This window comes from Nilaparvata lugens, chromosome 8 (assembly GCF_014356525.2).
Source record: "Nilaparvata lugens isolate BPH chromosome 8, ASM1435652v1, whole genome shotgun sequence".
NCBI lineage: Eukaryota > Metazoa > Arthropoda > Insecta > Hemiptera > Delphacidae > Nilaparvata > Nilaparvata lugens.
The window spans coordinates 6281417-6535485 of NC_052511.1; the positions used below are offsets into that span (position 1 = coordinate 6281417).

Genomic DNA, 254069 nt, shown 5'->3' on the forward strand with positions numbered 1-254069 from the left:
CAGCTGACCGGTTTTCCATGCGGCCAGTGTGCAAGTCTCATGGTCTTGGAGGCGGCCGCCATCCTCTACCACCGGTATCGTAGGGAAGACAGCCGCACCGCCTCGATGTCCACCCGAGTGAGCAGGGCCGGTTCTGGCCGGAGGTTCATCTCACCCAATCCCCGCCGGCACAACCCCAGGTGGTCAGGGTCCTCCTCGCCTGTTCCTCTTCCTCCTCGCCTGTCCAATGTTGTAAGCCGTCATCTGCATGAAACGTGTGAAGTTCGTGTGACTCCCCTGGAGAACTCTGGTAGAGATCGACGTCAGTAATCCTCTGGGGGAGTCCGATTCCTTGCAGCTGCAGTGCTGACCGCCGACTCCAAATGCCCCGACAGCTTAGGGTAGCCGTGTCGAATCGTATCTTCTGGTTGCCAGCGAGGTGATGTCGTTGCCGGATGCTCATCTGCAAGTCAGGGATGGTATCGTACTTCTCCTTCTCCCGGGCAGTTCTATTGAGGGGTCGAGAACCGGAGACCACTTGCACATCTAGTACTCTGGCACTCTCGCCTCTTGCCCAGAAGATATCGGGTTTACGAGGACCGACAGCCGTATGATAAAGGTGTTCCCGCTCCACGAGACATCCCCGTTTCCCAAGCTCCTCGCTTAAAGTCGCGACGATGGCATCGTGTCACTTGATACGACCGCCGTGAGTCCTATAACATCCCTGGATGATATGAGCACCGGTCTCGTCGAGCTGGCAACCTGCGCGACACATTACGCTGGCGGAGCCTCTCACTCTCCTTCCTCTGGATGTTCTTATCCGTGACGGCAGGGCGTTGATCCAAGTCCGGACGTGCTGTAGGAAGTCGCGTCCGGGGATGAACAGGGAGCGAGCACCGAGCCAGGCGGTGGATGCTCGCTCGCGTCTGGCCTCTTGAAGCTCTCTGCCGTCGACAGAGGATACCAGTTGCTGTCGCCAATATGTCCGCCTATGATACCTAGAGCCATTTAAAAGAGTACCATCTTGAAGAAAAAGAGATGTCGCACTGAGCCTACGATGGTAATCAGCCCAGTGGGAACGCGACACCACTCTTGCCGCGGGATGCGACGATTCTGCCAACGACCGGAGCCGCTTATCCATCATGGCTGGCACATCGAGGGAGAGGTTTGGAATACCAAGACCACCATCCCTAATAGCTGCATGAAAGAAAGCGACTGGGATGTCCGGGGCAGATTGAGCCATTTGCGTACGGCAGCCCTCACCTGAATGTCTGCCCTCTTCAACGATCCTTTGCCACACCTCCCTAACACTAGGGAGTGGAACAAACGAGGGAGAAGGAAGGCACGAAGAGCCAACAGCCTCTGCTGGGGCTTGAGAGGCGCACGAGTGAGCCTCTCAAGGAATGTTGCCAGCTGAGGGTCTACATTCGACGGACCAGCCACCCCGAACTCAACCCCCAGGTACTTCCACCTCGAGTTGGCATTCAGCTGAGGAAGAGGACCGGAGGAGAGACGAAATGGATTGTCCATCTGAATGAAGAACGTCTTCTCATGCCCCATAGAGACATAAGACAACGTGAAGGACTTCTTCGTGTTTATTTCCAACCCGAACCGTCTTGCTGTCACCTCGAATGCATTCAGAGCAAGGGTCAGCCCTCTCTTGGTCTCGCCAAAGAGAAGAACATCATCAGCGTAAGCTAATGATGAAACTGACACATCCCCCAAACGAACCGAGACATCAACAGGGCATTCAGACAGGATCATGTCTACAACGTACGCAAATAGGAGCGGAGATAGAGGGTCGCCCTGCCGAACACCTCTATTCACCGGGACTGGGAGTGAGCGAGAACCACGCAGCTCAAGGGAAGTGTGCGAGGCTGCATATAGCCTCGCGATGTAAATACAGAGCTCTTCGGGGAGGCCTTTAACCCGAAGAGCGTGGGTTATTGCTGCGTGGGAGACAGAGTCGTAAGCTTTCGCCACATCAAGGGATGCCACGTGCAGCCCTTTTCGAGGGTCTTGCCTGACCTGTCTCAAGAGGGACCCTAATATGAACACATTCTCGGCACAGCCGTCACCGAAGCAACGCTGCCCGAGAGATGCTAAACAACAACATTTTATTACCTAAAGAATTTCTCATTTATTATGCCAATTACTTGAAATTTAAAGAACGAAATATGCAGTACATTATATGAAAATATTATCCCTACAAAAACGACCTGCCAATAAGATTCTGCTAACTAGAAATTCTACTACAACAAGAATTTTACTAATTGGGTGATACTTTGTCATTGCCCTATGCCTTTCCTTATGGGACTTGAGTAGCTTTTCATTTGATCAGACACATCTATAAAAGTTTTGGCTGTATCATTATCAATAATAGCTTATTTGGTTTCATGACTGGACCTTTTTCGGTTTGAACCTCGACTAGTTCTAGGACATGTTTGTGGAGAGGAATAAAACATCCCTCTTACTACTTCATTTCCCTATATAACTATTTCATTTTTTTACAAAGCAGGCATCTCCCCTCCTTCAATTTTTTTTTAAATTCCAGATGAAGGGTTATGCTTTCTTCAAGAGCACAAAGTGCCTACAAGGTGATTAAAAATAACCATATTATAATCAAGAGATAATAAATTAATCAATGAATTCGATAACTTCATAACAACTTCTGTTCAATTGCCATATTTGAGAGTCGGAGTTATTTGTTGATAACGCCTTAACATTTACAGATAAACAGCATGCTTTGCTCTCATTCATGAAAGCTTTGAATTTTACAGAACTTTTAAATCAGAGATTTTTTGAAACTATGAATTGTTCCTTTTGATATATCTTTTTCTTTACTTTTCAACTGCTTAAGTTCAACAATGACATTAGAATCAAATATTTATGAGGCTAGGGAGACATTTTGTCTTTCAATGTTTTTTGGGTATGGAGATTTTTTTTCATAATTTACAGTGATGGTTGATCAATTTCAAGAAGTCTGGTTCGTATCTGGTACTTATTAATACACTCATAGTTAATACATCATTGATGTAAGAATCCTTGAATTCTGATTGATTATTCAAACCTCCAAGGTTTATGCGGTTGAAGTATCAAGCTGTGTATTCTTCATTTTGAATATATAATTTAATAGATAATACAAACAAGAGATCACAATTGTGGAAAATATATAATTTATTATAATTTAATTTCAATTTATGCTTGATCAGCATATTACATGTTGAATATAGTAATATGCTTGAGCAGTTAATACATTGCTTTTCAGTTTTCTATAACTTTCATACAAGCGTAGCTAGCTATTCAAGCAAATATCTTTTTTGTTTAATCAGTCACATTGATATTGTCAATTTCATCCATTGTATACTCAAAATCTCAATACATTCTGGATGAATTTTATCCTTGTCTCGTTCAATCCTTTCAGGAAAAGAATGATTTGAAACATATTCTCCATGTTCTGTGGACTTGAGTTTTAACAAACCAAGAACCTTCAGTTTCCTTTCACATTCGAATTCTGTTGATCAGTCACTTTTAATGTGTATCAGTCTCTTTGCAGTTTGGATGTCAGAATATAAACAAAATTATATTTTCGAAAATGTATCTACATAATTCAATAATTGCTAGTGTCTGTTATTGTAATTTGTGTCCAATTGCCATACTTCGGAGTCGGTTGTTAATACTGACTCACCATATACAGATAATCAGCATGTTTATGCATCATTCATAAAAAATTATCAATCATAAAAGTTATGAATTTTACAGAGCTTTTTAACTAGATATCTTTTTCTTCACTTTTCAACTGCTTAAGTGCAAAAATTTTAGAATCAACTATATTAGAGGCTAGGGAGACATTTTGTTTTTCAATGTTTGTTGGGTGTGGAGATTATCGTTTTCATCATTGAACAAACCTTTCAATTTGGAAAATTATGCATCATAAAATCTCTGCATGTGGTGGAAAGGAGAAATTTGGACTGGAAATGGGCAAGAAAATACTAAACGATGTTCTTGTTTTCAAGGAACCTTGGACAGGTAGGCCTAAGTTATATTGAGATGTTTGAGATGCTGCATGAAATGACAGTCTTTCCCACGATGACAGCCTTGTGTAGTGTAATAATGTTGGTGTCTTCAGTTGATCTAAAGACATGTCCTTTCAAACATGGAGCCTCATGTTTGCAGAACGTTCTTTTATTTATTTATTTATTTATCCGTGGATACAATATTACAAATCATATAAAATAATATGATTGGGTAGGAACAACAGGCTTGGCCCAAAACTATTCCATTCCAAAATTTTGATAATGTTACATGTTCATAAAAGTAGGTTGTTTCTACTGTAAATAGTTCAAGCTCAATTTTCGTCCAAAAATAAATACGAGATGCAAATTTTAAATTTAGAAGAATTAAAACACCAATCGAAAGTGAAATATTACAATTAATTATCACTGCACATTAATGATTAAGTTCTTTTATTACATGTTGAATATAATAATAAGCTTGAGGAGCTAATACATTTGCTTTTCAGTTTTTGTAGCTTTTCTATAACTTTCATACAAGTGTAGCCAGCTATTCAAGCAAATATCTTTTTTGTTTAATCAGTCACATTGATGTTGTCAATCTCATCCATTGTAGACTCAAAATCTCAATACATTCTGGATGAATTTTATCCTTGTCTCGTTCAATCCTTTCAGGAAAATAATTTATGGGAAATTTTCTCCATGTTCTGTTGGCTTTATTCTACTAAAGCCTAACAAACCAAGAACCTTCAGGTTGCTTTCACATTTGAATTCTTGTTGAACAGTCACTTTATATGTGCATCAGTCTGTTTGCAGTTTGGATGTGAGAATATAAGCAAAATTATGTTTTTCGAAAATGTATCTACATAATTCAATAATTGCTAGTGTCTGTTATTGTAATTTTGTTTCCAATTGCCATACTTGGACGCTTCGGAGTCAGTTGTTAATACCGACTCACCATATACAGATAATCAGCATGTTTATGCTTTCATTCATAAAAGTTATGAATTTTACAGAGCTTTTTAACTAGATATCTTTTTCTCCACTTTCCAACCGCTTAAGTGCAAAAATTTTAGAATCAACTATATTAGAGGCTAGGGAAACATTTGGTCTTTCAATGTTTGTTGGGTGTGGAGATTATCGTTTTCATCATTAAACAAAGTTGGAAAATTATGCATCATAAAATCTCCCCATGTGGTGGATAGGAAAAATTTGGACTGGAAATGGGCAATATTGGACACTATTTTGCACCACATTTTTCTGTCTCTGGCCGTAGTGGTCCATGCATAGCCGACTCTCTGGTTCATCTCGTCCCTCCATCTTGTGGTTGGTCGTCCTCTTTTTCTCTTCTTATCCATCGGAATCAAGTCTGTGCAGATCTTGGTCCATCGGTCCTCCTGCATTCTGGCCACATGCCCTGCCCACTTCCATTTCGCGATGTGAGCCTCCTTTTGCATGTACTTCACTCTCACTCTGCTCAATACATCGCTGTTCCTCACCCTTTGACTCAGCTTGATTCCCAGGATACTGCGTAGCATTCTTGTTTGTGTCGTCTCTAGTCTATTATCCAACCTTTCTGTCAGCGCCCACGTTTGTGACCCATAGCTGGATAGACGCATGATGACAGGGCTTTCATCAGTGAAATTATCACACTGTAATCATTTGAATATACTAGGTTTATCCAATAACCCTCAACAAGACCACAGAATGTATAATTCTCAAATAGATAATCCAATTCCTCTTTGTATGAGTCGGGGAAGTCATTATCGGTTTTAACATCATCAATATGTTTTCCACTGATTCAGGTCTAGAAGATCTATACAAGATCTATAGAGATCTGATAGATCTCTATACAAACTTGTTTTGGTTCGAGATGTTAGTTGATTTTCTGGGTTCTGAGGCTCCGTTCATTTCAGCCAGCACTGCAGGTCTGTCTTTATGTATCTTCTCTGCTTCCTTATAATAATATTAATATTATACTTAAAATGTATGAATTCAGGGCTACTTTCTTGTATTTATAAAATAGAATTGTAATACCATTTAAAATTAATAAAATAATAAAACAAGAATATAAATTGTAATGTTACATTTTATATTCTTTTTTTATTGATTTTAAAGGGTACTATAATTCTTTTTTATAATATTATTCTGCTTCCTTGAAATTGAATTTATCGAATAAGATTGAATTGGTGAAGAAATTACAATAAATCCTGAATTATCTCCTCAAATTTTCAAAAATGTTCTCAATACATTCTGGATGAATTTTATCCGTGTCTCGTTCAATCCTTTCAGAAAAATCATTCATAGGAAATTCTCTCCATGTTCTGTTGGCTTTAGTCTACTAAAGCCTAACAAACCAAGAACCTTCAGGTTGCTTTCACATTCGAATTCTTGTTGAACAGTTACTTTATATGTGTATCAGTCTCTTTGCAGTTTAGATGTGAGAATATAAGCAAAATTATATTTTTCGAAAATGTATCTACATAATTCAATAATTGCTAGTGTCTGTTATTGTAATTTTGTGTCCAATTGCCATACTTGAACGCTTCGGAGTCGTTTGTAAATACTAACTCACCATATACAGATAATCAGCATGTTTATGCTATCATTCATAAAAAATTTACAATTCATAAAAGCTATGAATTTTACAGAACTTTTAAACTATAATAATCATTTAAACTAGAGATTTTTAAACTCTAGAGATTTTAACACGAAATAATTTGGAGATTTTCAATCTCTCTAAAGTAGAGATTGATCTTTTTGCTATCTTTTTCTCCACTTTCCAACCGCTTAAGTGCAAAAATTTTAGAATCAACTATATTAGAGGCTAGGGAAACATTTGGTCTTTCAATGTTTGTTGGGTGTGGAGATTATCGTTTTCATCATTAAACAAAGTTGGAAAATTATGCATCATAAAATCTCCCCATGTGGTGGATAGGAAAAATTTGGACTGGAAATGGGCAATATTGGACACTATTTTGCACCACATTTTTCTGTCTCTGGCCGTAGTGGTCCATGCATAGCCGACTCTCTGGTTCATCTCGTCCCTCCATCTTGTGGTTGGTCGTCCTCTTTTTCTCTTCTTATCCATCGGAATCAAGTCTGTGCAGATCTTGGTCCATCGGTCCTCCTGCATTCTGGCCACATGCCCTGCCCACTTCCATTTCGCGATGTGAGCCTCCTTTTGCATGTACTTCACTCTCACTCTGCTCAATACATCGCTGTTCCTCACCCTTTGACTCAGCTTGATTCCCAGGATACTGCGTAGCATTCTTGTTTGTGTCGTCTCTAGTCTATTATCCAACCTTTCTGTCAGCGCCCACGTTTGTGACCCATAGCTGGATAGACGCATGATGACAGGGCTTTCATCAGTGAAATTATCACACTGTAATCATTTGAATATACTAGGTTTATCCAATAACCCTCAACAAGACCACAGAATGTATAATTCTCAAATAGATAATCCAATTCCTCTTTGTATGAGTCGGGGAAGTCATTATCGGTTTTAACATCATCAATATGTTTTCCACTGATTCAGGTCTAGAAGATCTATACAAGATCTATAGAGATCTGATAGATCTCTATACAAACTTGTTTTGGTTCGAGATGTTAGTTGATTTTCTGGGTTCTGAGGCTCCGTTCATTTCAGCCAGCACTGCAGGTCTGTCTTTATGTATCTTCTCTGCTTCCTTATAATAATATTAATATTATACTTAAAATGTATGAATTCAGGGCTACTTTCTTGTATTTATAAAATAGAATTGTAATACCATTTAAAATTAATAAAATAATAAAACAAGAATATAAATTGTAATGTTACATTTTATATTCTTTTTTTATTGATTTTAAAGGGTACTATAATTCTTTTTTATAATATTATTCTGCTTCCTTGAAATTGAATTTATCGAATAAGATTGAATTGGTGAAGAAATTACAATAAATCCTGAATTATCTCCTCAAATTTTCAAAAATGTTCTCAATACATTCTGGATGAATTTTATCCGTGTCTCGTTCAATCCTTTCAGAAAAATCATTCATAGGAAATTCTCTCCATGTTCTGTTGGCTTTAGTCTACTAAAGCCTAACAAACCAAGAACCTTCAGGTTGCTTTCACATTCGAATTCTTGTTGAACAGTCACTTTATATGTATATCAGTCTCTTTGCAGTTTGGATGTGAGAATATAAGCAAAATTATATTTTTCGAAAATGTATCTACATAATTCAATAATTGCTAGTGTCTGTTATTGTAATTTTGTGTCCAATTGCCATACTTGAACGCTTCGGAGTCGTTTGTAAATACTAACTCACCATATACAGATAATCAGCATGTTTATGCTATCATTCATAAAAAAATTTACAATTCATAAAAGCTATGAATTTTACAGAACTTTTAAACTATAATAATCATTTAAACTAGAGATTTTTAAACTCTAGAGATTTTAACACGAAATAATTTGGAGATTTTCAATCTCTCTAAAGTAGAGATTGATCTTTTTGTTATCTTTTTCTTCACTTTTCAACTGCTCAAGTGCAAAAATTTTAGAATTATCTATATTAGAGGCAAGGGAGACATTTTGTCTTTCAATGTTTGTTGGGTGTGGAGATTATCGTTTTCATCATCAAACAAACCTTTCAAGTTGGAAAATTATGCATCATAAAATCTCCCCATGTGGTGGATAGGAGAAATTTGGACTAGAAATGGGCAAGAAAATACTAAACGATGTTCTTGTAGTCATTGACTGGTCAACTAGTTGAAAGTACAATTATTTTAATCCACCCCTTCAGCCACCTATCTAACTCCGAACTGCAGTTCACATCACACCCAATCAGCAGAGGAACCCTTTCATACTCAGCACTCACTCTCTCAACCATACCCCACTCATCATCATGCACACGACCAGGACGCAAATAAACACTACATACAACCACACGAAAACCACCACCTGTCACCAAATCCACAGACATGCAATAGGGAGAAGAGAACTCACCCAGTAGGACTGCACCCAAACAATCATTCAATATAACCACACATACCCAGACATCCATGCCTCGATTCTGGCGGGGCAAACCCACACAGAATATGCGACCCATGCCCTCTACAGGAACAGTACCCCTAGAGGAGTATGGCTCCTGCAGAAGGAGAACATCCACACCACATGCAACACAATCAGACAACAACTCAATCATACCTGCTCGGCTGCGCCCAGTATTGGCTTGAACGATCTTAAACATAACGAGTCGATCTCGCCAAGGACTGTAACGCCACCTTATACGAGGGGCAGTTGGGGGACAACACAGAGTGGTCCACCAACCGACCCGCGCACGAACAATTCACACACACTGGAGCACAAGCCGTGCAATCGGCCTCGCAATGCCCCCCTTTTCCGCACTTGCGGCAGACTGGGGACGTCAGCCTGCACACCCTTGCCACGTGGCCATAAGACAGGCAGTGAAGGCAGTGCAGGGGAGCCAGCCAGTCGATCACACGACACGAGTGCCAGTCAACATACACCCGTCCAGCACAGATCAAATGCTCACGCACACCGGGGTCACACTCTAACACGTAATTGCACACATCATTTGAGCCACCAGTGAACTTCCGGACGACCTTGATACCCTTACGTGATACCTCCCTCTCTTCCTCCTCAAAGTTCTGACGGATCAGACAACTCAAGATCTCATCCTCGCTGAGCTCAGCGGGCACATCAAAGAGCTTCAACTTCAGGCGAAGGCCCTTAGGCTCAGCCACAGACAAGCCCACCTCATGCAAGCGAGGATCCAACTTCATCCTATCCACCTGCTCATCTGAGCCTAACACAACTGCCATGCCCCTCCTCCCAGTAATACGTCATGCTGCTACCACCTGAAATCCATCATCTGCTGGCTTTAAAATCTCCCTCATTTTCTCTCTCGTCTTATCGGCCGTCCAGTCCTCCTCTTTGGCTCCCTCAGGAGTCACCATTAGGAGCCTACTTGGACCCCCCACCCTAACACCCCTCACCTTCATCATACCCTCAGTGGCCCCAGCATAGCTTTTGGCTTTGGCCACATTCATACTCCCACTCATACCTTCTTTCACACTCTTCTTCACACATTCACTTATGCTGGCTTCCACACTTTTGACACAGGTTTCGCACTTCTTCACACGCACTGCCACAGACTTGGCAAGCGAATCACCGCACTCCTTTGCCATAGCCTCTCTTGTCGCCACAACACTTTCCTCCATCTCTTGAGCCATGGATTTCCTGAATTCCCTAACAGACACCTCAACACAGCTCTGAAGCTGAGCTCGCACCTCCTCCACCACCTGTTGACTTGATGGGTCGGACACAGCAGACTCACTCTTACCCCTGTAGTAAGACACCAAATTGCAGAGAATATCAACACAATCAGACATCAAGTCCATAACACCAGTGACCACATTCACCAGATTCACGGTCAACTTCTTATGCTTGACTCTCTCCTGATCCAGGACTAACCTGACCTCTTTCCAAAGATCGTGAGCCAGACACCTCAACTCAGGAATCCTTGCTCCAAAGCCCTCACCAGCACTGTCCAAGTCCCATAAGTCCTTGAGAACTGCGGTCCCAGCAGACACGGTCAGGGCAAGCGCCTCCACCATGCCGCCAGCCACCACTGACTCCTCTGAAGTATGTGACATCCTAGGCCATCCTCAACCACAGACAGCAGAGAAAGGGAAGTTGGAAGGGCGAATGGGTAGGGGGGGAGGAAGCACCACTAAACAGTGGAGCTTGTGACTGGAGGAAACCCTCACCTTACAGAGGGGGGAAGAGAGTTATGGAGGGGGAAGGAAAATCACAATTTTTGAAGGACGATGGGATGAAGGGGGGGTAGGTGGGAGGATGAGGATGAGTCACCATACACCTCAGGTCCAAATATGAAGAGGATCGGATTATGGGGAGGAAAGTTATGGGGGGACAAAGTATCCACTTTAGGAGCAAATATCAGGGGAACTAAGGGTGAGGGGGGGGTCAAATTTTGGCTATGATCCTCCCTTAAGGGGAGTGATCCAATGATATTATAAAAATGGGGGGGGGGTCGGGGGTAAGGGGTTTGACCTCTAAACAGGTGTCAAAACACCCCTAGGGCGTTTAAAATTAACAAAAACTCTGCCACAGTAAGAGACAATCACGGATGGCAGCGAAGAAGGTACCGTATGGTGGAAGGGAAGAGAAAGGTACGGCATTACCCTGCCACACGTTGGCTCTAACAGGAGTAGCGTAAGGATTAAACAGCTGAACAGGACCTCTTGGTGTAGGTGCTAGCTCTGCCAACTCAGGAGTACGAAGCTGCCCCACTTGGAGTCAGGGTGGTGTTTGATCAGGTTCTTCAGCGTCACAGGCCGGGGGGTCCACATTTTCGAACACACCCATAAGCTCCCTAACTCTTCGGCCTAATAGGCGTCGAATGGTCTGGTCATGGCCAGGAGACATCCGAGGAGAAGGCACAAATGGACTGGGACGGATAGGGGAGGCTCTGGCTGCCCGAAGGTCTTCCAGAGCCTGCTGGACGAGTCGCTTATACTCTGCGGTCCGCCGCTGCCCCTTGATCCCTTCCAGGGTGCGATCTGGTCGGTATCGAAGGAGGACCCAGTTTGGGAACTTCTCGCCAGCAGCCACTAATGTGGCCTCGTCCTGGGCCATGAGCCGTATTTCCTCTTTGACTTTGACTCTAGGAGGGAGCGCAGCAAGTTGTGCATGCCTTTCAACAGGGTGTGCTCTGGCCATATGGGCACCCAGGCCCCTGGCACCATTGAATTGATGCTGACAAATGCTGCAGAAACCCGTGGGAGGAGGAGGTGGGAGGGTAAAGGGGCCGGCGGTGACGGGTGAGGATCACCACCAGCAGGAGGGGGAGTTGGTTCCCGCTGCCAGTGGGCAGCGGGATTTGCGGCACCCGGACATTGGCCACTGCCATCCGAGGCATGATTCTCACAGTCCTGACTCATCTTGGGCATTGTGCCGGGCTGGTAACCCAGCATGCCCGAAGCCGCGATGCTTCAGCTACTACACTACTCAATCGAACGAATCGAGACACACAGTGTAGCACCTGGGGGGACGCACGAGGAGCGAGCATCTTTGGCACATCCTCCATACTTAGGCCAGACAGAATAACCTCTAGGCTTCTTCTGGCGACCCAGGCTTGCGGTGCAAGAGACTCGGTGTTAGAGCCTGCCACACCACTAGGCATACGGAGGTTAGCCCCCCAAATAATTTCTCACTTATTAATTAAAGAATTTCCCACTTATTATGCCAATTACTTGAAATTTAAGAACGAAATATGTACTTTTTATCAAAATATTCCTACAAAAACGACTTGCCAATAAGATTCTGTTAACTAGAAATTCTACTACAAGAATTTTACTAATTGGGTGATAGATACTTTGTCATTGCCCTATCCCTTTCCTTATGGGACTTGAGTAGCTTTTCATTTGATCAGACACATCTATAAAAGTTTTGGCTGTATCGTTATCAATAATAGCTTATTTGGTTTCATGACTGGACCTTTTTCGGTTTGAACCTCGACTAGTTCTAGGACATGTTTGTGGAGAGGAATAAAACATCCCTCTTACTACTTCATTTCCCTATATAACTATTTCATTTTTTTACAAAGCAGGCATCTCCCCTCCTTCAATTTTTTTTTAATTCCAGATGAAGGTTTATGCTTTCTTCTAGAGCACAACGTGCCTACAAGGTGATTAAAAATAACCATATTATTATCAAGAGATAATAAATTAATCAATGAATTCGATAACTTCATAACAACTTCTGTTCAATTGCCATACTTGAGAGTCTGAGTTATTTCTAGATATCGCCTAACCATACATGCCTACAGATAAACAGCATGCTCTTGCTCTCATTCATAAAAGCTGTGAATATTACAGAACTTTTAAATCAGAGATTTTTTAAAACTATGAATTGTTCCTTTTGATATATATTTTTCTTTACTTTTCAACTGCTCAATTTCAATTATGTGTCTAATTGCCATACTTGAAAGCATTGGAGTCACTTGTTGATATCGCCTTACCATATCCCCACCTTTACCTCTTCACCCCACACAGGCTAGGCCTCGGGGCGTTCTTTGTTTTATTCATTCTTATAAAAGAATCTTATAATTTTGTTACATCATTATTACTGTACATTTCTATGTTTCGATGATAAGAAACAGATTTTCCTGTTATTGTACTAGCTTTTGGATGAATGAATCTTTTTCTTTTCATTTCATATACAGATAAAAAGCATGCTTATGCACTCATTCATGAAAGCTTTGAATATTACAGAACTTTTAAATCAGAGATTTTTTAAAACTATGAATTGTTCCATTTGATATATCTGTTTCTTGACTTCTCAACTGCTTAAGTTCAACAATGACTTCAGTATTAAATATTTAAGAGGCTAGGGAGACATTTTGTCTTTCAATGTTTGTTGGGTATGGCGATTTTTTTTCATAATTTACAGTGATGGTTGATCAATTTCATGAAGTCTGGTTCGTATCTGGTACTTATTAATACTTGCAATAGTTAATACATCATTGATGTAAGGAAATCCATGAATCTTGATTGATTATTCAAACCTCCAAGGTTTATGCGGTTGAAGTATCAAGCTATGTATTCTTCATTTTGAATAGAAAGACGCATTCATGTACATTTTGATGTATGTTTTGAATAAAGAGATTGATTGATTGAATATATAATTTAATAATACAAACAAGAGATCACAATTGTGAAAAATATATCATTTATTATAATTTAATTTCAATTCATGCTTGATCAGCATATTACATGTTGAATATAATAATAAGCTTGAGCAGCTAATACATTAGCTTTTCAGTTTTTGTAGCTTTTCTATAACTTTCATACAAGCGTAGGTAAGCTATTCAAGCAAATATCTTTTTTGTTTAATCAGTCACATTGATATTGTCAATTTCATCCATTGTAGACTCAAAATCTCAATACATTCTCGATGAATTTTATCCTTGTCTCATTCAATCCTTTCAAGAAAATAATTGATGGGAAATTTTCTCCATGTTCTCTTGGCTTTATTCTACTAAAGCCTAACAAACCAAGAACCTTCAGTTTGCTTTCAGATTTGAATTCTTGTTGAACAGTCACTTTATATGTGCATCAGTCTGTTTGCAGTTTGGATGTGAGAATATGAGCAAAATTATATTTTTCGAAAATGTATCTACATAATTCAATAATATTGCTAGTGTCTGTTATTGTAATTATGTGTCCAATATCCATACTTGAACGCTTGGGAGTCAGTTGTTAAACCCTCTCATGTTCAAATTATAATTGGTCAAAAAAAAATTTTTTTTTGTTAATTATCTCACCTTTGGGTCTCAAATATACTAGAAAAAATTTTTAGATTTTTTTTCATATCTGAAATGTAGAATCTTATTGACCTCATATGAGGTCTTCGCACACTAGAGGGTGCAGGGCTCAGTAAGCAGGATTGCCTTCAGTTTCACATGTAATGCACATAATATGCCTTGATGTGCCTTTATTATATGAAGATTTAAGATTATAAAATATGAATACATGCATGTATATATCATATATGCCAATAGATAATATAGAAAAATATGGAGTTGGAACAATAGGCCTAAAAATTTTTACAGAACTTGTTTTTCATATTGAAATCCAAAAGCATCCAAGTGAATAGTTTGTCACCTAATCGTTCAAGTATACAAGAATAATGTATTTTATATTTTGATATATCTATCCATGATATTATACACAGTTTTATAGAATAAAAAATGTATATATTTCTACTTACAAAGTGAATGTGATGCTGATTGTAGTAAAGTTACTAAGAAAATGAAACTCATCAAAACATTCTGAGCACTCATCAAAACATCTCTACTTGTTGCAGAGTTGAAGTTCTTCATTCACTTTTGCTTGTTCATTCACAATATCTATCGAAAACTATGAAAATACTAAAACAACTGAATGGAATAATAATGCTCAAAGTTCAAATAATTCTATACTATTCAAATCCATACAGTAGACACAATCCAAGTTAGCAAGTAGGTTGTAACCAAGTTGAAGTTCATCATTCACTTTATCACAATATCTATGAAAAACTATAAAAATACTAGAAGAACTAAATAGAATATGGAAACTTATAAACCTAAAGTGAATGTAATACTGATCGTAGGAAAGTTACCAAGAATGAAACTCATCAAAACATTCAGGGCACAATGGTTCCTGACAACGTCCACACAAATATCTTGTTTTACTTTTGCAGCCAAATAGATGACAATTGGAAGCATAAGTTTTGTCGGTCTTTTTCGGGTAATGTGGGCCTCCATCCTTTCTCAGTTCCACGGGTGCTTTGACTGTTACCCTTTTCTTTGAAGCAGGAAGTTTCTGGGATTCAGACGGTCGTCCTCTTTTCTTCACTTCCGATGATCCAGTGAAAATTAATGAATTGGCAATAATTGAAGATTTGAATTGTAGCCAATCCATGTCCTTGTCACCATGGTCCATCCTCCACAGTAGCCAGCAGTTGACAACGGTAACATCTAGAAGATGGTGGATGATTCTCATGTACCATCTTTTTTGTAGTAGCTGGTGTCGATAGTACCCTACCAATGAATCCATGAGGTCAACACCCCCCATGTGTGCATTGTAAACTTCGATTGAGTACGGCCGAGGAATTTGAATAGATTTCTTTTCCTTTTGGTTCCACCGTTTTGCTGATCCAATAGGCTCTAGCCCTGCAAAAACTGATGCCACATGCACTGAGGAATTGTCATACCACCTGGTGACTGTAATATTTTCAGATGATGTAACAATTGAATACGAGCCTCGTTCTTTTTTCAGTTCTTTCTCAGTTTTCAATTTCTTTTCAGCACCCTGTAGTCGATTTTGGCAAATTGTTCCAGAAGCATAGATACCGTCGCTTTTCAATTGTAACAAAAGAGGGATTGAATTGAACAAATTATCAAAGAACAAGACATGATTCATATTTTTGAAATTTTTAGTCAGTCGAAGTACTGTGTTTGCTACTGCACCTAACTCTTTGTTTATGATCATTTCATGATGGGAACCTCCCTGATATATCTCAAAATCGTTCACATAACCAGTAACTCCAGCAATTACCCATATCTTGAAGCCCCATTTATGGGTTTTTGAGCGGATATATTGCTTCATTGAGTTCATTGAGTACTTGAGTTTCTTGTAGTCATTGACAGGTCAACTAGTTGACCTAGTTCACCAAATAGGCTATACAGGTGTGACAAGCCTGCTTTAAGCACTCTAATTTGTTCAAAGAGCATTTGTAGTCCTCTTCTTTGTCTCTATTCTGTTTTGTTTGAAACCCACTTTAATTCTAGGTATATCACCACCTAGGTTTATCATCAACCCTTTTATTAGTCTATGTACTGCTCTATGAAACTTTGTGCTACAGACAAAGACTGAAACATCCAATTAAAGGAATGCAGAGTCATATCCTGCATGGATTCCCTATTCGCATGGATCGTTTATGTTGTGGACCAACCAGTTCTGGTAATAAGCGATCCATGTAAAATCTTTCCAGCTTCTCTCTCATATTTGAGGGGTGTCGCGGCAAAGTAGGCAATATCCACTGAAGTATTTTGCTGGGAAATCACAAAAAAATCACAAAAAAGGAAGGAATAATGATGGTTTTCATTGATAGAGCTGATTCTACAATCTTTTCTGTCTTCCATTTCGAATCAAGTCTGGTTTGTATCTGACAGCTGGTTAAAGAGATAAAGATAAGTGAACCAGAATTAGTTGTTTACTCATCAGCTGACCGATTACGACTGTATACCTTTTGTCACTGTATAAGTATTAATAGCTAAAACAGTTGATTGCGAAAATACAACTCACGTATTCTCTTTTCCAGTTGAAGATATTGTGGTACATTCACATCTCTTACCCTCTTCTTTAGGACTGTACCGTGTGTGTACTCATGATCTAATAGCTGTAATGATTCTACAGTAGCTATGTAGTACAGCACAATGGGATAAAAGCTTTTCATCGTAGCCATTTGGCAGGCAGAATAGATAGCTGAGATTCTATTATCTATGGTGGAGATTGAATCACTAACTTCTCGATAGGATCGGCTAATCTTCTTCAGGATGCTGCTTGTGAAGGCTCCATTGATTATAAGTTCTTTTCCACAATTGAGGTGGTAAAAGCTCACCCAGCTCTCTTGTATTTTTATCTCCATCCCTAGACCAGTCATTATGTTGGCTAGTGTCTCCATATACTCGGTAATTTGACTCTCAATATGGTGATGATAAGTCCTTATATATTCTTCTCTTGAGATCTTTTCTCTCTTTGGTAAGCTAAGGACCAGTACTTGATTATCACCTTGACCAATGATTTTACTTGAAATTCCCGTCTTGTGTTCTGCAACCTTTAGGGCGGCAATTGTTATAGCCATCCACCCTTTTTGTCGCAGTCCTTCACACCCTCCTTCTTGTCCCAACCATATTGTGCTTTCTTCTTCTAAATGATTGGAACAATCATCTGAAGTTTTCCTCTCGTTCTGCTTTTCTTTCCTCATAAAATGGGGAGGATTGTATCGGCTTGACAAATAGAACAATGAGTTCTGGAAATATCTGTGACTAAAAACGTATAATCCAGGTGTCCCAAACAACTCATCTATAGCTCTGAAGATAGGTAGAGTAGATGACTCTCTCCACCTCTGATTCCACTTGGTGAAATAAAGAGATACTATGACCTCAAGATGATCAGAAGCTGTAGGTAAGTCTGAACCTGAACCAACGGAACCCAAAGCTGGTGAAAACACTTAAGTCAGATCTTTGAAAAAAGCAGAAGCTGAAAACCCGGAAACTGGTGACCAAGTTGTGAACGACAATGGATGTGAGCCTGAAGCTGGAACACCGAACAAGGATGGAGAATGTACTAAAGATGAAGTTGAAGAGGCAAAGATAGAGTCTTAATCAGTGACCCCGATTTCTGAGCAGCCCACACTATCTGACCATCTAATAGAGAAAGAGAGACAGTTCTTTGAGTATGCTAGGAAGCTGAACACTTTGGCACTAAATAGTGTGAAGCTTTCCGTCAAAAATAACGAAATGAACCAGTCAGTCAAAGATAATGTGAAGCTTTCCTTCAAGAATAACGAAATGAACCAGTCAGACAAAGATAATGTGAAGCTTTCCTTCAAGAATAATGAAATGAACCAGTCAGTCAAAGATAATGTGAAGCTTTCCGGGTTTTCAGCTTCTGCTTTTTTCAAAGATCTGACTTGAGTGTTTTCACCAGCTTTGGGTTCTGTTGGTTCAGGTTCAGACTTACCTACAGCTTCTGATCATCTTGAGGTCATAGTATCTCTTTATTTCAAGTATGCCTTTGATATGAGTCCATTCCTTAATACCATTTCTTTCAAGATATTCACTGAGACTTAGCAAAAAATTAATAGGGTTTTTCCTATCTATCTGCATCTGAAAGTCATGTTTGTCAACCACCACAATCCTACTACTATTTGTCCTACTTCCTACAGTATTCAAGTGAGTTGACAATTTAGTTTGCAAGTCCTTAACTTCTTCCTGGTTTTGATCTAGTTTACTTTTGAGGCCAGAAATTTCAACAGATTCCTCCACTACTCTACGGTTCAATTCCATGAAATCAGTTTTCGTCTGTTTGTCTCTGTTATTTTGTATAACTAACTGTTGTTCAAATTGAACTTGTACCTGATCAACTTTCTGTTCTATACCTATCATTTTATTTGTCACATTACTGATATTATCTGTCAGACTACTTTTAGTTTCAATACTCTGTACTTGAAGATCTTTACATTGCCATTGTAATCCTTTGATGTCACTACTGGATTTAAGATACAATGCATCAAACTTAGTGTTTTGTTGGTCAAATTTGTGGTCAAACTTTTCACTCGAAATTTGAAATTCTTGTTTCTGTTGATCAAACATTTTACTAAGTACATTCAGAATATCTGTTTCCTTATGGGTTGATAGAGTTGATCCTAGAGCCTGATCTACAGTTACACTTCCTGAGTCATTATCCCTAATCCCTTCTACTTCTACATATTTTGTACTAGCCATATTCATTATTGGAGAACCTTGACTAGTGTTTGCATTGTCCACTACTTTGGAATCACATGAGCCCTCATAAGTCATGTCTAATGTATCATTTGAGCCAATCTCCACTAATACAACAGTATCAGTTGATGCTGAACAATCAGACTCTATTCTAACACTTCTCAGAAAATACCTATGCATGAAAGAATTTTAGTATTTATTGAATTCAATAGCTATATTGCCACCATTAACCTCCAAATCACCATACCATAACCTATACTCCAGCATTTACATAACAGATTATCAATTTTTACCCAAATTTAACAGTGTGTTCCCCACCAGGGATGCCATTCGCGGCACACCTCTCCTACTTTCTTCAAGAGTTGAAGAGGAATGCGCTCTTCCGAACCTAGTTCTTTCACAATACTGGGTACAATATTGACCCAAACACTTACCATTTAGGTACTTCTGAAACGTTCCATTCAGTTCGGGAAAATGATTCTTATTGTTATATAATGTAATAAAAATGATGTTGGAGGTTCGGTAAGACCGGAGGTTCGGTCGGAGGTTCGGGATGGATATTATACGCGCCCTCCATCAAGTGAATTTGTTTTGCATCGGATGGTGATCAAATATATCTAAGTCTTGGATGTTTTTGCTCAACTGTTTGCTAGGCAGCTTTCCTCGTATTGGGTACACAAATCCTAGTCTGGAAAGAAGAGCGTTCCATCAAATCTTTTTCTTTAAGTACATCCAGTCATTAGAACACTGATCCCAAAGAAGTTTGTAAATTTGTTGAAAATAGGTTGAATTGGTTATGCCATTTTCACCTTTCGTCTGAAAATCACTAAATAAGTTTGTGGTGTGGATGTTTGGTGCTCAACTGTTTGCTAGGTTGCTTTCCTCGTAGTGGGTACACAGATCCTAGTCTGGAAAGTAGAGCTTTCCGGCATATTGTTTGTTTAAGTACATCCACCCATTCACTAATTAGATCATAGTAAGGTCATTTTAATGTCAAGGAGAAAGAAGTTAAAGAAAATTAGAGTTTCACAAGAAGAGAAGCTTCTTGTTTTATTTACTGCTAAATTTTAAAAAAGAAAATGGGAAAAGCTTTAAAATCCAGAGACAGAATTTCAAGAAGAGAAGCCTCTTGATCTAAGTTACATATTTTAAATTTTTTTTTTTTTTTTTTTGAAAAAAAAACCAGCCAAGGCGAGCTTTAGCTCAAAATATGAAGTATATAAAATAGAGTTCCACTAAGATGAAAGAGATTACTACTGAATTTGAAATTACAAAACAAGCGAACATTAAACTGAAAACTACTATCATATTATCTAACTGATAAGTGAAAAAGTAAGACAAACTAACAAAAAAGCCTCTGACCGTATATATGGGAATCTTCACAGAGTCGAATGCATCTTTAACGTCCTGCCTGATATCACCCCCAAACTTTTCACCGATCCAATTCATGAAGCGCAGCCAGATGTTCCAACGGAAAGCAAAGTCGACGACACCATCACTGTCATCAACATCACAAATAGTGACGTAGCTCTTATCAACTGGCAAATCCAGCTTCATCACGCAATATGGGTATGATGTATCGGGGCCCATGTAAATTTTACAAGGTTTCCTACGAAGCTTAACACCTTGATATTTGGCGTGGATGATGTCGATCTTTTCGTCAATGGAGGATATCAAGTGATTGGAATCCGAGCCTTCCGTCCCAAGAGCAAAATACTTAAAACACAACTTGCTAACTAGTCTACTCACCATCATCGTCCCATTGAAATACCTGGTGGGCACTAAGACTACACGTTCTTCCATTGTTGGAAAACCAAACACATCATCAACTTTTTCTGCAAAACTGGCTCCGTAAACCACAGTTGATAGTTTTTGAAAGAATATTGCCGACTTTATGGTGTAGCATAGTTGTGTTCTTCCATACTTAGACCTGAAACCAACAATGCCACTCTCGAAATCCGCAGGATTCTCTGCCAGATAATTCTTACCGTAAAGATCCTTCCCGAGGGCTCTCCACTTCATCCCAAGTTCCACACAAGCTTCTTTGACTATATGGGGTCTTTTTCCCGGGTTCCAATATTCCAGTTGTTCATTCTCAACAATTCCATCCTGGATAGTGTCCAATGCGCTAAAAAGATATTGCAAACACTTTATTGAGGAGCAACAAAACCCCAAGACCAGCAACGAGAAGATTCTTTCACATGTAGCCATAAGCTACCGCACCAAGTCCCGCCTTGACCAAAAAAGCCGTGTCTACGAGGCCGAGAGCCACTACAAAAGTGATGGCAGCAATGACAGGGTCACGCTTCACCACTAAACTCATGAATGAGCACAGACCAGCCTCCTTAAGCTTGCCCGTGTCCAGTTTCTTGAGTTCCGGTACCTTCCAAAGCTTGGATAGATCTATCTTACTGAGGTCTATGTCTTCTGCTACAGTGACATGCAGAATTAATAGAAAGTAGAGCTTTCCGGCATATTGTTTGTTTAAGTACATCCACCCATTCACTAATTAGATCATAGTAAGGTCATTTTAATGTCAAGGAGAAAGAAGTTAAAGAAAATTAGAGTTTCACAAGAAGAGAAGCTTCTTGTTTTATTTACTGCTAAATTTTAAAAAAGAAAATGGGAAAAGCTTTAAAATCCAGAGACAGAATTTCAAGAAGAGAAGCCTCTTGATCTAAGTTACATATTTTAAATTTTTTTTTTGAAAAAAAAACCAGCCAAGGCGAGCTTTAGCTCAAAATATGAAGTATATAAAATAGAGTTCCACTAAGATGAAAGAGATTACTACTGAATTTGAAATTACAAAACAAGCGAACATTAAACTGAAAACTACTATCATATTATCTAACTGATAAGTGAAAAAGTAAGACAAACTAACAAAAAAGCCTCTGACCGTATATATGGGAATCTTCACAGAGTCGAATGCATCTTTAACGTCCTGCCTGATATCACCCCCAAACTTTTCACCGATCCAATTCATGAAGCGCAGCCAGATGTTCCAACGGAAAGCAAAGTCGACGACACCATCACTGTCATCAACATCACAAATAGTGACGTAGCTCTTATCAACTGGCAAATCCAGCTTCATCACGCAATATGGGTATGATGTATCGGGGCCCATGTAAATTTTACAAGGTTTCCTACGAAGCTTAACACCTTGATATTTGGCGTGGATGATGTCGATCTTTTCGTCAATGGAGGATATCAAGTGATTGGAATCCGAGCCTTCCGTCCCAAGAGCAAAATACTTAAAACACAACTTGCTAACTAGTCTACTCACCATCATCGTCCCATTGAAATACCTGGTGGGCACTAAGACTACACGTTCTTCCATTGTTGGAAAACCAAACACATCATCAACTTTTTCTGCAAAACTGGCTCCGTAAACCACAGTTGATAGTTTTTGAAAGAATATAGCCGACTTTATGGTGTAGCATAGTTGTGTTCTTCCATACTTAGACCTGAAACCAACAATGCCACTCTCGAAATCCGCAGGATTCTCTGCCAGATAATTCTTACCGTAAAGATCCTTCCCGAGGGCTCTCCACTTCATCCCAAGTTCCACACAAGCTTCTTTGACTATATGGGGTCTTTTTCCCGGGTTCCAATATTCCAGTTGTTCATTCTCAACAATTCCATCCTGGATAGTGTCCAATGCGCTAAAAAGATATTGCGAACACTTTATTGAGGAGCAACAAAACCCCAAGACCAGCAACGAGAAGATTCTTTCGCATGTAGCCATAAGCTACCGCACCAAGTCCCGCCTTGACCAAAAAAGCCGTGTCTACGAGGCCGAGAGCCACTACAAAAGTGATGGCAGCAATGACAGGGTCACGCTTCACCACTAAACTCATGAATGAGCACAGACCAGCCTCCTTAAGCTTGCCCGTGTCCAGTTTCTTGAGTTCCGGTACCTTCCAAAGCTTGGATAGATCTATCTTACTGAGGTCTATGTCTTCTGCTACAGTGACATGCAGAATTAATAACAAAACAAAACACAACAACAAAAAAGAGAAATTCATTTCTATTGTCACGCGTATAAAATAATTTAAAGAAGTTCACACTAATCCATATAATGAATAAAAGAATGTAATTAAAAATTTTGTTCAAGATTAACGAAACTTCACTAAAACCAACCTTCGCTGATTTAAACAGCTATTGATTCCAATAATAGTATTTATTCTCCTGGCATCTTTAGCCCAAAGTACAAGAATGATTTTGCATTGTATTCCATCATTTAAGATCTTAATACTACATTTACAAAGGAGAAGTGACTCATAACAACTAACTGGGCCCTTATAACTACTAAATGAGTATAATATAAAATAAGTTTCATACCCCGATTTCATACCCCAAACAATTGATGTTTCCTTTACCAGCTCTCAAACAAGATTTATACTTAATGTTTTTGGTTATGTTATATTATAAATATTATTCAGTCCTATTTCAATTTGTTTTAATAAATATTCAATTATAATAACATTATTTCAATTCATTGCACTTAACTTGTAGAGTTTTTGAGTGGCAGGCGGTTTGAATGTTCACATTACAGTATCACGTTATCGAATGAAAGTGACATTGACTGTATACATACACCTGTATCTGTTTCATTGATAGAGCCGATTCCAAAGTCTTCTATTTCTTCCAGAATGTGACATTTCTTTTTGAAATAGCTTTTTCTTGAGTCATATCTTTTGCTGAGGCTTGACATCTGATCTCAATGATTCTGTTTTTTTTTCTATAAGGCCATCAGGACTAGCTCCTAAAAAGCAATGCTCTTCGTCATTAAAACTGGCAAAGTTTGAGCAAACTTGTTCCATTCTTCTAGCAGCGGCTGTGGAAGAGTTGCATCCCATGTGAGTTTGGCAAGCCAGATTTTCTGCAGGAATGCTTTGATAATGAACTTGATAAACTGAAAACATATTATTGTGTTCAACAAACAATCAGAAATTAGGATAATATGAACTATTAGGCTATAGTAACCTAACCTGAAATTGACAAAACCTAAATTTATAGAAATCAACCTATATGAATTATTAACCTAAATGAATTTAGTAAAATTTTTTCAATAGAAATTTTCAATGGTTGAATAAAATTTAGAATCTATATTATAGAATCTATCAAAGTTTATTCCTGCTTTTATTTAGAGATAAAGTCTTCATGTCAATAATATGTTAACATGATATTATGGGGGTTTGAAAGTCTTTAATTGAAAGAAACAGGTGATTTAATGGACAGAGTAGATGAGTTTAATAGACAGAGTAAATTAAAGTTTCACTTCCCTGTTATGACGCCGCAACTATGCATGTTTCTCTCACTGAGACAGTGGATGTATTTTTCAACTTGACACTAAACTTGACACTCGACACTTTATTCGCTTATTATCCGACTGATTCACTGATTATTCGGTTTGGAGGCCATCTCGGTGTAGATTTTCAATATTAAGATTATGGGGTTATAATATTAGATTATATTAGATTATTAGAATATTAGATTATGCACATAATCTAATAATCTAGAATAATCTAATATTGGTGATTGAATTTACAACCCGTTCAAGTCTTCAAATGGAGAAATGATCATCATCTTCATGTTATTTTCTATCTAACCAGTTGTCAACCATTCATTCTCCCAAACCTAAAGTTGCAAGCAATGTTTTCTTGCATACCCTTACTTTAGTCATTTTATTTTAGATCAAATAGAACTTGAAAGAGTATGACCGTCTTGATTTTGTCTCGTCTCTTCGGTCTCGAGCTCTCTGAGTCAGGTGTATGTCAGTTGAAGTTTTTAGAAGTATTTTTCTTTCTCTCCATGTCAATGACTGAAATTTGTCAAATGTTGTCTCCCCTCCTTTTCAGACAATGTGTGACATTTAAAAGACTTTCCATTGCATTTACAGCTTATGGGCTACACTGAATTTCACTGCACACTGATGTTTGAGGTTATGTGTACACTACCGCATGTAGTTGCCTACTGGACTTAGATCTCCACCACTTGGTCCCAAACCGTGCATTAGACTAACTTGACAATGTGCTGCTTCATGAACTTAAACTTACAGCACTTGGCAGATGAATAGAGGACCCCTAGATGAACAGTGTTATATCTCTAGCTCAATTCCATATTTTTTTTCAATTACACCACTTGGCAGCTAAGGGGCTAAGGGACAAATCATCAACCATATCACATTGGCAGCTAGTCATCATTAAATTAACTTGCACTGCGCACTGTCTTTTGAGGTTATGTGTACACTACCACATGTAGTTGTCCACTGGACTTGAATCTTCAGCACTTGGTTCCAAACCACACATTAGGCTAAGTTGACAAAGTGCTGTTGCTATTGGCATTATGAATATGAATGAAATAAAAAAGGCCTATATTTAAAAAAGCTAAGAATAAAAAAACAAAAAAATCATAAAAAACATTTCATATGCATAATTAATTATTCAAGGAAATAATAAAACAAACTAAGCCATTCAATTTTGTCATAACCGAGAAGGTTGTCTGCCAGGAGTCGGTTATCAATATATTATTTGTGAAAAATTTAAAATATTAAGAGAAAAATACACACTAAAAATAAATGTGTATATACTGTTAACAAAATCAATAATGCCAACAATCATAAAACAATAAACTCAATAATAAATAATCAAACGTAATTAAAACAAAACTTCAATAATTAAACTCTAACACCATATTATTTCTTATCTTCAGGGCATCCCTCAAAAAAGCAACAAACCTATTCCAATCACTACCATTTAGCCATTGCATGACCTCCAGTTCAGAGAGCCAATTCTTCTCCAACCAAAATCTACGGACACCCCCCAGAATAGGACAGACTCCCACAAAATGTACGGTATACTCTCTCTCTCTCTTCTGTTACACAGAGAGCACATCCACTGTGTTTCTTCTCTCCCATGAACGAAATTCAATCGGAACAGTGATCCACGTGCTTTGGCATTAATATGAACTTGGACTTACAGCACTTGGCAGATGAATAGAGGACCCTTAGATGAACAGTGTTATACCTCTAGCTCAATTTCATAATTTTTTTAATTACACCACTTGGCAGCTAAGGGGCTCGTATAGTATAATTAAATGATTCATTGCTCTCATTTTTAGACAATTCAGTTTCACGTCTATATGTGTTTTGGTGTTTGAGCTGAGTAGGCCTAATATTCTAAATTACACTTATTGTTATAGTGAATGCTACCAAGAGTTATCATTTATGACTTTCATGGAATGTGAGTGGAAATGTGCCCTTTTCTTCTGAGTATCATCTCCTTACATTCACTTTTTAACAACTTTTTCAACAAAGAATTTTCGAGGCAAACAACTCAATGATAACTAAGAGAGTCAAGTTATTCATTTTAATCCTAGATTGCATCCCAAATGAAGTTGAGAACAACTCAGATTTCAATAATCAGTAAACTTCATATATCTAGACTTCTAGAAGTCTAGTCTAGCCACAGCCAACCATCTCTCTACTCTATCTAGCGGGTCTTCAGGAGACTCACACCACTTTACCACTTTACCACAAAAATATTTTTTTAATAATAAAGTATGGTGTGTGTGATAATTTCATGATGAATGATAAATGCAGATTCTGTGGAATAGAGCATATTCATCGTGCTCATATTAATATTTTCAGTGATAAATATAATTTTGTTTTATTAAGTATAGAAAAAGTGCTACATTATTTTCCCCACTTGGACGACGACTTATCAAAGTTTATGTGCATTGAATATTTAGCATTAATTGACAAAATAAACGATTTTCTTCAGACATCATTGGTTTTTACACATTCTACTGTGATTGAATTTGAAAGTTTCGGCATCAACAAAACTTGCAATCTTTGTGGAGTTATTTGTGACAAGTCACATAACAATCTTGATGATATAACCTCAAAATTGCCTCATCTGTTTGGATATTCAATACATGAATTGAGAAATGTCTGCACAATTTGTGTAAGTAAAGTTCATGTATATAACGATTTCATTAGAATGGTTGACTTTACCCTATTCAGTTCAAATGTCAATACGACCAATTCAAACGTAACAGTTGAGAAAAATATAATGGGCATCAAACAAGAGCAAGACGTGGGATTACATGATGACTTGAATAAATTTGATATAAACATTGAAATCAAGAAAGAGGTAATAAGTGGAGAAATTATAGATACTGTAACCAGTAATTCAGAACCGTTATCAATAAGAAGTAGTCTTGTCAACCCTACAAGTTTAATAAAAGTCAACTCCGAAATTCATCTTACAGCAACAAAAAAAGATTTTTGTAAAGAAAGTTTGAATGACCACAAGTTGAAAGCTCCAAAATCATTGTCACCATCAAAACCTTTTCGTAAACGAAAAGTAATAAATTATTACCAAGAAGATGAACTATCAAATCCTGACTCACCAGATTTTAGTGGTTTCAATTCTGATTCGGATCATGATGTATGGTGTGATTCAAATAAGGAGAAAAAAAAATACAAATCCAAAAAATTGAATATACCTGCTTTTAAGAATTCTCCTCGTGAAACAACTCCAGTAAAAGACTTGCAACCTCAGTCATCAGAATCCAATGTACAAACTTCATTCGAAAGAATCATCAAAGATGAAGCAACAAAGCCATCTTCAAATTTGATCTTCACTAAGAAAAGGATGAATAATGGGAATATGGTCGTCTACGTTTCTGTCAAACAAGAATATATTGAAAATTTCAAGCACATCAAACCACTTCTTGGTGATGGTATCTATCATACTTGCAACGATCTTACACGCAGCAGCGTTGACCCCAAATACAAGGACTTTGTCATCAAGTGTATTGAAAATATACTCTCAGGAAAATTGAATTTAATGCCATATTTGAAATTGACAACACTGCCGGGGGTGAAAAGAATCATGTTTACATGTTTTGTTTGTGGTACAACAATCCATAATAGGATGATCAGGCAAGCTATATTTGCTCACCTTATGATGCACTTGGTGTTGTTGTGCCCAACGTGTGACGTATTTAAAAATATTGTCTCGGACATGTGTCATCATCTCAAGTCTCACTCTAAGAGTATTTATAGCTGCAAATTTCCATGCAAAGTTTGTGATGAGGAAATAACCAGTGGTCCTGAAATTTACTTCTCTCATGTCATGTCACACTTGTTCAAATTATTCAATTGTTCTAAATGTAATTACAGCACTGACAGTATTGAATCTTTCAACAATCATTATAATAACATATGTGGAAAGGGCAATTGCGAAGGTGACTGTTCAATTAGGTACAATACCCATAAGGAACTCTTACAGCATTTAGATGAGCTAAGTTCTGGAGATGTCAATACGTCTTATGCTTGTAGCAATTGTAAAATGACATTCCACTCTGAGGAGTTGGCAGGTGTACATTACAACATCCACGGTCATCAACATTCTCGTATAGAAAGGATAATAATTCACAAAGAAAAATCTCCTTGTTATATAGAAAATGTTGGTTTGCTACAATGCTATGAAGCCTCAAGAGACCTTGATCATATTTTGGGTGACAGTAATAACTGTCCATTTTGCAAGGTTGGTTTCAAAAACTCAAGTAGTGACTACATATTGAAACACGTAAGTGTGCACGCTCTGCTTGCATGTCGAGCTTGTGACAACTGTCCCATTTATAAAGACTTTACTGACTTCAAAAATCATACTCTCATCGATCACACACCATATTTCATTGAGTGTAATATGTGTAAGGATGTCAAATTTTGTAATGAAGAGTTCTTCTTAAGTCACATTTTACAGCACATATAATGATGTTTTTGCTTTCTATTTGAGGAGGGGACAATTTTCGCGCTTCAAATAATTCAGACTACTCAGGCTACAGTCAACATTCAGGTGATCACGTTCTACCGACTGCAATATCATGTGATATACGCTTATAATATACATCTCACCAAATGACAACTGTAGGTCTCAAAGTGTGGTAGCTGAAAGCTATTACATTTTGTACGTGCATCTTTTGTATGTTTTATTGTGGAAAATTGTTCTGTATTTATACATTTTTCTAAAAATATTTTTCGGTATCCTACTCGGTTTTACAATTATAGTAAAAAATGGGTAAATAAAAGAGAGCCTCAACGTCTATTTTTAATTTTATTTTGTAATTCTCTGGCTTAATTTCGAAATGTTTAGGTTTATTTTAAAAGTGTTCACTATCCTAAACACTGGAACATTCATGAACTGAAATGGTTTTTCGAATCTTTTGTAGTAAGCGTTATGGTTTTGAACATGAGTATTCTTTTTGTCATTGTTTAATGGATATGGTTATAGCTAGCATACCCTGCTAATTCTTCAACATTTCTTATTAATTCAACTCCTACTATAATTTCCAAATAATATAATTCAGGTTTTTACTGTCAAGTTTGAATGTGAACAAATGTCCAATTAATGCTCTCTATGTCTGTCTTTTAGAAAATTTGCAGATGACACAATTTAATGTTAAACTTAACTGATTCCTTTTCCAATATTATAATTGATAGACTTCATAAACTTCACAATCAGTCAATTTCAATAAACTAATGTTCCCCAACATTACTGATCATTTGAGCCCAATCATGTGGATGATAAATTTTCAAATGTGACCTCTTCTTGGTTCTTTCGATGAGTGCAAGGTTGCTATCACACTCCATGTGAGTGTGACCAGGAACCAAGAATTAATGGTCAATCGCCTCTATGTTTTCCGATTGAGCCATGGAGGTCATAAACATTGAAGCCTCATGTGAATTCCTATTCTGACCTGGGCACGTGTTAGAGTAAAAAATTAAATGGTTTACATGCTCAGGAATATTTTTCAAGTTTTGGTAGAGACATGATGCAATTTCATTCCCTCCTCTTGAGGCTATACCTTCATGCCATATATAGCAGGACGCAATTGAGCTTTTATAGTCATGTATTGTCAATTTCAAAGTGTATAGTTGCCATTTGTAAATTGCGACATATGACTCCAAATGGGGTGTAGGAAAACATTGCTCTAAATTTAATGCATATGTTTTGACTGACAAGTCTGACATAGATTTATCTTCATCATTTGATTTCATTCTATATGCATAATCTGCAGATTTGCGATTCACATTGCAAACATTTATGCTCTGCTTCTCTTCTCATTGCCACTTCACTCTTTGCTTTAAAAATGTCACATTAATGACAAGCAACTACTGGGCACCACTGTATAGTGTTTGTCACTCTTCAATAGTTCTGAGCTCAGATTATTATCTTGTGAGTGTTTTTCCAATGTTTTCAAGCTATAAGCTAAATTAATAATAACTGTTTTGTCAAGAAGTGATTATTTATAGAACTCTATACTTCCATCCAGAGATAAAAAATATGACACCTTCACTATCTTTTGATAATGATAATTAATTATGAGCTCCAACAGAAGGAAAATGATGATTGAATTGTTTTGTCATTGAATTATGCATTGGAAAATATGCTTTGAAAATCAATTGCTTGTTGATATTCCATTTCGAGGATCGGTATACAGTATTAGTTTACAATATAAAATTATATTGATTTATTTCCAACATCCAATTCCAATGAGGTAGAAAAAAAAGAGTATCAATTAAAGTTGCAATTCATTAGGCTATGGTTTTATCAACTGTTTAGCACTTGCTCTTCCAAACACATACAGAGCTTCAGTTGCAATACTTGCGAGGGATGCAATTCGCCTTCCTTTTTTTGCTGGGGTGATGTCAAGACATTCAAAGGGAATGTCATCATTCAGTGTCTCCTTGTAAAAGATCTTGAAGGGTTGGTCCTTAACATACCTCAACCATTGGATACGAAACCAAGATACTTTGTGTTTTTCTACATTGGTTTTTCTTCTAGTTATTGATTTTTCAAGCGCCTGAGTGAACTTAAAGTCTTCTCGGTTCATGATTTTAACCATAAAGGGCTTCTTCTTCTTTGACTTTGTTATGGTATCGTACCAATCACGGGGAGAGTACATTGTTTTTCCTTTAGAATACTTTTCTATAATGCCAAAATCTGCATCGTTAGGCAGAAATGAGTGTCCGCTGACCATAAATTTATGATCTACTGTCTGAATGTTACAATTATCTTGTTGAATAAACTGCATCATGGTGAGAGCAAGCTTGATGTTGTGGTTTTGCCCACCACAGCTATCACTGAACATTATTACATGACTTACATCATTGGAAGCAATGTGACTTAAGTGCTCTGTAATACAAGAAGCAATCTCTTGAGATCCTCGGGAACCTTCAACTTCATTCTAAACATAAATAAAAGCTGAATTATCTGCTAGCTGATGACAGCCCAGATTGTAGACATACATATTACGCTTATAGTAAGCAATTGAACAAGTCAGATTTGGAAAAGCTAACGCCTTCTGAAGATCAAACGTAAATGAATAAACGTTGGAATTGTTCTTGGATTCTTCTTTTGCTGCATCTAGTTTCTCCCTTGCAAGGTCTGCTTTTCTCAAATGCATTTCCTTCATAAGTTCAATATTTCTCTTTTCTTCTTCATTTTCAGCTATGGCTAGTTTCATTTTGAATGTGTCACATTTCATACAAGTATCTTTGTGTGGTTGATGAAAGTGCAAATTGAATTCAAAATTAAACACTTTTCTGTACATTGACTCTGATAGAGGTTGTGTGTTCAAAGTATTGCAATGATCCTTGTACAGATTGTACATCTCTCTAATGCTAAGAGATTCTGGTAAATACTTGCGGTTTGGATTGTGAGTTCTTGTATAATGTGATACATATGAGGGAAATGAAGAAATATGATTTCTGAGTATTTTCAGTCTACCTTCATCGGTTTTGTTTACAGAAACCTGCTTCCCCCTTGAATCGCTACCTGGCTCTTTTCCATCAGTAACCTTTTTGAGGGCTCTAGAAGCCCTTCCATTTGAGATTTGAAATGTATCTAAAAAATACTGCTTGCCCACTTTAACAAGGAGTATTCCCACAAGTCTTGAAAAGAGCAGTGGTGGTACCAGTTGTCAAAGGTGGAGATAAATTACTATTGAATAATTATAGACCCATAGCGCTGCTCTCTATCTTTTCTAAAATATTAGAGAAACTGATAAAAACAAGATTATTGAAATTCCTGAATAGATATGATTTTTTTAGTAAAAACCAATACGGCTTCCGTGAAGGTTTTGATACTGAGCGTGCACTAGTCGACTTTATGAGAATTATATATAATAATGTAAACGATGGGTTGAATGTAAATGCTTTATTTTTAGATGTAAAAAAAGCTTTTGATACGGTTGAGCATGGTCTTCTATTAAATAAGTTAGAATCTACAGGGGTAAGGGGCGTGGCCCTACAATGGTTTAAATCTTTTTTAAATGATAGAGTTCAATGTACAAAAATTAATAATACCTGTAGTTCTTTTTCAACAGTAACTTCAGGACTTCCACAGGGATCAGTTCTTTCTTCTATTCTCTTTATAATTTTTGTAAACAACCTATGTGATGCCAATTTAAATGGAAAAATATTTTGTTATGCAGATGACACGGTATTAGTTAGTTCAGGGAAATCATGGGATGAACTGTACAATAGAGTAAACCATGACTGTAAATTTCTTCAACAATAGTATCTTAGAAATAGATTAGCAATCAATGTCGAAAAAAACAAATTTATTAATTTCTCTTTGCACGCACCAAAAATTCACAATCAACCTATTATTTTCCATCTAAATAGCTGTACATATGACTTATTATGCCAATGTCCTCCTATAGAGCAGGTCGAAGAGATTAAATACCTTGGTATTTTTATTGATTCAGCCTTAAATTGGAAAACACATATATCTAATCTCAAGAAAAGTATCAATACCTATCTTTGTAAATTCTATCACTTGAGAGAGCTGTGTGATACAAACACACTACGCACAGTATATTATAAATTATTTTTTATAGACTTTATTTATAAAAGTAAAAATGATAGGAAGCTACTGAAATATAATTAAAAGCAAAACCTTAAAAGCTACTTATCTTTGGTTGGATCATTCTCTCCTCGCTGCATTCACATCCACATTAAGATCTGGCAATTCGTAGTTGTGTTCAAAACTAACATCTTTGGAACCTTCACCAATCTTCTCCAAGAGATTCTTGTTAGACAATCCGTCTATGTCCCATGTGCGGACGGATTGTGTCAGGACGGTATTAGAGCCTCCATACACGCGGACTATCTCAAGGGCTTGATTGACAATAGGTAAATCACTGGTCTCAATATACCCTCTGATATTCTCAGTGGTTTTTGAGCCTTGTACCTTTGCAATGGCCATTGCGATCGTGTATAGGACCCCCAACTTATCTGATCTGAATTCTATTGTTTCTGACTGATCCAGATACATCTTTAGATAAGGAGCAAGTTCCGGGGGTTGCTGGTAGTACTTGTCAGCAGCTGCTAGGAAGGCTGGGAGGTATTTACCGAGCTCATTCCAACCAAAGAGAATTGGATGAAGATTAGCTATGTAATACGAGATATAGATGAAGTTTGTCATCTCTGCTCCTCTTAGTAACACCATAGTTGCTTTTAGGGCATTCCCCAGGAGGGATGTACCCTGAAGCGCCAATCCTCTGAAGAAAAAGAATAACTTTCTCCTCAATTCTGCTTTGGATGATATCGCCTCGTACATACGACTGCAACATGAGAGGCTAAATCTCATCTCCCGTAGTAAGGGGTCATCTTTGTTGATCCCGCATTTAGTACAGTAAGCGGCAGTTCTGTTGTCGTACCACTGTTTGTGGTTCTTATCTCCTAGGAACTTCCCTATGAAACATGCTATAATTCCTCCCACCCAACAAGCGTGCTTGGAGCTGAAGTCTTCATATTTATTAAGATCAGCTTCAGTGATGTACTCCAAGGCATCCCCTAAAAAATCTTCAAGAGTTGTGGGATGGATATCGATATCATTGTGCTTCAAGTCATCTTGAACTTGATTAAAAATAGTGAAGTGATAAGTTTTGAAGAAGTTCAAATAGATTTCAAGAGCGGTTTCTTGATCGCATCTCTCTAAATGGCGACCCAAGCAAATAGTGCTCTTCTGGACCATTAGCGTCTCAGCTGGTTGCTTTTCATCAAAAATGATCTCACGAACAACCGAGTTCGTTTTCGCTGCAGGAATTATGTCAATTTGATCTGCAGATGCATGATGCAATGAATAAGGGGCGGTAGCTTTTGCAGCAGCTCTCACCTGATTCAATACCGCTTTCACACTAGCCTGAAGTCCACCGTGTATCCCGCTATAGGAAGTATACATGATTACTTCTCTTATGCCTTATGCCTTAATAAATTCAAAATTAGAATACGGCATTGTATGTTGGGGTGGAGCTGCAAAAGTGCACTTTAGTCCACTACACAAATTGCAAAAACATTTCATCAGACTAATACTATTCAAAAATCAAAGAGAGAATTCGTTTCCTTCATACAAGAGATTACATATTCTCCCAATTCGCCATCTTTTTGTTTTCAAAGTCTTAAGAATTTTCTTTATGCGAAGTGGAAACGATGGATTTTTCAGGCCCAGCTTTTCTGAAAGAAGAAGACTTGACCTGGTATCAAGACTACCAAGAATAAATTTTAGCTTCTTTTCTAAATCTTTTGTATACCTAGGCCCAAAACTCTTCAACGCTATACCACATGCTGGTAGAAGAACTAGAACTTGGAAAGAATTCTCAACAATAATTAAAGACTGGCTATTCCAATATCAAGATATAGAAAACGTTTTTCAATTCTATCCTGAAAATCATACACTGTTTCAGCTACCGGTACAATGCCATGTATTTATACTCCATAAATTCCCAAACTTTTTGTACTTTGTGATTTATATTTCCACTTAGCTCATATTTTTCTTATTAAGTTATAGTATTGTTTTAATATTACAAAATTCAACACTGCACTTCTGCTTTGTTTTTCTAAATAAATTTTTATAGCTGTTCTTGCACATTATATGCACATTTGTACCGCAATGGCCGAAAATACTTTGCTTAGTTTTAGTACCTACCTATGTTAGTTATGTTAGTATTTTAGTATGTTAAATAATGTTAGTTTTCAAAGGTGATAGCGATTTTATTGTATTGTGTCTGTGTGCGAGGTCAGTTGAAATTGAATAATGAAAAAACACATTGGCAATAATATTGCTTATTGCATCTTGTTGCTTATTGCTCTGGTGTGCAAGCCGCCTTAAAGGTGGTTAAAAAGGTGGGAATGTCATGTACTTTATATCATAGCTTTGGGATAGCTAAAGATTATTATCAATGAAAGATTAAACAGATAAAAGTTTTTCTATAGATAAGATTTTAAATAGGCTATTCAAAAATGATCAATACAATGTTTAAAATTTGTGAGGCCTTTTGCCAGGTAAGATGACATCTACAGACAACTCAAAATGTAAAACATTGTATTGGCTATTTGAGTATTTTAAATCTTATATTTTTATTATTAGGCCTACCAATACTACAGCACAATCTGCAATATAACAGTTTTTATGTTGATTAATGTAAAAGAAGAGATAATAGAAATAAGTATGAAATATCCACACCTGAATTTTCACTGTCAGAAGACTGTTCTCTGGTATAACTGCGCCTGCGTTGTTTTCATGATCTGAAAAAAATACATTCAAATTAGGATTCAAATTAGGATGGCAATTATATCCTAATATTGATTGGCCTATAGGCATCTGACCAAAATAATGGGCTTATCTCATATGCAGAGATATGCATAGGCCTTGCCCTAGCAGTCCTATCTGCTCGTTTAAACAACAGCCCACTAATTTAGTGATAGGTCAAAGCAAAGGTTAATTTTCTAACTTTGCTAAACAATTGGAATTCTCAAGCCACTATTAATTTAATAATCTCTTTAAAGTACAATAATATTACAGGCCAAGTAATATTCAAAATACAATAAGTAGTAGTCCTATTGCCTATTGAGGTACCGTAATAAAAAGTGAGGTTAGAGATAGATTAGAAAGCATAGTTACCTGTACTTTCAGCATAAGATGGAATGTATTCTGATCCTGAATCCAATAGAATTGAAGGAGTTGAATCTTCAGATTTACTTTCCATACTGGTTTCGTTAATTTGAGCAGTAATTCAAAACTATATCTGCATCAAGTCTGCAGGAAGCACAACATAACAAGACACACCACACAGAAAAGTGAACTAAGTCAAGCACCTTCACGGATAAGTGGTATAAGTCAGACTTGTACCACTTTTGCTTTCAGTATTTCACCTATTCCGTTGGCCAATGATTATTCACTGCCATCTAAATCAGAAAAAACAGGTTATGACTTGGATCACTTTTCCATGTGATAGAATGACTTACAAACAATTGATACACATAATAACCTCAAATTAAAAAAAAAATTGACTTAGACCACTTTTCCTCTCACTAAGCAATTGCTTGTTGATATTCCATTTCGAGGATCGGTATACAGTATTAGTTTACAATATAAAATTATATTGATTTATTTCCAACATCCAATTCCAATGAGGTAGAAGAAAAAGAGTATCAATTAAAGTTGCAATTCATTAGGCTATGGTTTTATCAACTGTTTAGCACTTGCTCTTCCAAACACATACATAACCTCAATTAATCTTAAAGGTGTTAACCTCAATAATCCAATCTACTAACATCCAGGGGTGGTTTAGTCGTTTCCTGGTGTAATAAAGAGAAGGCTGTATGCATTCTAGCATTCTTTTTCTTTCATATTTTGACAAAGAATGAGACATTTATCTTCCTTGTCACATATTATCTAAATTGCTTGCACATCAACAGAACATGTGATTAGGTAATTGATAATGGACCTATTATGAGATTCGTTTGAAGTAACATTATTGTAACAAGAACAATTTCAATATATCCATTTTAAAAATGTGTGTTTTCAAGAACTGACTCAACTTCAAAAGATTTAAAATAAACATTAAAAAAAAATTCAGAGAAAATATTGTTTCTTATGTTATTGATCCTTGGGCCGTGTGACAATGATCTTCATCCTAAGTCAGAGTCATTGGGTAGGTAAGAATGACCACTTACCATTAACTTGTGATCATATGTTTTTATATTGTTACTATCACTGAGCACTAGTTTGAGCATGCAGAGAGCAACATTCCAGTTCCTGTTCTAGCCGTTACATGAATCACTATAAGTAATCACATGTTCAGCTTCAAATGCACGGGACTCAAGGTGCTTCTGAATGCACAAAATAATTTTTGAAGCAGTTTTCTTGTCTCATGCATACTGTGATGAATCTTTCAAATAGATCTCATGAGAAGAGAGAAAAAATTGTGATTACCTTTTAAAATGAAAGAATTTGCTAAAGGAATAGTTAGCGACCGAGCGATAACACTTACTTATCAGTAACTGTGTATTAGATAAGAGTACCGTTCTGTACTGAATATTTTCTAGGAAAATTATTCAATAAAATTATAATTATTTTGCAAATAAAGCACAAATTATTTATGAATCGCTCACTGATTTTGAGGTTACACTTTGTTTACCATCGATCAGATGTTTTTAAAACAGTTCGAACGCAGCTGACTGATTCAAAGTATTGTCAAATGTCACGCTGGCTTCACGTAAGATATAATACCATCTCTAAAAATCAAAACTATCCATAAAGGATCAAGAATTTCAAATAAAAAAATAAAATGTATGTGTTATCGTTGAAATTATTTATTATTTAAGAAATTATATTATATGTCAGGTCTTATTGTAACTAAATAGGTCATAGCATGAAATTATATTATTGATAAAATGGCAGAAATTAATTATAATAATCTCAAACCTAATAAAAATTGTACAAGAATATTAATTTATTAATAATTTAATTCAACTGAACCACATGGTAATTAAATCTCTATGGCAGGTCTAAGCCAATCACAGTGCATAGAAATAGCACCAAGACGGTGATCGTTTGAAAGCAACACATGTTAATCTATTATCAGACACCAACCCTGCATTATCAGTTACACTAGCACGTGTACATTGTATGAGAGGAACTATGTCTAGAAGATTAAGCAGTTTTAAGAATTACATAAATTAAATTATTATTGTAATTAAAGGAATTGTATTCTACTACTTGCCACTGACGTCATGTTACGTCACAAGCGTTCTACCAATGGCAAATTTTTATGCAAATTATTACATTGAGATTCTGAGAAGCAAGGTCTAGCCTAAAAGCTTAGAGAAAAGAGCAGCACTTCCCTTTTGAAATCCTTACCATGTAGATCTCTTTTTTATAGTTACCAAAGACCTATTTGTGAAAACTTCTTGTTCGATTTTAAATGTTCTATTTGTGAGCCGATATTTTAGGCCAATTATTTGTTATTCGTAAATTTCTGTTTTCATCAATCGATAAATTTAAAAGCTTAAAGTAAATTATCCCTTAATTAATTCGGTGAAGGAGATATTTAAATTAAAATTCCCCACGTGCTGAAACCGAAGCCTGGATTGCCGCCGATCAAACGATTTTTGATCTAAAGAAGAAAACCACGACTACCAAGGAATTTCACGTGAGTTATAAGTCATAAGGGGCCCCAATCTACGCTTCGAAAATATTTCAGTGCAGAAAACATAAATTTTTCTTCGTTAAATTATTGGCCACGCCGACAAGCGCTTTAGCATTTAAGAGTCTAGAATTTATTCATATTAAATTTATAAGAATTTGTAGTTGATTAACTATCCTCCGCTGCCTGAACCACGACCCCGAGCATTTTTTAAAAATATTTTATAATTCATTTTTTCACTATTTTTTCAAAACTGTTCAATTTTATCAATTGTAAAATTCTGTTGAATCACGCATGGTATCATGCAAGCACAAGAATATTTTTAACTCCTTCTGTTAATGCTAAATTATTATCAACCTGTAAATCAAATTCTGAATCTGCACTGTATGATTGCATATTTTATTGTAATATATTTCAGTTTTGTTAATTCGCTTTCTGAGTTCGATTATTTCTTAAGCCTGTCAATTATTGTGTCTGATACGTTCTATATCATCAAGAACCAATCGAATACGATCGTTGGAATAATTGAATTAAGCTGGATATTGGAACAGGTCTAGGTGGATGTAGCGAGTGGGGTCAGATCGAGATATTTATTCTTTGTCCTTACCTGCTCATACATCAGCTTTTATCTGTTACCTACCTCGACTTAGGAACGAATGCATCAATTGTACAGCAGAGGCAGCCATAGATCATATAAATTCCTACAATAGAGCTTAAAACCCGACAAGACTCTGTTCTCGAAATATATTCTGAACGATATTTGGTTCAAATACCGTATTTTTAATCCTTCAGAACTTATTAGAGACGCAGTCCCGTAAATTAGCTACATCGGGATTTTTGCTCGACCTGTATGATTTTGTATGCTCATTCTTCACAGGTAATAATTTTAAGGTATCCGTCTTCAGTGTTTAGCGATCGCTACACTACTTATAAAATTTCATCACTATACAATTTGTCATTAGAAGAATCAAGGGTGAGCGAGCGTTTAGGCCTCCCGCGATTCCGACAATTGTATTGAATCTTGTAGTGAATCAATCAGTCTGGTGTACACTCAGCGTCCACGCACGCAATTACAAAATTTATAGCCGCTACACCATTGACTCAGTACAAGATTCACCCTACATGTGTGAAGCCTTCAAATCACGCTCCACATGATTTGCCGGCCCAACGTGAGGCATTTAGATTCAGCACTACATGATTTGGCAAATCTCTCTACATGTGTGAAGCCGTTAAAAAACGCACCACATGATTTTGGCGCCCAACAGTGATAGGCATTGAAGAGGTGGATAATCGACTACGAGGATTATTTAGTTGCTCAGTATACTATAGCGCTGACAACGAGAAAATTTTTGAAAAATTTATGGTTGTGAATTTCTTCAATTTTAGTATTAACTGTTCACTGTTATATAAAATAACAAGTCGTACCATACCCAATTTTTGAACGGAAAAGAAATTTATCGATTGATGAATTTTTAGAGAAAAAATCGAACTCAGAATTTTATTATTGTGTTATTCGAAAATTGGTCATACTATAAGTCATAGGTATAAGAGATATCATAAGAAAGGTCATATTATTTGAAGAATATTAGGTCTATATTGAAACAATTATAAATATTTACAGAAAAGAGGATTGAAGTTATTTACATTTTTAAAAGTTTTTAAAACATAAAGAGGGAAGTAAAATTAAATCACGGATATTGCGGAATAATTCAAACAAAACACTGCCCCTTTTATATAAAATTGTGCAAAGAACACTAGCCTATATATTGAATTGCGGCAAGAAATTATAAAAGTAAGATATTTATAATAATAGTAATAATAAATTATAAGAGGCGTACCTGTATTACCGCATAAGTGTTCATGTGTATCCTGTGTGTTATTATCATTTTTATGTTAACGATATTGCTAACTTGATTCATTTCATCACTGAACATATTATTGAAGCACACTTTTGTATTCCTTCACTTCAACGAATTTTTTTTTTTTACACTATTTCAACTTGTGGTCATTCATTGTAAACTTGCACATAACCCCACATATTTGCGATCGTTTCACTGCACTCGCATCATTGTATCATCCGATAAATTATGGAAGAACCACACCGCATCCTGGAGGCCACGTCAGCGATTTCAGAGAAGGAGGATGTCGCGCGGGATAAACGCCCATGCATTGCCGTTCCAGAGGTCCGGACGCCCGCATCTCATGTCATAGAACCATTGCCGCCAACCGAAGACCACACACCCACCCCTTCCGTGTTACAGATGAGTCTCATCCTGGAAGCATTGAACGATATGATCAAAGAAAGGAAACAACTGAACGAAACACTAAAGAATATAAATAAGAACTACGACCAAATAAAGGAAGTCAAACAAGCAAGCGGACGTGATACATGTATGGAAGACCAACCTACCGAAAATGTCAAGGCTGAAGTCACGCCGCACCCCGCAGAACGCCGAGAGGGACCAGCCGACATCACCCGCCAGGCCGAGGACGACATCCATCAGGTAGAAGGACAGCCCGTACCACCGCGCGCCGGACACCAGGAATCCAAAGACGTTGCCCGCCGAGTGGAAGAGCAGCCCGGACCGCCGACCGCACGTATCTCCCATCCACCAAGGACAGCACCTGCAACACATCAAATCAGTATCCATCAAAAACAATCAGAAAACAACATTAGAACAATTAAAATCCGCATAAAGTCAAGACCACACACAAGCAGCAAAACAATTCAAGAAAGAAGAAGAATATCTAGAAGAACCTACAACCACCGCCGTCATGTTAGGCTAAAATCGTACATCAAGCTTCCTACCAGCATGCAAGAAAAAAGGAAGATGGTATCAGGAAGGACCTACAATCACCGCAGTCATGTCCGGTTGAAATCAAACAAACTGTACACCGGCATGCAAAAAAGAAAAAGTTCATTTGAAAAAACCCACAGACACCACCGGCATGTCAGGTTTAAAAAGATCAAACTGCATGTTACCGGCCGACAAAGAGGAAATACGTTTGTAAGAATTGATTTACACCACCGGCACATTCGTTTTAAACCAAGTTTGATAAAACGGATAGTTGCAAATTGGAATGAAAACTTGAAACAAATACTGAAATCAAATTTAGATGGGGGCTTAAGAAATAAACTTGAATTAACTGGAAACTACATTTGTGGAATACACCAATTATCAAACACTTCATAATCACAGCCTACCCACCGAATCATATCTTTGCAGACTAGCATCTTTCTACTGCTGCCTAATCAACAACATAACCTAACTTCGCCACATCTCAGCCAATAAGGAAATATTATTAATTCACTTCAAATGAAGAAACCGAAATCAACTTTAATAACAGAAGAAATTAAAACTACGAAACAACCTTAAAAATTTACCAACCTAATCAAGCCATCCGCCTCATGCTACAATCATCACAGAAACAATCGCCTAGTTATATCCGCCCAACTGGAAAACAAAAACAAAAATTGTATTATCCACAGAAAATAATTATAAATTATAAATCAGATGAAGCTAGTAGTGAATAGGAAGAAAGAAAATAAACAAAGTTTATTTGAAAAAATGCGTAAATATAACCTTGAAAAGTTGAAATACAGAATCGATAGAAAAAATCTATTCAGAACCAACGCCTGTTCGATAATTTTCTTCGTCCCACCAACCAATGTGTGCAAAATCCTAGAGTCAATGTATAGAATCAAAGCAATATCGTTAGTTAATTATTGTAACCTATTATTTAATGTGGAATTATAAGTAAAAAACACAAACAAAAAAAAATATATATTTATGTTAATTTGCACGAAATGCGCATGTTCTGTGTTATATGAATGTATCTCTAAAAAACTCCAAAGAAAATGAAATTCTTACCTTCAAATGTGAAATTTATTACTGTTGCATCAAAAGATCATGAATTGAAATTCAAATTGATAAATATAATCTTAAGGACTTAATATTTGTAACCAACATTGATAAAAATCAAGAAAGCCATTTCAAGTGTAACCCTGTTTGTACGCAACGTACTAAGCGCAAATAAGAAATTGCTCGAGTCAAACGGTAGACGATTGTCAAGTCACCGAAGTAAAATCACACTCTCACCCAATCTATGTAAAGCCAAACCAAAGAGTCGAAACTGTAATAACTATGAAAAAATGATGAAAGTCTATATTTGTTGCGAATACTATTCAAATCTTAAGAAGTAATATGTGAAATTTTGTATATTTGTTATAGTTATGGGTCTGCTCATAAGCCACCCGTGAGTGGAAATGTGGAGTTGTTTTAATGAAGGATCCAAAGAGACCTCATTAATTATTGTATTTCGATTGTATCCAATGAAAGGAACAATCAATTATTTATTTTCTCGTAGCCAAAAGTGCACGATATATTGTTTTTAGTGTTAAGTGTTGAGTTTTCGTAGAAGTAAGGAGATGAAATAGTGTATTCATCACAATATCGGATTTTTCAAATAGTCATTGTTTCGACTCGTCTCCCAATTACCTATTTAAAATATCCTGGGGGCTTTTGTGTGATGAATCTTTCAAATAGATCTCATGAAAGAGAGAAAAAATTGTGATTACCTTTTAAAATGAAAGAATTTGCTAAAGGAATAGTTAGCGACCGAGCGATAACACTTACTTATCAGTAACTGTGTATTAGATAAGAGTACCGTTCTGTACTGAATATTTTCTAGGAAAATTATTCAATAAAATTATAATTATTTTGCAAATAAAGCACAAATTATTTATGAATCGCTCACTGATTTTGAGGTTACACTTTGTTTACCATTGATCAGATGTTTTTAAAACAGTTCGAACGCAGCTGACTGATTCAAAGTATTGTCAAATGTCACGCTGGCTTCACGTAAGATATAATACCATCTCTAAAAATCAAAACTATCCATAAAGGATCAAGAATTTCAAATAAAAAATAAAATGTATGTGTTATCGTTGAAATTATTTATTATTTAAGAAATTATATTATATGTCAGGTCTTATTGTAACTAAATAGGTCATAGCATGAAATTATATTATTGATAAAATGGCAGAAATTAATTATAATAATCTCAAACCTAATAAAAATTGTACAAGAATATTAATTTATTAATAATTTAATTCAACTGAACCACATGGTAATTAAATCTCTATGGCAGGTCTAAGCCAATCACAGTGCATAGAAATAGCACCAAGACGGTGATCGTTTGAAAGCAACACATGTTAATCTATTATCAGACACCAACCCTGCATTATCAGTTACACTAGCACGTGTACATTGTATGAGAGGAACTATGTCTAGAAGATTAAGCAGTTTTAAGAATTACATAAATTAAATTATTATTGTAATTGAATCGCTTCATGCAAAAAGGGCTTCAGTCAAGTGATCATGGTTTTGAGAAAAACAAGAAAAACTGTCTCACTCAAAAACACAGAGAAATTGAAAACACATATTTATTTTATTTGAAGGGAGATATTTTCAATATTGAATTTTTATAAAGAAATTCAATAATTTTTTTATAATTATTGAGTAAAAAATTTTTTTTGTTGGTTGACTGAAGCCCTTTTTGCACATAACCCTATGCAAAGCTCTTGTTGCATGTAAATTCACCTTTATAACACTTTTTTTCACACTCAAGTGACTATATATTGCAAAATTCAACATATTTTGCCACTGGAAAGCAGTATATTATGAACAAAAAAGGATTTTTGACTAAAAACATACAGTTGAGAATTTTTTAACAGTAAGTTTTAATGATCAGCTCATGTGGAAAAAAGTAAATAAAAAACTTTAAAGTTTTTAATTTTTTCAAATTAAATTTCAATCATCTTGTATTTCTGGATCGATTCCTTCTACTGTAGGCCAGTCCATGATGCTTTTGTAGAACTCAAGATGTTCTTGGGGAATATATGGTAGGAGATGCCTGACGTCGTTCAGCTTTGCTGTTTTGATTGGAATATTACTTTGATAAGCTGCAGCTGGTGGCAAAGTTGGCTTCGCATTCGCATCCTTACACATCTTAAACGAGTGACTCACAATACTATCAATCATTTTCGAGGCATATATTATACCTTGCTTATTTTTGTTGAAAGTCATTTGTCTGTAGCTGCTTATCTCAAAATGAATTTTATTTGCTTTTGGAACGCTTTTTTTGTTTGTTTCTTGTGAGATGCAACTTTTTTTATAATAGGTAGGCCACAAGGCTTTGAAGTTCAGAATATCACTACTTTCAACTTCCTTTACTACAAATTTTGGATTGTTACCAAGCTTAGTGCTGCTACTTTCAATAAGATTTCGAATTTCACCAACAGTGTAAATTCTGTCATACTTTTTAACATGCCGTTTAATTGTGGCAAAATCCCTATCACAGGGCAAAAACGAGTGGCCCCTTACTGGAAAGAACATGGTGACTTTTCAAAACGACCTGTATCTGTGAGCATCAACAAAAATCTGGTCAATGTGTGATTTTTATTTTGACCCCCACAGTTGTCTGCAAAAAGTCTTAACTCTGTTACTTCTGATGGTACCTCTTTCAGATATTCATAGAGAAACGAGCAAACCTCATTAGGGGTCTTATTGGCCTCACCCTCATGATAAACATAAACTTTTGCTGTCCTTTGTTTTATGTTGTGGATTGAAAAAACATTTACTGTAATCTGTCGCAGGTAAAAAGTTTGCTGGACAGGAATTTGAGGAATGCTGAGATTTTGCATGAAATCCATGCATATGGAAAGTACATGTGATTCATTTTTAGGGTTCATGGCTTCTTCTTGGATTTTGTTGTAAAACTTCTTTGCTCGTCTTTTATGTACCATTAATTCTGCAGTTGCAACTCTCTTAGCTGCATCATTCAAGTGTGGGTTCTTAAGCTTAATGCTAAGCTCTTCACATGTGGAACAGGTGTCAATCTGGGGTCTTCCAAACCTAAGGTTAAAGTTTTCGTGAAAAAACTCATAAAAATATGCTGGACTACAAATTCCTGGGTGTTTGGCAACCAATAGATCGTACATAGTTTTAATACTGAGTCTTGCATCCAAATACTCTGTGGCCCTACCAGCATAATGACTAAGCTTAGTTGGAAAACTCTGAATATGGCTTCTAATTTTTTCTTGGTTTTCAATACTCATTCTGTTAACACTAGGTGCCTTTCCCTTTTGTCTAATGGATTTTTTCCTTCTTTGGCCAGTGATCTCAGTCTTTTCACTCGCTTATCACTAATTGATAGTAATGATAAAAAAGCTTTGTAACATACCGGAGTCCTTTGGTTACCAACCATAACAAAGTAGGTATACATCTTATCAACAGTACGTGCACTATCATCCTTCCGTGGACGTCGTTGCTTCACATCATGAATTTCAATCAAGCTTTGAATGAATAAATCTTGCTCATTTTAGAAGGTAGGTTCAAAATACGTTGTAGTATGTCGATTCTGTCCAACTCCTGTATTCCATCAAAGCACTTGTGTCTCTTGCAACTGAAACAAAAATAAAATGTTTCAAATTAGATAAGGTAGGTAGGCTAGGTAGGTAAAGCTGGATTTATACAATACTAAAATTTAGTAAATTTTAAATACTGATAATCATGTACATTAGGCTAGAAAGAATAGTAATGGTAGAGTACCAGTAAGTACAAGGTATGGGTAGACCAGGTAGAATGGTGATATTAAGCTCAGGAACAAGTTTAACAAAGGATGTACCTTTTAATAATAAATTATTTAACAAAGCAGAAATTCACTACCGGTAAGATAAACTTCTATTGAACACACCATTGAATGAGAAAATTATTATTCAATGTCTGCATGACATATTTCATCACAGACAGTTTATTGTGTTAATATGAGTGTGAAAAGTTTTTGTTGACATTGGAGTCTTTGATGGATCAAGAAATCCAAGATTGTAAAAATGACTATATCTTATTCAATTAAGTTAATTTTAATTTTTCTTACTTGCATGGAGGTCCTGATTGTTTTGCATGTACAGTTTTTCCTTTGTAGTTCTTATACTCAGCACCGCTGTTCCTAGCCAGTTTGTTCACGTTTCTTCTATACGTTTCTTCGTGCCTTTTCCTCTTTCCAAAAACAATGTTGGATTCATTGTCATTGTCTTCGTCGCTACTACTAACCATAATGAATTAAAAATAATTTCTTCAATAATAATAATATAAATCAATAATTACTTGAACGGTACTCAAAACAACAGCTTCTAACCTCAACGCAAAAACCGCGAATGAATAAGTAATGCAGAGCAGCTGAATCACAATATACGATTCAGTCAGCTGATCGGAAAAATTTTCGTCACTCTGTGCATAAAGGGCTTCAGTCCGGGACTGAAGCCCTTTCTGCATAGAATATTATACGTAGGTAACTGATTTGACAACGTTAGAGCAGTCAGACTGAATTCCTTTTTGCATAGAACGATGAAACCACCATCTAAAGACATAATTCTGCTCTTAACTCAATTTGGCCATTTTTATGACTGAAGCCCTTTTTGCATGAAGCGATTCAATTAAAGGGAATTGTATTCTACTACTTGCCACTGACGTCATGTTTACGTCACAAGCGTTCTACCAATGGCAAATTTTTATGCAAATTATTACATTGAGATTCTGAGAAGCAAGGTCTAGCCTAAAAAGCTTAGAGAAAAGAGCAGCACTTCCCTTTTGAAATCCTTACCATGTAGATCTCTTTTTTATAGTTACCAAAGACCTATTTGTGAAAACTTCTTGTTCGATTTTAAATGTTCTATTTGTGAGCCGATATTTTAGGCCAATTTATTTGTTATTCGTAAATTTCTGTTTTCATCAATCGATAAATTTAAAAGCTTAAAGTAAATTATCCCTCAATTAATTCGGTGAAGGAGATATTTAAATTAAAATTCCCCACGTGCTGAAACCGAAGCCTGGATTGCCGCCGATCAAACGATTTTTGATCTAAAGAAGAAAACCACGACTACCAAGGAATTTCACGTGAGTTATAAGTCATAAGGGGCCCCAATCTACGCTTCGAAAATATTTCAGTGCAGAAAACATAAATTTTTCTTCGTTAAATTATTGGCCACGCCGACAAGCGCTTTAGCATTTAAGAGTCTAGAATTTATTCATATTAAATTTATAAGAATTTGTAGTTGATTAACTATCCTCCGCTGCCTGAACCACGACCCCGAGCATTTTTTAAAAATATTTTATAATTCATTTTTTCACTATTTTTTCAAAACTGTTCAATTTTATCAATTGTAAAATTCTGTTGAATCACGCATGGTATCATGCAAGCACAAGAATATTTTTAACTCCTTCTGTTAATGCTAAATTATTATCAACCTGTAAATCAAATTCTGAATCTGCACTGTATGATTGCATATTTTATTGTAATATATTTCAGTTTTGTTAATTCGCTTTCTGAGTTCGATTATTTCTTAAGCCTGTCAATTATTGTGTCTGATACGTTCTATATCATCAAGAACCAATCGAATACGATCGTTGGAATAATTGAATTAAGCTGGATATTGGAACAGGTCTAGGTGGATGTAGCGAGTGGGGTCAGATCGAGATATTATTCTTTGTCCTTACCTGCTCATACATCAGCTTTTATCTGTTACCTACCTCGACTTAGGAACGAATGCATCAATTGTACAGCAGAGGCAGCCATAGATCATATAAATTCCTACAATAGAGCTTAAAACCCGACAAGACTCTGTTCTCGAAATATATTCTGAACGATATTTGGTTCAAATACCGTATTTTTAATCCTTCAGAACTTATTAGAGACGCAGTCCCGTAAATTAGCTACATCGGGATTTTTGCTCGACCTGTATGATTTTGTATGCTCATTCTTCACAGGTAATAATTTTAAGGTATCCGTCTTCAGTGTTTAGCGATCGCTACACTACTTATAAAATTTCATCACTATACAATTTGTCATTAGAAGAATCAAGGGTGAGCGAGCGTTTAGGCCTCCCGCGATTCCGACAATTGTATTGAATCTTGTAGTGAATCAATCAGTCTGGTGTACACTCAGCGTCCACGCACGCAATTACAAAATTTATAGCCGCTACACCATTGACTCAGTACAAGATTCACCCTACATGTGTGAAGCCTTCAAATCACGCTCCACAATACATAAACCCCATCCCAGTCTTTAATTCATGACAGCCTAAGTTGTATACATACATGTTTCTTTTGTAGTAGACAATAATTGATGTTGTCAATTCAGGGAAGGTTGAAGTCTTTTCAAGATCAAAAGTGTAAACATACATTAAAGGAATAGTCTTTGATATCTCTGAACCATTCTTCATTGAAGTATGGGACAAATCTGCTTTTCAAAGGCAGAGTTCATACTGAGCTTCCAATACTTGAATTTCTGTCTCATCAGTCTTTTATATTCATCACACTTACTGCATGTGTCCGAGTGGGGTATATGGGAGTGAAGATTGAATTCATCATTGAAAACCCCACCTAACCTAACCTAACCTAACCTTTAGATGTAAATGGAGACTGGAGCGATATAATTTTCTGTACAATACTCAGTATGGTAGTATAGTTTATGCATAACAGTCACATCGAGATTGGATTGATTTTCTGGGTTGTGGGGCAGTTGTAGTTCTCTTCTTTGGCTGGATTGATTTTCTGGGTTGTGGGGCAGTTGTAGTTCTCTTCTTCGTCATCCTGCTCCATTGGCGCATTTCAGCCAGCACAGCCACTCTGTCTTTATTATGAATTTTCTCCGCTTATCTCTGAAGTTGAATGCATCAAAGAATCAGATTGAACTGAACAAGAAATTATGATAAATCCTGAATGATCTCTTCAAATTTTCAAGAAGGTTCTCAGATTCCTTTGGTGACCAAGCTAATTATAGAATTCAATATCTAACAATCATTTGTCAATACCAACAACACTTGGTTTGAAACCCATCTCATTTCTAGGTTTATCACCTCCTAGGTATATCATCAACCCTACTATTAGTCTATTTAAGAAGGTTGTCGTTCAAACTCATATGCTCTATGATAACTAACAAACTCTTAAAGCAATCAACTTCAAATTTTGGACACATATTTTCGTAGCCATTCTACAAATCTGTTATGTGACCTTTACCACAAAAGAAGCAATTTTGCCTAATAGCATTGATCATTCTCAATATCTTTGATGTCAGATGAGATAGGGGTTTCATAATTTTCATATTTGGTTGCATTAATCAGGTGAGAAGAATGTGAGTTGAAAATTTCTGATTGGTTTCTTGCTGATTCGAGAGCTCTAATGTGGTTGAGTGTATCATGAAGAGACATGTTAGGACTTTCTTGGATTCTTTGGCGAATTTCCGATGAATTAATGCTTCTTTTATATTCTCATCCCTATTCGAAATAGCAGCAACTGCCTTGAAGTCACATTCGATACTCAACTCTTTCAAATGTAGATAAAACATAACAATAGACTCACCTTGATTTTGCTTCTTTGTTATAAGTAAGTACCTTGCCAGTACTGTATTTCGTTTTTCTTTGGTACAAATCCTTCTTCCAAAGCTGAGATTACATCTTCATAAGAGCTATATTCCGATATTATATTGAAGTTCTCAGCAGATAATAGAATAGAATACGTTAATCCACCAATAAATACAATTTAATGTACATTAGGTGTCGTCAAGAATAAAAATCCTATAGAAATTCCCCTTCTTAATACTATCATTTTAGTAAGTTCTGGAGCTTCAATTACATGAGCCCATCATTCTCTTCTAAGAAAAAAATTAAACCAAACAATTAAAAGAATGATTATTACTATCACAATAGGGTTATACTTTTCTATTCTGAGCCAATTATACACATATATTATCATCACACAAAATAAGTATTTATTACATCGACGGGCAAATTGAAAAATTCCTCTACATTATATAATGGGTTCTCTGTTAGCAGCTTTTTAACCTGTGTTTTAAAACGGGCTTCATTCATATTTCTCACACTAACAGGCAGCTTATTGAATGTCTTGATTGATAATATTCTATAATGTCCTCGAAGTTTTTTTAGCCTGACAAAAGGAACATTCAGATGACATGCTTGTCTGGTGAAATGCCTGTGTATCTTAGACCTACATTTAAGAACATCCAAATCGTTCCTGACCCTGACCAGGTGTTGCATGACGTACAGGCTGAAAACCTCCTGTCATAACCTCCATCGAGACAAATATTGGACGACAATGAGCGAGGTAGTCAACAATAGAGTAGAGTTCAATAGAGTAATTAGAACATTAAATTTGATTTCTTTAGAGAATTTATACGGATTGATATAGTTGTCACCTTCTCGAGAGAGGACTACAATAAAATTTATCAACACTATAATTTTACAAGAACATTCACATTAATAATAGAACAGAATTAACGGGAATTAATCTAATGATTAATTTGATTTCTTCAGAGAATTGATACGGATTGATATAGTTGTCACCTTCTCGAGAGAGGACTACAATAAAATTCATCAACACTATAATTTTACAAGAACATTCACATTAATAATAGAACAGAATCAACGGGAATTAATCTAATGATAACTGGCTGGCAAGTGGACCTTATCTTATCGATTGTCAGTTGCTCGCTATCAATCGATTCAAAAGCTCTGCCAGCCCGTTTATGAAAATAATGTGCTGTCACACTATCTAAAATGCATGAACACATTGCTTTGTATTCCAGAGCACTTTATTATTATACATTTTATCAACCCCTAACAAATCCCACGCACAAGTTTTCTATTTAGTGATACTCATCATCAGCAATAAACATTTTATGTACTGTAGTCCATTTGATGATCTTCCATCATAGATACGCTTATAACGGAAGGAGTTGTATAATCTCTTCTTCTTTCTTTAGATAAGAAGGAGCTGTGTTAAAATAGAATAAACTCTTCTTCCATTAGATAAGAAGGAGTTGTTTTAAAATAGAATAAACTCTTCTTGTCAAAATTAATAACTATTCAATTTTATGATATGATTGATTGTGTATTTACAAAATACACTGTGTAAATATGTGTAGAAACAAAATAAATAATGTAGAAACACTCATTTTCACATTATTTGAAATGATTGATTTCTTTCAAATTCTTGATGTTTTGTGTTGTTTTTGTTAGTGATGATGTATTATTGGATAAATAAATGTAGCTGTAAGAATTTTATAAAAAAATTTATACATCTTTGTACATGCTATGCATTTGTAAATATTTGTATTACTGTATATTTTTCAGCCAATGTGTAATATATTCTTGAGTAGCAGATGTATTTTATAGAACTTCTGGTTCAATATAGTATACTGGATATACAGTATAGACAAATCAATACCTTATTTCATAATTTGAGAATTAATTAGTGTATTTTCAAAGACAGTAAAGATTGCTAAGTACCGCACTATAGTTCTATCAAAAGCCTTCCGCATCTCATTTTTCTTAATATTTGAAATTTATTTGCCAAGAAATTCATACTTTACAAATTTGAAATTAGATTGTGTGGATAGCCTCTTAGATTATTTAGTTTTCAGAATGTTTAAAATCTTTATCTTTCAAAAGCTTTCCGCATCTTATTTGCCTTGAAATTTGAAGTTTATTTGCCAAAAAATTCATACCTTACACATTTGAAATTGGATTTTGAGGTTAGCCCCTTTAAATCATTCAGTTCTCAGAATGTATGAAATTACTAAATTTTGAAAAATGTGTTTTCTAAGGTTATAGGCAATATTGAAGTTATGGGCAACTGTAGAAAATGAAATATTTCTGTTACTCAAGAATATACATCAAAATGTAATGATTAGTATTAGATGTACTGTATACAATTCTCTGCGCTAAATTATATTTTTCATTTCAATATAGTATTCTTGTAAAAAAGAAGATATTCAAAAATATACCTGTGGTAATTTTTAGATTCATTGGATTAGTTTTACTGAAACTTTATAATTATTACCGTCGTACTTTACCGCGGCTTTTCTGCGTTCATATCAGAGTTGTCAACTGAGGTTCCAACAAATTTCTGCAATTTGTTGTCGATTTCTTGAAAAGCCCAGTAACACTTTGTTTTATACAGAACATTTTCTACATCTTTTTTATTGAAAACTATTCATGAAGAACATTTTGTTAACAACTGTAGTGTGAACGTAGCTTAATGTAGTATTATAATAAGAAAACAAAGATATTGTCGAATTTCACTAGAAATTTATAAAAACTATAAAACAGAACCATGGTTTCACGTAGTTAACCAACGCATCATCAGATGTACTAAGGAACTCAGCGTTGGTTAACTACGTGAAACCATGGTTCTGTTTTATAGTTTTTAATAAATTTCTAGTGAAATTTAATAAATTTCTAGTGAAATTTAATAAATTTCTAGTGAAATTCGACAATATCTTTGTTTTCTTATTATGGAGAGATTTCACAACATCACCATCACTTCTACTAATTTTATTAATGTAGTATCGTACAATATTACTACCCAAAAAAAATCTTTCCAATCCATTACCTTAAAAATCTATTACCTTACCGGTTTGTTAGCTATTGGTTGTTTTTTAATATGAAGATTCCTCCAAGGCTTAGACCCAGTTGCAAAAAAGCCGGTTAAATTTTAAACATGATTAATTCCACAAGAACCAATCAGTGATGGCGTTTTGAAAAGACGGCTTCTCTGATTGGTTCTTGTGGAGTAATCAAGATTTAAATCTAACCGGTTTTTGTGCAACCGGAACTAAGTGCTCCAAATGCTGAATTTGATACAAAAAGAAATATTATAAAGTTCAAGTCCATTGTATTTTTCTGTCAAAGTATCAATTTTAATATTTTTTGTCAATAACCTGTGAACAAGTTTATAATGTTTCTAAAAAATTTGATTTTCTGTTGAAAATGAAAACATAATAAGTACAGGATATCATTGTTCTATTGTTCCATTTTCAGCTGAATGACTGTGTGTATTAATTTATGGTAATGCCTTGTAATGTATTATTTATGGTATTCAATTCATCACTGCCATGTGAATACAGTATAAACGACTGAAAATAAAAATAATTGAGATGATACAATGCTTGTTTTATTTAATGCAATCCTTGAACATGAAAATCTTCAAGATTTGGTTGATATTTAGGCTATGGATAGAGATTGACCTAACAAGTGTTGTGCTATAATATGAGACGTTTCGCTACAATACAGGGTGAGTTATTCACTCAAACATAAAATCCTCCTCCACTCACAGATCAGAGAAATCACTCATCTTCAAAATGCTTATACCTCCAGAATAGGAGTGAATTTCGCCAATGTGATGACTTATTATTGTTTCTCTCGTCAAGTACTATCATTTCTGAGAGTTTGAGCGATTTTAATTTTTGACCATTTTTGCAAAAATCCATGATGTTCATGGATTTCATGGAAAATGCAAATCTCCCAGATTTGGTTGATATTCTTGCTATGGATAGAGGTTGACCTAACAAGTGTTGTACAATATGAGACGTTTGGCTACAATAAACGGTGAGTTATTCACTGAAACTTAGAATTTTTCTTCCACTCACAGATCAGAGAATATTTCAAAATTGTATTCCAAAATCTAATCATCCATATTTTAATATAATGACACAGTTCTGGAGAAAATGAATGAAATTATTAATTTTCCATGTACCAACTACTCTAAATACCAAAAATGATTGTATCCAAAATATCTATAGAAGGCATTGTTAATTTCAAACAAGGTAGTTAGTTCATCAGTGTTTGAAATTAAACACTAAACACAGATATGTTGTGGAACTCCCCCATATTAAGGTAACATAAATAAGATATTATTAATTTATTTGTCACATTTATTGATATTTGACACTCACATTGATACACAATCATTCCTAACTTATCTATATAATAAGGGAGAGTAGGGTTGTGTTTGTTCGTGTGTTTGCATCAAAACATGTCAACTTGTGGATTGCATACCGGAAAAATCTGGTGTGGTGCACTAACACAACTTTCCTTGCCGTTATGAAAAATCTGGTGTGGCGCACTCACACAACTTTCCTTGCCGTTATGAAAATCGATCACCTGACGCTAGTGTTCCCGCACATCTCAAGTCTACTATTCAAAGATTTGATCCAGCTGGTGACAGGGCAATAACGCTGGAGACACATGAGGTCTGCTATCTCTTCATAGTGACTGATTTAATGGAATCAACAATAATTTGCAATTGAATAATCACATTTTCTCGAATTTAAAGTTTATTTTCAATTTTAGGTGAAAATGTAACTGAACATTAATTGTAGAGATTTTCATGCTCAATCTACTCCACTTGATTTTTTTTTTGTTTAAATTGTATCTGAAGGCTGATAATTTGGAATCTAAAATCAAACTTTGCATTGATGGGGCGGAGCTCCTGAAATTTTTACAGATATGGGACTTGTGGCAGTTGATAGAGTTTATCGATGACTATTTTAGGTATGAATTTGATCAAAATCGTTGGAGCCGTTTTCGATAAAATCGCGAAAACCCCTGTTTTTGATAATATTCTATAATGTCCTCGAAGTTTTTTTAGCCTGACAAAAGGAACATTCAGATGACATGCTTGTCTGGTGAAATGCCTGTGTATCTTAGACCTACATTTAAGAACATCCAAATCGTTCCTGACCCTGACCAGGTGTTGCATGACGTACAGGCTGAAAACAGTCATAACCTCCATCGAGACAAATATTGGACGACAATGAGCGAGGTAGTCAACAATAGAGTAGAGTTCAATAGAGTAATTAGAACATTAAATTTGATTTCTTTAGAGAATTGATACGGATTGATATAGTTGTCACCTTCTCGAGAGAGGACTACAATAAAATGTATCAACACTATAATTTTAGAAGAACATTCACATTAATAATAGAACAGAATTAACGGGAATTAATCTAATGATTAATTTGATTTCTTCAGAGAATTGATACGGATTGATATAGTTGTCACCTTCTCGAGAGAGGACTACAATAAAATTCATCAACACTATAATTTTACAAGAACATTCACATTAATAATAGAACAGAATCAACGGGAATTAATCTAATGATAACTGGCTGGCAAGTGGACCTTATCTTATCGATTGTCAGTGCTCGCTATCAATCGATTCAAAAGCTCTGCCAGCCCGTTTATGAAAATAATGTGCTGTCACACTATCTAAAATGCATGAACACATTGCTTTGTATTCCAGAGCACTTTATTATTATACATTTTATCAACCCCTAACAAATCCCACGCACAAGTTTTCTATTTAGTGATACTCATCATCAGCAATAAACATTTTATGTACTGTAGTCCATTTGATGATCTTCCATCATAGATACGCTTATAACGGAAGGAGTTTTATAATCTCTTCTTCTTCCTTTAGATAAGAAGGAGTTGTGTTAAAATAGAATAAACTCTTCTTCCTTTAGATAGAAGGAGTTGTTTTAAAATAGAATAAACTCTTCTTGTCGAAATTAATAACTATTCAATTTTATGATATGATTGATTGTGTATTTACAAAATACACTGTGTGAATATGTGTAGAAACAAAATAAATAATGTAGAAACACTCATTTTCACATTATTTGAAATGATTGATTTCTTTCAAATTCTTGATGTTTTGTGTTGTTTTTGTTAGTGATGATGTATTATTGGATAAATAAATGTAGCTGTAAGAATTTTATAAAAAAATTTATACATCTTTGTACATGCTATGCATTTGTAAATATTTGTATTACTGTATATTTTTCAGCCAATGTGTAATATATTCTTGAGTAGCAGATGTATTTTATAGAACTTCTGGTTCAATATAGTATACTGGATATACAGTATAGACAAATCAATACCTTATTTCATAATTTTGAGAATTAATTAGTGTATTTTCAAAGACAGTAAAGATTGCTAAGTACCGCACTATAGTTCTATCAAAAGCCTTCCGCATCTCATTTTTCTTAATATTTGAAATTTATTTGCCAAGAAATTCATACTTTACAAATTTGAAATTAGATTGTGTGGATAGCCTCTTAGATTATTTAGTTTTCAGAATGTTTAAAATCTTTATCTTTCAAAAGCTTTCCGCATCTTATTTGCCTTGAAATTTGAAGTTTATTTGCCAAAAAATTCATACTTTACACATTTGAAATTGGATTTTGAGGTTAGCCCCTTTAAATCATTCAGTTCTCAGAATGTATGAAATTACTAAATTTTGAAAAATGTGTTTTCTAAGGTTATAGGCAATATTGAAGTTATGGGCAACTGTAGAAAATGAAATATTTCTGTTACTCAAGAATATACATCAAAATGTAATGATTAGTATTAGATGTACTGTATACAATTCTCTGCGCTAAATTATATTTTTCATTTCAATATAGTATTCTTGTAAAAAAGAAGATATTCAAAAATATACCTGTGGTAATTTTTAGATTCATTGGATTAGTTTTACTGAAACTTTATAATTATTACCGTCGTACTTTACCGCGGCTTTTCTGCGTTCATATCAGAGTTGTCAACTGAGGTTCCAACAAATTTCTGCAATTTGTTGTCGATTTCTTGAAAAGCACAGTTACACTTTGTTTTATACAGAACATTTTCTACATCTCTTTTATTGAAAACTATTCATGAAGAACATTTTGTTAACAACTGTAGTGTGAACGTAGCTTAATGTAGTATTATAATAAGAAAACAAAGATATTGTCGAATTTCACTAGAAATTTATTAAAAACTATAAAACAGAACCATGGTTTCACGTAGTTAACCAACGCATCATCAGATGTACTAAGGAACTCAGCGTTGGTTAACTACGTGAAACCATGGTTCTGTTTTATAGTTTTTAATAAATTTCTAGTGAAATTTAATAAATTTCTAGTGAAATTTAATAAATTTCTAGTGAAATTCGACAATATCTTTGTTTTCTTATTATGGAGAGATTTCACAACATCACCATCACTTCTACTAATTTTATTAATGTAGTATCGTACAATATTACTACCCAAAAAAAATCTTTCCAATCCATTACCTTAAAAATCTATTACCTTACCGGTTTGTTAGCTATTGGTTGTTTTTTTAATATGAAGATTCCTCCAAGGCTTAGACCCAGTTGCAAAAAAGCCGGTTAAATTTTAAACATGATTAATTCCACAAGAACCAATCAGTGATGGCGTTTTTGAAAAGACGGCTTCTCTGATTGGTTCTTGTGGAGTTAATCAAGATTTAAATCTAACCGGTTTTTGTGCAACCGGAACTAAGTGCTCCAAATGCTGAATTTGTTACAAAAAGAAATATTATAAAGTTCAAGTCCATTGTATTTTTCTGTCAAAGTATCAATTTTAATATTTTTTGTCAATAACCTGTGAACAAGTTTATAATGTTTCTAAAAAATTTGATTTTCTGTTGAAAATGAAAACATAATAAGTACAGGATATCATTGTTCTATTGTTCCATTTTCAGCTGAATGACTGTGTGTATTAATTTATGGTAATGCCTTGTAACGTATTATTTATGGTATGCAATTCATCACTGCCATGTGAATACAGTATAAACGTCCATTGTATTTTTCTGTCAAAGTATCAATTTTAATATTTTTTGTCAATAACCTGTGAACAAGTTTATAATGTTTCTAAAAAATTTGATTTTCTGTTGAAAATGAAAACATAATAAGTACAGGATATCATTGTTCTATTGTTCCATTTTCAGCTGAATGACTGTGTGTATTAATTTATGGTAATGCCTTGTAACGTATTATTTATGGTATGCAATTCATCACTGCCATGTGAATACAGTATAAACGACTGAAAATAAATACTTGAGATGATACAATGCTTGTTTTATTTAGTGCAATCCTTGAACATAAAAATCTTCAAGATTTGGTTGATATTTAGGCTATGGATAGAGGTTGACGTAACTAGTGTTGTGCTATAATATGAGACGTTTCGCTACAATACAGGGTGAGATATTAACTGAAACATAAAATCCAACCTCCACTCACAGATCAGAGAAATCACTCATATTCAAAATGCTTATACCTCAAGAATAGGAATGAATTTCGCCAATGTGATGACTCATTATTGTTTCTCTCGTCAAGTACTATCATTTCTGAGAGTTTGAGCGATTTTAATTTTTGACCATTTTGCAAAAATCCATGATGTTCATGGATTTCATGAAAAATGCAAATCTCCCAGATTTGGTTGATATTCTTGCTATGGATAGAGGTTGACCTAACAAGTGTTGTACAATATGAGACGTTTGGCTACAATAAACGGTGAGTTATTCACTGAAACTTAGAATTTTTCCTCCACTCACAGATCAGAGAATATTTCAAAATTGTATTCCAAAATCTAATCATCCATATTTTAATATAATGACACAGTTTTAATGAAAATTAATGAAATTTTTAATTCTCCATGTACCAACTACTCTAAATACCAAAAATGATTGTATCCAAAATTTCTATAGAAGGCATTTTTAATTTCAAACAAGGTAGTTCATCAGTGTTTGAAATTAAACACTAAACACAGATATGTTGTGGAACTCCCCCATATTAAGGTAACATGAATAAGATATTATTAATTTATTTGTCACATTTATTGATATTGATACACAATCATTCCTAACTTATCTATATAATAAGGGAGAGTAGGGTTGTGTTTGTTCGTGTGTTCGTTTGTTCGCATCAAAACATGTCAACTTGTGGATTGCATACCGGAAAAATCTGGTGTGGCGCACTCACACAACTTTCCTTGCCGTTATGAAAAATCTGGTGTGGCGCACTCACACAACTTTCCTTGCCGTTATGAAAATCGATCACCTGACGCTAGTGTTCCCGCACATCTCAAGTCTACTATTCAAAGATTTGATCCAGCTGGTGACAGGGCAATAACGCTGGAGACACATGAGGTCTGCTATCTCTTCATAGTGACTGATTTAATGGAATCAACAATAATTTGCAATTGAATAATCACATTTTCTCGAATTTAAAGTTTATTTTCAATTTTAGGTGAAAATGTAACTGAACATTAATTGTAGAGATTTTCATGCTCAATCTTTTCCACTTAGATTTTTTTTTGTTTAAATTGTATCTGAAGCCTGATAATTGGGAATCTAAGATAAAACTTTGCATAGATGGGGCGGTGCTCCTGAAATTTTTACAGATATGGGACTTGTGGCAGTTGATAGAGTTTATCGATGACTATTTTAGGTATGAATTTAATCAAAATCGTTGGAGCCTTTTTCGAGAAAATCGCGAAAAACCCTGTTTTTGACAACATTTTTGCCATTTTAGCCGCCATCTTGAATTGCATTTGATCGAAATTGTTCCTGTCGGATCCTTATAGTGTAAGGACCTTAAGTTTCAAATTTCAAGTCATTCCGTTGATTGAGAGATGAGATATCGTGTACACAGACGCACATACACTCATACACACACACATACAGACCAATACCCAAAAACCACTTTTTTGGACTCAGGGGACCTTGAAACGTATAGAAATTTAGAAATTGGGGTACCTTAATTTTTTTCGGAAAGCAATACTTTCCTTACCTATGGTAATAGGGCAAGGAAAGTAAAAAAGGGAATGATTTAGATCTCCTAATTTTGAACATAGATTCTAAAAATATCAATCTCGTGCACCTGGAAGCCCAAATTTCAATTTTCCTTCTAGATTTTTCAGAATTAATGTTCAAACTTCATTAATAGCACATACGATTTCATAAAAAAATCACCAAATCATATGGTCGGAATTAGAAAATTTTATTATATTAAAGAACTGGGTTATACACGTATACATGTGTAAAGTAGTATAGGAAAATTATGTTTGACGCATCATCACGTCTGAACTACTGGACTGATTAACTTGAAATTTTGCATATAGATTCTTGCTTAACCGAGGATGGTTATAAACCTATTTTAAATTCTTCAATATTTGATTACATCAAGTTTTCAGTTTGTCAAGATTTCAATTATTTGTCATGCTTTCAGTTGTTGTAAGGAAGCAGCAGAACATTTCTCTTAAAAGGGAAATTAGAAGATAGGTATGATTGGGGATCCTTTTCGAATGATAAAAACAGGTTTTCCATCGCACCCAAATTTTCTCCGCCATTTTGGAATTAGCATTTTGAATAAAACTTCTTTTTTTAATTGAAAGGTGGTCATATGATACATGATTCCGATACAGGATTTCCAGAGAAAAGGTGTGGTGAAAACCGCACATCCATATCTCAAACCTTTCAAAATTTATTCTCATTCATTTCCTTTATTATAGTATAGAAGATGATAAATAAATGGATGATATATCCATCTATCTATCATCTTCTATACTATAATAGAGGAAAGAACTGGCTTAAAGACGTATACACTCGTGTAGAGGATAGGGAAATTATGTTTGACGCATCATCACGTCTGAACTACTGGACTGATTTACTTGAAATGCTGCTTATAAATTCTTAATCAACCGAGGATTCTTATAGGCCTATATTCAATTCTTCTGGATTTCATTACGTCAAGTTTTAAAAGAGACCCTTGCGAAGCACGGGTTACCTGCTAGTTATGAATAAGATAGAACATACAAGTCTACAAGTAGAACTGAAGCCCGGTTGCACAAAATCCTGTTAAATTTTAATTATAATTAGATGCAACGTAATGGTCATGCTTTCTTGAAAAGAATGCTTCTTTGATTAGTTCTCGTGGCATTTAATTACAGTTGAAATTCAACAGGCTTTCGTGCAACTGAGGCAATATCTTATTCTTTTCACCTCAATTTTCTAGATCAAACTTCATAAAAATATTACTTTTATGAATGAAAAAAAACCGCCAATACCATATAGGTTTTCATCACTCTATAACGCCAGCCCGCTATCAACTTCACTCAATGTGTCTTTTCATAGAAGGTCTTGGTCAAGGTCCAATAAACTTCAATAAAAGGTGAGTCATAATTATTTTTCCTCCCGTTTTTCAAGCCCCGAGCTTGGGGTGCAGTTGCCATGGCAACTAATAAACAGTTTATGAATCGTTCTTCAGAGCTTTAACCTCCTTATTTTATCAATAACTCTCAGTGGGGCAGTTTATTGATAAAATAGCTTTCAAATTTACAATCTCTCGATTTTTTCAAACTTCTACAAGCTTGTTAATTGGAGGTGAAATATTTCTGTTTTAAGGTTTCAAGTTATCAAGGTTGTAGATCGGAGAAGTACTGAAGCATGGAAGGGTAGTTTGAAGAAATACTCCTGTTAACTTTTATTTTAAGAGTTTCAAAGCTATCAAGGTTTTAGTTCGAAGAGGTATTGACGCATTCATTGGTAGTTAAAATATTTCTGTTTGGAGAGTTTTGATGCCATCAAGGTTTTAGATTGACAGAGTACTTTATTTATGTAGATTACAATAATACTGGCTTTTACACTTATATACAATAGCTTACAATACAGCAAAATTATAGATGAATTTACATAATATAGACTAAGAAAATAATTATTGAACTGCATATGATATGAAAAAGCAATAATTGGTAATAGCTACAGATAATATTGTTATGCATCTACATAAATTGGCGGAGCTTTGGACATATCAATGTCCATTCTTTGGAAAGAATATTCAAAATATCCTCCCCACTAACACTCTACCAAAACGTTAATTTCATTAATTCAACTACGGATTTATTTGTAAATGAAAATATTGTAAAAGTTTCAATTAATATGAAGATTTGAGAGGAAAAATCTGAAAATTGATAAAGTAAAATAATTATACAGGTAAATAAGATCAAATCATTGATTAGATTGGAGAGGTATTAAAGTATTCAAGGGTAGTTGAAGTTAAAAAATACTCTTAATATTTTATATTTGAATAGTTTCAAAGCTATCAAGGTTTTAGATTGAAAAGGTATTAACGCATTCATCGGTAGTTGGAGGTAAAATATTTCTGTTTAGAGAGCTTTATAGTAAGTTTTAAGTTTTAAGTTATATTTAAGTTTAAGTTTTAAGTTATATTTAAGTTTTAGATCGGAGAGGTATTAAAGCATTCAACTGTAGGCTGGTTGAAGTTGAAATACTCCATATATTTTTTATTAGAAAAGTTACAAAGCTACCAAGGTTTTAGATTGGAGAGGTATTGAATAATTCATTAGTATTTGGAGGTGAAATATTTTTGTTTAGAGAACTTTATAGGTATCAAAGTTTTAGATCGGAGAGGTATTAAAGCATTCAACTGTAGGCTAGTTAAAATACTCCTAATATTTTCATTTGAAGATTTTCAAAGCTATCAATAAGGTTTCAGATTGGAGAAATATTGAAGCATTACTCATTTCAAAGCTATCAATAACGGCGTGATTACTCTGTTGTATATCCATACTTTTTCACTGTTAAAATTAAACTTGAATTTTAAAAAACACTTTTGAAGTGAAAATGCACTTACTTTTGTAGTGACGATCGTTTCGACTATCATAGATGCCTTGTTATCTGAGTAAATTCCCACAGTCTGATGATGACCAACAACAGGTCGAAACGATCGTCACTACAAAAGTAAGTGCATTTTCACTTCAATTTTTTTTTTTAAAATTCAAGTTCTATCAATAACGTTTCAGATTGGAGAAATATTAAAGTATCAATAATCAAGAGTTCTATTAGAGATGGATAACGGAGACACTAACGAAACGCAAGAAAAAATTGACGATGCGATGAACTCTGAAGACGTTAAAACAGATACCGATAACACATCTCCAATACCCGACGGCGATTTAACAATAGATGTAGAGAACGATCAACCTGAAACTTCCGGTAGTTCTCCTCGAGAACTCCTAACTGAGGATGACAGTGCTTCCCCACGAGAACCAGATGAAGGAGAGGTTTCCAATGTGTATGAAGAAATTGTTCCTGAAAACACAGTTTTGGAAGAAAATGGAGTTGAAATGTTTGATGTGGAGAACTTGGAACAAGAGTGTGATGATACAGTTCAATCAATAATAGATACACTCATTAATGAGTATTTCATGAGGTATTTGTTTGAGAGTACAAAAGTTTTAGCGGAGGATGTCGTGGATGAGGTGATCGAAAAAGCTGCAGACATGATCAACCGCGGGGAAAGAGCCAGACCAGAGACAATCACAACGTTTGTGAAAAGTGTGATCTCCGAGATATTCAATGAAGCAATGTTCCAGAGATTGTCTTCAGAAGAGAAGGAGATGTTGAATGAAATTGCTAGGAAAGGACGTGAAAGGAAGGACCAAGTAGATGAGGAAACTAGTTTGTCTGTGGCAAGAGATTTTGTTGTCCAGGATGTTTTGAAAGGGTTGGAACTGAAGGATGGTGAGGATCTGGAGAAACATGAATCTGAAATGTCAGCTGATTCAGGTAGGCAGAAAGATGAAGAGGAGTCTAGATCGTTGTCAGACCACGGTGATGACCAGTTGCAGGGAGACGTGCCTCAGCCGAGATATGGTGGGGCGGTTATGGGTTCTTTGGGTACCTTTCTGCATCCCAATAGTCAGCAAATGCAGCGTTTCCAAAATGTACTGAGGGCTCATCTTGAAAAGCAGAAAAGGACGTTGGAAGAAGAGATTAATGAGCTGGTAAGTGAATTATTATACTATTTTCTAGATATCCCATGGTATAGGGCGTTTATGTCGCAACTTTCACTGTTATCCCAAGCCGATAGTTCACGTAGTTCTTCCCTATGCAGCTGTGTGACGTTGGTATTCTCTCAAATTGTGCCGTTCATACACTCTCACCCCAACAAAACAGTAAAAATTGACAACAATCGACAGTAATCGGCTTGGGATAACAGTAAAAGCTGCGACATAAATTCCCTATACCATGGGGTATCTACTTACGCTATTGTTTCTCTATGGTACTATTTTCTGCTGTATCATTGTTAGTACAGTGGCTGTTAGTAGAGTTGTTGGTAGTAGGAGTGTTTGGTCTAAAGTAGTCTTTAAAGCTAGAAGAAATCAATCTTCTTTAAATGGATGAATTCAGGCTACTTTTTTTATTTATGAAATAGAATAAATTATGGTATCCTTTGAAATTAATAAAATAATATCCTTGTATAATTAATATATATCATATTTTATAATATTTTTATTCTTAATCTATTATTTTATTAATTTCAAAGGGTAACTTACTATAATTCTATTTTATAAAGAAATCTGTCATTTATCAATACAATAATTTTATTATTATAATAATCTATAATAGATATTATAATCTGAAAAAAGGGAAGTAAGCTTATCTTATACTATTCCTCTTATATGATGTATATGGTGTATCTTATATTCCTCTTATATAATCTTTCTATTAAAGATGAAAATAATTTATTTTTGTTAGTACAATCACAGAAGAAGGAAACATACAGCTCTCTAGGCCTACTCCATGTTACAGTACAAAAAAAGAACTAAATATCATTTGTATCTTCAAAGTGATTTCCTCTAGTAAAAAACCTTTAACCTTTCAAATTTGAAAATATTTTAAAGGTTTGTATAAATGAATCAAAACTAAACGTTTTTTCATTAACACTTATGTAGAAATAATTAAAAGCAGAATAAATTGAAAAGAAAGTAAGTTTTAAGAACATTAGCATGTTGCCAAATTAATTAATTTTTTATTGAAATAAGAAAATCCGGCTTTTAGAGTAAAATGAATCTACTAATCTCAGCTCAAAGAGTGTTCAAATTTTATCATTTTTTACATAAATACTTTGAAAGCCTTATTATTTGGATCTATTTACTAGATCCAACAAATTTTTATATATCTGTACTTCATACACGCCTCAATATTGTAATAAATATTATTAGGTATTGCAGTTCTGCAAATGAAAATTTAATGTTAGGATGAATGATGAAATTGTTTAGAAAATCTTTAATGAAAAAGACTAAGAAATTGTCAAAAAACCACTGATTTATTGATAATTAGAAAGACCGGTTTCGGTTATTACACCATTGTCAATCTCTGATAAACTTTCTTAAACTTAGTTTATCAGAGATTGACAATGGTGTAATAACCGAAACCGGTCTTTCTAATTATCAATAAATCAGTGGTTTTTTGACAATTTCTTAGTCTTTTCCATTCAATATGAATAATTACCACAATATCAACTTTTCAACTACACAAAAAGTTTAGAAAATCATTCAACTTGGGTACTGATGATACTTGGTACTTTTGAATGATGATATTGTTTAGTAAATCATCAACTCAGCTACTAGGTCCTCTATTGTATTTGTAAAATCATTCAATTTAACGTTCTGAAAGACCATTTCTTTGGATAAATCATTATAAAATGAATAATCTGTAATTACAGTCTTATCTCTTGAATGACAAGGTGAATATGTACTCAGAAATTATTGAAAATATTAATTCTGCATATTTTACAGCTTCAGAAAATATGTAACAATATTCTATAACACAACATATTTTAATATTTCAGACTCATGATGTGAAAGAAAAACTAGCAACTGAAACTAGACTTCTAGAGGATTGCCACAACAGAGAAGTCCATATATTTCAACAACAGAAACAATTGGATGCTATCAACTCATCAATTGAAGAAATCACAAATGAACTGGAAAACATTTCCAATTCCCACTCACAAACTACGAAAACTTACAAACTGAAAACAGATGAAGTAGCAGTGAATATACAGAAAGGTGAGAAGAACTTAATTTTGACACTAAAATAAATCTAATGCATCAAAGGTCTCTGATTATATTTGAAAATAGTTTAATATTCTAGTACCTCAAAGACTTAAGATCTTCAATAATTGGAACTGGTTACCAATATTATTTATATTAAGGCTATTGTATTCTACCTAATTTTCATTTTATTCATTCATTCATTCATTTATTCATGGATACAATAACAAATCATATGAGTATGATTGGGAAGGAACAACAGGCTTGGCCCAAAACTATTCCATTCCCAAATTTTGATTACATGTCCAAAAAATAGGTTATGTTTCTTCTGTAAAAAGTTCAAGCTCAATTCTCTGAGAACATGTGAAAGTCAATCAGAAGCTGACACAATTAGGCTTAAGTGGTAGTATAAGAGGTTTATCTATAGCCTAACTACTATTTTAATCATCACATTAGTTCATATTAGTGCGACCTGGATACCTGAAGACTCTTAACCAGACCTGAACCAGCCAGATCCCATGATATTATTATTATTAGTTCAACTTTTTTATTTTAGACCATGAAGTATTCTTCATCTAATTAACAGAACATTGCCCTCAAAGTCAATTTTTTGTTTGAATGATCTTAAGTGAGATTGTTCAAGATTTTTCAATTATGACAATGTTAATAGCATATATGAATATTGTATGAATTTGAGAATAATGAGATATCGATCAATCACTCTGTAATTATAATAGTTTGGCCCTTCCAAGGTGGGTTCTCTCAGTTATTTGAAGTGATGTAAGTACGAAAGATAATTTCATTTAAAAGGCTAGTATATGTTCCAACCGCTGTATAAATACATTCAAATTGAAAATTAATTTTCAAAACAAATCAGTTATCACTCTAATTTCCGTAATATGATGTAAGTACGAAAGATAATTTCATTTAAAAGGCTAGTATAAGTTCAACTGCTGTATAATACATTCAAATTGAAAATTAATTTTCAAAACAAATCAGTTATCACTGTAATTTCCGTAATATACTCGTTCTTCTTAAAATAAATCTGGGAAATACCCTACTTTTGTGACTATGAGCATAGAGAAACGATAGCATAGATATCCCATGGTATAGGGCGTTTATGTCGCAATTTTTACTGTTATCTCAAGCCGATAGTTCATGTAATTCTTTCCCGTGAAGCTGTGTGACACTGGTAGTCTCTCATATTGTGCCGTTCATACACTCTCACCCCAACAAAACAGTAAAATTCAACAACAATCAACAGTAATCGGCTTGAGATAACAGTAAAAGTTGCGACATAAACGCCCTATACCATGGGATATCTACTTACGCTATTGTTTCTCTATGATACTACATTCAAATTGAAAATTAATTTTCAAAACAAATCAGTTATCACTGTAATTTCCGTAATATACTCGTTCTTCTTAAAATATATTTGGGAAATACCCTACTTTTGTGACTATGAGACTATCAAGTTTGGATTGTGATAATAATAGCCTACTGCATTGGATTATTAATATGTATTGTAAGTAGTACAAATAATATTGAATTGGATTAATTATATTTGTGAATAATAGTGATATAGCAGGCTATTTGTCTACACTGTATTTAATGTGCTCTCATAATCAGTTTGCTTTTGTTGTTAATTATACTTGGTGTTAATTATATTTGTGAATAATACTGATATAGCAGGCTATTTGTCTACACTGTATTTAATGTGCTCTCATGATCAGTTTGCTTTTGGTGCCTTAATAATATGATTTTTCATTTTTGTGGTATATATCTTGACTGATTAATGTTTTTTTATTTTTAGAGAAAGAGCTCCGTTTAGAGTCAGAATCATTGGCAGCCTTGGTTCGACAATTTTCCGAATGGGAATCGAATCAAGCATCGCAGATCACATTGTCGAAAAATATTACTGACAAAACTAATGCTGAGAAAAAACGGATTATTATTGAAAAACAACAACAGGTAGGTTGTCTGCTGTTATTATTTCTTTAGAATATCATTTCTCCAGCATTGAATTTAATAATTTTTCTAAATATGGCGTTTCAATCATTAAAAGTCTAGATAAAATATGTTCTTCAGAGTATGATTGTGATTTATTAGTTATATGGTAATTATTTCAGTATAACTATCGTAATTTCATGCTCTGTATATATTGTAAAAATGGGAAATAAATTGATTTGATAAAATTGAAATCATCTCATTGTGGTGTGCATATTTTGGTTCACAGTCATAGATTGATGAAACTCCTATGTGACTATCGGCTGCTTTATAACGTATCTCCAATTAATATTATATCTCCAGCATTGAATTTAATTATTTCATATAAATATGACGTTTCAATCATTGAAAGACTAGCTAAAATTGAAATCATCTCATTGTGGTGTGCATATTTTGGTTCACAGTCATAGATTGATGAAACTCCTATGTGACTATCGGCTGCTTTATAATGTATCTCCAATTAATATTATATCTCCAGCATTGAATTTAATTATTTCATATAAATATGACGTTTCAATCATTGAAAGACTAGATAAAATTGAAATCATCTCATTGTGGTCTGCATATTTTGGTTCATATTCACAAATTGCTGATAAAACTCCAATGTTGATATAATCAAATCAAATCAAATTCTTTTATTCCTCATCCAAAAAACAATACAACAAATATAAATAAATTCTGTCACCCACACTATCAGAAAAATGTTTACAATACAATAATGTTACTTACAAAGCATAATAATAATAAAGCATAATAACATAAAAACTTTCTATTCTACTATTATTGTTAATTATTCTTCTAATAGTGCAAGCTGACAGGCCGTACTTAAAGGAATTAATCCTTGCATGGACCTAAGGTCTGTGAGCAAGGATGAGCCCCCATCAGTCAGCCTGACGAGAATGAAATTTTATATCAACTGCTTTTATATCAAATTAATATCAACTGCTTATAGTTATCGTGGGATACAGGTACTCATAATATATCCGTATGTACGGTACCAACTCAATTATCTATTCATTTATTTATTACATTCCATAATCACAATAATATCATTCCATAATATCAAATTAATGATTGGGAGAAAATTAATAGGATAGACCCAAAACTGTTGAAATTCAGCAACTTTGAAGAGAGTATCTTCCATATTCAAACTCACATTGTGAACAAATTCCAATTCAATTTATTTGCCATTTTATAAAATAATGCAAATATTTTTCTTACATTGCATACTTAAGCTATGAATATGAAAAAATAATATAATATAAAGAGGAATAATGTGATGAACATTGAAAACAAAATTCTTTAAAAGCTTTCAATATTTTAATGGCATTATTAGCTTTTGAAATTAATTAATTAATGATTCTTACTATCGGAAGTGCTATCCAGTATAGAAGCATAGAGAAACAATAGCATAAGTAGATAACCCATGGTATAGGGCGTTTATGTCGCAACTTTTACTGTTATCTCAAGCCGATTACTGTTGATTATTGTCGAATTTTACTGTTTTGTTGGGGTGAGAGTGTATGAACGGCACAATATGAGAGACTACCAGTTTCACACAGCTTCACGGGAAAGAATTACATGAACTATCGGGTTGAGATAACAGTAAAAGTTGCGACATAAACGCCCTATACCATGGGATATCTGCTATTGTTTCTCTATGGTAGAATACAGCAGTTGGAGCTTATACTAGCCTTTAAATGAAATTATCTTTCATACTTACATCACTTCAAATAATTGAGAGAACCCACCTTGGAAGGGCCAAACTATTATTACAGAGTGGGATATCTACTTATGCTATGTTTCTCTATGATAGAAGGCAGTGGAAAAATAAACTTGACAAATATGCTGTCATGTTCACACCGCATTTACACCAGAGTTTCAAAGAATAAACGAGACAGCTATGATGTGAACGCGGCTTAAGACGGCAACTGAGTTTTCAACAAAATGAGGCAATTATTGAAACGCACAGCAACATTTTGTTGTCAACTTGTGGGAATCCTTATTTTAAACAACATTTTTGTTATCTTCTAATGTATGAGGCAAAATAATTTGACACCACATGTCCGTAATCTTTTCAATAAATTTAGTAGATATTAGACAATATTCTAATGTTTTCATTAGAATTTTTGTTTTCCACTCAGTATGGGAAATATGGAGAAAGTTGCAAACAAAATGTTTCCCCTATACAAGTCCACACCGACTATGTGAGCAAGAAATTGTCAATTTTTGTTACTCTACGTTTGAAAACTTGTTTTCTAAAAAAAATTACAAATTTCTTGTAGAAAACTATTTGTGGGCAACACTTTGTTGACAACTTTATTTTTTCTTTTTGCTGAGGGTGATGCCATGAAAACTTTTTGTGAACATAATTTTAGAGACAACTTCGATTTTTTTTGCTGAGGGTGATGCCATGAGCCGTAGGCTTGTGCGTGGGTGATGAGGCGGATGATGATGATGATGAGAGATGAGTGAACCTACAGCTTTTGGTGTTTTCCGAACCACCGGGAAGCGATGAATCATATTCAGAGGAGCTGGTTCAAGTGGTCACCCTTCCAACGAGATTAGCAGGCGCTTGAGTCTTGACTTCTATCTAAGGCTCAACTCACACTTAAGCGACTCAGGTCGAGAAGAGACTCGACTCTAGTCGAGAGCATGTGTTTCCAAATGGTGACACTCAGACCAGTCGATTCTAGTCTCTAGATTCTAGAAAATATATTCTATTGAGGAATTAGCTCGAGAAGAGACTCGACTCTAGTCGAGAGCATGTGTTTCCAAATGGTGACACTCAGACCAGTCGATTCTAGTCTCCGCGACGTCACCATTTGAAGACACTTGCTCTCGACTAGAGTCGAGTCTCTTCTCGAGCTAATTCCTCAATAGAATATATTTTCTAGAATCTAGAGACTAGAATCGACTGGTCTGAGTGTCACCATTTGAAAACGCACATGCTCTCGACTAGAGTCGAGTCTCTTCTCGACCTGAGTCGCGTAAGTGTGAGTTGAGCCTAAGTGTTAGCTTATCAGTAGCGCGAACACTGAGTTGAAACCGCTCCGCGATATTTGCTGTTATAAATGCAGCCATAGAGAAACGATGGCATAAGTAGATATCCCATGGTATAGGGCGTTTATGTCGCAACTTTTACTGTTATCCCAAGCCGATATGTTATGTTTGTTGGTTCGTTATTAATCAAACACAAAGTTTATACACAAAGTATTTATTAAATGAATATTATGCACGAAGCAAATACAACTATACAACTCATGATTATGTTGAAGAAGTAGAAGTATCGACTCGTTACAACTCTCGATCAATACATCGACTATCGATATTACAGTATCGATAACTTCATATTATGACACGATAGTTCACTTAGTTCTTTCCCATGAAGCTGTGTGACGCTGGTAGTCTCTCAAATTGTGCCGTTCATACACTCTCACCCCCAACAAAACAGTAAAAATTTACAATAATCGGCTTGAGATAACAGTAAAAGTTGCGACATAAATTTCCAATACCATGAGATATCTACTTACGCTAATGTTTCTTTATGAACTATCCCACTAAAGATGTTACAAATTTATTTCAGGACATGCTGCTGCTCGCATTGAACCAGACTGTACTGAAAATGCAAACCGAACTGAAGGAGTTGTACGACAGTACACTGCAGAAGCAGCAGGAGATGAAAGTCATTCAGAAAGCCAATTATAACGCCAGCGCCGATATTGATGCCATTATAATGGAAAACGAGCATCTCACCTACATTTGGGAACAGCTGCTCAACACAATTAATCAGCGAGATGCCGCTTTACTGGATATGAAGAAACAATTGGAGTGAGTATGCAATGTTCACTATAGTAAGGTCTACGTTATCTCTCCAGAAGATAACAGTAGACTGTACTCACTATAGTGATGTTCACGTTTTCTTCTACTTCTTCTCAAAAGATAACTATACATCACTATATAGTGAGGTCCACGTTTTTTCCTCTTATTTCAAGAAGATAACCATACCTCACTACAGTAAAGTCCACGTTTTCTTCTTCTTTCCAGAAGATAACTACTTTTCCTACAGTTACGTTGAAAAGTGGCCATTGCTGCACTGATTACAGAACGCAAAGAATCACTTTTCCGCTCTAGTGCGGGAAAAATTTTTCTGCACTCCAGATTTGCAACATGGCAACGCAAAATACTTAGTAGGTTATATGGAGCAACAGTGCAGCAAAATCAAAATGAAGTTGGTAACAGTGACTGCTGTGGCTGCTATAGTGAGCAGAGGTGCAACCAAGCACAACGCGCTAATTATTATTCATTATATATTATAACCAAGGACAACGAGGACTTTAGGATTTTAGGATTAAGGTTTTTATCAATAATAAAATTACACAGAGAAACATTTGATGGATTTCAGGCAATTTTACCCATAATTACCCACTTTTCATATTCAATGGTAACTGTAGGAAAAACTTAATGTGAAATACGTGCGCAAAGTTCCTCTGCTGCACTCAAGAAACCATTCCGCCCTCGCCTACGGCTCGGGCGTAAACGTTTCTTTCGGTGCAGCAAACTGACACTTTGCGCACTAGTTGCACAAATAACTATTTCATTATAGTGAGATCCAAGCTTTCTTCTTTTTCTTCCCAGAAAATAACTGTACCTCACTATAGTATAAAAGGTCTTGGTTTTCTTCTTCTTTCCAAAAGATAATGCATTATAGTGAGGTCCACGTTTATAATGGTAGTATTTGATTAACAATGGTGTTGTTATCCCTGTCTAAATTCAACAAAGCAGATGGCACTATTCCTCCCTAGCTCCGCAACGTTGCCAGATCGTTTTTTAGAATGTAAAAATTGAAGAAATATTCAATCTCAATTATCAAGCGTTTTAATTAAATCATTGAAAAATATATTCTATTGAAGAATTACCTCTCATATTAAACAAGAATTAACAGTTAATATCAAATCAAATCAAATTATTTTTATTATTTGTTCTTGAGCAAGTACTCATACAATAGTACAATTTTTTCTTTAGGGCTACTTTTAATATGAATAAAAATATAAATCTCAGTACCCTTTTATAGTTATTTGTATATCTAGAGTGAAAAGTACGACTTTTTCTCCCTGTGGGAAAAAGTTTGAAGCCCGAGGTGAAGCCGAGGGCAGCAATTTTCCTGAGGGAGAAAAAGTATTTTTCGCTCGTGATGTACACAACATTTTTCCTCCATCTACATTTTTTTATAGAAACTGCAAATGAAATCATTCTAATAACTTACGTATTTGGTGACAATGATTCCTAACAACATAACCTAAATCTAAAACCTAAAAACCGGTCGTCTGATTGGCACTGCCGATTGCGCTATCTATCAGCAAAGTTATAACAATTATATCAGCTGAGCAGCTATCAAAAATGGCTGACTCCAGATCACGCGGTTCAGATTTGAATTGCAGATCAAAAGTATTTGTTGGCTGGTATTTTGAATAGAATAAAATATTTTAAAAATTGTATAAATTTTTATCGTCTACTAATATTTAGAATAGTTAATCAAATTTCTGGTTGTGGTATTGAATTCAGTTGACTCAATGACAGACACCTCTATTATGCTTTCTCATCTGAGCTTAGACCTTCTAACCTATTACAATGTAAGTTTCAAAATAGAGATGCTCCCCATGTTATTTAAATGGAGTCACTTTTACTCCCTAGGGAGTTTTTCTGTTTTTTACTACCGAGAGCGAAAAGTGACACTTTAGTATTAGGTTTCAGGGAGTAAAGCAAGTACTTTAGACAGTAGGTGGAGGAAAAACTATTTTGTCACATGTTTCGGACATTAAAGCCATTTTCAAGTGAAATCACTGAGATTTATATTGAGAGACATGTTGTGACAAAACAATTTAAAAAGTTACTGAGATTTATATTTCTATTTATTTAAATAGCAGTTGCTATTCTAATCAAATACATAATAAATTATTGATTAACAGAACATTTCATCAAATCACGAACATTACAAAACCCTGTTAACCCTGTAAACCCTGTTATATAATATTATAATATATAGGTAATTATTTTAATTTATATAATTATTCCATTATATTATATTATTCAAAACTACTGTAGCATTGGAAATTACAAAAATAGTTTAGCTATGATTGAGTCATATAGCATTATAAAAACTAACAAGCACTTGGAATAGAATTTGATAGAAATTTACAGATCTATAGAAAGCTTAACAGATTTTGTCAATTTTTCATGCGTTTTGTGTGTAATTAAGGATTATATTTTCAAGGTTGGGTTTGTCTATTATAGATTTATTCTACATCTTTCTCTTCGAAATTAAATTTTCTCCAAGTTCTGTAAGAAAATATGTTGTGTTTATTGTACATTTAACATAGTAAATCTGCTTCAAACCTTGAAGGAACTTGTTTTTCGGGACCAAGATTCGCGTATTTCGTCACATATCTTAAAAATTACTGTAGCTAACGGTCTGGAAACTTTTCTATTCAATTTCTCAGTTCATTTTACATAAATTACGCTGGATCTAACATCTTAATCTAACAGCTAACAAATACCCGTAGGGCAGGGGAACTGAAATTCATCCTGTATAACTTGGTAACCAAGCATTTCCGGACCTATGTTAATTAGATTTTTTTCTTCTTTTGATGTGAGGAATCACCCCCTGGCTTATGGGCACCTTTTTTCAGAACACTCTGTATAAGCCTCCGTCAGATATACTACTGATATCAGCTATCCTTTATAGAAGGCAGTGGCAAGGCGGAGAATAACAGCAACGCTGCTTCTCTATCTTTCTCCACTGCCATTATAACGTGGACCTCACTAAAGAAACCCCGCCATCCTTCCACATTTATGGCTGTGCAAAGGCAAAAAATCAACTTTCTACTGGTGATATTTTTCAATTTGTATACTATCAAGCTATCAAAATGAAAAAGTTTTCTCAGGAAAACATTTTTTTCCGATCAATAATTTTTGAGATATGAGCGCCTAAAGTTTAAATTCTTGGGACAGAACATTTAAAATACGGTAAGAGGTAAATCCATGAGATTTAGTCGAAAGACTCTTCATGGTATTGTTGATCTAGTGAAACAAAAATTTTCTGAAGATATCAATTTTTGAGTAAGTTATTCAATTTACTAAAATGACCAAAAATAACTTTTAGTTGAGTTATTTTTGGTACATTGAATAACTTTCACAAAAATCTATATTTTAAGAAAATTTTTGTTTTACTAGATCAATAATACTATGAAGAATTTATCCTGTAAATCTCATCGATTTATCTCTTACCAAATTTGAAATGTTCTGTCCCAAAGATTTAAACTTAAGGCGCTCATATCTCAAAAATTAATGATCGGAAAAAAATGTTTTCCTAAGAAAACTTTTTAATTTTGATAACTTGATGATATACAAATCGGAAAACTTTCTAAAATATCACCAGTAGAAAGTTTATTTTTAGCCTTTGCAGAGCCTTAATATTAGATGTTATAATGTTCGTCAGTGATTGTCGCAGCATTATTTATACACAAGAATATTCTTGTGACATGTTTTATAAACACTTGACACAGTCTATCCAGCAGCGCTAATCGATGACTTAGGATAAAACTAAAACTATTCATTAATTTATAAAACTTTCATTTCCAGAGACGCGAAGATCCGTGATCGCACCCTGGATGTAGAACTGCAAATTCAGCAAAAAGAAGGCGAGAACGCAATCAAAATGAACGAGCAGATGATGATGGAAATCAAAAGCATCGAGAAAACTTTGACGATGAGCAAGAAGGCATTGGACGACGAGGAGGAGAAATTCATAAATCTTCACGAACAATTTGGCCATGCTTTACGCATCAAAGAAGTGACAGAGAACGATTTGAATATGTCAGAGCAGGTGAGTTGATCAGTCTGTAAATACAGTATCAGGAACATTTTGTAAATACTGTCCCAAAAACAATCTAAATAAGGGTCAAGCAACATGAGGCGTTTTTCAGACCAGTCGGTAGGATGGGAAGCTCTCTGATTGGCTGATTATCAGCTGATCCCCCAATGCCAGCCTAATCAGCCAATCGGAGAGCTTCTTGCCCTGCCAAAGTGCCAACTCGTCTGAAAGACGCTTCATGTAGATGGCTTGGCCCTTTAGTAAATTGAAAATTGGTTTTTAATGAATTGGAATTAAGAAAGTTTGATTGAATAAATTGAAAATGTGAATTAGTAAATTGAAGATATTGTCACCTGGTCATATGGGACATAAATATGAATCATATATTTATCTCATATTGATCAGGATTTTAGAGTTTTCAAATTAAAAAAAGTTCAGTAAACAGTATTTTGTCTTTGAACAATCTTTGTCACCGACAGAATAAGATTGTTTATTTTATTTGTTGACAATATTAACGTTAGCTTCTCTGTTTCTAATAACAAAAGTGCCGCTTGTGCGACAGATAAAAATATGTACTTGAAATGGCTTTCATGTTTGGCATTGACTGAGTTTATATTAATACCCAAAATTTAGCTTTTGGAGCAGAGCTCGTTCGTTAGGACTGTGAGTAAAGTCCGGCTGATCAAGTGAAAAAGCCTAGACTTCGTTTCGTTTTATAATACAGTTATTCTGTCACAGATCGGGTACCGTAGTTTAAAAATAATTATATTATTGAGAGAGACGGGTTCTGAGCCTATTCATTGGTTCAGTTAGTTTTTTTTTAAATACTAACCGTAAAGTCGCGATTAAAACAGTGAATGCCAAAGGGGGAAGCCATATTCAAGAGGTAGGTTACTACTGGATAAGATCATTGTTCTTAATTTTCATAACCACAAAGATTGAATCATCATTAGCAGCAAGCAAGCGAGTGTTTTCCCCATTAATTTCATTTAATATTGTGTTTGTATATATCTATATTTTCCCTTTTTGGAATAGAGAAAAATTAATATATATCATATTCAACCATGTAAAACCGAAAGATACCAATTAATTAAAGTTCTAGTTATTCTGTTCTCTTTTTGTTATCAGAGTTCTTTTTCCTCCTTACATATTTGATGGAGGAGGCTTCTCCCACCGTACCTCATCTTCATTACAATATTATGTTTATTTATCTACTTATTTATATTTTTCACAAAGAAGCACTGATCGGGAGAAAAATCTAAGGATACTCTTTGTACTATACCTTACCCAAATTTAGATAACACTTTAAAAGTCCAAAATAGGGTTATGATTTCACTTTACTAAAATTTAATCCATTTTCACTCGAAAACAACGAAAACTAAGATTTTAAATTTTGACGGTTAAAAACAGAATAAAAAACAAAAATATCACACTCAAATCACCATTATTTGGAAAATGTTTGAGTAATTTTACAAAATTTAGAGCCAGAAAAACACAACTCACTATTCAGCACAGCTGTTTCATGTTGAATTGAATTGTGTTATGGAATTGTTGTTTTGTCCAGAATTGATCTACAGTTGTAACTTATGAAACAAAATATTGCATTATGACACCGATAGACTGGACAAAACAACATTAATGCACATTGATCATAACCTAGTCTTTTAATTTGTTTATTAGCTTTGGAATGGTTCCATTAGAGGTGATTGGAATAATTTATTCACTGTACCAGACTGGACTGATGTATGTGGGGATCCAGCAGCTTCAGAAATGAGCCTGATTATATTACTGTGTTGAATAGAGGTTTTCATATAACTTATTCTGCTATTTTCATGTTCTGCTTCTAGACTAACAAAATCGTCATATATACCTACATATAAATTGAAGCAGCTACTCAATATTTTTTCATCTTCTTTCAACTGATGTAATCAATAATTATCATTTATCAATAGAGATAGAAGGGTTTTTAAATTAGAATCAGTAGATTCAAATATTTTTAAAACCATAACAGTTGAAGAGCCAACAAACTGTTTTTTTTTTAATCATATTAGAATCCATGAAAAATGGAATATGGTAACATTGCAGCAGTTCTATTATTGTGCTTTTATCTCATAAATATTGGGGCACCGAGCTTTGCTCGTTATTTTTATTTATTGATAAACAGGACACAATTCTCTAAAATGATCATGTTTATATTTCACAGCTGGCTATACGTCATCTTATGAATTTCAGGGATGCGATATTTTGATTTTTCACATACTCACTCGCTCACTCACTTTTTTACTATCCACAGCTATTTCTGCCAAGGATGAATTATCCTTTTAATGTCGTTCAGCAAGTTTTCCCAAGGATGAAACCTAGTGCAATCGAATCTTTATATCATAAACCTACTATGTTCCAAATTTCGTGAAAATCGTTAGAGCCGTTTTCGAGATCCGTTAAACATAAATAACCAGATATAAAAATAACCAGATATATAAATACAGAAATTGCTCGCTTAATATAATAGGATATATTAGAATCCATGAAATATGCCAATATGATAACATTGCAGAAGTTCCCATTTAACAACTCGAACTTTTTTCAGGATACGATGAAGCTGGAGAAACGGTACGTTGATTTGAGATCGTTAATACTGAAATTGAAGGAGGATAAAGCGAAGCTGGAAATGGAAATAATCGATAAACTGAGGGAAAATGCCTTGGAGAATAAACAAGCCACTATCTTCACAAAGAAACTGTTCAAACTAAGGGATTCAATCAGGGACAAGGTATAAGTAATGGTGATGGTTTCTTGATTCATTCCGAGCTGCTTTGTATTAACACACTTTTTTATGTATTTGAACACGACATGCAGTTGATTATTAAGTAAATATTAAAAACTTTTACTTACTGACTAAAGTATACTTTCAATCGTCTAGCGATCATTTTCAACAGCTAGACGATTGAATGTTTACTTCAGTTAGTAAGTAAAAGTTTTTAATATTTACTTAATAATCGACTGAATGTCGTGTTCAAATACATAAAAAAGTGTGTATAAATAATATTGAAGACGATTCATTAATTGTTCAGTGTTCTTTATTTTAAGATTCAACCTGCAATGTTTTACTTTTTTTCTTGTTAGAATATTATTGATTCGTAGTTGGTTATCCATCTTGTTTTCACTGGAATAACTACTATTGTATTCTTATTCATTTAATTTATTAATTTATTTATTCATACAATATGACAATTTCCACTGAGTCTAACAAGACAAAACAAAATAGCACTGTACTTGAATAAACTACAAGTATTAATGTAAAACTAAAATTATAATAGATGAGCACAGTAAAAATTCATTAGTTATTCTTACACGATTATAAAGTAAAATAACACTCACATTCTTTGGTGTGGCGACGACCGTTTCGTGCTGGTGTTGCACATTCTCAAGCCCGACAGAAAACTCAGAAACGACAGAGACGGTCGTCGTTAATGACCGAATGTGAGTGTTTTTTCACTTTAAAGTTATTTAAGAATACAATCAATATTATTGATTAATAGACTTGATGTAAAAATAATATGTTCGAAGAAAAGTCGATAATATTCAACTTGATAGAGTCTAAACACTGTGTTTCCACGTAAATATTTAGAAAAATACTTCACTTTTTGATGAGAAATGCAATTCACTCCTGAATAGGATCTTCATCAGCCAGTTATTACTGTGATTTCACTGGAGGTTTTCATATAACTTAGGGGAGCAGATAAAGCTCAGAGGCTGATGAATATTAAACTCCTCTTTAGAAGTGGCATGCATTCCCTCGTTCTCTTCCAATCTTATTAGTTATACTGAATCGTTAATATTCAATGAAGTGCGATATTATTTTCTTTTGTTTTCTTTTTTGTATATTAATTGTGATGTTATACTATCATATATGTCATTAAGGCTCGTACTGGAGTTCGTCTGTGAGCCTTTCTATGTTTTTTTTTTGGAATAAATAAATAAATTCCTCATTTCTCATCAAAAAATTAAGTGTTTATTAAATATTTACGTACAAACACAGTGTCTATCTATAGTGAGGACCGACCACGTTATAATGACAGTAGTTGTTCAACTTTGGAATTGCTATCCTTGCCTATCATTCGACAAAGCCGGTTATACTATCCTTTTCTAGCTCCACAACGATGCCAATTATGTTTTAGACAGTGTATGAATATAACTAATTAATGCAGAGAATCGGCATCGCTATTCTCCTATCATTATCCACTGCCATTATAACGTGGACCTCACTATAGACTACAACAAAGCTATTATGAAGTGTTTCATCATGGAAAGCAACATTAATTTCGATAATATTTATATGATTTATCCCACAGTATATCTCACCATTACCTATCTAATGATGATCTCATTGATTTCTATATTTTTCAGGAGGTAGAAAAGACCAAACTGGAGCACAAAGTGGCCAAAATGGTTTTGGAAACTAAGAAAGCTCAATCATCTTTCGAAAGCAAGGAAGCGACATTGAAAACCGTGCAGGAAGAAGTTATTTCCAAGGGTAAAATGCTCCAGAAACTGCAGGGTGAACTTGATCGGTTGATGTTAGCCGAAGTGCAGATCAGAAATCAGGTCAACTTCAATAAAAGGAAGCTGGAAAAGCTGGTTGAGAAAACTGGGGTGGGTCAATAAATGTTATTGGAATATTTTAATTTTAATTAGAATTTGTACGCACGGTATTTTAAGGCTGTGAAAGGCTAAGAATAAACTTTCTACTGATGATATTTTTCAAAGTTTTTCGACTTGTATAACATCAAGCTATTAAAATGAAAAAGTTTTCTCAGGAAAACATTTTTTCCGATCATTACTTTTTGAGATATGAGCGCCTGAAGTTCAAATTTTTGGGACAGAACAGAACATTTCAAATTCGGTAAAAGATAAGTCCATAATATTCAGAGGATTGATTTTTCATGGTATTGTTGAGATATGAGCGCCTGAAGTTCAAATTTTTGGGACAGAACATTTCAAATTCGGTAAAAGATAAGTCCATGATATTCAGAGGATTGATTTTTCATGGTATTGCTGATCTAGTAAAACATAAATTTTCTGAAAATATACATTTTTATTAATTTATCAATAATGACCATAAATAACTCAACAAAAAGTTATTTTTGGTCATTTTTAGTAAAATTGAGTAACTTTTTCAAAAATTGATATTTTCAGAAAATTTTTGTTTTACTAGATCAGCAATACCATGAAGAATTTATTCTCCAAATCTCATGGATTTATCTCTTACCGAATTTGAAATGTTCTGTCCCAAAAATTTGAACTTTAGGCGCTCATATCTCAAAAAAGTAATGATCGGGGAAAAAAATGTTTTCCTGAGAAAACATTTTCGTTTTGATAGCTTGATGATATATTAATCGAGAAACTTTGAAAAATATCATCAGTAGAAAGTATATTTTAAGGCATTGCACAGCCTTAAGATCTATTCCATTTATTTAATTATTCTAATCTATGATTTATCAACATACTTTTCAAAATTACAGGATAGAATGCAAATATAATTGCTCAAGTTGATCTTGAAAAGTAGATCTTCACACTGAAGATAATTTTATTAAAAATATTGTTTCTTTCATACCAAACAATTTCATTCTATCTTGCATACTAAACAATAGTATTTTGTATTTATTTATTGCGGATGATTCCCACATGAACTCTTTACTTGTGCGTGGATACGGAAGTACTTTGATTAATTGATGAGATGATCAAACGTCCATACCATCGGCGGGATTCGGACCCACGAACCAGACGGTGTTAGCAAACCAAAGTATTGTTTTTTGCATAACTTGCCTATGTGCGTAAGCTCTTTTTAATATTGTACTGTTATTTTGCGTAGGAAAGTGATCTAAGCCCAGAAGAACTGAAGCTAAAAGAGTTGGAGAAACAGATTTCTTACACCGATGAAAAAACAGAAGGATTGCAGACATTTTGGATCCGTCAAGAGAGCCATATTGTCTCTTTGTCACAACGTCGCTCCAAGCAGCTCCATGATATGAACATACTCAGAAAACGTAATTATATAATTTTCATAAAATCACTTCACTTATGGGCTACTTTATATAAATTTATAAAAACAATATATATAATTTTCATAAAATCACTTCACTTATGGGCTACTTTATATAAATTTATAAAAACAATATAAAAACTTGTAGTACCGTTTATTTTAAAGTTTTTAATAAAGGGTACTACAAGTTTTTATTAATTTATACAATTTTATATCATGAGAATATATACTGTAGTTTGCTATATGCCTAAAATAATATTTGAGCGTATTTACTGATAACAATGATCAGATTTATGACAAATGAGAAAATGTGCCCTGATAAGGTGCGTACAGATATACGCTCCGCGAACATGAGCAATTCACAATTTATCAGCTGATTATATCTATATTTTTACAGAAACGGTAAGATACAGATATAAAAAGCTTGGCATCAGCTGATTAAAAGTGAATTGCTCATGTTCGCGGCGCGTAAATCTGTACGCACCTATAGAACCTCTTGAAATCAAAATAATTATCAACGTTTATGGATTGAGTGCAAAGTTTTGATATACTATTTGTACAAGTTATATAGAGAAGAACACACTCCATTCTTATTTTGGAAGAACTGCTTGCTTAAGAACACTTGAAAAAGAAATCTTCGATTAATTACTTTAATTTAATTCGTATCGGAAAAATACACTTATTATCTCGGAGAAATAGTCTGCTTGTCTCATAGGCCTTATCTCTTGCATTGAATTCAAGGAATGTTATTGAGATTAATCTCATCAAAAGCAATGGAAAAACCTCTATTTCTATCAGAATTTGAAGAAAATATTTTCGATTCAACCTGCTATAATTGTTTTTGTTCATTAAGTGTATCTTGTTCAAACATTCTTTTAGAAAGAATTTAATTCTTTTGAATTATTGAGTCTCTATTTTTTCTAAAATCTCTATTTCTTCTAAACATTGAGTTTCATGGTTAGGAGGGCTCAAGCTTTATGATTCTACATTCTATAGAACCACAGCTACTATTATTGTTGTTGGGAAAACTTTTTGTGATCTTTATAAAAATAATCTATTCCTTTTTTCAGAACTACTAGTCCTGGAACAGAAAAACATGAACATCGAAAGAGACATTCAGAACAAGGAAAACGAAGAGAAGAAATGTAGAACGGAAATTTCACATTTACAAACAAAATTGGTAACACTGAGTGAAAAATTGTGTCAGAGAAGAGGATACAAACAACAGCTAGACAATCTGAACTTTGATATTCAAAATTTGTTTGTTAACGATTTGAAGGTGAGTAAAACCAATTGTACAATTTTTTTCTCCTATCGTACAGTCACTTATAAATCTTCATTTTATTTATGAATCATTAATTTGTAAAACTATCGGAATAGAATATGTGATGTTGACGCTTTACTCTCGCCAAGTTCGAATGAATGACGCGAGAGTGTAGATGGCTACTGTGCCACCGCTCGGCTCACCTTCGCTCCGAATAATTTCGAACAGAGACGTTGGACATTCAGCGAGCAACTCGGCAAGAGTGTAGCGCAGGCATTAAATATGCAGCGAGCATTCCTTTTACTTTTAAATAGGTCTATAGAATAGTTTATCAATCAACAAATACTTACTTACTCCTCAGCTCTACAGGTCGTTACAACCCTTGGTCTCTCCTTCTTTCCCTTTGCCTGCCTTTTCAAGTTGTGAACTCCAAGCATTCTAAAATCCTGCTCCACATCATCTGTCCATCTATTCCTTGGCCTTCCTTTTCTTCTTCTATTGTTTAAATATCAATCAACAAATATATAACATACATGGATCTTGTCAAGCAGGTCAGGCACTAGAAAGTGATGATCATTTACAAAGATGAAATAACGCAGAGATAACATAAAACAAAGTCAGACAACAAAGCACAATATCAGGTAGCATGAAAAAACATAAGATAACAAGTTACGGTACTGCTTAGTTGATACCCAAGAAATTCTTCTCAATATTTTCAAAAATAGGTCTCTGGAAATCAAATGAATATGATCCATTACATCAAATACCCCACATATTTTTAATATTTTATCATTTACAAAGATGGAATAACGCAGAGATAACATAAAACAAAGTCAGACAACAAAGCACAATATCAGGTAGCATGAAAAAACATAAGATAATAAAGTAACGGTACTGCTTAGTTGATACCCAAGAAATGCTTCTCAATATTTTCAAAAATAGGTCTCTGGAAATCAAATGAATACTATCCATTACATCAAATACCCCACATATTTTTAATATTTTATAATTTCCAACAAATGTTTATATTGTATTTGGAATAGGCGGCTGAAGAACAGGCTGCCGAAATGAAGCGAGAAATAATGGAGCTGGTCGAGCAGAAGAAAGAGATGTACGAGAAAGTGGAAGAACTGCAACAGGATCTGCTCAACTGGGAGAAGAAGGTGCAAATGGCGACGGAAATGAAACAAAATGTCGACAGAATGAACAGTTCCGGTGGAGAGGTGGCCACTATGAAGAATGAGATACATCGCATGGAGGTAAACATAGTTCTTAATGTGTGTATTTGAATGGGTCAAAGCATACTGGATCGATATGTTTTGGCCCATTAAAATATATGCATTATTTCCACCACTCTGAAGCTTGAAAGCTGCCTTCGCCACAATACTGGGCTTTGACTGAATATTGAGACGAATAACGGTCATATCACAACCTCCGTAAACAAAACTATAGTGCATTCGTTTGACGTCAGCACAGGTAGGGCTCCTGGACCAATAAAAACACTAGCTGATATAGATCAGCTGAATTTTTATTGGTGTAGGAGCCCTACCTGTGCTGACGTCACATGAGTGCACTACGGCTTTGTTTACGGAGGTAGTGGTCATATACTCAACCTACGTTTAAGGCTAAACCACGTTTACTTGTAGATATGGTTGCATTTATTATAATGTGTTTCATACGGGGTTTAAACTAACAGCTGACATTTCTCCGTTTAAACCGAGATAGTGCATGTTGACCTAAAACTAAGATTACTTACGATAGAACCATAGAGAAACAATAGCATAAGTAGATATCCCATGGTATAGGGCGTTTATGTGGCAACTTTTTCTGTTATCTCAAGCCGATTATTGTCTATTACTGTTGATTTTTAATTGGGGTGAGAGTGTATGAACGGCACAATATGAGAGACTACCAGTGTCACACAGCTTCACGGGAAAGAATTACATGAACTATCGGCTTGAGATAACAGTAAAAATTGCGACATAAACGCCCTATACCATGGGATATCTGCTATATTGTTTCTCTTTGGTAGTATACAGCAGTTGGAGCTTATACTAGCCTTTGAAATTATCTTTCGTACTTACATCACTTCAAATAATTGAGAGAACCCACCTTGGAAGGGCCAAACTATTATTACAGAGTGATTGATCGATATCTCATTATTCTCAAATTCATACAATATTCATATATGCTATTAACATTGTCATAATTGAAAAATCTTGTACAATCTCACTTAAAATCATTCAAACAAAAAATTGACTTTGAGGGTAATGTTATGTTAATTAGATGAAGAATACTTTATGGTCTGAAATAAAAAAGTTGAGCTAATAATAATAATATCATGGGACGAGCGTCTCACAGCATCACGGGAAAGAACTATGTTGACTATATATGGGCTTGAGATAACAGTAAAAGTTGCCACATAAACGCCCTATACCATATGGGATATCTACTCACGCTATTGCTTCTCTATGATAGAACAATAATAATTTTATGAACTAGGATTATAAGATTGAAAAAAATGACTTCAGAAATGCTGTATCAATTATTGTTGATCGTTATTGTAATATCTTATTTGCAGAAATTTCTAAATTACTTCAAGTCGCAAAAATGAATCCATAGTGGAGAAATGAAAGGACGGTATAGTTACCACTCAACAGTTCTTTTTCTCACTTCCTTCTTTAGTAGATAGCTGTGAATCAAGTCATTCCGGTATATACCTGATATAATATTAGCTAATTGTTGATACTTGTTAATAACGGTCAATCTTATCTCAAATGAGTATATTTTTTGTCAAGAAAATATACAAAATGTCATGATTTAATTATACATTATTTTCATAATTATTGTGATTGAGTATTCTGGTAAATCATTATATTTCTTCAGAGCCTCAGACGGTGCTGAGGTAGAGAAGAATGGAGTTGTGCTTTGTCTAATGACAGACAAGGACGCTGAGCGGAATTTGAAGGCGCAAAATGATGACACGAACTGGAAGAAATATTTTGAAGACGCAGATGGAGAAAAATTGTTACAATCTCAAAGAGGGGTTGATAGACGATGGAGTTGTTGATATTGCTGTTAAAATTCGTACAGTCCTGGAGAATATATCTAAAACGTTTTCAGATGAAGCCGTTATTGATTTAATTCCAGAGGTTACTTCCCTTCTTAATAATATGACGCCTCAATTAAAGTGAATGAGGATTTGGAGAGAATGTTGACCGACTCAGCAGCGGAAAACAAAACGCTTCAAGGATTGCTTGCTCAAGAAAAGAGAAACAGGAAAAGTGAACTTGATGATTCTATATATAATGAAAAGAAGGCTGATGAGGAGATTGAGGTGCTGAAATCAAAGCTAGAAAAATTGAAAAGCAATTCCGACGAATTAAAAAAAGAGCTTGATTCAAGAGATGCTATTATAAATCTTTTGCAAAACGATTCTCAGCTCACGGCGAATAAAATTTCAGAGTTAGAGTCCGAATTAACATTAGTAAAGAAGTATGGAACAAAGTTCCAATCTCCAAAAAGGACATTAAAATATTCACGAGTTACCAGGGAAAATGAAATTAAGACTTCAAATCGCTTTTCTGTATTGGATGAAGTGAATGCTGAATCACCTTTGTCACAATCAACTGAAGGACGTACTTTTCAAGTACGGGCTCAGGTGCACAGGAATGCTACAAGTTCTCAGTTACCACCAAATCAAATCGCTCTTACTTGCACTTCTTCGAAGAATTCTAATAAAAAGAAAATTGTTGTACTAGCGGATAGTCAAGGATAAATACCTGAGTGGCTTATTCAATGATTTCAATGTTTTTGTTTACACATTGCCGGGGGCGAAGTTGAAGCAAGTGATCATGAATGGTATGCAGTTCATAAAGGACTTGACAAAGGCAGATTATGTGTTGGTTATTGCAGGCACCAATGATTTCGGTAATGGTGAACCAGGTCATTTAACGGTACATCAAGCATTGGATTTAGTTTTATCAGCAGGCCTAAACACCAACATTTTAATTTGTGCGATTCCATACAGATTTGACAAACCTCATCTCAATGATGATATTTACTTCGCCAATTTAACAATATCCAATAGAATATCGGCATATGAAGGAATATCTGCAGTGTTTTATGGAGGATTCAGTGAAATATTGCAGAGACATCATTTCAATAAGGAAGGTTTCCATTTGAATAAAAATGGAAAGCGTTTGATAGGAGAGCGTTTGTGTAAATTTGTAGCTGAGTCAACTGCAAGCAGAATTAATGAAACTCAAAAAACGAACTGTCAACGCGGTAATAGTACACTGTCTTCCATATTAATGGAAACTTGTGACAATGATGAAGCATCTATCAGCTATAACGACTGTAATAATTGTGACAATGTAGATGCAATAATCTGCAACAATGACTATGAAGTGTCTCCAGCATCGGCTCTATTACCCGTTGATCCTCTAATAATGTCTTTGGACCAATCAATGTATGCTCCAAGAAGGTCTCTTCCAAATTCAGTATCCTCTCTTCCTTCTATTGCAGAAAATGAACTAAATGTTACAGATAGTTCATACAATGATTTTTTAGGTTTCAATACTCCTCCTGGAGTAGCGGTGTACAAGCTCCAGTAGTAGAGGATGCTGCTGAATCAAGTTTCCAGAGTTTTCAAACCAACGAAAGACACGGCAGAAATATGAATAATTTGATTTATGTACCATGTCAGCAGAAAGCAAGTAGGAGAGCATCCAACATTAATGAGATCAGTATAATGCATTATAACATTCGCAGCATTCGCTCGAAAGATAATGAACTCACCCTTCAACTGGAAACAATGCAAAAGGAAGGTGCATTACCGAAATTGGATTTTCTTTGTTTGTCAGAAACTTGGCTCTGTGAGCAGGAAACGGTTCAACTGCATAATTTTCAACTCATATCTTTCTCAAATCGATCTGGTCAGCGAGGAGGGGGAGTGGCAATATTTGCTAGAAAAGGAATAGCATCGTCGGCTTCAGTCTTTGATTGCTCACTTGAACTGGAATTTGAGAGTACTGCAATAGTGTTTGAGAAAAAGTTTCTTATTTATGTTTATATAGACCACCCAGCGGTGATATTCTCCATTTCTTCTCTGATCTAGAGAGATACTTGGATCTGATTCAACAGAGATTCAAGGGAATCATTCTAGTTGGTGACTTCAATGTGAATTTCCTAGTTAATTCATCACACAAACAAGAATTGTGTGCACTTCTCTCTGCTTTTGGATTCACCGGTGTTATTGATACTCCTACAAGAGTCACATCACACTCTGCGACCTTGCTCGATAACTGCTTTCTCTCTTCAACAATTGAATACGTCTCTTCGGGTGTACATTCTTTGGCTCTTTCTGATCATTATGCGCAACTAGTTACTGTGAAACTGCCGCGTGGCCTAATGAACTACAACAGAGATGAGTTTCTTGTAAAGCGAGTTTTCTCGGCAGAAAATAGGACAAAGTTTGAACAGAGTTTGCAGAACTGTGATTGGAACTGTATACAACTTGTACCAGGGACCATCAATGATAAGTTGGCTGTATTCATGAAAATGTACTCTGTGGCTTTCAATGAAGCATTTCCTCTCAAGAAACTCAAAGTAAGGAAGAAACCAGAAACTGTAAAATGGTCTTGCCCATATCTTAATTATTTATGTTCCTGTAAGAGAGATATTCAGCTGTTTACGAAACTATATCCCAATGATATTGTGTTAAAGCATAGATATAAGCAAATTTCTACTGAAATAAAGTCACAGATACGTTTATTAAGAACAGAATATGCCAGCAGACTGATTAGTTCATCAGAAAATAAGCCAAAAGCAATCTGGGATGTGATTAAAAAAGAGATAAAACATAATTATAGAGTGAACAGCTATAAATTACAATTAAATGAATCCTATACTGAGTCACCAAGTGAAATAGCCAATTTATTCAATATGTTTTTCGCTAAGGACAGACCACATAAAATCAGAAAACATGATGCAAATTATATGGACTTGTTAGAAAGGGCGGATTCAGGAAACTGTCAAGTGAATGATGTGACAGTTAAATCTGTAGAGGATGTAAAGAAAATAGTAAGATCTCTAAAGGGTAAGATGTCCAGTGGTTTGGATGGTGTTCCATCACGAATAATGAAGGATTTCTTTCACTATGTGGCAGATACTGTGACTTACCTTTTAAACTTGTCTATGTCATCTGGAATCTTTCCATCCTCATTCAAGACTGCCAAAGTCAGGCCACTCCATAAAAAAGGATCAAAGGAGCTTATTGAAAATTTTAGGCCAGTTTCAATGCTATCATCATTTTCAAAAATCTTTGAAAGGTCCATTTATGACGAGCTTTACAGACACCTCCAAATGGGAAATGTACTGCATAAAAATCAATTCGGATTTAGAAGGAATAAGGCAACAGTTGATGCCATAAATATGCTTTTGGATGAGGTCTATCTTTCATTGGATGGTGGCGTGAAGGTGGCTGGATTCTTTGTGGATTTAAGGATGGCATTTGACATGCTCAGTCATGATATAATCTTCAATAAGCTGAGTTATTATGGTGTCCGGGGGAACTTCCTGCAGCTGATACAGTCTTATCTGAGAGACAGGTTTCAAGTTGTGGAGTTGGAGATTCAGCAGGATCGAATTCAGAACTATCCTCATCGCTCACAACCCCAGACTGTAAAGAGAGGAGTGCCACAAGGTTCTATTTTGGGGCCATTGCTCTTCCTTGTTTTCATCAATGACTTGCCCGCGAATGTCCCTTTGGCACAAACTATACTCTTTGCAGATGATGCAAATTTCATCATAACATCTGAGGAACTAGAGAGCTTGAAGACTAGTGCGGAAAATGTCTTGAGGGATGTTGAAATATGGTGCAGGGCTAATGAACTTCTAGTTAATGTCTCAAAGACAAGCTTCATTAACTTTTCGATCAGAGAGCAACAAGAACACGCATCACTTCAATTTAGAATGTGTGATGCTGCTGTTGAACGGGTGGAGAACACTAAGTTTCTTGGCGTATTCATTGATCAGTGCCTGACCTGGAGACCACATGTAGAGATCCTTATAAAGAAATTAAATTCAGCCATTTACACTCTTCACAAATTGGTTAGGATGTCTGATGAGAAAGTTGTTACCATGGCTTACCATGGCTACTTTGAACCCCTTTTAGTTTATGGTATAGTTGCATGGGGAGCTTCAATCCATGGACGTCGTGTCTTCCTCACCCAAAAGAGAGCCATCAGAGTGATGTTTCGTAAACCGCCACGCCATCCTTGCAGGGACTTATTCGCGACAGCGGGCATTCTTCCGGTTCCCTGCCTGTACATTTATTTTTTGGCGAGTATGGCACTGAAATGGAGAAGTGGCTGGACGACTGGTGCAGACATTCACTCTCACAACACACGCAACAGGGAGATCGTGAGACTGGATGCCCACAGAACCACGTTTTTTGAGGCGAGCCCACAGCATATGGCCAAAAAAGTGTATAATGCTATTCCAATTGAAATTCGAGAACTGAATTCTGAAATAGTCTTCAAGAAAAAATTGAAATTGTGGTTAAGTGAGAGATGTTTTTATGACATTGGTGAACTTTTGACTCAGTAATTTATTATTAGAATATTGTGATTAAGTAAAAACTTGAAATTTAAATTAACTGTATGATCTTTACTTTTCAGGTAATGGAGACTTTTGATTCCACTGTTTTTAGTTTATTCAACTACAATAATTCCATCTGTGATATTAACATTGTTTTTAATTATATAGACTATATTGCATTTATATTGAGGTGACATTTGTAATGTATTTAAGATGTGTATTGTTTGATGAAATGTTTATGACCTGTGTTAATATTGTATTACATACGATGCATAACATTAAAATAAAATTGAATTGAAAAAAATTGAATTGAATTGAATTGAAAAAGGAAAGCAAACATTTTTATCAAATCAAATCAAATTTTATTTTGCCACAACAAAAATAATAATCCTCAATACAAAGTTGAAAAAAAACGTATTGATCAATATTTAATTAAATATACACGAAAAACAACTTTGTCAAAACAAAATAACATGTTTGGCGCTGCCTGCAAAACCGACGAAGTTTGAATTCTGGCAGCGAGTATCGATATTAATTTTCAATATAAAAGATTTCAATGAAGAAATGAATAGATGAAACAAGAATGAATATACATAAGAAAGGAAATATAAATAAACATAGTATAAATAAAAGGAAAAGTGAATTAAAAAGTGTACTTTGAAGCACTTGAATATATAAGTAGCCTAATTACTGAATGATGAATTCCATTATGTGTCTTAGAAGATAAATATTACAATATTATTATATTATTTGTGGTCAGAAAAATAAATTAAAAATCACAGAGTAGAAGACAGAGAATGAATCTGAGAAAATATATTTGAGGTTTGGAAGAAAAATAAAAGATGTTATCAGATGCTAACTTTATAACCAGAAGCCCGGCTGCACAAAAGCCTATTGAATTTTAATCATGATTAAATGCCAGGAGAACCAATCAGAGAAGCCTTCTTTTCGAAAAAGCCTCCTCTGATTGGTTCTCGTGGTATTTAATAATAATTAAAATTCAACCAGGACAAAACATTTTCTTGGTGAATATGAGCCTGAATTGTATATTTCATAAAATAACATGTTTTTTGTTAATTAGTAAGAGACGAACCATTCCTCGACGCAGGCCTAGCCTAATGAAGAATATTTGACTGCTAGTCGTTCTTTTTAATGCAAAAAGTTAATATATTGTATTTGAAATATGATTAATCATTATTTACAAGTTTCAACAATTAATATTTTATCAGATTTATGCCGGGATGGCATGAACCACATAAGATATACATCGTTATGATAAGAATCGTTAAGATATACAGCTGCTATGCACTATAGAAGGCCGTGGAAACGGAAAACTGGCAACTACGCGTCCTATCATTTCCACTGACCTTATAACGTAAATATTACTATAAATCATTAATTTATGTGACACACCGCCTTCATGGATTCATATTCAATGAATACTTTAATTTGATTGCAGATACGTTACTCACACTTACTGAAAGTGCAGGAGAAATTGATCAGAGACTTGGAGCTAAGTGTGAACAAGAGAGATAGCATAGTTGACTCTGCTCGCGCTAGAGAGAAACATTGTCGGACGAGTGGGGTGCACTACACTAGACAACAATTCCAGAAGAAATTGGATGACTTGAAAAAGCGGATTCGTCAAATGAGTAATGTACGTTATTCATTTATACAATCATTCATTTAAAATTATTTATTTATTTAATCATTCATTTATTTATTCAATCATATTTGTAATGAGCTATAATGAGTGTGTTTAAATATGTTCATAAAAGGTGAAATTATAATGAACTAGCAGGCTCGGCGTACTTTGTACCGCCAAATAGTTAAATGTATCTCATGAAAAACTTTAGCTGGATGCACACCTGAGGAGGCGTGATGCGGCTTTTCATTTATATAGATAATTTCCAACTGCAAAATAAGTAATTTACTAAAAATCAATTAATTCTGAACACCGAAGACAGCACAATTAATTATTCAAAACAAAGCAATGTCTTTAGAGCATGTAAGTCTTTAACCTGGGGCCGCACTGCTGGATGGTTGCACACAGAACAGTCATTTTGTTTCTAGTCGGGGCGTTTAGAATAAAATACATGGCCGGTTATGGAGCAGCACACATCTTGTCTACTATCTACCGACGGCTGTTGGATGATGCAATGATTATAACAACTGATTTTTATTTATATGTGTGGCCAGCTCACAAATCTTCTCCCTCAAGGATTACATTTATGTAAACTTTGAAAGACCGTAGGAAAGAGTCCTGAAGTCGGATTATAAATTTTATAGGCCATAAGCCTGGTCCTGAAAATAAAGAGCGCAGCTAAAAAATCATCAAATTCGGTGCACACATAAAAAAGTTATTGAATGTCAAAATTTGAGGCTCGATTCTTATTTATATTGAAAAGTTATGATTAGTAGTTGAAAAAATAGTAATCCAGTGCAGCGGAATAACTTTGAAATGCTTTAGTATTCTGCACATTTATTTTATTGATTCATACAATAAGTATATCATCAAAATGATAGGGAGAGAAAAAATAAGGTAACCTTGTGCTATTCCTCTCCCAAATTTAGATAAGGTTACACATAGTCCCAAATAGGCCAAGTCTTGTTCACTTCACAAAATTTTCAGTCCTTGATTATTTTCACAAAGTAGATTTTTAAATGTCAGTATGACAGCTGAGTTCAGTCGAATTTATCAACATTTGATAAGGTGGAATATTTTGCAGGATGTGAAATCTACGGAGAAACAGCTTGTAATAGCAGAAAAACAAAGGGATGAACTCAATCAGAAGCTAGCTACAAAGCAGGATCAGTTGAATGCTCTGAGGGAAGCCACCCAACAAATGGATTTACAGCTGGCTGAGGGTCATCTTCATAGGCAAAAGGTATATTATAATCAACGATTGATACAAATATTGTAAGTGGTTTAACAAATTTTACTTGGCGCAAAAATAGGAAATCTTTGTCGGCGTTCAGGAGTTAGGGTAAGCGTTTATGTAGTGTTGTAATCCTAAAAAGTAGTAAAACTACTTTCCTACAAATTTATTTATTCAAGATTCAAGATTCATTTATTGTCAGAACACTTTAACAAAGACAAAAGTCAACAATTAAATAAAAAATTCTAAAATATAACAATAAACGTTAATAGTCATCACAGTCACATCGTAATATATACAAAAATAAGACAGAGATAAGCAAATTCTATATAATATAAGAAACATTTTTAAAACAGGTATATCACAGTTAAGAAAAATACACAGACATCACCACAAATCCTCATAACCATATGGACAGCAGTCAATTAGAAACTTTTTAACAGAAACCTTAAAAACTATTAATATCACATTCTTCAGTCATGTTCAATTATTACACTTATATGAGATGGCACAACAGGCTTATGCCCAAAACTGTCCCTTCTCAAATGTTTACTACAGTCCAAATTGAATACTGTAGGTTAAGCTACTATCACTTATTAAAATAGCAATTTACACTTAAAAAAAACTAACACATCTTCAATCAACAATATATATATTTTTCCTACAGATACCTTGAAAAGTGACCATTTGTGCACTGATTGCAGGCCGCAAAGAATCACTTTTCCGCACTAGTGCGCAAAGTGAGTACTTTGTGTACTCCAGATTTGCAGCATGACAATGCAAAATAGTTAGTAGGTTATATGGAGCACCAGTGCAGCAAAATCGAAATTAAGTTGGTAACACTCATAGTGAGGCCCACGTTATAATATGGCAGTGGAGAACAGCGTTGCCTTGCCATTATGTGCTTTGATTATAGTCATTTCAATGCTTACATAACATGAACCCCCTTCAAGCAGTCACATAAATTTTCAATTGAATTACTAATCATTATAATTCAATTATTATTATTCAATTTAAAATAAATTAAGGTTTTTATTAATAATAAAATTACACAGGAAAACATTTGATGGATTTCAGGGAATTTTACCTATAATTACCCACTTTTCATATTCAATGGTAACTGTAGGGAAAAATTAATGTGAAATACGTGCGCAAATTTCGTTTGCTGCACTCTAGAAACCATTCCGCCCTCGCCTACGGCTCGGGCGTAAACGTTTCTTTCGGTGCAGCAAACTGTCACTTTGCGCACTAGTTGCACGAATAATTATAATGTATTCATAAATAACTAAATTCAAATCTTACAGAAGTAGGAATTGATGAATATCTCACAACTCAGAAGTCAAAACATTTATAAACTTCTTTCTGAATCCGTATTAATTCAATACTTAATGAATCTATTCGATAAATAATTATAAAATTGAAAAACCTGAATTATTATCATGCTATCATTTGATACAAACTTGGATCAAGACGTGCTGATGTTTGATATGTTTAAAACGATTAGAGATAAAAATAAAGCTAACAGGAGTATTTTTTATTCATCTTCGATCAGTAGAATAATTTGCTTGAAAATACAGCTATCATAATTTCGTCGAGTGGACTATTGCGTTGCACCCTACATTCTGCCAGTATTGCCTAGTCGTGGGTTCGAATCCCACCGTTTGGCATGGAAGTTTGTTTATCTCATCAACCACCCATGCACCCATTCCTCTAACACTACCCACGCAGAAGCAAAAAGCTCATGTAGGCATCAACAACAATTGAAAATATAGGCTAAATTAACAAAGAAGAGATGGAGATAAATGAGATATTGCTTATAAATAAGAATAGAAATCTGAGTACCCTTTTTAGAATTGTTTACTCACAACATTTTTCGGCTATATATGATGCCGTTATGAAGTCATTACTTGATAATGGCGTCATATAGACCAAACATGTTATGAGTAGAAAATTTAAAACGGGTTCTTGAATTTCTATTTTTGACCGAACTTAGTGAGGTCTATGTTTTAACTCGGATTTTCTTTCGTCTGTCCTTATGTAACTTGATTACGGCCAAACGCGTTGATAGAATTTTATAGATTTGGCAGGAATATTCCTTTTTTAACTGCGCGTCGATGTATACACAAGGCTTTTTGAAATTTTGCATATCAATGATAATATGAGAAGAAAAGGAATCCCTCCATACTCTGATATCACTATATTATATATCATCTACTCTGAAGATAGGATTAATCAGACTACCGAATATTATTCATAATCAATCAGCTGACAAGTGGATTACACAGATTTTTTGGAGAAGCCGTGTCTATTTCTATAAGGTCTATAGTTTCAATTAAAGACCTTAAAGAGGTATGCATCTTTGAGGTATTTGGCTTAAATATTTTGTTTTGCAGTCATGGTATTATTATGCGTGCCCATCAGTATCAATATTCTCACATTTGTAAAAAAAAAACTAATTTGATAGATGATTGAAAATAATCAAATGAACTTAATAATGCTGAATAAATTATAATATTTTTGATTGTAAAAAATTAATTTTCATCAGATGGAAAGATTATCACGGAACTGGATGAATATTTTATCATATGGGATACAAATTAAAACGTAAACTGAGTTTGTTAACATTTCAAATAGGTGACATCAGATACTTGTGGATGAGATAACTGCGTGAGGTCTACTGTTCACAGAACTACTAGTTATTTATATTCAAGAGTAGCCCTAATGGAAAAAAGACAACTAGTTATTGCAAGTGCAAATGAATAGATGATTTAGATTTTTGTTTTATAATCATTAGAAAGAGATATCCAAAAAGAAGAAGGTAATGCAACAAGAACTTATAGTGCACGTTTTCCAAGAAGGTTTTGTGACTTGTAAAAGAAAGAAAGATTGTATTCCATTTGTAAGCAAGATGAGGGACGGTGGGAGAAGCCTCCACCAAATATGAAAGGAGGGGAAAGAACTATGATAACAAAAAGAGAACATAGAATAACTAGAACTTTAATTAATTGGTATCTTTCGGTTTTACATGGTTGAATATGATAAATATTAGTTTTTTCTATTCCAAAAAGGTAAAATATAAATATATATATACAAACACAATATTAAAATTAAATTAATGGGGAAAACACTCGCTTGCTGCTAATGATGATTCAATCTTTGTGGTTATGAAAATTAAGAACAATTATCTTATCCAGTAGTCACCTACCTTTTGAATATGGCTTCCCCCTTTGGCATTCACTGGTTTAATCGTGACTATACGGTTAGTATTAAAAAAAAAAACAAAAACTAACTGAACCAATGAATAGGTTCAGAACCCGTCTTTCTTAATAATACAATTATTTTAATTATACAATTATTTTTTAACTTTATTTTAACTATACAATTATTTTCAAACTGCCCGATCTGTGACAGAATAACTGTATTATAAAACGAAACGAAGTCTAGCCTTTTTCACTGGATCAGCCGGACTTTACTCACAGTCCTAACGAACGAGCTCTGCCCCAAAAGCTAAACTTTGGGTATCAATATAAACTCAGTCAATGCCAAACATGAAATCCATTTCAAGTACATATTTTTATCTGTCGAACAAGCGGAACGTTTGTTATTAGAAACAGGGAGAAGCTAACGTTAATATTGACAACAAATAAAATAAACAATCTTTCTGTCGATGACAAAGATTGTTCAAAGACAAATATAATACTGTTCATTGAACTTTTAATTAAAAAACTCTAAAATCCTGATCAATATGAGATAAACATATGATTCATATATATATGTCCCATATGACCAGGTGACGCATTAAATGTTAATTTCTGATGTTTTGTATTGTTCAATTCAAACATAATCTTGTTCGGCACTAAGCTATAGTGTGATTTGTATCAATCTGTACTTGTGAATAATTACATTAAAGTGTGGAAATGAATTCGAATGGGTAAAAATTGGGTGAACCGTCATAGAGTTTATTTTGTTTTATAGAATTCAGAAGTTTAGAAGTTTTGTAGAATTAATTGGGTGTACCGCCATAGAGTATAATCTGTTTTATAGAATTTAGTAGTTTTATCGAATTTATTAGGTGTACCGTCATGAAATATCTTCTGTTTTACAGAATTTGGAAGTACTAGTCCGCCTTCAGAGAAAGGAAAGACTGTACAGTGAATTGAAAGGCTCCAGGTACAGGCTACTCTTCAGGAACGAGTCTTCCCTAGAAATGGAAGTTGAAAAACAGAAGAAAATCAACGCAGATTTGACGGCAATCGTTGAAGCATTGATCCAAGACTTTCCCAGTCTCCAGCTGCCTCTCACCACTACCTTGAATACACTCAAGTCAATGAATAATACAATTAACGTTGTTTAATTTTTTGTTGAACATAAATGGAGAGAATCTCAATTTTTTATACACACAAGTATTTCGGTCTCCCAGCAAAAAGGAAGAATGAAATCGATTGCTCTATTGCTCTACTTAGAAATCCCAAAACACTGTGATTGTTTTGATAGAAAATTAAAACTGTTTAATATAATATAATATTGATTGATTGAGTCCGGGTACCGTTTTTAGATGATTGCTCATAAAGAAGTCTTAATTCTATTATTGGTAGTTTTACCTATACATTCTCATAATTTTCCTGATATACTGTCACAATTCTTCCATTCATAGCCTTCTTATTGCAACGATTTTTGAGAAGGTTAATTCTTGAGTTATCCGAATTTCTCAATTCAAGTTCAAATTAACTAGCTTATTTATTCTTCATTGATTCATACAATAAGTACATCATAAAAATGATAGGGAGAGAAAAAATAAGGTAACCTTTTGCTATTCCTCTCCCAAATTTATATAAGGTTACACCTGGTCCGAAATAGGTCAAGTCTTGTAGCTGTTCACTTCACAAATGTTCAGTCCTTAATTATTTTCAAAGAGTAGATTTTCAAATTTGAATGCTCCAAAACCAAACATAGAAGAAATGTTTTACATTATTATTACTAAAATAGGTAAATATTCACATATTAAAGAAAACATTTTGCAGAACCAAAAAAAAATATTATTCTGCATTGAGAATGAGTGTTTATTTCCACACACCTTGACCTTACCCTATATAAATATGTTGACCATTATATTGATATTTGTTATTCACACATAAAAACACTATGAAAAAATAAAAAATAAAACTATCTAACATAATACTCTTCTGCATTGGGAATGAGTGTTTCTCTCCAAACCTTCTCATCTTATTCCATATAAAAAATTATGTTATTTGTAATTCACCTAATAAGTTCCAAAATTTGAAGTGCTGGTTTCTGGACAGCAATAATAATGATGGGTTTCTATACCTCAATGCAACAAGAACTTATAGTTCTCGTTTTTCAGAAAGTTTTTGTGACCCTATTGGTTCATCCCAAGAAATATAAAGAAAGAAAAATGGTATTATTGTATTCCAGTGTATTAAGTAAAAAAATAATGAAACTAGGCTAAAAATAATATATTAAAGTTTTTATTCAATTAATTGTTTTTATAACCAACACTATTCTTTCAAAAATATCTTGCTGGAAACCGGAGTCATTTTATTAATCACTGAAGTGATTATATAATTATTATGTAGGTAAGTTACCGTATATATTTATTCTTATAATTATATATTTTTTTAATTAAAAAGGAAAACGAGTTTTTCCTTCTTTCTTTTTTCAAAGACTAGACTAGTTTTGGCTAGGTACGATTCTATGTTGTGTCGAAATTTAAATGTTATATTATAATAGATACGATTATGTTATAACTTATATTGTTTTTTAATAGTGATCAATCCCATATTATGTACATACCTCCTGCCAATAACTTGATAACATTACACTTTGTTGAAATTATAAGAGAGATTCTAAACAATCAATGTTTTATTCAATTTCCAAGAGTCATAACACCAAAATTGCAACCCACCTCCAGTGGTTAAGAACCGTTTATTATTATTATTGCAGTGAGACCTTATCGATATTGGAAAATAGAAGAGGAACCTTTAAAAATAATAAGAAATATGTAATGATTGATAGAATAACTAATAGCATAATAATATCTTAGTTCTTCTATGGTGAAACACACAGGATCTTTGAAATTAAATAGACTTTATAATATAAAAAACATTCTTTACTGATGAATTCAACTGATTTTTTTATCTAGATTCAAAAAACGTATCATTGGTTTATGGAAATCTTTATTCTGTCAAAATAATTGACTTTGTTCAACATTCTATCATTTTATAAAAGTTGAAAGTGAACCGCTCATTTCAAACGTGGATATGTTTCCCGCCACCACAACTAAAAATATTACAAGAACTATAATACTGTAATGATGATATATACTATACATTTTTGAAAGGAAAAATAATAAAATCAATATTTAGATTTATTGCTGAAGTCAATAGTTTGATATTTTTGGAAATGTGAGAAAAATTCCAACTATTATAATAACAGATGTTTGACCGGTTCATTTGACGGAATGTAGCCTGACCGCGGAGCTACTGCTATCTGTTGTCAAAAGTTGTGAAGCCACGTCATTGTTGTATGTCAGACGATAAGTAATTTGTTTTTTGAATAATGAATATTTTTCGGTTATTAGGAGATTTATCTCACCTTCTAGCTATTATTATCCTTCTTGTCAAAATATGGAAAACAAGATCATGTGCAGGTAATAATATTCTTCAGTTATTCTTTGATTATAAATGCCGGTCTGCTGACTCTGCAACGTTGCTATCATAGAGACAAGTCTTTTTACTTTAATTTTTGGCGTATTTTATTATTAAAATAGTTTTTGACCTTTAATGCAACAATATCTTAATATTTAATTACGTATCCTCCTTGAATTTCAATCCTTTGTTCACTTGTAAGGTCGATTTTCTATCCAGTCATACAATTTGAAGCTTAACCTAACTTGTAGACTATAAACAATGTTTATAAAACTGTACACGTTCACAAAATTTTTTGTTTTGAGTTTAGTTTTACAAATAAACTGGCATCAACTATTTCTTCATAAATGTGGAGTCTTGAGAGCAAGATTTCTTTCATCTAGAAATCCTTTGAAGCAAATTAACTTACGTAGACATTTTAGATTTCTGCTAGTTATCAACCTAGCTTTATGAGTACAGATTTATGATCCTTTGTTTCATTTAATTTGTCTGCTTTTTAAAAACAAATTCACATTAAGAATTCAACTTTTTAATGCATGGTTCTTTGATTTAGCCTTACATATTAAACAAGGCTTCAAAATTTGCTCAAATGTTTTGAACTAACTTAAATCAATCAAATATTTTTGATCAAATGTTGATTATCGTCTACTCAACTGAAGTCCCAATGCCTAAGCAATGACTGTACGATTTCAATTGCTTTAGACACTTATGTTAATTGCTTCAGTTTCTTACTGTAGTCCTATAATATTATAGTCTATTATATGTTAAACTATAGCAGCTAATACAGCTCAGCTACATCCGTCGTTTAAGAATGGGACATTTGCATTACAACATTCATCCAAAATAGCAAAAATGTAGCTTACTATTCTTGCTTCATTCAAGGGCTAAGTCACACAAAGCGTTTTTTATCAGGCGTTTTTAGACGAGACGGCAAGACAGGAAGCTCTTCTATTGGCTGATTATCAGCATCCGAACGTAAACCCAATCAGCCAATCGGAGAACTTCATGCCCTGCTTACTCGTCTGAAAAACCCTTTGAGTGGCTTGACTCTAAGGCTCAATTCACATTTACGCGATTCAGGTCAAGAAGAGATTCGACTCTAGTCGAGAGTGTGTTTTCAAATAGTGATGTTGAAACTAGAATCGACTGGTCTGAGTGTCACCATTTGGAAACACATGCTCCCGCCTAGAGTTGAGACTCTTCTCGACCTGAGTCGCGTAAGTGTCAGTTGAGTCTTACGCGACTCAGGTCGAGAAGAGACTGCGACTCTAGTCTCTTCTCGACGCAGCATGTGTTTCCGAATAGTTATACTCGATTCTAGTCTCCGCGACGTCACCATTTGAAAACAAATACTGCGTCGAGAGGAGACTAGAGTTGCAGTCTCTTCACGACTTGAGTCGTGTAAGTGTGAGTTGAGCCTAAGAATAGAAAAAAGTTGTTCTCAACTGAATTGCTCACATATTAAATTGTATTCAAACTATTAATTTTGTTTGGTACATCATTCAATTATTCATAATATTTTTTCAGGAATATCGGGGAAATCGCAAATTTTATTTGCCGTGGTCTACACTTCGCGGTACTTGGACCTAATCAATGCATTCATCTCGCCTTACAACACAGTAATGAAAATTGTCTTCCTTGCTGCTTCCTATGGAACCATCTATCTTATGTACATGAAGTTTAAGGCCACTTATGACGTCAACCACGACACATTCAGGTTTGTTCATATTTTATTCTTCTTTAAAAATTTATGAAATTGTATTTGTCTGATCAAGTATTCAATCTTTTTTCTATGGAACGTGTTTGTTCCATCAGCCTACCGTAATTTAGCTGATATTTTGAAGTGTGCTGGCTATTAAGAAAATACAAGGATATTATCTAATTTGATCACAACTTGATGGCTTTAGTACGATTTATTTTACTAATATATCTGAGAAACAGTAGCCTAGTTACTGGAAGTTTAAAAACTTGTTGAATTTCTGACATACAGTACTCAAACTTGAATATCATAAATACTAAAAATTGAACCTCTAATGTCCGGTTTCACCAAAGGGTCGATGTCAAACGAGGCAAACGACAGAAGAGTCCTGCGACAGTCGAAACCAGCGACGGTAGAGACCGGCGACATTCGAGGCCAGCGACGGTAGAGGACTCCTGAAAAAGTGGCCTCAAATGTCGCCTGCGTTAGGCGACAGTTGAGACCACTCTAATTTTTGTACAGCCCCGACAGTCGAGACCTGCGACGGCAGAGGACTCCTGAAAAAGTGGCCTCAAATGTCGCCTGCGTTAGACGACAGTTGAGTCCACTCTAATTTTTGTACAGCCCCGACAGTCGAGACCTGCGACAGCAGAGGACTCCTGAAAAAGAGGACTCCTCCAATTGAGTTTCGTCAACAAAGGTGGTCAAGTCATATACATTCCAGTACTTGGATGATGGTCCCTAAACATATTTTTAAGTAATGGGAATCCATTACTACTGCATTATGCCTCCTTCATTGACAAATCTAAATATTTATCTATCTTCTATCCATCTATAAGACGAGATGGTGTCTGTCTTCCTGTCTGTTTGTATGTGAGCTCATCACGCTTGAAATACTTGGCTGATTAAGCTGTAATTCTTCACAAAGATGATCGTTCAGAAAATCCTTCAAGGATAAGCACTATCTAACTTCAAAGTTCATATGCTTTTTTTATGAAGGAAGTTTCCATTATTTAGATTTCAACAAATCAGAAGTTATAATCATTATAAAATGTATTTTGTCTGGAATCGCAGTAGGATGTGTCCTGAACTGTCGCCTGCTGCAAGCGAGTCTCTAATTTTTGTACAGGCCCGACAGTCGAGACCAGCGACATTCGAGGCCAGCGACGGTAGAGGACTCCTGAAAAAGAGGCCTCAAATGTCGCCTGCGTTAGGCGACAGTTGAGGCCACTCTAATTTTTGTACAGCCCCGACAGTCGAGACTTACGACGGGAGAGGACTCCTGAAAAAGTGGTCTCAAATGTCACCTGCGTTAGGCGACAGTTGAGGCCGCTCTAATTTTCGTACACTCCCGACAGTCGAGGCCTACGACCGTAGAGGACTGTAAAACAGTCCTCTACGGTCGTAGGTCTCGGATGTCGTCGGTCTCGACTGTCGCGCCCCCTCACCAAGCTTAGTCAGACATTTGCACATACAGTGTATGATTTACAAGTGTACTGGAATTATCAATAGTAACTATCGCCGTAGAAGTCCAGTGCACTCGTTGTTAAACGTACCTGGTTAGATCATTTTCAATCTGTCTTGACCGAGCTTGGTGGAACCCGACATTAGTAACCAACCTATTGGATAAAAATTGAACCCTAAAGTCCGGTTTAATCAAGCTCGGTCAAGACCTTTGAACATGGTGTCATTATGTTCAGTTATTATGTTGAACATACATGTGAAGTATACATAAAGTACCTATTAACATAATGTGAAGTATTACAGTTTTAAATAAGACCATAATTTCCCTCTAGCCAATGACATAAATTATAATCTTAGACATAATACAATAAGAAAATATGAAATATATAACACCAACTCAGCTCTTCTTAGAAGGCAACTCTACTACATCAGCAGTAAATTCATAAATATACTAGAAAGTGAATTTCCACTTAATAATTTCCGAAATAATAAACCTAGAAAAAGAGCCATAGAGGCATGGCTGAACTTGAATTATTTCCAATCGTTGACTTTTATACAATAATCAACTTCATATTATAAATTATATTTTCGAACACTTCATACGCTAAATTCAAGTTTAATATATTATATCCCTGATTAAGCTGATTTACGACTCACACTGGCGCACAAGGAATCTTCCTTTTGCCGGTGTTTTTGACTCTCCTACTGTAGGCCTACTTATGCATGTGAACATAAATTGAATCTTCATTTTATAACTATTATTTATAATATAAAGGATATCATTTCGTTATTATATCTAATTAAATAAATGTATGTATCTTGGTTTAAGTGCAGTAGCATATACTTATATTTATTTTTTGTAAAGCTTTTTTGTATTTAGTTTTTGGCAAATAAATAATACATGTAATCACAGTTATTATGTGATGCAAAAGCAAATTACAGTTATTATGTTAGATTACATTAAGTTTCACCAAACACATATCTCATTATTACTGTAAGATCAGGTTCAATTTACAATAAGAGAACAGGAAAATGATTATGATTTCTATGGCGATGTTACCTTCGATAATTTCAGTACACACTTGTAAATTGTACCCGGTTTGACTATGTTCAAATGTCTCGACTGAGCTTGGTAAAACCGAGCTAAATTGTATCGCCCAAGATCTTGTAGAGAAGGGACTAACACCAAACGAAGCCCATGACCGAGACTCCCGGAAGAGACTGACCCGAAACGCCGACCCCACCTCAGTGGGAGAAGGCTGAGAAGAAGAGGATATCTAGTAGACCTGTAACTCAATATTCTCGATCTAGTCCAATACTTGCAAACTATGAATATGTTATCATTTTTTAATTTGTAAATCATTTTCTACAGGATTGAATTTCTCCTCGCACCAGCCGCCGTTCTGGCTTTGATTGTTAATCATGCTTTTGAACCTCTTGAGGTGAGTTTTATCTATTTATCCTTCTATTTAATTGGGTTAGTTTATGCATCTGTAATTCTACACAATTTTACGTTCCCAAGCTTTGTTCTATTCAAAAATATTCTCACAAATACTTTATGCATTTCACTCTTGGAACTCCAAAAGTTTCAATATAAATGACAATACATTGGGCCATATGAATAAAGTTGAGCATTTGCTTATACTTCCAAAATAAGGAGCATTTGCTTCATTTTCTATGAATAAACGTGAGCAAAACCACTTGCTCATGCTCATCAAAAAAATAGTTTGAGCATTTGCTCAAAAGTAAAAGCTTTTGTTCAAAATTTTATGAATAAACTAGAGCATTTGCTCAACCTTTGAAGCAAATGCTTCAAAAAAGGTGAGTCTAGTCTAGAGCAGCTTATCACCTTTTGCTCATAGTAAAATGGCTCAACTAATTCGTATGAGGAAGAGGAAACTATATACCAGACATGATAACAACCAATAATTGAGAACTATAAAACTCTTTCTAGATTGAACCATGATATATATCACCATTATCCCTACAAAAGAATAAATACAAAAGATAGCTACCTGATATAAAGATAGCCATCACAAAATAGGAAATAGGCATTTAAGAAGATGAGAGTGTAGACGATTAGAAGAAGGCTATTGATATTATAAGAATATGCTGAAGATTATTATAGAGATGACATTTTTTCACGCTATTATTTCAAAATTCTAAACTCAACTAACCTAAAACTCTATTCATAAATAGAAAACAGAGCAGACGACGCAAACTCAAGCGGTGCCCCCTACTTGCATATTTAGCGCTTCCGTGAGCTATAAAAACAATAAGGCTACAAAAGCGAATCAGCTAATGAAAAATCTTTAAAATACGTGAGCATTTGCTCCAGAGTTCAGGAGCATAAGGTAAAGCTTATTCATATAAAAATGAGCAAATGCTTTGCTTCTACCTTTTGCTCATGAGCAAAACCTTATGCTCCATGCTCTTGCTCATGAGCATTTGCTCTGGTTTTATTCATATGGGCCATTGTCATTTATGTTGAAGAATCAATAATTCAATCAATATACTTTAAGCGGCCCATAGACGAACAACTTGGTTGGCAACCTAGTTGCCAACTTGCTGTGTTGGAGTGGATGTTGTACGTCTGTGGGCAGGTTGGCGGTTGTAGCAACCGGCTGGTCCAACGGTTGGTGTGAGATGAAATAGTTTTGATTTTCTGTGGGCGAAGCTTCATGTTGGAGCATCTGTGGGAAAGTTGACAACACAGTTCACAACCTCAGTATTTGAATAGTGTCGTAGCACTCATGGGCGTACTTTAATATGCTTAAAAGCATTTTTCAGGCCTTATTTCACAATAATCGAAAACTAGGTATGAAAGGCAGTTAGGCAGTTATTGAGAGGCAGAATCTCAAAACACAATACAATTTGTTTGTATGCTGAGTAACAATTATTAAGTCTTCACTAAAATAAAATGAGAACTTGCTTTTTATTGAGCTTATACAATTTGTTGGAGGATTTTTTATTCGAAGTACCTATTTCTTCAACTTCTTAGATGAAGGAGGTTAATCGTTCTTGTTCTTCTATTAAATGTTTTACTCCTATAAAAATATTAAAATTTTGTGTAAACAGTAAATCTATAATGTAACACTTTTTTCATAAGCCTGTTATAAAGCATATACCTGTTAAAAAAAATGGAATATATATGCTCTAAACTTAAATGTTAGGCTATACAAGCCTTCTTTATTCATAACCAGGTTATATTATAGAAAAATCTTATTTATTCACAACTAGTTTATCACATAGTTAGTATAGTTCAATAAAAGACAAGAGATCGCTCATTTTCTGTTAATGTCGAGTGTAAACGCTACAGCAGCAGAGCTGATCGGGAAATGAAGTTGGCAAAAGCAGGCTGATCGTCTGTGGGAGATAGTGGCCAACCAAGTTGGCAACTAGGTTGCCAACCAAGCTGTTCGTTTATAGGCCGCTTTAGGATCATATTCAGTAGTCTCCATCCACGACCAGTAATTGCTGGATAGATTGCGTCAAAATGTAAAAAAAACTTGATAGTAAAAACTAAGATCAAGATGAGAGGTCAGCCATACAGCTCAATAAACACTGTATTGTCTCTTCATCCAGGGAGTAGAGTGCCAGACTCACAAGCTTTTCACAAAGTAATGATTAAGTTTTATTAAAGAAACGTTCAATTTAAAGAGTAGAATTTTATCCTTACTTGAACTGACAACGCTAAAATTAAATGAAAAGTTCTACTCTTTAAATTGAGCATTTCTTTAATAAAACTTAATTATTACTCAAAGATATTATCCTTTTGTTCACGGAAATGGTGTATTTGTAATATGTAGAATCAAGTTTATATATGTTTGTATCATTTTGTGATACCCTTTAAGGAGGGAGATGTTGTATTGAGAGGTTGGTGACACTGTCAGATGATGATGGCACTGGTGTTGTGCGTGTGTGTGTTCTGTAATGACTTGATAACATATAAAATATAGCGCTCTTATAATAACATTGCTTTGTGCTTATTTATAAATTACTACTTGCCGGTGTGGCATCAAGTTGGAAATCTTGAGTGCGCGGACAGGAAAGCGATTTGATAGCGATACATAAAAAAGGAATGAATAAGCTACGCGCTCCGCACACACACATCGATTTTTGTTCGTACGGTATTTTGACGTCCTTATGAATCCTATTAGATTAATCAGATGATGTTTGTCAAGCTCCGTTTAATCCAATAGAATTCATATGGACGGCAAAATATCGTACGAGCAAAAATCGATGTCTGTGTGCGGGAATTAACTGTCAATCATTATTAATCCGAGATGCTTAGATGCAAGATCTAGACTACAGCCTCGTAACTTATATAATGATCCAACATTTCATGAAGTAGAATATTACAGTATTGAGTTTGACATTAAAGTTTGAAGCATACGAATTACAAAATCGAATTAATACGTTTTGTGTTGCCTCTTGACACGTTTCAATTGTCAATGCACAATGAAGCTGATGAATGTAGGTTGAATAAATCAGATTAAACAGCAGTGCTTGAAACAAAAGTGTCAGAAATATATCATCATTAATGGATTATGGCATGTATTTTTAGTCAGACTTATTCTCCTTGATGAGTTTCCTATCTTGTTTAATAGTAGGCCTATTTGAATGAGCAAAGTACAAAATTCATGATTGGCAATAGTAGAGAGTGTATTCTTGTTTAATCTCTCAGCTATAATAGTATAAAGATATGTTGATTAGTATCGTATCTAAAGTTTTTAAGATATCGTAATTGATAAGCTGCGTACACATATACGCGCTTCCAACCCGCACCGAGCATGCTCCGCCCTAGTACCGCCCTCGTTCCTCCATCGTACCACAGTCGCTCCGCACCCGCACCCATCATGAACGTTACGGAAGATCTTCTCGCGTTCCCCGGTCGAACCACTGTTGCTCCCCGGTCGATCATCAATCGCTCTGCTGGAGTGACGTTCGGTTGCGGAGCAGAGAGTGAAAGTCTGTACGCACCTATAGATTATCATGAATCGAGCTGTAATTTTGATGTTAAGTCTCATTCAGTCTCATTGTTTCATTTTGTCATTGATTTCATTTAGGCCCAACACAATTTTATGAGAAACATTTTTCAAAATCATGAATTGAATATTGTTTTGTAAAGGTGCGTACAGATACACGCGCCGCGAACATGAGCAATTCACTTTTGATCAGCTGATCATATCTGTATTTTTAAAGAAACGGTAAGATACAGATATAAAAAGCTTGGCATCAGCTGATTAAAAGTGAATTGCTCATATTCGCGGCGCGTAAATCTGTACGCAACCTTAGAGTAAATTAAGTTTACAATCAGCGTATTCATCAAGAAACATCACCATTTTTATTTTCAGTAGGCCTACCCATAAATGTTGAATGTATAAACTATTGATTGCGTTCCTTTGTGTGGAAACATCATCTTCCTATTAAATGAAGTTTTATGATCTGTCGAAATGGATTTTATGCTTCATGTACATTTCTAATTAGTTTTGTGGTTGATTATCAACATCTTTGTTTCTCTGTATCATTTCTGTAGGAATGAGAATATTCTTCACTGTCTTCTGGACTTACTACTTGGAAATATTTAGGAAACAATATTCATATTGTGAGAGATGTAGTAGTATTTTCCCATACTGAATAAACACAAAGGCCCGGTTGCACAACAGCCGGCTAAATTTTAACCGAGATTAATTTCACGTCAACCAATCAGAGAAGGCGTTTTTGAAAAGACGGCTTCTCTGATTGGTTCTCGTGGAATTAATCACGGTTAAAATTGAACCGGATGTTGTGCAACCGGGCCAAAGTAATGTTGTTAACCACTTTTTGTTATTATCATTTTCATATCATGACAGTACCAGATTTCTTGGCCTAACCTGCCACATCTTAAATGTTGATAATAAAATAGTGGTTGACAACATTACATTTCATTCGTGTCTATTGGAAAATGTGCAAAATTCACTTTTAGATGATTTTTTTTATGAATATCTCTTCGAACATTGGTTCAATTCAGTGTCATTTGCACACCATCTTTCTGTCATCTTAAACTACTTTATTTCTATAAATAGAATAATAGTAAGTTTATGTTATTTGCAACCCATAATTCTGCAAGTTTCATGCAGCGCAATAATTTTAAATTCTTAAAAAAGTTTGAAGATTCTTGAAAAAGAAGTACTGGTTCTGTGATGGAAAAGAAACCACCTCGTCTTCCCCGTTCAGTTCGTACTCCGGAAAATGTCGACCGAGTCAGAACTGCAGTTGCTACTATAGTGAGGTCCACGTTATAATGGCAGTGTATAAAGATAGAAGACCAGCGTTACCGATTGTCTGCTTTGATTAATTATATTTCTACATTGTTGAAAACGTATTTGGCGGCGTTGCGGAGCTGTAGAAAGATAGCGCTGTCTGTTTTGTCGGATGATAGACAAGGATAGCAACATCAATGTTAATCAAATACTGCCATTATAACGTGAACCTCACTATAGTCCTAGACATCGAATAAACGACTTGGTCTCAGGACTAGATGACAATGACTCGTACTTCGGAAGTGTAGACCGAGTCATTGTCGTCTAGTCCTGACCATGCCGTCTAGTCGATGGACTAGTAACAACTGCAGTTCTGACTCGGTCTATATTTTCCGGAGTACGAACTGAACGGGGAAGATCAGGTGATTCCTTTTTCATCACAGAACCAGTACTTGTAAAGCTGCAGCCCCCATCGGAGTACGATCAGGCACTGCACCTCGATGTCCAACTCTAAGGCTAGGCACACACCAGTTAGTCAAGACAAGACAAGACATGATCAGACACGTTTAGTCACAATAGTTGCTTATGAAGACATGTCTAATTGCAATGACTAATCAGTGTGAGTTGCGTCATAAGCAACTATGTGAAGTATTGTGTCTGATCATGTCTTGTCTTGTCTTAACTAACTGGTGTGTGCCTAGCCTAAGGCCAGGCGCACACCAGCTAGTCAAGACAAGACAAGACAGGATCAGACACGATTATTAACAACACTTCATAGTTGTTTAAGACGCAACTCACACTGATTAGTCATTGCAATTAGACATGTCTTCATAATCAACTATGTGAAGTATTGTGACTAAACGTGACTAGTCTTGTTTTGACTAACCGGTGTACGCCCAGCATAAAATATTGACGGAAAAAACGTTGCACTTTGACTACAGATTCATTGTTTCTAAAAAAAACTGCTCGACAGCGAACACACGATGTTTCACGTTCCAACGCTCCATGGCGACTTAAACGGCATAGTATGGGCCGTCTGCCAACATTCGTTCAAGGTCAATACCCCCTCTCGACGCCGAGTAATGTCGGTTCGAAAAACATGCGTTTTATCTGCACCACCTTGTAATTACTCATTGAATTCTCTCAAAGTCTGTATCAATTATTCACAATTTCTTTTCTCGATAGATCCTGTGGACTCCCTTGAATCGATAGTCATCTTGAATCTACCTACTCTTAAGCCGTGTCCACACAACAAATGTTCGACATACATGTTTGTTGAGAAGCTCAGTGACAAACATTTCAAAAATTTTGGACAATCTTTGTTTGTCAAACAAAAAATTACTGTTTTTCTAAACATTTTCAGTGTTGACCTATCGAGAACAGAAATTACACAAAAAACTACTACAGACTCTGAGGAAAAATCTAAAGCCGTATCCACATTGAACAAATGTTCGACATACATGTTCGGCAAACATTTTTGTTGAGGAGCTCAGTGACAAACATTTTAAAAAGTTTGGACAATCTTTGTTTGTCAAACAAAAAATTACTGTTTTCCTAAACATTTTCAGTGTTGACAGCTGTAAAACATAAAATCTGTTCTCCTCACAAATATTTAGTTTGGTGACGCGTCCACACTGGTCACGGGCAAACATTGTTTGTCAAACATGATAAAATTTGCCCAAACTATTTCAACAAACATCAATTTGTTTATTCAGTGTGTACACGGCTTTAGATTTTTCCTCAGAGTCTTTAGTAGTTGTTTGTGTAATTTCTGTTCTCGATAGATCCTGTGGACTTTCAGCATTTACCTTGAGTCGGTAGCCATCTCACAACTCAGCCATACTACTGCTTAACAAAATTCAAAGTGTTTCTTTTCTTATCAAAATTTAAATTAATTCACTTACTTATTCAATTTTCTTCAAAGTCTGTAGTATTTTTTTTTGTAATTTCTGTTCTCAATAGATTCTGTGGACTTATAGCAACTACCTTGAATCGGAAGCCATCTTGTAAATAAATACTCAATTATTGTACTCACTCTATGATTTTTCTCTCAAAGCCTGTTGTTATTCATTCAATCACATTATACATTACTATACGATTTCTTTCTCGAAAGATCTGTGGACTCCAGCAACTACCTTGAATCGGTAGCCATCTTTTAAAAACTCACTTGTATTCACTCCTTGTTTTCTCTTAAAACCTATTGTTATTCATTTAATTACATTTTACATTACCATACGATTTCTTTCTCGATAGATCCTGTGGAATTTCAGCAACTACTTGAATCGGAAGCCATCTTGTAAATACTCACTTGTACTCACTCTTTGATTTCTCTCAAAACTTTTTGTTATTAATTTAATCACATTATACATTATTATACGATTTCTTTCTCGATAGATCCTGTGGACTGTCAGCATTTACGTTGAATCGGAAGCCATATTGTAAATACTCACTTGCACTCACTCTTTGATTTTCTCTCAAATCCTGTTGTTATTCATTTAATCACATAAATATCGGGGACCGAGCTTCGCTCTGGAGTACAAAAGCATACAAAAATTATTACGAAAGAATAAATTATAATAACATTCATACAGAGATGTTCTATCTAATAACAGTAAATTGAGATTAATTCCCAGAGGAATGCAAAAATTTCCCTCACAAAGGCCCAGTTGCACTAAAGCCGGTTAAATTTTAATCCTGATTAACTTCACGTGAACCAAATCAGAGAAGACTATTTCAAAAAGATGGATCTACTGGAATTAATCAGGAATGAAAATAACCCGGCTTTTTCGCAACCGGCACTAAGTACCTGATTCCAAAGGTTTTCAAATGTTTGAAAATGATTTCAAAGGTTCAACAGCTGAGTCATAATTTTGACACAGTCCCACACACACAATTCGCTCACTCACTTCCATCACCAACAGACGACGAAATAATTGTTATTATCAGTTGTTTTTCCAAGGATGAATAAATAATTATCCTTTTTATGTCCTTCAGCGAGTTTTCCCAGGGATGAGACCTAGTGCAATCGAATCTTTATATTATAAACCTACTATGTTCTGAATTTTGTGAGAATCGTTGGAGCCGTTTTCGAGATCCGGTGAAATATAAACATATAAACAGATGTTGCTCGTTTAATAGTATAGGATACATTACCATACGATTTCTTTCTCGATAGATTCTGTGGACCTTCAGCATCTGCCTTGAGTTGATAGCCATGTTACTACATCTTAGCCATACTACTGTTCAACAAAAATATTTTGAAATGTGCTCTTTCAATCAAAACGTAAATAAATCTACTTATTCTTTGAATTCTTCTCAAAGCATGTAGTTTATTTCATTATTTATTTATTCACTCTTATGGCTTTTATCGGCAGAGAGATCCTTTGGGATGCTCTGCCTTGCCGTATTACCCAATGTCATTTCCTATCACAACAATGGCAACAATAAATATTTCTTTCTTTCAAATATTTCTTTCTATCAAGCATGTAGTAATATTATTGACTATTTCTGTCCTCGATAGATCCTGTGGACCTTCAGCATCTGCCTTGAGTTGATAGCCATCTCTCTACATCTTACTGCTCAACAAAATTATTTTGAAGTGTGCTCTTTCAATCAAAACGTAAAATAAATATACTTATTCTTTGAATTCTTCTCGAAGCCTGTAGTAATTATTGACTATTTCTGTCCTCGATAGATCCTGTGGACCTTCACATCTGCCTTGAGTTGATAGCCATCTTACTACATCTTAGCCATACTACTGTTCAACAAAATTATTTTGAAATGTGCTCTTTCAATCAAAACGTAAAATAAATCTACTCATTCTTTGAATTCTTCTCAAAGTCTGTAGTAATATTATTGACTATTTCTGTCCTCGATAGATCCTGTGGACCTTCAGCATCTACCTTGAGTCGGTGGCCATTTTGCCGCAACTGTTCCTTGTGTCGAAGACTGGCGAGGCGGAGAGCATCACCTCTCACTACCTGTTCATGTTGGGCTCCTACCGGGCTCTCTACATCTTCAACTGGATCTACCGCTACTATGCCGAGACCCACTACGATCTGATTGCAATTGTCGCCGGAATTGTGCAGACAGTGCTCTATTGTGATTTCTTCTATCTCTACATAACCAAAGGTAAAGTATTCGAAAAATGTACACTAAGCTATAGTAAAGTCCACGTTATAAATAAATAAATAAAACTACAACATCAATTACACAAAATATTTGATAAATTAAAATATTACATACAATAGTTAGTTACAAAAAATTCTTATAATGTGTCCTCTACTTGTTTAGTTTTTTTCTGTGTGGAAATTGACCTACTCCACTATGGCGTACCATGTTCTAGAGTAGGTTTTGTTAGTTTTTATGTGCGTATTATTAATTAGTTAGTGTTTAGTAAGTCATTAGGTGGTTAGTTGTTATTTGAAATAATGTTTTCTATGTTCTGTCTTCCTTTGCTCATCAACCAATTGTGTACTATTGCTTTGAACTTTCTAGGAAGATTAATCTGTTTAAAGTTTGCAGGAAGTAGATTATATAATTTTGGTGCTAAATGATTGAAATGTCTCTGGTATAGTGCCTTCCTTGCAACACTGGTGATGAGAAGATTCCTGTATCTGGTGTTGTGGTTGTGGTTTCTAGTTTGTTGTTGGGTTCTTGTGTAATCTGCATAGTATCTCCTTGGAGTAAAGCTGTCTTGCATGTCTTGCATATATTGAATAGATTAACTAGTAGGTACTCTCCCACTTGAATTTCTATGAAATATGTTAATAAATTATATATATTTTGAATGGATTAACTAGTACCCTTCTTATTATGAAACGAAAATCCAAATAAAATGCTGTAATTCACCCTGAAGACTTCTGCTACTGCAAATATTGACAACAGGGTAAACAGCTAGATGGAAATTCGATGAGGGCTACTATTCAAAAATCTCCATCTAGCTGTTTATCCTGTTGTCAATATTTGCAGTAGCAGAAGTCTTCGGGGTGATTTACAGCATTTAATTTGTATTTTCGTTTAATAATAATTATTCATGACTATTGGTGGCCACTAACGAGAGGACAAGTGTGTTGAACATGTGTGAACAAACATGTTCATCATACATGGTGTGTCATCAGCGAAAGGTTTCGATTGTATTCCCCATACAGGGGAACAAAGATAATATCTATCAAGTTTATATAATTCACTTTTTTCTATGTATTTCTCACGACATGCAGTCAAATAATCTATAAAATAAAAGTCGAGCCTCAAATTTTGACATTCAATAATTTTTTTATGTGTGCACCGAATTTGATGATTTTTTAGTTCTGTTTGTTATGTTCAGGAGCAGGTTTATGGCCTATCAAATTTATGATCCGACTCCAGGACTCTTTCCTACGGTCCTTCAAAGTTTACATGTAATCCTTATGGGATAAGATTTGTGAGCTAGCCACTCACAGAAATAAAAATCAGCTGTTATAATCATTGCGTCATCCAATAGCCGTCTATTTTCTTTCTACTGATTCACAAAATTTTAATTCAAATAATAATGCCGCGGTACAAACGACGTCCAAACTTGGGTCGTAGAACTCGAAATGCTATAAATTTAGAATATGCACTAGAAAATCAGCAGCAAGGAGATATATACCATTCAATTTCTCAGCAAGCTGCATTCAACTATATCTAAAAATACAAACTGCTGCACAACTAACTAAGCACACAGGAATTCCATATTGAGATATAAATACTGATTGTTGGATAATTTTCATAAAAATATAGTGCATCAGATTAAGCTAAGGCTAAGCACACATAAGGAGGCGCGGCTTGGTGATACAAAGTGTTGATCTTATGGAGATTGCCTTATCACACCGTTCCACGCCATGCCCGATTCAGTGTGTGTGAGTTCTTCCATTCAAACCAATAAGCAAGAAGCACCTGGGCGCCTCCCCAGGTGTGCATCCAACTAAAGTTTGTCATGAGATGCACTAACTATTTGGCGGTACGAAGTTCGCCGGGCCAGCTAGTACTATAATGTTATTTGACTGCATATCGTGTAAAATACAGTGAAAAAGTGTCCTAATACATCGCAGCTCGGAATGGATTGAGAAACCATCATCTTTCATATAATTATGATTTCAATAATTATAATTATGATATTTATGATCATCTTGTCCATTTGATTTCTCTTGTCATAACGATATTCCATAATCAAGTCGTAAAATGTACTCACTAATTTGATTCATATTCTGTGTTTTTCAGTGCTTAAAGGCAAGAAACTACAACTGCCCGCCTAAATCGAGGCGACAGGCAATAGTCTACTAAGATTTAGACTTTCTGGTCCGATGCGTGTCTGATTGAAGAAGAAGCGCTTGCTCATGAGCTGGAGAATGGCTAAAAACACACAAATCCTTGACGTGTGCCCTGTCCACGTGGTGTTGTTAACTTCAGACAATTTGTATTATAATGATAATAATTACTATTTATACTCAGAAATTGATACAAAAATTAGAGTTAAATGTAGTGACTATTTGGGACGTATAATATCAGTATAGTGAACTCTGCAGATTTAGGTCTAAATGTTGCAATTGAATTGATAACAATCAATAGTTTCCTTCTGTTATTGGCAATATACGTTTGAATAAATATATAAGATACGTTCTGATAAAATATCTAAATAATAAGTGTATGAGATGTGTGAGAGTGGTTGAGTAAATTAACTTAATTTATTATATAATTAACTTAATTTATTATATAATAACTGTCTTGGGGATGTGAGATGAGGGTGTTTTAAATTGAGTTGCTAGTATTTTTTAGTATTGCCAGAGGTGAATTTGAACGGTACGACTTTTCTATCATTCTCTAAATTCCATACATCAGAATCCATCCTCTGCAGTTAGAAAACCTATAAATCATATACTTTCCTTTACTTCACATTACTCAGGTTAATCATCCTTTATTAAATCGATTGTTTAGGAATAACTATGAGTTTAGGTATAACTATGGAACTAGAAATCCTTTACTTCACATTACTCAGGTTAATCATCCTTTATTAAATCAATTGTTTAGGTTTAACTATGGAATTGAAGAATGTTCAAGTGACACATAACCTAGACTGTTGTCAAAATTAGAATTGGAACCGTTTTGGGTGAGAGTCTGTGCTACTTTTCTGTAAGTTGTGTAATTCTGAATAATTAAAAGTTTGTAGGCTATACAGCATTGGTATGATGCTTTTCAGACTCAAGAATTGAAAGAAAATATCGAAGAAATTACAATTCACGAATCTATTTCAACTGCTTGTGTTTGAAAATGAAAAGTCTCAATTGCATGTGAACTAATGAATGTAACTTGAGTAATTGTGAGAGTAAATTCTAGATTGGTTACTCATTCTCAACTCATAATTTATTTTCTATCACACCTTAGTAGCTAGATTATAGCTTATGTTAATGTCATTGTTTTTAGATAAGGATCTGGAGGTTCCAAATGTAATCCAAATCAAACTAAAGATTTCAATCTTTCTTCTAGCTGAGCAATTTTTTACTAGTAGTCTAATTGAATTAATCAATGGTTTGTATTCAAGCCATTTGAATTCGCCTTACATTTTTATCTGTTATTTTACTGGCTGATAATACCTTTTAAAATGATTGAGAAGAAAGAAAATAACCTGATAATACTCGCTCTTTGGTTTTAACATTATCCATATTACTCACAAGTAAAATGAATCAATGCTTTGTCCTAATTGTTTGTAGTTTCCAAACTAATTTGCTTTGTTTCATGGTGTACAACTATTCTTATTGTTTGATATGAACTTTTTTAACACTATCATAGTTGAATGTTTCCTATTAAAATCAAGAATCTAATAGGTAGCCTAATAGTTCTATTAAAATAAAATCATTGTATGTCTCAGATCCATTTGATATCTGCTGAAATATTGTGCTAAATTATGAGTTTCCTTCAAATTTCCAACTTGGTACGGTTATTTCTAACCGAGTATATAGAGAGGTTTGAAGAATACGTGTTCAAAATTTGAAGCTGATTGATCAATTCTTTCTGAAGTTATTGTAGAACATACAAACAGACGGATTTTGGTCTTCACTGAGTCGAAAGTGAGAAGTAACGTTTTGAGTCGATAGTCCGGGTAACGTTTTTAGATGATTGCTCATAAGAAAGTCTTGATACTATTATTGGTGTTTTACCAATATATTCCTATCACTTTCCTGATATACTGTCACAATTCTTCCATCCATAGCCTTCTTATTGCAACTATTTTTGAGAAGGTTTAATTCTGAATTCCGAATTTCTCAATTCAAGTTCAAATTAACTAGCTTCTTTATTCTTCATTGATTCATACAGTAAGTACATCATCAAAGTGATAGGGAGAGAAAAATAAGGTAACCTTGTGCTATTCCTCTCCCAAATTCAGATAAGGTTACACTCAAGTCTTGTAGTTGTTCACTTCCTATAATCATAGTTTTAAATCTTAACGTTGGAACTTTTGATTTACATTTTAAGTGTAAAAATTGCACAAATCCAAGCACAAGGGCTCATCACACAAACGATATTATTTTATTTATTTATTTACAAATACACATAATCAAGCTGATGGAAGGAAATGAACAGGATTCCCCTAAACTGTTTCACTGTTCTCTCCTGAATTTTTATAGTTAATATAGATTAAATGAGATTATGCTGGCGCCACACTCTCGCCAAGTGTGTACAAATGACGACAAGCGCTATGGGGATGGCTACTATCCCATAATATAGCCCAAATGAGGTTTTGCGGGCGCCCACACTCTTGCCAAGTGTGTATAAATGACGACAAGCGCTATGGGGATGGCTTCTACCATGGCTTACTTCAGATATCTATAGTAGTCTGTGCTTCTACCCCATAATATAGCCCAAAAATGAGGTTTTGCCGGCGCCACACTCTTGCCAAGTGCGTACAAATGACGAGCGCAAGAGTGTGGATGACTACTATGCTACCGCTTGCCCTCACTTGCCTTCGCTCCGACTCTTGTGGAGACAAGGCAAGCAGAGGCTAGTGGCTCCATATCACTGATTTTTATGTGGCGCTCATCTTCTGGTCACATTTTGCAGTGTGGTTGGTAAGAAGAACGCGAGCCGCTCGTGTTGGCCTTTTTCGACCAAACAAGTAACTTGGCAAGAGTGTGGCCTAGGCATCATGTTTAGTATGTTGTAATATTGGGTACCGTATTCTAAAGCTGCGTTTACACCAAAGTTATCAACAAAATGTTTATTTCTCCGTCCTTATAGATTCTATTAGATTGAACATAACTTATCATACACATGATGAACATAATGTGTTTGTCAAGTTCCGTTCAATCTAATAGAATCTATAAGGGCGGAAAAATAAACATTTTTTAACAACTTTGGTGTAAACGCAGCTTTACCAATCCGATTTTATTAATTTGATCCCATGTTATCGTCAAAATGTCTATGAGTGTTTTTCATCATCATAATGGAAAACCTTCAATATTTTGATGAAATCTCAATCACTGTTTTCTAGTATTTTCTGTTTTCGGAAACCTTACAAATGGTTAAAGAGTCGTGTGCAGGCTGTATATACTTTTCAGGAATAATCTAGAGTATTTAGAGTTGTATTTTTATTTGAGTCGATTGTTGATGATTATGAGTTTTATCAATGTAACTGCCTACTGAGTTTGATAATATTATTCTGATGTATTGGCAATTAAATATTGATTTCTTCTAAAAATGTTTCTTTTCTTAAAGTTTTACCTTGATGAGATGATGATTGTATTGTTATCACTAATTATTAAATTCTTTATTAATTCATACAAAAAGTACCTACATCATAAACATTATAGGGAGAGAAAAAAATAAGGTAACCTTGTGCTATTCCTCTCACAAATTTATATAAGGTAACCAAAAATATGCCATTAAAAATTATAAATTTGCAAGTTTAGATTGATGTATTTTTTCAATTTTGATGATTGTGTAGCAGGCTGTACACAGGTACAATTATGAATTGTAAATACTGTTTTTGTATAGTGATATTTATCCATAACTAGCTTTCCCGGCAAACTTCGTACCGCCAAAAAGTCAATGTATCTCATGTTACACTTGAATTTATCTGGTGAATCATGAAATTTATCTGTCAATCAATATTTTCTTTTATATCTAAAAAAATACGAACTTCCTATGTGCTTGAAACTACCGTTTTTGACCGAGCGAAGTGAGGTCTAAGATTCAAGTCGACGGTTTGGCATTTCTCTTAATGTTTAAATGTTTATATGTTGCGCATTCACGGCAAAACGCGGTAATAGATTTTCATGAAATTTGAAAGGTATGTTCCTTTTTAAATTGCGCGTCGACGTATATACAAGGTTTTTGGAAATTTTGCGTTTCAAGGATAATATAAAAGGAAAAAGGAGCCTCCTTCATACGTAAAAATAAGAGTAAACTCCTTCATTAGAGTAAAAATCAGACTATAGAATTATTCATCATAAATCAGCTGTCGAGTTGACTATAAATTGCATGCTATGACGCATGCAATAATTCAATATCTCAATGTAACTTGATAAAAAATTAACAGATGTGTAGACTTTAAATTGCATGCCTCATTGAATGCTATTTTTATGCACTATTGAATAGGATGCAAAGAACTTCCGATAATTGTGTTCTGCAGTGCACTCCTTGCAGACAACTCAATTACAACACAGAAGATTCTGGAAATTCATCACGGAAACAGCGGAGAAATGCATTGCCGAATCTGTGCTCCACCAGGGGACAGGTGAACACTAACCACTTGTATGTGAATCGTTGGGTCAGGCCAGATCCTAGCAAAGCGCCACTCATCACTTACCCAGAATATCCGAAACAACACAACAAAGAGGAAGACGATTACTATAAGGCACCTAGCACCAAAAATGGACAGATTGTGGGTGGAGTTGTTTATGATAACTGCTTTTGCTCAAAAAGAAACGGGTTGCAGGACGATTGTCCCCTCACCAAGTGCATTACAAATCCTGGCTGCAAGGCTTTGCCTGAGCCTTGCTGTCCAAACTTGTATGAGGAGCGTCTGCGCCAGGCAAAGCGTGCTTGTGAAGATGGTCGATATGGAACGCTAACTACTATGTATTGTCCAGAATATTAGAAGAGTAAATAAATAATAATTATTATTGTTACCGTTGGTTGATAAAAATGTGGATCGTCAAGTTCATTATTGTACTACTGTCGAAGATAATATCAGAGGAACAAACAAGTATATTTCCTTCAGTTATTGGCGCATTTGATGTCAAAGTATAAGCAATAAACTTATAACTGCTCGTCTGGGCGCCTATAGTGTGACCACGTTATAATGGCAGTGGATAAAGATAGAAGAATAGCGATGCCGATTCTCTGCATTAATTAATTATATTTTTACACTGTCAAAAACATAATCGACATCGTTGTGGACCTAGAAAAGGATAGTACAACCGTCTTTGTCGAATGATAGACAAGGATAGCAAAACCAAAGTTGACAAATACTGTCATTATAACGTGGACCTCACTATAGAAAAATTCGCTATTCGAAAACTACGCTAAATTCCGGAAAGCGTTATATGATAATTAAATCTTGTGTAAGCATGTCTGATCAAATAAATAGTTAGTTTATCAGTTTAACAGAACTACAAGTAATACCAGTAAACAATTTTATCACAGAGTGACGTGTTTATTACAGCTGGTGAGTTTAGATGCTAAATCATATTTATTATCACAACATGATCTTGAATCATGATGATTTTCCCGGTCTACGTTAGCTGCTCGGCCGACAATTTCGAAAAAATAGGTCTGTAAAATGGATTAATATATAATATTATCATCAGCCCCCCTATTAAAATTTCTGGTCAGAAACCATCCCCAATATTCACACAACATATTTCCAAAGTTTCTTGCCGTTCTGTCAAAAGTAGTTTTTGAGTCTATAGGGAACAAACTAACACACAAACAGACATTCATTTTTATATATAGAAATGAAACACTAGAATATTGTCTAAAAATATCACGAATCTATTAAAAAAATCTGGTGTGGTACACTCACACAACTTTCCTTGCTCATTGAACTGTAAGCCTCATTCTCAAACGAGAATAATTATTTAGGGGAATAACATAATGACGATTGGCGGCAACATATTTGCAACTACGTTCAGACTACTGTATATGTGTATATATAATTGTTTTCAGAGTACTTTTTCCTTCGTGTAAATTGTGAAATTCGATGAATTTTTTAAAAGTCGTCAAAACAGCTGTTCTACAGATGAAATATCTTGACTATGACTGTGTTCTTTTTATAAACTGCTCTACCTACCTATACCTCATGCACGAGAAGGAGGTTACAAAGTCCATTTCTCAAGGATGGGGTGGACCCCCCATTAGTTTCCCAGGAAAAAGACTCATGCCAGTTGATAGGGCTTATGAATAGCTATCCATGGTATAAATTTGAAGAAAATCGTTAGAGCCGTTTTTGAGAAAATCGTGAAAAACATGGTTTTTTAGTAACTGTCATTTTTCTCAAGAATATTACGGAGCTCCTGCAATTTTCCCAGAAATGAGACTCATGTACGTTGATAGGGCTTATGAACAGCTGTCCATGGTATAAATTTGAAGAAAATCGTTAGAGCCGTTTTCGAGAAAACTGTGAAAAGCATGGTTTTTTAGTTATTATTATCCGCCATTTTTCTCAAGAATATTACGGAGCTCCTGAAATTTTTCCAGAAATGAGACTCATGCCAGTTGATAGGGCTTATGAATAGCTATCCATGGTATAAATTTGAAGAAAATCGTTAGAGCCGTTTTCGAGAAAAACGTGACAAACATGGCTTTTTAGTAATTATCCGCCATATTGAATTGAATTTTATTGAATTTCTTATTGTCGGATCCTCATGGTTTAAGGACATTAAGTTTAAAATTTCAAGTGGAAGCTACTATTGTCCAGGCTCTCAATATTTTTGCAGTTCCTTATAGAAAATGTGGTTTCAAGGGATAGCCTAAATTAAAGATTCAAACTTAATGAAAAAACTTTTATTTACAAAAAAATTACAAAAATCTTTCATTAATGCTATAATATTACAATGTATGATACAGTTTATTCTCATAACAATTCTAGAGCATTCCAGATTGTCAGTTTTAAATGTCCAAACAGCAAATTTCGAATTTCTATAGCTGTAAGTTTACATCACGTATAATTAAAGCCTTAATCAAACTTATTTATCTCTTTTCTGTATAGGGCTACTTGTAGTATAAATATAAAGAAAAATAAAAATCTCAGTACCCTTTTTTAAAATATTTCAAAAAGGGTACTGAGATTTTTATTTTTCTTTATATTCAATCAAACTTGTATGTGTGTGTGAAAATAAATTGAAATTGAAAATTGAATTACGTGTAGGTCTAACTTATGACTTGTATCATAGAGAAACAATAGCGTAAGTAGATATCCCATGGTATAGGGAATTTATGTCGCAGCTTCTACTGTTATCTCAAGCCGATTACTGTCGATTATTGTCAATTTTTACTGTTTTGTTGGGGTGATAGTGTATGAACGGCACAATTTGAGAGACTACCATTGTCACACAGCTGCATAGGAAAGAACTACGTGAACTATCGGCTTGAGATAACAGTAAAAGTTGCGACATAAACGCCCTATACCATGGGATATCTACTTATGCTATCGTTTCTCTATGCTTGTATGTAGTTCAACAACAATCATAACCAGAATAAATCATTTCTGCTATTCTTGCTAAACCCGTAATTGATTCCAATGTAGGTAGATTACATTCTTTTCTATACTTTCCTTGGTTGATTCCACTAGAAATTTAGGAAAATCTATGAAAAAAGGCCATTCTTGAAGCAACTAGCTAGCTGTAAGTTGGATTGAAATAGTTGAACTTGAAATAATTTCATCTGTGCTGGCACAAATTCATGTAGTTTCATTTATAAAGAGCTACAAATTGTCAGAAATAATTTTTAGATGTAATATTCCTGGTCCAGAAATATCAGGAAACAGTAAAATACTTTTAGAAACAATATCCTCAATTTTTAATTCGAACAACAATTCTAAATGTTATTGGGTAGGCTACCTCACAATCCCCAAATAATAAGAGTGAAACTGAATAGTTTCTGATCAATATTAATTTTGTTTGAATTTATCAGCCTATTTAACAAAACCTTTCTGCGTTTTATTAACAAGAACATGGCAATTAGATAATTCAACAATGTCGTCCACTAAAGACTATTCACACTTCAATCAATCATTCAGATGACACAATAATATTGATTGATCAATATTGAACTGCAACTTGAAACTCAGTCTGTCATGAGAAAATTATTTACAATTCAAAACTTTAATCCTATTTGAATCAGACAGTTATATAGATCTGTTATCCTAAAATATCTTACATCTAACACTACATGGTAACAAATCAAAAAGTAGTATAGCCTATTCGTGCTAATACTATATCATAAGTATAATGTCCCCCCAAATAATATTTATTTTGAGGACGTACAGTAAATCGTTGGAATGTTGTCATGACTATGCACAATTTGTTGTTTAATGTTTGATAGTTTTCCAATTTCTCACCAAATTTAGTACATGACTATACAATATTAATAGTTGTAGGCCTATTAAAGGTTTTAAAGGCTCAACACTAACAAATTACTTTTAGCAAAATACTTTATTTACTAAAGGCTTTTTAAAGGCTAAAGTTAAGGTTTTAAAGCTATATCTTGAACATCTATCAGTCTGATGAACGATAAAATACTACGATAATAATTAATATGTTTCCTTTCAACAAATTTAGTACAGGCTTTATTAATTTATTCTAGTTCTTCAGGTATTATTGCGTGAACCTGAATAGAATATGGTATATTCAGGACCTCCTATAGACATAGGCTTATAGGAGGTCCTGGTATAATCGAATGGGTTTTCTGTTTCATAATGGAAAATACAAATTATTATGCTTGCTCCAAATTATAATACCGTACCTACTTCTAGAATAATATTATATCATCACCCAAAAAATGTTATTCCTAAGAAAGCAGTATCAATCCAGTTGAAAATAATTATTATTACTGTTTGTACGTATAAGGTTTTAAAGCTATGTAGCTTGAACATCTATTAGTCTGATCACCGATAAAAACACCACGTGCATATAATTATTATAAGGTAAAATTCTTTGTAACTGTAAATGCAATTATATTTTCTTTTGGAAAGAACAATCATTCAAATATTCATAAATGTTTTGAGCAATCACAATATTATTCACAATTAGAAAGAGAAATTAAAACTACAACATTAAACTAAGGAATAAGATTAGAGTAATCCATCGTTTCTCTATAATTGAGCCGATTAAACATTATTATTCCTCTTACATCGATGAGGAAGTATTATGATATCCTTCCAAAGAAATTAAATCTGAGCCAACAATGTAATTTTTGTTTACATCAGTAAGGACGATCATTATATTTTCCTCTAAAGACAAAGCTCACTTGTACAAGTCATATTAACTTGTAGAAGCTAGATAATTATATATTCTAAAAAATATCTTATACTAGTTTATGACCAAAGCAATTAGAAATTAGACTAGGTTGAAAGCAATCTATATCTCTTTAGAGAGTGAAGATCTATTGAGTTCTATTGGACTATCTCTGGGTTGCATTGCTATTGAGATGAACTCCTCCGCTATTTCTCTATCCAGTCCCGTATATGTCCTTTCTAATTCCTCCTCGGTTATTTCGCGTTCTTTCTCTTTCGGCTTTGTTTTTTCTTTAATTTTGTTGTTCTCGTAATTTTTCCTTCTCCGTCTCTCTTCCTCGCCTCGCTGAAAAAAGCAACAGAGCGATTCGTCAGAACTCTATGAACGCGAAATTTATTTGTATTTTCTGTGAATATCCAGCCTATTTTATAACAGTAAGTTCAGGAGCTTCAATTACTTGAGCTCATCACGCTCTTTTGATGAAAAAACAGTTTATTATCCCAGTTTTTATCATTTTTATCACAGAAAATTAACTTATCACAGCTGAAAGATTATTATCAATGACTATTTGTTCAGGTTCATATTTTTTTTATTATAATTTTTTCTATCACAGTAAGTTAACTTATCACAGCTGAAAGATTATCAATGACTATTTGTTCAGGTTCATATTTTTTATTATTATAAAATTTGTTATCATTTTTATCACACTAAGTTAACTTATCACAGCTGAAAGATTATCAATGACTATTGGCTCTCAGGTTCATAGTTTTCCGGTGTTTGATATCCATTCTTCTCCACAATTAAATTAACGTTAACCTTAAATTTGAAAACACTTTAAATGTGAAATAAGCACTCACTTATAGCAGGGGGCTAATGATCGTATAGTGACTATAGAATAGACAGTGGGTCGAAACAATCGTCACTGCTTTAAGGTTGTGCAAAGGCTAAAAATAAACTTTCTACTCGTGATATTTTTCAAAGTTTTTCGATTTGTATATCATGAAGCTATCAAAATGAAAAAGTTTTCTCAGGAAAACATTTTTTTCCCGATGATTACTTTTTGAGATACAGTATGAGCGCCTGAAGTTTGAATTTTTGGGACAGAACATTTATAATTTGGTAAGATATAAATCCATGAGATTCAGAGGATGGATTTTTCATGGTATTGTTGATCTAATAAAACAAAAATTTCCTGAAAATATCAATTTTTGAAAAAGTTATTTAATTTACCAAAAATAACTCAACTAAAAGTTATTTTTGGTTATTTTTAGTAAATTGAATAACTATCTTAAAAATTGATATTTTCAGAAAATTTTGTTCTACTAGATCAACAATCATGGAGAATCCATCCTCTAAATCTCATAGATTTATATCTTACCGAATTTGAAATGTTCTGTCCCAAAAATTTAATCTTTAGGCGCTCATATCTCAAAAAGTAATGATCGGAAAAAATGTTTTCCTGAGAAAACTTTTTCATTTTGATAGCTTGATGATATACAAATCGAAAAACTTGGAAAAATATCACGACTAGAAAGTTTATTTTTAGCCTTTGCACAGCCTTAAGTGCTTATTTCACATCAAAAGTATTTTCAAATTCAATGTTTATATATTATTTCCATTCTTCAACTCCAATGATAACATTGATTACAGCTCCATGATTACAGAAACTCACAGTTAAAAATAATTTCAGACTCTTATCGAAATATTTATGAATTCAAAAAGTTAATGGAGCGTTCTAGAAACGCATTTCTCATGTTTATAGAGTCAATAAAGTTATTGAAGGGATAACAGTTTATGGAACGACTGAGAAACCGGGCATATATTTGGTTCATCTTTCTTCATAACTAGTGGATGCTATCTGATTAATAAATAATACGTAATTGTTGAATAAATGAATAAACATGATTAGGATGAGCTCTATTCTGTTTTATCAGTGTAGATGAGTTGATTTCCAATGATTAAAAATAAAAATGGATGGTTTTAGTCAAATCTTAGTTGACTCAAGCATCAAACCAAAGTTTTTTGGTTGAGCCAATATTTATGGATTAATACAATAAGTACATCATCAAAATGATAGGGAGAGAAAAAATAAGGTAACCTTGTGCTATTCCTCTCCCAAATTTAGATAAGGTTACACATAGTCCGAAATAGGTTGAGTTCACTTCAAAAAAATTTTTAGTCCTTAATTATTTTCACAGTAGAATTATTTAAGTAGATTTTTAGATTTAGATGCTTCAAAACTAAAGCTGCGTTTACACCAGAGTTATTAACAAAATGTTAATAGCTTAATCCTTATAAATTCAATTAGATTGAACGGAACTTGACAAACACATATGTTCATCATGTGTATGATAAGTTATGTTCAATCTAATAGAATCTAAAAGGATTGAGTTATTAACATTTTGTTAATAACTTTGGTGTAAACGCAGCTTATCGCTTCTAAATTCTAGGCTGATGAAACTCTTCCTCAGTAGTGAAATTCATTAATAGCCTACCTCATTTATCATCAAAAATTGATTGTTTTTTAATAATATTTACCGTACGTAGAAGCACAGAGTCTAGACTATAACAAAACTATAAGTTTAAATTGAAAATATGTAGATTATTACTCACACAGTTTGATTTCTCATCAAAAAGTAAGTGTTTTAAAAATATTTACGTAGGAATACAGTGTTTATAGACTATAACAAAACTCTAAATTTTAATTGAAAATATGTAGATTATTACTGACACAGTTTGATTTCTCATCAAAAAGTAATTGTTTTAAAAATATTCACGTAGAAATACAGTCTCTAGACTGCAACAAAACTCTAAATTTTAATTGTAAATATGTAGGTTATTACTCACATAATTTGGTGAAGCTCTTCTGTGATAATGAGATGAACTGGGTGGACGCATAGGGTGCATATAAGGCGCATACAGCGTTGGAGGTGGTATCACTCCATAAACTGGACTTCCTCCTTCCATCTGAAACAGCAGGAATAAAATAAAATGAACTAAATAAATCTCAGAATACATTCAACTAAACCTATTTCGGATGATGTATAACCTTATCTAAATTTGGAAGAAGAATAGCACAAGGCTACCGTATTTTTCCTCTCCCTATCATTTTGATGATGTACTTATTGTATATGAATCAATAAACAATAAAGAATGGAGAATCTACAAAATTAATATAATATTGCATGTTAAACTCAACTGTGGAGACAGATGAAAACTCAAGTCAGATAGAACATGAATTTCAAGAAAAATTGTTAAACATTTTTTGATTCTATGAAAATTGATATCTAGAAATAAAAAATTGTTGATCTTGAAGGCACTGAGTACACTACTTCTATAGTGAGGTCCACGTTATAATGGCAGTGAAGAAAGATACACTCAAAAACAACAGGAACTAAGAATTTTGAATTTTGAAGGTTGAGAAACTGGATAGAAAACAAAAATATTACACTCAAATCACTAATAATTGTATAATTTTCACGTAATTTTACAACATTTAGAGCCAGAAAAATAGAACTTATTATAATAATAATAATTTGAATAAACTTATTAATAATTCAACACAGCAAATTAATTCCATATCAATCTCGTGGTTCTTGAAGCCAATTTCAAGTTAGAGTTACCCTAGTAGAATTAAAAAAATAAAAAATGTTTGTTTATAATTTATTAGTATAAATTGATCCAGAGCATTTTGTACATATAAAAGCTTTAGTTTTTGCTGCATTTTACCACACATTTTATTTATTCCTCATATTAATTAGTGATCTATCATTATTGTACCAATTTAAGATCCCAGGAAGAAGGAAACTCTTTATGATGTGTTGAGAACATCAAGTTTTAATAATGTTTCAATGTTTTGTTGCCTGTTTTTATTGTTTTATTCTTGTTTTTACTGAATTTCATCATTTTTTACTCTCCTTTTCCAATCATTCATTCTTCCCTTCTTCATTTTGTAGTGTCTTTTATTAATGTTTTTACTTGATTATCAATTGGGAAATAAATTAATATTTTGATTAAAACATTCACAACAACTGAGTCTCATGTATATGAGCCAATATTGAACTGGGAATTGATTGATTGAGTACTTTATTTATGTAGATTACAATATTATTATATACTGGCTTTTACACTTATATATACAATAGCTTACAATACAGCAAAATTAAAGATGAATTTACATAATATAGACTAAGAAAATGATTTTTGAACTGCATATGATATAAATAAAGCAATTGGTAATAGCTATAGATAATATTGTCATGCATCCACATAAATTGGCGGAGCTTTGGACATATCAATGTCCATTCTTTGGAAAGAATATTCTAAATATCCTTCTCACTACTAACTCTCTACCAAAATTGATGAGAGATGATAGAGTAGAAGAAAGACCATTTGAAGAATATTTGAGGACTGAAAATTTTGTGAATTGAAGAACTACAAGACTTGACCTATTTCGGACTATGTGTTACGTTATATACATTAGGGAGAGGAATAGCACAATAAGGTTACCTTATATTTCCTCTCCCTATCATTTAGATAATGTACTTATTGTATAAATAATGAATAAAGAGAGAAGACAAAGGAGTTTTTTGGGTGAGCTCTAATTTTAGATTGAACAAAGAGATGTGTATTTTCGTTTTGCTCAGCCTATACTGAGAATTAGAAATAATTGGATGCAAGGGAAGCTCTAAACTACACCTTTCATTTCAAAGATTTTAATTTAATTTTTTCTCAAGGCCACATTAACTAAATTTTGCCCATATCTTAAATCCACTGAACACTTCACCGATTTAGATGATGTATGTTGGCAGTGCCAAATATTACATTATTTATGTTATTGCTACACTCAGGTTACAATCTATATCTATTTATTTTGTATCCTACTCTTGTAATTATATTGTAAAAATATGTATTTGTGATTTTTGGAAATAAATTCCATTCAATTCACTTCAAATTTTAATTAATATTTCAAATATTTTCAATTTTCCCAAGGGCTTGGTTGACCGAGCGAAGTGAGGTCTAAGATTCAAGTCGACGGTTTGGCATTTCTCTTAATGTTTAAATGTTGAAATGTTAAAATGTTAAAATGTTAAAATGTTAAAATGTTAAAATGTTAAAATGTTAAAATGTTAAAATGTTAAAATGTTAAAATGTTAAAATGTTAAAATGTTAAAATGTTAAAATGTAAAATGTTAAATGTTAAATGTTAAAATGTTAAATGTTAAAATGTTAAAATGTTAAATGTTAAAATGTTAAAATGTTAAAATGTTAAAATGTTAAAATGTTAAAATGTTAAAATGTTAAAATGTTAAAATGTTAAAATGTTAAAATGTTAAAATGTTAAATGTTAAAATGTTAAATGTTAAAATGTTAAAATGTTAAATGTTTGAATGTTATATGTTGCGCATTTACGGCGAAACGCGGTAATAGATTTTCATGAAATTGACAGGTATGTTCCTTTTTAATTGCGCGTCGACGTATATACAAGGTTTTTGGAAATTTTGCATTTCAAGGATAATATAAAAGGAAAAAGGAGCCTCCTTCTTACGCCAATATCAGAGTAAAAATCAGGCTATAGAATTATTCATCATAAATCAGCTGACAAGTGATTACACAGATGTGTGGAGAAGCCAGTCTATTGCTGTATTTCCATAAGGTGTATAGTTTCAATCAGGTACTGTGGATGAGAATACTGCGTGAGGTCTACTGTTCACAGAACAGAACTACTAGTATATGCTTCTAATCATCATACTCAACCCTTTGATTTTTGGCAATAAATTCAATTCAATGCAATTCAAATTTCAATAAATATTTCAAATATTTTAAATTCTCCAAGGGCTTGGCATATGTTTCTAACCTCTCAACATCAACCTCTCAAACATGAAGATGATGTGTCAAACCCTTCACAGATCCGGAAATCTAAAAAGCAGGGGTCGTTGCACCAAGCTATGCTTATATTACCACATTCCAATGTATTTTCTCCTGCTTTCAAGTCCCTGCAGCCTGTAGTCTATAGTCGAATAAATATAGTTATATATCTGCTGTAGCCCATACTACTGTAGCTTAAAGGTAGAAGTGTATAGTTATAACAGGCGGTTATAGTAGCCTATAGTTATAGCAGTGAACTTGCCTTGCCCAACAGGTTTGTTCAGGTGCAATAGATTATTATTTTGTTGGAGCCGATATCTATGCCGGGAGAAAGTAACAGCTGGTAGATGTTGGTCGAGTTTATACACAACTTCGGGTGAAGTCGTAAAAATTTGTGCCTCGTAATGACTGCATGGCGTCTTTTCTTGATTCGGTTTATTCCAGCAATTCACCATAAATAGACGAATAATATCTCTATCTCTATCTCTATCTGGTATCTCTATCTCTATCTCTACCTGGAATCTTTATGCTATATTTTTCTATGATTTCACCATCCGACTCTGACTCTGATCCAATATAACTCTGCTTTAGTGCGGTCCACGTTATGACAAGGTAGTGTGATCTGTCAATATTACTAGACTAGAATAAATTATACATCATTCAAATCAAATCAAATCCAATAGCTTTTTATTCACAAAAACATAATACAAATTTATAGAATTTATAGAAGTGAATACCCTCCACAAAGACTTGAGTCTGTGAGTGGAGAGTGAGTTCTCTGAAGTTGATTGAGATTATGTTCTCATGTTTTGTACATAGTATAATAAAAACTATTGTAATTGAATCTACTAACATTCATCAGCAAATCAAGAATATAAATTGCACATAATGAAATTCCATACTGATTATTAGTATCACTTTTTGTGTAGTTGAGAAGTTGATATTGTGGTAATTATTCATATTGAATGGAAAAGACTAAGAAATAGTCAAAAAACCACTGATTTATTGATAATTAGAAAGACCGGTTTCGGTTATTACACCATTGTCAATCTCTGATAAACTAAAAACTGGTTAAAAACTGATTATTAGTATATACAGACAAATATATGAATAGTAGCTTAGAAGCTATACTACCATTATAAATGGCAAATTCACTATGAGTTCAAGTTCTGAATCAGAAGGCGGATTGAATCAGTTGTTCTGCAGCATCCCTGCCAATTTCTAATAACCATCTACTCAAATGTTGCTTGTAGGTGATAATACTGTAATTCTCCGACTGTTTTAAATGATTAGGAACGTTTCTATACAATATATGGCAAATGTATTTACTATTATTTTTAAAGCAGTTATGTAGGAGTCGGGGATGGGCAATACCAAAGTTAATTAGATTTCTTGTATTATGAGTATGAACTAAATTATTGAAAATGAGGTGTTTGTTGTAGTATATGTAATTCATTGAAACTCGTATGTAAAGCTGTCTAATATTAAAAACTTGAAGTTTGAAGAAAACTTCAAATTCGGTACCTTTCCTACCGTACATATAAACATATAGACTAAATGAACATGAATTGTGTCTTCGATCTGTGCTGTGAACAATGCTTTCCTTGACAAGAATCACCGTTAATTTCTCTCAAGTTTCTTTGGTGACCCAATATTTATATTTATTGATTCATACAATAAGTACATCATCAAAATGATAGGGAGAGAAAAAATAAGGTAACCTTGTGCTATTCCTCTCCCAAATTTAGATAAGGTTACACATAGTCCGAAATAGGTTGAGTTCACTTCACAAAATTTTTAGTCCTTAATTATTTTCACAAAGTAGATTTTTAAATTTAGATGCTTCAAAACTAAAGCCGCGTTTACACCAAAGTTATTAACAAAATGTTAATAGCTTAATCCTTATAGATTCTATTAGATTGAACGGAACTTGACAAACACATATGTTCATCATGTGTATGATAAGTTATGTTCAATCTAATAGAATCTATAAGGATTAAGTTATCAACATTTTGTTAATAACTTTGGTGTAAACACAGCTTAAACATAGAAGAAATATTTCACATTATTATCACTAGAAAAGGTAAATATTAAAAACTATATATCTTTGCTATATAATATAAATCTTATATCTTCTATATCTTCTATATCTTCTATATCTTCTATATCTTCTATATCTTCTATATCTTCTATATCTTCTATATCTTCTATATCTTCTATATCTTCTATATCTTCTATATCTTCTATATCTTCTATATCTTCTATATCTTCTATATCTTCTATATCTTCTATATCTTCTATACCTTCTATATCTTCTATATCTTCCATATCTTATATCTTCTATATCTTCTATATCTTCTATATCTTCTATATCTTTGCTATATAATATAAATCTTATATCTTATATATCTTCTATTTCTTACTATACGGTACGGTACCGTTCTGAAGACTTTTCAAGAATTTAAGCACTCACCAGCCTTGGATTTCTAAGACTAGTTTATGATCGCGGTTTGAAAGAAAAACATAGTTACAGCAAGAACCTACAAAAACGATAGTAATGAGTGTCTTCTCCTAGCGGATTTGCCTCTCTCCTGGCATTTGAATTGCGGTTTTGTAGCCGCATATTTCAGCAGCTAAGACGAAAAAATGCATCAGTTATGCACGAATATATATTATAGAAGCGATGAGAAAACTGCGCACTATTTTAGTACTATTTTCTACCTTTTCTTCTACTTCTTCCCCCTCTTCTACCTTCATTGCTTCAAACCCGCTTTGACGTTCTCTTCCATTTTATTGTTAGCTTTTCTTTATAATATGCATAAATGACAGTACATTTTTGTGTGTTTATACTTTGTTTTATGATGTGAGGATTGTGTGACGATCCACGGTGTGAGCAGTATTGTGGCAGCCCAACCCAGTTATTTATACAGCACATCATGTTTAAGTGTTAAAATAGAAGGTTCTGTGGTAATTGGCAAGATATGATTGTAGATTTTTGAATTGTTAAGATTTCTCCAAGTAAACACTTTAATTTCAACTCTTATTCTCTCAAACAATATATTGGTAGAGAGTTAGTGGGGGGATATTTTTAATATTCTTTCCGAAGAATGGACATTGATATGTCCAAAGCTCCGCCAATTAATGTAGATGCATAACAATATAATTATCTATAGTTATTATATTACAAATTACTTTTTATATCATATACAGTTCAATAATCATTTTCTTAGTCTATAATATGTAAATTCATCTATAATTTTGCTGTATTGTATGCTATTGTATATGAGTGTATAAGCCAGTATATAATGTAATCTACATAAATAAAGTACTCAATCAATCAATCAATCAAACAATCTAAATCTGGATGGATAATCATTTCACTTTTTGCAAATAGATTCAAATTTTTGATCTCCCTTCAATTGATCAACTCAAATTTGAACTCAAACTCTTTCAAGCAATCTAAATCGATATCCCCTGGTGAGAATGCTGTTAAAATGTTGTAAGTATTTTATTCCAACCACCTGTTGGCGACAAAGTTTAGGAATCGTTTTACGGGGATTTTACCTCTCAACAGAAGAACCCTTACTGCCGACTTAAAAGTGGAGGCCAGGAAAGAGTAGTTAAGGATTGTAATAAAGTTCTGATTTATTATCGCTCTCTTAGCGCGCCTATTGGTTCAGGCATTTAGAGCCTCCGTTGTTTTATGGCCTATCCTTTGGGGAGAAAAGCTAGCAACAGGGAACATTTTCCAGGTGGTTTTCTCCTGTCGAGAAAATGCGGAAAATCGATAGTTTCTTCACTCATCAATCCCTACCCTCGTTTACCTTGCTGTCAAAATTGTACAAGTTGATCAACTGAATTTCATCAACTGATATACTCAAATTCAACAAGCTTTCTAGTCGTACCATCAACAATAATATTATAGAGACATTCTTAATTCATTGATGCTGAAATTATACAGTGGGATCTGAAGAGAATGAATCGTTGTTCGTAATATTAAAAATTAAAGAATTGTTTGGTCATTGGCAGGAAGGTAACGTATTGCCAAATTATGTAATCAATCATTTCAACCAAATTAGAAGAGTTACACAATAGGCCTACTGCATGCATGATTTTTGGTATATGCAAAGTACTGTGTTTTACAAACTGCCAAACATATTTTAGCGTGGATCGGTTTTGTTACATGAATATCATGGAATATACAAAGTGTGGACAAAATTATAAAGAATTAAATTGAAATAAAAGATCTATTTGAAGTAGGCTGAAGTTTAAACATCGATATTTAAAAAGGAATTCTTCCAAACTACTGTTTTTGGGATTAAAGGAAGGACTAAAGGTTAAGGCTGGGCAAAGGCTAAAAATAAAATTTCTACTCGTGTATATCTTTTCTGTATAGGGCTACTTGTAATAAAATAGAAAGAAAAATAAAAATCTCAGTACCCTTTTTGAATTATTTAATCACAACATGTTTCGGACATTGATGCCATTTTCAAGTAGAAATAAATTTTCTACTCGTGATATTTTCAAAGTTTTTCGATTTGTATATCATCAAGCTATCAAATGAAATAGTTTTTTCAGGAAAACATTTTTTTCCGATCATTACTTTTTGAGATATGAGCGCCTGAAGTTTAAATTTTTGGGACAGAACATTTCAAATTCGGTAAGAGATAAATCCATGAGATTTAGAGGATAGATTTTCTTCATGGTATTGTTGATCTAGTAAAATAAAAATTTTCTGAAAATATAAATTTTAAGATAGTTATTTAATTTACTAAAAATAACCAAAAATAACTTTTAGTTGAGTTATTTTTGGTAAATTGAATAACTTTTTCAAAAATTGCTATTTTCAGAAAATTTTTGTTTTACTAGATCAACAATACCATGAAGAATCCATCCTCTAAATTCTATGGATTTATATCTTACCGAATTTGAAATGTTCTGTCCCAAAAATTCAAACTTCAGGCGCTCATATCTCAAAAAGTAATGATCGGAAAAAAATGTTTTCCTGAGAAAACTTTTTCATTTTGATAGCTTGATGATATACAAGTCGAAAAACTTTGAAAAATAATATCACGAGTAGAAAGTTTATTTTTAGCCTTTGCACAGCCTTGAAGGAAGGGATTAGAGAGGACTGGGGTTAGGGTTAATCATGGAAAAATAATTGAATCTAATCGAACATAAAGCAATGAGCTGAAATAATTGATATCCATTTTATTCTCCAATACTATACAGTAAGTGATAGGCTTCTTTGACTCTGTAAAATATTCTCAAAAATGATCATACAACTGAGGAATATGTAATAGGAAATTAATGTGAGAGAAACTATAGAAAAAAAAAGATTGAATAGAATGTTTAATTCAGATTGAGAGAGAGATTGATAGATTGATTGAGTACTTTATTTATGTAGATCATAATATATACTGGCTTATACACTTATATACAATAGCTTACAATACAGCAAAATTATGGATAAAAATATAAATTAAGAAAATAATTATTGAGCTGTATAAAATATAAAAAAAAAACAATTTGTAATAAACTATTGATAAAATAGATAATATTGTTATGCATCTACATAAATTGGCGGAGCTTTGGACATATCAATGTCCATTCTTTGGAAAGAATATTCGAAGTATTCCTCCCACTAACTCTCTACCAAATGAGATTGATTGATTGATTGAGTACTTTATTCATGTAGATTACAATATATACTGGCTTATACACTTATATACAATAGTTTATATACATTGCTTATATACAGCAAAATTATAGATGAATTTACATAATATAGACTAAGAAAATAATTATTGAACTGTATATGATATGAAAAAGCAATTTGTAATATAATAACTTTAGATAATAATCATATTGTTATGCATCTACATAAATTGGCGGAGCTTTGGACATATCAATGTCCATTCTTCGGAAAGAATATTAAAAATATCCTCCCCACTAACTCTCTACCAAAACGTTAATTTCGTTATTTAAACTAAGGATTTATTTATTAATGGAAATATTGTAAAAGTTTTAATCAATATGAATATTGAAGAGAAAAAAAAAACAGAAAATTGATAAAGTAAAATAATTATATAGGTAGACCTATAGACCTATAGCGAGAGAGAGAAAGAGAGAGATGATTAAAATGAGAGGTGAGTTGTCAGGTAAACCTTCTCTCACCAGAAGAAGGAAGAAAAGTCAACCAAAGAATTGCAGAAAGCGTAGCCATGTTGAATAATCATCAACATCATTTTTAATCATCATTTCCATCATCACGGTAATTATCACAATCTGGCAGCTCATCTTGCTCATCATCTCTGGCTACAACTTCATCACAGTTCTGTTGAGTTTATTATTGTCATCGTGGAATGATGTGAAGCCTGATAACTTTAAGAGGACGACACGCTGTTATAATGACAGTTTCTGAGTTAAGTTAATATACCTCACATCTAACTCAGATTTATCAAAGCAAATCTGACTTCGGCACGAATACCTTAGCACGTAATCTACCTTGTCTGACTTTATCATCTCCTCGCTATTTATTACACTGTCTACCTCTCACTCACTCAACGTAATTCTCCCACTTTCTTTCTCTTTCCCTGTCTCTCAGCTACGCTCTCCTGACTGAGATCTTCATCAAATTATGGTGAGGTCCGCGTTATAATGGCAGTATTTGGTTAACATTGGTGTTGCTATCCTTGTCTATCATAAGACAAAGTAGATATCGCTATCCATTTCCATCTCCTCAACGTTGCCACATCGTTTCCTCTGTCTCTCAGCTATGCTGAGAGGTAGAGAGTTAGTGGGGAGAGAGTTAGTGGTAGAGAGTTACTTTTGGTAGAGAGTTAGTGGGGAGGATATTTTTAATATTCTTTCCGAAGAATGGACATTGATATATCCAAAGCTCCGCCAATTTATGTAGATGCATAACAATATAATTATTATCTATAGTTATTATATTACAAATTGCTTTTTCATATCATGTACAGTTCAATAATTATTTTCTTAGTCTATATCATGTAAATTCATCTATAATTCTGGTGTATTGTAAGCTATTGTATATAAGTGTATAAGCCAGTATATATTGTAATCTACATAAATAAAGTACTTAATCAATCAATCAATCAATCTCTCTTGATGCTGTGACTCCAAAAATACTCTTCATATCACAGAGCGGTCCACAATATAATGACAGTATTTGGGTAACATTGGTGTTGCTCTCTTTGTCTATCATCCTTGTATCATCTTCGTATCCTCTTCGTATCATCTCCGTATCATCTTTGTATCATCCTTGTATCATCCTTGTATCATCCTTGTATCATCCTTGTATCATCTTCGTATCATCTTCCTATAGTAAAGTCCGCGTTATAATGGCAGTACTTGGTTAACATTGGTGTTGCTATCCTTGTCTATCATTTTAGTATCATATTTGTATCATCCTCGTATCATTCTTGTATCATCCTTGTATCATCTTCGTATCATCTTCCTATAGTAAAGTCCGCGTTATAATGGCAGTATTTGGGTAACATTGGTGTTGCTATCTTTGTCTATCATCCTTGTATCATCCTTGTATCATCTTCGTATCATCTCCGTATCATCTTTGTATCATCTTTGTATCATTTTCGTATCATATTTGTATCATCTTCCTATAGAGAGGTTCACGACGTTATAATGGCAGTATTTGATTAACATTGGTGCTGCTATCCTTGTCTATCATTTTAGTATCATATTTGTATCATCCTTGTATCATCTTCGTATCATATTCGTATCATCCTTGTATCATCTTTGTACCATCTTCGTATCATCTTTGTATCATTTTCGTATCATATTTGTATCATCTTCCTATAGAGAGGCTCACGACGTTATAATGGCAGTATTTGATTAACATTGGTGTTGCTATAGTGAGGTCCACGTTATAATGGCAGTGGATAAAGATAGAAGAATAGCGATGCCGATTCTCTGTATTAATTAATTATATTTCTACACTGTCAAAAACATTATTGGCATCGTTGTGGACCTAGAAAAGGATAGTACCACCGGCTTTGTTGAATGATAGACAAGGATAGCAAAACCAAAGTTGATCAAATACTGTCATTATAACGTGGACATCACTATATCCTTGTCTATCATTCGACAATCAGATATCTCTATCCCTTTCTAGCCCCGCAACGTTGCCAGATCATTTCTTAACAATCTAGAAATATAATTAATTCACAAAATATCTAATCCCAATTATGAAAATTCATTAATCAATAATTATTAACAATAATTGAAGCTCTACGATTGGCCATAGCTGTCGACCAATAAAGATTGATTTTTAGACCCGGTTTCCGAGATCGGGATTTGGCTAAGTTCTAGACTTTAAACAGCTGGAGTAAGAAAATTGGTTTTCCAAAACGGGGCGTAGTCGCAGTCATTGTCATAGTCAAATTTGAATTAAATTTCGAAAAACTAGGAAAATTGAACACAAAATAAAATAAAGAGAAAATAGTGTAAAGTTTCAACTATTTTGAATTATTTAGGAATGTTTAATTCCGTCAAGGAAAAACGTTTCCAATTATAGAAATGAGAAAATAAAAACTGCGACTACTGTTATAAAAGCTGCGACTACGCCCCGTTTTGGAAAGCCAATTTTCTGTCTCCAGCTGTTTAAAGTCTAGGACTTAGCTAAATCCTGAGCTCGGAACCCGGCCCTTAGTGTCATTGGCCCAGGCTAGACACTATATGACAACGTTGCCAGATCATTTTTTAACAATGTGAAAACAATCATTTAACAAAATATTTTATCTCAATTATGAAAATTCACTATCGTACTCAATCATTGAAAAATATATTTTCATGAATGAGATATAATCGATTATTTTGAACAAGGATAAACTATTAATATTACATCAGATACATCCTCTATATAAGGCAGAGAATCGGCAACGCTGTTGTCCCATCTTTCTCCACTGCCATTATAACGTGAACCCCAGTAAAGGTCTACACCTAACACCAGTGGCAGTCGAATATCTTCATTAACTGGGTGTGAGTTTAGAGTAATCATTTCGAGCAGGGCTTTCCAGATACATTTCCGCTGATATCGCTGAAGAGCAGAGAGTCTAATCACTTTCTCACCATCTCTATTCTCTTTCTCTCACTCTCGTGCTCTCACTATCACTCTGTCTTCCACTCACCATCTCTCTCTCTCTCTTCCTCCACCTTTCACACACACTCTTTCTCTATTTCTCACCATCTGTGTCCTCACTGCTTCTCTCACTCTCTCTCTATATCTCCCTCATTTTCTCTCTTTCTCTCTTTCTCTCTGAAATAACAATGTCGGATGTACTCTGCATCTTGGGTTGTAGTGTAGATGTTGCCGTGTTCATTAGGTTCCTAAACACAGCTGAAGTAACCACGATATCCTAGTACGATTTCCTCAACCGAGCCCGTCTTGGTGTACCTTAATACTCCAAGTCCTTAATATTCAACCAGAACTTATCATCCAGTTTCCTGCTGAAACTATCTCTAGTTTCCCATTGAGTTATTACTCAAGGCGTGTCTCAATATTCTCTACATCTCAACCAATCATCATATTCATATATTACAGTGCTATAATTTATTATTAATCACCCATATAATAAAGGTCTACATGTACTCATACTATCATTAATCCAATCATCTATATACCCGAATATGTTATCAACCTTCTGCTAATTTAGTTGAGATCTATTAATATCAGATTGGAATTACACAAAAAACTGTAATATTGAATCGTAAGCCTAGCTAGATCAATGGAGTTATTGGACGTTCCTATAATAATATTTCACAGTCATAGAGTAAACTATATCAAAATTCAAATCTAAATCTCAAATGAGATAAGAAAATTTGTGAAAAATCATCCAGAGCCTGTTGCATGAGAAAATACAGGCTCATATTTAAGCAATTTCCCATTCCAATAATAATAATCAAAGACCTTAAAGAGATATAGACCCACAATGCCTATGCCTTCCCAATGATAGCTCTTACTTGAAATTGAAGGCCGCCATTGGGGTATTTTAGCACGAGATATTATATCTATATATAAAAGCGAAATGGCACTCACTCACTGACTGACTGACTCACTCACTCACTCGCATAACTAAAAATCTACCGGACCAAAAACGTTCAAATTTGGTAGGTATGCTCAGTTGGCCCTTTAGAGGCGCACTAAGAAATCTTTTGGCAATATTTTAACTCTAAGGGTTGTTTTTAAGGGTTTAAAGTTCGTCTTTTAGCATGTATATTCTTCTTCTCCCAATCTCTTAATTATAATTGAAATTTCCATATCATATGTTACTATAGAACTATAATCTAGATAGAGTACCTCTTCGAAACAGTTGTTAACTGGCAACTGAATTAATAATTTTGTCAGGTTGGCATTAAGTTGAGTTGACTTTGTTGGGTTGGCACCAAGTTGAAGATTCAAATGCATTTATCGCGGAAAAATTGATTGGGCACTGCTATTTTAATCCTGGGAATATTATATTACTAGCAGTCAGGCTCGCTTCGCTCGCCATATCCGTTTAGCTAGCCGTTTAGTCTGGACCCCGGACTGGATTGTCCTAACATATGATAAAAATGCCCGAATGAAAAATGCAGGCGAGCTAAGCGAGCCTGCTGATCTCATTCTTGGACGATCCAGTCGGGGGTCCAGGGGGCGGAGCCCCCTGGCTAGACGGATATGGCGAGCGAAGCGAGCCTGACGGCTAGTATGATATATTCATACTATATCCTATACTATTAAACGAGCAACTTCTGTGTATATGTTTAGATGTTTAATATCGGGGACCGAGCTTCGCTCTGGAGTACAAAAGCATAAAAAAATTATTACGAAAGAAGAAATTATAATAACATTCATACAGAAATGTAATATCTAATCACAGTAAATTGAGATTAATTCCCAGAAGAATGCAAAAATTCCCCTCACGAAGACCCAGTTGCACAAAAGCCGGTTAAATTTCAATCCTGATTAACTTCACGTGAACCAAATCAGAGAAGACCATTTCAAAAAGATGGATCTACTGGAATTAATCAGGATTGAAAATAACCCGGCTTTTTTGCAACCGGCACTTAGTACCTGATTGAATGATTACAAAAGTTCAACAGCTGAGTCATAATTTTGACACAGTCCCACACACATGAACTCGTTCACTCACTTCCATCACCAACAGACGACGAAATAATATTATTATGAGCTGTTTTTCCGAGGATGAATAATAATTATCCTTTAGCGAGTTTTTTTCCAAGGATGAATCAAGTTTAGCAAGTTTTCTCAGGGATGAGATCTAGTTCAATCGAACGAATCTTTATAATTATAAACCTACTATGTTCTGAATTTAGTGAGAATCGTTAGAGCCGTTTTCGAAATCTGGTAAAATACAAACATATAAACAGAAGTTGCTCGTTTAATAGTATAGGATATGTTTGTATTTCACCGGATCTCGAAAACGGCTCCAATGAATCTCACGAGATTCAGAACATAGTAGGTTTATAATATAAAGATTCGATTGTCTTAGGTCTCATCCCTGAAGGACATTAAGAAACCGAAGAATTATGCACTGATATGACTGGTTTGTAAGCAGTGAAGAAACTTTGATACGATTTTGGTTGTTAATGATGGAATTCATATTGTAGGAAAAACCGTAGAATAGAATCTATGTTGAGAGCACACATTATTAATACAGTATAAACTTACTTTAGTATATTTATCAGTAATCATTTGATGATTTATAGGCATAATAAAAAGCTCTCAACAAATAATAGAATAATTTGACATCTAGGACTCAAGATTGATTTCCTAGTTTAAATTCCGTTACGTGGGTTAAGCATTTGAGAAATAATGATTGATAATAAACCAAGTTTGTTATATATCTAAGAATTATATTAAGAATATTGCTATTGCTAGCCAAAATTCGATGGTTTACCACGGTAAAAAACTTGAATAAAGAGGATGATTAAACCATTATCTTCCCCCAATTAAGTGTGAAATAAAACAAATTTATCTAATATTATTATTGTTTGCTCCAGCTTTTTGATTTCATTGGTTTTTATAAGACTTGTCATCTTTTATTATTAGTACAAAATATTTGTGTTAAAACTATTGTCTACTGTATCCCTACCACAGGATTATTAAAAAAGTATGTTTTATCAACTCTGAAATTACTGATCGTGTAACAAATAAATTATTTTTCCAAGTCATTAAATACTCCAAAGTAAAACAATACTTATAAATTGTGTTCGGTAGTAGAGTTCAAAATTCAATTAAGATTCAAATAGTTTCAAAATTTGTTCAAATTGACCAAAGTGTTCTTTGCATTATTTTAAACACTATTTACTTTTTGTCATAATTATACTATCATACCTTTTAGTCTGCACAACTTTTTACTGTAATATTTTTTCTTTGATTCACTTTTTATATATTTTTATACACTTCTGTCATTCTATATTAGACTGTTGTATCTCTCTCATTACGATTTATATAACTTATTAATCACCTTGTTATATAATTATAATTATTACTTAAGTATTGTAATTCTGATATTGTTTTAATTTTACTGATGACTTAACGACAATCTTATTTACCCTAATTTTATGCTTTCACATTAGTTCGATGTAAATCTATAAATTATATAAAATACAAAATTATTTTTGTCATAATTGTGTGTGTGATTTAAGTTGAGTTTAATGTGTATTGTATACTGTCGTGTAATTCATACGTTACTTTTCATCACACATTGCATTTGAATCATGCTCAATATTCAGTTGATATTTATTGTTCTGATAAATTTCACATCTTGAATGTTTTGTAAAATGACAAGAAAATGTATATTCTATAGCCTATTCTTGTAAAATGCATTCAGTAAAGTTATGCGATTTCTATAAGATGATGGTTTTTTTATTATGTTTATTATGATGGATTGTTTTTATTCATGATTTCAAGAAAAATGGATAGCCTGAATAGCAAGTGTTGTGCTTATAATATGAGACGTTTCGCTACAATAGAGTGAGTTAGTTCACGGAAACATAAAATCATTTAAAAACAAAAACATCCACTCACAACAGATCAGAGAAATCACTCATCTTCAAATGCTTATAGCTCAAGAATAGGAGTGATTTTCGCCAATGTGATGACATATTTTTTGTTCCTCTAGTCAAATTTTGTTTTGTTCCTGAGTGTTTCTGACTCCCTGGTACAAAACGTTTAACCAACTAAAATGCTAACAGTGCAGCAGAAGTATTGAAGAGGTAGATTGATCAGTATTGCGGGTTGCCTATCATCATGTTGCAAGGCGCAAATTATTCAGCTACCTCTTAATGAGTTCTGACTCACTGGTACAAAAAGTTCAACCAACCCAAATTCTACCAGGGCAGCAGAAGTTATTGAAGAGGTAGATTGATCAGTATTGCGGGTTGCCTATCATCATGTTGCAAGGCGCAAATTATTCAGCTACCTCTTAATGAGGTTCTGACTCCCTGGTACAAAAAGTTTAACCAACCAAGTTCTACCGGGGTAGCAGAAGTATTGAAGAGGTAGATTGATCAGTATTGCGGGTTGCCTATCATAATGTTGCAAGGCGCAAACTATTCAGCTCTTGATGAATTCTGACTCCCTGGTACTAAAAGTTTAACCAACCCAAAATATACCAGTGCAGCAGAAGTATTGAAGAGGTAGTAGATTGATCAGTATTGCGGGTTGCCTATCATCATGTTGCAAGGCGCTAACAATGATCCAGTTACCACTTTCCAATTATGCAGTTTCCCTGGTACAAAAAGTTTAATCAATTACCTAGGCTTGAGTATTCCTTCAATATTTTGAAAGGTTTCGAAGCATACACTCTATTTTCAAGCACCAAGATTTTATCAATGTTAGACATAGCGCTCTTCAAATGTCGAGAACACCCAGAACTATAATGCAGCCGAAAGAAAACTAAGAACTATTCAAATTTCAAATTTATTAATCAAAACATTTACTGTGCTATCAAGCACACACATTTACATGGAATGAGTATGGAATCTTACAAATTACTCTCTAAGAGATTCTATTGAAACTTTTTAGAATTCCAGACATGCATGGACAAAGAAGGAAATTCATCAAAAAATAACAGTTCTCAAAATTATAATAAATAAATCAATATTTAAAGACACTGATAAAAATTAATACAAGCCGCAGGGAGAGCTACTTGTAATTCTTTGTAAATCGAATTGACAAGATTATCAATAACTATCAACCAGAATGTAACAAAAAGTTAGTTATGAACTGTTACTTATGTTCAAATAAAATGAACTTACTATAAATTGAATTGACATGCAATTGAGTCTTGAAATTTTAGGTATTTTTTACTATAAAAGGATAATTATTATTCATCCTTGGAAAAACAGCTAATAATAATAGTATTTCGTCGTCTGTTGGTGATGGAAGTGAGTGAGCGAGTTTATGTGTGTGGGACTGTGTCAAAATTATGAATCATCTGTTGAACTTTTGTATTCATTCAATCAGGTACTTAGTGCCGGTTGAAAAAAAGCCGGGTTATTCTCAATCCTGATTAATTCCAGTAGTAAAAAAGCATAAAAAATGTATCACGAAAGAATAAATTATAATAACATTCATACAGAAATGTTCTATCTAATCACAGTAAATTGAAATTAATTCCCAGAGGAATGCAAGAATTTCCCTCACAAAGTGCCGGTTGCAAAAAAGCCCGGTTATTCTCAATCCTGATTAATTCCAGTAGATCCATCTTTTTGAAATGGTCTTCTCTGATTTGGTTCACGTGAAGTTAATCAGGATTAAATTTTATCCGGCTTTTGTGCAACTGGGCCTTTGTGAGGGAAATTCTTGAATTCCTCTGGGAATTAATCTCAATTTACTGTGATTAGATAGAACATTTCTGTATGCATGTTATTATAATTTCTTCTTTCGTAATAATTTTTTCATGCTTCTGTACTCCAGAGCGAAGCTCGTCCCCAATATTTTACTCATAAACCCATAATATTCTATACATGTTAGAGTACACCCACATGATGGGGAGTCCGGTCTCACAAGGTGTCACACTATCAAAAGATAAACCGAAAAACTTCCATGATATATTCGATGTATCAACCATCCTCTGTAATTGAGGAAGTCCTCGCGTAGATGCTCTTAACTTTCAGAGTCTAGATAATTAATTCAGTTGATAGAACTACTGTAGGCCTACTCATTTGACAACTCTTGTTATGAATGTCTTTTGCAGTCAAGCATTGAATATGAAGCCCAATGGTCCAATACGTAATTGAATTTGTCTTTGAATTCTGAAGAACATAGTTACAATATTACAAATTAGTCATCAAAGTAAAGTCTCTTCAAAGACAGTTTTTCTCCTCCACCGCTCTCTCTCACTCTTTCTCTCTCTCTCTCTCTCTCTCTCTCTCTCTCTCTCTCTCTCTCTCTCTCTCTCTCTGTGGCAACTTGATTAGAACTTCATTTCTTCATTTCTGATAGGTTTTCCTATATGATTTATCTAGTGGAATTTGAAATATTGTTTCCAATTGTATTAATAAATTAAGTTTAAAATTCTCTTTTATTATAATTATGTTATTGTATTTTGATTAAGAGTTTTATTTACTTATATTAATCTTATGTAATCTATTTTTCCTGTTTTCTTATGTGAATTTTTCTTCTATTGTAAAGAGTTGTGTGGTAGAGAGGACCAGGAGTCCTGACTCCGCCCTAATAAAGGCATATAATCAATCAATCAATCTCTCTCTCTCTCTCACTCTCTGTCTCTGTCTCTGTATCTTTCCATTTCTCTTCCTCATTGTGTCAGTGAAATAGGTTGAGTACTTTTTTTTGAATCCTGAAGAACATAGTTACAATATTACAAACTAGCCATCAAAGTAAAGTCTCTTCAAAGACCGTTTTTCTCCTCCACCGCTCTCTCTCACTCTTTTTCTCTCTCTCCTCTCTCTCTCTCTCGGTCTGTCTCTGTATCTTTCCATTTCTCTTCCTCATTGTGTCAGTGAAATAAGTTGAGTACTTGCGAATACAGTGAGGCCCCTTGAGAGAAATGAACAGACTTAATTAGATTGACTCGCAAGACCAGACGTTTCATTTGCTTTGAAAGCAGCTCTGTGATTGGCTGTGTAATTCTTCTACTCAATTACGTTCTTAGGCCAAAGTCGTCGGACCGATGTCTCTACTTCCTTTCGCAGCTCATTCATTTTCAGTTTCCTTTTCAACTCTATTCCAACGCTTCATTACATTCAAATCATCAGAGATACATCCTCGTTGCAATGGGTTCTCTTCTCTTCTAATGAGTGCTTTTGTCTTTAGTGCCAAACTCTTTTTCTCTCATTATTTAACACTGCTTCAGTGATTTCATTTGCAATTGATACTACCAACCGATTCCAAATTGAATTCTTCTCTCGTTTATGTAGTGAAAAATTGTCATCTTCTATGATAACAGCGATAACTCGTTTTTCAAAGTTATTTTTAACGAAAATTTTGCCGAGCAAGTTAGAATAGCAAATTAAAAATATGATTAAATTACTATACTGTATAGAAAATATTATATATTTTATTGTTTTATTGATCATTGTATTGCTTATTATAGATTAGAACTGTAGGCTTCACTGGGAGACTTTAGCAATAAAATTAATATGTTGGGATAAGAAATAAGAGAACAAAATTAATGGTTAGTCCTACTGACTAGTTTTAATAGAAATAATACAAAAAAATTTTATTGTTTGTGCTAACCTAATAAATAAATGAATGTATAAATAAAAATAGTTATTAGTCAAAGTATGAACACACATTTATAACCACATTTATAAACAACTTTATGTATTCACATTTGAATACTTGGGCGTCTCTAGCCTCGGCTAATAAGAGTAGAGCTCATACTTCATATAAAATAATTTGTCATCATCTTCACTTCAGGGATTAGGTTTATTAATCAACCTTTTCCGGTACCCATCTCTTTCTTGGCCTCCCTACATCTCTTTTTCCCGTAGTTTCATAGTTTTGGACTTCACGGGGCATTCTTCCAGGTGGCATTCTATCCAAATGACTGCACCAGTTGCGTCTATTTTGTATAATTCTTTAATGCAGTAAAGCAACCGATAAAACCTCAGTATTTATATCAGATAAATATCAGTATTTCTGATTCTATCAACTCTAATGCAGTCAAATACAACCCTTAGAAATCTCATTTCTGCAGCTTGCTTTTCCTGTAGGTCTATAGTTTTGGACTTCAAGGGGCATTCTTCCAGGTGGCATTCTATCCAAATGACTGCACCAGTTGCGTCTATTTTGTATAATTCTTTAATGCAGTGGAGCAACCGATAAAACCTGTCTTATATCAGTATTTCTGATTCTATCAACTCTAATGCAGTCAAATACAACCCTTAGAAATCTCATTTCTGCAGCTTGATTTTGACTGTCCATTCTCCGTGTGTGAATCCAACTCTCACTTCCATTAAGGAGTCGGAACTATTATAGAACTTTATACTCGTTTCTTGTCTTGTTTTATTTCTGAGGTTTCTATGTATAGTGCCACATATTTTCTGAAACTTTGAAATTTTATTGTACACATCAATATCTGTATCATATGTTACATCATTACAAATATATCCTGTTATATTGAGCGAGAAATTTCTGTATGTCTGTTTATATTTTTATAACTGGTTATCTGGTTATTTATGTTCAACGGCTCTCGAAAACGGCTCTAACGATTTTCACGAAATTTGGAACATAGTGGGTTTATGATATAAAAATACGATTGCACTGGGTCTCATCCTTGGGAAAACTCGCTGAACGACATTAAAAGGATGATTCACCCTTGGCTGAAACAGCTGAGACTTTCGTCGTCTGTGGATAGTAAAAAGTGAGCGAGTGATTATGTGGAAAATCAAAGTATCGCAACCCCGAAATTCATAAGGTGACGTATAGCCAGCTGTAAAATATAAACACGATCATTTTAGAGAATTGTGTTCTGTCTATCAATAAATAAAAATAACGAGCGAAGCTCGGTGCCCCGATATTATATTATTAACATTAAAATTGTGTTTAAATGATCTTGGTAGCCCTATAAAGAAAAGTGAGTATTGTAATGTTCTTATACGATTTTGTTACAGTCACGACACTGAAGTCATGTAGTAGAAAACAAAATAATTTGAGATGGAATTCTCATGCTGAGATGAGCAAAACTGAAAGGATAGAATAATAACTGTTCATTACAATACTGTCCAATCAGTTAAAAGGTCACAATCAACGAATATCATGGTCGTTCATAGTTTGAGATGTTTATTCAAAGTGCAGTGAACATAGCCAGTTCACGATGAGGTTAGAAGCCGTGAGCCAGTAGTCAACATTCGGTCGTGAACAAAGATATTATACAGTCTATCCTTATATACTATAAAGTTGAACAAAGATAGTAGACAGTCTTTCCTTATATACTATAAAGTTGAACAAGGATAGTAAACAGTCTTTCCTTATATACTATGAAGTTGAACAAGGATAGTATACAGTCTATCCTTATATACTACATACTATCCCTGGTGAAGAGTCCGTCGGTCCATCTTTTGAAGAGTGCAAGTTCCAATCGCATCTTGCTTTCGCTTTTCAAGCGATAAAATAAACCGTTGAACCTGTGGCTTTGGATCATAACTCACTGCCAAACCTGTTCTTCCACTTTCCAACTCACGTACTCCAAAGTCCTACAACCTAAACTTTCCTTATTCGACTTTGAATCACTTCTAGCCAGGATTCCAATGTCTGAGTTGTGGACATCCGTGGTTAAGGTTTTAGTTGTCATACAGAAGATCCTTAGATACTCACTTTTTTAGTAAGGTTGCCTTAAAGAGAAAAGAAGAGAAGAGATAAGATAGCATGAGGAGATATCTTTAGGAAGATAGCAAAAGAAGAGAAAAGATAGCATAAGAAGATATCTTTAGGAAGATAGCATAGGAAGATATCCAAGCAAACAAAAAAATAACACTTCTAAATTTAAATACAATACATAGTGAAAAATATTAGTGGAAACAGCTGTGGTTTTTCATAAAGTGTGAAGTTTTTAGCTTAAAAATTTCTAGTTTCATTCAAGATTTAGACTTTTTGAATAATAATTATTAAGTTACTGTTTTAGATTTTTCGATTCCAGACTCTAATAGTATCTATTTGATTCAAAATTTGCTCGTTTATCTGAGTATTGAAGAGCGTAAATTGTATTTTGAAAAGTGAAAGTGACATAACCAACTTTTTGATTTGGACAGTATATAGTATAAATTGGAAATGGGACAGTTTTGGGCATGCGCCTGTTGTGCCTTTCCTCATGTTAAGTATGTGTACACATTGTGATAAATAAATGAATAAATATCTTTAGGAAGATAGCATATGAAGATATCTTGGACGAAGTATACCATGGGATATCTTCTTATGCTATTTTTTCTTAGGGTTACTAAGGGCTTCTTGCCTTAGGGCTTAAAAAATATTGAAATGAAATAGAAGTTATCCCTTATTTCCCTTATCCCTTTTCCCTAATTATAAAATGAATTTTATTAATATTGGAATGTTAGTTACCAATATTATCAACCTTGTTTCATTAGTTACAAAGATTCTCTTCATTTCTTGTTGTTATCGGGTCTCATGACCATATTTGGAATGCTTGAGCGTGTCTAGAACTTGGCTAAATCCCTAGCTCGAAAATCGGCCCTAAATTAACGAAGGCTTCCTTCCATCTGTGGTGAAGTATATTCCAAAGTCAACATCCAATGGATACATAAGAAAGGAATGATACAAGAAATGCAATGCATTGTAATTAGTGAGTGTGAAATTGTTTGTTCTTATAGATAAATTATCCACACTTTGAGAAATAGGTACGGTACTTCTAGTGTGGAAATGTTTTTAAATTTATTCTACTTATTATCTTCTGATAATAAATTGAATTTATAGATTAAAAATGTTTTGATTGGAAAATTTTCTCAATGTACGGTACTGTTTCAAACCAGATTGATAATAGTTTCTAGTTGAAGATTATGAGTTTTCATTCTAAAATCACCAAAGTAACAAAATAAAACCTCTATTACAATCTTAAACAGAGTTGGATCTAAGCTGGGTTTTCGTTTGTGCGCAAATGCCTTCGTCGACCACGACAGGGTGAGAGAGAATCTCAGATTGGGTGGATTTCAATTTGTCTAAAACCCTGAAAAGATTATGTTTATTATGTTTCAATGGGGAAATTTGGGTTTATACTTTCAAATGGCAATATATATAGATACTAGCCGTCAGGCTCGCTTCGCTCGCCATATCCATTTTAGCCAGACGTTTAGTCTGGACCCCCGACTGGATCGTCCTAACATGAGTGCACCACATCGTCTAAGTTGTGTGAGTGCACCAAACCCGATTTTTATCATATGTTAGGACGATCCAGTCGGGGGGTCCAGACTAAAACGTCTGGCTAAACGGATATGGCGAGCGAAGCGAGCCTGACGGCTAGTAATATAATATTTCCAGGAATAGCTCTGATTGAAGTAGCAGTACCCAATGAATTTTTCTGCGATAAATCAGGACCTCCTTAATAGGTATTTAGGAGGTACTTGATAAATTGGTATTTGGGAGGTCCTGGATAAATGCATTTCAATCTTCAACTAAATGCTAACCTGACAAAATTTTTAATTTAGTTACCAGAACAACTGTTTCGAAGAGGTACTCTCTCTAGATCATAGTTCATATGGTGTGGACATTTCAATTATAATTTTAAGATATTGGGATAAGAAGAATATACATGCTAAAAGACGAACTTTAAACCCTTAAAAACCACCCTTAGAGCTAAAATATCGCCAAAAAGATTTCTTAGTGCGCCTCTAAAGGGCCAACTGAACATACCTACTGAATTTGAAAGTTTTTGGTCCGGTAGATTTTTAGTTCTGCGAGTGAGTGAGTGAGTGAGTGAGTGAGTGAGTGAGTGAGTGAGTTGAGTGAGTGAGTCAGTCAGTCAGTCAGTCAGTGCCATTTCGCTTTTATATATATAGATTATTAGAAATGTTTTGATTCTTGAATAATTAACACAAATAATGATAAGTTATTTGATCAGCTGTTTCAGCACACTTGAAATTTGGACAATATGAATGTCAACAATTCTTGTCGTCGTCAACTGCGGAAATTTACTCACAAACGAAGTTAGCATAGTACTTTATACTTTATCAACATACATAGTTACATAGTTACATATCAACTTACATACTTTATCAGCACAACATAGTCTAAATAAATCGATTACAGACTTCTTGCAACACAATAAGATGCGGGTGTTTAGATGATGAACTAATAGATACTTGGTTCGTTATAAAAATATTGAGAATAATATTATGATGTAAGTATTCCATCACAATACTCCGCAGAGTTTATTTCCATTAGAGCACTCCATTGTTGATACCATCACAATTTGGTATTCATCTTATTTGGCGCATCTTGAGAGTGTTCCGTAGAATGAATAATCAGCCAGTCGACTAGATCGCTTGACAGGGGGTCTGGGTAGTGGAGTGCGGGGTGTTGAGTCGCGGGGGGAGGGGGGGTTCAACGGAAGTGGTCATTTACCTGAACAGCAAGATTCCTTTCTTTTTTTCTCCTTCCTCTTCTTTGCTGCATCCTCTCATCTCTTTCAATTTTTTATTACATTTTCTTCCGCACTGAAAATTCACTGACGCAGGAGGCTTTCTCTAGATTTTTGACCACCGTTACAACCTCTGCCCTCTGAATTTCATCTCTTTTGCTCCAATACTCTCCTTTCACCTTCCTAGCTATAGTTGACAGATGACAGTATCATCATCACTATTTTCTTCTTCGTCTTCTTCTTCTTTTCCTACTTCACCTTCTTATTTTCCTACGTCTTCCTCCTCTTCTTCTTCCTCTTCCTCCTCCTCTACTTCTTCTTCTTCTTCCACTCCCTCTTCTTCTTCTTCTTCTTCTTCTTCTTCTTCTTCTTCTTCTTCTTCTTCTTCTTCTTCTTCTTCTTCTTCTTCTTCTTCTTCTTCTTCTTCTTCTTTTCCTACTTCATCTCCCTCTACTTCTTCCTTTTCTTCTCATTCTTCTTCTTCTTCTCCTCCTGTTTCTCCTCTTCTTCTTTCTCTCCTCCTTTTTCTTCTTCTTGTTTTTTAGGTCCAATCATAATCTTCTAAATTATTCTCATCAGTAATCGAAATTTCCACTGAACGAAGAGACTACCCAAGTTGATGTTTTCAATGCCAAATCTTCTTACGTTGATCTTCTCATTCTTCCGCTCTCCTCTTTTCCATTAATTGCCTAATGTAGGAGAAAGATGGAAGAAAAAATTCAAGAACACACTCGCACAATACAGCGGCGAGAGAGGTCGTTAGCTTCTCATCTTCAAAAACTCATCACTCCTGAGATGCAGGAAAATGAAGGATGCAGCTTTAGAAACTTAGTAACTGAGGTAGTAAAACGTTGTAATCCAAATTGCATACCAGGTAAAACTGATGTGGAGAAGGTTGTACGTTATACTATATTTATACAGTTATGTTGTGATGCTAAGATCCAACTTCTGTTGTTGACAAAAAATGTGAAGAATAGGTTGTACGTTGCACAATTAGACTATCTATTCATTTGACATTTCGAATTGGTTTCTACGGTTTTGCAGATTTGGCGCCCAGCGAGATCGGACTCCCCAGACAAAGGCTAAAAATAGACTTTCTACTCGTGATATTTTTCAAAGTTTTTTGATTTGTATATCATTAAGCTATCAAAATGAAAAAGTTTTCTCAGGAGAAGATTTTTTTTCCGATCATTACTTTTTGAGATATGAGCGCCTGAAGTTTGAATTTTTGGGACAGAAAATTTCAAATTCGGTAAGATATAAGTCCATGAGATTTGTAGGATGAATCCTTCATGGTATTGTTGATCTAGTAAAACAAAAAATTTCTGAAAATATCCATATTTAAGATAGTTATTTACAAAAAATAACCAAAAATAACTTTTTGTTTATTTATTTTTGGTAAATTGAATAACTATCTTCAATATGGATATTTTCAGAAATTTTTTGTTTTACCAGATCAACAATACCATGAAAAATCCATCCACTAAATCTCATGGATTTATAGTACCGAATTTGAAATGTTCTGTCCCAAAAATTCAGACTTCAGTCGCTCATATTTTAAAAACTAATGATCGGAAAAAAATGTTTTCCTGAGAAAACTTTTTCATTTTGATAGCTTGATGATATACAAATCGAAAAACTTTGAAAAATATCAAGAGTTGAAAGTTTATCTTTAGCCTTTGCACAGCTTTGATATTGTGTTGCAAGAAGTCTCTATTCAATTCATTTACTTATGACATTAGACTGGATACAAATTTACTTCAGACTTGGAGGTATATGCAGCGCAGAGAAATGGAGGGAGATCAGCCAATTACTGTGACTGATAGTGTCATAGGTAGAAGCGCATTTTTTGTCAATTTGTCAGTCGTCTGACTGCTTTCAGTCAGGAAACTTAGCATGTGTAGCATGAGCACATGAACAGTCACTAGAAGTTGGAGAACGCTGGCCGCTTCAAAACGGCAACATCGCGCCTCTGTATCCCTCCCGCTGTATGCTTTCTCCACTGCGCATGTCCATCCCAAGTAAGAAGTAATTTTGTACAGAGTATAGTGAGATCCCCAATGACATTAAAAACGACTTTTTCTAATAAGTAGTTGAAGTATAATTAATAAACAAATAATTACATAGTACCATTTTTCAAACTTTTTTACATAAACACTACTAGTTTCAGCTTTCAAACCATTTTCAAGTGTCCTTTTTTCAAAATCAAATCAATAAACATAAACATAAACATATACATAAACACACAATACATAAACATAAACATAAACATATACATAAACACTACTATAGTAGTGAGGTCCACGTTATAATGGCAGTGTTTGATTAGCAATGGTAATGCTATCCTTGTCTATCATTCAACAAAGCAGATAGCACTATTTCTTTCTCGCTTTGCTCTGTTGCCAGATCATCCTTTAGCAATGTAGAATTAATAATTAATTAACAAAATATTTCATCTTGATTATGAAAATTCATTATGAATTTATTGAAAAATATAATTTCTTGCTCAATAAAATATAACATCGATTATACGAGAGTGAACAGTTAATATTACATCAGTAAACCTGTGCCAGCTACCGTCTATAGAAGGCATTGACAAGACATAGGTTCGGCAACGTTTTTCTCCTGTCTTTATCCACTGCCATTATAACGTGGACCTCACTACAGTTGCCGCAAATGCCTAGGTTAGAAGATAATTCCAATAATTTGATTATTCAAATCTAAAAATGGATTACAAGAATTGTGTTCTGTGTATCAATAAATAAATAAATAATGTTTCGCTCCATGTTTAAATGAGAGACTAATTTCCGTTGCATGTTTTATCGTTGATAATATACCTGCATGTTAGTGGATGAGATACACTAGTTCATAATTTCAAGACATAACATCAACTGCCATTGCTACAAACTGAACAATCAATTGTGGGAAAGCATGCAATAATCTTCGGAGTAAACTGTCTATCATTACTCCCAAGTGCTCTGAAATTATCTTCCTCGGAGATGAGTGGGAAAGCATTATTCGGAGTCAAGCTTGGTTCGACGACCTTGTAATGTTGACGTCTCAAGCTCATTACAACGCTTGAAAAACATGTGAAAAATCGCTCAAAACACAAAAACTACGCGATCTGCATCTCTGATTTTATGGAGCCATCATACCTCTCTCTCTTTCTCTCTCTTGGTAGAGAGTTAGTGGGAAGGATATTTTTAATATTCTTTCCGAAGAATGGACATTGATATGTCCAAAGCTCCGCCACTCCATAAATTGGCATAACAATATAATTATCTATAGTTATTATAATACAAATTGCTTTTTCATATCATATACAGTTCAATATTATTTTCTTAGTCTATATTATGTAAATTCATCTATAATTTTGCTGTATTTTAAGCTATTGTATATAAGTGTATAAGCCAGTATATATTGTAATCTACATAAATAAAGTACTCAATCAATCAATCAATCTCTCTCTCGCTCACCATCTATCTCAATCCAGTTCAATTCTCTCTCTCTTTTCCATCCACAATTTCCTTCCACTCTCTCACACTATCTCTCTTTTTCAATTAATCTCTCTCCCTCTCGCTCTTCATCATTTTTCTTGTCACTGTATATTTGAATTGACCTCACAGACGTCTATTTCTGAACTCAAGAATGGTGAAAGTGACAACCAATTTTCATGTTAATGTCGTCGTGAATGATAATATTCAACAAATTCGATGTAAGAAAGTTTTTAAAGCCCTCCTTATCTAACAAGTTTGTCATTCTCAACGTAAAAATAATAGTCGGAATTAATTTTTTGTTTTTATGAAGTAATATTGACGGTTTATTACGAAATTTGTGACATTCTGAGGTGTTTTCACTTATGTGAAATCAACTATTGATTGAGATACAGGTGAGAGTTATGTAGCAGAGACGGAAGACATTAAATATCTTGAAGAAGTAATAAAGATGGGAAACATCTACAAATTTGCATAAACTGATAATTTTCTTGAAGATTTCACTCTCAACGATTTTCGACTTTCATGAATTTACTCCTGAGTCTTTTTTTACAATAATTATAAACCATACTGTTTGTAAGACGAGTTTATGGAGACTCTAATTGAAAAATTTCAGGCTATCTCTGAAGTGCATTGAAAATCTCTTGATTTCAGAATTTTACTTTATCTATATAAATAAAATCGAGCCTCAAATTTTGACATTCAATAACTTTTCTATGTGTGCACCGAATTTGATGATTTTTTTAGTTGTGTTTGTTATGTTGAGGACCAGGTTTATGGCCTATCCAATTTATAATCCGACATCAGGACTCTTTCCTACGGTCCTTCAAAGTTTACGTGTAATCCTTATGGTAGAAGATTTGTGAGCTGGCCACACACAGAAATAAAAATCAGCTGTTATAATCATTGCGTCATACAACAGCCGTCGGTAGATAGTAGACAAGAGTGTGTGCTGCTCCATAACCGACAATGTATTTTATTCTAAACGCCCGGACTAAAAACAAAATGACTGTTCTGTGTGTAACCATCCAGCAGTACGGCCTCAGGTTAAAGACTTACATGCTCTACATTGCTTTGTTTCGAATAATTGTGCTGTCTTCGGTGTTCAGAATTAATTGATTTTTAGTAAATTATTATTTTGCAGTTGGAAAATTATCTATATAAATAAAATGCAGCATCGAGCCTCCTCAGGTGTGCATCCAGCTAAAGTTTGTCATGACATGCATTAACTATTTGGCGGTACGAAGTTCGCCGGGCCAGCTAGTTTTACAATAAAAACGTTTACTACAGTAAGGTCCACGTTATAACGGCAGTATTTCATCAACATTGGTGTTGTTATCCTTGTCTATCAATCGACAAAGGAGATAGCTATCTTCTTTCCTATCTCTGCAAGTTGCCAGATCGTCTTCCAAAAATGTAGAGATATAATCCATTTTGAATGAAAAAGACTTAGAAATTGTTAAAAACCACAGATTTATTGATACTTAGAAAGACCGGTTTCGGTTATTACACCATTGTCAATGATGTCATGGTTGACAATGGTGTAATAACCGAAGCCGGTCTTTCTAAGTATCAATAAATCTGTGGTTTTTGACAATTTCCTAGTCTTTTACATTCGATATGAATGTAATAACTACAATATCAACTTCTCAACTACACAAAAAATATAATCCATAGATAAAATATGTAATCTCAACTATAAAAATGTATTGTTGAACAATATCAACATCTCAACTACACAAAAAATATAATCCATAGATAAAATATGTAATCTCAACTATAAAAATGTATTGTTGAATAATTGAAAAAAATCTTGACTAATAAATATAGTATAATAAATTATTGATAAGTCTTAACAAGAATAAACAGTAAATATTCCTTAAGATATACAGCTACCCTATCAGCTACATAGAAGGCAGTAGCAATAGGAGAGAGAGAAGATAGAAGATTGATTGATTGATTGAGTACTTTATTTATGTAGATTACAATATATATACTGGCTTATACACTTATATACAATAGCTATAAGGAGATAGGAAATAGAAACAGAGGATAGACAACGCTGTTCTTCTTTCTTCCTCCACTGCCATCTTAATATGTACCTCACGAAGTATAATATATTTATGGTACCTCAGAAATTAAAGTAAAAAGCCAAAATTTATTCCTTGAGTTTCGAGCATTGTAGCTTGTAATTAAAACGAATGAAGAACAGATAAAAACTTCAAGAAGTCAGAGCCCGCAGTAAACAACACTATTAGAGCGTAATGTCATGATATATTTTGTGCGCCAGGGTAGAAGCAAAAATAACGCTCAGCTAAGCAAAAACAGTGAAAATGAAACAGCAAAGTGAGGATTTAGTGTTTGGACAACAGAATAACTCCATAATACCCTAAACACCGCCCTAATTTAGTCTCCAGGGAATTGCTCTGGCTGTCTTCCAATTCTTCCCACTGATTGCCAATGGGAGTCTGCTCTTTTTTATCTCTTTCTCTCTCTTGATAATTAACAACCAACCGGGTATAAAAAAGGAGGAGCGAGTGACTTATGGGGGAAAGAGTGTGCTTGAGAAAAGTCCGAAAAACTTTTGAGAGTCTTGGAGAATGCGAAGGTCAGCTCTGACCATGATTCAAACTCTATGGATAGATTTAATGAGACGAAATGTGAATATGAGGATATACTAGTAATATGAGCTGTGAATAACAAATAGTGAGTAGGTTTTTGATTTTGTATTCAAATTTTTTAAATAAGTGCAATATTTCTAAAGTTTTTAATTTATTGTGATTCATTTAGAGTATAAAATCAACCTTCAAAATTCAAAATTTTAAATCATCATTTCTGGACCGAAAATCAAGTGACGAAGCAGTGTGTGACTATATAACCTTATCTTTTGGACAACATTAACATTTTATAAAAATTTTTGGAGAGAAATAGTACAGGCTAAGCCTAGTTTTTCCTCCAATGTCATAATTGTATTATGATTATAGTATTTTATACAATAAATAAATAAAATAAATAAAAATACACGTATATCAGTCGAATCTTCTTCTACTAAGAATGAATATGGTTGATAATGTTATTTCCCACAAAAATTATCAATTTTTACTAGAATAAGTTATAATTTTATTGATTTTGTGGTGTTTCTCAATGATATTTGAAACAAATGAAAAATTGACAAACACTATGCATTGGCTGCACATCATGTCTATAGTCCGAACGATATTACTTTTAACATGAAGAGGGAAAACCGATTTCTTGTTGCACAGTTTGTAGCATGGACAGAGTAGTGGAGAGAAATAAGCATGCTGCGCACAATTGGATGCTGACACAAAAGTAGGGGCAATGCTGTTAGGTAGTGGCAGTGATTAGTGAAGGAAAGAGCATCGGGCCTCTCTGTCTTCGAGAGAGAGAGCCGTGTAAAAAATAAGATCTCTCGGACTTTAGTGGATAACTTAAACTTATGTTTTAAAAATATGACTGTGTTTAGAACAAAATAGTTTCCTCTCATCAAATATTTATGAGTAATTACAGCGATTTCTTTGATTTTCTGTTAAATTTATGACATTTTCGACATTTGAATTCAAAGACGCAAAAACACAAATTAATAATTCAACTAATCGTTCATAGAATGAAAACGACTTGGTTACACCACTAGTTTATTAAAACAATTTGAGATAAATACTTCTGTTGCTATATGTTTTAAAAATATGACGTGTTTACAACAAAATAGTTTTATTTTATCGAATTTATAAGTAATTACAGCGATTTCTTAGATTTTCTGTGAAATTTATGACATTTTTGACACTAGAAAATTCAAAGACGTAAATACACAAATTAATAATTCAACTAATCGTTCATAGAATGAAAACGACTTGGTATTGTCACACCACTAGTTTATTAAAACAATTTGAGATACTAACTTCTGTTGTTATACCATCATCAATCTCTAGTAATAATTCAATTGTATGGTATGGAATTTTGTGGTATTTCTCCATACTTGAAAGAATAAGACTCTGATGTTGTCAATATAGTGGTATTGAATGAATCAACGTCTCATTCTTTCAATCTCTAGTAACTGAAAGTTTAATAATTGAGCAGCAGATTAGATGGATAGATAGATATCTTTCTTGATCCATGAACATCTTCTGATGCATAAAAATCACGTCAAATAACATACTTGATTATTTTATTTTATTTTATTTATTTATTTATAATTTTTACAAGGTAGCACTGATTGGGAGAGAAAAACTAAGGAATACTCCTTGTACCGTTTTCCTTCCAAATTTAGATTTGTAATCTACAATTATTCATCGTAGTATGACCATTAGCTGTTGACGAATGAAGGTTGAGTTAAACTGTCATTGGCCGAGACTAGACACTTCCGATTATTTCAGTCCCGTCCAATGACAGTTGTTGAGCTCTATCTTCATGGGTCGTCTAACGGCCAATTGCAGAGCTCCACCCACATTACACTCGTATACAACTGCTCAATGTTTCAAGCTTTCATTCGATCAGAGTTTAATGATGTAACAAACAAGAGAAGTATCTCGAATAGTTACAATAAATAAGTGGTTTTGACAATATCAATTTGTTCTTCAGAATGAAAAAATACAATTTTAAAATCCATGTTATCTGTTAAGAAATAATAAGCCGCATTAACGCATTTGGTCACGTAATAGCTAACATTGATCTTACAACTTTATGTCACATTAAATAATAATTTTGCGTTTCTCGAATCTCTTTGTGATTCTGGAATAGAAATTCCCGGAATGCCACGTTATTCATGTGAATTGCATTGAAATCTATGTTTGCCAGAGAAGGATAAATTATTCTATCGCTCCCTGTTCATGATATACGATTAGAGCCACTACAATGGAGTCAGTATGTGAAGAATTCAGGGGCGCAATTCCACCAAACTGTTCGTGGGGAGGGGCGAACACTAATGGGTAAGGAGGGAGGATATGATAAACGAGAAGGAGGTCCGAGGATTTTCTCCCAAAAAAATTACATTGGAAGATGTATATATTATTGTACATATATAATTATACATAAATTTCATTTTTAAGGTGTTTGTTTTAAAACAGACTTTTGTCTGAAGGCCCCTCTTTTGTTTTCTGCCTGATAGAGAACAGTTGAGGTCAGTAACCACTTTAACTATGGATTTGCTCCAGATTTTACTCTTGAAAATCAGTATTTGACCTTGAAATTGACGATTTTGTGTTTTTTTCGGGTGAATGACCTCTGAATTGTGTAGTTACCTGATTATTTATATTTTTGACTCTGTAAATATCGCTTCCAATTTGAAAAAATCTTCTCGAAAAAAGTATGTTAATAAAATTTAGATTACTCTTAATTCTCTCCAAACAAACTAAAGCTTCGAGGTTTATGGAAGACTAATGAGTGAGAGAGATAGGTTGGTGAAGAGGGAGAGAGACAGAGATCGAGTGAGGGAGAGAAACAGAGAAGACATGAAATAAAGTAAGAGAATGAAAATGTTGCAATAAAGAAACAGAGCCGCATAATCTAATTTAATAATTCCTTTGACCCTAATTATTTACTGCGTAATAACCTTTGCTTCAACCATCATTCCTCGATTTTGTTTTCGTAGGACAAAGAGATTACTTGCTTTCTGGATAATTAATTTGTCGGTCGGAAACAGCTAGTAGCTATATGGACCAAAAGCTGATTCACATCCATTTCTGTAACTATGACTACCCAGATTTACGTAATTACTGTGCACAGCAACAGGACTTGGTTGATGATGGAAATTTTGTAACTTCAAGATGTTTCCATCTTTCAATTACCTCACGACTCTTGTTTAATCAGGATTACTTCAAGGGTAGATGGTCACAGATTACTTAGTACTAGGAAATTACTTCACCTTGGGTTTCTTATTACACCCTGGTTAATAATTTTATGTGTCACGTTTTGAGAAAATTGGAGTCGTAAATGTTGGTTGTTTGTTTCCAAAGGCCCGGTTGCACAAAAGCCGGTTCATTTTTAACCATGATCAACTTTACAAGAACCAGAGAAGGCGTTTTTGAAAAGACGGCTTCTCTGATTGGTACTCTTGGAATAAATCACGGTTAAAATTTAACTGGCTTTTGTGCAACCGGCACAAAATATATTATAGCTGTCGAACATATTGAATTGATGTCCCATGAGAATCTTTGGTGATGATGTCAATGTAATCTTTTGAAACACTTAACTAGTCAAACTTACAAACTTAACCATTGGTTTGACCGTGGTTAAACTTAACTGGTGTTGGTGGAACGAATTATTTCTGATTTGACCAGCTGATAGACTTTAACCATGTTCAAATGCCTTAACCAAGGTTAGTGAAACGGGGCATTAGCGGAGTTATTTATGGAGCGAAATATATATTCCATATTAAACGTATCTTTGATAAGAGAATAATTGAACTTTCAAGTGCAATTATTGCTTTCCATTTTCTCAATTTCAAAACAACTCTAACGACTTGATATTGTCAAAGTCACCAATTTATAAAAACAGTTTGACATACCAGTTTCGGTTGTTACACCAATAACAATCTTTAGTAAACTGAAATCGTGACAATTGAGCAGCAGAGTATACAGGAGAAGCCCTACGATTGGCCAGTAACTGTCGACCAATGATAGTTAAGCTCTACTGTCATTGGTCGAGAGAGTAGAGCTCTATTTTCATTGGTCAACAACAAATTGCCAATTTTATGACTTATCCCATATTGTATAGCTCTACTGTCATTGGTCGAGAGAGTAGGGCTAAATTTTCATTGGTCAACAACAAATTGCCAATTCATAAAATGGAATTATAGAACTTTTTTGAAATAAATAAAATAGTAGAATGAAAATACAAATTATAACAAGTAGTTTCAGTGATCAACACCATCTTCAGGTTTAAAAAAATGATTTTCAAAATTATCATCTGAGGTTGATGAGGCATTGGGGAAAACGGTTTCAAAGATCAAAACTTCTAGAAGTCAATAATAATTGATGAATGAGAAATCGAAAAAATGAATGAACTACTCCCACACAATCTATTTATTGTAATTCATGAATTATTTATTATTTAGCGTATGGCAGATACACAACACATATAAAGCTCTCATGAGTCTCAAATGTCCACATATATACTATATTTTTTCAATTTCTTCAAGATGTTGTGTAGTTTTTGGTCAGGAGAACATAAGTTTGTCTGACCGCCATTATTTGCTTGTCCATTTAGCGTTACCCAATGTGCACCATGGAGGCGAACTATTTGAGTGAAAAACTGATTGCTGGTTCAATTTGAGTGAAAAACTATTTGAATGAAAAACTATTTGAATGAAAAACTGATTGCTGTATCAATTTTGAGGTTGAAGAAGGTTGAAACTCAATTTTCAATTTTCGCAGAGAAAAAAAAACATTTTAAAAATTATCTTCACCATTACAAATATCCAAAATTGCTTCAAACTGTAAATTTATCACATAAAAACAATCAAAATATGAATGAATATTATTAGTCTACTCACGATCAGATGCGGAGGGTAGATGAGTATATTTGGCGGATGCGGAGTCAAAGATGGCGACTGCTGACCGAGCCAATGACGCACCAGCTTGTGTTTAGAACCGCTGGAACTGCAATAGGAAGCGGTAGGTGATTCCTGCGCGAAAAGTAGTGCGCTTTTGGAAGTGCCGCCCCGGGGCCGTGTGCAGGGACACACCAGCTTGTACACCCTATAGACGGCCACTATGGTCGCAAGTGTGTGGAGACTGGTTGATAGCAGGAGGCCCACGTTGGCTAGCACGGGGATCCAGTTGGTGTCTTCCAGTTCCACTTGGCTTGTGCCTGTCTCGTCCTGTCGAGAAAACGAGATAAATTATTGCACTGATATTGTAAATTCATAGATTTAATACGAGATTAAATAAATGATCAATTGAAAGCAGCAAGATACTAGTATAGTTAGACACACCTCGATTTTTGTACCTACGAAATCATAAATATCTTCATCATCCATTTAAAGTCTAGATCGAACATAACTTGACAAACATACTCGTTATTATGAAAATATTATTTGAGGACTGAACATTTTGTGAAGTGACCCACTACAAGACTTAACCATAGAGAAACAATAGCATAAGTAGATATTCCATGGTATAGGGAATTTATGTCGCAAGTTTTACTGTTATCTCAAACCGATTACTGTCGATTATAGTCGATTTTTACTGTTTTGTTGGGGTGAGAGTGTATGAACGGCACAATTTTAGAGACTACCAGCGTCACACAGCTGCATAGGAAAGAACTATGTGAACTATCGGCTTGGGATAACAGTAAAACTTGCTACATAAACACCCTATACCATGGGATATCTATGCTATCGTTTCTCTATGACTTAACCTATTTCGGACTATATTAACCTTCTCTAAATTTGGGAGAGGAATAGCACAAGGCAACCTTATTTTTTCTCTCCCTATCATTTTGATGATGCAATTTTTGTATAAATCAATAAAGAATTATGATGTGTATCTGAACAGACGTATCTGAACACATCATGTGTTTGCTAAGTTCCATTCAATCTGGTAAGCCAGTTACTCACTCATAAATTTTTTGCCATCCTTATGGAATCTACCAGATTAAATAATGGAACTTGACAAACACGCAATCTGTTAGCCAAACTATGTTCAATCTAATAGAATTTATGAAGAAGGCAAAAATCGTTTGTCCTAGATCGATATGTGTCGAACTAGACGTAGAATTCATAAGGACTGCATATAATCGCTCGCACAAATACCGATGAGTGCATAACTGCTTTGAAACTGTCAATAATTGATGAATTCAATATGAGAAAAAACTATCTCTTCAAAGCTGCAACAGTTTCTGAAGATAGTATTCACGGAAAAATATCGGTACTGGAATGAAGAAAACGGGAATTATACTAGGAATTAAAACATTTCGGAACGGGGAAGGTAGGATAGATGGTAGAAGAAGAGGGGAGTTTGAAAGGCGACAGAAAATGTAGCTGAGAGTTGTTTATTTATTTATTACATTGTGTACGAAATACTTAACATGAGGAAAGGCACCAGAGGCGTAAGGTGCGAACATGAGCAATTCACTTTTAATCAGCTGACTATATCTGTATTTTTACAGAAACGGTAAGATACAGACATAAAAAGCTTGGCATCAGCTGATTAAAAGTGAATTGCTCATGTTCGTGGGGCGTAAATCTGTAGGCATCTTTATGCCCAAAACTGTCCCATTTCCAATTTATACTATACTGTCCAAAGACCTTAAAGAGATATAGACCCATAATGCCCTATGCCTTCCCAATGATAGCTCTCACTTGAAATTGAAGGCCGCCATTGGGATATTTTAGCACGAGATATTATATCTATATATTTGTAATACTATAGATTACAAAGGCATTGATATGTAATAATCTTTTAGGTTGCCCCCTCAATGGCCGATTTCAATTCCAAGTACAACACTAGCGCTGCATGTGAGTCTATTCATCTTTAAGGTCGTCTTTGATACTGTCCAAATCAAAATGTTGGTTATGTCACTTTCACTTTTCAAAATACAATTTACGCTCTTCAATACTAAGATAAACAAGTAAATTTTGAATCAAATAGGTACTATTAGAGTCTTAGCCTAAATAAAAAAATCTAGAACAGTAACTTAGTAATTATTCAAAAAGTCTAAATTTTGAATGAAACTAGACATTTTTGAGCTAAAAACTTTACACTTCACAGAAAACTGTTATGATAATAATGCATGTAATTGACTATCAATTGATTCGTATTTGTATTGATAGATAAATAAATGAGTGTATTCAAATAAGTGTAATAGTGTATGCAATGAATTCATTCAATTTCAATGTTCAAGGTCTTGAAGGGATTTCACCAATTCTCACGGTTATAGTGTCCTCAGATAAAGTGTCTCTTGTCTCTTACGAAAAAGAACTAAAAATCGATGCCTCCATGATAAGCGAATTTGTTGTTCAATAATATTATACTTGTACTTGAAATCTTCCATCTAATTGTGTCCAGTTTCAGTAGCAAGAAAGTTGGTATCATAAATTATTATCAGCACCACCATACAGATCAATCAAAAAGATTAATAAGCGTTTTTCCACTCATGAAAAGTCGTTTCCACTTTATTTTTCCGGCCGAGCGCGAAAAGTATGTTAGACACAATGGCGAGTGACAGTCAAGTAGAGGCGGCCAAGAAAAATGATCTCACTTATTGAGCTCATGTGAAATACCTATATAGTTGACGTCATATAACTATGTGCGGCGTCTATTTATAAAAGGACGTGACCTCTGAGCCAAGTTCATTGGCAATTCACTATGATGAATGAACTCAAGATGAACACCAAGATGAATGAACTGCTACAAATTCAATTTGGAAACCCTCTTTCAAATATCCCTGCACGTTCCCGAATGCTTTTTCCAGGGGAAGCTTGAATCTTTAATCAGTTTGACGAAGAATGTTCAAGTGTTTAAGCATTGTAGACAAGTTCCCTGTTGACGAATTCGAATTTGTCAAAGCTTAGTGACACTTTTCTAACAAAACCTACTCTAGAACATGGTACGCCATAGTGGAGTAGGTCAATTTCCACACAGAAAACACTAGGCTAAACATGTAGAGGACACATTATAAGAAATTTCTAAAACTAACTATTGTATGTAATTGTAAACTATCTAATATTTTCTGTAATTGATGTAGTACTTTAAGTTTTTTGGGGGGGGGGGAATAAACATTCATTTATTTTTATTATTTCTATGATTGTCATTGATCAAGGATGTAATTGAAAAATTTAATTTCAGTGAAACGTTGACAGTGAACTCTATGGTGACATCATTTTTGTTTCATTATCTACTATATTGTCAAGTTGAAGAATACAATATTTTATTTTTTCAAATCGTAATTGGTTGCATCAATTAAGTGAATACATGTTTCCAGCAACCAGATGGCAGAAAGTAATTTGAAATTATGTTCAATATTTCTCATATTTCCAGCAACTTGATAACTGCGAGTTTAATGAGATCCACGTTATAATGGCAGTGGAGAAAGATAGAGAGAATAACGTTGCCGATCCTCTGTCTTGTCAATGCCTTGTATAGACGGTAGCTGATACAGGTTTATTGATGTAATATTAACGGTTTTCTCATATTTCCAGCAACTTGATAACTACGAGTTTAATGAGATCCACGTTATAATGGCAGTGGAGAAAGATAGAGAGAAAAACGTTGCCGATCCTCTGTCTTGTCAATGCCTTCTATAGAAGGTAGCTGATACAGGTTATTGATGTTATATTAACGGTTAATTCTCGTATAAGATAATCAATTATATTTCATTAAGCAAGAAATTATATTTTTCAATAATTTCATAATGAATTTTCATAATAATGATGAAATATAACTGTGAATACAAATCTCAGTAGCCTTCTTCAATTATTTTATCACAACACTATTATTTTATGATAACATGTGATAAAATAATTCAAAAAGGGTACTAAGATATGTATACACATTTATATTTCAAGTAGCCCTAAACAGAGAAAACATTTTTTTCCGATCATTACTTTTCGAGATATGAGCGCCTGAAGTTTGAATTTTTGGGACAGAACATTTCAAATCCGGTAAAATATAAATCCATGAGATTCTTCATGGTATTGTTGATCTAGTTCAAAAAAAATTTTCTGAAAATATCAATTTTTGAAAAAAATATTCAATTTACCAAAAATAACTCAACTAAAAGTTATTTATAGTAAATTGAATAACTATCTTAAAAATCGATATTTTTAGGAAATTTTTGTTTTACTAGAACAACAATACCATGAAGAATCTAATCTCTAAATTTTATTGATTCATCTCTCACCGAATTTGAAATGTTCTGTCCAAAAATTTATTCTTTAGGCGCTCATATCTCAAAAAGTAATGATCAGAAAAAAATTTCCTGAGAAAACTTTTCATTTTGATAGCTTGATGTTATACAAATCGAAAAACTTTGAAAAATATCACGAGTAGAAAGTTTAATTTCAGCCTCTGTACAGCCTTAAATCTCGAACAGTTTATTGTAAGAGAACAGCATCTGTCGAAGATTCTCCATTCCGCCCATCAGACACTTGATCCCAATTATCAGTGATCAACAATTAAATCTATCCCCATTCCTATTTCTAAATTATTCCTCCACTTCCAGGAAGCATTTGCAGCTGCAATTACGCGGCTAATAGCAGAAAGCGAGGTGTAAAGGCTCATTAAAAATAAGCGACGAAAATTCTAGAGCGGCTGCTCGTTTTCCACTTACTGTTTGGGAGAGGAAAAGAATTCGAGAAATTGAAAGAATGGCCAATTCTGGTGCGGATGATCGCGCAGCGCACGAGATAAAAATGACCTACTTGAGTTCGGTGGGTCATGAATATTCAAGTCGATTGTCGACTGTCGATAGCTATTTTCACTTTGGGAGTTGTGAATCGAACAATCCGGCGGGATCACGGATCGGCGATTTTAATCCGACCAAAACAACTCCACCTTTCAATGGGATCGCATCACTGATGTTTTATCGAGTGAGAGAGAAAGAATGCTTGTAAGAGAGAGATTGAGTGAGATAGTAAGCATGCTTGTAGGAGAGAAGCTATTCCACTCTTGCATTCCACATGAATGAAAGTGCAAGTGCTCCTCTCTTACAAGCATGCTTACTCACTCACTCTCTCTCACTCTCTCTCTCTCTCTCTCTTACAAGTATTCTTACTCTCTCACTCACTCACTCACTCACTCACTCTCTCTTTTACAAGCATTCTTACTCTCTCACTCGCTCTCACTTCTACGATACAGTTTATCCCCAATTTTCATTAAAGATTGATTAAATTTGAAGTTTGAATGACTCACGTTGGAGATGACTAAATCTTGCTAATGTTAATAGACCTGGTTACTAGGATGCTTATTAAATCCAATGTACCATACAATCTATAGCTTGAATTATCAATGGTTTATTGGATTTGATTAGTGTCCAACATACCGGGCAATAGTGACATTACCATGATTTTAATCTGAACTGTACTAATTATGTTGTATTTGAAAAACAGTTTAGGACACCACCCTGTTTTGCCTTTTCGTATAAGTTTAATCTATACATGATTGAATGAATATATGAATAATTCAAATTGATACTCAATATCCATGTCGACATGAAAATTTTGAGGAGGAATGGGGCAGACTCAGCCTAGTTTTTCCTTCATGGTCAACATATACCATGATTATAGAGTTTTGAATAATAGCCTAAATGAAATAAATAAATAAAAACAAATATTTTGGTGCATTCATCTATTATTTTTTGAATCTATCATTCCTTTATTTCCTCTACTAGTATAGTAGGATTCTTGAAATTGTGTGTTATGTTATTGGAAGAGGAAAATTTGTCTGCTAGGAGCACGATACTGGAATAGGAAAACAGTTTTACCGAAGAGGATAACAAGTTTAATATTATTGACCGAACGAAGTGAGGTCCAAGATTCAAGTCGACGGTTTGGCACTTCTCTTTATGTTTAAATGTTTATATGTTTAAAAGTTTATATGTTGCGCATTTACGGCGAAACGCGGTAATAGATTTTCATGAAATTTGACAGGTATGTTCCTTTTCAAATTGCGCGTCGACGTATATACAAGGTTTTTGGAAATTTTGCATTTCAAGGAGAATATAAAAGAAAAAAGGAGCCTCCTTCATACGCCAATATTGGAGTTAAAATCAGACTATAGATTTATTCATCATAAATCAGCTGTCGAGTGGATTATAAATTGCATGCCATGACGCATGCAATTAAATATCTCAATGTAACTTGGTAAAAAATCAGCTGCTGTGTAGACTATTAATTGCATGCCTCATTATTTGATGCAATTTGTATGCACTATTAAATTAATGAACTATTGATTGCGTGCAATAACGCAAGCAAATAATAACTAAAAATAGCATAGTATTGTCTCTCGAACTTTCTCTGCTTTGAACTCGGGCTGTCCTTTTGCCAGTATGTCTTGAAGGAGATTAGCTTTTGATGTTAGTATTTTTGATACACCAACCCGAACAGCCATTAGCCGTTTCCACACCGATATCTCGCCGACACGACATACAGACAGGATTTACTCTGATGGACAGTATAAGAGGAGGGTGCGGTTTATACTCCGCGAGGTCTACTGTTCACAGAACTACTAGTATTCTATGTTTCCATGGTTCTTCTTGTGACTACAGAATAGATGTTGAACAATGTATAGAGTTGTATAGAAGTGTTCTTCATGAAATATTATAATCGAGAATTAGAGAAGGGTTTTCATGATATTATTCTTCTTATTATAATGTCATCATTTGAAATTGTCGGTAATTCCGAAATTATTAAGATTAAGTAAAACATTTGTAAAATTATGGGTAGAACCATTTTTTTTCAATTTATTAATTCGCAGCAGAATTCAGTAGATTATGAAGTCATAGAATTAAAAAAAAAACATTATTAACTATGGGTATCAGTCATAAAACTCATACCACTCTGGTGGTTAAACGTTTTTGGTGCATGGAAGAATAAAACTACTGTGAATTCAAAATGAAATTTCATCGCAAAATTCATCCCATCTGATCGTTATTTTATTGCCTTTTTCCCTGGCGTGCAGAAACCGCAATGCTATAGTAGTGGCAATAAAACCCTGTGCAAAACCACGTTCATTCTAATAAAATCGTTCAAATTCCCTCCAATATCAGCTCTCATACCAAATAAAATGATCGCTGTCCCACTAAAATAGTTCCGGGGTATTTTAGAATCAGTTTTATTACAAATCACTGTTATCGATTGGTAAAACTTTTCATAGCGCCAGTGAGTTCACAAATGTAGCAATCATTGTATGAGTAAGCAAATCTGTGGGGGATTGTGGAGTTTTGAAGGGATTCTGGTTTAAAATACTACTAAATTAAAGTTATTTATCATAGTTTCTCAATAAGCTACGATTAAGTTGAAGATTAAGTTTGTTTTTTGGTCCTGCAAAATTATTTCTAAAAGATGTGAATATTTCCTATTTTAATGATAATTATGTGGAATAATTCCTTCTATGTTTGGTTTTGAAGCATCTAAATTTGAAAATCTAGGAGTGGCCGTAGTCGAGTGGATCAGATGCTGGCTTTACGATTCAGAGGCCTGGGTTCAAATCCCGGCCCGAGCAAGATAGGTTTGCAAGATAGGCAAGATAGGTCATTTATCTCGGGCCACTCCCGTGTTTCGGATGGACACTTTAAGCCGTCGGTCCCGGTTGCCTAAAAAGCAGTCGTTAGGTCATGTCAGAGGCCCTGAAATTGATCAGTTGCGACCTGAAAACTCTGACACCGGACGTGGGCCAGCCAGGTCACACGATATTATTATTATTTGAAAATCTACTTTGTGAAATAATAAAGGATTAAAAATTTTGTGGAGTGAGCAACTTACAAGACTCAACCTATTTCGGAGTACGTGTAACCTTATCTAAATATGGGAGAGAAAAAGCACAAGGTTACCCCATTATTTCTCTCCCTATAATTACTTTCCTTGCCCTATTACCATAGGTAAGGAAAGTATTGCTTTCCTTAAAAATTAAGGTACCCTAATTTCAAGTTTTCTATACGTTTCATTTTGTTTATGGAGTGAATGACCTCTTATTTTGTACACTTGTATTTGGACTTTGAGCCCAGACATGCAACAGGTCGCCGATTTTACTTGGAGTTGGACTTTGAACTCACAACTTTTTCAGACATTCAACAGGTGGCAGATTTGTTGAGGTCATTCAACCCAAGAACGAACGGCCACCTGTTGAATGTGAGAAAAATCTATATATTTTTACCTCCAGCTCAACCCCCCGAGGTGTTTTTCGAAATCCAATGGCTGGTATGTTTCAAGCTCTTCTTCTTTCACACATTCATATTGAATACATAATGCTAGATCAGTTGAGTCACATGCTAGTGAGGGTTTTTGAAAATTCAACTTTCTGACATTCTGACATTCAACAAGTGGCAGATTCGTTTTTGGTGTGAATGACCTCTTATTTCGTGCACTTGTATTTGGACTTTGAATGTCTGAGAAAGTTTAGAGTTCAAAGTCCAACTACAAGTAAAATTGGCGACCTGTTGCATATTCTTGGGGTGAATGACCTCAACAAATCTGCTACCTGTTGAATGTCTGAGAAGTTTAGAGTTCAAATTCCAACTCCAAGTAAAATCGGCGACCTGTTGCATGTTCTTGGGGTGAATGACCTGAACAAATCTGCCACCTGTTGCATGTCTGAGAAAGTTGTGAGTTTAAAGTCCAACTCCAAGTAAAATCGACGACCTGTTGCATGTTCTTGGGATGAATAACCTCAACAAATCTGCTACCTGTTGAATGTCTGAGAAGTTTAGAGTTCAAAGTCCAAATCCAAGTAAAATCGACGACCTGTTGCATGTTCTTGGGGTGGATGACCTCAACAAATCTGCTACCTGTTGAATGTCTGAGAGAGTTTAGAGTTCAAATTCCAACTCCAAGTAAAATAGGCGACCTGTTGCATGTCTGAGAAAGTTAGAGTTCAAAGTCCAACTCCAAGTAAAATCGGCGACCTGTTGCATGTTCTTGGGATGAATAACCTCAACAAATCTGTCACCTGTTGAATGTCTAAGAAAGTTTAGAGTTCAAAGTCCAACTCCAAGTAAAATAGGCGACCTGTTGCATGTCTGAGAAAGTTAGAGTTCAAAGTCCAACTACAAGTAAAATTGGCGACCTGTTGCATGTTCTTGGGGTGAATGACCTGAACAAATCTGCCACCTGTTGAATGTCTGAGAAAGTTGTGAGTTTAAAGTCCAACTCCAAGTGAAATCGGCGACCTGTTGCATATTCTTGGGGTGAATGACCTGAACAAATCTGCCACCTTTTGAATGTATAAGAAAGTTTAGAGATCAAAGTCCAACTCCAAGTAAAAACGGCAACCTGTTGCATGTTCTTGGGGTGAATGACCTCAACAAATCTGCCACCTGTTGAATGTCTGAGAAAGTTGTGAGTTTAAAGTCCAACTCCAAGTAAAATCGGCGACCTGTTGCATGTTCTTGGAGTGAATGACATCAACAAATCTGCCACCTTTTGAATGTATAAGAAAGTTTAGAGTTCAAAGTCCAACTCCAAGTAGAATTGGCGACCTGTTGCATGTCTGAGAAAGTTAAGAGTTCAAAGTGCAACTCCAAGTAAAATAGGCGACCTGTTGCATGTCTGAGAAAGTTGTGAGATAGAGGCAAAAATCTACAGATTTTTCATACATTCAACAAGTGGCAGATTCGTTTTTGGGGTGAATGACCTCTTATTTTGTACACTTGTATTTGGACTTTGAACCCAGACATGCAACAGGTCGCCGATTTTACTTGGAGTTGGACTTTGAACTCACAACTTTCTCAGACATTCAACAGGTGGCAGATTTGTTGAGGTCATTCAACCCAAGAACGAACGGCCACCTGTTGAATGTGAGAAAAATCTATATATTTTTACCTCCAGCTCAACCCCCCGAGGTGTTTTTCGAAATCCAATGGCTGGTATGTTTCAAGCTCTTCTTCTTTCACACATTCATATTGAATACATAATGCTAGATCAGTTGAGTCACATGCTAGTGAGGGTTTTTGAAAATTCAACTTTCTGACATTCTGACATTCAACAAGTGGCAGATTCGTTTTTGGTGTGAATGACCTCTTATTTCGTGCACTTGTATTTGGACTTTGAATGTCTGAGAAAATTTAGAGTACAAAGTCCAACTCCGAGTAAAATCGGCGACCTGTTGCATGTTCTTGGGTTGAATGACCTCAACAAATCTGCCACCTGTTGAATGTCTGAGAGAGTTTAGAGTTCAAATTCCAACTCCAAGTAAAATAGGCGACCTGTTGCATGTTCTTGGAGTGAATGACATCAACAAATCTGCCACCTGTTGAAAATCTGAGAAAGTTTAGAGTTCAAAGTCCAACTCCAAGTAAAATCTGCGACTTGTTGCATGTTTTTGGGGTGAATGACCTCAACAAATCTGCCACCTGTTGAATGTCTGAGAAAGTTTAGAGTTCAAAGTCCAACTCCAAGTAAAATCGGCGACCTGTTGCATGTTCTTGGGGTGAATGACCTCAACAAATCTGCCACCTGTTGATTGTCTGAGAAAGTTTAGAGTTCAAAGTGCAACTCCAAGTAAAATCGGCAACCTGTTGCATGTTCTTGGGGTGAATGACCTCAACAAATCTGCCACTTGTTGAATATTCTTGGGGTGAATGACTTCAACAAATCTGCCACCTTTTGAATGTATAAGAAAGTTTAGAGTTCAAAGTGCAACTCCAAGTAAAATCGGCGACCTGTTGCATGTTCTTGGGGTGAATGACCACATCGAATCGGCCACCTGTTGAATGTCTGAGAAAGTTGTGAGATAGAGGCAAAAATCTACAGATTTTTCATACATTCAACAAGTGGCTGATTCGTTCTTGGGTTGAACGACCTAAATAAATCGGCCACCTGTTGAATGTCTAAGAAAGTTGTGAGATAGAGGCAAAAATCTACAGATTTTTCATACATTCAACAAGTGGCTGATTCGTTCTTGGGGTGAATGGCCTCAATGAATCTGCATCCTGTTGAATGTCTAAGAAAGTTGTAAGATGGAGGCAAAAATCCACAGATTTTTCATACATTCAACAAGTGGCTGATTCGTTCTTGGGTTGAACGACCTAAATAAATCGGCCACCTGTTGAATGTCTAAGAAAGTTGTGAGATAGAGGCAAAAATCTACAGATTTTTCATACATTTAACAAGTGGACGATTCGTTCTTGGGTTGAATGACCTAAGTAAATAGGCCACCTGTTGAATATCTGAGAAAGTTGTGAGATAGAGGCAAAAATCTACACTTTCTCATACATTCAACAAGTGGCTCATCCGTTCTTGGGTTGAACGACCTAAATGAATCGGCCACCTGTTGAATGTCTGAGTAAGTTGTGAGATAGAGGCAAAAATCTATAGATTTTTCATACATTCAACAAGTGGCTGATTCGTTTTTGTGTTGAACGACCTCATCGAATCTGCAACCTGTTGAATGTCTGAGAAAGTTGTGAGATAGAGGCGAAAAACCAAAGATTTTTCATACATTCAACAAGTGGCTGATTTGTTCTTGGGGTGAATGGCCTCATCGAATCTGCAACCTGTTGAATGTCTAAGAAAGTTGTGAGATAGAGGCAAAAATCTACAGATTTTTCATACATTCAACAAGTGGCTGATTCGTTCTTGGGGTGAATGGCCTCATCGAATCTGCAACCTGTTGAATGTCTAAGAAAGTTGTGAGATAGAGGCAAAAATCTACAGATTTTTAATACATTCAACAAGTGGCTGATTCGTTCTTGGGTTGAACGACCTAAATGAATCGGCCACCTGTTGAATGTCTGAGAAAGTTGTGAGATAGAGGCGAAAATCTACAGATTTTTCATACATTCAACAAGTGGCTGATTCGTTCTTGGGTTGAACGACCTAAATGAATCGGCCACCTGTTGAATGTCTAAGAAAGTTGTGAGATAGAGGCGAAAATCTACAGATTTTTCATACATTCAACAAGTGGCTGATTCGTTCTTGGGTTGAACGACCTAAATGAATCGGCCACCTGTTGAATGTCTGAGAAAGTTGCGAGTTCAAAGTCCAACTCCAAGTAGAATCGGCGACCTGTTGCATGTCTGGGTTCAAAGTCCAAATACAAGTTATGTACAACATTTTTCGAAGAAGAATTCTATGGAATAGAACACATGTATAAAATAAATAATGTAATATCAATGAAGATAGTCCGACATCTAGCTATTGAAATATCATCATGACAATGACCATGTTTGATAGAATCATACGTTGATGTTGTCAATACTTCTATTGTGAGGTCCACGTTATAATGGCAGTGGAGAAAGATAGCAGAACAACGTTGCCGATCCTCTGTTTGTCAATGCCTTCTGTAGACGGTAGCCGATACAGGTTTACTGATGTAATATTAACTGTGCATTCTCATTAAAAATAATGAATTAAATTTTACTAAGCAAGAAATTTTTTTTAATGAATCTCCATAATTGAGATAATATATTTTGTTAATTAATTATTAATTCTACATCAGCAAAGACGATCTGACAACAGAGCAAACTCAGAAAGAGAAAGTGCTATCCGCTTTGTTGAATGATAGTCAATAGTATTGCTATGATAATTAAACACTGCCATTATAGCGTGGACCTCACCATTTGTTGAAATTATTTAACTGAGTCATTGTCAATGTTGAAAAACCGTTCCATAATTAAATAAAACACACATATTTTGTCAAATTCTACACTGTTTATTGGTAGGGGACCATGGTTTTGTCAACTTGATTCATTTTTTTCATTTCACATTTCAGTCAGCTTGAAAATGTGACCTGTGAGGTCACGAAAACATGGTCCTGTTCCAAATAAAACAGTGTAAAATTTGACAACATATGTGTGTTTTAATTGTTCAGAATCAATTCAAATCACAGAACCAGGATTCATCACAACACCTGCAAAATCTTTAGCTGAACTCCACATTATGGAGAAATACCATGCAATCGGCCTGGTATACCTGAGTCAACCAGGTCACTCGATATCCTATACTATTAAACGAGCAGCTTCTGTTGCATGTTCTTGGGGTGAATGACCTCAACAAATCTGCCACCTGTTGATTGTCTGAGAAAGTTTAGAGTTCAAAGTGCAACTCCAAGTAAAATCGGCGACCTGTTGCATGTTCTTGGGGTGAATGACCTCAACAAATCTGCCACCTGTTGCATGTCTGAGAAAGTTTAGAGTTCAAAGTGCAACTCCAAGTAAAATCGGCGACCTGTTGCATGTCTGAGAAAGTTTAGAGTTCAAAGTGCAACTCCAAGTAAAATCGGCGACCTGTTGCATGTCTGAGAAAGTTTAGAGTTCAAAGTGCAACTCCAAGTAAAATCGGCGACCTGTTGCATGTGTGGGCTCAAAGTCCAAATACAAGTTATGTACAACATTTTTCGAAGAAGAATTCTATGGAATAGAACACATGTATAAAATAAATAATGTAATATCAATGAAGATAGTCCGACATCTAGCTATTGAAATATCATCATGACAATGACCATGTTTGATAGAATCATACGTTGATGTTGTCAATACTTCTATTGTGAGGTCCACGTTATAATGGCAGTGGAGAAAGATAGCAGAACAACGTTGCCGATCCTCTGTTTGTCAATGCCTTCTGTAGACGGTAGCCGATACAGGTTTACTGATGTAATATTAACTGTGCATTCTCATTAAAATAATGAATTAAATTTTACTAAGCAAGAAATTTTTTTTAATGAATCTCCATAATTGAGATAATATATTTTGTTAATTAATTATTAATTCTACATCAGCAAAGACGATCTGACAACAGAGCAATCTAGAAAGAGAAAGTGCTATCCGCTTTGTTGAATGATAGTCAATAGTATTGCTATGATAATTAAACACTGCCATTATAACGTGGACCTCACTATATACTATTATTGTTCAACATCATTTTCCTGAGTCATTGTCAATATTGTAGAACCGCTCCAAAATTAAATAAAAACACAGATATGTTATCAAATTCTACACTGTTTTTATTTGGTACACGATCATGGTTTCGTCAACTTGATTCATTTTTTTCATTTTACATTTCAGTCAGCTTGAAAATGTGACCGGTGTGGTCACGAGACCAAATAAAACTTTGTAGAATTTGACAAAATATGTGTGTTTTATTTAATTGTTCAAAATCAATTCAAATCATAGAACCAGGTTTCATGACAACACCTGCAAAATCTTTAGCTCAACTCTACATTATGGAGAAGTACCATACAATCGGCCTGGTATACCTGAGTCAACCAGGTCACTCGATATTATTATTATTATACCATAGATTCAAATTATTAATGACCATCTTATAATCAAGTTTAACTGGTAGGTAGTTAAGTACAATAAACGAATAGAATCGAGAACGAATCTGGAGATACCACATCATTTATCAACTTCATCATAGACAGCAGCTATTAGACGGGAAGCCATTGGGAGAAATTGTTCACCCGGTGAAATGAATAGTCTAAACTCCAAGACAGAGAAAGTAAACGTCAATTGAAAACAAACAGTGAAAGTTTTAAGGTCGTCATGTTTATGAGTAAGGTCATATGGTTGGCTTCGAACAAAGTGAGAAGAGCTATTATTCAATTATACAATTATTATTACGTTAGCAATGAGAGAGCGTCGATAAGAGACAATAGAATTAAATTAAACCTAAGAACTAATATTTCTGCTCATATTTTTTTCTTTCCTTTCTCCTTTCTTCTCCTCTCATTCTTCCCTTTTTCGTACCCTTCATTCCTTACTTCTATACCGTCAGAGGATACCAGGCTATTTATTACATGGGAAACCATAGTTGACTAGGTATTTTTCCTCCTTCCTTTCTTTTCAGCACTCCCGCCATGAAGCCTGTTTTCTGTATTTTCATTGAAAATTTCTATTTTATTTGTTGTTTTGTATCGATTTTTTGTGTATCTTGTGTTGAATCGAATATTTGGTTGGCTTTGAACAAAGTTCAATTACACACTTATTACGTCTGCAATGAGAGAACGTTGATAAGAGACAATAGACTTTAATTAAACTAACGAGCTAATATTTATGCTTATATTTTTTCCTCTCCTTTCTTATTCTTTTTTATTCCGCTCCTCTTTACCCTTCACCCTTCCTTATACTTCAATACCCTCTACCAGCCTTTTACATGGGAAACAATAGTTGTTTAGGTATTTCTCCTCTTTTCTTTCTTTTCAGCACCCCTCACCATAAAGCCTGATTCCTGTATTTTTATTATAAATTTGTATTTATTTAATAGTATTATAGTACCCTTTGAAATTAATAATATAGTAAAACAAGAATACAAATTGTATTAATTGTAACTATGTTATGTTACAATTTGTATTCTTGTTTATTATATTATTAATTTTATAGGGTACTATAATACTATTTTATAAATACAAGAAAGTAGCCCTGAATTCATACATTTTGGAAATTTTTATTTTGTATCCATAATTTTGTTGTGTATCTTGAGCTGAATTGAATGAAATTATTGATTGATTGAAAATAGAAATAATGTTACTATAGTCTTCGATGCCGATGCATGTAAAATTGAATACCTTACACGAGTGAATAATTGTTGGGAATATTCTACACAAATTGAGATTGAATAGATACTTAAAATCGAATCCCAAATATCGATTCCAGACCTAGAATTTAGGAGTACATCTAATTCATCCATCAAAAACAATTTATTTAATTATATCATTGGTGCATAGGATATTGGCTGATAATAAATTTTTTTCAATATTAATAAATTTATAAATTAAATTATAATAACATATTGAAAAAAGAAAAAGTAAGATACAATATCAAATAAATAAATCAATACAATTTATTCTGGTGATCTTAAAGTGGAACGTTCCATTAATTCAATTCAGTCATCCAATTCCATTTTTGTATCTTTAAAGTATCTGCTTCTTTCTCGAATTCCTTTCTTTTCCCTTTGTGCAAGAACGTTTTGTTTCTGGGTTGGAAACTGCCTGGTTCGTGGGTTCAAATACGCCGATCGCATGGACGTTTGATCATCTCATTTTAAAATAAAATAAATAAATAGATTTAACCACATTAATTCACCAACTAACTCTACATTACCCACGCACAAGCATGAAGCTCATGTGGGCATCATCCTCAATAAGAAAAATGCAATTGTGGATCAAAATGAGCTTGAGGCGCATATTTCACAAGCTGTTCGACATGAGACTGAGGCGCATATTTTACCAGGAGGTACTGAATACTGGAAGTACTGAATACTGGAGGAACTGAATACTGGAGGTACTGAATACTGGAGGTACTGAATACTGGATATACTGGAATGAACAAGGACTGGATACGAGACTCACTGACCAGCAACACTTTCACCGATTAGGATAACTTTTTCCGTTTGAATGGGATGTTCATAGTAGTGGAAGAAAGCATGTAATCGACGTGTATGTGTGTGTGTATGATGTCTCAATTTCATCGCGGTTTACAGGCTACATCAGATGCGTTCTTGTTCGAATGTCACGGTTCAATACAAAGAAACACTTTTAACCATTAAAACAAATTGAATATGTTGAGCTTGAGCCATATTCATCTAGTTATTGTCGAGCTCGAAGTGTTAACTATGACTTTTAGGGCCGTTTTCCGAGCTCGAGATTTGGCTAAGTTCTAGACTTTAAATAGCTGGATTCAGAAAATTGGCTTCCCGAAACGGGGCGTAGTCGTAGTCATTGTCATAGTGATGTTTGAATTTAATTTAAAAAAAAAAAAAATAAAAAAATAAAATAGAAAATAGAATAAAGAGAAAATAGTGTAAAGTTTCAGCTATTTTGAATTATTTAGAAATGTTTAATTTCGTCAAGGAAAAACGTTCTCAATGATAGAAATGAGAAAATAAAAACTGGGACTACTGTTATAAAAACTGCGAGTACGCCCCGTTTTGGAAATCTAATTTTCTGACTCCAGCTGTTTAAAGTCTAGAACTTAGCTAAATCCCGAGCTCGGAAACCGGCCCTTGAAAATTTAATCTCAAGAAACATTACGTGAACGAAATAGTCAAAAATAATCCATATCTCTGTACCTTATTGACATTTCTACAAATAGTAAGATTTAAAAATAGTTGTACTGGTAATTGTTTAGGATAATCTGTATTATTATCCATTTTCTCATACTATTTTGAAATATACCACAAATTAGTATGAAGCTGATTGATTGCTTGCTTATCATCTTGTCGTATTGCTAGCTTGCTTGAATCCGTTATCATCTATTTTGTACTGAAAGTAAATTTTGTTATCATAGCGAGTCTGTTGCTTAGGCCGTCATTTTGTGACACCGTTGAGTGGGAGGAGACTGTTGAGCTGGGCCAATGGCAGGCGATCATGCCCTTGACCAATAGCAGTAGTCGCCTACTAGTATAAATTCTGCTGCTCTTGTATTTAGTTTTAGTTTATCAGAGATTGACAATGGTGTAATAACCGAATTCGGTCTTTCTAAGTGGCAATAAATCTGTGGTTTTTCTTACAATTTTTATTCTTTTTCATTTAATATGAATGATTACCACAATATCAAATTCTCAACTACTACACAAAAAGTATTTTCAGTATAATTTTCATTTCACAACAGTGTAGTTGATTATTATTGAAATGACATTGAAATAGCATTCAGTACCCTTCCATATTATATTATTGCTACTTCTTCTTTTTCTTATTCTTACTAAAAAGATATTAGGCTATAACCTGTTCCGACTCAAATTAAGCCAATTATTCAAATAAACATAAAAATCCTATTATTCACAACGCCTAGGTGGCATAATTCTATTATTGATTCATCGTAAAATGCTTCAACTCATGTTTTTTTCAGCCCTATGAATAGAAGAGAATTCTTTCAAATTACTCCTCAATAGAAGTGATATTATTACTACTTGTTAACATCCATAGAAGTGAATACTCCTTATTATGACAGAAAATAGTTGAGATGTTATCAGCATTATTTTCCATTAGGTCTACATAGCTACAGAACTAAGCCGAATTTAGTGTTCTCAATAAATTACGATTAACAGATCTAGAAGACCATCAAAGAGACTTGAAATTTATTTTTATTCATTTATTTTACAATGCAAATGACACTAATGTAATAACATTGACAGATAAAAATAATAAGGTAGTCCTTGTGCTATTTTTCTTCCAAATTTATAGGTGACAAAGTCCAAGATACATTTTTATAAAATTTTAGTCCAAGATAAACTTGAAAACTATAAATTTTGAATTTCGATGGTTTTAATTAATAAATTGGTTGGAAATATTCCACTCAATTACCACTTATAATCCACTTATTACCACGAATAATCCTATTATGTTAAGCTAGCAATTTCTGTATTCATATATATCTGGTTATTTTTATACCAGGCTATTTTCATATCTGGTTATTTATGTTTAACGGATCTCGAAAACGGCTCTAACGATTTTCACGAAATTTGGAACATAGTAGGTTTATGATAAAAAGATTCGATTGCACTAGGTCTCATCCTTGAGAAAACTCGCTGAACGACATTAAAAGCATAATTCATCCTTGGCTGAAACAGCTGTGGATAGTAAAAAAGTGAGTATGTGAAAAATCAAGATATCGCATCCCCGAAATTCATGAGATGACGTATAGCCAGCTGTGAAATATGAACACGTTCATTTTAGAGAATTGTGTTCTATTTATCAATAAATATATCGGGTGCCCCGATATCATTGAGTTATTTAAGGAAATTTGGAGCCATTGAAGAAACACAAACTTATAAACAGTAAAGCTCAGCTGAATTGTGAAGGGTTCTTCGAAGCAGCTGGTTCTGAAGTGTCATCAATAATTTCAATTTCACAACACCCATGTTGCAACAAACTCAGCCATATTTTCCCGGTCGAAAAGACAGCCACTCCAGTAATCCAGCAGACATTATGGCTGATTGACTAGAACTCGTAAGTCCAGCTTCTGCACCTGCTTGAAAAGTGAATGTAGTTGGCTTCATCTAGTCCAGTGAAAGGAGCATCAGGCTTCAAATCTTTTACAATTCCACTTGATAGGAATGTTGAGCAATGGAACGATTCAAATCGTTGAGTAAGAGAGTTCACCAAAAAAAAACTGAACAATGTGTAAATCATTTTTAAATATACTCAGTTGCGAAACTGAGGATGAGGTCTTGGAATACATTGAGAATAGAATGTATTAGATGAATATGCATTAGACTAGTAGTTCTGTGAACAGTAGACCTCGCGCTCAGTTAGTTACATTGACCTGTTGTTATGTTTTCTCAAAAATTAATAAATAATTTATCAATTTAAAATGTCTAGAAAAATCCTAAATAAACATATAGCTTTCTGTCCTATCGTACCGTGACGTGTCGTCCCGGAATGTGGATGTGAGCGCTGTTATCAGGTCTGGCTGCAACTGTCTACAACATTGATAAAAAATTTATATTTTCAAGATTTTCGATGTTTTTCAACGGGTAGTATTATAGTCAACTGTCTACTAACGTTGATGGAAAGATACATTTTCAAGATGTTCGATGTTTTTGAACGGGTAGTATTATAGTCAACTAGACAGCTGATTTATGATGAATAATTCTATAGTCTAATTTTTCCTGTAATATTGGCGTATGAAGGAGGCTCCTTCTTCGTTTTATATTATCCTTGAAATGCAAAATTTCCAAAAACCTTGTATATACGTTGACGCGCAATTTAAAAAGGAACTTACCTGTCAAATTTCATGAAAATCTATTACCGCGTTTCACCGTAAATGCGCAACATATAAACATATAAAGATTTGAGAATTCAAACATTTAAACATTAAGAGAAATGCCAAACCGTCGACTTGAATCTTAGACATCACTTCGCTCGGTCAAAAAATGTGTAAATTATTTTTAAATATACTCACTTGCGAAACCGTGAAGATGACTTCAAATACATTGAGCATAGAATGTATGAAGTTAATATGCTGGAGGATTCTCTTGAAAAATTTGGAAATTGTGTAACTTGTCCCATAAATATCTTCCCAAATATTTCCAAACAGTCATCTTCTTAGCTAACTGATAATCTTCTCACAGGCGTTCATGGTTTCTAGTGAATATAATCAATAAATTTTGGATATTGTTTACATTCCACTACAAACGAATAGATAATGCAATAACTAGACAGTTTTATAGCCATCCATGACTACTATCATAGTCAAATTTCATCCTCCTGACTGGAGAGCTATCAAGTATTTTACGACTTTATCTTGTTTTTGAATCTCCAGGCGTTTGTGGATAACATCACAGTCTGGTTAACCAAGGACAGAGTTGAAGATTCTCATAGAAAGATTACAAAGATCAACTGATCTCTTCGACCTCTTGAACTCTTTGGCTAGTTTAGTATCTAGATAGGATTGTGTTGTCGAATATATTAATGAGGAATATTTCAGGCCCCAAAATAGATAAAATTAACGAAAATGAGAAGAGAGATGAATTTCCCATGTTGTTGTGAAGATGATGGTGTGGTGAAAATATTCGTATTGGATGAAAATGAGTTGGGCCCGGTTGCACAAAAGCCTGTCAAATTTTAATCGTGATTAAATCTCGAAAGAAACAATCAAAGAAGCCTTCACGAAAGAGCCTTCTCTAATCAGTTCTCTTGGCGATTTAATCGTGATTAAAGTTGAACAAGTTTTTGTGTGATTTGACTATAATGAAAAAGTAAATTCCAAATTAAATTATACTAGTAGTTCTGTGAACAGTAGACCTCACGCCGTAATCTCATCCACAAGTACCTGATTGAAACTATAGACCTTACGGAAATACAGCAATAGACTGGCTTCTCCACACATCTGTGTAATCAATTGTCAGCTGATTTATGATGAATAATATTCTATAGTCTGATTTTTACTCTAATATTGACGTATGAAGGAGGCTCCTTTTTCCTTTTATATTATCCTTGAAATGCAAAATTTCCAAAAACCTTGTATATACGTCGACGCGCAATTAAAAAAAGGAACATACTTGTCAAATTTCAAGAAAATCTATTACTGCGTTTCGTCGTAAATGCGCAACATATAAACATTTAAACATTCAAACATTTGAACTTCAAAACATTCAAACATTTGAACTTTAAAACATTAAAACATTCAAACATTTAAACATTAAGAGAAATGCCAAACAGTCGACTTTAATCTTAGACCTCATTTCGCTCGGCCAATAAGAAAGTAAATTCTAAACTAAGTTATATAATTATTTAATTATAATAAACAGTTCTTTTTTTAGTATAATAATATTGTGAAAACTGTTTCAAATGTTTTGGAACTCCTATTGACAACTATTTCCACAAACTGTTCTAAATACTCAAGCTCTTCTACATCTAGAAGGCACTTCAAAGGAAAAGAACAATCACTGTGAGTTGACCTTTTTTTGAAAGAAAAAGGAGAATCAACACTTTCCCTGGAGCTCAATATTGTTTCCCCGATGAGGTGACCTTAAAAAGGATGATCGGTGTATTGTTGCAACAAGACACTAAATTTCTAATCTTAGAAGATGATCTGCGAATTGTAAGAAATGTTTCCTCATCTTTCTTTTTCTCATTTATCATCAGTATTGATCACCTTGAATTGGTTCACTGTACTGTTCTCTTTTACTTTTTCCAACTATTTTTTCTGCTACCACCTGTTTCCTTCGTTTCATCTTACTTTATTGTTACTTTTCTCTTTTGTTTTTCAAACAATTTTCTCTGTTATCAACTGAGTTGTCACCTTCTACCTCAAACATCCAATTTGTACAGATTGAATTTCCATCTAGCTTTTTGTGTAGTTAAGAAGTTGATATTGTGGTAATTATTCATATTAAATGAAAAAGACTAAGAAATTGTTAAAAACCACAGATTTATTGATACTTAGAAAGACCGGTTTCGGTTATTACACCATTGTCAATCTCTGATAAAGTTTAAGACTAAGAAATTGTTAAAAACCACAGATTTATTGATACTTAGAAAGACCGGTAGAAAGACTGATAAACTTTATCAGAGATTGACAATGGTGTAATAACCGAAACCGGTCTTTCTAAGTATCAATAAATCTGTGGTTTATGACAATTTCTTAGTCTTCTTCATTCAATTCCATCTAGCTGTTTACTCTGTTGTCAATATTTGCTGTAGCAGAAGTCTTCAGTGTGAATTACAGCATTTAATTTGGATTTTCGTTCAATAATAATAATAATTCAATTTGTTATATTAGTTTCCTTTTTGTTCTAGACTAGCATCAAATCATCCGATTTTACCAAACATCCATTTTGTACTTTGGTATCCTCGTTTCTCAGAAAGAAAGATTCTCCTTTATAACTCCTTCCTATTATAACTGCTCGTCACTCTTTCAACTCAATACTGCAAATGTTGATTTTCTACAATAAACGACAAACATTGTTGCCATTTTCATCTCAGAAAAGGGCGTGAAAAACGTTGCCAGGAGCGGCGAAACGAAAAAAGACCGACCTCACTTAACCACGGGTGATAAGCAGCTGAGTTCTGCTCGAACTGTGAAGCAGTCTGACTTCGACCACAAAGAAAATAACATAGAGGGTTCCTTCTACTGTGCTTCGACACTCTCTCTCCCTCTAGAATGTTCTTTTGAACTCAGAGCCGATAAAAGTCAACAAGGAGAGATGAACAGACCGCTCCTTGTTACTGAACGGAGAATAAATAGTAAACTGACAGTGCCCGTGTCATCAAAATAATGAGAAAAAAAGCTGAGATTCACAAATTCACAGTAAACTTGGAAAACCTTGAAAAAGTCACACAGCTAATCAGTGTAAAAGGGTTTTCATGAATGGGTTCAAAGACCAAATTGTCATATGCAATGAATGCTCTTGCAATTGTGGAGGCTATTATAATATTGATGTTAGAAATGGAAAATAGGAAATAGGTTAGGATTTAGAGGGAAAAGTGAATATGATGGTAGAAGAGGAGGGACGATATGGTGGAAACATATATGGTGAAATTTATATTTCATATGCATGAAATATAAATATAGAGGAGGAGAGAGAAAGATAGATGTTAGAAAGAGTCATTATACTTATCATCTCAATTCCAATCCCTCTCTATCCTCTCCACCTTTACACAACCAGTGAATAGCCATAAATTGGCTATTCTCCATCTCCTTCTTCCTCTAGTCCTCCTCCATCATTCTCTCTCTCTCTCTTTCATTCCCTCATAGTTTCCATCTATCTTCAATCTTATCATCCCAATTCCATATCAATCCCTCTCTCTCCTTTCCACCTATACGCAACCAGAGAATAGCAATAGATTGGTTATTCACCATCTCCTTCTTCCTCTAGTCCTCCTCCATCATTCTCTCTCTCTCTCTTTCATTCCCTCATAGTTTCCATCTATCTTCAATATTATCATCCCAATTCCATATCAATCTCTCTCTATACTTTCCACCTATACGCAACCAGAGAATAGCAATAGATTGGTTATTCACCATCTCCTTCTTCCTCTAGTCCTCCTCCATCATTCTCTCTCTCTCTCTTTCATTCCCTCATAGCTTCCATCTACCTTCAATCTTATCATATCAATTCCATATCAATCTCTCTCTATACTTTCCACCTATACGCAACCAGAGAATAGCAATAGATTGGTTATTCACCATCTCCTTCTTCCTCTAGTCCCACTCCATCATACTCTCTCTCTTTCATTTCCTCATAGCTTCCATCTATCTTCAATCTTGTCATCTCAATTCCATATCAATCCCTCTCTATCCTTTCCACCTATACGCAACCAGAGAATAGCAATAGATTGGTTATTCACCATCTCCTTCTTCCTCTAGTCCTACTCCATCATTCTCTCTCTCTTTCATTCCCTCATAGCTTCCATCTATCTTCAATCTTATCATCTCAATTCCATATCAATCTCTCTCTATCCTTTCCACCTATACGCAACCAGAGAATAGCAATAGATTGGTTATTCACCATCTCCTTCTTCCTCTAGTCCTCCTCCATCATTCTTTCTCTCTTTCATTTTCTCATAACTTCCATCTTTTGATCTTCATTCCATATCAATCCCTCTCTATTCTTTCCACCTATCCTCAACCAGAGAACAACCATAGATTGGTTATTCTATATTGGTTATTATAGATTTGCTATAATAACCATTATTGATTATTGGTGCTTTATCTCCTTCTTCATCTAGTCTTCCTACATCTTTCCTACTCTCTCTTTCATTTCCTCATAGCTTCCATCTTTTTTCAATCTTATCATCTCAATTCCAATCTCTCTCTATACTTTCCACCTATACGCAACCACAGAATATCCATAGATTAATGATTTTATACCACACCTTTTTCCACCAAGTTTTTCCGGAACTACATTCTGATATTATAACTCCTCTTTTTGCTGGCCAAATCAGTGAAATTTATTATTAGTAACCGTGTCTCGTCCAAAGAAAAGTTTTTACTCTCATCAGCAAGGTCGAAGAGGAAAAGTTACTAACTTAAAAAGTTAATAACTGGTTTGTTCATAATCCGGGAGCTTCAGCACAGATAACAGACATATTAAAAAAACTTGGCCTAGAACCGGAACCGTTACTGGTACTCGCACAACCCGCTACTAAATCCGATGTTATGAAATTGGTTCCCGATCTGCAAGTTTCGAATTATTTCGATGAAAGTTTCACATGTGTGAAAGTAATGTTGAAGTGGGTTCGGTGATCGCCATCAAACAGGACTCAACGTTTGTATAATCAACTTGATTATGCAAATTTTTAAGAGTATCTGCTGTGGAATAAGAGTAATTGATTTATTTCCTCTGTCAAATTGGTGGTTGGAATTTGGTGGTTGAAATTAATCCTCGAAACCAATTCTTAGAATAGAGATAGTATTGATATAATGCTTACACCAGTTTTATTTCATTGTTCTCATTTATTGACATTCCATAATACACAAATCATTTATACTTTACATGATCAACGATAGCTTAATACTGTTTCCTTTCCGAGTCTTTGATGAATGTAACACTATGAACTATCGTACTATGTTACTGTATCTAACAGATTTGAACTTGGAAAAATTCTTATCAAATTGGTCTTAATCTTTTGCTGATTTAGTGTATTTTATAATTTGAATCCTATCCTAATCACTTGAATATCAAATCACAAGTCTAGGGAGATCAATGAATGTATTGAAGTTTAATGGAGTATTGGGACATTCCTATTATAATATTTTGTACTTGTAGAATAAGCTATAACAAGCAATAACTGAGTTTTGAATTGTAAAAGAAAAACAATATGCAAAAACATCCTCGTGTTTTATTGATTGTTCCTGGAAGGTGGAATTTGATAAATTGTACAATCAATAGATAAGTAGATCTGTTCAATGAAGAAAAGGAGTATGGAAAGCAAATGAAAGAGAGAATTGAGAAATATGTAAGCTTTGCTCAATCCTTCAAGATGAATTGAGATACATCATATTGAAGTAGATTACAAGATGTACATGAAAGCCACATCTTTAAACAAATATTTCAATAAGTAACATCCCTACATCTTGAACTTATTTCATGTTATGATTAATTCCCAATCCATAATAGCTATTTATGTATTAAGAGCGTAATGCGCGACTTTATCGCTCGCTCGTAATGCGCGACACGAAGCGGAGCGCGATAATTTTGCAAGAGCGATAAAGAAGAATTAAGCGCGAATTACATACAATATTTTTTCTACAACTGCACAAACCTGTTAAATCACTTATATCTGGCGGAGTTTATAAGAATTCGTCTACACTGATATCCATCATGGCTGTATAATCGGTACAAATACCGACTTTTAGGTTAAAATCTGACCGAGAGTGGTTTGTCTTTTGGCGAGCTGCTTATCATCAGCTGATTAGCGAGCGTAAAGGAACTCTTCTGTGCATGCGCGAATGATTAGCGAGCGTAAAGAAACTCTTCTGTGCATGCGCGAATGATTAGCGAGCGTAAAGAAAATCTACTGCGCATGCGCAGATGGTTAGCGAGCAAAAAAGTTGATTCTCCTCAGAAATAAGCTGTTTTACGAGGAGAATTGAGTATGTTAATTCTTTCTTTACGCGCAGTTGTAGAAAAAATAATATCTGAGCCATGTAAATCAATCAATACCCTATTGATCTATTCACCTCAATCAATAATTCCATCATTTGAAGAATAATCCAAACCATGTCAATTAATCAATATCCTTTTGATTATTCACCTCATCCAACAATTTTACAATTTGAAAAATAATTTAAGACGCTAGTGAAGAAGCTCATCAACTAGCAAACCTCTAAATTGAGCTTCCGGATAATAAAAGAGTATGTGAAAACAACAATCTCAGAACATCGCTAACTTTCCATTGACTGCAAATTAAATCAAGAGCAAATAAGGTTCACATAGAGTGTTATATGCGGAAATGGGAATGTGTTACATATTGTGTGTGTGAGAGAGAAGCGAGGTTTGTATCACATGTGCGGCTAGGATAGAAAAAGACAGAAGGAGAAGAGAGAAGAAGTTCTGAAATGTGTAATCTATGCGAAGTAGAGGAGGAAGGTTCAAGAAAGACAGAAGGAGAAAGAGTTCTAAAAGGTACTACATATTATATGGAGTAGTGAAGGACGGATGAAGAAAGAGAAAGAAGGAGAGAAGCAGAAGGAGAAAGACAGAATAGAATGAGAGAGAAAGTTCTGAAATGTATAATTTATGCGAAGTAGAGAAGGAAGGTTGAAGAAAGACAGAAGGGGAAAGAGTCCTAAAAGGTACCTCATAAATACGAAGTATTAAAGGAAGGATGAAGAAGGAAAGAGGAAGAGAAGAAGGAAGAAGGAGAGGAGCAGAAGGAAAAAGACAGAATAAAATGAGAGAAAGCTGAAATGTATCATATATATATATATATATATATATATATATATATATATATATATATATATATATTATGTGCTAAGAAGTGAAGGAAGGTTGATGAAAGACAGAAGGAGAAAGAGTTCTAAAATGTACTACATATTCGAAGTAGTGAAGAAGAAGAAGAAGAGAAGGAGAAAGAAGGAGAGAAGCAGAAGGAGAAAGACAGAATAAAATGAGAGAGAGAGAGTTCTGAAATGTATCATATATATAATTATCAAAACAATATTATTGAGGTTAAGTGGAATCAGGTAGAAAGCAATAATAGAAGAGCTGTTTTTTTTAATTTTATCATATGATTTGAATGTGAATTCGCTGTATGAAATTGTATATCACATAAATGAAATTTGAACATTAATTATGAAAAATCTAGAAGGAAAATTGAAATTTGGGCCTCGAGGTGCACGAGATTGATATTCTTAGAATATTTGTGAAAAGTTTGGAGATCTAAATCATTCCGTTTTTCCGGTATGCAATCCACAAGTTGATATGTTTTGATGCGAACAAACGAACACACGAACAAACGAACACACGGACAAACACAACCCCTCTCTTATCATATAGATTATGCTAAGTAGTGAAGGAAGGAGAAAGAGTTCTAAAGTGTACTACATAAATACGGAGTAGGGAAGGAAGGATGAAGAAAGAAAGAAGAAGAGATTGTTTGGTTGAGTACATTATTTATGTAGATTACAACAATATATACTGGCTTCTACACTTATATACAATAGCTTACCATACAGAAAAATTATAGATGAATTTACATAATATAGACTAAGAAATTATCATTGAACTGTATATGATATGAAAAAAGCAATTTGTAATAACTAAAGATAATATTGTTATGCATCTAGATAAATTGCCGGAGCTTTGGACATATCAATGTCCATTCTTCGGAAAGAATTTCAAAATATCCTTCCCACTAACTCTCTACCCTAGAGAATGAGAGAGATGGAGAGAAGGAGAAAGAGTTCTTAAGTTACCACATATGCGAAGTAGTGAAGGAAGGATGAAGAAAGATAGAAGGAGAAAAGAGAAAGAGTTTCAAAAGATGCCACATATGTGAAGTAGAAGAGGAAGGATGAAAAGGAACAAAAGAAAAAGAGAAGAAATAGTGTTCTAAAAGGGAATCGGGTATCGAGAGTGCCTTGATAAAATCTCATGTGAAATAAATCGCCTGTCTGGGAACCATTACAAAGACATTATTGCACACTATTGTGGGTGTTGACCTCATTGAGACTGGGAATATTATTTCAGAGCACGCTTGCAAGGAAGTGTCTTCTTCAGTGGAAAAAGTAGCTTAGGTTCAAGAGCACAAATGAATGAATGAAGCACATTTCCTGTTTTTATGGACTCGAATTCTCTTGACTCTAGAAGAAACAGAGAGTCATTAATGAAGGTTTTGAGTGTGATGTCTCTTTTATTCATTATTTTGTTCTTAACGTCGATAAAAGAGAAAAGTTCAATGTACTTACAGAGAAGTTTTTAAACAACCATTGATATATTTTTGTCAGAGTCATTCAATCTCAGCTGTTTGTGTAGTTGAGAAGTTGATATTGTGGTAATTATTCATATTGAATGAAAAATACTAAGAAATTGTCAAAAACCACAGATTTACTTAGAAAGACTGGTTTCGATTATTACACCATTGTCAATCTCTGATAAACTCCGTTTATCAGTTTATCAGAGATTGACAATGGTGTAATAATCGAAACCGGTCTTTCTAAGTATCAATAAATCTGTGGTTTTTGACAATTTCTTAGTCTTTTTCTATCAATCAGCTGTTTTCCATACATGAAATCAAGCCGGTTAACAGCTGTTTGCAGAACAAATAAACATATGATTCTCATTACACCATACTCTCCTGTAATGAAACCATATGTTTTCTTCACAGTCGAGTATGTTTCCTAGTTCCGAGATAGGAACATCAAAACTGCTACAAAAAAAACCACCTCCAGCGCTCCAGATGGAAGTTTTGTCAACTTCCACAAAATTCCTGACTCGGAATTTGTAAACTAGGTTATATATGTTTATAGAATGCATGTAGTAACTAAAACACAAGTAGGTAATGTTTTCTATTTCTCAATTATTCTTCTTTAGATCATCTTGTCAAAAAATAGTGTACGTTACTTGAACGTGAATGTCTTTTGCAGTGCTCGAAAGAAATTCTAGTCTCGGCTAACGTCTCGACTGGAAACATCATTCTCGCCTGCAAAAGGCCCCTTACCGTCAATGTGTTGTAAGATACCATTTTCATTGATCCAAGTTCGATAGTTTAAATTCAATTACAGTCTTCTGTTATTCTTTGTAGAACACATTGAAGTTTATTTTTCGATGCTTGTACTTCCATTTTATACAATTATGTTAATATATTTGATCTATTCAATTCTTGTTATTCGCGATATTTTCATGTAGTGTACAACAGTAGTTAATGAACTTCTCTACAAATTCCACTTTATCTGTAATGGTTTAGGCCTATTCATTTATTAACAGTCACAACTAATAATATTATGCAATATGATAGAAGGAACAACTGGATTTACTCATAGCTGTTTCTCTCCAGAATTCGAAATCTTTTTCAATAAATATACAACACATTTGAAGTCAAGTGACTTCAAATGAAGTTACTTGAATGTTACATTATCTGAGCTGTACTAGAGAGAAATAAAATGAAATGTTGTAACATTCTTCATTATCATTGATATTGGATGGAAACTTCTCCATATTTTCAAAACTACCAATTCATTAGAACAATTTTTCGGTTATTAGACCATTATCAATCTCTGGCTGTAAACGGGAAGCTTGAAAATTGAGCAGCAGAATAGTGTGGGTGAAGCCCTACGATTGGCTGTTAGCTGTTGACCAATGAAGGTTGAGCTCTGTCGTTGAAGACTCAGCCAATAACAGAGCCGAGACTAGACACATCCAAGAAGCTCAACAGAGTTCAACGTTCATTGGTCATCAGCTAATGGCCAATCATAGACTTCACCCACACTATTAATATGTTACTCAATATTCAAAATTCCCGTTTACAAGAGATTGATAATGTTGTAGCAACAGCAAAATTGTTTTGATCAGTGGTTTTAACATTAACAAGTCTTTTTCATTTACCACATCACCTCTTAAGGTGCGTACAGATTTACGCGCCGCGAACACGAGCAATTCACTTTTAATCAGCTGATGCCAAGCTTTTTATATCTGTATATTACCGTTTCTATAAAAATACAGATATAATCAGCTGATTAAAAGTGAATTGCTCATGTTCGCGGTGCGTATGCCTATACGCACCTTTACCTTCACAACAGCATAGAAAGTTGTCATTGATAATGTACTTTCTTCCAGACGAGACATGACAATAATGTACAGCACGATATTGAACCGTCATACCCTTTCCTATCAAGTTCCGCATTAATTTTGTCTATAGTATTTAACATCGCGCAAAAACTCACTCTAAACATTCAAACGATCATGGAGGTGATAAATATTTATGAACACAGCCCACCAGCCCACATCAATTAAAAAGAATGCGTTCAATGAATGCCAAGGTTCAAGTACAGTTCAAGTACTACAATATCTTTCTATCTCTTCCTATTTGTACTACTATCTCGTTCATTCTCCTCCTATTCTTACTACAATCTCATTCCATCTCCTTCTACTACGGTACTCTCTTCGTGTAATTCGTTCAATGCTTTGTCTGTCTTCCCTATTTATTCGAAGCACCTTTCTCTTTCATCACAAATACACTGTTAAATCATGAATACTCGTCACTGATGAATATTCAATGACGTTTGAGAATGTTGTCAACTGCTAATTTCCATATTCGATCGGTTTACAATCAAGCATTTTATTCCAACTTAACAATTAAACTGATTCAAGATTCACAGGTGAAGATTCTCCATAGAATTTTTTCAATTATTTTATTCCAACTTAACAATTATACTGATTCAAGATTCACAGGTGAAGATTCTCCATAGAATTTTTTCAATTATTTTATTCCAACTTAACAATTATACTGATTCAAGATTCACAGGTGAAGATTCTTCATAGAATTTTTTCAATTAAAATAAATACTATCGTATTGAATTTTCTGCCCTCCTTGAACTGTTTATAGAAAACTCAATTAATGTATCGAATCTTCACTTTAAAAATGTGAATCACAGTGAGTAGGCGGGTCGCCGCCAACTTGTCTCCCCGACAACTAGTTTTAGGCCTACAACTGTGTTAACTTCCATAGTTCCATGTTTGTATTCTGAGATCATAGATGTATATAAGATTTAAAAAACATGTGCAGAAAATTGATGTAAACAGTATCAAAAATTTCAGACACTCAGAAATTACAGTTTTTTCAATAAAATATCTTCTTCCTTCATTGAAGGTTTGGGCTCCGGCTCAGAACCACAACAGTATCGATTAAATCTATTACATTTTACAGTGAATCTGGAATAAAAATTCAATTTTTTCAGCATTACATATTTTATATGAAGGTGCGTACAGACTTTCGCTCTGCTCCGCGGTCGAACGTCACTCGAGCAGATCGATTGATGATCGACCGGGGAGCAAGAGTGGAACGTGAGAAGAGCTAGCATCTCCCGTAACGTTCATGATCGGAGCGATTGCGGAGCAATTGTAGAGCATGCGTGGAGCGATTGCGGAGCGAGTGCGGAGCGTGCGTGGAGTGATTACGGAGCGAGTGCAGAGCGTGCGCGAGTGAGAGCAGGTTGGAGGCGCATATATCTGTACGCACCTTTAAATTGCATATTTTATTACAATAGAATATATTACCTCAAAATACGGTGAATGGAATGTAGGGTGGTGAATCATTTGTGACTGATAGAATATATATTTCGAGATATCCCTATCCATAGAATAACCAATCTATATTTCCCTTCAGCCTACGTGTTTAGGGAATTTCGTAAAGACGTTAATACTTGAGGCCCTGTGAGGCTCTCCTCTCCCAAATGTTGACTCAGAACGATCTCACTAACCGATAAACATTTGTGAAGGAAAGCAGTGCCGGTGTGAATCGGGCTTGCTCGTAACTCAGCATGTGTTGGTGTGAATCAGACTTACTTGTAACTCAACATGTGTTTGTGTGAATCGGACTTGCCCGTAACTCAACATATGTGACATGAGTTATCGGCTGAGCCAAATTGAATCGTAATCGTTGCATGGCATGCTGCAATTCCAATCTCAATGGATCAGGCAAGATACATTAATAATGGATCAGGCACCTAGATGTACTGCAACGCTAGATGTACTGCGCCAGGCCAATATACACTCGCTGGTCCGTTTATGTAGCGGGCGGTACTTAGTTACTTTGAGGTCACATATCATTTCAGAATGCAGCACGATAATCGATACCGAAATAAATCCTGTCAAATTGGATGCATTCTGTGACAACTCTGACTAGGTATTGGAAAAGTGATCAGACGTTGTAGGGGAAATTATCAGATATACCTGAAGAGATGATTGATGTATCTCTTGCTCTCACGATATATGATCGTTTTATGACCTTTTCCTTCTATCACGAATGAATGAGAACAGCTGGATATTGTCAAAACCACAACTTTATTCACTAGTAGTTCTGTGAACAGTAGACCTCATGCAGTATTCTCATCCACAAGTACCTGATTGAAACTATAGACCTTATGGAAATACAGCAATAAGGTGCGTACAGATTTACGCGCCGCGAACATGTGCAATTCACTTTTAATCAGCTGATGCCAAGCTTTTTATATATGTATCTTACCGTTTCCGTAAAAATACAGATATAGTCAGCTGATTGAAAGTGAATTGCTCATGTTTGCGGCGCGTATATCTGTACGCACCTATAGACTGGCTTCTCCATAATCACTTGTCAGCTGATTTATGATGAATAATTCTATAGTCTGATTTTTACTCCAATATTGGCGTAAGAAGGAGGCTCCTTTTTCCTTTTATATTATCCTTAAAATGCAAAATTCCAAAAACCTTGCACGTCGACGCGAAATTAAAAAAGGAACATACCTGTCAAATTCCATGAAAATCTATTACCGCGTTTCGCCGTAAATGGGCAACATATAAACATTGAAACATTTAAACATCTAAACATTAAGAGAAATGCCAAACCGTCAACTTGAATCTTAGACCTCACTTCGCTCGGTCAAATAACACAATTTTAGTTACTTGTTTATTTTGTTAAATCATTATTATTATTATCCAGTACAGTTCGTTTTCTATGGTAGTTTTAACTCTGTCTCATCGCAGTTTTGACAATATCAAGTTGTTTTCATTGAGGTTGATGTTTGAGATTGAGTGGTTGATTGATTGATTGATTGCGTACTTTATTTATGTAGATTACAATATATACTGGCTTATACACTTATATACAATAGCTTACAATACAGCAAAATTATAGATGAATTTACATAATATAGACTAAGAAAATAATTATTGAACTGTATATGATATGAAAAAGCAATTTGTAATATAATAACTATAGATAATAATCATATTGTTATGCATCTACATAAATTGGCGGAGCTTTGGACATTTCAATGTCCATTCTTCGGAAAAAATATTTAAAAATATCCCCACTAACTCTCTACCAAAAGTGGTAGAGAGGACTAGAAAGTCCTCACTTCGCCTAATAGAGAATTTTTTCATTCAATTCCAGTTTCGATATCTACGACAATACATCCCAAAATCCCACAATATCCCACTTCAAAAAATTAAGGAGAGTTTTTATTTCAGTATTGATGAATATTGTCGTGTTGCATTCTAACATGATTAACTGCCTCTTTAGATCTCCAACTACGGAGAAAATTACTTCTACTCGTCATTCGCGACTCCCTCACTACAGTTTACTTTATTGCCATCAAATTCCGATCCATTCAGTATCATTGAATATACTATATTAGTATCAAAATCTTGAATTTTTAACCAGTAATCATAAGCTTTTTGATCATGGTTTGGTTGATTCACAAAAAACATCCTAATCGAATATACAGTTCAGTAGAACTAAACAGTCAGTAGAGATCAGCGATCATAAGAGGTGGAAGTCATAAAATTGAACCAATAAAACTAATCTATTCAGTTGAACACTTGAACCATAAAATCTATCTACAGTAGTTTATCGATCACACAATAGGACTCAGATAGCGTCACAGATGACAAAAATATTGCATGAAGTTTACAACCATCTTTTCAGACCTACAAGAATATGAGTGGAGAGAGATGGAGTTATGAGCAAGACATGAACTGGAAAGAGATGAAGTAATGATAAGAGATATGTATTGGAGAGAGATGGACCAACAACCAAGTGATGAGCTAAAGAGAGATGAAGTAATGATAAGAGATGCATTGAAGAGAGATGGATCAATGAGCAAGACATGAACTGGAGAGAGATGAAGTAGTGATAAGTGATATGTTTTGAAGAGAGATGGATCAACAAGCAAGAGAGCTGAAGAGAGATGAGCCTATGATCAAGAGATGCATTGAAGAGAGATGAGCCCTATGATCAAGAGATGCATTGAAGAGAGATGAGCCTATTATCAAGAGATGCAAAAAGATCACTCCTCTACATACTTCCTAAATTATTTAATGAATTGCCTCTGAATATTCGAGATTATTCAAAAAGCGATGTTCTTAGCTATGTAATAAATAACAATAACCTCATATAAAGAAACAGCTAGCAGAGATTTTGCTGGTGCATTAATTTTATTGAATCACTGCCGCCAGTCACAGCGACCACTTATAATTATTTCTTGAAATTTAACTTTCATTTCTAAATTTTTTTCCCCCATGTATGTTTATTATAATTTTGTTTTCATGAATAGTGAATACTCATTTTTCATGATTTATGATTTGATTTGATTGATATTTTTCTTCTACTTGAGTAGTTTATCGAATTTCTTTTCTTAAATTTTATTATTCTAGATCCTAGATAAGTTTACCTTCCTCACCACGATCCTTCCTTTACATCGTCTTCTTACTTCCCAACTTCCCTTTGCATGCAAAAAATTTTTTTTCTCTTCCTCTTATCAAATTTGTTAATTTTGTTTCTTTGTAATGTACGATTCTATAATTTACCATGTATACTTATATGGGCACCTACTGAAAAACCTTCGGGTTTAGTGGGACCTCCAATGTAAATATTTTGTTCAATAAAACTTGATTGACTGATTGATGCATTGAAAGAGATTAACCTATTGGCAAGAGATTAATTGAAGAGGGATGGACCAACAAGCGAGAGATGAGCTGAAGAGAAATAAGCCTATGATCAAGAGATGCATTGAAAAGAGATGTACCTATGAGCAAGAGATGCATTGAAGAGAGATGAAGCATTGAGCAAGACATGAGCTGTGGAGAGATGAGCCTATGATCAAGAGATGAATTGAAGAGAGACGTACCTATGAGCAAGAGATGCACAGAAAGGAGATGAACCAATGACAAAGATATGAACTCAAAAAAGATGAACGAATCATTCAGCAGCCAGGAAGCTTACACACATTTCGCCAGCGCTGGAATTCTATCAAATTCGTCCAGGATGGAAAACGAACGAACGGACATCGTCGAATTTCGCAGGAGTAGGAATCAGAAAGAAATACCAACAAGTGATCTGCTTGCTTCTGCCAATTGACCCCGTTCTCCTGGATGAATCCCACCCAATTTCATCTTCTGCTTCTTCTCCACTCACCGTTTCCGGAATTCCAATTTTGCTCTCGACTCACGAGAATAAACTACTTGTGGGGTGATGACATTGAGGAGGTGATGCTCAGGGAGGAGGATGCGGAGGAGGAGGGGTCTGTCGACACACAATACTGTTTTGGCCCCCCCCCCCCCTGGATGGACAGAGACTGGCCTTGCACTACTGTCGAAACCTGACGGCGGAAAATCAAGAAGGATAGTGAATACCTTTATACTATCCCTATCCTTGGGCGGAAACAAGTCAACAAGTCACGAACGTCTGTCGCTCTCAATGAAATTCCGAGCTGCATCCAAACAACAACAGTGTGATGTTTACGGTAGTTGATTGATCTAGAACTCGTCTCCTACAAGAATCTTCTGGGATAATTGCAAATTGATTCCAGTTTTTTGGAAAAACTCATCTGTGGAAATAGGCTAGTGGGCCGATTAGTTTGGAGTTTTGTTACAGTGTCATTGTAAAATTGAATTGTGGAAGACTACTGTCTGATATTCATTCCTGGTTTGAAATATAATTATGAATATGTTTTTGTAATATTGTACATGATCTTAATGACAATGTCAAGCTCAATCAACGAGATTGACAATAGATTTATTAGAAGGTTTTTGAAAAAATATCAATGTGTAATAATTTTGATATGCTGGTTAAGATTGGGTGGACTTCTAGTCCCTCCTGGTTTCTAGAACACTTATTACATGAAATCTATCCCAAATCTATAGTTTCAATGTTCCTAGAGAATTGCCTTAGTATTTTACAGAGTTTCAGGCTTGAAATGACCTATACTATAGTAATAATAATAATGATATATCGTGTGACCTGGCTGGCTCAGGTCTGGTGTCAGAGTTTTCAGGTCGCAACTGATCAATTTCAGGGCCTCTGACATGACCTAACGAATGCTTTTCAGGCAGCCGGGACCGACGGATTAACGTGTCCATCCGAATCACGGGAGTGGCCCGAGATAAACAACATAAATACTATATACTATAGTGAGCTCCACGTTATAATGACAGTGTTTGATTAACGATTGTATTGGTATCCTTGTCTATCATTCAACAAAGCGGATAACGCTCTCTCTTTCTCGCTTTGATCTGTTGCCAGATAGTTTTTAACAATGTAGAAATATAATTAATTGACAACATAATCTTGATTATGGAAATCCATTTTGAAATCATTGAAAAATACAATTTCTTGCTTGATAAAATGTAATTGATAATTTTAATCGAGAATAAACAGTTAATACATAGAGTATTAACTATAATACATATGTATTACCATAGAGTAACAATAACGTAAGACTTATGCTATTTCACAGATGGAATTAGATAGAGAATGCATATTTATTCAAATGCTAATTAATACATAATTATTATTTTACGAAAATCCTGAATAAATGCTGTAAATCACCTCGAAGACTTCTGCCACTGCAAATACTTCGAGGACTTCGAATACTGATACTGCGAAGACTTCCCGGGCTGGCAACTTATTTTTGGATAGTAGTTCTCATCGAATTTCCATCTAGCTGTTAACCCTGTTGTCAATGTCTGCAGTATCAGAAGTCTTCAGGGTGATTTGCAGCATTTATTTAGGATTTTCGTTAAATAATAATTACTTATGCTATTGTTTATCTATGATATTACATCAATAAACCGGTATCAGTTACCCTCTATAGAAGGCATTGACAAGACAGAGGATTGGCAACGTTGTTCTTCTATCTTTCTCCACAAAGTAGACTTCACTATAAGGCATAATTATGTGTGGAGCATTTACATTTTCAAATACCATTAAGGCCTGAATTAATAAGGCAATAATTTAATTATCAATATTGGAACAGTATGATTGACCGAACGAAGTGAGGTCTAGGATTCAAGTCGACGGTTTGACATTTCTCTTGATGTTTGAATGTTTATATGCTTATATTGCGCATTTACGGCGAAACGCAGTAATAGATTTTCATGAAATTTGACAGGTATGTTCCTTTTTTAATTGTGCGTCGACGTATATACAAGGTTTTTGGAAATTTTACTTTCCAACGATAATATCAAAGGAAAAAGGAGCCTCCTTCATACGCCAATTTCAGAGTAAAAATCAGTCTAGAATTATTCATTATAAATCAGCTGACAAGTGATTACACAGATGTGTGGAGAAGCCAGTCTATTGCTTTATTTCCATAAGGTCCATGGTTTCAATCCGGTACTTGTGGATGAGAATACTGCGTGAGGTCTACTGTTCACAGAACTACTAGTTATCAATACTGGAACAGTATAATATCCTACTGGAACTTATAGAATAATATCCTTATCTCTTCCAAGTTTCATCATATGAACAACCATATTATACTCTCAACCAATCCATCACCACCTTTTCAAAACACCACCACAAGTCGTTCCAAAATCGTTATTCAAATTCACCAGATGTTCGGAATATGATTACCACAGCCATCAGAATAGCAAACTTGAGTTGATGCTGTCTAGAGGCGGAAAGGCCATTGAATGAAAATGGATCCATCCATTTCCGAAACCCTGGAGCCCCTTGTATCTCTTTGAAACACACACTATCTCCCAAGTTCCACAACAGGTGGGGTGAGATGACAGGGGGTCTCAACTTTCTGCCCTAGATAAAATTCATTGAAAGCTTTCTTCACGCTGTTGAAAAAGGTTTAATGCAGTCAGGCTCCGATCCTTCAGCATTATCTCTGGCTTGAGGTTATGGGTGAGCTACACACGGACAGTATATCTGTAGTTTAATATATAGGATATATATATATCTGTAAATAGGGATGAGCTCACACGTATCATATCTATAGTTTGTGATTATATAGGAAAGAGCTCACATAATCATATTATATTATATCTATAGAGCTTATCTAATATCTATAGTTTGTGATCGGGGATGCGCTGTACATGGAAACATATATCTCAAGTATATAATTATATAGGTATGAGGTCACACATATCTTCTATCTATATATATATAAAAGCGAAATGGCACTCACTCACTGACTGACTGACTCACTCACTCACTCGCAGAACTAAAAATCCACCGGACCAAAAACGTTCAAATTTGGTAGGTATGTTCAGTTGGCCCTTTAGAGGCGCACTAAGTAATCTTTTGGTAATATATTAACTCCATGGGTGGTTTTTAAGGGTTTAAAGTTCGTCTTTTAGCATGTATATTCTTCCTCTTCTCTTAATTATAATTGAAAAATGTCCATACCATATGTTAATATAGAACTATAATCTAGAGATAGTACCTCTTCGAAACTGTTGTTAACTGGTAACTAAATTAATAATTTTGTCAGGTTGGCATTAAGTTGAGTTGACTTTGTTAGGTTGGCACCAAGTTGCAGATTGAAATGCATTTATCGCGGAAAAATTGATTGGGCACTGCTACTTCAATCAGAGCTATTCCTGGGAATATTATATTACTAGCCGTCAGGCTCGCTTCGCTTGCCATATCTGTTTAGCCAGACGTTTAGTCTGGACCCCCGACTGGATCGTCCTAACATATGATAAAAATGCAGGCGAGCGAAGCGAGACGATCCAGTCGGGGGTCCAGGGGGCGGAGCTCCTTGGCTAGACGGATATGGCGAGCGAAGCGAGCCTGACGGCTAGTTATATCTATAGTTATGATCAGGTGATGCGCTGTACATGGAGACATATATCTATAGTTTGTGACTATATAAGTAAGAGCTCACACTTATATCTTGATTAAACGATTATATAGGTATGAGGTCACACATTTTATATCTATATTCATGTTCAGGGGATGCGTTGTACAAGGACAAATATATCTATAGTTTGTGATCGTATAGAAATTAGCTCACACACCTATACATTATATCTATTATATCTATATTCATGTTCAGAGGATGAGCTGTTCATGGAAACATATACCTATAGTTTGTGATCGTATAAGTGGCGGGAAAACTTGGTTTCATGTATATTATAAGTGTCAAAGGTGATGGATGGCTAAAATGAATACTGTTGGAAATAATGCTGATGTGGCGAGAGTATGGCGGTGGTGGGGGGCTTGAACCATCCTGGGACCATCTGAGAGTGGTTTGGCACCTCCATGATAAGTGGCAAAGTTTCAAAGTGAAAGTGAAGACAATGTTCTTGAAGAGATGTTGATGATGATTATAGTTAGTTGTTGGAGGATGGAGATCTTCCATTATTTGTAGCTGTGACATAGTGTCAAAACTTGGCAATTAGAGGGGTGTATTGATGAAGTAGTGTTGTTTAGCCTATCAGCAGTTGGAACTGGTATCATCCATTATTGATAGGGTGTATGATGAACAAAGCAATCATCTTTTGTGATCGTCTGTGATAAAAATTCATTTATTTTGTAAAACTACTCAAAAAAATCTGGTGTGGCGCACTCACACAACTTTCCTTGCTGTTATAAAAATTGATCACCTGACGCTAGTGTACCCTCGCATCTCAAGTCTACTATTCAAAGATCTGAGCCAGCTGGTGACAGGACAATAACGCTGGAGACACACGAAGTCTGCTATCTCTTCATAGTGAATCATTTAATAGAATCAACAGTTGTCAACAGTTTGCTATTGGATAATCAATCACATTTTCTCGAATTTCGAGCTTACTTTCAATTTTAGGTAAAAATGTTACTGAACATTAATTGTAGAGATTTTCATGCTCAATCGTTTCCACTTGAATTTTTTTGTATCTGCCTGACAATTGTGAATCCAAAATCAAACTTTGCATGGATGGGGCGGAGCTCCTAAAATTTTTACAGATATGGGACTAGTGGCAGTTGATAGAGATTATCAATGACTATTTTAGGTATAAATTTGATCAAAATCGTTGGAGTCGTTTACGAGATAATCGCGAAAAACCCTGTTTTTGACAACATTTTCGTAATTTTAGCCGTCATCTTGGATTGCATTTGATCGAAATTGTTCGTGTCGGATCCTTAGGTAGTAAGGACCTTAAGTTCCAAATTTAAAGTCATTCCGTTGATTGGGAGATGAGACGCACATACACCAATACACACGCACACACACACACACACACACACACACACACACACACACACACACACACACACACACACACACACACACATACACACACACACACACACACACCATACAGACCAATACACAAAAATCACTTTTTTGGATTCAAGGGACCATGAAACGTATAGAAATTTAGAAATTGGGGTACCTTAATTTTTTTGGAAAGCAATACTTTCCTTACCTATGGTAATAGGGCAAGGAAAGTAAAAATGGCACTACCGTCAAAGAACAACTTGTGCGCCGGCAGTGAGTTCGATCAACTAGGTATAGCAAACATGTCGATAGAAAGAAAATAGAGCTTATTCAAACCACAAAAATATTAAATAAAACTACGGAAACTAGGTGACTTCTCAATCTTTACAAACGATAAGATAAAGTAACAAAATTACAAGCAAATGACAAATTCAAAAGACTGAAAAAAGGTAGCTATGACTAGTAGTTCTGTAAACAGTAGACCTCACGCAGTATTCTCATCCACAAGTACCTGATGTCAACTGTTTTAAATGTTAACAAAATCAGTTCACGTTTGAATTTTTATTCCATAATTTATTAATATTTATGTTAATTTAAACAATGAATAGAATATATTTCTATTCCAGAATTCATATAATATTTATCCAGTTCCGTGATAATCTTTCCATCTAATGGAAATTAATTTTTTTCAATAAAAAAAATCATAATTTCTTCAGCATTATTTAGTTCATTTGATTATTTTTAATCACCTATTAAATTAGTTTTTTCGAATGTGAGAATATTGATACTGATGGACACGCATAATAATACCATGACTGCAAAACAAAATATTGAAACCAGAGAACTTAAAGCTGCGATTGGACCACTTTTATTAACAAAATGTTGATAACTCAATCCTTTTAGATTTATTAGATTGAACATAACTTATCATACACATGATGATACACATGTGTTTGTCAACTTGCGTTCAATCTAATAGAATCTATAAGGATTAAGTTATTAACATTTTGTTAATAACTTTGGTGTAATCCTCTTCAAGGTCTTTGATTGAAACTATAGACCTTATACAAATACAGTAATAGACTGGCTTCTCCACACATCTGTGTAATTACTTCACAGCTGATTTATGATGAATAAATCTATAGTCTGATTTTTACTCTAATATTGGCGTATGAAGGAGGCTCCTTTTTCCTTTTATACTATCCTTGTAATTCAAAATTTCCAAAAACCTTGTATATACGTCGACGCGAAATTTAGAAAGACATACCTGTCAAATTTCATGAAAATCTATTACCGAGTTTCGCCGTAAATGCGCAACATAAAAACATTTAAACATTAAGAGAAATGCCAAACCGTCGACTTGAATCTTAGACCTCACTTCGTTCGGTCAACAAATAATTTTTAAGATAATATATAATTGAAACCTCAAGACTTGACCTATTTCGGACTATGTGTTATCTAAATTTGGGAGAGGAATAGCACAAGGCTACCTTATTTTCCCTCTCCCTATCACTTTGATAAGGAATACTTAATTTCGATAATGTAGTGATTGTATAAATGAATAAAGAATAAAAATGAAAAAAAGAAAAAAGAAAGAAGAAAGTGATCCCCTATCTCACCACCTGATCCACCGGGACTAATGTTAGAAAAATGGCCGGTTCCAGCCTATTCAGTCTCCACAACAAATGCCCACAAAAACCTAACCAACAAATCATTTCTATGATATCGTAGCTCGACTCACGTGCAATACATTTATTTCTCACAGTCGCCGCGGTTAGCGGTATATGTGGATATAATGAATTAGATCCGAACTGTTGCAGTTCTCTTTCTCTCTCTGATCCGAACTGTTACAGTTCTCCCTCTCACTCTCGCTCATCTGAGGAGCCATCTTTCTGTCACGATAATCGTGATTGGTATCACGGCTGAATTGTGCGGAACGCAATACTATTATTCTACTATTAAAACTGTACCGGACAATATGATCTATAAATTGTGCGTTATAACGGCACACCGCATATGCCAATTGCACTGGCTACGATCACAATGCAATTTCTATTCACCGTGCATGTTTAGCTGTGAATGTGAATGTGGCTGGTAATAATCCTGCTTTACTGAATTTCTACGAAACTCCAATGAGTCTGTACAGTTGTGGAGCAGTTCACTAACTAATGTTGTCTAAAGTTGCGTACAGATATACGCGCCGCGAACATGAGCAATTCACTTTTAATCAGCTGATGCCAAGCTTTTTATATCTGTATCTTACCGTTTATGTAAAAATACAGATATAGTCAGCTGATTAAAAGTGAATTGTTCATGTTTGCGGCGCGTATATCTGTGCGCACCTTAATGCCAACTTATGTTATTCATCTTTAATTATATTCATTTTCTGGATATGGAGACAAAGTTCCATAGACATTACAGAACGTTTTGCAGGTTTTCTCGCATGAATCTGATAACTGACGATATTCTGCTTCACTGGATCTCTCAGAAATTCCCGAGTCTGTTTGGAGCGTTCATTAACCAATGATTTTCAATGCTAAATTATGTTATTCATCTTTAATTATATTCATTTTCTGGCTATGGAGACAAAGTTCCATAGACATTACAGAACGTTTTGCAGGTTTTCTCGCATGAATCTGATAACTGACAACAATCTGCTTCACTAGATCTCTTCGAAATTCCAGAAACTGTTTGGAGCGTTCATTAACCAACGATTTTCAATGCTAAATTATGTTATTCATCTTTAATTATATTCATTTTCTGGATATGGAGACAAAGTTCCATAGAAATTACAGAACGTTTTGCAAGTTTTCTCACATGAATCTGATAGCTGACGATATTCTGCTTCACTAGATCCCTTCGAAATTCCAGAAACTGTTTGGAGTGTTCATTAACCAATGATTTTCAATGCTAAATTATGTTATTCATCTTTAATTATAATCATTTTCTGGCTATGGAGACAAAGTTCCATAAACATTACAGAAAGTTTTGCAGGTTTTCTAGCATGAATCTGATAACTGACGATATTCTGCTTCACTGGATCTCTCTGAAATCCCCGAGTCTGTTTGGAGCGTTCATTAACCAACGATTTTCAATGCTAATATTATGTTATTAATCTATGGTATCTTATCAGTTTGTGGCTTTGAGAACAAAATGCTATAGAAATCATAGAACCTGTTGCAGATTTTCTCTCATGAATTTCCAAAACTCTATAGTGTTTTGAGTTGTGGAGGAGTTCACTAATTTATGTTACCTAATGCTATCTATAACATTACAGTAGAACTCTTCCGAATCGCAACCAACAAAATCAAGATAGCCATGCTGATAGCCAACATCCGGAACGGATAGGCTATATCCAATATTACGACAGCTCTAAGGGTCTATCATGGATATTTCCTATCATTGATTAGACTTAGTATTCTATTTTGGGGGTCAGGAAGGAACTATTTGAACACATGCTTTAAAATGCAGAAAAAAGCACTTCGGGCTCTTGAGGGAGTGAGTCCCTCTTCTTCCTGTAGACCTATACTCAGGAGACTCCAGCTTCTTTCTGTTCCAGCTATCCATTTCTTGGAAGTGGTTTCTTTTGTGGTCAAAAATTTAGAAATTTTCAATGTTGACCGAATTAATCATGCATACAGACCTCGAGGTAGAGATGCATAGAGATCCAGCTCCCAATTCATAGACTCTCTCTACTTGAAAAAGGGCCGTATTACTCAGGATTGAAGTTTTATAGGCTAATTGTATTCCAGAGGATATTAGGTTGTGTGGTGGTTATAAAGTGTTTTTATCTAAGATAACCAGGACATTGGTAGAGGCATGTCCCTATACAATAGAGGATTCTCAGGATCCCGATCCTGAACTTGACATGTTGCATGCCACTTGAGCCTTGCTCAAAAATGTGTGGCTTTACGCAACTAAATTGTAATAATAAAAAAAAAAATATGCACTTAGAGAAGAATGCTATCTATAATGATAAGCAGAGCTCTACAATTTCACAGAAATAAGAAAAAAAAAACATTCATGTAGGAGCAGAATATATGAACGAATTTTGGAGAAGGGAAACTATGAGGGAGAGATCATAATTATATAAGTGAATGAAGAAGAGTGAGAAATGGAACCAGGGGAAAGTGAATAGATATGACATACTTCTAGATGTACAGAGAAAATTGAAGGGTAGGGAAGAATATACAATAATTATTAAGAGTATAGAACTGGGTTGCAATTATGAGGAGTGTAAAAGGAAAAGAGAAGAAAGAACATGGAAACAGATTGTGGTGCTAAAAACAGTGAGAGAGAAAAGCATGGAAAGAGGGATTAGATCTGATTAGAATAGATAGAAAGATAAATGCATTTTATGTTCACTTCACACTATACTAGTACTTCTGTGAACAGTATACCTCACGCAGTGTTCTCATCCACAAGTACCTGATTGGAACTATAGACCTTATGGAAATACAGCAATAGACTGGCTTCTCCACAAATCTGTGTAATCACTCTTGTCAGCTGATTTATGATGGATAATTCTATAGTCTGATTTTTACTCTAATATTGGCCTATGAAGAAGGCTCCTTTTTCCTTTTATATTATCCTTGAAATGCAAAATTTCCAAAAACCTTGTATACACGTCGACGCGCAATAAAAAAAGGAACATACCTGTCAAATTCCATGAAAATCTATTATCGCGTTTCGCCGTAAATGCGCAACATATAGACATTTAAACATTAAGAGAAATGCCAAACCGTCGACTTGAATCTTAGACCTCACTTCGCTCGGTCAAAAAAGTGATGTGGGCGAAATTGATGCAATAAGAGCCCCCTTTTCCACTTAACCCACCTAGAAGAGAGAGAGAGAGTGTGGAGGAGAAGGAAAAAATAGAAAATTCATTATACAGTATTGATTGATTGAGTACATTATTTATGTAGATTACAATATATACTGGCTTATACACTTATATACAATAGCTTACAATACAGCAAAATTATAGATGAATTTACATAATATAGACTAAGAAAATAATTATTGAACTGTATATGATATGAAAGAGTAATTTGTGATATAATAACTATAGATAATTATATTGTTATGCATCTATATAAATTGGCGGAGCTTTGGACATATCAATGTCCATTCTTCGGAAAGAATATTAAAAATATCCTCCCCACTAACTCTCTACCAAAAGAGAGAGAGAGAGAGAGAGAGAGAGAGAGAGAGAGAGTATGGGAGAGAAGAAGCAAATATCTGTAAGAATAAAGAAGTGAATGTGATAGTTGAGGGACAGCAAAGAAAAAAACACAAAGAATGAGAGATACATAGTGCAGAAAGGACGATCCTCTTCAATATGTAATCATGTTCTGCACCGAATTGACTGTATAGTATACAGTATATTGCAATATGCAGTACACACTAGGTCAAGGAGTACGGGATACTCGACTAATCATGCCATCATGCATGGAGAGTGGTCAGACATCTTGGCAAAATCATGAACGCACGATCTCATTGCTGATTATGCCGCTGATTACCGTAATGCACTATACACGCTCCAGACACCCATCTTCATGTCCAAATAATAGATTTCCTCTAATAGGTTATCTTCCCGCCTCATGCGTTTCCAATTATCATGCTAATTTTCTAGGCCAACACATTTTTCAATTACGATGTCGATAAAGACATCGGTGATGGTACAAGGTTGCTGCGATGTGGATATGAATTGAATATTTTCTATGTTTTGCCACGTTTGCACGAAAGCCTGTTAAATTTTAATCCTTCTTAAAAGCCACGAGGAACAAGCATAGATAAAAGCATTGGTGATGGTACAAGGTTGCTGAGATGTGGATATGGATTGGATATTTTCTATGTTTTGCCACGGTTGCAAGAAAGCCTGTTAAATTTTAACCGTGATTAAAAGCCACGAGGAACAAGTATCGATAAAAGCATCGGTGATGGTACAAGGTTGCTGCGTTGTGAATATGAATTTAATATTTTCCATGTTTTGCCCAGGTTGCACGAAAGCCTGTTAAATTTGAATTGTGATTAAAAGCCACAAGGAACAAGTATCGATAGAAACATCAGTGATGGTACAAGGCTGCTGCGATGTGGATTGGGATTGAATATATTTTTTTTCCACGGTTGCACGAAAGCCTGTTAAATTTTACTTGTGATTAAAAGCCACGAGGATCAAGTATCGATAGAAACATCAGTGATGGTACAAGCAGAGAAAACTTCTATAATAATTTGTATTCTGTGGTACAAGGTTGCTGCGATGTGGATATGAATTGAATATTTTCTATGTTTTGCCATGGTTGCACAAAAGCCTGTTAAACTTTAATCGTGATTGGAAGCCGCGAGAAATAATCAGAGGAGATTTATCTAGGAGAAGCCCTCTATTTCGTTGCATTTAATCATGATTAACATTTAACAGACTTCTCTGCAACCGAACCATTGTCTTGATGAAATGAATCGAATTTCCATCTAGCTGTTCACCCTGTAGTCAATATTTGCAGTAGCAGAAGTCTTCGGGGTGTTTTACAGCAATGGGTTTTCGTTTAATAATAATCATTATTATTATGAAATGAGTTTTCATTGGTAATTGGAATATGACAGGCTGAAAAGTTAATACGTTTCACTTTCATGTTTCTCAACCAAATAAGTTATCTGTAATTGAATAGGTTATTATGTTCAGGTGCATAAAAAGTTCAGTACTCGAATTCTGGTATTTGAAAATATAAATTTGGAATTCCTTCCATTTGTTTAGTATTCTCTTGACCTGATTGGTATTCACTGATAGCTTGCTTAATTGATTTAATGGCTACGGAAAAAAAGCATCATATAATACTTTGAAGAGTAAGTATTTTAGGAGATTCTTCATAATACGGGATGAATGGATGCAGCGATTGTGTTATACACTAGTTGCTTTAATTCCTTTCTTTTCATTCTATTCGTCACTTATTTTTCTCCTCAATCGTCACTTTTCTCTCATTTTTTCTATTTCTCCCCTTTTCACTATTATTTATTTCCTATCCTTTTCCAACACCTTCTACTCTTACTCACACCATTTCATATCTACTCTAATCATTATTACTGCTCCACAAATTAATTTCTCTCAATCATCACTTTTATCTCACTTCTATGTCACCTTCCTCTACTCCTCATCTCTATTTTCTTCCTCTCTCGAAACTATCCTCTCTCCTCAACACCTCTCATCCATTCTCCATCTCCCTTCTTTTATCCGATACCTATATCACTCTCCACTCTCATCATTTACTCTTCATCTTCCATCTCTTTTGTACTCCAATAGCTCTATCACTATTCTCTCCACTTTTCCTTTTCTATTTTTCTCCTCTCTCAAATCTATCCACTTTCCTCTCCCTCAATAGGCCCCCATCCCTCATTCATTCACCAATTTCCTCATCTTCTCCAATACCTCCAATTCACTCCACTGTCATCATCCACTCTTCATCTTACATCTCTTTTGTTCTCCAATACCAATACCTCTCCAAATTTCTCTTCCTTTTCTATTTTTCTCCTTTCTCAAAACTATCCACTTTCACTCTCCCTCAATATCTCTCATCCATTCTCCATCTTTCTTCTCCCCTCCAATACCTCTATCACTCTACTCTCATCATCCACTCTTCATCTACCTTCTCTTTTTTCTCCAATAGCTCTAACACTTCTGATAGAGAAGAAGAAGACCTCAACCACTACCCTCTCACTCCTAGTCCACGGCTAATGTCGAAGATGTTGCAACTCTTTTTGCCAAAGCGGCTAGCCGACATCCAGTCAACCAACTCCGGCATAAAATCTTAATATCTCACGCTCAGATGGCAGCATCTCGTGTTTGTTCAACGTCACGAAATACAACAAACAGAGACGGAAAATACTCATCGAAATGTATTAGACAAAGATACAAAGAGTCTCATCATTTTGTATCAAATGCCGAGAACAAAGACAGAAAATACATCTTCAAAAATTTACCACACGTAGATACAATGAGGCACATCTTTTCGTATGAAACGCCAGAAACGAAGACAGAAAATACTCATCGAAAAGTACCCGACAAAGATACAATGATACACATAGTTTTGTACAAAATGCCGAAAACGAAGACAGAGAATACATCTCCAAATATATCAGATGAAGATAAAAATACTCACATCACGTCATTCTGCATGAAATGCCGTAAACAAAGATAGAAAATACTAATCCAAATGTATCAGACAAAGATAGAAAGACTAGTTTGATCAAAATTCCACAAACAAAGACAGAAAATACATCTCCAAATATACCAGATGAAGATACAAATACTCACATCACGTCATTCTGCATGAAATGCCGTAAACAAAGATAGAAAATACTAATCCAAATGTATCAGACAAAGATAGAAAGACTTACACTATTTTGATCAAAATGCCACAAACGAAGACAGAAAATACATCTCCAAATATATCAGATGAAGATAAAAATACTCACATCACGTCATTCTGCATGAAATGCCGTAAACAAAGATAGAAAATACTCATCCAAATGTATCAGACAAAGATAGAAAGACTCACACTAGTTTGATCAAAATTCCACAAACGAAGACAGATAATGCATCTCCAAATGTACCAGATAAAGATACAAAGACTCACATCACGTTATTCTGCATGAAATGCCGTAAACAAAGATAGAAAATACTCATCCAAATGTATCAGACAAAGATAGAAAGACTCACACTATTTTGATCAAAATGCCACAAACGAAGACAGAAAATACTTCTCCAAATGTATGAGACAGAGATGCAATGACTTGGATAATTTTGTTTGACTTGCCCTCTTATCGAGTAGCATCATCATTATATTTGGTTGCATCCTTTGGAATGCCAATTGTGACTCAACACTTTTTTGAACACAGAAGCGAGCATGCGCACGAATACCACGGAACATCGCTACTGGTGATATACCATAGTGAGGTACACGTTATACTGGCAGTATTCGATAATCATTAGTGTTGCTATCCTTGTCTATCATTCGACAAAGTAGATATTGCTATCCTTTTCTACCCCGCAACGATGAAGGAATATAATTAATTATAATCAATAATCATAATATCAATAAAACAAGGGATATAATTAATTATAATCAATAATCATAATATCAATAAAACAAGGAATATAATTAATTATAATCGATAATCATAATATCAATAAATAAGGAATATAATTAATTATAATCAATAATCATAATATCAATAGAACAGTAAGGCTGGACATACACCGGTTAGTCAAGACAAGACTAGTCACGTTTAGTCACAATTCTTCACATAGTTGCTTATGAAGACATGTGTAATTGCAATGACTAATCAGTGTGAGTTGCGTCATAAGCAACTATGTGAAGTATCCTGACTAAACGTGTCTGATAATGTCTTGTCTTGACTAACTGATGTGTGCGCCTAGCCTAAAACGAGCAATTCGCGGTCGATTCCACGATGTTACTAAATAGATGACAATGATAAATAAATTCTATACTATACTAGTAGTTCTGTGAACAGCAGACCTCACGCAGTATTTTTCATCCACAAGTACCTGATTGAAACTATAGACCTTATGGAAAAACAGCAATAGACTGGCTTCTCCATACATCTGTGTAATCACTTGTCAGCTGATTTATGATGAATAATTCAATGGTCTGATTTTTACTCTAATATTGACGTATGAAGGAGACTCCTTTTTCCTTTTATATTATCCTTGAAATGCAAAATTTCCGAAAACCTTGTATATACGTCGACGCGCAATTAAAAAAGGAACATACCTGTCAAATTTCATGAAAATCTATTACCGCGTTTCGCCGTAAATGCGCAACATATAAACATTTAAACATTAAGAGAAATGCCAAACCGTCGACTTGAATCTTAGACCTCACCTCGCTCGGTCAATTATATTGCCATGAATATAACTGTAGGTTCAACTAAGTGAATAACAGCGAAAACAGTCAATAAACTAGTCATAACAAGTAATGATTTGTAAAAGTCACCGTTATTTTATTCAATACGGTAGTAATCCATCACTGAAGAAACTCGTATGACGTACCGTTCAAGTTGATGTCATGCAGAAAATAACTGTTTAGACAAGCTTAATTTTCAAAGTTTTCCGCGTGCTCAACCTTGTATTGCAGGTAATAACTGTTTAAGAAGCAATGAAGTAACAGATAAAGAGATTCATTGGTAGGTTGCAATTTAACGGTAGGTGACCAACCTGTTTATGAAAATAACTAGTAGCTCAGACCTACTAGTGAAATAAAAAATAAATACTTGAATGCTATTGGAATTATCTGTGATATTGAATTTCATTTCTCTGTGAGTCCTATTTTTCTCGACTGCTGTTTGAAGTGGATTAACTACATAGGTTAGTTACAAATAACTACCACGAGTTATAATAGTTAAGAGTAGTTGTTACCACGAGGGTACTGATAACACCCATTTCGGAAAATGATAATAATTATAAATTTGGAAGAAAACTAGCACAGGGACTACCTAATTATTTTATCTACCAATTTAATTAGATCATTGTCATTTATATCGTATCGTAAATAAATAAATTCATTTTCTGCTGTAGCTTGAAAACTGACAGAGTTTGAGAATATTGTAAGATGAGAAATATAGGCGAATGGAGAATGGTGGAACGAAACAGAGAATGGGAGAAATTAAAGAAGATTATTTTTTTGGAATGTTGTCAGAAAGGAGCAACAGAGATAGAATGGGTTAGAGATAGATTTTCAAGAGAGAAGAACACTGCTATGGAGAAAATCCGAACACATCGGTGAAATAAATGAGAGAAATTGTATGAAACTTGAAGAAAAGAATGCCAAAAGTTCAAAGCCAAGAAATGGTCACAAGAAGTGATCAGTTAGAATTAGAGGGAGGACATAGAAGAACTCGGGAATGAGTAAAAATATAGAGAAGTTGATTGAATGAGAATAGAGTAAAATATAAGAAGTTGGTGAAATTATTCATTAAGACCAGGAGAGAAACTTAGAAGCGGAAACTGAGTAGACAAAAGACAAAATACAGATTAAATTAGTGGACAGAAGACATAATAATATAAATGACAGATGATATCTTAGACCGTGGAAAGAAAGATGATATATGTGGATGAATATAATTTGAAGGAGGAAGGTGTGTGTGATATTGGAAATTATTTTGAAAGAAAAGTGAAAAAAAAAGTATGAGAAACAGGAGACAGATGAGACAATAAAGATGAAAATTCAGAAATGTCCAATTCAATATGAGAATGTGAGATAAGAGTGATAGAAAATCATGATTAATAGTAAAAAAACATACGAATCAGTGAGGAGAAAGTTGAATGCCTGGTTGCACAAAAACCGGTTAAATTTTAACCGTTATTAATTTCACGAAAACCAATCAGAGAAGGCATTTTTGATAAGATGGCTTCTCTGATTGGTTCTCGTGGAATTAATCACGATTAAAGTTTAACCGGCTTTTGTGCAACTGGCACAAACTAGATGAAACAAGAGAGATGGAAATATACAATCTGATCTGTGGAGAGGTAACTCAGCCTGAGGTAGTACATCTCTGAAAAAAAACGAACGGATTCTTGGATCGTAATCAAGCAGTTTTTTCTCTTACAATATAATTCTAATGATAAGTAATTTGTACAAACAATAAATGAATATGTAGTAGATTGTTTCTTATGAAATGTCATCATCTTCATCTAAATATATAAAAGCGAAATGGCACTCACTCACTGACTGACTGACTGACTCACTCACTCACTCGCAGAACTAAAAATCTACCGGACCAAAAACGTTCAAATTTGGTAGGTATGTTCAGTTGGCCCTTTAGAAGCTCACTAAGGAATCTTTCGGCAATAATTTAACTCTAAGGGTGGTTTTTAAGGGTTCAAAGTTCTTCTTTTAGCATGTATATTCTTCCTATTCTCTTAATTATAATTGAAAAATGTCCATACCATATGTTAATATAGAACTATAATCTAGAGAGAGTACCTATTTGAAGAAGTTGTTAATTGGTAACTAAATTAATAATTTTGTCAGGTTGGCATTAAGTTGAGTTGACTTTGTTAGGTTGGCACCAAGTTGAAGATTGAAATGCATTTATCGCGGAAAAATTGATTGGGCACTGCTACTTCAATCAGAGCAATAATTCCTGGGAATATTATATTACTAGCCGACAGGCTCGCTTCGCTCGCCATATCCGTTTAGCCAGACGTTTTGTCTGGACCCCCGACTGGATCGTCCTAACATATAATAAAAATGCTCAAATGAAAAATGCAGGCGAGCGAAGTGAGACGGATATGGCAGCGAAGCGAGCCTGACGGCTAGTGAAGAATAATTCTATAGTCTGATTTTTACTCTAATATTGGCGTATGAAGGAGGCTCCTTTTTCCTTTTATATTATCCTTGAAATGCAAAATTCCCGAAAACCTTGTATATACGTCGACGCGCAATTAAAAAAGGAACATACTTGTCAAATTTCATGAAAATCTATCACTGCGTTTCGCCGTAAATCGCAACATATAAACATTTAAACATTAAAACATTCAAACCTTTAAACATTAAGAGAAATGCCAAAACGTCGACTTGAATCTTAGACCTCACTTCGCTCGGTCAATAACGTACAATTATCAAGTTGTCTTTTTTACTATATATTCATTGCCCGTCACAACAGTCTTTTTGCCCAGTGTTGCACTTGTCATAGATAGAATTATTGAGGAAACCGATGTGGTTACACACATGTCAATAAAAGCATAACTGGAACAATAACAATCGATACAAGTCTACTAGTCGATAGAGTTTTACAAGTCGGGCTCCGACCTTCGCTACTAGGAAGGAAACAAAACAGTCCTTGACTTCCGAGCTGCCCTTTGCTGTTCTGCTGCTGATCGACATGCTCAAATCAACCGAAGCGGCAGACAACGAAGAAGAAAAGTCTTCCTTTGCAAGGCAATTAAATTGAAATGAGTGAGTGACTTGGCCGAACAGCAATCAGTGGAATTCCAGCTGTGCCGCTCTATTAGTGCAGGCTGCTGGAGGAATCTGGAGTCAAGGAGAACAACACTGATGGCTGGAAAGGATTTGCGTATTCAGTCTACTTTTATTGGCTTAACCTTTTTTGGTATCAGTTCTACTAATAGACTTCAATTGAAATTCATTACCTAGACTGAATTGGAAATAGTTTTAATTCTTCGGAGATCTTCGTAGTTGAGATTTCATAATACAAATTAAATTTATTCACTGAAAAAATTGATACAAAGTAATCACAAGAATATAGAATGACAAACATACAAGTGAAAAAAATATGATGAATTAGTAATGGTTAATTATTAACTTCAGAGATCTTCGTAGTTGAGGCTTCATAATTCAAATCAAAATTATTTAGCACACCTTTTTATTTATTTGAAAACGACATGCAGTCAATTTATTGAGTAAATAATTAAAAACTTTTACTTACTGACTGAAGTACTTTCGAACGTCTAGCAATCATTTTCTACAGTCAAAGATCATGAAAATGATCGCTAGACGGTCGAAAGTACTTCAGTCAGTAAGTAAAAGTTTTTAATAAGAAAACAAAGATATTGTCAAATTTCACTAAACATTTTTAGTAATAGCAATATAGGGATCCGACACGAACAATTTCGATCAAATGCAATTCTTGATGGCGGCTAAAATGGCGAAAATGTTGTCAAAAAAAGGATTTTTTGTGATTGTCTCGAAAATGGCTCCAACGATTTTCATCAAATTCATACCTAAAATAGTCATTGATAAGATTATAATCAACTTCTACAAGTCCCATATTTGTAAAAATTTCAGGAGCTCCGCTCCATCTACGCAAAGTTTGATTGTAGTTTTCCAATTATCAGGCTTTAGATACAATTTAAACAAAAAATTCAAGTGGAAAAAATTGAGCATGAAAGTCTCTACAATTGATGTCCAGTAATATTTTCACCTAAAATTGAAAATAAGCTCGAAATTCGAGAAAATGTGATTATCCAATTGCAAACTGTTGGGAACTGTTGATTCTATAATATCATTCACTATAAAGAGATATCAGATCTCGTGTGTCTTCAGCGTTATTTTCCTGTCACCAGCTGGCTCAGATCTTTGTTTATAAGTAGACTTGAGATGCGCTTGTACACTAGCGTCAGGTGATCAATTTTGATAACGGCAAGGAAAGATGAGTGAGTGCGCCACACCAGATTTTTGTGAGTAGTATCACAGAGAAATCATAGTAAAAATAGTGCATAAAATGCATTATGCTATATTTTCTCTATGGGGATAGTGAAAAAACATGAAAAACTCTATAACAAATAGAGAAAACATAGCATGAATAATGCATTATGCTATATTTCCTCTCTCTATGGTAGTATCTTGTCCACTTGAAAACTTGTCGCTCTATATTTCCGTTAATACTTTGTATGCATTTTTAGTAAATAATTTTAGGTGATGGTTTCTTGATCCATTCCGAGCTGCTTTGTATTAACACACTTTTTTATGTATTTGAACACGACATGCAGTCAATTTATTGAGTAAATAATTAAAAACTTTCAATAAATTTAGTAGAATTGATGGTGATGTTGTGAAATCTCTCCATAATAAGAAAACAAATATATTGTCAAATTTCACTAAACATCACCATCAATTCTACTAATTTTTTCACTATCCCATAGAGAAAATATAGCATAATGCATTTTATGCACTATTTTTACTATGATTTCTCTGTGATACTACTCACAAAAATCTGGTGTGGCGCACTCACTCATCTTTCCTTGCCGTTATCAAAATTGATCACCTGACGCTATTGTACAAGCGCATCTCAAGTCTACTTATAAACAAAGATCTGAGCCAGCTGGTGACAGGAAAATAACGCTGAAGACACACGAGATCTGATATCTCTTTATAGTGAATGATATTATAGAATCAACAGTTCCCAACAGTTTGCAATTGGATAATCACATTTTCTCGAATTTCGAGCTTATTTTCAATTTTAGGTGAAAATATTACTGGACATCAATTGTAGAGACTTTCATGCTCAATTTTTTCCACTTGAATTTTTTGTTTAAATTGTATCTAAAGTCTGATAATTGAGAAACTAAAATCAAACTTTGCATTGATGGGGCGGAGCTCCTGAAATTTTTACAAATATGGGACTTGTGGAAGTTGATAGAGCTTATCGATGACTATTTTAGGTATGAATTTGATCAAAATCGTTGGAGCCGTTTTCGAGAAAATAACAAAAAACCCTGTTTTTGACAACATTTTCGCCATTTTAGCCGCCATCTTGAATTGCATTTGATCGAAATTTTTCGTGTCGGATCCTTATATTGTAAGGACCTTAGATTCCAAATTTCAAGTCATTCCGATAGTTGGGAGATGAGATATCGTGTACACACACACACACACACATACACTCATACACACACACACACACACACACACACATACAGACCAATACCCAAAAACCACATTTGGACTCTGGGGACCTTGAAACGTATAGAAATTTAGAAATTGGGGTAGCTTAATTTTTTTCGGAAAGCAATACTTTCTTTACCTTTGGTAATAGGGAAAGGTAAGTAAAAAGTACAGTAATTTACTGGACTGTGCTCGTGAATAGAAGTCTCAATTGCACAAACGTCTGTTGAATTTTAATCGTGATTGAAGGCCTCAAGAACCAATCAGAGAAGCCTTCTCCTCGGGAAAGTCTTCTCTTATTGGTCTAGGCTTACAGTAATTGATATAGAAATGTCGATAGCGAGCTAAAATCTACATATCGACCTGACCCTTCTGTTCGTATGCTTCTAAAGTTTAGTGAAAGTTGGATTGAACCTTACATACCTAGTTTTCTCTTATTCACCTCCTATTCACTGAGATAACCACTTTGATGCAAAAACCATACTAACACTGTTATGTACAACATGAGTTTTCACTGCTGAATATTTTGCTTGTCCTTGGGGCTTTCTAGCATATCGGACTGTTTACAGTGATAAAATGAACATCCAGTCCCAGAGCGATAGCAGCTTAGCATATCGCGTGACTTTTGTGCAGATTTGATCAGTTGGTCAACAAAACTTCTGGATTACGATCTAGGCATCCGTTCGTTTCTTCAGAGGTTCCTGAAACTAGGCAAAAGAATCCTAGGCAGATATCCTTAAATCAGAATCTGCATTTCCATTCTTTTATCCAACCTTCTTCCACTTCTTTTCCTTTGATAATCTCTTATGAATTTAGTATCTTCTACTACTTTATCACTCTATTTTCACATTTCGAGAGTTCTTTATATATCTATGAGAGAATATAATATTCTATTAAAAGTACAGTATGTTTATTCATACTGTATTCATTACAAATATTTATTTATGTTCCTTTATATATCTATGATTGCCTGTTGTCTTGAGTATGATCTCATGATTTCCCAATAATTTATTCTTTTCACTATTCTTATTCCAATCCTTCTTATTTCTTCAACTTCATTCTCATGAGAATAATGAAATTCCACATGAAATATTGAAACAGTCACTATCCTCTTTCAGGTTTCCTCCACTTTAATTGTAAAAATATTGTCATAGTAACAATAATATTGCAAAAATACTCATTTATACTCAATGTGTAACTTTTCATAAAAGAATAGGCCTACTAAACACAAAGTGGATTCTTCTCACCACTTCCCATTCCAAACCTCTTACTCATTCGTATTATCATTTTTTAGTTATTTTCTATTGAAAAAATGATACTAATTTTTTAACTAGCAGCATAGAGATCCCGGGTTCAAACTCTCTCATTACCAAACGTTTTTAACCAGATCACTCCCGGATGGTCACGTTTAACTGTCGGTCCCGGCTGAAGTATGACAGTCGTAAGGCCCATTGACGGCTTAAATTATATTATATTCAGGCGGTGGGACCTTCCCGCAAGGGGCTTCCCACCAACAAAAGCCATACGAATCTACTTCAATACTAATTTTGAATTACCCTTTTGAAATGCTTTATTCATTCATCATAGCATGTTTCGACTATTTATAGCTATTTTCAAATAGCCAAAACATGTTGTCAATAAATAGGTATTCCAATAGTAGCATACTTGATACTTGACAGTTTTTATTTCATTCTATCAATTTATTGTAGTAGCCCTATACGAAAAAGTGCATATTATTTTTCCCCTTATTTACTCTTATTTTTTCTTATTCTCCTTGTTTTGTTGTTGTTGTTGTTCTTCTTCTTCTTCCCCTTCTCCTTCTTCTTCTTCTTCTTCTTCCTTCCTTCTTCTTCCTGTCCTTCACAAGTTGTCTCTCTTCACTGCTGTCTAGTGACTCATCGTAGTTCTGCGTGCGACCTGAATCTGTCTTCTTCTGCCTTATTTATCTTCTTCTACCTTATTCTGTCTTCTGTGTTGCCTTGTCTAGTCTTGCCTTGCCCAAGGAACCTAGAGCAGCAAGAAAGATTGACGACGACTGTCTTCCTTCCTTCTCTGTCAGACACGTATCTACCGTGTCTTTCCTTCTCTGTCTGACACGTACCTACCGTGTTTACCTTCTCTGTCCGACACGTGTCTTCCTTCTCTTGCTGTCTGACACGTACCGACGTGGTTTTGTCGACTGTTTTTCGATAAAAACCACAACTGCAAATCACCGAATGGAAATCAGCATTGCAATTCTTAGCGACCGCAGGGCGAAAGTTCGTCTATGTTGTCCCACTGGCAGTGACGAGCCTCATTGTTTTGTATGGTTGAGAAGTCACGGAAACATCTTCTGACTGACACACTGACAGGTTAACCGCAGAAAAATTGGGGAATCGATGGGGCTCGATCGTCAAACAAGACTGACTATGATAACGGAATAGCATAATTTGCATATACTATTGACCGATCACATTATTTATGAAAACACTTGAGGGGGTCAGAATACGAGGGGTCAAAGTGATATTTATCATTTTTACTTGCCTTGCCCTATTACCATAGGTAAGGAAAGTATGCTTTCCGAAAAAAATTAAGGTATCTCAATTTCTAAATTTCTATACGTTTCAAGGTCCCCTGAGTCCACAAAACTGGTTTTTGGGTATTGGTCTGTATGTGTGTGTTGTGTGTGTGTGTGTGTGTGTGTGTGGTGTGTGTGTGTGTGTGTGTGTGTGTGTGTGTGTGTGTGTGTGTGTGTGTGTGTGGTGTGTGTGTGGTGTGGTGTGTGTGTGTGTGTGTGTGTGTGTGTGGTGTGTGTGGTGTGTGTGTGTGTGTGTGTGTGTGTGTGTGTGTGTTGTGTGTGTGTGGTGTGTGTGTGTTGTGTGTGTGTGTGTGTGTGTTGTGTGTGTGTGTGTGTGTGTGTGTGTGTGTGGTGTGTGTGTGTGTGTGTGTGTGGTGTGTGTGTGTGTGTGTGTGTGGTGTGTGTGGTGTGTGTGTGGTGTGTGTGTGTGTGTGTGTGTGTGTGTGTGAGAGTGTATGTGCATCTCCCAATAACGGAATGACTTGAAATTTGGAACTTAAGGTCCTTACACTATAAGGATCCGACACGAACAATTTCGATCAAATGCAATTCAAGATGACGGCTAAAATGGCGTCAAAAACAGGGTTTTTCGTGATTTTCTCGGAAACGGCTTCCAACGATTTGATCAAATTCATACTAAAATAGTCATCGATAAGCTCTATCAACTGCCACAAGTCCCATATCTGTAAAATTTATTTATATTTATTTATTATTCAAGGTGATACAATACTATAATTAGGAAAGAAAAAACAGGCAATTGCCCAAAACTTCTTCAGTTCCTGGATTTTCACATATTAAAAATAGTCCAAACAATTAGGTTAAGTTAATTTTGATTTCTGCCAAAGTTTCCGCACCATCCGAGGAAGATAACACAGATATAAAATTGATTTTGAATTTCACAATGTTGATATAAAGCCGAAAACAATAATCAATCCGAAATTCGATTAAATTAATTGAAATAAATTAAAAATTTGAAGACAAAAATTAGACACTCACTTTCAGCATTTTTTGAAGTACATCTCCATTATTCTCCAAAAAAAAACTCTCATATTTTTTCGGAAACGAGTTAAATAATACTGTAGATAATTACAAACTATTAAGTGTAAAAAATATCACTGAAAACTTTACTGTGGGACAGTGGAACTTAGGATGTTGCTACAATTTACTTAATTCTTGTGAGTATTATGTTGTACTAGTAATGTGTAATACAGGTCCCCTGGATTTCTATTCAAGCAAGAAATGTCATCCCTTATTGAATGGTAGGATCAGAATAGGTCTTGACAACAACTGTAACAACTGACCTGTTGTTATGTTTTCTCAAAAATTAATTAATAAATTTCAGGAACTCCGCCCCATCAATGCAGATAGGTTCCCAATTATCAGGCTTCAGATACAATTGAAACAGAAAAATCAAGTGGGTAGATTGAGCATGAAAATCTCTACAATTAATGTTCAGTAACATTTTCACCCTAAATTGAAAATAAGCTTTAAATTCGAGAAAATGTGATTATTCAATTGCAAATTATTGTTGATTCTATTAAATCATTCACTATGAAGAGATAGCAGACCTCGTGTGTCTCCAGCATTATTGTCCTGTCACCAGCTGGCTTGAATAGTAGACTCGAGATGCGCGGGAACACTAGCGTCTGGTGATCAATTTTCATAACGGCAAGGAAAGTTGTGTGAGTGCGCCACACCAGATTTTTTGAGTTAGCTACAGTAATCGATAGCAGAAAGTGGTGAAAATCTAGTAAACAAGAGGTATAAGCGTAAGTCTAATCAGTGCTGACATCTGGTGTGTACAAAACTACATTTTCAAACAGCTGTTATTTGATTGAGCAAGGGGTCCAAGTGACTTGGATCCCTTGTTTACAGGGACACGGTTGCTCGTATCCATCAAATTAAATTAACCTTGATTGAGCCATGTCACCAGAAAAAGATACTTCAAGAACCATTAGCGAATCAGATAATATTGCAATGAGGTCATTAATTATTGTTCAATTGCTGGCAAATTGATAGATTTATGTGTAGCTAGACAATAGAGTTTGTTTGGTAAACAAAGGGTACAAGTGTACTTCTTATCACTATTTAGCTGATAATTGAGAAAGGAGAGCAATTTGAGACATGAACTGTACGTTTGATTTGGTAAAAGTATACTGAATAGTTGAAGGAATAGGTGAATATAATTTCTATATTCATTTCATGAATGAAAAATTAATTGATGTAAATAACTTAGGCTCAATTTTCTCGAAGCTAACAATATGTCACTTGGACCCCTTGTATTATAACCCCTTCACTTAGTTAATCTACTTATTTAGATTCAATCATTAATTGGTAGGCAGCATTCCATCCTTTTCTGACAGAGCTGTACTTTCCAGTAGGATGTAGCTCTGGACCCTGGGGCTAGTTTAGTTTAAGGTGCGTACAGACTGTCGCTCCGAACGTCACTCCAGCAGAGCGATTGATGATCGACCGGCGAGCAACAGTCGTTCGACCGGGGAACGCGAAAAGATATAACATCTTCCGTACGTTCATGATGAGTGCGTGGGCGGAGCGACTGTGGTACGATGGTGGTACGAGGGCGGTACGAGGGAGGAGCGTGCTCGGTGCGGGTTTGAAGCGCGAATATGTTTACGCAGCTTAAGAGCTACTTAGTTTATAGGGATTCGAAAATATTTTTGCAGTAAATGGTTTGGAGTGATATGATATATTGTCTGGGGATAGTTTACTTATAGTAATTCGTGAATGTAATAAAGTAGTCAATCATATCATTCAATAGTGAAAATAATGCCATCTTAGAATGAATAATACCGTAATATTTATTTTTTGAAGATGAAATTTTGCAGGTGTGTTCCTTTTCTGCGCAAACATTCCTGTAGTCTCTCCATCACATTGTCCATGGTTTGACTTAACATTACAACTGGAATTGAAATCGCTTCTCGAATCTTGGCTTTCAATTCTGCAACAACGGAAGATTCGAGAATTTGATCAAAATCGTTGGAGCCGTTTTCGAGAAAATAACAAAAAAACCATGTTTTTGACAACATTTTCGCCATTTTAGCCGCCATCTTGAATTGCATTTGATCGAAATGTCGGATCCTTATATTGTAAGGACCTTAGATTCCAAATTTCAAGTCATTCCGATAATTGGGAGATGAGATATCGTGTACACAGACACACACATACACACACACATACAGATCAATACCCAAAAACCACATTGGACTCTGGGGACCTTGAAACGTATAGAAATTTAGAAATTGGGGTACCTTAATTTTTTTCGGAAAGCAATACTTCCTTACCTATGGTAATAGGGAAAGGAAGTAAAAGTACAGTAATTACTTGAATGTGTTCGTAAATAGAAGTCCCAATTTCACAAACATCTGTTGAATTTTTATTGTGATTGAAGGCCCCAAGAACCAAGCCAAGCTTCTTTTCGGAAACGTTTTCTCTTATTGGTCTAGGCCTACAGTAATTGATATAGAAATGTCGATAGCGAGCTGAAATCTACAAACCTGACCGTTCTGTATGCTTCTAAAGTTTAGTGAAAGTTGGATGAACCTTACATACTTAGTTTTCTCTTATTCACCTCCTATCTACTGAGATACCACTTTGATGCCATACTAACACTGTTATGTACAACTTGAGTTTTCACTACTGAATATTTTGCTTGTCTTGGGGCTTTCTAGCATATCGGACTGTTTACTGTGAGGAAATGAACATCTAGTCCCAGAGCGATTGCAGCTTTACATATCGCGTGACTTTTTTCAGATTTGATCAGTTGCAAAACAAACTTCTGGATTACGATCCAGGCATCCGTTCGTTTCTTCAGAGGTTCCTGAAACTAGGCAAAAATCCTAGGCAGATATCCTCAAATCAGAATCTGCATTTCATCTTTATCCACCTTCTTCCACTTCTTTTCCTTTGATAATCTCTTATGAATTTAGTATCTTCTTCTACTTTATCACTCTATTTTCACATTTCGAGAGCTCTTTATATCTATGATTGCCTGTTGTCTCGAGTATGATCTCATGATTTCCCAATAATTTATTCTTTTCACTATTCTTATTCCAATCCTTCTTATTTCTTCAACTCCATTCTCATGAGAATAATGAAATTCCACATGAAATATTGAAACAGTCACTATCCTCTTTCAGGTTTCCTCCACTTTAATTGTAAAAATATTGTCATAGTAACAATAATTGCAAAAATACTCATTTATACTCAATGTGAAACTTTTCATAAAAGAATAGCCTACTAAACATAAAGTGGATTCTTCTCACCACTTCCCATTCCAAACCTCTTACTCATTCGTATTACCATTTTTTAGTTATTTTCTATTAATACAATTGAATACTAATTTTTTAACTAGCAGCATAGAGATCCCGGGTTCGAACTCTCTCATTACCAAAAGTTTTTTAACCAGATCACTCCCGTGTTATCGGATGTGCACGTTTACTGTCGGTCCCGGCTGAAGTATGACAGTCGTGAGGCCCATTGACGGCTTAAATTATATTATATTCAGGCGGTGGGACCTTTCCGCAAGGGACTCCCCACAACAAAAGCCATACGAATTTACTTCAATACTAATTTTGAATTTCCCTTTTGAAATGCTTTATTCATTCATCATAGCATGTTTCGACTATTTATAGCTATTTTTAAATAGCCAAAACATGTTGTCAATAAATAGGTATTTCAATAGTAGCCTACTGATACTAGACAGTTTTTATTTCATTCTATGAATTGTAGTAGCCCCATACGAAAAAGTGCATATTTTTCCCTTATTTAATCTTATTTTTTCTTATTCTCCTTGTTTTGTTGTGTTGTTGTGTTCTTCTTCTTCTTCTTCTTCTTCTTCTTTTCTTCTTCTTCTTCTTCCTCCTTCCTTCTTCTTCCCCTTCTCCTCTTCTTGTATCATCTTCCTATAGCGAGGTCCACGTCATAAAGTTAGAAAAACTTCTAGAGACAATGAAGAACTTGTATCAACCAATGTGAGTCTGATCAAATGAATTGTATCATAGAGAAACAATAGCTTGAGTAGATATCCCATAGTATAGGGCGTTTATGTCGCAACTTTTACTGTTATCTCAAGCTGATAGTCCACGTATTTCTTTCCTAAAAAGGTGTGTGACGCTGGTAGTCTGTCATATTATGCCGTTCATACATACTTACTCGGCCTAAACAGTAAAAATCTCCAATAATCGATAGTAATCGACTTGAGATAACAGTAAAAGTTGCGACATAAACGCCCTATAACATGTCATATCTACTCAGCTATTGTTCCTCTATGATTGTCTGTAATAAAAATTCTACGAATGAGGTTTTAGAACTAAGAACCAGCAGAAAATGCATTTGTGAATGTCAGTCAGACTGTCGAAATGAATGACTGTTGAGATGAGGATCATAATGATAATGATAATATTATTATCACAAAGCATAGATGACTTGGTTCAAAACGTTCATCGATTTGATCTCTCTGAATTTGAATAAGACATGTTCACGCTCATCTGTAACGTCCGGAATTAATAAAATGCAGTTTTTTTTTTGAAGAAAATTAGGGGAATGGAGGAACGAACATATATGCCCAAATATGAATTTGGATTACCTTTGAGCAAATATGGGTTATGAAGGAATGAGTGGAAACTTTTGTAGTGGAAGTTTTCGAAGAAATGAAGATCCTTAGGCCTACGATTCCAATGAATCCTCCACACATTTCCAAAGAGGGCGATTCCAGTAGAAGGTTGTAAAGTGTGGAGCCTGGAAGCTTACCCTTTGTACTCACGCTTAACTGCCTATACAGTAATGGCCTGACCTAAGCCACCAGGTTCCGAAAAGTATAAACGGAATGAACCAGTATTATCCAATACATTCCGATGATTGTGGAAAATTCTTCGCCGTCAAAATAATCCTCCATTCATCAAACAGCCTTTTCACCGTTTTTCCGACGCTTGAGGAAAATCCCTTCAAGGAGCCATCAAGCCAGTCCTTTGATATTGAGATTTTCTTTCACCAGCCAAGAAAACGGATTAGGATTTAGCGTTTAGAGCCAGAATTATCGGGCTGGAGATGAAAATCCCCTCTCAGCGAAATTGATTTCTTTTGTATCAGTCAGGAGACGGCGGATTTATTCTCAACTGTATAATGCTGAGAAATGCCGGTGGTTTGTTGAGGGAATTACGTTTATGAGCCAGAGTCTACTTCAACAATCAACAAGATTGAAATGAAATTTTATTAAATTGGTTTGGCTAATTTTCATTCTTGCAGGGCATCTATATATATATATATATATATATATATATATATATATATATATATATATATAAAAGCGAAATGGCACTCACTCACTGACAGACTGACTGACTCACTCACTCACTCGCAGAACTAAAAATCTACCGGACCAAAAACGTTCAAATTTGGTAGGTATGTTCAGTTGGCCCTTTAGAGGCGCACTAAGAAATCTTTTGGCGATAATTCAACTCTAAGGGTGGTTTTGAAGGATTTAAAGTTCTTTTAGTATGTGTAGTCTTCTTATTCCAATATCTTAAAATTATAATTGAAATGTCCATACCATATGTTAATATGGAACTATAATCTAGAGAGAGTACCTCTTCAAAACAGTTGTTCTGGTAACTAAATTAAAAATTTTGTCAGGTTGGCATAAAGTTGAGTTGACTTTGTTAGGTTGGCACCAACTTGAAGATTGAAATGCATTTATCCAGGACCTCCTAAATACCAATTTATCCAAATAGCCAAAATTAGCGTTTTCTCAGCTTTTCTGCGTTTCCTCACCTTTTTCAATAATTGATGGAAATATATTAAAAACAATTCAGTACACTGGTTTAGCTGAGGTGGAAGAATTTTGTTCGCTAAAGATACGCCGATATAGTAACAGGTGTTTTTCGAGATCAAATTGACATAATACGTTCAAATTCGGTACAGAGGTTCCGCTGAGGTCTACATTTTCAAACAGCTGTTCATTTGATTGAGCAAGGGGTCCAAGTGACTAAATTAAATTTAAACTTGATTAAGCCATGTCACCAAGAAAAAGATACTTCAAGAACCAATTAGCGAATCAGATAATATTGCAATAAGGTCATTAATTTTTGTTCAATTGCTGGCAAATTTGATAGATTTCTTCTTCTTCTTCTGCTTCAATCGTCCGATTGGTTGGCGGCTTTCCATATTTGTCTGTCCAGAGCCAGCTGTTTTAGTTGGGTATAGCTCTGGACCCCAAGATCCCGGGTTATCTGCTTCAAATATTGTAGCCGGGGTCTTCCACGAGCCCGTTGTCCACTGATTGCACCTTCCAGTATTGTTAGCGTGAATTCGCTGTGTCTTATAATGTCCTATCCAAGAATGCCGTCTGTCCCTAAGAGGTTTCATTTGATAGATCTATGTGTAGCTAAACAATAGAGTTTTGTTTCACTTTTTGTGTAGTTGAGTGTGTATCTTTCACACTTGTTTTCTTGGTTCTTATTTTGTACTCAAAGTAAATTTTATTATCATGGCGATTCTGTTGCTTAAGCCGCCATTTTGTCGCACCGTTGAGGGGGAGGAGACTGTCTAGCTAGGCCAATGACAGGCGTTCATGCCCTCGACCAATAGCAGTACTCGCCTACTAGTATAAATTCTGCTGCTCTTGTATTTACTTTTAGTTTATCAGAGATTGACAATGGTGTAATAACCGAAACCGGTCTTTCTAATTATCAATAAATCAGTGGTTTTTTGACAATTTCTTAGTCTTTTTCATTCAAGAGTTTTGTTTGGTAAACAAAGGGTACAAGTGATACTTCTTATCACTATTTAGCTGATAATTGAGAAAGGAGAGCAATTCGAGACATGAAACTGTACGTTTGATTTGGTAAAAGTTTACCGAATAGTTAAAGGAATAGGTGAATATAATTTCTATATTCATTTCATGAATGAAGAATTAATTGATGTAAAAAACCTTAGGCTCAATTTTCTCGAAACTAACAATATGTCACTTGGACCCCTTGTATTATAACCCCTTCACTTAGTCTATCTCTACTTATTTAGATTCAATCATTCAATTGGTAGGCAGCATTCCATCCTTTTCTGTCCAGAGCTGTACTTTCCAGTAGGAAGTAGCTCTGGATCCCTGGGTCTAGTTTAGTTTAGAGTTACTAAGTTTATAGTGATTCGAAAATATTTTTGTAGTAAATGGTTTGGAGTGATATGATTATATTGTCATGGTGGATAGTTACTTATAGCACAGAGGAAAGAAACACTACTTTATGCTTATTCCGTGCTTATAGTAATTCGTGAATGTAATGATAATAGTATTGACTAGTAGTTGTGTGAACAGTAGACCTTGCGCTCAGTAAGTTACATTGACCTGTTGTTATGTTTTCTCAAAAATTAATAGATAATTTAGCAATCTAAAATGTCTAGAAGAAATCCTAAATAAACATAGAGCTTTCTGTCCTATCGTACCGTGACGTGTCGTCCCGGAATGTGGGTATGAGCGCTGTTATCAGGTCTGGCTGCAACTGTTTACAACCTTGATGGAAAGATACATTATCAAGATGTTCGATGTTTTTGAACGGGTATTATTATAGTCAACTGTCTACTAACGTTGATGGAAAGATATATTTTCAAGATGTTCGATGTTTTTGAACGGGTATTATTATAGTCAACTGTCTACTAACGTTGATGGAAAGATATATTTTCAAGATGTTCGATGTTTTTGAACGGGTAGTATTATAGTCCACTAAACAGCTGATTTATGATGAATAATTCTATAGTCTGATTTTTACTCTCATATTGGCGTATAGTATGAAGGAAGCTCCTTTATCCTTTTATATTATCCTTGAAATGCAAAATTTCCAAAAACCTTGTATATACGTCGACGCGCAATTGAAAAAGGAACATACCTGTCAAATTTCATGAAAATCTATTACCACGTTTCGTCGTAAATGCACAACATATAAACATTAAGAGAAATACCAAAACGTCGACTTTAATCTAAAGGTGCGTACAGATATACGCGCCGCGAACATGAACAATTCACTTTTAATCAGCTGACTATATCTGTATTTTTACAGAAAAGGTAAGATACAGATATGAAAAGCTTAGCATCAGCTGATTAAAATTGAATTGCTCATGTTCGCGGCGCGTAAATCTGTACGCACCTTTAGACCTCACTTCGCTCGGTCAATAAAATATTGTCATAGTTGATAGTTATTCGTTAATATATTGATGGTAGTAGTGATAGTGTATTGTTAAGATAAGAGTGCATGCTCCATAAAGGATTATGATTTATAAGGATTGAATGAGTTTTCTCCATCAGATGGCAAAGTCGATGAAGATGACTCTCTCCCGCTATCTTCGAATCATTTTTGTATCTTCTTCCTATTTGTCCACAATGGTAGTATTTGGTTAACATATTTGTTGCTATCCTTGTCTATCATCCTTGTATCATCTGTGTATCATCTCTGTATCATCTTTGTATCGTCTTTATTTCATGTTTGTATCATCTTCCTATAGTGAGGTCCACGTCATAAAGATTAGAAAAATTTCTAGAGACAATGAAGAACTTGCATCAACCAATGAGAGTCTAATCAAATAAATATTGTAGGTAATAGAAATTCAACGAATGAGGTTTTAGAACTAAGAACCAGCAGAAAATGCATTTGTGAATGTCAGACTGTCGAAATGAATGACTGTTGAGATGAGGATCATAATGATAATGATAATACTAGTAGTTCTGTGAACACACATCTGTGTAATCACTTGTCAGCTGATTTATGATGAATAATTCTATAGTCTAATTTTTACTATACCTGTAAAAAGGCTCCTTTTCCCTTTTATATCATTCTTGAAATGCAAAATTTCCAAAAACGTTGTACATACCACGGTATTTAGATGAAAATATTGTTCTATATACCGTGGTATATACGTCGACGCGCAATTTAAAAAAGGAACATACCTGTCAAATTTCATGAAAATCTATTACCGCGTTTCGCCGTAAATGCGCAACATATAAACATATAAACATTTGAACATTCAAACATTTAAACATTCAAACATTTAAACCAAACCGTCGACTTGAATCTTAGACCTCACTTCGCTCGGTCAATTATTATCACAAAGCATAGATGACTTAGTTCAAAACGTTTATCGATTTGATCTCTCGGAATTTGAATAAGACATGTTCACGCTCATCTGTAACGTCCGGAATTAATAAAATGCAGTTTTTTTTTTGAAGAAAATTAGGGGAATGGAGGAACGAATATATTATATGCCCAAATATGAACTTGGATTACCTTTGAGAGAATATGTGGTATGAAGGAATGAGTGGAAACTTTTGTAAGTTTTCGAAGAAATGATGATCCTCAGGCCTACGATTCCGAGGAATTCTCCACACATTTCCAAAGAGGGCGATTCCAGTAGAAGGTTGTAAAGTGTGGAGCCTGGAAGCTTACCCTTTGTACTCATGCTTAACTGCCTATACAGTAATGGCCTGACATAAGCCACCAGGTTACGAAAAGTATAAACGGAATGAAACAGTATTATCCAATACATTCCGATGATTGTGGAAAATTCTTCGCCGTCAAAATAATCCTTCATTCATCAAACAGCCTTTTCACCGTTTTCTCGACGCTTGAGGAAAACCCCTTCAAGGAGCCATCAAGCTGGTCCTTTGATATTGAGATTTTCTTTCACCAGCCAAGAAAACGGATTAGGATTTAGCGTTTAGAGCCAGAATTATCGGGCTGGAGATGAAAATCCCCTCTCAACGAAATTGATTTCTTTTGTATCAGTCAGGAGACGGCGGATTTATTCTCAACTGTAGGCTATAATGCTGAGAAATGCTAGTGGTTTGTTGAGGAATTACGTTTATGAGCCAGAGTCTACTTCAACAATCAACAAGATTGAAATGCAATTTTTATTAAATTGGTTTGGCTAATTTTCATTCTTTGCAGTGCATCTATATATATAAAAGCGAAATGGCACTCACTCACTGACAGACTGACTGACTCACTCACTCACTCACTCGCAGAACTAAAAATCTACCGGACTAGAAACGTTCTAATTTGGTAGGTATGTTCAGTTGGCCCTTTAGAGGCGCACTAAGAAATCTTTTGGCGATATTTCAACTCTAAGGGTGGTTTTTAAGGTTTTAAAGTTCTTTTAGCATGTATATATTCTTCTTATTCAAATATCTTTAAATTATAATTGAAATGTACATACCATATGTTAATAAAGAACTATAATCTAGAGAGAGTACCTCTTCAAAACAGTTGTTCTGGTAACTAAATTAAAAATTTTGTCAGGTTGGCATAAAGTTGAGTTGACTTTGTTAGGTTGGCACCAAATTGAAGATTGAAATGCATTTATCCAGGACCTCCTAAATACCAATTTTTCCATTTAGCCAAAATTAGCGTTCTCTCAGCTTTTCTGCGTTTCCTCACTTTTTTCAATAATTGATGGAAATATATTTAAAAAAATTCAGTACACAGGTTTAGCTGAGGTGAAAGAATTTTGTTCGCCAAAGATACGCCGATATAGTAACAGGTGTTTTTCGAGATCAAATTGACATAATACGTTCAAATTCGGTACAGAGGTTCCGCTGAGGTCTACATGCAGGCGAGCGAAGCGAGCCCGCTGATCTCATTTTTGGGCAATCCAGTCGGGGGTCCAGGGGGCGGAGCCCCCTTGCTGGACGGATATGGCGAGCGAAGCGAGCCTGACGGCTAGTTAAATTATAAAGCCTGAATTTCCTATTGAAGATTTTTTTTTATAATTTTGATGAATAAAGTTTGAATGGAGTTATGTTAATATCATTTAAAAGAAAAATAGGGGCCCCACCAACAAAAGTTCATACGAGTTTACTGTTGAAGTTTAGTTTCATGTTGAAGCCTATATGTCAATATATAGGTTATGTCAATAACCTATATGTCAATTTTATATGAAGTTTATGCCTATATGTATAGGCCTATAAGCCTATATCCACAAGAATATTCAAGCTATAACTCTAGTGTACTAAACAGATCTTCGATGAGAATAAGGAGTGGAGAATCATGAATAATTATGATAATGGCTTGGAATGCACAATACACTGCGCACACAACAAACGACAACACAAAACAACGAATATTTCCAACATATGGATGCCAATTAAACATGAATCCTGTTGCTTAGAAGATGAATAAATCTTGAAACCTCCGCTATTATTCTCTGTGAAAAAATCCTTGAGAAATTGGAAACGAGGAGTGTAGAATTTTATAACAATATCTATGAACCCACCTTTGATCTAATAGTCATGATGAAGTCAACGCTGTCCTTGACCTAAACCACTCACATAGGATTAAACAATGAGAATCAATCCTGAAGAAATATTCATCATTAATATCGATGACTCCTCCATACTTAATAACTTATTAGCATGACAACAATAGATTTATCCCTTTTGGAAGGCCATAATGATTGCCAACATTCTTGAGTACTGCTGACATTTCAATAACCATAGAAACTACTAATCTATGAAGTGAGGAGGTTTACGTTGTAATGGCAGTAATATTGATTAACGTTGGTGTTGCTATCATTGCTCATCAGCCTTGTATCATCTTCGTATGATTTGTGTATCATCTTCGTATGATTTGTGTATCATCTTCGTATGATTTGTGTATCATCTTCGTATGATTTGTGTATCATCTTCGTATGATTTGTGTATCATCTTCGTATGATTTGTGTATCATCTTCTTATGATTGTGTATCATCTTCGTATGATTTGTGTATCATCTTCGTATGATTTGTGTATCATCTTCTTATGATTTGTGTATCATCTTCGTATGATTTGTGTATCATCTTCGTATGATTTGTGTATCATCTTCGTATGATTTGTGTATCATCTTCGTATGATTTGTGTATCATCTTCGTATGATTTGTGTATCATCTTCTTATGATTTGTGTATCATCTTCGTATGATTTGTGTATCATCTTCGTATGATTTGTGTATCATCTTCGTATGATTTGTGTATCATCTTCTTATGATTTGTGTATCATCTTCGTATGATTTGTGTATCATCTTCGTATGATTTGTGTATCATCTTCGTATGATTTGTGTATCATCTTCGTATCATCTGTGTATCATCTTTGTATCATGTTTGAATCATTTTTAGACAAAATATTCTATCTCAATTATGATAATTTATTATTCATCAATTATTGAAAATACATTTTCTTGGTGAATAAAATGCATAATTGATCGTTTTTAACAAGAATGAACAGTGAATATTGCATCAGATCACCGGTATCAGAATATATCTCATAGGAAACAATGGCAAGGCAGAGAATCGGCACTACTGTTCCTCTATCTTTCTTCACCACCATTAAGACGTGAACCTCACCATTATATTGAAGTGAGAGGAATGGATAAGAGAGAGGAAGAGTACATAAGATATACCGGTATCAGCTATTCTGCATACAAGGCAGAGAATCGGCACCACAGTTCTCCTATCTCTTTCCACTCCATTTTCTCCAATATCTCTTTCATACTCCATTTTCTCCAATATCTCTTTCATACTCCATTTTAATAATCAATGATTTGATCTTACTTACTTTTATAATTGTTTTACTTTATTAATTTTCTGTTTTTTCTCTCTTAAATCTTCATATTAATTGAAACTTTTACAATATTTTCATTTTTAAATAAATCCTTAGTGAATTCATGAAATTAACGTTTTAATAGAGAGTTAGTGGGAAGGATACTTCGAATATTCTTTCCGAAGAATGGACATTGATATGTCCAAAGCTCCGCCAATTTATGTAGATGCATAACAATATTATCTATTTTATCTATAGTTATTACGAATTGCTTTTCTTCATATGATATACTGCTCAATAATTATTTTCTTAGTTTATATTTTGTAAATTCATCTATAATTTTGCTTTATTGTAAGCTATTTTATATAAGTGTATAAGCCAGTATATATTGTAATCTACATGAATAAAGTACTCAATTAATCCACTGCCATTATAACGTGGACCTCACTACAGTGTACAAGGTCATTCATGTGATAGATCTCATACAACGAATCAATCACTGAGGAAAAGTTCATTCATGCAATAAAAATCAGGCATTTACACACAATAGCTGCGATGTTTACATGCTATTAGCGGCTAATTTACTTACAATGAGTGGCTCGTCAAGTCATGAATGGACTAGAATGAGTAGGCTAGATACCAAATCGGGATTAGGCAGCATAGTGTTCCCACGAAAATCACCCACTGCCCACCTTTTTACGCTTCGCTTGAGCAATCGGCATGCTTTGCCAATAAATATGACTCTTCCCTTCACTATAATACAAATATAGAATGTGGCTGTTTTCGATTTTGTTGGCCAAGTTTGATTCTGAATTATAGTGCGAGAGTGATGAATGAGTCTTAACTTGAGATGATTTGAACAGTTCGAATGATAGATTCAAATAAAAATGATCTATTTATTGTTTATTAGTAAAAAGTTAATTGTCATTAATATATTTCAAGAATGATGAATGAATTTCGTTGTGATGAATGATTCGAATAAATGTTTTTCATGTATTTATTAGTACAAAATTACTAATCATGAAGAGAAAACACACTACTGTTGAGCAAGTTGATACAATTCAATGTCTCAGTCCAATACAATAGTATCAAGTCCAATACAAGAACAACATTTTTCTATATACTTTGTGGAAATAATCAAGGACTGAAAATTTTGTGAAGTGAACAACTACAAGACTTAATTTATTTCGGACTATGTGTAACCTTATCAAAATTTGGGAGTGGAATAGCACAAGGTTACCTTATTTTTTCTCTCCCTATCATTTTCATGATGTTATTATTGTATTAATCAATAACGAAAGAATCTATTTCAGATCACACGAATTTCAGCAATAAATCGACGTTATTTTTAATATCAAGTAATGAATAAAGCTGAAGAGGCTATAGTCTCCGTACTTGATCCTTTTGTTGCATAATGAGTTTCAACAATGTTATCCCCTCATTACAAAACCCTCACAAAAGCATAAAATTTAATTAATCCATTTGATGGTGTGCAAACAGATAGGGCACGCCACAAAGGGAAACTAATAATGCATGTCGTATGCTCGCTTTTATTAAAATTTAACAATTGCTAATAAGCTTGCACATATGGGACGAATTCATCTCAAAGACTGGATGAATTTCAAATAACCGAAATTATAATTCTACAGTTGAATAGTCGTATATCATAATAATCATATTGAACTACTAGTACTCTTGTTGAATTTTACAAAAAATCTTTATTGATACTGATGATATCGATTTGAGCTTGCTTGTATTGCCTGCAACCTTATTTTGATTGAGATATTTTGAAAAAAAAAAACAAATCAAGTGAACTCAAAAGGTTTAAATCACCATTGATTATATTCAGAGTGATGAGTTTTATTTCGTTCATTGAAAATTCACTTCATTGTTATAAATAAGGACGAATGTTTTTTTTTTATTTTGCACTCAAAGCTTAGTATTCTTGTTTACCTTTGAATCTTTCTAATGATAGTAACTTCCACGTTTTGTGTAGTTGAGAAGTTGATATTGTAGTAGTTATTCACATTAAATAAGAAGACTAAGAAAATGTCAAAACCACGGGTTTATTGATAATTAGAAAGACTGGTTTCGGTTGTTACACCATTGTCAATCTCTGATAAACTTTTATTCTTTAATTATCTCCATTATCTATAACCTCTTAGTCTTCTTATCTAATTAGTAACTTCCTAGCAAAGTCGAAATTTATCACTTTGGTACATTCATTGCCACTTTTGATTATCAATGACTGTACTAGCTTGAAAAATCATTCTATCCTTCATATATACTCATTGAAGTTCAATTTCTTCGAACTATTGGAAGGGAGGTATTTTATCCACTAAACAAGTTTTAACAAGTCTCGAAGTCAAAAAAGAGTTCACATCTTGATTTCTGACTAGTTCTAGTTGCATCTTTCATTCCAATTGCTCACCATCAATAGAATTCGATTTCCTCTACAATCTTCAAATCGAAAGAATATACTAATCTGTTAATGGGAGGAAGGATAGCTTGTTTAATGGAATAAATCATCTAGTAGCAAGTTACAGAACACATAATATATTGCTACCAGGAGGACAGAACCACGCTTGCCTCTGTGTTCTGGTAGCAATATATTCTGCCTTGAGATAGCTAATAATGATACATCGGATGTGATATTAGGTGTTAATTATTATTAAAAATAATCAATCATACTTTATTCGGCAAGAAAATAATATATATTCTTCAATGATTCAATAACCATTAATGAATATTAAACAGAAATCCAAATTAAATACTGTAATTTCATCGAATTTCGATCTAGCTGTTTACCCTGTTGTCAATATTTGTAGTAGCAGAAGTCTTCGGGGTGAATTACAGCATATAATTTGGATTTTCGTCCAATAATAATTATTAATTCATTTGCATTCAAATAATTGCAATATCTCAGTAATTATTTGCAGTAGCTGAAGTCTTCGGGGTGTGAATTACAGCATTTAATTTGGATTTTCGATCAATAATAATTTTTAATTCATTAGCATTTGAATAATTGCAATATCTCAGTAATTTCCATCTGTAGATTGAATAACCATTTTTCGTGATTGAGATTGGATATTTTGCTAAATGATAATATCGGTACATTGTTGAAAAAACGATCTTGAAATGCTGCAGATCTGGCAAAGGATAATGCTATCTGATTTGTCGAATGATAGAAGAGGATATCAACATCAATGTTAATGAAACACTCCTATTCAGCACAAAAACACCTCTACAACTACTCAGAAAGTTAAATTTATAACTAGAAGATTCTGGAAATATTCCACTCACCAACTGTAGATAAGTGATAGACGGCCGATGAGAATCCCTCAGTAGTCCGGTGGAAGTGAGCAGTAGAGCCAGCGTGTCCACCGCAAGACATACAAGACATAGAGCCAGATAGATGGTCAACGCCAGGGTAGTTCTGTCATCCTGGTAGCAGAACCTCTTCAATCCGGCCGTCAGTGCGACACAACCACACGCCAGGGCCGCTGCACCCGCCCATAATCCGGCTCCAACCCCAGCCATGGCGGATCCATGGATTATGGCCAGGATCCCGAAGACTCCCATGAGGAGTCCGCAGATACACTGGAGAGTTCCCAGACCTGTCAGGGCCAAGGTCATTGTGTCGTCTGCGGAGGTATTGGATACCTGGGTTGCTGAGCATTTTTCTTCACTTGGTGGGGATTTGGCTACCATTTCTTGCTTTTTTGATTCCATTTTTATGGTTTATTTCAAGGTAAAATAAAAGTTGATAACAAAAATAGACCTGACCTTCAAATGTACAAATCTTCACACTATAATATCGATTGATTCTCCGACAAAATACTTCACACAAAATTATACTCCACTTGAGTAGCAAGCACTTCTGCTACATATATATCACCTGACCAATAATATACTTCACTTGAGTAGCACTTCTGTTACATATATATCACCTGACCACTTGAGACAAAATGTACACTTAAGTAGTACTTCTATTCTTGGGTTTATTACACTATTTGTATTTGATCCTTACAAATTTTATTATCTTGAACACAATCTATCCTATCTATGAGTAATTCAAAATCTACCCTCACTTGTGATTAAAGAACGAATTAATTCTAAAGTAAATTGAATCAGAATTTTCCTCAATTGGAAATGAAAATCGATCAAGTGTCCATGAAATCCTGAACTCTGTTGATAACTATATTTCTATACTTGTGATCACCCAGGTTGTAATACCAGGACATTTTGCAGTCAATTTATCAGCAATATTATACTCATAAATGTCCCTCATGATACAAAGGGGAATTATAGGTTACGCTCACATAAATTACATTAGTTTCCCACTTTGTGGAGTCCTTTAATTGGTATTTGATACTAAATTATACAAAGGGAATAATTATAGGCTACGTTTCCATAAAACACACTTATAATAATTTTAGTTTCCCACTTTGTGAAATCCTTAGACTGGTTTTTGATATTAAATGCAGAAACTTCTCTCAAATCAACAATTTAGGGGCTTCACTGTTATTGCAACTTATTCAGTATTTTTGACACTATTCTAGTAGAGATTTTTCTCCAAGAGGAAGTTCACTTTTCAAGCTGTAGATCTGGAGAAACATATCCACTTAATATCAAGGAATTATCAAAGAGTTATCAATCAATCTTTAAAATTATCAAGGAAACATGTGTTATTCACTAGTATAAGATATTTTAAAGCGTCATTCAGAAACTTCTCTCAAATCACCAATTTAGGAGCTTCACTGTTATTGCAACTTACTCAGTATTTTTGACACAATTCTAGTACAGATTTTTCTCAAAGAAGAAATCCACTTTTGAAGCTGTAGATCTGGAGAAACATATCCACTTAATATCAAGGAATTATCAAAGAGTTATCAATCTTCAAAATTATCGAGAAAACACGTGTTATTTACTCTTGTATAAGATATTTTAAAGCGTCATTCACTTGTATAAACATTACATATTGGTCATGTCACACACATGTCGAGGATTTCAAATTTTCTGGTGAACTCACACACCCACACACGTTCACAACACTAGCACAAGAGAAACCAAAGTTTGCCGAGATCAGTTTCGGCGCGCAACTTTCACGTTGAATAGACTAGGACAGCTGATAGCATGCCTTGAGCCACAACACTGAGTACTAGAGTACTATTATAGTAGAGTAGTGAAATCGACTATGCACTTGCCGCTATACCGGTGTCGGTCTGCACACTGGAGAACTGAAAGTCGTCTCTGCAGACACGGATCCTCGGCGGCCCCTTCTCCTGGCTACGATACTTCCTCCTCCATCGCCTTCTATTCCTCCACCTCATTCTTCTTCTTTCGCTTTTTCTTCTTCTGTTATTTTCTTCTTCACCAGGCCTCTTCTGTTTGTTGTACTTTGATCCTTCCTCCTTCATCGCCTTCTTCTTCTACTCCACATTCTTTGTTTTCTAAGTTATTGTTTTCTTTTACTTTAGTTCATGGTTTATGATATTGTTTTAGATGTAATTTAGAATTGTATGGAGGCTTTAGTGTAAGAGAGGGCCGGCTGCGCCCTAACTTTGCCCTCCTAAGTTTTTTAATAAAGGCAGCGATTCAGTTCAATTCAATTCAATTCAATTCAATTCAATTCAATTCTTTTTCTTCTTCTTCTCCTTATTTTTTCTCCTTCTTTAACTCTTGTCTTTTTCTTCTTATTCTTCACCTGTCTTCTTCCCCTTCTTCGATGCTTCCTTCTTCTTCTACACCACATTCTTTGCTTTCTAAGTTATTGTTATCTTTTACTTCAGTTCATGGTTTTTGATGTTGTTTTAGTTGTAACTTAGAATTGTATGGAGGGTTAAGGGTAAGAGAGGGCCGGCTGCGCCCTAACTTCGCCCCCCTAGGTTTTTAATAAAGGCAGCGATACAATTCAATTCAATTCTTCTTCTTCTTCTTCTTCTTCTCCTTATTTTTTTTTCTCTTTCTTTAACTCTTGTCTTCTTCTAATTCTTCACCTGTCTTCTTTCCCTTCTTCGATACTTCCTTCTTCATCGCCTTCTCTTCCTCCACCACCTTTCTCTTCTTCTGCTATCTTTTTCTTCTTCATCAGTCTTCTACTTCTTCTTGTTATTTGATCTTTTCTCCTCCACCGCCTTTTTCTTCTCCACCTCCTCCGTCTTCTCATTCTGTCTTCTTCTTGTCCTCATGTCTTCTTCTTCTCCAAATTATTCCTCTTCTTCTTCTTCTTCTTCTTCTTCTTCTTCTTCTTCTCCAACTCCTTCTTCTTCTTCATCATCATCACCTGTGTCTTCTTCTTCTTTTCCTTCGTCTTCATCTGTCTTTTTCACCTTCTTTGATCGTTTCTCCTCCATTATTTTCTTCTCTACCTCATCCTCTTCCTTTTCCTCCACATCCTCCTCCTTCTTCCTCATTCTCCTCCTTCTCCTCCACATCTTCCTTCTTCTTCAACTTCTATTTTCTTCTTGTTCTTTGATCCTTTCTCCTCCATCGCCGTCGTCTTCACCTCCTTCTTCTTCACCACCTCCTCCTTCTTCTCATTCTGTCTTCTTCTTGTTTTCTATCTTCTTCTTCTTCTTCTTCTTCTCCACCTCCTTCATCTCCATCACCTGTATTCTTCTTCTTTTTCTCCTGTCTTCTTCTTCACCTTTCTCCTCCTCCTTCTTTGATCCTTCCTCTCCCATCACTTTCTTCTTCTCCACCTTATTCTCCTCCTTCTACTCCACATCCTCTTTCTTCTTCAACTTCTCCTCTTTTCTATTTCTATTTTCTACTTGTTTTTTATCCTTCCTCCTCCATCGCCGTCTTCTTCTTCACCTCCTTCTTCTTCACCACCTCCTTCTTCTTCACCACCTCCTCCTTCTTCTCATTTTGTCGTCTTCTTCTTCTTCTTCTTCTTCTTCTTCTTCTCCACCCCCTCCTTCTTCTTCTTCTTCTTCCTCTTCATCACCTGTCCTCTTCTTTTTCTTCTTCTTCATCACTTGTCGTCGTCTTCTTCTTCTTCTTCTTCTTCACTTGTTTTCATCTCCTTCCTCCTTCTTCTTCTCATTCTTCCACTCACCTTGTCTTCTCCTGCCTTCCCCTTCTTCTTATTCGTCTTCTTCTTCTCCTTCTTCTACTACTTATCTTGTCTCCTTCTGTGTTCTTCTTCTTCGTCACCTGTCTTTTTCCCGCCCTCTCCTTCACCTACTACTTATCTTGTCTGTTTTCTTTTCCATCTTTCCTTCTTTCCCTCTATCTAGTAGGTATTTCCACTTACACTCTCTTCTCTCTACTACTACCACTAATTGCAATAATCCCTCAGTGACTGGTTTCTGCTATTCTGCAGCTCGATCTTGCTGCAGATTTCACATAGTTTTCGAATACCAAAAGTGCATCAGACATTCTCTTTTCCACTCAGATTCACTCTATTCTGTCAGTATTGGTTGAACGGGAGTCATGGATGTTATTAATGGGAAATGTTGACTGTTAAAAAATCTACCAATCCAATCTATCCAAAAAATCTAAAAATCTATATGTAAAGATCTATCCAATTCATAGACTCTCTCTGCTTGAAAAAGGACCGTATTATTCAGGATTGAAGTTTTATAATTGTATTCCAGAGGATATTAGGTTGTGTGGTGGTTATAAAGTGTTTTTATCTAAGATAACCAGGACATTGGTAGAGGCATGTCCCTATACAATAGAGGAGTTCTGCAACGCATTCTCAGGATCCCGATCCTGAACTTGACATGTTGCATGCCACTTGAGCCTTGCTCAAAAATGTGTGGCTTTACGCAACTAAATTGTAATAATAATAATAATAATAATAATAATAATAATAATAATAATAATAATAATATATCATTTAGTGGTTTTCTTTGTTTTTAGAGTCTTGAAACTAATTTTCAACCAACTCTGAATCAAAACATATTTATTATTCAAATACAAAATGATAATTTTAACAACGAAACGAATCTGGTTGTCACTCTCCATAGTTAAATAGGTTCAATTCAATTTCTCTTGTCGAAATATTTTGCGTGAAAAATTAAAAAATCTCAATGCTGCTTAGTAATGCATAAAACGGTTGTCAGAACTTCAGGCTCAACCGCTAAGTATTCAAATTGACCTGATGTAATTCAATCACGTCCAGAGGTTACGTCACACAAACAGGATTATCTAAACACCGTAAATCGGCGTGAATATCAGATTGCCGTGCAGAAAAACAATTCGATGTGATAGCTGACATGATACGGTCTATCATATTTTAGCGAAAATATTGAATAATAATATCTCCACGGTCTACGATATGGAGGAGTCATACGGTAGAAGTATCTTGGATGGTTGTGTCAGTTTTTTCTGTTTTTCTATAGACGGTCGTTGAACCTTCTATAGGGAAAACATTTTTATCAATAAATTCCAACCTTATCTTGGACTTCGTCACCTATAAATTTAATTTGGATGAAAAATACCACAAGGACTATCTTATTATTTTATCTTCAATGTTATTGAATCAGTGTTATTTGCATTGTAATTATTAAAATATAAAAAAGAATATTATTATTCGAATAGAAACTGTAATCCGTTGAAATTCAACTGGGGTAGATAATGAGGAACATGATAGATAAAGAAGTGTTGTTTTTTGTTAGGGCTATTCTTGAATAAAAATAAAAATATAAATCCAAGTACTCATACCATGATAAGTATGATAAGTATTATCATTATGTATTATAACTATTGTATTTATATATTATACAACTGTTACAGTTAACAGTTAACACTACCTTCGTAAACAGTTAATATACGTAAGCAGTCTGAAAAATCTTAGACAGTTTCCATGATTTCAAAATGTGCAATGGAATAATACAGATTATTTGAAGGTGATGGTTTCTTGATCCATTCTGAGCTGCTTTGTATTAACACACTTTTTTATGTATTTGAACACGACATGCAGTCGATTTATTAAGTAAATTAAAAACTTTTACTTACTGACTGTAGTATTTCGACCGTCTAGCGATCATTTTCAACAGTGCAGACCGGAAATGTTTTGACGGTTAGGAAGATTTATGGTATTATTTATAAATCCTAACCGTCAAAACATTTCCGGTCTGCACTGTTGAAAATGATCGCTAGACGGTCAAAAGTACTTCAGCCAGTAAGTAAAAGTTTTTAATTATTTACTTAATATATTGACTGGATGTCGTGTTCAAATACATAAAACCAGATTATTTGTTTTACAAATTCAAAGTAGAGTTATTCATTCAATAAAATTCATTCATTTATTGGATAGAGTAAACAATACAGTAGTCGGAAAAGGAAAAAACAGGCTATTGCCCAAAACTTCTTCAATTTCCTAATTTTGTCTTAAATTGTTCAAATATTATAGAAGTTTGATAGAAAGCAAAATGTTGTTGTTTATAAAGTCCCATGACTACCCCTTCAGTATTTTAGAGATCTCTCTTCTACCCCGATCTGGGGCGGTATTATCTATTTATATATAAAAGCGAAATGGCACTCACTCACTGACTGACTGACTGACTGACTCACTCACTCACTCGCAGAACTAAAAATCTACCGGACCAAAAACGTTCAATTTAGTAGGTATGTTCAGTTGGCCCTTTAGAGGCGCTCTAAGAAATCTTTTGGCGATATTTTAACTCTAAGGGTGGTTTTTAAGGGTTTAAAGTTCGTCTTTTAGCATGTATATCCTTCTTATCCAATATCTTAAAACTATAATTGAAATGTCCATAACATATATGTTAATATAGAACAGTAATCCAGAGAGAATACCTCTTCGAAACAGTTGTTCTGTTAAGTAAATTAAAAATTTTGTCAGGCTGGCATTAAGTTGAGTTGACTTTGTTAGGTTGGCACCAAGTTGAAGATTGAAAAGCATTTATCGCGGAAAAATTGATTGGGCACTGCTACTTCAATCAGAGCTATTCTTGGGAATTTTATATTACTAGCCGTCAGGCTCGCTTCGCTCGCCATATCCGTTTAGCCAGACGTTTAGTTTGGACCCCCGACTGGATCGTCTTACAAATGAAAAATGCAGGCGAGCGAAGCGAGCCTGCTGATCACATTCTTAGACGATCCAGTCGGGGGTCCAGGGGGCGGTGCCCCCTGGCTAGACGGATATGGCGAGCGAAGCGAGCCTGACGGCTAGTGCATAATATTAAATTACTTCACTTATATGGGATACTGAATTCTAATGAATGAAAACAATATAAAAACGTGTAGTACAGTTTATAAAAACCTTTAAAATATTTAAACGACTAGAAAACTAGTCGTTTAAATAAATTAAAGTTTTTAATAATAAACGGTACTACAAGTTTTTATATTATTTTCATCAATATTCATAATATATATATATATATATATATATATATATATATTATATATATATATATATATATATATACATTCATATATGGATATGATTGTCGAACGTTCCAAAGCTAGGATCAGAAGCAAGGCTAGGATCAGGATAAGTAAAAAGTAAATTCGTATGGCTTTTGTTGGTGGGGAGTCCCTTGCGGGAAGGTCCCACCGCCTGAATATATCATTTAAGCCATCAATGGGCCTTACGACTGTCATACTTCAGCCGGGACCGACAGTTTAACGTGTCGGTCCGTCCGATAACATGGGAGTGATCTGGTTAAAAACTTTTGGTTGTGAAGGGTTCGAACCCGGGATCTCTATGCTGCTACGCAAGCTCTCTATCCACGGATCACTCCGTGAGTGTAAGTGAGAGTGAGACAAAGAGAGATCGATACTGTTTTCAAAGTGAGAAGAAGATAGGAGTTGAGTGAAAAGCAGGCAGAGTGAGTCAGGTAAGTATGAGGTTGGTGGTGAGGCAGATAGTGAGGTAATTGGTGATGCAGATAGTGAGGTAGGCCTGGAGCGTTACAACCGCAAAGTTCAATTAGAACTTTGGGATAAGATACTTGACCCCTAATAAACCGTCTGATTTGCAAGCACGACAATACCTCTGGCTTAAATCGGCAATGAACTTTCCGTTTAATTACTGCAATTAAGTGGAATTCTAAACCTAGTAATTAAAATTAGTTGTAAAATATGTTCAGATTTATTTAACTGATGACTTACTGGAATCAATAACTTTGGTGTAAATGTTTTTCTTTATATTTGATGTTTCTTAAGCTGCGTACACATACTCGTGCTTCCAACCCGCACCGAGCACGCTCCTCCCTCGTACCGCTCACGTACCACCATCGCACAGCAATCGCTTCGCCTCCGCTCTCTACTCGCACCGATCATGAACGTTACGGAAGATGGTAGATCTTCTCGCGTTCCCCGGTCGAACCATTGTTGCTCGCCGGTCGATCATCAATCGCTCTGCTGGAGTGACGTTCGGTTGCGGAGCGGAACGAAAGTCTGTACGCACCTTTAACGTTCCCCATGACCATGTTTGGACGTGTATCGGCTCGGCCAATGACAGAGTGACAGAGCTCAACGTTCATTGGTTAACAGCCAACGGCCAATCATAGGGCTTCACCCACACTATAGACTACATCCTACTGCTCAATGTTCAAGCTTCAAGTTTACTATAGTGAGGTCCACGTTATAATGGCAGTGGATAAAGATGGAAGAACAGCTCTGCCCTAATTAATATTGGAAGTAGAGATAAAATATGTTCAGATTTATTCAACTCATAACTTACTGTAATCAATAATTCAAATGCGATTCTCGACCTTAATTATTGATTCATTATTGGAGGACCAATTTTTACTTTCCTTGCCCTATTACCATAGGTAAGGAAAGTATTGCTTTCCGAAAAAAATCAAGGTACCCTAATTTCAAATTTTCTATACGTTTCAAGGTCCCCTGAGTCCATAAAAGTGTTTTTTGGGTATTGGTCTGTATGTGTGTGTGTGTATGTGCGTCTGTGTACACGATATCTCATCTCCCAGTTAACGGAATGACTTGAAATTTGGAACTTAAGGTCCTTCCATTATAAGGATCCGACACGAACAAATGCAATTTCGATCGAATGCAATCCAAGATGGCGGCTAAATAGCGAAAATGTTGTCGAAACGATTTTGATCAAATTCATACCTGAAATAGTCATTGATAAGCTCTATCAACTGCAACAAGTCTTATATCCTTAAAAATTTCAGGAGCTTTGCCCTATCTATGCAAAGTTTGATTTTAGATTCTCAATTATCAGCCTTCATATACAATTTGAAGAAAAAATTTCAAGTGGAAAAGATTAACCATGAAAATCTCTGCAATTAATGTTCAGTGACGTTTACACCTAAAATTGAAAATAAGCTAGAAATTCGAGAAAATGTGATTATCCAATTGCAAACTGTTGGCAACTGTTGATTCTATTAAATGATTCACTATGAAGAGATAGCAGACCTCGTGTGTTCCAGCGTTATTGTCCTGTCACCAGCTGGCTCAAATCTTTGAATTTTAGACTTAAGATGCGCGTAAATACTAGCGTCAGGTGATCAATTTTCATAACGGCAAGGAAAGTTGTGTGAGTGTACCACATCAGATTTTTAATAATAGTGTTTCGATTGTCGATATATTTATCGTTGGTTCCGATTTGACCAACAGAGGATATAAGTCTGTGAGTTCTTTGTAGTATATTTATGAGGAATAAAGAACTTTTTGGATTGAAAACAATTTAATACTATATAAATACTAACAAAGACACAAATAGGCACAAATCTCTGCTAAAATACTATCAATGGGCTTTCCATTAGTTTGTTAAGACTCTCGCATGCAATCCTCACAGAACCCAAACATATTATTTATTCCAGCCTATAGGATGTATTATGAAACAACTGGAAAAATCTGGTGTGGCACACTCCACAACTTTCCTTGCCGTTATGAAAATTGATCACTTGACGCTAGTGTTATTATTTACACGCGCATCTCAAGTCTACTATTCCAAGATCTGAGACAGCTGGTGACAGGACAATAACGCTGGAGACACACGAGGTCTGCTATCTCTTCATAGTGAATGATTCAATAGAATCAACACTTGCCAACAGTTTGCAATTGAATAATCACATTTTCTCGAATTCCGAGCTTATTTTCAATCTCAGGTGAATACGTACTGAACATTAATTGTAGAGTTTTTCATGCTCAATCTTTTCCACTTGGAATTTTCTGTTCAAATTGTATCTGAAGCCTGATAATTGGGAATCTAAATTCCGTAACGCGCTCGCGCACTCTGTGGGAAATAGGCTTGCTATATTATTCAGATTCACGTGAAACCGACAGTATTTATTATGAAAAGCCTCTATGCTTCCCGTTCGACCAATGCTGGGAGTGTAGGTTGAGTTTCACTAGTATAGTTTTCAAAACTTGCTTCATTCACTTGAAGATGCGATGAGCCCGATTAAATTATTCATTCATGTAAACTCTGACTGACCCCGTACTCTAATTTCTCGGCTTCTCTCTCTGTCACTCACTCACTCATTCTTCTCTCTCTCTCTTTCATTCACTTCCCACTTGGTTTTTATTTCACACTCATATCATTATACTTCTTCTTCTTCTTCTTCTTCTTCTTCTTCTTCTTCTTCTCTTCTTCTTCTTCTTCTTCTTCTTCTTCTTCTTCTTCTCTTCTTCTTCTTCTTCTTCTTCTTCTTCTTCTTCTCTTCTTCTTCTTCTTCTTCTTCTTCTTTTTTTTTCTTCTTCTTCTTCTCTTCTTCTTCTTCTTCTTCTTCTTCTTCTTCTTCTTCTTCTTCTTCTACTTCTTCTTCTTCTTCTTCTTCTTCTTCCTCTTCTTCTTCTTCTTCTTCTTCTTCTTCGTCTTCTTCTTCTTCTTCTTCTTCTTCTTCTTCTTCTTCTTCTTCCTCTTCTTCTTCTTCTTCCTCTTCTTTTTCTACTTCTTCCACTTGTTTTTAAATTCCACTCATATCCTCATACTTCTTCTTCACCTGTTTTTTTTTCTTCTTCTTCTTCTTCTTCTTCTTCTTCTTCTCCTCCTCCTCCTCCTGTTTCTTCCTATTCTTTTTCTTCTTCTTCTTCTTTTTCTTGTTATTCTTTCTACCTGTATATTCTTTCTCTGCTCCTATTCCACCTTCTTCCTTACCTCTTCCTTTTTCTGAAATATGAATTGCTCTCCTTTTTCCTTATTTTTCTTCTCCTCCTGTCTTCTCATTATTCTTCTTTCTTATTATTTTCTCTGTTTAATCTCTTTCTGGTCATATTCCACCTTCTTCCTCAACACTTCCTTTTCTAGCTCCTCTCCCTTAAAAATAAGAAGTGCTCTTCTCTTATTTTCCTTCTCCTGCTGTCTCCTTATTCTTCTTCTTTCTCTTCCACTTTTTCTCGTTATTCTACGTGTTTATTCTCTTTATGTTCATATTCCACCTTCTTCCTCACCACTTCCTTTTTCAGTTCCTCTCTCTAAAATAAGAATAAAATAGAAGTGTTCTTCTTCTTCTTCTTCTCCTTCTTCTCTTATCTTCTCTCCTCCTACGCTACTCTCTCCTCCTCCTCCGCGTCCTCTTCTTTCTATTTTTTTTTTTTTATTCTTCTGCTTCTCGCTTCTTCTTCTTCTAGTTTCTTCTCCTTGTCGCTTCCTATTCTCCTCATTCTTCTTCTTCATTATCTTCTTCTGCTTCCTCATCATCTTCCTCTTCTCACGTCTTCTTCTTCTCTATCTTCTTCTTCTCTCCACCTTACCACCTTACCCAAAATTAACTCAACCCTATCTCCTTCCTCTTCTCCCGTCTTCTTCTTCTCTATCTTCTTCTTCTTTCCACCTCACCACCTTACACACATTCAACTAAACCCTATCTCACCATAACCACACTTAACTAGTATTTTATCTACCACCAGTGCCAATAACAACCTGGGGTCCTACACCAAGTAACCACGTGATCACACACCACAGAATCAGCAATCTGGACCAATCAGATGACTCGTCTCAACCTCTGGCAATATGAAGTCTTTGGCTGTGGCACTACGTGACGCGACGCGACGCGACGTGACTCGACGTGACGTGACTCGACGCGACGCGACGCGGTCGAGTAGATCACGAGTCAAGATGTCACGTGCGAAGAAAGTAGACAGCTGATTAGGATTTCACTCACGTCATGAGTCATGACTGTGTCTGCTCACCCGAGAATGCTCCACATAGGTCAGAATCTTTCTCTATTTATGGCTGAGATTTTTCACCTACTAGATGTGATTCTTTCAGAATCTTTTCCTGTACTCCATAGAGTAGTACCATAGAGAAACGATAGCATAAGTAGATATCCCATGGTATAGGGCGTTTATGTCGCAACTTTTACTGTTATCCCAAGCCGATAGTTCACGTAGTTCTTTCCCATGCAGCTGTGTGACGCTGGTAGTCTCTCAAATTGTGCCGTTCTTACACTCTCATCTCAACAAAACAGTAAAAATTTACAATAATCGACAGTAATCGGCTTGAGATAACAGTAAAAGTTGCGACATAAATTCCCTATACCATGGGATATCTACTTACGCTATTGTTTCTCTATGGTAGTACATAGTTGTATGTGTCAGTAGCCCATCTTGCAAGAGAGAGCGTAAAGTACCAATAGAAGAATTATCTATTTATTCATTAACTCATTTAATCACAGAGACAAATTACATGATTTTATGAATGGAGAGAAGAGATGAAGGTTATATATTATTTAATGTAATTATCATGAATTATTGAATCAAGTGCAATGGATGTGTTAGCTAAATTTAGGAGAAGAGTAGCAAAAGGTTACCTTATTTTCCCTCTTTCTATCATTTTGATAATGTTCTCTATGTATAAATTAATAAAGAATAATAAATAATGTATGATTCATGCTCTATACTGAATAACTGCTCAACATACTGTACATATTTAAGAGTAATCAAGAACTGTTCTTTTTAAGAGTATACTCTTTACTCTTTTTTAGTTTTATTTATATTGTTTTTTGTTCGGTTTGGATTGTAAATGAAAGTGTGAATCAAGAATGTGGAAATTACGTATAATCTTGCTGTAAATCTGGACCGTATAATAGATTAAGAATAAGAACCGTTTTGTGGTATTTATAGCCAGTGGTATTTTTCTACAACTTGAGTAATTCTGAATGATTGAATAAATAAATGAATATCATCCTATTATATTAAGCGAGCAATTTCTGTATATATCTGGTTATTCTCATATGTGGCTATTTTTAAAAAACACCTATTGAAATGGGCTGCTTTTAAATTAATAAACAAAATAAAACTTGTAGCACCATTATTTATTAAAAACTTAAATAGTTGAACAACTAGTTTTGGTTTACACCATCTTCAGGTTCTAAAATAAATGAATAAATTCAATAATTTTATTAATTGAAAAAAATTCAATTTAAACATATGTCAGTTTTATATCAATTAGTAAACAGTCATTGAATTTTATTTATTTATTTTAAATTCATATGACTAATTATTGAATAATTAGTCATATAAATTTAAAATATGTCAGTTTTATCAATTGGTAAACAGTTATTGAATTTTATTTATTTATTTTAGAACCTGAAGATGGTGTAAACCGAAACTAGTTGTTCAACTATTTTAAGTTTTTTAATAAATAAAGGGTGCTACAAGTTTTATTTATTTATTTATTGTTATTTTTATATCTGGTTATTTATGTTTTACGGATCTCGAAAACTGCTCCAACGATTTTCACGAAATTTGGAACATAGTAGGTTTATGATATAAAGATTCGATTGCACTAGGTCTCATTCTTTGGAAAACTCGCTGAACGACATTAAAAGGATAATTCATCCTTGGAAAACAGATGATAATTTCGTCGTATCTCGATAACAGAAGCTGCGTGTGCATGTGTGGGAGAGAGACAGAATTATTTCCGGCTGTGTAATCATAATCAAAATTTTATCTAGCTAGACAATTTTTAATCGATTTGATCAACATAATCTGATTTGTTGACATGACATGATAATCCTCCTAAACTGGAGTATATCATAATTTTCAAAATTGATCATTATTTGACAATTTCAAGTGATTAGTGAGTGTTATTTTGTTAGTCAATTTGGTTTGTATATAATCTAAATTATGAATTTTTTGTTTTCAAATGTTTAAACAGAGAATTGAACCTGAATTCAAGTGTATGGAACATAATCTACTTTCTGGACTATTTATAGTGTAAATCAAAATTCGGGAAAAAACAGTTTTGGGCTGTGCCTGTTAGTACTTCCCCAATCATTTTAAAGAATTGTGTTCGGTTTATCAAAAGTCAATAAATAAATAACGAGCGAAGCTCGGTGCCCCGATATAATCCATGATAAAGCACAGCTCGATCTAAATCAAGATGAATTCAGAACTTTATTTCTAAACTGTCTTTCGTCCTCAATATTTTTTGGACTGCAGTCTATAAGAGATGAGAATAAGAACCGTTTTGGTCTTTAGCCTGTGGTATTTTTTTAGAAGTTGAGTAGTTATTCTAAATGAATGAATAAATGAATGAATATCATATCCATGAAAAAGCACAGCTCGATCTGAATCAAGATGAATCAGAACTTTATTTTCAAACCGTATTTCGTCCTTCTCAATATTGGTAGAGACTTGGAAAATCTCATTTTTCATAAATATTTTTTCATCACGAACTTCCGCAAAATCTACTCTATAAAATAAGCGTAGAAAGCTCTGTAGAAAATCCTAATTATTCTATTTTTATATCAAACTGTAAACTCAGCAACTACTGTTCAAACTACGATTAAAAACTCGCTTCCATTTTCAACAACAGATGAATAGTACTTTTATTGCAATTCCCATTGATGTCAGTAGCAATAACGACCGAAGTTCCGTTATTTCATTTCTAGATTTGAATTTGTTTAATATGGAAAGCCGGTGGGTAAAAGCTGAAACGGGAAAGTTTGGAAAGTTATCATGGCACCTGTATTTTGGAGGAGCTCCAATATTTCAATTGCAGCCACATTTTGGTAGAAACAATGTCAGCAACCTAGAAAAAAGCTTGATAAGCTTTTGATTTGTATCCAACTTCGAATATCCGTTTACTACTTTCCAATGCTGAATGATGGTATCAT

The 254069-nt window shown here is 34.6% G+C and overlaps 3 protein-coding genes across 4 annotated transcripts; 2 read left to right on the forward strand and 1 right to left on the reverse strand.

Annotated features, from left to right (window-relative positions):
- Positions 1 to 61525: 61525 nt before the first annotated feature.
- Positions 61526 to 99245, forward strand: LOC111044455 (coiled-coil domain-containing protein 40). 2 transcript variants are annotated; one of them, XM_022329615.2, is made up of 14 exons: positions 61526 to 61806; positions 63102 to 64085; positions 65936 to 66155; positions 67954 to 68111; positions 71734 to 71978; positions 75789 to 76032; positions 78608 to 78790; positions 80428 to 80673; positions 81893 to 82067; positions 83134 to 83342; positions 84371 to 84586; positions 92389 to 92586; positions 93659 to 93817; positions 97914 to 99245. In XM_022329615.2, the coding sequence occupies exons 2-14, from the start codon at positions 63147 to 63149 to the stop codon at positions 98160 to 98162; spliced, it is 3441 nt and encodes a 1146-aa protein (XP_022185307.2). In that variant the 5' UTR covers positions 61526 to 61806; positions 63102 to 63146; the 3' UTR covers positions 98163 to 99245. The 2 variants fall into 2 exon arrangements, with proteins under 2 accessions (XP_022185307.2, XP_039289752.1); XM_039433818.1 differs by having other exon boundaries at positions 61559 to 61733.
- Positions 99246 to 100301: 1056 nt separating this feature from the next.
- Positions 100302 to 119593, forward strand: LOC111044451 (ER lumen protein-retaining receptor). The gene is made up of 5 exons (XM_039433820.1): positions 100302 to 100475; positions 102001 to 102190; positions 105009 to 105078; positions 113760 to 114012; positions 116122 to 119593. Exons 1-5 carry the CDS (start codon positions 100385 to 100387, stop codon positions 116154 to 116156), a joined length of 639 nt encoding a protein of 212 aa, XP_039289754.1. The 5' UTR covers positions 100302 to 100384; the 3' UTR covers positions 116157 to 119593.
- A 3293-nt stretch (positions 119594 to 122886) lies between these two features.
- Positions 122887 to 241353, reverse strand: LOC111044456. Its single transcript, XM_039435037.1, has 4 exons — positions 239359 to 241353; positions 163826 to 164152; positions 128199 to 128318; positions 122887 to 125696 (listed from the first exon to the last, which is right to left on the reverse strand). Exons 1-4 carry the CDS (start codon positions 239785 to 239787, stop codon positions 125475 to 125477), a joined length of 1098 nt encoding a protein of 365 aa, XP_039290971.1. The 5' UTR covers positions 239788 to 241353; the 3' UTR covers positions 122887 to 125474.
- Between the last annotated feature and the right edge of the window lie 12716 nt (positions 241354 to 254069).

Bases quoted from the DNA above. Each gene is read 5' to 3' on its own strand.
- LOC111044456 (XM_039435037.1), bottom strand. From the start codon at position 239,787: ATGGAATCAAAAAAGCAAGAAATGGTAGCCAAATCCCCACCAAGTGAA. The intron at 164,153-239,358 runs GTGAGTGGAATA...TTTTCTCGACAG, and splicing joins CTATCACTTATCTACAGTTG to GACGAGACAGGCACAAGCCA. The intron at 125,697-128,198 runs GTGAGTAATAAC...TGCTTTTTTCAG, and splicing joins GAAGAGCTTCACCAAATTAT to CGAGGCGAGGAAGAGAGACG.
- LOC111044455 (XM_022329615.2), top strand. From the start codon at position 63,147: ATGGATAACGGAGACACTAACGAAACGCAAGAAAAAATTGACGATGCG. The intron at 82,068-83,133 runs GTAATTATATAA...TCCTTTTTTCAG, and splicing joins TATGAACATACTCAGAAAAC to AACTACTAGTCCTGGAACAG. The intron at 84,587-92,388 runs GTAAACATAGTT...ATTTGATTGCAG, and splicing joins ATGAGATACATCGCATGGAG to ATACGTTACTCACACTTACT.
- LOC111044451 (XM_039433820.1), top strand. From the start codon at position 100,385: ATGAATATTTTTCGGTTATTAGGAGATTTATCTCACCTTCTAGCTATT. The intron at 105,079-113,759 runs GTGAGTTTTATC...TGTCCTCGATAG, and splicing joins ATGCTTTTGAACCTCTTGAG to ATCCTGTGGACCTTCAGCAT. The intron at 114,013-116,121 runs GTAAAGTATTCG...TGTGTTTTTCAG, and splicing joins CTATCTCTACATAACCAAAG to TGCTTAAAGGCAAGAAACTA.